Below are 288358 nucleotides of genomic sequence, written 5' to 3'. Positions count from 1 at the left end.
AAAGCTTTTGGGTTCATATCAGATTCTGTTAATTGCACATCTTTCCATTTTTCCTCGAAAAGAGTATCAGATATAGTCGTTATTGGGGCACCTGAATCAGCAGTAAATTTCAGTTCAACCTCACCAATTTTGACATCACTAATAGGACCTTTTATCTTTCCATCTTCCATTTCTATGTACAATACAATATTCGCGCACATTTCCTCATCGAAATTTCCTACTGTATTTATACTCGTGCTATTACTAAATCTTTTGGTTTTAAATAAGGTTGAATAATGACCATACCTCTTGCATTTAATACATTTCTTTCCTGCTGCAGGGCAATTTTTAAAATCTGCTAGGTGTTCATTTGATCCACATCTAAAACAGCATAACTGCTTACCTCCTACCTTTCTCTCATTCGCATTTCTTTCATATGTCTTACCATCACCCTTCTTCTTCTACTGTAAATAAAATACATTAGTATTATTCCCCGTCGAAGACAGTTCTTTAGTGGAAGTTAGAGATCTCTCAATACCTTTAGCAATATCTATAACCTCCTGCAAGGTTGGTCTTTTGCATGCCAACAGTCTTTCCTGCACCTTCTTAGTATAACAGTAAAATACAATCTGATCCCTTATGTATACATCTGTCATTTCCTCATACTCGCACTCTACAGCTAAAACTCTTAGACATGCAACATAGTCTTCTACAGACTCCCCTTCTTGCTGTCTCCTTTGTGCAAACGTATGCCTGGCAACCATGATATTGTTCTCCTCATCAAACTGCCTCTCCAATCTTTTCAATGCTTCTTGATACTCATTCATAGGAATAAATGTTCCGGGTGGACTTTCGTATTCAGGCAGGCTGTCAAAGATATCCTGTCCTGCTTTACCTAATAGTCCAAATAACAGAGAACATTTCCTTTCAGCATCGAAAGCCTTTCCATCTATGGACACGATGTAATTTTCGAAAGCCCTTACCCACTTTTTCCATTTCATGGTGGGTTTACCGGGCTCATCCAAGAAACGAGGAGGAGCACATATATTATTGCATTCTGCCATGCTCAATCTTATATTTTCCTTTTACTGCCGGTTACTTGCACAGAGTATTCACTTTAAATTACAATTCCTTACTTCCGATTTATCTTTTGAGGCTTACTTGTTTATTTCTCTCACACTTCCTCTTCTCGTTATTTTTACTTCTGTGCGCGTGTATTCCTTCAAGTGCATTAACAGCTTTGCACTCGTATGATCGATGTTCAGAACTACATCAAAAATGACCGCACGCTGTTTACGTCGATGACGCGCTCTGTATACACCAATCAGCGCGCTCCCGGCATGCTTCACGCGACTCAGCTGAGGTAACTGACTGACGCCTCAGCTGAGCGCTATCACCGAAGCGCGCCAAACACCTTTCTTGTCAGCTTCCACACAGCGCTGCAGCTTGGCAAGTATTCCTGTTGCTATTTTAAACGCTACTCTTCCCTTCTTCCGAGTCAGGTTTCACACAGCGTGGCAGCCTGGCAAGAATTCCTGTTGTTATATTACACGCTGCACTTCCCTTCTTCGCACGTCATAAAGTATATCAGAGTCTCTCAAGCTTCAATTTACGCGCTGCCGCTCCTTTATGCACTTCAAGTTTTCCTCAGTCAGCGCTTATATTTCAACGCATTGTACTCACTCCGTGCTGCTTTGTCATCCGTTTACTCCCCGCAATTTTATTTCATGGATCGATCACGATCATCAATCATCGGCCGATCCTTCAATTTCCTCCGCTGGCCCCTGTTGTGGAAAGACCCTCGTCGCCAATTGTAGCATACAACACACGGATAATAGGTGGTGTTGAATGTAATAGATTTATTAGTACAACAAGGGCCCGCAGTAGCGGGATGAACAACAAGCATGAAAGGCATCAGCTGTCATCTGTCGCCCAACTACCGGTGACGTCACCTAAATACATTGTGAACATTCTACGGTGATGCGGTATGACGCTGCCTAACAGAAATAGAAAACATACTGCCTATGACATTGTCACATAACCAGCATAACAGTACAACAGCCTTCCCCTGAGCCCAAGCAGCAGCAGGCCCCTGGCAGATCCAAGTCAGAAAACAAGAACATCTTCATGGGGTCACAGCCCCTCTTTTATACACCTTTTCCCTTTGTCTGTAGGTGCAGGGTGGGGGCAGAACCAGTCGCAGCTGGTCTTGGAGTACCCTTGATGGCTCAACCACCCCTTTCATTCATCAGGCAGGCTAGGGTCATCAGTCGCACCACAGGGGGCGGAGCCAGCATTGTGTGGGGAAAACCCAGCCCCATTCAGGACACAGGCGCAGCCCCTCCCTCACATCAGCATGCTAATCTCTTCATTCACCACCGGGGCAGACCCACATAGACTTCCTGGAGCCTGGCATCCCAGCCAGCTCCAGCCAATCACACGCCAGCACCTTCACAGCACATACTCAGCCATGTCTAGAAGTGGCGCTTCCGCACAAGACACATACACACCGCACATACCATTGCGCAGCATTCACTCTCACGAGTTTGCACATACCAAACTTGACCATGCACGCCTCACGCATCAGGAACTACCAGGGACACAGACATTCCCCATGCATTCCTATGGGAGAGCAGGCCAATCTCGCACACGCACTCAGGGAGAGCACGCACTTTACACTGCGCCAGTGTCAAAGTGCGCAAAGACCAGAAATCACTAGGCAAAAAGTTCAGGGGTGAACCTGCCAGAAGGGCCAAGTCCAACATCCACAAACGGCAGACTATATAGGCTAACTGTGCCGGGACACCAGCACTCCTCAGAGACGTTACCAAGGAATGCCACGGCGGACCGGACCTGTTGACGTGCACGGGGGGAAACGCAATGTTGCGGCAGCAGAACGTACACGAAACAACGAACATCACCCTAGCACCTCACAGTCGGAAGAGTGGGCATTCCACACTGAACACCCCCCCTGGCGAACAAGAGGCCGGGAGAGACACGGGACACTCACACCCGGCTGATGCAGGGATCCAGAGACACTTCACCTGGCTACAGATGGCTCGAGACACGTAAAGTATGGTATTTTCTACATGTACTTCTGGGGTCCCCTGCTTGCATCGGCGGCATAGACTGGCACGCCACCCCCGGGATAGAGGCAAGCCTTCACACTACAATTCTATTGACTTGCAACTACTGACACTGTGTGCATAGCACATTCACCCCCTTAAACTTAGACTTTGTTGCTCTCCTAGAGAGTATGGACGGGAGCACGTTTCGCATCCGACCTTTTGGTATTTCTAATGTTCATACTGTTCAATGGCTTCATGTTCCGTTAGCCATGTCCCTCCCCCCTCCCTCGCGCTTCCTGAAGTGGTGTGCACTTATATGTCTCTGCACGATTGTGGATGGCGCCTGCCCAATAGCAAACATGGGGTGCCCGGGGTGGAGAAGCGGGATCCGGATGGTGGGAATTGCTAAAACCTGTAATGTCTACTGTTAAGATGTGCACGTGGAATGTGAGAGGTATACACACGCCGACACACCGATACCAGATTTACTCATACCTCAAACGCCACCACATTCAAATCGCCCTCCTCCAAGAGACACACCTCGCCACTACGGAATTACCCACACTGAGACGCAGGTGGCGCGGGCAGTTGTACGCCACAGGTTTCTCTTCCTATGCTAAAGGTACACTGGTGTGGGTCAGACCGGGCGTTCCCTGGACGACGCTAGACACACACATAGACCCCGAGGGGAGATACGCCGCGATCCACGGCAAACTTGACGGTAACCCGCTGGTACTGGTCTCAGTGTACGCACCCAATACTGGGTTAGCGGACTTCCTAGCACAGTTGTCAAACACACTGGCCCCCTGGCATGGAGTCCCCTGGATACTCGGTGGTGACTACAATAGCACACTGAGCTTCGCCCTGGACCGCTCACACCCTCCACCACCCAACTCACAGGCACAAAACACTGCTAATGCGCTCCAGGCATGGTCCACACAGTGGGATTTACACAACGCATGGAGTAGCCACAATCCAAACACTAGACACTACTCATATTACTCAGGGGCCCACGCCCTACATGTGCGCCTCGATAGGTATATGGTGTCCAGCGAGATCCTACCACACATCACTGACGCTTGTTACATGGGCCGCACACACTCCGATCACAACCCGCATATACTAGAACTGACATGGGAACAACCACAACCCCCGATACCCTCATGGAGGCTACAGCCTGATCTACTGCTAGATGGCCCGTTGAGGAGCTCCATAAACACGCAGACAGCGCAATATTTCGAGGACAACGCAGGCACGGCATCGACATCACATATAGAATGGGATGCGTTCAAAGTGGTCCTCAGAGGGCACTGTCTAGGCACCCAAGCCCACTCCCGACGCCAGTTAGAAACTGATCTCCGACGCTTGGAGTCGACTTTACTACAGGCGGAACAGGCAGCGACCACTGACTTGCTGGAAGCACGGGCGGAACACGACAGACTGATCGATCGGTTAAAGCACATCAACTACGCAGCCCACTCAGCCCGCACACATCACACTGGGGATAAACCTGGAAAATTATTGGCCTGGCTGATACAACGCGAAGAGCGCAACTCGCCCGTGACAGCGATCCGCCCGGCCGAAGGCCCAGTTGTATACACCCAGACGGAAATACACAAGGCTTTTGTAGCACACTACAGTGCGCTGTATGAGTCCCGGCTGTTGACCACACGATCGTCCATCACGGCATACCTGGACGAAATCACGCTACCTGTCCTATCGGATGACCAGCGTGATGACCTGGGGGCCCCGTTAGTGGCAGATGAGCTGCGAGAGGCCATCTTTGCTCTCTCAACCGGCAAAGCCCCGGGCCCAGATGGAATACCGGCAGAGTATTACAAAGCCTGCTCCGACGTCCTGATCCCGGAACTACTCAGGGTGTATTCGGCGGCACTGGAAGACGCAGCTCTGCCCAAGTCAATGAATGAGGCGACGCTGGTGTCCCTCCTTAAACCAGGCCGTGATGGCATGCTCCTTGGATCATATAGGCCATTGGCGCTGCTGAACACAGACTATAAGATCTTGGCGTCGACCCTAGCCAGACGCCTGGCAGCCCTAGTGCCTGCCTTGGTGCACGCTGACCAGAACAGCTTTGTGCCTGCTAGGTGTACCTTCCACAATATACGGAGGCTGTTCCGCGTGCAGACCTACACAGTGCGAGAGTGGCCGCATTCGGGTTGCCTGGTTCTAGACCTTGAAAAGGCATTCGATTCGGTCGAATGGCCTTACTTGCTATCAGTGTTGCGCAAATTCGAATTAGGAGACGACTATATTGAGCTGGTCGGACTGCTTTACGACCACCCAGAAGTACGAGTCCGCACCGGCAAATTGATGTCTGACTCCATCAGAGTCCGACGCTGCACCAGACAGGGCTGCCCACTATCCCCACTACTATTCTCACTGGCAATAGAGCCCCTTGCCGAGGTATTGCACGCCAGAGGCACACACTGGGGCATCCCAATGGCAGACGGCGTGCACATAGTGTCGCTATATGCGGACGACCTACTCTTGTATGTCAAAGACCTCACCCACATACCGCCGGAGCTGTCAGAAATCTTCCGATCCTTCAAGTCCATGTCGGGCCTTAAAGTCAACTGGGCCAAATCGGGGGCATATGCATTCGCTCCAGACACTCCTGACCCAGAGATCGCGATCCACGGCGAGCGGCTACCATGGCACCACACCACTTTCAAGTATCTAGGCATATACATATACAAAACACCCCCGGACATCCTAGATGGCAACCTGACGTGCGCCATAACGTCCATAAGATCCCAGATCTCCTTCTGGAAGACGCTCCCACTCAATGTGCCGAGTAGAGTGACATTGACGAAAATTATCGTCTTGCCCAGATCCCTGTATTATTTTGCTAATAGCCCAACATATGTCAAGGTCCGCACTTTCAAAGAGCTGGAAACCATGATCCGGGACCTGTTCTGGAATACTGGAAGACCCAGAGTGGCCCTCCGCAAACTTTACACCCCGGTGAACGACGGAGGCCTCACAGTGCCAAATCTAGAACTCTATTATCTAGCAGCACAATTACAGTGGGTAACAGCCTGGCTCGCGGGTAGGAACCTAGCGGATACAGCCACGGCCACAGAAAGCTGTCTCACACACAAATATTTTCCCTCTTCCACCCCCTGGCCACCACGAGGAGAACGTCACAACTACATGCAGCCGTAGCTGTCACCTGCTACGCCAGGAGCTTAAAACTAACTAAACACATTACACCATACGCCCCCGCGTAACCACTCCTGGGCACACCCAAAGCCTCATCTGTCGTCACGGAAGCAGCACTGGCACACTGGACACGCACGGGAGTGGACACATGGCAGACCTGTATGCCGATGGCGCCCTGATACCTTTCGGGACACTGGCCGACGACACTGGTCTTCCGGCGGGACAGTTCTTACAGCATGCCTCCATAGTCATGGCATACACGCAACAATGGGGGAACATCGCGGAGGAACCACCCACACACCAACTGATACAACACCTACACGTCATAGGGAACGGTACACATGTGGTGCACTGGCTGACCCAAGCACTGCTGTCACACACGCAACATACCCTGCAGCCACTGCGAAACAAATGGGTGGATGACAGCGGGAAGGACTGGACAGATGGAGAGTGGACAATGATATTATCGGGCCCCAAGAACGTCCCACGAAATGCGCGCTTTAAGCTGATCCAGTTCTACATATTACATCGCGCGTATCTCTCGCCAGACAAAATTAATCTGTACTTCCCGGGCGCCACGGCTGGCTGCCCGAGATGCACACTGGAGGGCGCGGACCTACTGCATATGCTATGGCGATGCCCACAACTTCAGACATATTGCCAGACAGTGCTGCCGGCATTGGAGCGCTGCACCGCCATGCAGGTACCACACACATGGGAAGCATGCATACTGGGCGTATACAAGCGGACCAACCCTAATAGAGTCCCCTCTTGTTTCTGGGACCTTGGCCTCCTCAAGGCCAAACGGCTGATCACGAAACACTGGAAACGACCCACCCCACCCCTAACGGAACACTGGCGCACTTCCCTGGGCGAAAGCAGAAAGCATCACCCTACACAATGAGGAAACCGCGGGATTGCGGAAGTTCCCGATCGCAACATTGTGGGATGAGATGTTGGGCTCCTTACACCAACCACAGACCGCCACTGATGCACCCACCGACGATGCCCCACCGTGCTCGCCACGGTGATGCCACACCTAACTCCCCGAGCACACAACTCACCTCCTGCCACCGGCCCTCGGCCCTCCCCGACACCTAGGGATAACCCGCAGTCACCACCAAAGGGCAACCATGACCCGCAATGCACTGGCAGATCCTTGATCCGGACCACACACCACACCCCCACATTAGATGACCACACCCCCCTCTTAAGTCTCCTTTAGATTTTGTTTTTATCCCTTGTTATTCACTTTTTGATGTCATCTTGATTACCGCACTGACACGGCTGGAACATTTGTATTGCATCGTTGTTAAGCTGTATGCAGCACTGTACTACTGCAAATTGTGATACGTCCCGCAACTACGACTGACATCCTTGAGATGTCGACGAATGTATGATGTAACAATACAGTTGTCTTTTATCCTGTGAAATCAATAAAAGATATATTTAAAAAAAAAATGAAATAGTCTTTTAATTGAAGGTGACATACAACATACTATAAAAGGGGTATTTTGGCAAAGTCTGACTACTACCTATGATATTTTGTTGGCGGAGGCCGACTGGCCCCCACCCTTTGTTCTAGTCGCTCCGAGAGGGGAGGAGGTGATCCTCCATAGTTTCACACACACTGTGCCGAAAGAGCAGGCCCTGAATTTTGCAGAGTGGGCTAAGGTGCTTGCACCAGCGTTGTACCGTACTCAATGTGGATGGGACAAATTTTCCCCCACACATGAGATACCATTGCAGTCTATGCCACAGCCTCAACCCCAATATCCCATGCAACGTGAAGCGAAAGCTCCAGTGGCAGAAATCCTTGAACAATTAGAATATCAAGGTGTGATTGAAACGTGTGTGTCTCCGATGAATAATCCTCTTTTTACTGTGACCAAGCCTGATGGCTCGTACCGTTTGGTGTTGGATTACCAAAACTTGAACTCTCATTGTCGGACCTGCGCGATACAGAATACTTACAGTTTGGCCCTTGTGGATAGTCTCATGCGTAAACGGTTTAAGACCATGCTTGACATATCCAATGGCTTTCTTAGCCATAACCTGTCCCCTATCAGTAGTCAATGGACAGCTTTTACCTGTGGCGGCAAACAAAAACAGTTCCCAAGATTAGCTATGGGCTATAAGAACAGTCCAGGCGTCTTTGCAGCCCAGATAGTCTCTCTTTTGGTGACGAATTATGGCCGCATCTGTGTCGCGTTGACCGTATCATTTGTATGCTTGCGGACTTTGGTTACAAATTTAACTTTGCTAAATCACACATTGCAGAGTACACAGTGTTGTTCCTGGACTATGAGCTCAACAATGAAGGTCGAGGTTTAGCACCTCACTTCCTGGAGAAATGCCCACAGTTGTGCGCTCCTACAGTGCTGAAGAAACTACAATCTTTACTGGGTTTTTTGAACTTCCGGCATACTTACATTCCCGATTATGCCCAGCGTATCAAGCCGCTTTATGCCTTGGTACAACCTGCTTTAACCAAATCTTGCTGGCTGCCTGAACATTCAGCCATCTTGCAATCTTTGCAGGCTGATCTTCTTGAATCTAAATACTTACTGACTCGTGACAACCACACCAACCTGGTAATAAGAATTGTACCAGGGGCGGTGGGTTTCACGTACCTGACTTTTAACCCCTTCGGTGCTCATGACGAGCTCAGCTCATCATGAAGCACAGTGCTCATGTGCTCATGACGAGCTGAGCTCGTCATGACCACACCCATTTATATTGGTCCTCAGCACAGGAGAAAAATATCTCTAGCAGAGATGGTGCTAGTGAGGGTGACAAAGTCCCTATTGCTTACAAGTCACACTTGTACACTTCGGCTGAAATGCGATTTTCCTTTGTGGAAAAAGTTTTGACTGCAGTGCAGATGGCGATTCTTAAAGAACGAGCGCAGTCTCAGGGGAAAAGGATGTTGTTTTTTACACCGTATCCTGCCTTGGAAGCAGTGATGAAAGCCAGTGTACCAAATTCAAAAGCTTTGCATCCTCGGTGGATACAATGGGCCACGTCCTTGACATCTCCGGATGTAACGTTTATTTTCGATTCCTCTTTGCAAACTCAGGACTACTTGCAGTATAAATTCGTTCATCCGGCCCCTCTGACCATGCGCCCACTGGAGGATTTCCATTGTATTATTTACACGGACGGGTCGGCGCAATCGGCGATGGGGTCAAAGCATGCGTATTCAGCGGCCTGCGCAATAGTGGTAGGTACTATGGTGAATGGAGAGTTCAAGTCCGATGTTGTGCATACACAGACATTAGGGGACTGTACCGCCCAACTGGCAGAGCTCCGTGCTCTAGTGCTTGCACTGGAGTACGCTGAGCCTTGTGTGACTACTCTTATTGTGAGTGACTCTTAATACTGTGTTCAGTCTTACAATGACAATTTATTCTTTTGGACTCAGAATGACTATCATGATTCCAAAGGTAGCACGATTAAACACAAAATGCTAGGGGTTCGAGTGGCCGAGCTTAAAGAACGGCTGCTACTCGTGTTTGTAATTCATACTCTTGGTCACCAACGCTTGGGGGTACACGCTGTTGGTAACTGTCTTGCTGATGAAGCAGCCAAGATCGCAGTTGGTTTGTATGTAGTAGCAGCAGTTACACATTCCAAAAGTAAGATTGATGATGACATCTTGGCAGCTATTGCCGCAACGGAAAAGGGCGGTAATTACCCTAGAGGTTTCTCTTCTAAATACTTTTATCTTTTAAGTCCTGATCAAGTTCCTTATGTGTGAATTAACGACGTTGGTGACAGGTTGATTCCCAATGCAGACCGCAGGCAGACCTTGAGTGTTACTGGTTGCACGAATTGTACAAACAGACGCGTGATTATGTCCTTCATTGTGATGTTTGTCAGCAGTTTAAACCTTCAACTGCTGTGCGCCCACCCCAGACACAATTGTACATATCTAGTAAACCACTTGGTTGTGTTTATTTAGATCACTGCGATCCTTTCTCCTCATATACTGCGTATAAGTACATCTTAGTTGCAGTTGATTCGTGCACACGCTTTGTTTGGGTGTGGCCACAAAGGAGTGTTGATGCCCGCACTGTCATTAGGGATTTGCGTCTCTTTGTGGGAATCTTTGCATGTGGCACCTTTCATTCGGACCAGGGTCCAGCGTTCGCGTCTAAGGCATACAAGGATACCATGGATTATTGGGGGTCTAAGTCAAATTTTCGTCTCCATACAGGCCTGAGGGCAATAGTGTTGTGGAGCGTATGAACCATGACTTAAAGCAATCCTTGACAGCTAGGGTTTTATGTACTGGCCAAAACTGGCTGGCCTATCTCTATAGCATTCAACGTGCACTTAATAATCTCCCTAGAAAGTCTCCCGGGGGCAGACCCCAAACAAAATGCTCTTTGGCATCAAAATGTTAGTTTCGGATCTGAGGGTCTAGACCTGGCGGCGTCTGCCGCATCCTTTGACAATGAACATTCTGCTGTCTTACAGAACCTACAAAAGACCAGAGACAGTCTTGCAAAGGAACTCTTGTCCTCCACATCTTAATTATTTATTTTAAAGGTTTTATATAGCGCTGGCTAGATCCGGAGGTATCAGCGCGCTTTACATGAGCATCAGATCATAGTTACAGGTTACATTGTTACAAAGGTTACACAGTTATTAGAGCATGGCAACATAGTTACTTGTATGGTCCAGATAAACAATAAGCACAAATATGTAAGGGGTAAAGCAGGCAGGGTGAAAGATTCAGGTGAGGGGGAAGGAGCTGGGGAAGTAGACAGGTAATGAAGGCGGGAAAGAGGAGGGGAGGGTGAAGTACACCGCATGGGAAGAGGAGGGGAAGGGTGACGGGGAACACAAACCGGTAGACGAGTCAAAGCAATGTCCAAAGTCCAGAAAGCTGTGATCCCAGGGGAAGTGGTATCACTTCCCTATCTCAGTTGCAGGAGGCTCCCTTTACGCAGTGGACTCTCTCAGAGGGGTCTCTGAGACTCCAAGGCCTACATTCTGGATCCTTTCCCAAAAAGGGGAGAGGGAGTGCTTTGGCAAGGGATGCCATACCATACCTCAGCTGTGCGTGGCTCCCTCGGTGCAGTGGACTCTCTAAGTGGGTTCTCTGAGACTCCAGAGTATAAATATTGGATCTTTCCCCAACAAGGGGAGAAGGAGTGCTTAGTCAAAGGGCACAAAGGACAGGGGGCTAGGCAGACTAGCAAGCAAAATGAGAGATTCAGGGGAGAGGGGATAGGAGCTAGGAGATAGGGAGGTAGACAAAGAGAGAAAGAGTACAAAATGGGAACAGATTTAATTAATTAGTTATTATATAGCGCTGGCTAGACCTGTGGGAATCAGAGCGCCTTACATGAGGAACAATAATGTTGCAATTTACATCAGTTAAAAGTTACATAAGTATCAAGAAAAGCATTTAAAGAACATAGGGGACAAGGTGAACGGAGCAAGGAAGGATAAGGGGAAAGGGCCATCTCCTATTTGGTTCACATTCAAACTTGGCATGATTGTAGATTTTGCTGCCGCCATCAACTCAAGGCTCACCTCCATCAACCAGTCCAGGAGAATTGCCCTCATTTTTGGCTGCAGGTGAGGGTGTCCCTGCATAAAGTGTTTATCCCTCACGTAGGTATGTTCTTTGAGCACCATATTCTTCCAAACATCTTTGCTTCCAAACCCAAGGATCGGCAGCTGAGATGCCCTCACTGGAGTGAACCGGTGAACATCAAATGGAGAGAAACCAGTCCTGCATTCGCCATCATCTTTTTCAGGTGTAGGAATAAGCAGGTGTGGACTCCTACAAGAGCCATTCTCACAGGAAGCCTGTTCATACTGCTTCATCCTGGACATCTCTATTTGAGCCACCTCTTCATCTGGGTCCTGCAAGTGGATTGCCACATCTGCCTTCCTCTTTCTGGATCGAAAACTGCAGTCTGTTTCATGTTGTTCTCTTCCGGAGACCTGCCATTGGGGATTCTCGGTCAGAGGCTGGTTCAGAATGTGGCGACAGGTCGTATATGGAGGCCCATGGAGAGAACGACAACCTGTAGTACAGTTAGTTGTTCGTCCTCTTTAAGTTGGAGGCTCTGTCTACCCTACACCCCCCGCCCAACCACTGGTGCTGGAGATCCTGTATCGTGGCAGACAGGGCTGGAAACTTCTATTGTGTCCCAGTCTGGAGGGCAAACTGGACTGCAGTTCCTTGTGGTGGGGCGGCGTGACTTAGTCTAGAGTTGGCCGGGTGATAATTATTTATTTATTTCATTTATAAAGCGCGTCTGTCACCTAAAAGGCATCCTGGCGCTAGCAGACTCAAGACAGCAGTAAGAGGAGGGCGGTAGCGGACTAAAGTTTAGGGAAGAGAAATGTTTTCAATCTCCTCCTAAACAGAAGGAGATCGGAAATATGTCTGAGCTCAGCCGGGAGAGCATTCCACAGTTTCGATGCGGCTACGCCAAACGCTCTTCCTCCTGCTTTGATTTTCTTAAACCGAGGTATTATCACCAACCTGGCAGAGGAGGAGCGTAGGCTGCGGGCTGAAACATACCATCTAAATTTCCTTTGTAGGCCCACAGGACCAAGATCATGCAGGGCCTTAAAGGTCAGACAGAGAGACTTAAATTGTACCCTCTGTCTCGCCGGGAGCCAGTGTAACTGGGCCAAAGCTGTAGAGGAGGAGGCTCTAGTTGCTCACCCCAGAGCTAGTTTAGCCGCCGCAGACTGGACTCTCTGAAGTCTATCCATAAGAAAGCTTGGAGAGTCCAGCAGCAGAGAGTTACAATAATCTAGCCTGCTGAGCACAGTGCAACATACCACCTCAACCCGTGCTGGGGGCGGAAGTAGGGAAAGAATTTTTCTCAGAAGTCTGATGACAGCTAGACAGCCAGCTACTAGTTTCGATACCTGCCCCTCCATAGAAAGCTCCGTATTGAACATGACACCTAAGTTGTGCACTACCTTTACAGGCTGTATCTCTGAAGCGAAATCCCCAGGCCAGAAGTTACAGGGTAAAGAAGTTTGCACCCTAGGCATAGGGCAGTACAGCAAATCCGTTTTCAACCACCCGGCCGCGTCTCGCAGACAGTTATGAAATTCCTCCAAGGAGGTGGAGTTATCTCCCTCCAGGGAAAGAATCAACTGCGTATCGTCGGCGTAGTTGACGATTTCAATATTATGTTTCTGAATGAGAGCAACTAAGGGCCTCATTTAGATATTAAATAGCACCGGGCTGACTGCTGGGCCTTGGGGAACGCCGTGCCGGGTAGCAGAAAAGGTGGATTGAAAGGGAGGGAGGGCCACTGCTTGTTCCCTGTTCTTGAGGAAGGACTCAAACCACTCCAGCGCTCTGCCAGCAACCCCCCTCTCTCTCAGCCTGTCCACCGAGATGGCATGGTTCACCGTATCGAAGGCGGCAGGCAAGTCAAGCAGTATCAACACACCTGCCTGACCCCTGTCTGCTCGCCAACGAAGCTCATCCAGCACGGTCACCACGGCCGTCTCGGTACCATGGGCTGGCCGGAAGCCAAACTGCGCTTCCTCCAAGAGCTTGTATTGCTCAAGATGTCTGGAAAGAGTGCCTGCCACCACCAGCTCAACGATTTTTGCTCGGAAAGGTAGGAGCGAGATGGGTCTAAAGTTCTTCAAGCACTTGGGATCAAGGGTGGGCTTTTTCAGTAACGGGGTCACCACCGCCCTCTTCCACTGCGAAGGAACCACTCCAGTGGAGAGCGACTGATTGCAAACAAGCCGAAGCGTGAGAAAGAGCTCATCCTCAAACTCCTTCCAGATTTTCAATGGGAGCGGATCAAGTGGAGACCCAGATGTAATAACCGAGGCCACACTCCTAAACTCATCTCCAGTCAGCTGCGGAAATTCCACAAGGGACTGAACTCTTCCCTGTTCGCAGGCCACTCCAAGATTGTAATAATGGGAGGGAGGGGTGACTAGGTCCTGCTTTAAAGGTCTATCACACTCAGCCAGTACCGAGGGGTCTAGACTGGCTCTGGATTGTTGCTCACCCATCCCCTGGTCATCAATGATCTTATTGATTTTATCCTGGAAGAATCCTGCTAGGTTCTCACGCAGTTCCTGGGAGGGGGGGATCTCGTTCTTGACACAGGGCTGATAATGCTATTTAAGATATTGAAAATACTGTGGGAGCTATTTGGGGCATCGATAATCTTGTTGGATTTAGCTTTAGCTCTATGGATCTCCTTCTTATATTCTGTCCGCTTTATTTTCCCTGCCAGCCTGTCCCTGTCCAAGTACGCCTGTCTCCACTTCCTCTCCGCTTGCCTGCAAGCCAGCCTCAGATTTATTAGGCTGTCCGTGAACCAGGGGGATGAAGGTCTCCCCCTGCTCCTATGAATTGTTAAAGGAGCAGTAGAGTCCAAGACTGAGACAATCTCTGTGCAGAGAGCGGCATAGTTCGACTCGATCTGCAGGTCCGAGGAGAAACACTCATCAACCCTGAACACGGGGGACTCACCCTTTTTTCGGCCAAGGGACTTCCAATCCCTGCTGACATATTCCCTCACATGGCTAGATGTCCTAATAGCCGAGGTACCTGATTTCAGAAAGAATTTAATCAGGTGATGGTCGGTCCAGGTCATGGGAAGAACATCTCCCACCGTAAGAAGGTTGGTCTCTGAAAAAATCAGGTCCAACCGATGGCCCCTGTATGAGTAGCCTGGGAGATTCGCTGGAAAAGGCCAAGGCCCTCACATGAACGGGTCAGATTGTAAAGACCTACTTTCAAGGTGCCATTCAGCCAAAGATTAAAGTCTCCAAGGATTACCAACTGGCTATGGGTAGCAGCCATGTTTGTATACAATTCCAGCAGCGACAGCTGCTGGGATGTGGTGAAGATCCCCAGGGGTCTATAGCAAATAATGCCGGTTAGGAAGTGTCTATGTGCGTTCTTGATCGTGAAACCAAATAGTTCACAACCATCACATGCATCAAGCTCAAGGACGTGCAAATCCAGAGTATCTCTAAAAATTACAATGCAATTAATGCAAAAAACGAAGAAATGCACTAAAAATCGAGCTTAAGTAGGAAAGCTATCTATACTCCCGGCTCACGCCTCAGGAGTCTGGTAGGGGTAGGGGTTTGCTCCACCTGGGCCTGGTGAGCTGCTACTCCACAGTATCTTTGCTGGAGGCGAGGGAAAGTCATGTTTCTTTTTCTTAAGAGGGTGGAATGTGCCTTCCAGACCTGTTACAGTGGCTGCAAAAGTGTCCTGGTTTGTACAGGGCTAGGATGCTTTGTTGGGGGTTTACTTCTCTTTCTGAATCTTACTGTATAATGGGGGTGAGAATACTGTGCAATGCTGTGTCTTCCGCACAGTGTAGTTTGCAGGTGGATACGGTGTCCTGTGGGAATGCTTACGGCGGTGGAAGGGTGTCCTTTTTGGTGGTTTTTCTCCGGTTTGTCTCAGAGCTCTTGCAGGACACCCTCGCTGGTCGCAGGGTAGGGCTGCTCTTTGAATTCCGGTAGTTGGCTACCCCGAGTCGGTGACATGGACCTTGAGAAGGTGGAGAACAAGAAGGAGTTCGACCCCTCATATCGTGCACCAGTTCCTATGTTTGGCGTGCAGGGTACAAGAACAGTCATTTTACCACCACTTCCTGGTCGCAAGGAAAACAGGTGCATCTCCATTGACAATGTCAAATTACAGCGAGTGGCCGATTCTTCTTAGTATGACTCCTGTGGTCTCTTGTCCAGCAATGCTGAGAAATTCTGTTTTGGCTCCAGCACCTACCACCAGGCCTGACATTGCCATCGAGATGCATACAGTAACAAATCCCTTATTGAATTCACCGGCTGGTGATCCCCTTCATGATACAGAATATACTTATCCAACAGATGTTTCGATGCCTGATTTGCAACCCAGTGCAGTTAACCAATCACGCTTTTCATTTGACACTTACTCTACAAAATGGAGTCCCCATCAAATTTCTTTATTTTTGCTGTTTGGTTGAAGAAACATTTTTGATACCTCCATGGACTTATATTTGGCTGGTGCTTTTTTCAATTTTTTTATTCATTTCAATTGAATTTGTGGTGTATTTTTTCAGTTTTGTAAATGGACACCATGTTAAAGAAAGAACTTCAATTAGACTAATTGATGGAACTTTGGCACCCCACTCCTCATCTCACATCATGAAGAGGGACAAGACTTTTGTTAACATCACAGCTTGGCCTGTATTAGATAGGACAGGGCCGGCCCTAGGCATGTGCAAACTGTGCACCTGCACAGGGCCGCCAAACCCCAGGGGCCGCCACGACGAGGATCCGTTCGTGGCACTGGCGGCCCCCTGGCAGGATTTGGCGGCGGCCTCCCGGCTCCGACTCCGGCTATTGCAGCGGCCGGCCAGCACAGCAACGTTGTTGTTTACCTTACAGTACTGCTAGTTTCACTTTCCCACTGGTCCCAGGGCCGTCAATCTTAGCACTACCATGACGTGACGGCCCTGGGACAGCCCCCGCGGCGCGCGCTGCCTGTGCGCAGTGCGCAGCCAACTCACACCTGCTTACGTTACGTCCGGTCATGAGTGTGGTCTGGGGTCGTGGTCACGAGACGACTGCGTGCGTCGTCATCGAGATTGAGAGAACAAAGAAAGATCATCCTGAACGCGCCGGCCGCCACAGACGATCTCACCCTATTTGGACGGTGTGCGACTGCGAGAGACTCCCTGTGTGAGCGGACTTACTGCACAGGTAGACAGACTGTCTACTGACCGACACATTACAATTAATTTCAAATCGGCTTCGGCAGCACTTACTAGTATATTAATGCAATGTGATGTGGGAGTGGGAGGACGGTCCAACTAGTGCAGGCCTCGAACAGTGAGTGAAGTGAAGGTGTGGAGCACGCACGTCGTGTAGCAGGCGGGAACAGCCCTTCTGGGACGGAGTGCGAGTGTGAGGAATGAGCTCATTAGAATGCCGGCCCGTATTTGGACGGTCCGTGTGACTGAGAGACTCCCTGTGAGCAGACTTGCACTGCACAGGTATATAGACTGTCTACTGACACATTACAATTTCAAATCGGCTTCGGCAGCACTTACTAGTATAATGCAATGTGATGTGGGAGTGGGGAGGACGGTGCAACTAGTGCAGGCCAGGCCTCGAACAGTGAGTGAAGTGAAGGTGTGGAGCACGCACGTCGTGTAGCAGGCGGGAACAGCCCTTCTGGGACGGAGTGTGCGAGTGTGAGGAACTTGTGCAATAATGGGTTTTGCATCTGAGATGAGGTACAAACCGTACATTGAGTAACAATTTCCGGCTGGGACTGTGCGCCGGCCCGCGCGCCGCACTGAGTCCTGGTAATAGCGTCCTGACATCAGCTAATGGGTGCCGCACTTATTACTTCAGATTGCACCCACTCACTCCCCCTCCCTCATTCTGATGTTTCCCATCCCCACCCCCCTCTTTCTGTTGTAGCAGGCATCCATCCTTTTGTTGTTGTTGCCCACTGCAGCTCTCACAAGCAATGCAACTTATGTATGATGAGATTTATGCTGCTACATATTGCAAAGGGCGGCTTTAGTAGAGAACCGATGTCCTTCATGGACTGTTTAATGGTGTGCTTTCTCCACATCAAAGGGTGTGGCGTAAGAGCCAGAGCTGCCAACTTTGTTCGGGTCTCAGCGTTGCCTCAACATCCTGCGATTGTAGACAAATCACTTCATCTGGAGTTCACGCTGTATAAACCTGGAAAAAAAAACTTGTGGGATCTGGGTTTACGGAGGGGTTGGGGCCTTTCTGTGTACTCCATACACTTTCCAGTTGTACTCTGAAGGCACGGTTTTGCAAGTTGCGCTTCTTATAGGTGCGTTTTTTGTTATTTGTACTCAGCAAAATCATTGATCATTGGGAAGCAAGCTGTTTTTTTCCAGCACTACGAATATGGAATAAAAAATCCAATTTTTGAGGCGGGCCCATATTGAGGGCTGGCCAGAGGTGTTGAGTCACGCGTGCCTTCACTGTTAACACTGCTCTGCAAACGGAGCTTGTCACTGGCAATAGACTGATATTTCTCACACACACTGCTCAACCATGAACGCATAGCTGTGCCACAAAGTGTCACGCCTGTCACACACAGTTGCACCAACGAGAGCATTCCTAGCGTGGGGTAGCTTTGAGCTAGCACTGCTCCATTAAAGGCATATATCCTGCAGCAACTAATGACTAGTTAGTTAAGAAGGATCGTACAGCTAACAGTGTTGAACACCTCCAATACCAGGTTGGTGACAGCACTGACATTAACTGTAATTGGGAGATTATCCGATAATGACACAAGGGTACTCTTTTATGAAATGTCCTTAGCACACCTTCAAGATATTATTTCTTTAATCAGTATTTGACTCCCTTTCAACGATAATTCGTCAATCAACTGATCACAATACTTTTCTTTGTCCATTTCACAATCCTTCCTATTATGCTGAGTGCAAGATGTCTCTCTTTAGGCTGTGAACATCAATAGTTAGCTCATAGCTTGTGCTTACATGTCCAAATGCGACAGACATCCTATCAGGGCCGGCCCAGGCCCTAGGCATGTGCAAACTGTGCACCCGGGAACATAAGCTAATAGTTTAGAGCCCCTTGCGAGGGATATTATAATTTGCACCACTCTTACTTTAGCTGTGAAGAAAATAGTTTCATTTTTTTTTAATGTAGCTTTGTTCGCACCAAAAATGATTTCATAAAAAAATAACAAGCAAATACTATACAGCATTTACATAATTATGTTTTCGTTCGAGCTTACTTTTAATAAGTATTTGTAATGCAGAACATTAGAGGGGAATGCATTCACAGTAAGTTAGTAACCTGCTTGTGAGTGTGACAAAAAGCCAAAGAAGGCAAGGCAGTGGCACGCGGCGAATAGATGCTACAAGGTGAGCCACGGCAGTTCCTTTCAAGTTGCGAACTGAAGAAACAGGTTTAACCCCTTACAATGTGGCAATATGTGTTCCATTGCGCAGGCGAAAGATGTGTTATGTACCATTTCCGGTTAAAAATGCACTACAACGCTCCAAGGCCCTCTTAAGAAGCTTATCTTAAAAAAAAAAAATAGAAGAAGGAATGAAACAGTTAATGGTTTCTCTGTCACCAAATACTCTCGGTGCCATGTCATTTCATCTACCAGTCCTTAGCACCTAACACTGACTTTTAAAAAAAACATATTCTCCGTGAAGAACTGTTACTAACAATTCTATGCGCTCGTTGCTGGACGATGACATGCCAGCCTCGCGCGGCTTCAGTAACACATCTCGCGCTGTTGGTCACGTGCCAGCTTGACGAGCCACTGGGCCAAATAAGAATGTTCTCAGGCACTGGATGCTAGCACAGTTGATTCAGAGCAGGCAGATAGGGGTTTATTTCTGTAAGTCCACACAGTCCAGCAGCCTGGCTCTGCATCCTGAGAACGCCATCTTTTCCTTCATAGGCCATGGGGCACAGATTGTAGTGCAGTCATTCAGTCGAGATAGACCCAGGGCAGGGGTACATTTGGATGCTGGTATATTCCATGCAGTGCCACTGATGTAAATATATAATTTACCGTCTTAATTTCTATGCAGGTAAGTACTTAATCAATAATAACTCAATCGGAAAGAAAGAATCAGAGTCCGTGGTGTTAGAGTTCTTAGGGGTTTTATTCCTCAAAAAGGAATGGTCAAGACCATAATATCATGTTCTTCCCACCGCAGGGGTGGAAGAAGGGATAGAGCGCTCCATTTTATTGACCGTACATAGCTTATATACTTAATTCATGTCATAGAAAACAGTATAGTAGGCGTAACAGCTGAGAGAAGACAAGATAACAGTATACACGTGTTACTAGTACGTGATCAGAAGGCGTGGACTAGGCGTGAACTGGAGGTGTGTGCTAGAAACGTCACAGGTAGGTGTCACTAGGGGGTGGCACCAAACAGAAATGTTGCAATGTCAGCAGAAATCGGAAACTTGGATGCGCGCGCAGCTGCATGACGTGTGATTGACGTGAAACTGGAGGGAGCAGGGGGCTTGACATTTACACTGACGGAAAGAGACAGAAGTCTGGCATGTCAGATCAACTTGTACTTCTATCATATCTGATATCTGATGTTTGGGAACCATATTATCTGGACGGAAAGGTCTTTGGGGCAGAAGCTATTCTACAGAAGCTATTCTATACTGACTGTGAATGCGTGTATAAGCGCCTGGGTGTCTGCATGAAAAGCGTGGGGCATGGGGCCTTCCATGGGAGCATGGTAACAGAGGCTGTGAATTACTTGCACGGAGACAGGTCGGCCCTTTGGCCCCGTAGCTGAGGGGGATGTTTACTGAAGCTAGTAGGCAGGAATGCATTTTCGAGGAGCGGAACAGATAACTCGAAGGTTATAGCCAGTCTTGGCAGGCAGCAGGCTGAGCTGAGCGCGGTGGGCCGCGGTGGAAGTAAGTCAGAGTTCACGGGTACAGAGGCAGCCTGGGCTGAGGTTTTCAGAGTCAGAAGCCAAAAAAGAGGCTCGATGGCAGAAATTCAGGGCCTACCTTGCCAGAGCTGAAAAACATGTAAGGTACACTACAAAAAGACGTTGGCATAGCATACTTAGGGACGGACTATTTAATCCATTCAGGGTGGATCTGAAAGAGGACAAGTTAACGTTGGACGCAAATGTATTTGCGTCTTCATAGCTGGCACAGGAGGGAAGTTACATGCACTTTAAGCTGGTACATGGAGACGGTGGGGTACGCGCTAGGGAACACAACTTGACCATAAAATTTATATTTCCTCATTCCCTCCTTGTTCCCTACGGACCCTTCATGATATATCGATCCTCATGAATCGATCAGTTTGTTCTTGTAACATCATTTGCTCTTCTTTCTTTCTTTTACGCTTTGAGAGGAAACTGGAATGTTCAATGCAAGATGTGGCACACAGTCCACAAATCGCTGGCCCGCACTGCAGGCACAGGCAGCAACTGAATACTAGGACTAGGCCAATGCCTAGGAAGGATAGGATCTTCCATCCCCAAGCGGTTAACGTTGTCCAGAACCAACCGGACCAAGTCCAGGTGCCTGGATTCTGATGTATCTGATTTGCAATTTTATGGAGACGTGTAATAGCTTGATATACGGATGGTGCGTTTTGTGGAATGAAAACACAGCAACTTGACCCGATGACCTTACAGGCTCCGCCTCTATCTGCCAAGATGACGTCAATAACAAGACGATTCTGAAGGACAACAACCCGCATGGCGGACTGCTCTTCGGTTAAGTTACCTAGGGCGGAGGCAGTTTCATTCACTACTGCTTCAAGTGTTCTAGTTAATCTACGTATTAGTTTACTATTCTGGACAGGGCCTAAAAAGAAAAAGAATCCTTTATTAAAATCGGTGTATTGCTCCCATGCCGTTTCTGTGTAGTCGACAAGTGAGAGATCTCTTCTGAGTCTATTCTTTACTATGTTTGTATTTCTGTGATAATCAGGAGGAGCTAGGAAAACAGGTGGTAGAAGGAATGCAATGTAACAGGTACCATCCCAATCTGGAGGTAGGCGTATGTATGCGGTATGACCACAAACAAAATAAGAATGACGAATAGCTTTAAAGGACGATTTACCATGATCACTGAATTCGATCACAGTAGTACATCTACTATGACCTAAGTGTACTGAACCTTTCTTCCTGATACATAATTCACCAGTGACTGGTAATACTGACATATCGGGTAGAACTAGTGTGGCTTCGGATTCAACAGTAAGAATCATAAGGCTAATTGTGTAATTACCTAATCCATATACTTCATTTTCTAGGTCAGTTCCTATTCTAGTGGGGAGTCCCTTCTTATCAGGGTAACAGACGTCGAGCAGGACCAAGTTCAGGTTTCCCCAAACCCAGCCCCCGTCGAAAACAGCAATATCAGGGTCTAAGGAATTAATTATTTTAAACCATGCACCGCAGGAGCCATTGTGAGTGAACGGGTACGGAAAGAGGGGCAGAGCTCCCTTGTAATTCTGGTAGGGAGGGAGTCGGCCACATATCCAGCAGTCTGTAGCATTGTTAGTTTGATGGGAATGATGTAGCATACTAATGAATGTGTTGTTGCGCAGCGCAAGTCTGTAGGAGAGTTCATGTGGAGGTAACTCACTAAAAGTGTGTTCAGCAGAAGCATTGTAAGCAGATTGTTCACGCTTGAAAATAGGGTAGTAGATAGGGAGAAGTATACTGGCAACTATTATCAGAAGACTTAGAAAAAACATTATTAACAATGTCACTATACAGTGGCTACGCAGTGATTTACAGTATGTACGTTTCTTGAATTCTCTCTCTCTCTCTCTATCTCGATCTAGGGGATACATGTCAGAAACTATTTAACCGATTCACCTAGGGGAGGACTTAAACAATTAAACTGTCTGACTTGCTAGATCGGAGCTTGAGTCTGTATTTCTCTTGGGGAGTTTTTTCTCGTTCGGAAATCTTAAAGTCACTGGGCTCGATACAGTCTTTGGAAGGGGTGGATGAGCCTGGATCGGATTTCAGTTCATTACACAGTTTAACATGGCTCATGTGGATCCACCCCTTCCTGCCCTCAACCTTCACCGCTGTCCTCGTAGTAAGTAGAACGGTCTTCGGCGATTTCCAGCGGGGCTCCAACGGACTTTTCCGGTCGAAGTTTCTGATGAGTATCAGATCACCTGGACGGACATCATGTGGCTTTACATCAGTGTTGTCAGGGAAAGCTGCGGCAACCTGTGAACGACATGATTGGAGTGCAGACATCAAGGAGGCAAGGTAATCTGTCAACATATTGCAATCAACATCAGTAATTCTTTTCGGAATGGGCGTCCCCCACATATTCGGTGGTCTACCAAAGACCACTTCGTACGGCGATAGTCCTGATCTCGAGTGGGCAACCATCCTCATATAGAACAGTGCCACTGGCAGGGCGACTATCCAGTCGACCCCTTTCTCTTTACATATTTTAGCCAGGCGTGTCTTTAATGTCTGATTATGCCTTTCTACAAGGCCTGCGGCTTCGGGATGTCGGACACAATGGAATTTCCACTGGTATCCTAGCAATAAAGAAACTTCTTTCATTAATTCGGATGAGAATGGCTGACCGTTATCTGAATACACGACACGAGGCAAGCCGTATCGTGGGAAAAATTCACGAACCAACTGCCTGGCAGTGGTCGGAGCAGTATAATCTGGGACTGGGTATGCTTCGGTCCAACGGGACAGAGCACAAACAATTACGAGAACATATTTAAATCCTCGACAACGGTCCATCTGGATATAATCCATCTGGAGGACTTCAAAAGGATGATCGGGAGGATGAAATCCACCTTGCTCTACAGGGACGCTTTTACCTGGATTGAACTGACAACAGATCATGCAAGTACGCACTTTCTGTTTTGCTGCTGCTCGTAAGTGTTTATTGTTCCAAAGATTTTGTAAACTGTCTAACATCGCTTTTTCTCCTAGGTGTGCTGGACTATGTGCTGTATTAATCATGACTTGGACCATAGAATCAGGGAGAAACCATGTAGATTTTCCCTTCGTCATCCAACCTTGATCTGTCTGGATCCCTCCTAGTTCAATCCATTTCTTTATTTCTTCTGGGGTAGCATGTGCCTGAATATCGATTACATCTAGTGTAGGATCCCTGACTGTCATGCAATTTGTCGGTCCTATTGTCTTTGTCATATCCGTTGTCTGAGCGTGAGTCAGTGCTGTATGTTTTGCTGTCTGGTCTGCCAGGTCGTTACCCTGGGAAACAGAATCTGTAACTTTAGTATGTGCTTTACACTTCATGACGGATATGCCTGAAGGCAGATGTATTGCTTCTAACAGTGCTTGAATGAGGGGACCATGTTGGATCTTGGCACCGTGAGAGGTCAGAAAACCTCGTTCTTGCCATAACATGCCGAAGTCGTGTACAACTCCGAACGCATAACGGGAATCAGTATATATATTAACATTTCTGTTCTTGGCTAGAATACAGGCTCGGGTCAGAGCAATAAGCTCTGCTGCTTGAGCGGACAGTGTGTCAATACGATGTGTTTCTTTTACTTCAGTTTCAGTGGTCACGGCATATGCGGCCACTAATTCTCCTGTACTTGTTCGCGTACATGAACCATCCACATAAAGTGTCAGGTCTGGATTTGTCAATGGAACATCTGTTAAGTCTCGTCGGGGCTTTGTTACTGCATTAATGATCTCTATGCAATCATGCGGGGCTGGATCTGTCATAATTGTAGGTAACAGTGTTGCGGGGTTCAGAATGCTGCAGCGTCTGATTTCTATGTGTGGCTGGAATAGCGTTAATTCGTAACCTGTCAGTCGTGCTATGGTCAAGTGTTGAGTCTGGGTTCTATTTAACAGAACCTCTACAGAATGTGGAACTTGTACTGTTAACTGATGCCCTAAAACAATCGAATCGCTCTGTCTTATTGCTAACGCTGTTGCTGCTACTGACTTTAAGCACGCAGGGAGTGCCTGGGCTACTGAATCCAATGTACTTGAAAAATAAGCGCAAGGCTTATGTGAACCTGCTTGGTCTTGAGTGAGGACAGACAAGGCTGTACCATCACGTTCTGTAACAAAAAGTGTAAACGGTTTGCTGTAACATGGTGTTGCTAAAACTGGTGCTTGGCATAATGCTTTCTTTAATTCCTCAAAGGCTTGTGTATGTTCCTGAGTCCAAGGGAGGACAGTCGAAGTCGCTGCCTCCTGCGTCGTTAACTGTATGAGTGGTTTAGCTAGAAATGCATATTGAGGAATCCATTGTCTGCAGTACGAAGTGAGGCCTATGAAGGCGCCCACTTCCTTTTGTGTCTGGGGTCGTGGCATATTTACAATTAACTGAATGCGATCGGGAGTGAGCTGTCTCCCCACTTTGGACAGCAAGTGACCCAAGTACACAACTTGCTGAACACAGAATTGTAGCTTCGAAGGAGACACCTTGTGTCCCTTGTCGGCCAGAAAATGTAAGACTGTCAGTGATGCTTGTTCACATTCGGGCTCACTTCGTGCGGTGATCAATAGATCATCGACGTATTGCAGTAAAGCGGTGTTAACTGGCATTTTTATACAATCTAGTTGTCTTTTCAGTGCTTGACTATAGATGCTGGGGCTTTCTGTGAATCCTTGAGGTGCGCGGGAAAATTTGAAACTTCGTCCATTTAAACTGAATCCGAAGAGATATTGGCTCTCCGGATCAATAGGTACACTGAAGAAAGCGTTCTTGAGATCAATTACAGTAAAGAACGTTGCTTCTGAATCAATAGCAGTCAATAGGGAAGAGATATCGGGGACCACAGGGTACTGTGGTATAATACATTTATTCAGCTCTCGAAGATCAATCACCAGCCGATATACTGGCGGTGCATTGGGGTCGGTACGTTTAAGAATTGGAATGATAGGTGAATTACAGATATTGGAGTCAGTCTCTACGACCACTCCTTGTGCTATAAGCTCTTCAATGATTTCCAGTAAAGCCACTACAGCATCGGGTGGTAACTTGTATTGTCTGATTCGTGGTAGTACAACTCCTGTCTTGAGTGTAACACGGTATGGTGTGATATGCATACAACCTACATCAGTTGGGCCTTTTGCCCACAGGTGATCTGGTACATTTCTCAATCTGACATCGAATTCTCGCAACACATAATGACCCTTGAAATCCCGTAGAAAGAGTCTAACTCCCTCCGGGGAACAGCAGATTATAGCTCCTAGAGCCTTCAATGTTTTAATTCCTAACAAATTTTCTGGGCATGAGTTCGTAAGTAACAAGTCTGTAACTCGTGATAATGGACCCACAGCCAAGGGTACTGGTTCCGTTACTTCATTTACAATGGGCTGTCCTGAAAAACCAAGGGAAACATTCTGTGAGCCTGAGAGGGGTGCCCCTGGGACTTCATTATGGCTGATTGTGGTGCGGCTTGCCCCTGTGTCCATTAAAAACTTTCTGTCTTTTCCCAATACTTGACTGTGTACATAAGGACCTTCTTGATCTACAGGAATTTCAATAAGAGGCAAGCCAAATTCCCTCTCTAGGCTGTTTCATGTGTATCGTTGATACTCAGGGTAAGCAGATTGGGCATACTGGTACATCTGTTGAGAAACTTGTTGAGTCGAAGCAGTGGGCTGCGGTACCGCTACCGTCTGTGCTGTATGAGATGAAGCATGCATAGGCTGTGTATTTTGCATGGGCTGTGTATTCTGTGAAGTCTGTTGCTGAACCTGATCTTGTCTAGGTGGGTGCGGTCTCTCTTTAGTTTTACCTGTCGCTATGTTATGTTTCAGAACTGGACATTCATGTACGTAGTGGCCTGGCTGCTTGCAATAATTGCACGTCCCTTTAACGGGACCTGCGACGTGACCTGTCTGGTTAGTACCCTTTCTGCTTCCGTCGGTATGGACCGACTGGGCTACTAACATTTTCATTTTCGTGTCTTTCATACGTTTCTGTTCTTGATCCTGTTCTTCTCTAATTCTATTCTGATGGTATTGTAACATTTGTAACATCTGGGATGGCGTATTTGCTTGCCATGTACTCTCAACCTTGTATACACGATTTTTGACTGCTAACAGGGAATTTTCAACCAACTTTGATACAAAAAGATGCGGGTACGATTCGCTACTTGGTTTAAGACCACTATTAATAATAAAACATTTCTCGAATCTTGAATAAAAGTCACTAGTATCTTCGTCGGGCTTCTGTTTACATGCTGAGATTGCATCCCAGTCTTCTTTTCTAGTTGCCAATAATCTTGGCAGAACCTGGACTATTAAACCTGGTAGTGCTTTAGTTTTGTCCCCTAGGCCTACCCCGGGACTCGTTTATTCTCTTCGTCTTCTATTTCTGCCCATACAATCTTTTTCTCTCCCACCTCCCATTCTTTTTCCTTTAATTTCTCGTAGATGCCCGTGGGCAGCAGTACCTTTAACATTTTCATGATATCATCATATGTGTAATCCCCCATCAGTAACATGTCTTTAAGCTCTCTGTGAAAACCTGCAGGCTCAACTACATTTACATCATGGCTCGGGACTAGTTTCTTCATTTCTAACAGTTCTAACGTAGTCAGTGGCGTGTGTACATATACACGTTTCAAGAGATGATCCTCACCCATAACTGGGTGTACTTCTCGTAAGGGGTTCTGACTTTCAATGCCACTCAGGCATTGCATGTGATACGTTTTCCTTTCTGGGGGCGGAGCAGGAGCATATTCAGAGCTTATAAAAGTGTTATATCTATGTCGTTGTTCTAGAATTATTTGTATTAACTTGGTACTTAAACCTCTCCATCTATCCATGAGTAGTGCTTCTAATGTTTCGTGTAAGGGACCTGGATCAGAATGTTGGTTTCTGTATTTCGTTAGGAGGTGCTGAATCATGTATACACCTGCTAGTTTCTGTTCGTCTGGGGAGAGGTTCAGAAATGTCTGCGCTAATGTATCATCATTATACATATCCGGATTTTCAGCCCATAATATGGCTGACCGGGCTAGTTCTTGTTCATCCATCGAATTGAGTATGTGGTACCCCACTCGGTCTCGGAGTCTTTTGTCGGTCTCCTGGAACTGGTGTTCAGAAGAATTCGGGTTTGTTAAGGCAGAGAGGAAAACTTGCTTTCTGGACGGATACCTTTCCTAAGGTAAGTTCCCTTACCTACATACGCTATAGTATCTGTGGTCTTTTCTGGTTCTTCAAGTTCTTCTTCCTCCTCGGAGGAAGCCTTTTCTTTCTCCTTCTGGTGTATTTAATTTTCTTGTACATACGGGCTATGCAAGTTCCCTTATCGTGTTTTCCGTCAGCTATATTTTGACCCCATCTGTTTAGTGCATCTAATTCACTCTGCTCTGTTCCAGGCCTGTCTCGTTCTCTTATTAGGCAATTTATGAAAAAACGTAGTATCTGTGCTTGAACATCAACTTTCTGTCGCTCCATGGCCTCCTGAATACTGTCAGGGTCTTTCCCTGTCTGAACAAACTCATATATCCTATCTAGACGGTCCTTCATTCCTGCATAGCACAGCAAGAAATCAGTAGCAGATCTTAACCGTAGTGATGCCAATATCATTATATCGTCTTTACCGGGTACTGGATCATATCTGCAAACTGAAAGGTTTTCTTTGAATGCGTCAAGGCGGGGTGATTTGAACGTAAAAGGACTCCGCAAGTCCCTGAGCTGTAACCTGTGTGTCAATGGCGGGGTGTGTAGACCCCCGGTCGCACCCCCTGAGGCGGAAGCTTGGGCATTATCTCTCGGCGGAGTCTGTACCAGAACTTGAATTTGTCTTTTAGTAGGATCAGGTAGAAGTGGTTTCGGTAGACCAACTTTAAGTGCGGGAAGTGGTGGAGGTGGTGGAACAGGAGGTTTCTGTTGTGGTACTGGCGGAATTTGATCTTGGGGCGGGTTACCACCCCCGTCCCTGTCGTTAGGCAGGGCGCGGACAGGCAGATTGGTGTAAGCGGGTGCTACATCCTCTAGATAGGAATTCAGAAATATGTCTTTAGTAGTCTTATGCATTACTTTAGTTGGAACTAATGGTGGCGGCAGATTTTTCGGTATTTCAGAAATGGCCTCAGGCGAACCCTCAGCCGCGAGATACATACCGTTTACAAGGTTATTTCGTGCGCGGTCTACTTGCTCTGTTTTTACTCGGATCCCCTCGGTAACTAACTCGTTTTCTTGGGCCTTTTCTGATTCTTTAAGTCTGTCTTCTCTACGTAGTGCTTTTTCAGCACGCTTATGCGATTCCTTACGCCAAAACTCTATGGCGTCTTTCTGAGATTGTCTGGCTTTCTTTTTCCATAGTACTTCCTCCACCTTCATGATGCACTCAGCATCCCATGTTCCGTTAACAGGCCATCTGTGTCTTTCGTCTAGGTGCTTAGTATAGTCGGCCCATAACTCTAGAAATAATATGGCATCTATGCCATGCTTGTGGTACATGAAGTTTCCTGGAGTGTCCCTAGGGGGGATAGGAATTGCTTCCTCTAGTATCCCTTTCCTAGTTCCTATCTGCTTTAATTTGTCGAAAAACGGCATCTTGCTAACTTAACACTGAATACTCAATCCTTACTACTTAATACTGAATACAGCTAGTTATACAAGAACACAATAAGGCACATTTAAAAACGGTCACATTCATACCACGACATTAATCACACGAAAAGACATTTTTGAAAACATATATGACTACCCCCTATACTGGATGTACTGCTAAACAGTACAGATACACTGTCTAAAAAACAGTGCAGACCGGACTTGTGTACCCAAACCCGTCTTGATACGTCCCAGCAATGGTACTCACCGGGAAGCACGGAAACAGAAGGCCTCGGAAAACTCGACTGGACTGGACTCGACTCGGCTCGACTTCGGAAAACTTCGGAAAAAATTGGTGGGCCTCTTGACACCTCGGACCTTGCTTCTTTCGGCTAGGCTCTGGTCGGGATCCTCCGCACTCCTCACCGCCTCGTCTGGGTACTGATCGCAGTCTTCGTCACCTCCGTGGGCCAGAGGGAGATGCAGGAAATCCTGCCGGTACGCGTAAGTTCCTTCTAACTGATGGCAGGGGACAGAGCTTGCAACGCACCAACCGGCGCGTGAGGTGGGGGAGGGGTCCCTATTCGGGCGCCAAAATGATGTAAATATATAATTTACCGTCTTAATTTCTATGCAGGTAAGTACTTAATCAATAATAACTCAATCGGAAAGAAAGAATCAGAGTCCGTGGTGTTAGAGTTCTTAGGGGTTTTATTCCTCAAAAAGGAATGGTCAAGACCATAATATCATGTTCTTCCCACCGCAGGGGTGGAAGAAGGGATAGAGCGCTCCATTTTATTGACCGTACATAGCTTATATACTTAATTCATGTCATAGAAAACAGTATAGTAGGCGTAACAGCTGAGAGAAGACAAGATAACAGTATACACGTGTTACTAGTACGTGATCAGAAGGCGTGGACTAGGCGTGAACTGGAGGTGTGTGCTAGAAACGTCACAGGTAGGTGTCACTAGGGGGTGGCACCAAACAGAAATGTTGCAATGTCAGCAGAAATCGGAAACTTGGATGCGCGCGCAGCTGCATGACGTGTGATTGACGTGAAACTGGAGGGAGCAGGGGGCTTGACATTTACACTGACGGAAAGAGACAGAAGTCTGGCATGTCAGATCAACTTGTACTTCTATCATATCTGATATCTGATGTTTGGGAACCATATTATCTGGACGGAAAGGTCTTTGGGGCAGAAGCTATTCTACAGAAGCTATTCTATACTGACTGTGAATGCGTGTATAAGCGCCTGGGTGTCTGCATGAAAAGCGTGGGGCATGGGGCCTTCCATGGGAGCATGGTAACAGAGGCTGTGAATTACTTGCACGGAGACAGGTCGGCCCTTTGGCCCCGTAGCTGAGGGGGATGTTTACTGAAGCTAGTAGGCAGGAATGCATTTTCGAGGAGCGGAACAGATAACTCGAAGGTTATAGTCAGTCTTGGCAGGCAGCAGGCTGAGCTGAGCGCGGTGGGCCGCGGTGGAAGTAAGTCAGAGTTCACGGGTACAGAGGCAGCCTGGGCTGAGGTTTTCAGAGTCAGAAGCCAAAAAAGAGGCTCGATGGCAGAAATTCAGGGCCTACCTTGCCAGAGCTGAAAAACATGTAAGGTACACTACAAAAAGACGTTGGCATAGCATACTTAGGGACGGACTATTTAATCCATTCAGGGTGGATCTGAAAGAGGACAAGTTAACGTTGGACGCAAATGTATTTGCGTCTTCATAGCTGGCACAGGAGGGAAGTTACATGCACTTTAAGCTGGTACATGGAGACGGTGGGGTACGCGCTAGGGAACACAACTTGACCATAAAATTTATATTTCCTCAACACCACCAACAAAAGGGAGAATGATTCTGGACGTATTATGAAAACACCTTCCTGAGCTCCGCCCCGTCCGGACCGCCTCTTCCGGGGCCCCCACCTACGCTCCCTGCACAGGGCCACCATGAGCCTAGAGCCGGCCCTGGATAGGATTGTATGGGATGCTGTTAAATTTCAGATCCACGGCCCCACAGAGGTTATAAATGTTCCCAATGTTCTACGTGTTTCAATGGGGTATATGGTTAAACAAAATATATGCTCTGATGAATGAGATGTCCAGGCGTAGAGGCTTTGTTTTCTGATTTGAAATATTATGCTGCTGAAGATTTATATTTAGGCTCGGCAAACTATGCTAATTTATTTCGCTACCAACATTATGGCAATCATTTTCTGCACAAAGCAAACACATTTAGAAATGTGGCTAATTACACACAATGGGAACATTGTCCAGCTCCCGTTGAGGGCAGCTCAAAATCTCTTTTGAAAAAGTTTACATATTTTACTGATTTTAATCAATTTAATTCTGACGCATTTTATTTTAAGATGACTGTTAAGTCCTCTTCCAATGTTAGACTTACCCACACTAAATTACTATATTCCAGGTCCTTTCTTGATCAATTAGCAGTAGGGGGCTATGAACTGTGGAGAGATACAATAGATCTTAAATCTGTTTGGGGTTCTAAAGGCTGGCAAGTACAAGACACTGAGGTTTTGTATCATGCATGTCTCATCCCGAACCATATGTTGTTTTTTAATTCGTTATTTCACAGACCACATGCTTTTGATTGGCTGTCTAAAAAATTAAATGTTCCTTCTCTTCCTGATTTGGGAGAATATCATACATGGTACAATCACACCGATAGGATCCCTTAGTAAATTACAGACTCTGATACAAAAATTTTCTTTTAACATTGCCGGTTTTGATTCCCGAGGTTGGTTGTTATGGCAAAAAAGTTCAGATTTATGCCAACATCATTTTCTGGGTCTGGCCCCTGGCTATACACAGGTTAGGTTGGATCCCAATTTTGAAAGTGACCATACTGTTACTACCTATTCGGTGGGCAAATTATGTCAAAATTGGCTCAAACATTCCACCTTAGCGTCAGTTAAAGTTCATTTGTCCAAATTAACTGAGGATTTTGATCTAAATGATTTTTTTTTTTTTTTTTTGTGTCCTCATTTTCGCCCTTGGTGATCAACTAGTGGCATGTAGAAGCGATCTTACTGTCTCAGATAAACTGGAAGGAGCTCCGGGGAGTGCAGCTTTAATTGCCCCTCAGTAAGTAGTATCGTATTCCGACAAAGCCACCTTGAAATAACCATATGGGACGCATGCTGCGTTCATATACCCATCATGTTGGAATATATTGGGTATAGTCGAACAGAAAAAGAAGAGGATGCCAGGCAGCTTAATCATTGGACCTTGGGGAAAAAAAAAACAAAAAAAAAAACCCCAAGATCAACCAAAACTCTTTACCAATTTAGCAGACTCCAGAATTTTCTCTTGCTTTGATTTCCGGATCTTAAGAGGTCCATCTTTGATGTTTGTAGAACTGACCTTTGCCAATCCAGCAAGATTGGAGGTGATGGATCTTTCCATTTTTTACATATTTCCCTCCTTGCCAACAAAATACAGAAGAAAAGTAAGTTTTTTGCTGGACCATGAAACTCTGGAGAAATTCCAAAAATAACAAGAGCAGGTGTTAAAGTTAGTGGAGATCCCAAAGAGGTGGATATTGAAATCGAGACAGAGTTCCAAAATGGTGTTAGCAGTGGGCATTCCAAGAACATGTGTAAGTCCGAAGCATCTGCCAAACCACATTTAGGGCATAAAACCTGCGTGTTATCTGTAAACTTCGACAGGCGTTGGGGGGAATAGTAGGCCCTATGTAGAGTGAACAGATGATTGCGGCGTAACCAAGATGGTTTTACTATGTTCCACATAATTTTAAATGATTCATGCCACATATTCTCAACACTAATACCAGTCATATGTATAGACCATAGCTGATCTGGTAATAGGAACTCACCCTCTGCTTCATCCAATAACATATTGTACCATAATGAGACTTCTTTCTGAAATGGGAGTCTATCAGTTAGTAGTGACACTAATGTGCTATCGCCTCCTATCTGAAATCTACCTTTAACACGTGACCTTGCATTTGCCCAACCTTGGATTTGGAGATATTTGAACCTAGAAAACCTAGGCCCCACTTTTGAGCTTAAAATCTCCCATGGTAGTAAACTTCCTTCAACAAAGATGTCCCCCCAAATTACCATGCCCGCCTCACGTAATGGTCTTGCAAGACTATCCAGAAGCCAGCTCGGAGAGCCAGGAGAGTTCCATAGTGGGGCTTTAGCAGAATAGTAGTCAATTTTAAGGGTACACCTAAGTTTAGTCCATGTTCTGCATGCATCTCTGAGCACCTTTAGTTTTATTTTCTTAAAAAACTTGGGATCCCCAAATTTAAACAAAAATTCATGATCTGCCACTTTTTCTCCTCTAAGTAATGCAGCAAACATGTGTCCACAAGCCAAATTTATAGGGGATTTTAACAGCATCCTGACATGGGACATTTGAAAAGCCCACCCATAAAGTTGTAAATCAGGCGCAGCCAAACCTCCCTTCTCTCTGCGACGCCTGATCTTCTTCCACGAGATTCTTGGGTTATGGTTATTCCAAATAAAAGAACGTATATCACTTTGGAGCTTGGTTAACATTTTGGAATCAAAAAAAAGGGGAATGGTACTGAATAAAAACGTGATCTTGGGTAAGATCGTCATTTTCACTAGATTAGATCTACCCAATAGAGATAGCGGCAAGGTGGACCATGATTTCATTTGCCTACGACATTCTTTAGATATAAGTGAAAAATTTGCTGGAGCAATCTCATCTATGTTTTTATATATATTCAAACCCAAGTATCGAAGGACTGGACTTATCTGGGCTCCCACTACGGGCTCAGGGTCATTCCAGACCATAATGTCTGTCTTGGCTGCGTTAACCTCATATCCTGATACTGCTCCAAACTCTTTAGCCAACATAATTAGTGTTGGAAATGCTGATCTTAACTCGGTTGTAAAAATAAGAAGGTCATCTGCATATAAAGCGACCTTCCTCTCCCACCCTTCAAACACAAAAGATTTGATATTACTATTGTCCCGAATTTTTTGTGCAAAAGGCTCTATATAGAGATCAAACAGGAGGGGGGAGAGGGGGCATCCCTGTCGGGTTCCCCGAGTGATATTAAAAGGGTCCGATAGTTTGCCATTAACAAGTAAAGATGCTGATGGGTTCTTATACAGGAGTTTGATTGTACGTCTAAATTTGCTACCTAAATTAAATTTTTCTAGTACCTCTGACAAGTAAACCCAGTTAACTCTATCAAATGCCTTGGTTGCATCCAAGGTCATTACAGCTAGAGGAAGTGATGTCACCGTCGCCATATCAATAGCACCTATTAGATCATATGTCAGTTCATATAGTTGCCGCCCCCTTACAAAACCCTTTTGATCCGTGTGCAAGATGTTTGTTGCAACTGCGCCTAACCTATTCGCAAGTATAGAAGTAAAGATTTTGTAGTCTGTGTTCAGAATGGAAATTGGTCTATAAGACCCACAGTTTAGCGCTGATTTACCTGGTTTTAATATCAATGTAATTGATGCATTATCCCATGATTTAGGGGGGGGGCATCCCTTCAAGGAGGATCTTATTAAAAAGCTCAGCCAAAAAAGGAATAATGACTGGAGATAGGGCTTTATAAATTTCCGATGGCAAACCATCGGGGCCTGATGCTTTACCCTTTTTACTACTGGCCACCACTCGCTTAACTTCCTCTTGTGATATCGGGTCATCTAGTTTATTGCTTTGTTCTGATGTCAGAGCGGGAAGGGAAACTTCTGCCAGCCAATCTTCAACCTGTTTTGGCTCCACCTGAATATCTTCACAATAGATGTTACTAAAAAAGTCACGGAGCGTTCTCCTGATATCCACATCAGTAGAAACTATAATGCCGTCAGTCGTGATAGAGTTGATGTTATTGCGGACTAGTTCAATCAATCAATCAATCAGTGACACTTATAAAGCGCGCTACATACCCGTGGGGTCTCAAGGCGCTGGGGGGGGGGGAGCCGCTACTGCTCGAACAGCCAGGTCTTCAGCTTCTTCCTGAAGGAGAGGTGGTCTTGGGTCAGGCGCAGGTCGGTCGGGAGGGAGTTCCAGGTCTTGGCGGCCAGGTGGGAGAAGGACCTTCCTCAGTCTTTGATTTCCATGCGAGCAATTTACTGGCACCTTTGCCATATTCGAAGTGTGCCAGTTTGCTGGCTTCCCGTCTCTCTTGAACCCTAGTATTTAATATTGAGCTTAATTCTCCTTTCAAGATGGTCATTTTATTCTGCTTTTCCTGAACCGTAGGAGAACTGGAATCAGAGTGTCTAGTTATGTCTGCTTGGAGATTAGCTAACTCTGATTCTAATGAATTTACTGCTTCTCTATAGATTTTTTTCTTATAGGATACCTTGTTCTTTATCTGGCCCCTTAAGAAAGCCTTAAGTGCATCCCATATGACGTCTGGAGAGGCTGATCCTATATTATCATCCAGAAAAAACTGGACCTCAATCTTAAGGGCGTCAATGATATTAGATGATGACAGTAGTGAACGGTCAAACGACCAATTACTTGCTCGCTTCTTTGGAAATCCTTCCAGATCTAAGAGAATTGCTGCATGATCTGAAAGATGAAAGGGTAAATGGGATACTGATTTAACCTGGTGCACTAAAGACTGGCTGATCAGGATAAAATCGATACGAGATTGGTGATGAAACCTATAATTCCGAAAAGTGACTCCTCTTTGTAGACCATGCATTGTTCTCCAGATATCATTGTAACCTAGCTGCTTCATATTGTCCTGCAAGTATGCCCTTGTTTTGGACAAGTCTTTGGCTCTATTGGATGGAGATTTATCCATTACAGGATCTAGAACTATATTAAAGTCACCTGCTAGGATGACTGGATCCGGGTATGAATATAGATGTGAAAAAAGAACTTTCAGTGCCGATGGATCATCCTGATTAGGACCGTAGTATCCTGTTATAGTTATTGGAGCGCCATATATTATGGCTGACACTATTGCCCACCGTCCTCCTGGGTCTACAAGGTTCGAGAGCAGTCTTGCTTTAATAGATTTTCTAAATAGGATTGCTACACCTCTAGTGTGTGTTGTTTGTGTCGTATTTATACAGGCATCAATCCATCTATTTCTCTTAACCAATATCTGTATTTCTGGATCGGTCAAATGTGTCTCCTGAAGTACCATGATATGTGCGGTTGAATCTCGAAGATATTGCATGATATTATTTTTCCTGGGGCAAGTCCGTAAACCTTTGGTATTCCAGGAGAGAATAGATAGTTTACTCATAATTACTCATTAATATAATGATTCCAGCTCCTCAATCTTACCGCTCCCCCAAAAAAGAAAAAAGGCTCTGTTGTAGTCCATATGCCCCCGCTAGAGACAGTTATAGCTAAGGCAGCTCTTACCAGTGACCATGTTAAACATAAAACCAAAATACCGCGAAAAAAAGGACTCTTTTTTGATTTTCTCTTCTAAATGATTTTGTTAAGGGCCCTGCAAGAGGCAGGTCAAAAAGATGGATTTATGGTTTATAATCTGTTTACAATGAAGTTTGGAAACTATCTCAAATAGAGGCAGCTTCTAGATTACGTGCAATAGACCAGGCTAATTTAGAAAAAGTGCTTGCAGTTGTTGATAACAGCAATTACACCCTTTCTTCCCGAATTGGATAATATTGTTTCATCTGTTGTTTTTTTTTTTTATTGTCCTCATTAGCCACATAGTCGATCCAAGGGCGCTACAGCCACGAAACCAAGCCACCTCTGTGTCACCAAAAGATCAGAAAGTGATCTCCTAATATTCAGGACGGTAGGCAAGATGTTGCAGCAAAGCAGAGCCCCGCACGAACTATCTCCATTCGAGCTTTTTATTGGCTGATGGTCCAATTTCACCGTGGGGTGCCTCCCATTGGACATGGAGACTAAGGCTTAATCATCGGACCCGGGAAATAAAAAACAAACCCGGGTACGTTAACCATACCGTCTCCACTCAATCAGAAAATTCCAGAATCACACCTTACGAGGACTACATATTCTAGCTAGATCTACTTTTGATGTAGCATATAATGAAGACAGCCACTCTGCAAGGGTTGGGGGATTTATATTAACCCAGTTTTTGCAGATTTGTCTTCTCGCTAATAGAATAGCGTAGTATAGGAATTCTCTTTCTAATCCCATGATGTTCTCATTTAGCCCAAAGATAATTAAAGACCATGAAAATGGGATGGAGATTCTGAGAATTGATTCAAGTGATACCTTGATTTCTTGCCAATAAGTGTCAATGTTCGGATATTCCCAGAACATATGTAGGTCCGAGGCTGCTGGAAAAAAGCATTTACTGCAGCATTTCCCGGGTTGGAATTTCGAGAGTTTTTTGGGAGAGTAATATGCGCAATGTAATGTGAAGAGCTGATTGCACCTTAACCATGCTGGTTTTATAATTTTATAGAGAATGGTGAAGGATTCTGTCCATTTGTCTTCTGCCTGGGGTTCTCCCTCTCCTCCCCACAGTTTTATCGGAAGGTTAAATTCTCCCTCCCCATCCTCTATAATATTCCAATAAAACAGCGCAACTTCCTTGCCTCTGACAGGTTTCTCAACCAGGTTGTTTTCTAGGGAGCTATATTCTCCCATTTTTATTTTTTTCTTGTTTTGAGTTCGCAGCCAGCTGGACAGTTGTATATATACAAGCCAGGAGAGTGGTGATGTTACTCTGACTTTGAATGTTTCCCAATTCATAAAGGATCCTCCTGCCACTAGCTCCCCCCATCGTAGTATTCCTGCTTCCAGGAGGACCCTTATGATCGTTTCAGTATATTGTGGGGAAAACCCAGGTAAATCCCAAATAGGTGCATGGTTAGAAAAATATGCTATCCCAGCCTTAGATTTGATGTGTGTCCATTCTTTTATGGAGCCATACAGTGTCTTTTGCCTGACTTTTTTGAAAAATCTCTGGTGTCCGAACTTAACTAGAAAGCCATTCAATGGAAGGTCAAAGCCCAATAGCATTGCTTTAAACATACTGCCGTTTGCATTGTCGAACGGAATCTTTAGTAGCATCCTGGAGTAGGTCAGATGGAACGCCCAAGCGTAGTATTCCAGATCTGGCAAGGCGAGTCCTCCCTTTTCTCTTCTCCTTCTCAATTTCTTCCATGCCAGTCTGCTTGACTTATAGCCCCAGATAAATGAGTTAATATTTTGTTGACACTTTAAGAGTTGCTTGGTTTCAAAAGATAATGGGATGGTGTTAAAAATAAATGTATATTTGGGGAGGATAGACATTTTAACCAGACTGGTTCTCCCATATATGGTGAGAGGGAGAAAGGACCAAGCTTTCATCAGGGTTTTGGAATCCTGAAAGATCCGATCTAGGTTATTTTGGGACAGGAGATTTAGGTCTTTGGTAATTGTTATTCCCAAGTATCTCATTGAGGGTTTCACCGGCAACTGAAGATTTGTGATATTCCAGGTCATTATTTCTGTTTTCCCGGCGTTTATTTCGTAGCCAGAGTGTTTTCCAAAATCCTCTGCCTTCTTAAAGACAATTGGAAATGCCAGGGCCGGGTCCGTTGTGTATATGAGAATGTCGTCGGCGTATAGCCCGACTTTCTTCTCCCATCCAGAAAAAGAAAAATGCGGGATCTGGGTATCTTCTCTTATAGACTGAGCGAATGGCTCCACGTATAAATTAAAAAGGAGGAGAGAAAGGGGGCACCCCTGCCTTGTCCCTCTACCAATTTCAAAGGGATTTGTGCGTGTGCCATTAATTAACAAGCAGGCTCTGGGGTTTTTTATATAGTAGGCCTACCGCTCTGCAAAATTTAGGGCCAAGTTGAAATTTTTCCATGATTACATTTAGATAAGACCAATTAACCCTATCAAACGCTTTTGTTGCGTCCAGTGTCATGATAGCGAGAGGTAAGGAAAAAGTTGAGGCGATGTCGATGGCTCCAACTAAATCGTTTGTTAAGTCAGCCAGTTGTCGACCTCTTATAAATCCCTTTAGGTCTTGATGGATAATTGATCCAATCTCGCTACCCAGACGTGCCGCCAAAATTGACGAAAAGATCTTATAGTCGTTATTGAGAAGCGAGATTGGACGATATGATCCACAGTCTACTGGGTCTTTACCTGCTTTTAATATAAGGGCTATATTAGCTTCACCCCAGGAGCTAGGCGGAGTCTCACCTTTTATTAATATATTGTTAAATAGGTTTGTTAAGACCGGGGTAAGGGTGGATTTAAGTACCCGGTATAATTCTCCCGGAAGACCATCCGGTCCTGTAGCCTTCCCCTGTTTTAGTTGTTTGATTGCATTTTCAACTTCTATATCAGTTATTTCTTTGTCAAGATTCTCACTTTGGAGCCTATTTAACTTTGGGAGGATAATTTTATCTAACCATTCAGATCTTTCCTCTATGTTAATGTTGACTTCATCTGTATATATTTTTTGAAAAAAAGCACTGAAGGTGTCACCAATATCAAAATCGGTCTTTCTATTATCCGTTTCTCCAGCTGCTCTTACTTCTTTTATGTAGTTATTAGTCTGGTCAGCTTTTATTTTCCAGGCCAGTAACTTCCCTGCCGATTCACCATATTCAAAATGAGAAAGTTTACTGGCCTGCCACCGTTTGTTCAGTCTCTCCTGCAATAGTGTTTCTAATTTGCCTTTTAGTTCTCTTTTTTTCTCCAGATCGACTGAGGGAGCTTGCTCTACCGACTCCAATCGAGTCAACTCCTGCTCTATTTTTAATATCTCCTCTCTGTATTTTTTTTTCCTGTAAGAGGCCCTATTAGTGATACAACCCCTTATGTAAGCCTTCCATGTCTCCCATATACTAACTAGGGAGGCAGAGCCTATGTTCCACTCTAAAAAGGAAGCGGTTTCAGATATGAGATGTTCTCTTTCTTCTTCCTCTAGGACAGAGGTCTTCAAACTTTTTGATGCCGAGACCCCCTTGTAAAACCTTTTTAGGGGTAAGGACCCCCTTCCGACAAAAGTGTCTAGAAACTGGTACTCCTCATCATCATCTTTTGACAACCATAAATGCGCCTGTTAGACCTCATCACATCCATCCATCATTCCTCCACCCACACTTTCACACATCCATCCATCCTTTCATCATTCCATCCATCCATCCTTCATCCATCCACCCTTTCATCTTTCCATCCATACATCCATCCTTTACCCATCCACCCTTCCATCCATCCACCCATCATCCATCCACCCACCTTTTCACACATCCATCCATCATTCATCCATGCAACCTTTTATACATCCATTCACCCTTTCATCCTCCCATCCATACATCCATCCTTCACCCATCCACCCTTTCATCCATACATCCACCCACCCACACTTTCATCCATCCATCATTCATCCCCCCACCTTTTCACACATCCATCCATGCATCATTCATCCATTCAACCTTTTATCCATCCATACATCCATCCTTCATCCATCCACCCTTTCATCCATCCATCCACCCTTTCATCCATCCATCCATCCCATCATTCATCCCCCCACCTTTTCACACATCCATCCATGCATCATTCATCCATGCAACCTTTTATCCATCCATCCTTCATCCATCCTCCCTTTCATCCTTCCATCCATCCACCCTTTCATCCGTTCATCCACCCTTTCATCCATTCATCCACCCTTTCATCCATCCATCCATTCTTCATCCGTCCACTCTTTCATCCTTCCATCCATACATCTATCCTTCATCCATCTATCCTTTACCCATCCACCCTTTCATCCTTCCATCCATACATCCATCCTTCATCCATCCACCCTTTCATCCGTCCATTCACCCATCATTCATCCACCCATCTTTTCACACATCCATCCATCCATCATTCATCCATGCAACCTTTTATCCATCCCTACATCCTTCATCCATCTACCCTTTCATCCTTCCATCCATCCACCCTTTCATCCATCCATCCTTTCATCGATCCATCCACCCTTTCATCCATTCATCCTTTCCTCGATCCATCCACCCTTTCATCCATTCATCATTCATCCACCCACCTTTTCACACATCCATTCATCCTTACATCCATCCATCCACCCATCCATCCACCCACCTTTTCTGTGCCTCTCTCATGGGGGGGGGGGGAGGGTTAGTATCTCTCTGCGTCTTCTTCCTTCTTTCCCGATCATGGGAGGGCATCTCTGTGCCTCCCTGCTGGGGGCGGGGGACGTGTCACGGGACCCACAGCTCCAGGCGCGCAATATCCATTGACCTCAAAGGGCTACACCAGTGGTTCCCAAACAGTTTGAACTCATGGCTCCCTTGACCTATTAGTCGTTGACCGTGGCTCCTCATTATGTTACTTTATTATGTTGGTTGGGGGAGTTGCAATTTCGGCCTCAGGAGTACTTCCATTTTTTCTCCCTGAAAATGATTGGGATGAAGCAGATGAAGGAATTATAATCATATACAGCCTGAAAGCATGGAAACACGCCCATTAACCTGAATTTGCGCCCACAAACCTAAGTCCACGCCCATAAGGAAATAGCCTCTAGTCTTGTACAGGTCCAGCCCACAGGCCAAAGAAATAGAAGCCACCAGCGCCCCATTCTGTGGCTCGTCGCATAGCCATCCACCTAGGTCATGGAGTGTTCTAGATCTGTTTGTGTTGCCTGCATTTCTGTGACCAAGCAGTGTAATATATACATGCAAGAAGGATTTCTCTGGGAGAACCTGTACATCTGGGATTGCTGCAAGGAGGTATACATGTGCAGTTTAACATGCACAGATTTTACTGCAACCAAAGTAGCAATGGTAATTTTCTCTTTAGTCTGCAAAAACCCTGAATACATGTGTGCATTTATTCAACACCTGGACTACTGTTCGTGTCATGCTCATCACATTGTGAGGCTCATCAACGAAGCACTGGGAAAAATGTCTCCATCTTCGATCACATCTGTTTTAGGAAACGCAAGTACCAAACATAAGTATTTATGTCTTCTAAGAAAGCCAATGTTATGTGTATGGTACATAGAGTTTGCCTTTTGGAGGTTTCTGTCCCCTGCTAATAAAGGCAAGTGTATTTATGATTACTATAATTGAATTCCTAATACATATATGACTGAAATTGGAATTTTCGTGAAAATCCTTTTTTAACGGCCTCTTGAGGCAGATTAACACACATATTGTTAGTTTTCTTTTCTTTTAAATGTTTTAATGTTTATTTTAAATGTTGAAACCGTTTCCATTGTTTCTGTCTGCATTAGTGGTTGCTGTCTGTCGTCCCAGTAAATAGAGCAGGTAGCTTTTGTCCCACTACAAGAAACGACAGATTTCTACAAAAATGCATTTTATTTCAAGTAGCGGATTCAATATTTATGTCTGCTGTACATAGTTGTCAGCTGCTTGGGCCCATCTATCTGGGAGAAGCCCAGCTGATTTGTTTGCTCAATTAGCCAGAGCGTGAGCGGTATCTAGTCTGCGCGCATGACGTTTGATGGAGCCTTGCATGTACATCATTTGCTGCCTTTGGAAAACTTCACTGCAGAAGTTACACACAGGAGCTAGACAACTTGAGCAATGTGCAAATAGCGAGCAGCGAAAGATATCGCACCACCCAACACGACTGTAACTTTTGCTTTGGGAAATCAGCGCCAAACAAACAGCACAGAACAAAATGCTCCATTTTCTTGCCTGTTTTCAAGAATGGCGATATTGTTTGTGAAAAATTAAAGGCTTCTTAGAAATTATCAGACAAACTGTTCCCAGTATTAGTGGCAACACTCTTTAAACACCGTAAAAAGTCACAATGTGTTATTCTCATAAAGTGGTTTCACAGTTTTTCAGCCTGGGTAAAAGGCTTAGCTGGCTCCCGATATTCTCAGATTTATCAGCTAATGCTGGTAACAGCTGTAGTGGGCCAGTGGAAAAAGAGCCTAACAGTTTGCACCCTAATTAACTTGGTGATTCCAAAATTCTGTGCATGGCGCCCCTGGCTAGTTTTGACAGCGCACCTGGGTGCCGCGGCGCACAGATTGGGAACCAATCTGTGCCCCAGGGGGCTGGGGGAGCAGGCTGTAGGGTAGCCCTACAGCCTGCTCCCCCAGCCCCCCCCGCCCTACTTCCCCTCCTCCCCCAGCTCGAAACGGCTTCAGGGACACAGCCACACCCGAGTACTTGACAGGTCTTATAAAGGCCTTTTACTTGTTAATGAGGCTTTGATGTTTTTCACACCTCGGTGTGAATTAGGCCTCCACCAAGCACCCTCGATCAGCCCAAGCCAGGAACTGCACTCTGCCGGAATCTGCGACCCCCTTCCAAGGACTCCACGACCCCCCTGGGGGTCGCGCCCCACAGATTGAAGACCTCTGCTCTAGGAAGATGGTGCGGTCAAAGGACCATGACGCATGGGTGGGTTCTTGATCTATCATTAACGAGAAGAGGATGGCTCAGTGGTCTGACAAATGCTGAGGTAGGTATATAAGATTTTTTATGGAGTCTTTTAAAGAGAGGCTGAACAGGGCGTAATCAATACGTGATTTATGCTTATATTTATAATTATGGAAGGAGACACCCATGGTTTTCCCGGCTCTTTGTCTCCAAAGATCATCTAGTCCCAGATTAGCCATACAGCTCCGAAGTGTATCCCTCAATTGTTATGTACTACGGCCCTGGAACTAGGGGATTTATCTAACTTTGGGTCTAACACCAGGTTAACATCTCCCATCCATATTATTGTGTTTGTGATGGTAATCAGTTGGTTCTGTAGTATATTTAGGTAAGAAGGGTCATCCTGATTGGGACCATAGTAGCTCACTAGAGTAAATCGCCTTGAGTCCAGCTGGACATTAGCTATCATCCATCTACCGCTTGCATCAGTTTTCCAGTCCGTAATCTGAGCCCTTGCTCCCTTTTTAAATATAATGGCTGTGCCACGAATATTGGCGTTGTGGTTCGTGCTTATAAATTTATCGACCCATTTCAGTTTTTTTAACACATCCGTAATCTCCTGTTTATTCAGATGTGTTTCCTAGATCGCCATGATCTGCGCGGGCGAGTCTCTAAGGTACTGCATGATTTTGTGTCTTCTCCCACGTACGCGCAGACCATTAACGTTCCAGGACAAAAATGTAATGTCTATCATTTAGTTTAACCATCCAGATGTCCCGCTGCCATCCCACTAATTGTCTGACTATTGATTTCTATTTCCATCAAGCATGAATTGTAGCGCGCTATTGGATCAGTGTCTTTTAAGAGTTTAAAGTTTAAGATATGAGGACTTTTTTGTGCTTTCGCCCCCCTCCCCCCCTGGAAACCCTCCCCCCAACTTACTCTGGCCAGGTGTCTTGCCAGGTTGTCGTCTCCGACGTACTCCCGTCTGGGGCCCCATTTGTCTTGTTGGCCGGTCGATATACTCGATGTTATATAGGTGGTGTGTTTATTTATATATATATATTTTTAAGGAACACCAAGAAGAGCCTAAAGGAGAAGTGTTTTTTTTCTACTTTTATTTTATAGGTATCTTTGATCTTTTATTGATCTTTTATATTGTACTTTTATTTCTGTTTCTGTTGCCTTATTGATTTGAATAATTTTATATTTAATATAGTTTCTTTTTGTTTGCTGATTCTATTTTTCTCCCTTTTTTTAAGCCTGTTTTTACCCAATATTTTCCCCAATGTGTTCTACCATTAAATACCACTCTCTTTTATGTATTATATTTATACATATTGTTTTTTTTTTTTTTTTTTGTTTTTTTTCCTTCCTTAATCTATTTTCTCTTTTTAGTACTAGCTACTGCAGAGCGTTAAGGGGTTTTAACAAATTCGCTGATGAAGACAAGTAGCTCATCCGCCTCGAGAGGAGTCTTGATGTTGTACATTTTGTTGTTAAACATAACATCTGTTGTTGATATCGTACAGGATGAAGTGTCTGTTTTGTACCATGGTCAAAATCAGTTGCATTCCATTATGCAATTTGCTTGGACATTACAAACGTTAAAAACTGGTAAAGTGCCTTGGGACTATATGAATACCTCTTCTCTATTTTTACCATTTAATTTGACTGTAAAGCAACAATTTATGTCTATGAAGAATGCTGCATATTCACTTTTGCATATTGAAAAGTTAGAACAATTACCATTTTCTGTTGCTGAATATAATTCAGCTGTATGGCTCATTCATGCGTTAATAACGTTGTCTTTTCCCTTATTCAAATTCGATTCATGTATGAAAGACTGTGCCATAGGCAGATATGAACTTTTGGCTAGCGCTTTCCTCCATGAAGTTTGGTCTCTGCCATTCACCTGTAGGTGCCTGAGGGAGGGTAAGGAAGTTTATCTGAAAGGTGAAGATTGCACTTCAAAACCTGATCAGTCATTAGTTTGCAGGAACATCCACGGCTCTTGCAATTCTGACGCACCGAATTTAGCATGCATTTTAAAAGGGAATCCTGTCCCGGCTATGACTCTGACTTTCACGTTGCTAGCAAACGGTAGTTATTTGCTTTTAAATAATGAAGATGGCTGGGTATGATTTCAGGAATTCCGTACATTGTGACTGTCTCCCAACGTGTAGTTTGTTGCAAGAATGTGCTATTCCCTCCTCCACATGGGAAGCTCGATGTATCCTTCCATTCTGACCTTGAAAGCAGAGTTCAACAACACGAGTCGAATAAGGGCTCTATTGTCTCAAAAAGAAGTCGCCCTTACTTCTTCGTGTGAAACATTTGTCCTTCATGGATCAAACACTCGCACCAAGGTGCATGTCCTTTTGAATACTGATCTCCCCTTGCATTTCAGTGCTTTGATTCACACTGTCAGGGCAGGACTGGGAACCCAAACCGGCCCTGGCAAATTGCTCGGCCGGCCCCCCTGGGGGGAGGTTTGGGGTGGAGGTTGGGGGTGCGACCGAGCTCTTTGCCGGAGCCGGTTTTAGGCCGTTTTTGTTACAGGGCCGTTTTTGCAGCAATGCTGCAAAAACAGCCCTGTTACAAAAATGGCCCCCAGGGGCCCAAAACCGGCCCCCACCCTTGCGACTCACTGGGGGGATTGCCTTGTGACTTCATTCCAAACTATATTTGGTGTGATACAGGCATTTTTTCATTCTATTTTTTGCAGCCTCTTGGCAGTTTACCGTTAATTCTCGCCTTGGCTGCCAGTGTATTGCTGTTAATTTGCTTGCTTAAAAATGGTTGCACAAACTGCCCCGGCTGCTCCAACTTCGAAGAACATGTGTGTTCCTTCCCATTATTGAATTGGATGGCTGAAATGTTTTCGGATGAGAACAATGACTTCCTCTTGGAGGCAGTTGCAACGTAGTGTGCCTATACCAGAGGTCTTCAAACCTTTTGATGCCGAGACCCCTTGTAAAACCTTTTTAGGCTTAAGGACCCCCTTCCAACAAAAGTTTCTAGAAACTCGTACTCCTCATCATCAACAACTATTGACAACCAAAAATGCGCCTGTTAGACCTCATCCCATCCATCCATCCATCATTCATCCACCCACACTTTCACACATCCATCCATCCATCCTTCATTCATCCACCCTTTCATCCTTCCATCCATACATCCATCCTTCATCCATCCGCCCTTTCATCCATGCATCCATACATCCATCCTTTACCCATCCACCCTTCCATCCATCAATCCATCATTCATCCACCCACCTTTTCACACATCCATCCATCATTCATCCATGCAACCTTTTATCCATCCATGCATCCATCCACCCGTTCCTCCTTCCATCCATACATCCATCCTTCATCCATCCACCCTTTCATCCATCTTTCATCCATCCACCTTTTCATCCTTCCATCCATACATTCATCCTTCATCCATCCACCCTTTCATCCTTCCATCCATACATCCATCCTTCATCCATCCACCCTTACATCCATACATTCATCCTTCATCCATCCACCCTTTCATCCATCCATTCACCCATCATTCATCCACCCACCTTTTCACACATCCATCCATCATGATCCATGCAACCTTTTATCCATCCATACATCCATCCACCCTTTTATCCATTCATCCACCCACCTTTTCTGTGCCTCTCTCATGGGGGGGAGTGGGAGGAGGGGGGGTGGGGAGGGTCAGTATCTCTCTGCGTCTTCTTCCTTCTTCTTCCTCTCTCATGCAAGGGCATCTCTGTGCCTCCCTGCTGGGGGCGGGGGGCGGACAGGCTGTAACAACATCTCACCTGAAGAACAGACTCTCAGGCACATTTCTCCGCACAGGCGCCAGGTATGAGGGTTCGTGCTTTGTGCTTTACAGGCAGGACCCACAGCTCCAGGCGCGCAATGTCCATGGAACTCAAAGGGCTACAGCCTCCTCCCCCAGCCACCCTCCCCTGCCCCCCAGCTCTCCCCCCGTCGTGTATGTGAGCTGGGCTGAAACACCTTCAGGGACACACAAAAAGCCGCTCCCGAGTTCTTCACAGGTCTTTAAAATACCTTTTACTTGTTAATGAGGCTTTCTTGTTTTTCACACCTCGGTGTGAATTAGGCCTCCGCCTTGAGCACCCTCAACCAGCCCGACGCCACTAAGGCAAAATGACAATCTGCGACCCCCTTCCCAGGACTCCACGACCCCCTGGGGGTCGTGCCCCACAGATTGAAGACCACTGGCCTATACGCTGTTGGATTGAACTGGCATGGTTCCGGCTCCAAACGCATACTGGGCTTGTTTTTTTTATTCATTCTTTTCCCTCTTCTCATTCCTTGTATTGGACAATATACAGCCCTTGCTTGGTTTTGAAAAACATTTTTGTGGTTACTAATTCGGAATTTTACTCCCAATTGTCCAGTTTGCCAAATTTTGAACTTGGTTCTGTCTTACTCGAACTTGAAGTCTGCGTTCCAAATTGCCCCCTTTTTGTGCGTGTACCGATCAAGGGAGGGTGTAGTGAAGACAGGGCCATGCTTGGTCACATTGTTATGTTAGCATATGCTTATTAGAAGTTTAAATGCCATTTTACCTTTTTGCTGCTTTTGCACACAACACTACATTTAACTGTTGTTGTAAGTTAGGCTGCGTGAATATCTTCACATGAGAATGGCTTGTTTTCACCATCCCGAGACTTACATCTCGACCTTAGTCTGCACAGTGATTGCTGCAGCCTCCAAGGTTATCATAACAATGGTAGGTGTTGTTCGGGATGATCGGCTCATGCTCTAGACACAACATGCACGCAGCTGCAGCTAGATGAAACTCTGGTGCCTTTAATATTGCCCTTCATGCGTGATTTGAGACACTTGGAGAAAATACGTTTCCAGAGAGAGAGAGAGAGCTTTTGCAGATCCTGATGTGATTCACCTCTGCTGATCATGGAGGTATGGGGTTCCCCATTCAAGCCTAAGAGACCTTCTAATATTATATAATACATAGCTCCTAGCTAGGGAGGGTGGTATATAAGGCACTATCGGTCCTGTTTCCACTATCATTATAATATGATTTCTCCTTTTGTTTTTTATGGAATTGTAACAATGCTGATTGTATTATTTTTAATTATATGCCTGCTTATGTTAGCAAAAATACTGCATCTTAGAGCACAGTGTCAAAATAAACATTTTAAACTATATCGTGTCTCTTTTTACCCATGTTGTGGATTGGTATGAGAACAAAACGAAAGAGTGTTCTTGATTCCCACCATTCCTGAGTTTATCCTAAGTTGCATGTTCTGGGTTTTCTAATCATTGGTACCTTTGCTATAGGATGAAGAGCTAATGAGACACTGATGATCTGATGATAGTCAGTTAGGGGGTTCTAGGTACTGATGTGAGTTTTTTGGTCCACCACAATGCACTGAGGTATTGGGTCTCTGTGCACAGTTCTGTGTATGAGTAGAATCCCTGCAACAGTAGAGGGCGTTGCCGTAGTCCAGCCTGCTGCTAACGAGTGCTTGGGTGACTATTCTTCTGGTGTCAGTGGTGATCCATCTGAAGATCTTGCGGAGCATGCGGAGGGTGTTGAAGCAGGAGGAGGAGACCGTGTTGACTTGCTGGGTCATAGAGAGCATTGAGTTCAGGATGACCCCCAGGTTGCGTGCGTGGTTGGTAGGTGTCAGGGCGGCACCCAGCGTGGCCGGCCACCAGGAGTTGTCCCATGCGGTGGGGGTGGAACCAAGGATGAGGACCTCCGTCTTGTCCGAGTTCAGTTTCAGACGGCTCGTCTTCATCCACTCTGTGACGGCCTTGGATTTGATGGTGGCTGGGTCCTTGGTGAGGGAGAGGAACAGCTGATTCACAGTGAGTTTGATCCTTATCAGGTTTAAGGAGAGTAATCAATAGCACCTCATGTACTGATAGAGGTAACATGCCATCCTCGAATGCCTCCTCGTACATGGCTGCTAAATGTAGTACCAATAAATCTTTGTATTCCGTCTAAAACTCACTGGGCAGTCCGTCTATGCCCAGAGCCTTGTTATTTGGGAGGGAGTTGATGGCTTCACTGAGCTCATCCTCGGTTATGTGATGTGAAAGTATTCGCGATTGGCGTCGGACAACCACGCCAGAGCTATGTCGTCAAAATACTGATTCAGTTCAGTGGGGTCAGGTATGGTACCTGCCGGATACAGCTGAGCATAATAATCCAGGAAGCACTGCGAAATTGAGGAAGTTTTGTATCAAGGTATGGCCTGGGGTCCACAATCTGGGTAATATATGATGCCATGGGCATAGGACATATCTTGCTAGAGAGCATCCATCTGGGCCTGCCTCCCTCACCATAAACCCGCGCTGTGTATTTCTTAGAGATGTATTTAAGTTCGCTGTCTGCAAATTCATGGTATGTGTCTATTTTCCCTCTAATGTCCGCATGTATCTTAGAATCAAGGGTGGTAGCGTATCTGGACTCTGATCTTGTGATGTCTGCCTCTACCATGGATAGCTGGTTGCGGATATCTTTACGGATAACTGCATGCTTACCAATACAGAATCCGCTGATTGTTACCTTGAACGCTTCCCATAGCACCTTGGCACTGTCCACTGACCCCTCTTTATGCTCAAAGTATTCGGTGATGGCATGTCTTATGTCAGAGTTAAATACCTGATCTTGTAATGCACTGGGCTGTAGACGCCAGGTGTATTGTTGCGTCGTATGTGAGGGTATCGTGAGTTCCAATCGTACTGGTGCGTGATCAGAAAGGGTTTTAGGTAAGTGTGTTATATCTGTAGTCCAGGCGCTTACATCAGCGGTGACAATCCAAAAGTCACTCCCAGACCATGTATTGTGAGTGGAAGATATGCATATGCCCTCCCTTCAGTGGGGGTGTCGTAGTCTCCATATATCCAGCATGATATAGTCCTCCATTCCTTCCCTGAGTGACTTAGCAGAGTTCCTCCCATACTTATCGTTCCCAGTGGACCTATCTGCCAGTGGATCTAAACACGAGTTCAAATCGCTCCCCTAGACTATTGCAGAGGGGGGAGTGTGCGTAACTTGTACCATATATCTGTAAAAAAAGGAGGAGTCATCAACGTTCGGTCCGTAGGCTGTGACAATGGTTATGATGGTACCACCAAAATCTCCCTGTACAATAAGATACCTACTATGATCATCCGAGTGAGAGTGGAGCAGTGTGAACGGTATACCGCGCTTAACTAGAAGCTTTACTCCTCTGGCATAGGATGAGTAGAAGGATGCTAATCTGTATGTAGCTCATCTACATCCTATTCTGCATTCGGTGTCGCGGTTGAGGAGACTTTCCTGAAGGCTGGACACACCTACAGTGTGCCTATCTAAGTATGCATAGACCTTCCTGATTTTCTGGGGGTTATTCAACACTCATACATTCCAGGTCAGGAGTGTCAATTTCCTTGCGTCTTTAGTGTCATTAACCATTTCCAATGCGTGTGGTAAGATTTACAAGGCAGCATAGCATTTACGCATGAATCATGTGGTGTGCAGCAGTTGGCTTGAACTGACCATTTTACTAAACGTACCCCTTGTATCACCCCCCTCCCACATCACTATCCCAAACATGGTGAAGACAGACCCAACTAACATAGAATAGTGTCCCCACACCCCAACCCAGTCCCGGAACTAAGAACAAGAAAATGTGGTATACACACGGAGGCAATAGCTGCGAGCCGGTTCCCCGGGTGACCTAGTCACTCGAGTGGCCGTCTAGCCCATCCCATCTAATTTACAAAATAAAATTACATGTCTGTCATGACCTTAAAGGATAATCAAGGGCGTAGAGCCCAACATTAGGATATAAGTCCCAACCTTGAATCAGAGTTCTTTGTGCCATGATCATGCACCGTTGTCTCTCGTTCTCACAGTAGTGGCGAACCTCAGCTTACCGCTCACAATACTTATCTGAATCCAGGTATAGCGTCACTGAGGTCGTCACGCAGAGCCGTCTTCCGTTTAGCAGATGTTGCAGATGGGAATCCTAGTCACTCAAAATCTGATGTGCCGCTCTGTTCATCCTGTGTACCTCTAGGGAATATCCGACGTGGAGGTTGAGTTGTTTCCATTTGGAGAAACTTCGACACATCTTTTGGTTCGCTGAAGATCCTACTCTTGCCGCCATGTGTTATCCACAGCCGAGCCGGATAAAACATTGCGTAGGGAATGTTACATTCATGTAGCTTCTTTTTTACTTCCAGAAATTTCTTCAGTGCCTCTTGCACTTGTGAGGTGAAGTCCAGATAAATAAAAAATGTCCATCCCCTTGTGATTGATGCGCCCACCTCTCTGGCCCTGCGAAGCGCTGCATCTCGGTCCCTATAGTTTAGGAGCTTCGCTATTATAGGATGTGGTCTTGCTCCTGGTGCGGGCTGAGGCGCAAGCAATCTGTGTGCTCTCTCCATTATAAACACTTCCAAGAAAGTGTCTCTGCCTAGGAGTGTAATCAGCAGGGTCTCAATGTAGCGCTCCATATTGCCCGTATTGGTAGACTCCGCCACCCCCATAAAGTGTAGATTGTTACGGCGTGAGCGCGCTTCCAAGTCCTCTGTCTTTGCCATTAGTGCCGCCATGGGCTTGACAATTTTCCCTTGATTCTTTTCCATTTGGCACTGTGTGTCTTTGTTGTTGGATATACGGCGCTCCGCCATATCTATTCTCTCTGTCTGTCTGTCGAGACACTCAGACATACAATCTACCTGGTAGGTGAGGGAGTCAATTTTCCCATTGATGGTGGTCAGCGTTGATTGTATCATCGCGAACATGGTGTGAAAGTCTACTGGTGTGTCGGCATTCATCGCCGAAGCATTCGCCTGATTGCTAGGCTGTTCATCCGAGGCGTGCTCTGCGACCTTTTTCGACAGTTCAAAGTGTAATTTAGGTTGATTACAGCCTGGTTTCCCCATATTTAGTGCCGCAGGGAGGATCCAAAAGTGGCGCCCAGAGTTCTCTTCCCAGGTGCCAATGAGCTCTCCCTTTGGGCCGCTGATGGTAGCGAAGAGGCCGTCAAAGCACATGCGCTCTACTGTGTTTCAGATCCAAGTATATGCCAATTCCCTCTTCCCGGGCCTCGGCGTCAGGTAAAAGACTCCTCGCTGAGCTTTGTTAATTATTGAGCGTAGTCTTGGGATAGCCTTAAGTTTGCAGCCAGAGATATATCACCACCTCAAGGCGACCCACACTGCCACAAGATGTTCCAGCACGTCACTTATAAGGCGCCCTTTCAAATTGGCTGTGGATAGCGGGCAGGGCGGACTGGCCATAGCGGGCACCAGGCAATTCACGGGTGTGGGCTGGTTTTGGGCCACTGGGGGCCATTTCTGTCACTTGGCTGTTTTTGCAGCATAGCTGCAAAATCGGCCCTGTGCCAAAATCGTCCGAAATCCGGCCCGGCAAAAAGCTCGGCGGTACCTCCAATCCCCCCGAGTAGGGGGGGGCCCGGCCGAGCACTATGCCAGGGCCGGTTGTGGTTCCCAGTCTGGCCCTGACGGGGAGCTTTAACAGCGTCCATGAAAAGGAAGTCTCAAGATGGAGGGCCCCTCGCATATCCCAGCGTCACTGTATCTTCAAACCTGTGGTCCCCAGGCGGGGCGGCACACCAAGCAGGCTGTGGGTATGCAGATGTCGTCTCCGGGATGCCGGTATGCAGGGCTGCTGCAGCGGGTGAGTCAGCAGCAAGGGGGTACCTGAGTCGTACCGTCCCACTGACCATACAGTTCAAAAGGAAGGGTCGGCAGTTTCTCGTCAATCCTTCCGGTCAGAAGGAGTGCCACACACACAGGAGACTCGGGGTGAAGATAATGGAGGCACTGGTGGTGTGCCGTCACCAGCCTCCCTCTCACGGTAGCTCAGCGCAGCCCACGGCACCTTCACAGATGGGTTTGCAGCGCCGGAACTGCCCCCAGTCCTCGCTCACCTCAGCAATGATTACCCGGCCCGTGGACCGGGCCCCCCTCCGGGAGGTGCCCGGCTCCCAGACGGGCAGCAGGCAGTGGGTGGTTAAGGGGTGGACGATCCAGGCCCTGGGTGCAATCAGCGGTGGTTCCAGTTCGGCGCGTTCAGGCCCAGCGCACCACTGTTGCGGCCTCGGCGCTCGCGTAGGTCTCACTCTGCCGGTCTTAGGTGCAGTGGGCTGAAAACGAGCTCACAGGTCGCCGCTGTCGCCCAGAGTAGTTTACTACCAAAATTGGGAGAATTTAATGGGCCAAAAGACCAGGATAGTTGCAGGATAGGCTACGTACGGCCTGAGGAGCACGCTTACAGCGTGGCCATCTCCTGGTGTGGCTAGCTCCGCCCCCAACACTAATGTATAAAAATAAGTGTTTTTGGAGATTAGCTAACCTTTCTAACAAATCACCGTCCAACCCCAAACCATCACACAACCCAGCAGGTCCTTCCCAGATTCCCAGATACAACCAAGATACATATTTGGGGTTTCATCAGTTATCCAGCAGCCCTCAATACCTAGCAGTAACACCACATACCATGATTCAAATCTCATAAATCAAATACTCTTACAGCACTTACAAGACAGACCCCCCCCCCCCCACCATCATGTGCACAACAAAGCACCAAATCTGTATAGCTGTCACAAAACATCACAAACATCTTCCAGTATCTACCTCAATATCCTTTCATGCAAACAATTTCGAAACATATCATTGAACTAACGTGTTTACAACCATAAATAACCCAACACCACCAATATAACAGACACTAATAAATGATTGTTCGTCCAGTTTGACACTGGAAACAACGTGGTTAAGGATGTGAAAATGAAAATAACATCTATGCAAATCCATAGCCAAGGTCTAGACTTACTTCCAATGTAGAAGTCATAACAGGATTAGCTCTACTTAGACCCAAGTATAGTATTAAATAAACAATTGAAACCCTGGAATCACTAGGGACCTGGGGTATAGTAATATCAAAAAGGACAATGGTACCTAATAACAATGATGTCAATGTTTATAACCAAATGTCACTTTAAATTAAGGAACAAAATGAGAAAGCTTCCCTAAACCAGCGATGCAGTGGGTGCATTGGTGAACAACGGGCTTGGTGCTCTCTTATATGTGAGACACACATAATAAAACTTGATCAACATGTGTACCAAGAAGACAAGAAAATCACTGATCCAGAGGCGTACCAACAACAACAGATACTCACCTGGGCCCATAAACACACACATAACAATGTCGAGTAAACCGCTGGATTTTTTTTGATAAGTTTCTTCACATTGTTAAGGGTTAGTCTAAAATACCTTTACTAACCCTTCACAGATCAAAAAGTTATTTCCTCTGGTCATGGACCATTAGTTGAACTAATTGATTGCGATAATGAACATAATTCTAGCTTTTCTATACTTTGAAATAAAATAACGACAGACTCAAGAAAGTTTTTTATCTTTATTTAAATTAAATGCATATGAACCACTTCAAAATTACAGTACTGTCACCATTATTCATAAGGAGAGAAAATTCAATTGATAAATCATCAAAACTCATACTTCAGACTCATGCAATGACTCATGCACAGAAAGGGAGAGGACAGAGAGAAAAGAACATCTGCAAATACACAAAATTATAGTTACCAAGAATGGTGTGAAGCCCAACCCCCTGGCCAAAGGGCTGGTAAGGGTCCCCCAGGATAGTTCAGCTGACAAAAACTTCAGGACAGGATTCAGGACAGGATAGTTGACCTCGCTAATACCGATGATTGCGCCGCACCCCTCTCTGACACTCTCTTCCTCCTTGAGATTCTTCCGCGATCTTCTGATTAAAAACAAAATAAGAGTGGCAGCTTGATGACATTAAAGTTCAGTCTAGCTATGCTCAACTCAAGCTCGAGTTGAGCATAGCTAGACAGAACCTTAACGTCAGTAAGCTGCCACTCTAATTCTGTTTTTAATCAGTTGGATAGCCAGCCTGAATAAAGTCTTCTATCTCTATTACATCTACACCACGTAGGCTCCTCACACCCATTGCACCAAACGGCAAGGAACAAAAGATCTCCGTTAAAGAGCCCCTTTATGGGTGCCCGTCGGGTATTGCAGAGCCGACGAGGAGCAGGTCCATATGATCACTCATGACACCTAGCTGGCTGGGTTTGTGAGGACCCTAGTTCCGACAGGAGGAATTCCTTTCCTCCCTCCTCTTCAGCGACACTGACTAAACAATTGGTCAGTCGCCTCTTTTCTCTTCCCGCTCTATCCGAGGAACTGCATACCCTCTTCTCTCAATAAGAGTCAAAAGACAAATATTAGTTTAAAAATAAAGGGGTTGCACTGTTTACGACCCACCTCTACTCTAATCCCCTTTACTTATTAAAACTTTTCCCGCATTGGCGTTAGTATAATAGCTGGTTTTCTTTTCAGCAAAGCGGATGCCAACGAGGCAAGCTTTTAAGCCGCCATGTTAGTGCCTTCTGCTCATGCGCAAGACTTTCCCTTCACACGACAGCTCGTCATACTACGTAGATGTAGTTGACGCATGAGCAATAAAGATTACCCGTTTAAATCGGTTTTAGTCTTTGTTCATGTTATTTACGTTAGTAAACACATAAGAAAGCTTCACTAACCCACGTGTTCGTGTGGTGCACGTTAGTTTTACACGTAATACTTTTAGTAACTTGTTAGTGAGTTAAAGGAGTGGATTGCGTCCAAGCAAGTCTCTTTTCTACGAGTCCTTGCTTCATCAGCACCACCCATCAATATAATAAACAGAATGCAAAGAGTCTATGTTTAAAATCAACAACGTTTTGATCCCTTTGATAATGTCGGGTTCATCATCAGGACTCTAAATGGATTGAAAGCAGGAGAGAAAGTTGGACCTGGAAAAAAGGAGAACCTCAGAAAAATGTATTCAACATAAAAGGGCTGAGTAAGAAAAGAAGGACATTTCATGCGCTAGCAAAGCTTTACCTACCCATTGACCGAGGTGATTAGCCATCCCCAACATGGAGCATTATTATTTGGCATCGCAACAGCAATGAGTGGCTCGCTGGGTCAGTGGCATGCAGCCGGCGGACACTGCGATGCAGCAACGCGGCCACACACAGCCCCAAATTACAGCCTTGTTCCACCCTGGCAGGAGGGGTGCAATCCCGGCCCAGATTCTGGTATCGGTTGCATACAAATGCTATCACCAGAGCCTAAAGCTCACAAAAGAGACTATCCCGTATGCTCCCTCCCAGCCCATACTTGGCACACCAAGTCACCATCGCACAGTCTCAGCTGTAGAGCACGCCACCTGGTAAATGGCTGGGTTGCAGACCCTGGGAGACCTGTATCAAGACCAGCAATTAGTGCTGTTCCACATGCAGGCTGAGGACCGTGGCCTACCGCAAGCCCAATTCCTGATATAGGCCACATTGATGCAGGCGCTGCAAGTCTTGTGGGGAGACATAGCTCAAGAATCCACGGCTAATCTCACTGTTCAATATCTCCACGAGCTGGGCACTGGCAGACACCTTACCAAATGGTTCGCTGAGTCCCTGCGAACACACTCGGCACAGCCACTGACTTCACTAAGGCAGCGATGGGATGCATACCTACAGAGGCGATGCACTGACCACGAGTGGTCGGACATCTCCCGAGGAATGCCCGGTTCTGTTTAATACAATACTACATCCTTCAGAGGACTTATATGAGACCAGACAAAGTCAACAGATACTTTAATCGGGTAGATGCCAGAAGCCTGAGATGCAGAGTGCTAGATGCAGACCTTCTGTACATGCTGTGAGCCTGCGCAACTCTCACCCCCTATTGGAGAGCGGTCACAAAGCATTAAGCCGACTGCATGGGTCACACAGTAGAATGCTCTTGGGAAGTTTGCCTACTGGGCCTGTACCGGAGAACGAAGAAGCATAAAGCAATGTCCCAAATCATTGACCTTGAACTCATTGTAGCCAAACGCTTAATCACTAGGTGCTGGAAATTGCCAGAGCCGCAGAATATAAAAGCATGGCTGCAGTCGCTGACGTGGTGGGCGCAGGCAGAGAGTGTGGCATTGCGCCTGGAAAATGCAATGGGCCTGCGGACGATCCTGCTGGGAGTGGTGTGGGACGTGATACTGCGGGATCTTCAGAACTCATGGCAGGATGACCTGGAACCATCAGGGACCCCCATAGGACGTGGTTGACCAGCAAGGTTCAATGGTTCAAGCAGGGGGTGACGGACCCTGCTGGGTACCCCGCAATACAGGGAGCTATGTTGCCCCGTTCGCTATGCGCCTCCTGTACATAACCAGGTCATGTTATATCTATTAATTCAGCCCTGGCTAGAATCTCATACCTATAGCAGGTAGACAAGACACGCCTACAATCATAGCAAGCAACACGGGAGACAGCTGAACACCAAGCTGGGTAGGTGCTGTCACATGAGTACTACACAACTTTATCCCAGTTCATACATTCCCCGTTTCTTAAAACATTCACACACGACACATACTATGTGTTGCGCAAACAAGTAAGGCATGCATGCCCTCACTATGCAGATTACCTATGCTGTATGTCTTTTTGTGCATTGTGTGCATGCATGCAACTTGAGCAGATGCTTGTTAATTGTATCAAAAATGTTGAAATTCAATAAACAAATAAAAAATAAAAAAAGAGGGACATTTCAGATTTCTTAAAAATACTTTATCCCTTACTCACATATGAAGGTATGAAGGGCACATTGGAAAAGGAGAGATAATAAGCCTTGGCAAAGCCAATAGGTCTCGCCTATACAAGAGCTATTGACTTTGCCAATGTGTTTTAGCCATGTTGTACACCAGCATGGCTGCTGTTCAGCATGGCTAAAAGTTAGTGGAGTGGAGTGGAGTGTCCTAGTGTGGAGTGGGTGGAGTAGAGTGTCGTAGACTGAATTGTTTGGAGTAGAGTGTCATAGAGTGGAATAGGGGGAGTAGAGAATCGTAGAGTTGAGTGGACGGGAGTAGAATTCAGTGGTTCAGTGGCAGAGAGTGTCGTAGAGTGCAGTGTCATAGAGTGTAGTGTCGTAGAGTGAAGTGGTCTAGAGTGGAGTGGCATGTAATGGGATAGAGTGGGTTGGAGTGGATTGAAGTACTGAGGTGGATCGATTTGGAGTAGATTGGGGTGGAATGGAGTGGGTTGGATTGAGTAGAGTGAGGTGGATTGGAATGGGTAGGCTGTGTGGGGTGGAATAGATTGGAGTTGAGTGGATTGAAATGGGGTGAGATGAATTGGATCGGATTGCAGTGGACTACAGTGGGGTGGAATGGAGTGGGGTGGGGTGGGGTGAACTGGATTAGGGTGAATTGGATTGCAGCAGGGTGCATTGGATTGGATTGAGGTGGATTGGATTTGATTGAATTGAATTGGATGGAGGAGGATTGGGATGGGGTGCGCTGGATTGGGGTGGGGTGGATTATATTCGGAGATGATGGATTGGAGTAGGTTAGATTGCATTTGGCTCAATTAGGGTTGATTGGATTGGGGTGCAGTGGATTGGATTGGGATGAAGTGGATTAGATTTTAATAGGGTGGATTGGAGTGAGGTGGATTATTTTGGATTTCTGTAGGGCAGATTGTTTTGGAATGTGGCTGATTGGAGTGGAGCAGATTGTTTTGGTCTGGAGAGGGGCTGGATGGAGTGGGGCACATTGTTTAGGATTGGAACAGGGGATTGAACTGAATTGGGGTGGGTGGACCGGGGAGGAAGTGGCGTGGATTGGACTAGGGTGAGGTGGATTAGATTGGGGTTGGGTTGGGCAGGATAGATTGGATTGCAGTGGATTGGGGTGGGGTGAATTGGAGTGGAGAGGACTGTGGTGGATTGGAGTGAGGTGAATTGGAAGGGAGTGGGTGGATTGGGGTGAGGTGAAGTGGATTGGAGTAGGGCAGAGGTCTTCAAACTTTTGGTGGCTGAGCCCCCCCCGTCTAAACCTTTTTGCACGTTGAGCCCCCCACCCCCCCACCACCACCACCTGACGAAAAAGTTCTGTAAGCTGGTACTCTGCATCATTGATGGCCATTACCTCCTGCAGAGCCCAGATTGTATAGGGCAAATAATATTAAATAAAGTAAGAGTGTTTAGTAAACTGATGTTTTTGTAGTACATGTGCTTATTATAAAATGCCAATGAAAAGTCTCCAAGAAACAATTAGCACAAAAAATTACATTGGTGCGTTATTTTTCACATAAAACACAAAATTTAGGATAGATTAGTAAAAACACTCCCAACCCACAGGTGAGGGGTGTGCCTGTTTTTCTCCACAGGGACAGTCAAGTGTGGATGGATTCTTGCTTCAGCCATCCTTAGGTTGTGTTCCCCTTCCAGTCTTGAGCAGTACCTGGAAATGTGAGTGCTCACAAAGTTATGTAATATATTTGTTGCAGTTTTATACAGCGCAAACCTGACCCAAAGGTATTGGAGAGCTTTAAATGAGCAGCTTTTACATTATACAAGCACACATTCATTTTTGTAAGCACAGGGAGATTAAGGGCCAGATGTAGGAGCCCTAATACCGGTCGGTAACGGCCGAATTCGGCCGTTACCGACCGGTATTAGGGTTTTCAGATGTAGGGGGCCTATATTTTACCGATTCTGTAAATTTACCGAATCGGTAAATTTACAGAATCGGTCAAATACCGAATCGGTATATTTACCAATTTGGTAAATCCACATGTAGGTGGCCCTCCTAAGAGTGCCACAGGCCCTTAAGAATCGGTATTTTACCACCTAATCCTATTGGGTGGTAAAATACCGAATTCAGGTGTGCATGCACATCTGTGCATGCACACATGTGCAATGTGACACACAGACATGCCCTTAGGGCATGTCTGTGTGCCACATGGCACACAAGTCCGGAATTGGGGTGCTAGGGGGTGTCAAAGTGACACCCCCTGCACCCTTGCAGGATTCGGTATTTACCGATTCGGTAAATACCGAATCGGTATTGCCCATTGATTCCTATGGGCTTCAGGGCCCATAGGAATCAATGGACAATACCGATTCGGTATTTACCGAATCGGTAAATACCGAATCCTACCGATTCGGTAATTCTTAAATTCGAATTACCTACGTCTCCCCCCTTCCTATTTACCGACTCTTAAATACTGAATCGGTAGTATTCGGTATTTAAGAGTCGGTAAATAGGAATTACCTACATCTGGACCTAAGTGATTTGCCCAGAATCACAGGATGTTGATCAGGCACCAAGAATTGAACCTGGTTCCCCATCTCCACAGTCATCAGCTCCAGGATAACCTTGAGGGGGAAGGGTTCAAGAGCGAGGCGAACAGCAGCAACCAGATGTTAAATTCAGCAACCACGAGGCAAAAGGCAACAGTGAAGAAGGGCTGTTTCATCAGCAAAGTTGAAGTATTTTGCAGCTTAATGTATACAGCATCTTTCCTGCTGTCCCGTTCATTGGAGGAACATCAGAGCTGACGTCAGAGCTGTGCTCTGCTGCAGGAACTACATGCTGATTGGTGGTTCTGAATGACTACTCCAATCAGAGAGCACTCAAGATGGGGGTATGAAAAACAGGCAGCAATCACACTAACGACGTGGGACGCAACCAGGGGCGCAACTAGACCCGAACTTCGGGGGGCTAAGATTCCCAGCTAGGGCTGGCCCTAACACTGGTCGCGCACAGTGCAACAGTCATTTTGTGCGGCCCTCACCATTTCCTCCTTCTCCATGAATTCCCTCACTACCACTCGCCAACAATGCACTTCATCTCTCTATAGCCCCTTTCTGACAAACATAAAAAAAATGTATAGGGCTACCCGTAGTTTACTCACACTCAGTTCTGTGATCTGGATGGTGCACGTTCTTTGTAGCAGGTACATTTATTTGAGGTTTTATAGAGCGTGAACATTTAGCCCTCGGTTGGCGTTCAGATCCAGATCGCCTGTGACTACATCGCGGAGTTTTGATCGCTGATGTTACTATATCAAGGGTTGACCAACGGGCTACCCTCTGGAAGAAATCACCTTCTGACCGATCCCTTTCCCCCCCTTGTCTTGATAAAGACCCGCCGCGACCACCAACTGGGGCGCATCCAGGGTCGAAACGTCGACGCTCTCACTTTTGGCCAAGTTAACTCCAGGAATATGGACATTAACCACTGATCTTCCTTGGAACTTTTACTGATATAAGACTGGCCGCATAAACGATAGAAACCGCATCGTTTAAAACTTCCCCCGGTCCCCCCTTTTTCCTTTGAGATTTTATCATAAATAAATGTTATTGTAAATAAGTGTCACTAATCAAATGTTGCACTTGTCACCTGAATCACCACAGTCACTATTCACGTAATTGCCAAGTAATTGTTAGTAATGTAGTGGAATGAAGTAATTCCCACAATACTATTTCTTTCTTTTTTCTGTTTTTAATAATATAAAAACTTTGACTATCAGAGAGTTTTGCTTGTTTGTGTGCGTTGGAGCTGCCCACAGCCCACTCCAAAGAAATTGTCTATACCCGACAGAACCACTTGTTTGTGAATTACATATACCCAGGTTCTGAGGGACACAGGGTCACCCCATTTTGTTAAAACATGAAGTGTCACATGAGCAGGGTGAGTAGTGTGCTTTTGTGACTGCAGGGTGAGGTACAGGGTGAACAGCGCAAGAGCATTGTGAGTGCAGAGTGAACACTGTGTGCAGGGTGAGCGGTGTGCTCATGTGACCGCAGGGTAAGTGGAGTGAGAACGGTGTGTGTTCATGGCGAGTGGCATAAGTGCAGTGTGGTCACTGTGAGTGCAGGGTGAGCGGATGCTGTGAGTGCATGGTGATCAGTGTGAGTACATTGTGACCCCTGTGAGTGCAGGGTGAGCATGAAAGTGAAGGGCGAGAAGGAGGAGTGAGTTGTCTGAATGCAGGGTGCATTCCCATACAAACTTGGTATTGAGGGCCGACATAGGGTTTCAGATATAAGTTAAACTATTGCTTTTATGGCATTATTCAGGCTCCAGGTATTACGGGTGGAGGAAATAAATATTGTGCTCATCCTGCAGCAAGCTTCCAGTCTTGTGATTTGGTTTGCCAGCTAATTAAATTGATGTTCCAGACGGTACAAAAATAAGTAGAAGACCCCCTAAAGCCTACTTTCAGCAATATCTGTGCATACGTAGAACAGCAAAAATAAATAGAAAACAATTGTGTTCTAGGGCTGCCTGAATCATCCACGACTGATAATTTAAAGTAAGATTGAAAAGTCACATTACAAATGAATACAAACTATTTTATTTATAACCCTATTTAGTGTAAAGACAAGGCCTTTGCAGGCTCTTTAAAAAACACATAGCTGTCACTTTTCTTTTGGTAACCCTAATTTATATTCTGTTTCACGAAATGCATTCTAACACTAACGCAGTAAAAAGTAAAATCCAAATGAAATGAATAGGCAGAGTCGGGGCCCAGGGGGTACTGGAACGAGAAAACAAACGGCCTCTGTAACCAGTTTACAAAGGTATGTGAAAATGCACATGGTCGTTAAAGACCTGTGAAAAACTCGGGCGTGCTGGAGATATGACTCCAGACACTGCTCAGCTGAGTCCACAGCAGATCGAGCTGCACCGCAGCCCAGGCTGAGACACACGCCAACGGGGGCTGAAGCCCTTTCAGCCTGATGGGCGTTGTGTGCCTGGAAGAACAATGGAAGGTGAAGTGGTGGGATGCGCGCCCACCCTTAGGGGATGCTGCGCCCCCCCAGGGGGGCGCGCCCCACAGTTTGAAGACCTATGGAGTAGGGTGAATAGGAGTGTGACACATTTTTGGGGGATTGGAGTAGGGACGATTGGAACGGGTAGACAGGAGTGTGGCCGTCTGTTTTGGATTGGAGTATGCAGATTGGAGTGGGACGATTGTTTTGGATTGGAGTGTGACAGACTGGAGCGGGGCAGATTGAAGTGAGATGGATTGAGTGGAGCAGATTTTAGTGGGGTTGATTGGAGCGGGAAGATTGTTTTGGATTGGATGGGGCAGGTTGGAGTGGGGCGGATTAGAGTGTGGCCGATTAGGGTGGGGCAGACTGTTTTGGATTAGGGTGGGGCAGACTGTTTTGGATTAGGGTGGGGCAGACTGTTTTGGATTGGTGTGGAGCAGATTGTTTTGGATTGGAGTGGGGCAGGCTGTTTTGGATTGGAGGGAGCAGATTGGAGTGGGACGGACTGTTTTGGATTGGAGTTGGGCAGATTGTTTTGGATTGGAGTAATGCAGATTTTTACGGATTGAATTGGGGCAGACTGGAGTGGGGCAGATTGTTTTGATGTGGGGCAGATTGTTTTGAAATGGAGTGCGGCAGACTGTTTTGGATTGGATTGGGGTGAACTGGAGTAAGAAAGATTGTAGTGGGGAAGGTTGCGAGGATTGGAGTCAGGGCCAGATTGGCTGTATCGGGCACCAGGTGCTTTCTTGATGGGCTGCCAGGGTGGGGGCCGGTTTTGGACACCGCTGCCCGTTATTGTCACGGGGGCGATTTTGCAGCATAGCTGCAATATGGGCCCCCTGTAACAAAAGCAGCTGCACTGTTTTCCACTCGCGCCCCCTGCCCTCACGGCCAGTGTGACTTAATTGCAAGGGACGGTTTTCATTCCCAGCCTGGCCCTGATTGGAGTGTGGTGATTTGGATTAGAGTGGGGTGGATTGAATAGATCTCGGGGACTCAAAATTAACCCACAGAAAACAAAATACATGATTCTCAACCCCAAGCCCCTTAACCGCCCACCGCCCAAGCTGGGAACAGTTCAACTGGAACGGGTGCACACAATCGAATATTTGGGGATCACCCTCAATGAAAACTTAACGTGGTCGGCCCACCAGTCAAAAGTAAACATCAAACTGGCACAGTTGGTGGGTGGCACCATGAGACTAGTGAACAAATCACCCTACTGGCCACTTACCCCTATTATTCTCATTTACAAGGCACAGGCCCGGGGGGGTGTCAAATATGGGGGCGAGCTGTGGGGCCATATTCAATCATCAAAATTACTAACTATCGAGAATAAATTCCTGAGACAGATTGTTGCTCTTCCACAGAGTACTCCATTTCTCCCTCTCAGGCTGGATATGGGCCTTCGGCCCATAACGGAGGAGCTGGGGCTTAAACCTCTAGCATTTTGGCGGCGTCTATGGAGCAGTCCAGACCTCTCAACTTACAGAGCTGAGTTGCAGGAATTTTTACAGTTGCCCAACGCCACAAGAACACCTTGGCTGAACTACATCAAGAGAACTTTTGAGGCAATTGGACTCCCAGAACTATGGTTGGACCCAGCAAATACTAGTACTAAAATCCCTAAAAAGGTGCTATCGAGAGCCTATTACGATCGCATGCTCTGCAGAGCTGCCGAAGGCACTCGTGATGGATCATTATCCAACCAGTTCATAAAAATTAAAGATTCTTATCAACTGGAAAGTGTCCTAGATGCCATGACTCCGGCACTAACCAGGAAACTATTCCTCCAATGGAGATATGGAACTCTTCCTTTGGCATCATTCACAGCATCATGGTCTTGTCACTCCTCCACAGAAATTTGCCCGGCATGTGCTTACTCAAAGGAGAACGATGTCCACGTGGTCTTCTTTTGCCGGGCCTATGAGAGGAGCAGGAAATATTGGCTAGTCCCCCTCCTTAGAAATTTGGGGTTCAGAACTTTTTTACCCGCTTACAGAGTCTTAAAGACAGATTTAGCTCCTACTACAGTTTTTGCACTATCCACATTTTTAACTTCAATGTGGTACGCCCAAATTCGTTGTTTAAAGAGACTTGGAGACTCAGGACAGATTTGAGTTACTGGCACACCTTTTTTAAAAAGAATCTTGATCACTAATGATGTTTAATGCGTTTTTAATACCTTTTTACAATGTGATGTAATGTATATCTTTTATGATCATGTGATCGAAATAAAGATTTTTTTCGAATCAAATCGAATAGATCTGGGGTGGATTGGATTGAGTGGGGTGGGTTGGTGTGGGGTGGGGTGAGGTGAGGTGAGCTGGGGTTGATTGGCATGGATTGGAGTGGGGTGGGTTTGGAAGTATGGCACTATTATGGTTTAAAGCATAATTTCAGAAATTACAAATAAGAAAGAAACAACGTCACTTTGCAATAAAATAATCATCTTCTTTTGAGAACAGCACCCACTAGCAAAAACAAAAGAAAACATGCGTGCAATGTGAGAAAAGAAGACTTGGCTAAATAAAGGAAAGTTAAATTTAGAAAATAAATTGTTTGCAATTTTGTTTGTCCTGTTAGGCACGTTTTTGCCAGTCACACACCTTCTATTTGCAAGGCACTAAAGGCTAAACAGAACAAAATAGTACCTCAATCACGGCTGGAGCAGCAGATGGGCACTGATTAAGTTGAATCAATCAGTGCTTGGTCTCTGCTCCACAGAGAGGAACAGAATTGATGTTTGGCCTACCTCGAAGAATTGCGAGGCTGTAAAGAAGAGTGGCATGCAATCAGGGGCGTAGCTTGGTCAGTAAGATTGGAGGAGTGTGAGGGTCAGATTTTCAAACAATCAGGCTGGCATATAATGTTAAAATACATTGTACTACAAGCAAGGTGCATGAGAGGGGCCTTAGGGGTAGTGGAAAGGGAGAGGAATGAAGATTGGTAGGAGTGCTAAGAGAGAAAACACAATATTTTGTAACATAACCAACATTTTTGAGGACTTTCAAAACGGAGTTTGTATTCTGTCTATTTGTATGTAAGAAATGCTGGCGAAATCCGATAGATATTTCACCATACCCGACTGAAACATCTGTACCCAATTACTTAGCAGAAAGTACATTTATTAGGGGAAGTGTACCTCCCCAAACATCCCCCCTGAAGCTGTGCCCCTGCATGCAAGCCAACAAATGGTAAGCAGGCTCCAAGTCCTTTTTAGGTCTCGCTGAGCCAGCGCATGCGCTGCTCTGTGAGAAATTTAGTGTGTGGGTTTTCAAAGGGCTGCCGCAGGCATTAGGTGGCCTAGCGCTTGCATTCACGCGCACAGCCGCCATCAGTCTATGATCACTATCACAGGCCGTGCAGCCGTTTCACTTTCACGGCCGCGCGGCCAATGCTTGTTTAACTTTCAGCGCAAGGCGCGTGCGCTTGGTTTTTATTGAAACACACGATTTACAGTGAAGTGCTGGAGCCATGATTGAAACCTAGGTCCCCAAGTTCCTTAATAGTTACATTTGCCACTAGACCACATCTAATGAAACATTTAGTTGTATTCTTGTGTTGAAATTATTTTTTATTAAGTTTAATGAAAATGTGAATGCGAATGATTTGTGAAAAAAACAAGTTTTTACCTCCTGGCTGGAAACGTCTCCTTTCTTTTTTTTTCCCAGTTCTTTGCGTTTGGGTTATATTTTAGTACATTTTCTCCCTAAAGTGCTTGAAATTATAAATGATCAGTAAATTGGGAAACCCAATAAACCCTTGGAGGGTTGGGCAATACAATAGAAAAGTAATGGGTGCCAACAAGGGAATTTGTTTGCTAATGACTCAGTGGAATATAGAATTATTTATAGGATTAGTCCATCTGGAACAAATCCCAATGTGTCATAAGACAACGTCACTCAATGCAACTGTTTAGCACAAATAACAAAAAACACGGGAGGTCCTAAACTGTTAGAAGTACAAAGTTATTTATATAGAGTAATCGTTAAAAAGGAGTACATACACATAAATGAAGTCAGCAAGAGATCATGAAAAGAAAGTAAAAATCAATTATTCTAACAATTCATGACCAACAACTATTCCACAACAGTACAAAAGTAAAAATCAATTATTCTAACAATTCATGACCATCAACTATTCCACAACAGTATAAAAAACGAAAAAATCTCAAAATGAAAATATATGTCGCAAGAGATTTACCACAATTTCTCCGGAATAGAAGAGAAGGTCGACTTTCTTTTTATGATCTATTGCTGACTGCATTTATAAGATCCCAAAGGCGAGACCTATTGGCTATGCCAATGCTTGCTAACAACAGTGTCTCGCAAGAAGGACGGATGCGCTAGGGCATGGTTTCGCAGACGCAACCCTTAAGAGAGACTCAGACGAAAGATATCAAATGCACGGTGAGCAATCTCCACCCCCCACAACACCAATGTTCATTAAAACACCCTGCTGAAAACAGAATTGCGTACAAGCAGGGCCGTAGCCATGGGGGGTGGGGGGCGGGGCAGGATGTCCCATATTTCAACCTGGCCCCCCTAAATCAAAGGCACCAAAATCAACTTGACTTTTAAACTTTGCTTAATAGTCTTCATTTTTCTTTATTTTTTACCTACTGTTGTTTATGATGTGACGAGTGTTGTGCCCGGGCAGCAAAGATCTGCAAACAAACGTGCCACGGAGCCTTAGCTCGATCTGTGTAAATAAACTGTGGCGCCACACCTCCAGTCAGGGAGCAGTGCACAGCTGCAGGAGAGCTGGACGATGCAGCTAAGGCTGACGGGAGCATTGTGGCGCTGCAACAAGGCCTCACACGAGGGTGAGTGACACTGGAAATAACTACACACACTCTGGTCATAGGGTTAGCCGGAAAGACCCCGAGCGGTCTTCCGCATGTTTATTTATACCCCCGGCGCGAGCCCGCCCCGGGGTGTGCGTGCGTGCAGGCAAAGGGATACAATGTAGGAGAGAGCCCGAGTGGCTCTCTACAAGCATGATCTGCACATACTTTTCATGATTCCATACTGAATAGTGTTGGTTGTGCCCAACTCGGTGCAGATCAGATCTGCATCAAAACTGTTGAGTTGTTCATTAACTAAATCAATGGCCTGGCCCAGTAGTGGCAGTTTATTACCACCCTCCTGTTTTTTCCCTCACCGTACCAGCCAGCAGTGATAAGGATTTGTCTGAGTCAGACGTGTCCTTAAGGCAAGCCTAGGTAGGAAAGAAGAAAGCGTGGCAGAGGCAAGTAAGACAATAAAATAACGTAGTTTTAGAACACGTTAAATTGGCATTGCACAATTTAACTGAAGCAGCCTGAGACATCTCTTCACATACATGTTTGCTGTCTTTGCAGCTGTAGAGAAACAACACGTTTTTCTAAAACGTTAACCAAATTGCTTTGATAAAATAACTTTATTTCATTGTTAAATTCAATAACGTTTTTAATTATGTTGATTAGTGCTTTAATTGGGATGAAAATGGTGTGGGGGTGTCTAAAATAGGCGTGGACAAAGAAATGTAATTGACATTCCTTTCCAAATGGATTGGCTTATGTAATTATGGTTGTGCAATAAAACATGTAACCTAATAGCCTGTGCTCCACACATCATGACGCCTAACAATATAGGGGCCTCTTAGTGAGTTTTCATTTGTATCCAAACATGTATATCGCATTAAAGCGCATATGCCTAAAACAATCCGACCTATTAGCTTTCTCAGTGTCTGTTAGCAGTATCAAATAAATTGGCAACAGCAAATATTTTGTAGTGAATAAGAGGACCTGAAAAAATGAGACTCTGAATTAATGATTAGCTAGGTCTGTGGAAAGGGTAGCTCGCTCCAGAGTATTTCAATCACTCGTTTTCTCCCCCTTTTACTTTCCTGTGTAAACTGTCATTCTGGTAGGCATAAACACCCTTTTCTTCCCTCCGTCTGTCTGAAATCCTCTATCTACATATCAGACCTGTTGTCTCTGTCCTCCTCAGCATCGTTTCACTCTCCTGCCTGTAATTCCGTTTATCCACCCCCCACATCACCACCTCTCACATAAATGGAACCTATCCACTCATCTGTAATGATTGCAGTTTATTTTTTCTTGGTTGCTGGCAATATTTCCACAGTTGACCACCCCTTCATACACTTGACAATAGAATTGCAAACCCAATTGGCACACATGTGACTATCGCCGTGGTTTCTCTGCTTAGAGGGCAAACATTGTATGTGCATGGGGCCTGCACACCATTATGGTGTACGGACTGCCACTGTGAGAAATTCAGACTGCCTTCAGCTTTAGCAGCAGAGCTCTAAATCGTGCCCTGTCATAAACACCCGCCCACAACCTGAATTGAGAAGGAATCTGGGAGGTAACTCTGTTTACAGTATGCATTATACAAAACTCATATATTGCATGATAAAAAATATACACATGAAACATCTGGAAAAAGAAAGTACTCTTATGGTCTGTAACATGAAGTCAAAAATATCAAATGTAAACAGGGACGGCATTGCTGACAAGCGTTGGGAGGAAGACTGTGTATGTATGTGCAGGGCCTGTGCAAGCCAGTGCACCACACGAGACCCGTTCCCCATCACATGTAAATATTGTATTAGTAGATGGGTCGGCAGTTCTTCTGCGAGGTCGCCCCATGCCCGTGTTAGCATGCGTATGAGTGCTGCATGCGTCAGGAACTGCCCCACCGGCAGTCCCGTGTCCGCAGCTAGCACCTCGAATGGGATTAAGGCACCCTCGGCAAACAGGTCCCCCAGTGTATCCAGCTCAGCCCGTGTCCAGCTGCTCAATGCCACCTCCGTGAGCGTGCCGTCCTCCCAGGGAGGTATACATAGAGTGGTCCCAGACACAACACAACCAATTTAAGAAAATCACAATGTCATAGTTGAATTAATTCAAAAGAATAAATCCTTCAAAGTGCAAGGTGTTTTTATTTTCACCGCACCAAAGTCAATCAATGATCAAAAAAGCTCAATGGAAAATATATACACAATATACACAAATTCAATATGCCCACGGGGAAAGAGGGAAGGTACTAGGGAAGGGGTACACATTTTATGATAGTTTAACATCACTAATCAAAGTTTTTCATGTGCATGAATCTACAGATCACCATCATAGAAATTATTAGATCCCCAGACGTGGGGTCAAAAAGCAATGTGCAAACATCAAAATAACATTTCAAGTAGAAACTCCTATTCAGCTGTAAACATCCGGCTTTTCTTAGGAGTTCTAGATTGTAGAAAGAAGTCTACATTTCGACCCTGTGATTGTAGGACAATAGATCCTTACTACGCGGGTCTTCGTCAGGACGTGGAGGGAGGAAGGGGAGGTAGGGTGGGGCTGTTTCCTAGACAAAATAGAAGTATATTAAAACCGGTCTCAAGAAGAGTCCCAAAATAATAATAATTAACAGGAAGGCCTGTTACGTTCAAGGTATCTACATTTAATTTAAACAAAACTAAACTACAAAAGGAGGAAGAGGTTTATACTGAGGAATAGGACCCTGAATTCCATAAAATGACCTGGTGAGAAATCAAAGGTGGCCTGAAAAAACGTGTCCCTTGTCGTTGTCGTACCGTAATTATGCCAGTATAGGTCCGTATCTAAAGACCATGATAGAAATGATGAAAAGGGCGCCAATTAATTACTATTATCGCCACGAAATTGGCACTCAACAATACTCATCAACGTTGTTTGATGTAGAACCTACCCTTGCATTAAGTCATGATTTGCTCAAAGGAATCAATTATTCTTGGATTGCACCGTCATCGTTATGGTGTAGAATAGTGGAAATCAGACTGTTACTTATTTAATCTGAAATAGCAAGCGGTAAAATAAAAGAGTCATGAAATATACGTTGGGGACTGCATCAGATAGCAGTAAAGGAGCGCTGGCGAAACACCCACTGAGATCGCCTTAAGACCATTCACCCTGAAGGGATGGATCAATCGTGATACTCTTAGGTTGCACCTCCGTCGTGGCGGGGTGAAAATGTGGAAATCAGATTTAATCTAGAAAAAAGACGGTAAAAAACCGGAGTCAAAGGAGGCACAGGCTCACGGTTAGTTTCAAACGCAGTGAGAGGGCGCGGGAACAGACGCCCACACAGACCGCCCGTAGGACACTCACCGTGAAGGGATTAGTTGCAGGCTTTCGGGAGCACAAAGCGCAGCGTCTTACACCGTCAGGCAAGCACCAGGAAGTGCTGCCTTGGTAACCGGCTAGATTAACCAAGCTAGCGTGAAAAAAGACTCGCGTTACCATGGGAACAATGATGCGGTAGAGGAAAGACTCCTGTTTTCGAGAAACGGCTATATAAAATATATGTATATTCTTGTTGTGACCCTGTTAGACCCAACAAATGCTATTAAAGTTTATAAGGGACATTATGTGCTACTATTGGATGTTTACAGTTAGAAAAATCCAGGGTTGCGCGGACCTGCCGAATTACATGGCGGTCGAGGCGCGCACAAAATAACGGGCTGTCTCTCTGGGTTACCTGGGTACTAAGAAGCCAATACATTATACATTATACAGCGAGATGTAATTTTTACCTTATTGGAAAAAACGCGCGGACCTACCAAGCATGGTGGTCAAGAGCGTATAATGATTACACAATACATCTTTGTAAAAGCCTCAAAATTGGGGTCACAGTCTTAATGAATCAAAAAATCAATCAAAACGGTGGTCCTATACTGGGTACATCAGTAGAAAATATAGCAAATAATTAGGAAACTTCTAATATTATTACAAAGTCTACGTGAACCTACCGCAAGGTGGTTTAACGCACACTCTCTTCAAAGTTTAGCCAAATGCTTTGGTGCAAGATTCATGAGATAGTCTAAGCAGGGTAACACATTGATGATACTTCAAAAAATGCGTGAACCTACCACAAGGTGGTTAGACGCACAATTACTTCAGAGGTTAGCCATTTGGGCGAAACTGCTCTCAGATTCATTCAGCCCCCTACGCACAGAATCAAAGAAACGGATCCATTTGATCTCCCTGACATTGAGAATGGGTTCTATACTACCACCCCAAGGACCTAGTCTCACCTGTTCCAAAATGGTCCACTTAAGGCTTTCTGGGGAGTGATTGAGGTAATTGCAGTGATCTACCATAGGGGCACCTTCAACCTTGCACCTTATGCGGCTACAGTGTTGCAGGAAGCGTACTTTCGCTCGTTGCTGTGTCTGTCCTATGTATATTAAATCACACGGGCATATTATGCAGTATATCACGTTTGTAGAGTTGCAGTTCGTGTGTGATTTTAATAGAACTTGTTGTTGACCATGGGAAAAAGTTTTTGTTTGGAGTGTTGCTGGACAGGCTTTACATGAGCCACAGCGATAGTGTCCCACAATGGGAGGTAAGTTCCACATAGATGTTATGGATGGTTCCTTCGGAGTCGTCAGGAATGAGCATACCACGTGGTCGCGAATGTTCTTCGCCTTTTTGAAAGCATGGAGTGGTAAATCACTACAGTTCACATCCTCTGAGACCAAATTCCAATATTTATTGATGGTTTTCTTTATTGCGTTACTTTTTGTTGAAAAAGTGGTTACGCAAATTAGACGTTGTTCATTGTTACTCTGTTTTGACCCAGATTGTAGTAGGACTTCCTTGGATTGAACCATGCTCTTTTTTTGGCTTTCTTCACCAGACGTCTCGGGTAACCACGCTCAAGTAGCCGATCCATTAATACAGTGGCCTGCTCCATGTAGCCCTCCTTTTTGCTACAATTACGGCGAATCCGTAAGAATTGGCCAAAAGGTAAATTGTCTCGGAGACCCCTGGGGTGATGGCTAGAGTAAAGGAGTAATGAATTCCTCTCCGCAGGCTTTCTGAAAAGAGTGGTTTGTAAGATTCCGTTTTCCACAAAAATTGTAAGATCCAAAAAGTCAATGGATTCTTTATCAAATTTGATGGTGAACTGTATATCTGGAGATCTACCGTTGAGCCATTCAAAAAGGTTGGTAATTCCCACCTCGGTGCCCGACCAGATACAAATGATGTCGTCAATGTATCTCATCCACATATTTATTTGTGGTCTGAATGGGTTGACATCATTGTGTATGAACATATCCTCATACATGGACATGAAGATTATAGCCAAGTCCGGGGCAAAAGCAGCCCCCATCGCAACCCCCTTGGTTTGGAGGTAGAAGCAGTTGCGGAAAATGAAAAAGTTTTTCATCATGGCAATTTGAAGTAATGAAATGATAAAGGATGTGGGTACTCGGGTGGGTGCCTCCCGTTTATCAAGTGCAATCGTCATTGCCATCAAGGCCTCCTCCTGGGGTATGCTAGTATAAAGTGACACAATGTCACAAGTTATCAGAAATTCCTGATGGGAGTTATATGGGCGTCCATCAATCAAATTAATGATATGGGTGGTGTCCCGCAGGTAAGTTGTAGTTGCTTCTGCTATGGGTTTCAAGAAGAAGTCTATGTATCTACATAGGGGTTCCACAAGTGAACCGCATCCGGATACTATAGGTCGTCCTGGCGGCTGGTGAAGGTCCTTGTGCACTTTGGGTAACGTGTAGATGGTAGGTAAACGTGGGTTCTTTTGGTTCAGGTACTGGAATTCATGTTCTGACAGAAAACCTTTTTGGAGACCATCTTGTGTAATCCTCAAGATCTCAGCCTTTAGTTCATTAGAAGGGTCCCCATCCAATTTTTTGTAGCTGATCCCATCGTTCAATTGCCTCATGATCTCACTGGTGTAGTTATCTAAGTCCTGTACAACAATTGCCCCACCCTTATCGGCGGGTTTCAACACCACATCAGTGTTGCTTTTTATGGATTTGAGCGCAAGTTTTTCAGCTTTGCTGGTGTTGAATTTTACAAATTTTTGTTCTTCCAAAATTTTGTTAACATCCCTCAAAACGAGACTTTCGTACGCCAGGATGCGTGGGGTCATGGCGTAAGTGGATGGTACAAAAGTTGATGGGACCCTAAGATTGGTAGCCGGTGATGATTGGGCAGGGGGTTTGTCCTTGAAAAAGAATCTTAATCGTATTTTCCGAAAGAACTTGTGAAGTTCCACTATGGTGTTGAAGGCATCTGGTGTCGAAGTCGGAACAAAAGATAGACCTCGGCAAAGTACTCTGATCTCATCCTCCAGTAAGGTGTATTTGGAGATATTTATCACAGGGGGGGTTACTTTTACCACCTGTAGTTCTTTCTGCGCGTTGATCTTTCTCCGTGTTCCTCCTGGGGAAAGTTGACCTGTTTCGTGCCTCTCCCTCTCCCGGAGTCCCACTCTGGTCCAGCACTGGATTGGCCCCTGCCGGTGCCCCTGTTCCAGTTGTTCGCTCTGCCGCGTGGAGGTCTCCATCCTCCCTGACCTAAAAAAGGTGCTGGTTGGTATGAAGGTCCGTAGGAGTCCTGATAACCATAAGCCCCACTTGGGCCCGCTCGTTCAGAGTCCTCACCCGAACTGTACGATGAATCTGAAAAAGTTGTAAAATTTCGTCTACCCCTGAAGGGACCACGACCTCGGTTGGTAAATCTTCCTTGGCTGTCTTGTCTATAGTACTCGTCCTGTAAGTAGGGATATGTTCTTTTTTTGTCATACAGTTTCACATCACGCGCTAATTTCTCAAGTTTACGCTTGATGGTAGTTGTTTCAAAATCTTGGAGAGTTGCTACAAGCTTAGTCAGGGCTTCTTTGGAGTTGGTAAGGGTGGCGTCCCCAGTTATCTCAGCTTTCAAGTCAGCTATCTGTTTGGTTAAGGTTGCAATTTGTTCATTGGCAGTTTCGATACCCAGGACCATCCAGTGTCGCGAACAATGTTCGCGACAAAACTGAAACCTTCACGGAACTTCGGCACGTCTATGAAGATAGCAGGTTCAACTTTTACCTGTAGGCCCACAGGAATGATGTTGGATTGTAAGCACTGAGCTAGGAAATGACCATGGAGTTTTGTTCTTATTAATTTCTTCTCTAGACGCTCCAAATTATTGATTTTGTCATTAAGAGAAAAGTCAATGACAGGTGTAGTTGGTGATAGAAAGTTAGATCCAGCTAATAACTTTCTATCACCAACTACACCTGTCATTGACTTTTCTCTTAATGACAAAATCAACAATTTGGAGCGTCTAGAGAAGAAATTAATAAGAACAAAACTCCATGGTCATTTCCTAGCTCAGTGCTTACAATCCAACATCATTCCTGTGGGCCTACAGGTAAAAGTTGAACCTGCTATCTTCATAGACGTGCCGAAGTTCCGTGAAGGTTTCAGTTTTGTCGCGAACAATTGTTCGCGACACTGGATGGTCCTGGGTATCGAAACTGCCAATGAACAAATTGCAACCTTAACCAAACAGATAGCTGACTTGAAAGCTGAGATAACTGGGGACGCCACCCTTACCAATTCCAAAGAAGCCCTGACTAAGCTTGTAGCAACTCTCCAAGATTTTGAAACAACTACCATCAAGCGTAAACTTGAGAAATTAGCGCGTGATGTGAAACTGTACGACAAAAAAAGAACAGTTCGGGTGAGGACTCTGAACGAGCGGGCCCAAGTGGGGCTTATGGTTATCAGGACTCCTACGAACCTTCATACCAACCAGCACCTTTTTTAGGTCAGGGAGGATGGAGACCTCCACGCGGCAGAGCGAACAACTGGAACAGGGGCACCGGCAGGGGCCAATCCAGTGCTGGACCAGAGTGGGACTCCGGGAGAGGGAGAGGCACGAAACAGGTCAACTTTCCCCAGGAGGAACACGGAGAAAGATCAACGCGCAGAAAGAACTACAGGTGGTAAAAGTAACCTCCCCTGTGATAAATATCTCCAAATACACCTTACTGGAGGATGAGATCAGAGTACTTAGCCGAGGTCTATCTTTTGTTCCGACTTCGACACCAGATGCCTTCAACACCATAGTGGAACTTCACAAGTTCTTTCGGAAAATACGATTAAGATTCTTTTTCAAGGACAAACCCCCTGCCCAATCATCATCGGCTACCAATCTTAGGGTCCCATCAACTTTTGTACCATCCACTTACGCCATGACCCCACGCATCCTGGCGTACGAAAGTCTCGTTTTGAGGGATGTTAACAACATTTTGGAAGAACAAAAATTTGTAAAATTCAACACCAGCAAAGCTGAAAAACTTGCGCTCAAATCCATAAAAAGCAACACTGATGTGGTGGTGAAACCCGCCGATAAGGGTGCGGCAATTGTTGTACAGGACTTAGATAACTACACCAGTGAGATCATGAGGCAATTGAACGATGGGATCAGCTACAAAAAATTGGATGGGGACCCTTCTAATGAACTAAAGGCTGAGATCTTGAGGATTACACAAGATGGTCTCCAAAAAGGTTTTCTGTCAGAACATGAATTCCAGTACCTGAACCAAAAGAACCCGCGTTTACCTACCATCTACACGTTACCCAAAGTGCACAAGGACCTTCACCAACCGCCAGGACGACCAATAGTATCCGGATGCGGTTCACTTGTGGAACCCCTATGTAGATACATAGACTTCTTCTTGAAACCCATAGCAGAAGCAACTACAACTTACCTGCGGGACACCACCCATATCATTAATTTGATTGATGGACGCCCATATAACTCCCATCAGGAATTTCTGATAACTTGTGACATTGTGTCACTTTATACTAGCATACCCCAGGAGGAGGCCTTGATGGCAATGACGATTGCACTTGATAAACGGGAGGCACCCACCCGAGTACCCACATCCTTTATCATTTCATTACTTCAAATTGCCATGATGAAAAACTTTTTCATTTTCCGCAACTGCTTCTACCTCCAAACCAAGGGGGTTGCGATGGGGGCTGCTTTTGCCCCGGACTTGGCTATAATCTTCATGTCCATGTATGAGGATATGTTCATACACAATGATGTCAACCCATTCAGACCACAAATAAATATGTGGATGAGATACATTGACAACATCATTTGTATCTGGTCGGGCACCGAGGTGGGAATTACCAACCTTTTTGAATGGCTCAACGGTAGATCTCCAGATATACAGTTCACCATCAAATTTGATAAAGAATCCATTGACTTTTTGGATCTTACAATTTTTGTGGAAAACGGAATCTTACAAACCACTCTTTTCAGAAAGCCTGCGGAGAGGAATTCATTACTCCTTTACTCTAGCCATCACCCCAGGGGGCTCCGAGACAATTTACCTTTTGGCCAATTCTTACGGATTCGCCGTAATTGTAGCAAAAAGGAGGACTACATGGAGCAGGCCACTGTATTAATGGATCGGCTACTTGAGCGTGGTTACCCGAGACGTCTGGTGAAGAAAGCCAAAAAAAGAGCATGGTTCAATCCAAGGGAAGTCCTACTACAATCTGGGTCAAAACAGAGTAACAATGAACAACGTCTAATCTGCGTAACCACTTTTTCAACAAAAAGTAACGCAATAAAGAAAACCATCAATAAATATTGGAATTTGGTCTCAGAGGATGTGAACTGTAGTGATTTACCACTCCATGCTTTCAAAAAGGCGAAGAACATTCGCGACCACGTGGTATGCTCATTCCTGACGACTCCGAAGGAACCATCCATAACATCTATGTGGAACTTACCTCCCATTGTGGGACACTATCGCTGTGGCTCATGTAAAGCCTGTCCAGCAACACTCCAAACAAAAACTTTTTCCCATGGTCAACAACAAGTTCTATTAAAATCACACACGAACTGCAACTCTACAAACGTGATATACTGCATAATATGCCCGTGTGATTTAATATACATAGGACAGACACAGCAACGAGCGAAAGTACGCTTCCTGCAACACTGTAGCCGCATAAGGTGCAAGGTTGAAGGTGCCCCTATGGTAGATCACTGCAATGACCTCAATCACTCCCCAGAAAGCCTTAAGTGGACCATTTTGGAACAGGTGAGACTAGGTCCTCGGGGTGGTAGTATAGAACCCATTCTCAATGTCAGGGAGATCAAATGGATCCGTTTCTTTGATTCTGTGCGTAGGGGGCTGAATGAATCTGAGAGCAGTTTCGCCCAAATGGCTAACCTCTGAAGTAATTGTGCGTCTAAGCAGCTTGTGGTAGGTTCACGCATTTTTTGAAGTATCATCAATGTGTTACCCTGCTTAGACTATCTCATGAATCTTTCACCAAAGCATTTGGCTAAACTTTGAAGAGAGTGTGCGTTAAACCACCTTGCGGTAGGTTCACGTAGACTTTGTAATAATATTAGAAGTTTCCTAATTATTTGCTATATTTTCTACTGATGTACCCAGTATAGGACCACCGTTTTGATTGATTTTTTGATTCATTAAGACTGTGACCCCAATTTTGAGGCTTTTACAAAGATGTATTGTGCATCATTATACGCTCTTGACCACCATGCTTGGTAGGTCCGCGCGTTTTTTCCAATAAGGTAAAAATTACATCTCGCTGTATAATGTATAATGTATTGGCTTCTTAGTACCCAGGTAACCCAGAGAGACAGCCCGTTATTTTGTGCGCGCCTCGACCGCCATGTAATTCGGCAGGTCCGCGCAACCCTGGATTTTTCTAACTGTAAACATCCAATAGTAGCACATAATGTCCCTTATAAACTTTAATAGCATTTGTTGGGTCTAACAGGGTCACAACAAGAATATACATATATTTTATATAGCCGTTTCTCGAAAACGGGAGTCTTTCCTCTACCGCATCATTGTTCCCATGGTAACGCGAGTCTTTTTTCACACTAGCTTGGTTAATCTAGCCGGTTACCAAGGCAGCACTTCCTGGTGCTTGCCTGACGGTGTAAGACGCTGCACTTTGTGCTCCCGAAAGCCTGCAACTAATCCCTTCACGGTGAGTGTCCTACGGGCGGTCTGTGTGGGCGTCTGTTCCCGCGCCCTCTCACTGCGTTTGAAACTAACCGTGAGCCTGTGCCTCCTTTGACTCCGGTTTTTTACCGTCTTTTTTCTAGATTAAATCTGATTTCCACATTTGCACCCCGCCACGACGGAGGTGCAACCTAAGAGTATCACGATTGATCCATCCCTTCAGGGTGAGTGGTCTTAAGGCGATCTCAGTGGGTGTTTCGCCAGCGCTCCTTTACTGCTATCTGATGCAGTCCCCAACGTATATTTCATGACTCTTATTTTACCGCTTGCTATTTCAGATTAAATAAGTAACAGTCTGATTTCCACTATTCTACACCATAACGATGATGGTGCAATCCAAGAATAATTGATTCCTTTGAGCAAATCATGACTTAATGCAAGGGTAGGTTCTACATCAAACAACATTGATGAGTATTGTTGAGTGCCAATTTCGTGGCGATAATAGTAATTAATTGGCGCCCTTTTCATCATTTCTATCATGGTCTTTAGATACGGACCTATACTGGCATAATTACGGTACGACAACGACAAGGGACACGTTTTTTCAGGCCACCTTTGATTTCTCACCAGGTCATTTTATGGAATTCAGGGTCCTATTCCTCAGTATAAACCTTTTCCTCCTTTTGTAGTTTAGTTTTGTTTAAATTAAATGTAGATACCTTGAACGTAACAGGCCTTCCTGTTAATTATTATTATTTTGGGACTCTTCTTGAGACCGGTTTTAATATACTCCTATTTTGTCTAGGAAACAGCCCCACCCTACCTCCCCTTCCTCCCTCCACGTCCTGACGAAGACCCGCGTAGTAAGGATCTATTGTCCTACAATCTCAGGGTCGAAACGTAGACTTCTTTCTACAATCTAGAACTCCTAAGAAAAGCCGGATGTTTACAGCTGAATAGGAGTTTCTACTTGAAATGTTATTTTGATGTTTGCACATTGATTTTTGACCCCGTTTCTGGGGATCTATTAATTTCTATGATGGTGATCTGTAGATTCATGCACATGAAAAACTTTGATTAGTGATGTTAAACTATCATAAAATGTGTACCCCTTCCCTAGTACCTTCCCTCTTTCCCCGTGGGCATATTGAATTTGTGTATATTGTGTATATATTTTCCATTGAGCTTTTTTGATCATTGATTGACTTTGGTGAGGTGAAAATAAAAACACCTTGCACTTTGAAGGATTTATTCTTTTGAATTAATTCAACTATGACATTGTGATTTTCTTAAATTGGTTGTGTTGTGTCTGGGACCACTCTATGTATACCTACCAATCACCCAGGTCCCACTGACTATATGGGTCCAACCCTATTTTCTATAATATGTCCTCCCAGGGAGTCCCCAGTAATGGTAGGTTCAGAGCATACGGCTTTATGGAGTTCGTAAGCTTCAAACGTATGATGTAACACTTCCACGCCACCGCTAGGTGTAGTTGTTCAGGGCAGCGGGTTTTAGCTAACGGGTGAAAAAGTGCATGCACTTGGGTTGTTGTCATGACTGTGTTATCCGTGGCTGTGTCTCCCAGGTTTTTCCCGCTTAACCAGTAGGTCACCCACTGTAGCTGTGCTGCTAAGTAATAAAGCTCCTGATTGGGGACAGCCAGGCCCCCAGCTTCCGTTGGTGCATACAGCGTCTTCAGCGCAACCCTGGGCTTTCCCGCGTTCCATATCAATTTTCTGACTAACGTCTCCAGTTCGCACAATATTCGAGTAGGGACATAGACTGGAAGTACAGCAGTTTGGGCAACACTATCATTTTCATCAGGGTAATTCGGCTCGGGACATTGAGTGGGAGTGAGTTCCAAACCGTTTTGGTCAGTATGAACAAGGGTAGGCACCAAGGGCTCCAATCCCTGGGCTATCGTGGATGCCAAGATCTTATAATCAGTATTGAGGAGGGCCAGCGGCCTATATGAGCCCATGTTGGTCTCGTCTCTACCAGGCTTCAGGAGTGATATCAAGGTTGGCTCGTTTAGGGTGGGTGGGAGAGCAGAGTCAGCGTTTGCCGCTCAACCACAATAGCAATTTACCCGGCTTGTCCCCAAAGTGATGGGTACGCGCCGAATGTGCAGCATAGTTCAGGTTCTTCAGCCTATCAAGTAAATGTGTATGTTGCTCCCTAGCCGCTATTAATGTCCCATCATCTCCCTCCACCGCCTCACGCTCCCCCTCTAGCAGTGCAGATTCAACACGTGTCAGTTCTCCTTCTATTTGTTTCCGCATACCCGCCTGTGTACCCAAACAGTGACCTCTCGTGACAACTTTAAATGTGTCACACTCTAACTGCGGAGTAGAGTCAGTGTGGTTGTTCTCCTCAAAATATTGCAGGAGGCGTGTCAACAGCGCATCCCTAAACAGGGCATCAAGCAACGTGTCAGGCTGGAGTCTCCAGGTGGGCACTGATGGGTGTGGTCTCTCCCAAGCTAAGTCTAAGATGTGGGGATTATGGTCAGAATGGGTACGGCCCAAATAATGAGTGTCCGCAACATGAGGGAGTAGGTCGCTTGTCAGCATGTATCTGTCTAACCTGACGTGCAATGTATGGGCGTCTGAATAGTAAGAGTATACCCTTGTATGTGGATTGTGGCCGCGCCAGGCGTCGCGCAGATCCCATTGCGTCGCCCAGTCCGTGAGCGCCCTCATAGCCCCGTGCGCCGATGCGCTCGCCAGGGGGGGAATGACCAGTCCAGGTTAGTGTCCAAAACACAGTTGTAATCACCTCCTAGTAGCAATGGAACACCATGCCAGGGTGCCAGCACCGACGACAGCCGCGTGAAAAAGTGGCCCTGCTCAGTATTGGGGGCGTAAAGGGAAGCAAGAACAACAAGCTGTCCATCTAATTTGCCATGCAGTATGACATATCGGCCCTCCGCGTCTATCATGCAGTGGGAGAGTGCAAAGGGGACCCCCGGGCATACCCAGACCAGTGCCCCCCGCGCATAGGCCGAAAGCCCAGTAGCATACAGTTGCCCTCTCCATCTGTGGTGTAATGTTTGCGTCTCCGGGCCAGTCAAGTGGGTCTCTTGTAATAATGCTATGTGTACCAGTGCCGTCTGAGATATGAGTGTATTTGGTAACGGCGGGAAGGGGTATGCATGCCACGCACGTCCCACGTGCAAAATTTAATCACCGCCATAATACATCCGATCCGCTGTCACCCCCCCGCCCATCCCCCACCAACAGCCAGCATGGCCTCTTGGCAAATTAAACAAGGATACAACAAGCTCCAAGAGGAGGCCTTCCCTGCAATTGCCCCGCTGATCAGTGTCAACTGGACCTGGACTGGACTCTGCCTACCACCTTGTGAGTCTTTAAGTGTTTCCCCCGAAGTCCTTGGAGCTTTAGAAGTTTACTCCTTTTGGTGGATTGGGACTTAAAGGACTAGCATCAGAAGGTAGAATATTTAACTAGGACAACCCTGGTTAGTGTATCAGATCCGCACTCCACATCGGTCAACATCAAATTGCACCTAAGTCCTGACCTACTGCGATCATTGACTATCATTGGCCATTTATTCTTATTTACGTTATTCCTACTTAAAACGTTAAAAACGCGTATCCCTGGTTCCCCTTTTTGGATTTTTGTCATTTTTATGTCATTTTGTTTAATAATTTTTCCTCTATTTTCAAATTCATTTTAGGATTTTTTTTATTTTGCATTTTGACTTTATTACTGTTTTAGTATTACATAAATGCTTTGGACATTATCTCTAATTTGGAACCCTGTTTCAAATGGAAAGGGCAGGAATGTGTCATATCTACCAAGATATGGCACATTCCTGGACTCTCCCTGTGCTGGAACACAATGTGCTGCCTAGCACCAACGCAGGTTCCCTTGTGCCATGGTGCAAGAGTGCCTGCATTAGCAGCAGGATTGTTTTTGTGAACCTGACTCCTGCGGACGGTGTTCCGAGTTTAGTGCGGTACCTCGCTTTAAGAGGGTGGCTACTACCCTCTCTGGCAGGGCTATGATGGACAGACAGAGGTGGCCATATTTGTGTACTGAAGGAACAAGCCTTTTTATCAGTACACTAAAGAGAAACATAGATACTGGCCTTGCTTTTGTAAAACTGGGGACGTTTAACTCCATCATGTCTGGGACATGAATGGTTGGTCATGTACACAAGTGTGTGCATGGGTGGTTGAATATGTGGTATATGTGTTCTTCTCACTGAGTGTAAAGTGGAGTTCATTACACAGCCCCTTCTGTGCTTCAATTCTAGGGTCAGCAGTTGATGTAATTAACTTGGAAACAACCATGTTTTCACCCCAATGCTGGACCTAAATGCTCATTGATGCTTTGAATCTTAAGTTGCATTAAAAATAGTGGGTGTCCTTAGGTCCGGTCAAGGTCTCTGGCTACCTGTGAGCCCATTTGTTAACATCCCTTTCCCCTCTGCACCTAGTAGACTTGTTCCTGTGAGTAGTGGAGATGATACAACAGGCCTTTGTTAAGCAACGCTGATCATTGCTGATGAATCTGGCTATATGCCTGGGGCTGACATACAAATCCTCGTAGATCGGTAGTAGAAATCCCTATAGCTTGTAAAACGCATTGCCTTGGTGCGACTGGTGTTGGGCAGGTTGTTCAGCAGACTGTTACCTCCTACCAGGTGTGAGAGTGTCAAGGCTTTTACAATTGTTGTGGAATCAGGTTCTGGAAGGTAGGATTTCACGTTTTTTCAGGAATGAGGGTAGGTACCATGCTGTCTTGGGTTTCCTGGTTATATGCATTGAAGATGAAGACTGAAGATGAAGTCAGTGTCGAGGGTAAATCTGAGTGATTTTGCATTGTCTTGCAGACGAGGATTCAAACTGTCTATGTTCAGGTAGAATAGCAAGGCTTGAGTCTACTGTTTGAGATGTTTGTGAATATGAAGGACTCCATTTTTGTAAGGTTGAACTTTAGGAGGTACTTGACATCCAGTTCTCATTTAGTTCCAGGTAGGTTTTGTGTTGCTAGAGTTTGTTGGTGGAGCAGAAACACAAAGAAAGAGTTGTCAAAATATTGATGGATCGTTAACAGTGATTAAGGCTTCGAGAGGTTCCATGTAGAGATTGAACATGCGGAGAGGATCAATTCTCTTGGTATTCTGCAGGAGACTGGGAGTGGTGGGTATCTTCTGGTTACTGTTTGGTAAAGTAGGATGTGATTTATTGCGAGAGACGTCCATGCATGTTTAATGTTTCCAGTGTGTATTTGGAAGAAGGGGACCCCTATATGATACTGTTACACTTGCTATACATAGGGAAAATGTAAGATTAGGAAAGGTCTATAGCTAAGTGACAAAGTAGATAAAAACAAATTATTTTACTATTTTTTAAAGTGAAACCAAGGGTATTGTACACCACATATATTTATATGATGTATAAATATCCAACTGTATATAACACCAATAAACATTTATTTCTGATATAACTTTATTGTTCTTTTTTGTGTATAGATATAAGCTTTTATATTCTTTTTTTTCTTTTTGTTATATTGTTTTGTTTTTTTGGATAATTATTTTTTGTTATGTGATATTCAATTAAAATTACATAGGAAAAGATACAAAATCAATAGACAAGAAACTCATGTAGAATGTTGAAGGCAAAGCGGTAGACACCACTACGCGTGTTTCGGCTCTTGAGCCTTCTTCAGGTAACCGTCTATTGTTCTATAAGTAGTAAAAAGACATACATAAATAAATATACAAAAGCATGTATAATATATACAGTGGACAAGAAAGCAAATATATAGCATATTTACAATTTTGGCATTGCATTATAGGGCAGCAGACTTAGATCTTTTTATGAATGAATATCTGTTTCACATACATATGTATTTCATCAAATTTTTGTAAATCGCAGGAGCATGATGAAAATGGAATAAAGAAAAATATTTTTGCATAACAGATATTAACACTTACTTTGACATTGGTCATATTTAAAGTACACCTATAGCTTTTTGTACTTAATATGTCTATTAGTATCAAAAGACAGACATTTTCTTGATTTTGAATTCTTCATGAATTTTGATGAAGCATAGATCTTTTGACATCTTCTGAACCTTTTTTGTATACTTTGAACGAAACAACCATTTTTTGAAATAGTTACTAGACTTTGGGAAACAAACCACTTACTTCATGCGGAGTATCCTTATGCTGAAATATGAAATAAATTGATAACATACTACATAATAAACAGAAGGTCTATTAACTATGAAGAAAAAGTAATAATAACGACTGAGTGGAATGTGATACAATTGTATTGATTTACTACAAATAAACACAGTATAAGGAAGATTAATGAAGGTTAACTTGTTGATAGCAACCTCCTTGTGTGATGATTAAAATGCTACTTGAAGTAAGAAGTAAGGTCTAGATTTACTAGAGAATACTTACAGATTTCCAGAGAGTGGATAAGTCAGCATAGAATGTGGCGGATTTATTCAATTAGTCGAAAAAGACTGCTTCTTGAGGTCTATAAGTATAAATAACAAAGTTTGTGGTGACAGTTCAAGTGGTATTGCTGAGCACTGAACTAAGAGAAGAGAAGGTCTATATAGATACATGTTTATATGTACAGGTAATAGATATTGAGATATGCACATATACTTCTTTCAAGAGCCACGTTGATGCAAATTCTGTGGATATTATTAAAGTTCTAGAGAAAGCATTTATCATCATTCTCGAGGTGGGCAACTAATTCCACTAGTTATTTTATTTTAGAGATAGATGGAAAAGTATATAGTGAATATGATTTGGTTACCTCAGAAATGATGAAATGTAATCCTGATGGCGTATCTGTTGGTAAATTGTTCCCAGACAGGTAATGAAAATAATTATAGTTTGAGTTGAAGTATAGAATGATATCTGGTGGAGCAAAAGTAGAATAAAAATAGAAAAAAAATAATGAGCAATGAGAAGGCCGATAAATTTCTAATCTTTGGACTAATTGAGGCTCAAATGGATGCTTTGCAGTATATATTTACCTTCACAATAATGATTAGCTTCAAGCAGAAGATATAATGACGTCAGGAATGTTACCAGAGATGATTGGCTATCTACAAGTGGAGAAGAATGGGCCATTAAATGTATAGCTCAAAGTGTATAGCATCTAGTAAACAATTAATGGCGATATGTTTACCTCCACACGTAGACTTTAGTTCGGTGGTACAAGAAAATAGCGGATAGTGAACGTAAGAATTGGTTGAACATCTAGAAATGGATTATAGATAAGGGTCTATAATTAGTACATCTGTTGGAACAGAATGACTTGCTACGGCTTGAATAGTAGTTAAAAGTTACCTCAAAATAAGCTGAGAATAGTTTCCCAGGAGCCAGAGTCTGTATGTCTTTATTTTTGTCTGTAAATAAGATATATATAACAGATATAATGTATAATACGTGTGTTGTGATAGCACACTAGAGAAACGGATAATTATTTACATAGCAGGACCAAACGTGTGTTTAGTTTGAATAGTAAATTGAGAGGATAAGTCTAGTATGATACCGCTTTTTTTTAAATAAAAGAAGAGAGATATAAACTAATAATGTTTCCAGTGTGTGAATCAGAGCTTGATCGTTGACAGTGCCAAAGGGTGTGGAGAGGTTCAGCAACATCTAGAGGCTAGGTTATTTTTTTGTCTGTGATGATCGTGGCATCAGCAACTACTTTAAGAGTGCCGGTTTCCACATGATGCTGTCGACTGAACCCGGACTGGCAGTCCTGAGGGAGATTGTTCTTGTTGATCTGATACTCTAAGTGGTTGGAGACTGCTTTTTCAATGGCCTTATCAATTAGTGGTAGGAGGGTGACGCAACAAAAGTTTCCAAGATTGTCTGGGTCCAACAGCGGGTGGATCTGTGTTGCCTTTATGGCTTTTGGGAATGTTTCCAAACTGTTGAAGGAATTGACCGTGTTGAGGGGGTGGTGAGGGGATATCCTCTTCATTTGAGATGGTCTTCAGTGAATTCAGGAAGTTGGTGAGTTTGGTGTGTGACACGAGACTGATGGCTGTCCACCCGGGTGGGTGGGGGGTGGAGTGATGGAGGTAGTGTAGACGTTGATGCAGTTATCAATATGAAATATGATTTTGTTGATCCTGATGATGAAGAAGCGATTGATACATCTAAGCTTGTCGATGGACTGGGTGATGGGATACCGTTCTCTGTGTCAGTTCTTGCTCAAGAACTTCATAAATCAATCAATCTCAGTACTAAGTCACATACAGCACTACTGTGAAATCCGGACATACAACATGGGTTCCTGAAATATAGACTGCTGGGGGATTCTGACATGTACAACACAGAGGGTCCACATAGGATCTTGACCCCTAGAGCACCTGGGGACTGTGTATGATCGTGAGGCAGCACTCTGGGATTTTGTATTATCCTAACACAGCACAATGGGGTTGTGTGTGGTCCAGACCCAGCACTGAGAGATGCTGATTTCCCAAAGGTTCATATGTAAGTGTGTCTTGGTCTTTTTACTTCAGTCCTTTGGCATCAACCTGTCCTGTCTCTATTTTAGATCTCGCTGAGATGCTCGAACTGCCCTGCAATTGCAGTGTTGTGCTGTACGGTCGGTATAACTTATCTTATGTAATAAAGTCAGGTAGGAGGGCAGCGAGGGCGGGAGCAGTGATTGCCCGGGGGTTTTCCAGTCAGAGTTTTGCTGCACGTCCTCCGCTGCCCTGACAGGCCTGGTGGGGAAAGTCCCTGTAGAGGAGAGAGGACTGCGCGCCCCTGGGCGGGAAGCCCAGACTGAAAGAGACAGCCAGGAGCCCGCAGCACTCAAGAGAGCACGCACAGAGTCCACGGGAGAGAAAGCCTAACGGAGTGCGGAAGAGAGCCCTGGCTATCACGGAAGAGAGACAGTAGCACAGGAAGGAAGAGAGCAGGCAGGACGGCCGGCCAGGCAGAGTGTCCGTGGACCAACAGGGAAGAGAGACCATTGGAGAGAGCCCTCGGGGAGCCCGGGAGTCCCGGCAGAGGGAGGGAGACCGCCTGAAAGGAGTCGGCCGTGTCTGGCCGCCAGCATGAGCGCCCAGGGCGGTAATAGCACAGGAGTGCTCAGGAACGACCAGGTACGGAGACAGCCTAGGACAGGCGCAGAGAGACGGATAAGAACAGAAACAGACAGGACCAGACAGAGACGCAGACAAACACAGAGCGACAGTGAGAGACTCGCGCAAGTGCAGAGCCGTATACGAGCAAACGGAGATTTCAGACCAAAAAGAAGACAAACAAAGAAAGATAGGTAAATAGTGGGATAAGGAGAGGGGGGCTTCTTTACAAGCCCCTGGCCTTGCGCCACCGTTACGTCACTTTTGCCCATATTGTAAGTGACGCACTGGCTGCGCAAGGGGCTTGTAAATAAGTCACAGGATATGACACAGACAAGTGCAAACGAACATGGCTTCGCACGGGGCTTGTAAATAAGCCGCAGGATATGACACAGACAAGTGCAAGCGAACATATGTAAAAATGTTTTACAAAAAGAGACAGCCTGGGGATGAGACACATCGCAACCTAGAGACAGGACACAAAAAAAGAAAACGTGCCAGTAGGGCCCTACCTAGCTAGCAACATAGAACGATAGGGGGAGAGAGGCTGGTGTGACAGAGTGGGCACCTGCAAAGGGTCTGACGTAGAGAGACAGCAGCTGACTCAGAGGGCAGAAAACAGGGAAACAGGGTCCCAGACGGACGAATATTCAAGGGCAGAGACGAGACATGTATGCAACTCGGATGAAGAGAAGTGCGTAGAGGAAAGCTGCACGCCTTGCAGACGGGCAGGCGTAATGCCAGCGAGGCAGGCAAACACAGGCAGGAGCCCGCTTAGTTCACCTCAACACTCACTTCCGCGCACGAGGGGTTCTTTGACCCTCTGTAACCTGGGGGTTGGAGGAGTTGGGACTTGCACGACCCCTGAGCCCGGTCGTAGAGTCACTGTAAAGGCTGCAAAGGCAAAGCACAGACGAGCAGACTAAAATACAGATAGCGATTCAGAGCGAGAAGAAACGGAGGGCTGCATCCTGACAAATGCAACCGGCTTTTCATCCTTCTAAAGTCAAGAAATAGAGCACCAGGGAATAAAGTGACCGTGGCTGTGCGATCTTCCAAGCTAATCACATAAGTGCACGTGAGCCTGGTATGAGGAAGCATATGTTATTCACCTCAAGGGGTTGAATTTTTTTGCAAAGACCCATGTTATATCTTAAATATATACCTTCAGAGAAGACAGACACAGAGAGAAATAATCACCGAAATGAACAAAGAAAAAACAGAAAGATAATCATTCACATATTATAACTACGCCACAGAAATAAACAAAGGCACAATAGGATGCGGTATAATATAAATCCACAAATTAGACACGGAATCGACAGGAGACAGGCATGATGTGCAGTAGAGGACACAACGTGATAGACCCCTGATTTTGAAGAAAGCGGTGACAGTTAAGACACTCAAAGCCAGCAAATTGTGCAGTCTGGTAGATGCTGGTTTAGAGTGTGTTAAAATAAGGGCATCTATCCCACGAGCAGACGCTTCTGAGCCTGCTGTGGTCTCCACGGTGGAGTCGAGAGTCCACGCAGCTGTGACCGTGGCCGAGCAGCCTCCCGACCTGGGCCGGCGCCGCCACCGCCATGTCTAGTGGAGGGTAGTTACTCTGTGTGAGGGCACTTTACGGACAGGTTACGTACAGCCTTTTTACAAGTAAAGCCCAACAAGGCAGGACGGCTGGACACGTGGGCACTGAAAACATACCCTCGGTTCCCACTTCCCGATCAGAAACGCATGTCCCCCAGGTAGGGAGGGAGGGGTAAGAAGGGGCGCTGGCACAGTCGGCCACCTCGGTGTTGCCGTCGTCAATGCGTCTAGTCTACAGACGAGCTCAGGAACAGCTCCATTATTAAGTTGTATTTCTTAAAAGAAAAATAAAGTATCACTGAGGAGAAATGTTGATGGACAATTGCTACAATAAAAGAACACATCTCTTCTTAAAATCTGTATTACTATAACATATTATACACATTTTATAAAATGTATTATAAAATGTTTGTGATTTTGTGTAACCGCTGTTAAATATTTCCATTGTAATAAGGAAGCAATCTAAGGACACATGAGATAAGACACAGCTTCCCTGTTAGCAAGACTCTCGGAAGCGAACATGAGGCTGGTTAGTTGTGAAACGTGGCTTGTGACGTCATTGTGGTCAAAGGCTGTCTGATTCCCGCTCCCAAAGGAGTTTTGGTGAATCCACGCCCACGGTCGCCCTTTATAAATTATTGTATTTATTTATTTTGTTGGTTGTACATAGCGTTTCATCACTGTGAGGTCTTATGCCGCTGTTCCTGTAACCAATGAATTCAGTAGCATGGGGCAGAATATTGATTTTACGAGGGGGAATAAAAGAGGATTAGAAAGCATTGGTAATTTGAGGTGTAAAACGTTCATAGGTTGAGCTGTAAAGCGCTCATAGTTTGTGCTGTAAACCGCTCATAGTTTGTGGTGTAAAGCGCTCATAGTTTGAGCTGTAAAGCGTCAATAGTTTGAGCTGTAAAGCGTCAATAGTTTGAGCTGTAAAGCGTCAATAGTTTGAGCTGTAAAGCGCTCAGTTTGAGGTGTAAAGCGCTCATAGTTTGTGCTGCAAACCGCTCATAGTTTGAGCTGCAAAGCGCTCATAGTTTGAGCTGTAAAGCGCTCATAGTTTGAGCTGTAAAGCGTCAATAGTTAGAGCTGTAAAGCACTCATAGTTTGAGCTGTAAAGCGCTCAGTTTGAGGTGTAAAGCGCTCATAGTTTGAGCTGTAAAGCGTCAATAGTTTGAGCTGTAAAGCACTCATAGTTTGAGCTGTAAAGCGCTCAGTTTGAGGTGTAAAGCGCTCATAGTTTGAGCTGTAAAGCGCTCATAGTTTGAGCTGTAAAGCGCTCAGTTTGAGGTGTAAAGCGCTCATAGTTTGAGCTGTAAAGCGCTCATAGTTTGAGCTGTAAAGCGCTCAGTTTGAGGTGTAAAGCGCTCATAGTTTGAGCTGTAAAGCGCTCATAGTTTGAGCTGTAAAGCGCTCAGTTTGAGGTGTAAAGCGCTCATAGTTTGAGCTGTCTCATACCGTTCTCTCTGGACTGACCTAAGGAAGGTGTATCTGATAGCGTTAGGCCCCACATTCAGTAAATGAGCTGCCTAGGCTATTTGGGGGAAAGTTGCGCTTTCTGAAACTGGAGTTAGAATAATGCATTTGCCCTTCCAGTGTCGTCCATGCCCGCAGCTGTCCTGAGGGTGAAGTTTAAATCAAGAAACAGATGTTAGTGCAGTGCTCTCATTTCCCCTTGCCCCTGAGTTTTGCTGTCCCCGAGCGCCCTCCTTGGACCTGGTGTCTTGCAATCCTTCCATAATCCTCTCACGCGCATCGAAGTCCATTTCAGTGCTGGGTGGCGCACAGATGCCAACCCCAGCTCATTTCTCAATGCATGCATGGAAGTGTTCCTCGATCGTTCAAATGACTGTCTCCATAAAAGCACTTTGTATTTTCCAATAGTCCGTCATTTTTTGACACATTTTTCTGAGCAGTAAAGTGTTTTACTTCTTGTCTATAGCCCCTTATCTTTGGAATAACTCCAGGTCACTGTGGCTTTTATCAAGACCTTGCAGGCACTTACCCTCACTTCGAACTTTGATCAAACCCAGGCCAAAAGTGTCGAAAAGTGAAGCGTGTGTACAGTCTGACAGCGCAGTTATCTTACATGCAATCGTGTATGTAAACCTATGGAAATGAACTGTTTAAATTCTGTTCTAAAGAAAAGCGGCTTTTCAAGACGTGACAAATGCTTACCCCACTGCAAAAAGCAAGCCCAATTTTTGCTGAGTCCTCTTTACCAGGAACCGTAAAGCAGTGTGGCATTTAACCACATCCCAGTACCCATATTTACATTTTGACAACTCCACCATGAACCCACTGTATGCAATGCAAGCAATGCTCCCAAACCCATATCGACCCCTATGTGTTTACAACAGCAGTATATTCAATACTGTAAAGTATTGCTACAGTTTATGAAAATCATTTTAAACCATACATAAGCTACACATATAATGGAAACATGTCATGTATTACAGCCACCAACTTAAAATATAACAAGGCAGTTGACAAACACATTTTCACAGTCATCATTAATAAATTCAGTGCATGTTTACGCAGCCCATTTACCACCTGGTTGGGAAGGTGTTGTCCCCTGCGCCCACCCGAAGAGCATCACACACCACAGTACAGTCACCATGTCCAGCAGAATGGATGTTTCTTAGGTAGCCTTGACCCTTCAGCATCCACCTTGCCTCTCATTGCCCTTATTGTGAAAAGCATGTGTTAATGGCAATAGTGGTTTAAGGCTGGATTGTTATTACTTTGTGCTAAAGCATTTAAGCAGGTATTTTGTTACATGGTATCTCACATATTACCATGTCAGACAAGGGTTTTGGTGTTGGTGACCCACACCAGACAAACCGTGCGGATAGAAGATGTGCACTACGATGATCCTCATTAGGCTCTCTCAGGAACGATTTTATATTGTTTTGACAAATGTAATTTTGTACATACTTGTAATTGTATTACGTATACCTAATGGTTGCCTTGCAAGCAAGTTTATGCCCAGCAAAGTAAGTCTGAGTTGCTTATGGCGACATGCCAATGATAAAGATTATGCGCCCGATTCACAAAAGTAATCTGAGACAAAACCCTAACTTTACAACTTTCGGCATTTACAGAAGGCATTTAAGAGTACTAAAGTTAGGATCTGAAAGAAACAGGTTAGTGTTAGATTCCTTACCTTAGAATATCCACAGGCGTCAGGCTGGATCCGGAAAGTTTTCGTCAGCAGTACCCCTGCGCGTCGGTAGGCATCGTCTGTGGCTCCGCGTTCGTCGTCGGCATTGTGATCACCGGGATGACGTCGTCGGAGTACTTCGACGCCGCCCTCGTGCGCTGACGTCAGTTCTTTTTTCTGCGCCAGCAAGCGCAGATCCGAGAAGAGCAGTACTCGTCATTTTTTGACTAACTTTTTTGATCTCTATTGATCACGTTTCGAGTCAAGTTCGACTCGCGGTGCCGTTAGGGATGCCTGGTTTTAAACCTTGCAATGCCTGTCACCGCCTGATGTCGGTGACAGACCCCCACCATCAGTGCCTTTACTGCCTCGGGGCCGACCACGATGACAAGTCGTGCCCCGACTGCCGGGCCCTGACCTCGAAGGCTAGACGGGAGTGATCCCGTAAGCTGCTCAAGGTCCGGCAGTCTGCTCCGCGCCGCTCGAGGTCCCGGTCGAGGAGGAAGTTGAGGGACTAGTCGCGGAGCGGGAGTCTTCGCCGCTCGTCGAGTCACCACCACTCGTCGGGCTCCAAGTCCTCCGGTAAGTCGAGGCATTCGAAAAAGAAGTCAAAGAGGTGTTATCGCTCTTCCGACTCCCCGACGTTCACGCGACGTGGCCGGGGGTTCGGGTGACACCTCTGCCGGAGGAGTCGACCTCACCACTCCTCCGCTGGCGCTGACCCCGAGGGTGCCGCTCCCGGTGCCGTCTTCGGACGACACTGACCCCGGTTTCAGCCCCGGTCCAGGTGCGACGCCGAAGCGGTGCCGCTTGGCGCCGTCTCCGACGCCGATGGCTGAACATTTCACCTACGACCCAGCTCCATCATTTTTGCCTGGTTTCCAGGAGATGGATGATGAGGAGTACTGGAAGGGGTCTGAGGACCCTCTGGCACAGCAGTGTCAGTTGAGCCAGGACTGGGCAGATGAGCTAGGGGAGGCCAGTGGTCTGGACACTTCACCTGACACTGGATTCATCTCTCCTCCCTCCGTGGCTTCGGAGGAGGGGGCTACTTATAGCGTGGTGTCGAACAGGGTGTCCAAGGCCTTGGCTCTTAAGCTCCCTGTCATGGCCGTGAGGACTAACCTCCTCACTGAGGTGGTCAAACTGCAGGCAAGCTCCTCAGAGCCTCTACTGCCGTTTAATGAAGCCCTCACAGACGTTCTGATGGGCACCTGGTCCAAGCCCTCTACAGACCTCCCTGTGGATTGGAACGTGGCCCGTCGCCACCGCCCGCGCGACCCCTGCTTTCTGTCCGCTCACCCCACCCCCAAGAGCCTGGTGATTCAGGTCTCTACGTCCCAGACCGCATTCCCGACCGCTCCTACGGATCGGGAATCGAAAAGGTATGATCCACTTCCTGTGGCTATTTAGGCAGAACTGGGCTGCAGCGCTTCGCGGAAAGGAGACAGTGGCAGTGTCCCTGACCCGCTTTGTGACCTGACCAGTGTAAGCTTACGTGCTGATTAGAAAACACTCTTTTAAAATTTAAAATTGTTATGATTGTATTTACTCTGTGACTAGTGCCTTTTTAAAATTCACTTACCCCTGCACCACACGCCACTTCACTGATTGTAGGTGCCGGTTCCCTGCATCGCTTCGCTGGGGCACTTCCGGTCGGCCAGCTTGCAGAGCGGTTAGCGCTCTAGTGCACAACTTCCTGTGGCTATTTAGGCAGAACTGGGCTGCAGCGCTTCGCGGAAAGGAGACAGTGGCAGTGTCCCTGACCCGCTTTGTGACCTGACCAGTGTAAGCTTACGTGCTGATTAGAAAACGCTCTTTTAAAATTTAAAATTGTTATGATTGTATTTACTCTGTGACTAGTGCCTTTTTAAAATTCACTTACCCCTGCACCACACGCCACTTCACTGATTGTAGGTGCCGGTTCCCTGCATCGCTTCGCTGGGGCACTTCCGGTCGGCCAGCTTGCAGAGCGGTTAGCGCTCTAGTGCACAACTTCCTGTGGCTATTTAGCCCTCACTTCTTCCTGAGCGCGCAGCGGTCGCGCGCAGCCCCGCCGAAGACCCGCCAAAGAGCTGCCCGTCTGCGCCCGTCCAAAGAGCTGCCCGTCTGCGCCCGTCCGCGCTAAGGTAGCGCCGGGCGCCGGGCACTCTGCTCCTCATCCTGTCATTAATTCGGCAGGATGTGTTACTCTAAATCCGAGCTGCTGAGTCTTCAGCATTCCTCCTGTTTTTGCACCAGACGCAATCCTGCTCATATACACCATCCGCTTGTCACACCCTCCCAACTGTGTTCTACTTCCAAACGGAAATCTAAACCTCTCCCTGTCCACACCTTCAGGCTAGGACACCTCAATGTAAGATCCATGTACAAACATTCTTCAGAAATACATGACCTTTTAACTGACTATTCTCTAGATGCTCTGTTCATGACTGAGACATGGCTCCTTGATGAGATGGACTCGGTCTGTAACCTGGTAACACCTACAGGCTACTCTATCTATACGGTGAACAGGGGCATGAGAGGGGGCGGGCTAGCGCTCATAATCAAATCCCACTTTCAGTGTCAACTCGATAAAGTAGACATCAAAGGTAGCGAAAGTGCTCGCTTCTCGATTAAAGTCAACCCCCAGTTCTGTGCTACTGGCCTTCTGGTCTATAGACCTCCTGGTGCTGACGTTCCCTTCACTAACTCCCTCCTACAATATCTAAATACCAATATTATTAACTCTGCCAACTTCACGATTATTGGCGACCTTAATCTACATCTCGACAAGAATACCGAGTCGAAGGCGGCAACTTTTTTAGCGGATCTTGCGGCTTTCGAACTCGAGCAACTTGTCCGTGGCCCTACCCATAGAGCAGGACACCTCCTTGACCCCATTTTCAGCAACATCACCGGCGGGTCCTCTGACATACCTATTCCCATGACCTGGACTGACCACTACTTAGTGATGTTAACCATCCCCTGCAACTTAAGTGCTGTTGTAACACCCACCTCTTCAGTTCAGAAACGGCCATGGAGAAAACTCCATCTTGATGAACTCCATGACATTCTGGCATTGCATCCCCTACCCCCGAGTGAAGACCTGGATGCAGGATACGACCAGTTCTGCCTCTGGATTACCCAGGCTCTTGACACTCTTATCCCTGCCAGATGGACCAAGGCCCGCACTCACACGGCGAGCCCTTGGTACAACTCAGAACTTGCCACCTTGAAAAAGGAATGTAAGAAGGCAGAGAGACGTTGGAGGAAAAGTTATGATGCCAGCCTTAAACAAGAATATGTCCTGCTCCAAAAATCCTACCACCGTAAAGTCTGCAGAGTGAGAGCGGCATACTATGCCAGTGAAATCAACAACAGCTCTAATACCTCAAAATCGGTTTTTAAAATTCTGAAAGACCTCACGGCAAAAAAAACTGTCAATGCCATTACTACTTCGCCCGACCTCTGTAACAACATGGCTAATTTCTTCACAGATAAAATCAAGAAGATATACGACACCTTCCCCAAAGACCCTCAGTTACCGGTCGCCTTTGATCCTACTAGGCCTTCCCTCAGTTCCTTTCCCACACTTGACCGTGATACTTTCTCTAAAATTTGTAGAAAGATTAAATCCGGGTCTCCGGCAGATCCCTTAAAGCCTGACCTCTTCTGTGACGCTCATGCACTCATCACAGACCACGTTCGTGATATCATCAATCGGTCACTCTCCACTGCCAGTGTCCCTATCAAGTGGAAGCAGGCATGGGTTTCCCCCATTCTAAAAAAACCCACCTTGGATCCCTCACTCCCGGAGAACTTTAGGCCGATCTCCCTGCTCCCTTGGCCTGCTAAAGTGGCCGAGGCACACGTCAATAACATCTTGTCCAACTTCCTCCTGACCAATAACATTCTGGACGACTCCCAACACGGGTTTAGAGCTGGTCTTAGCACCGAGACAGCCTTGCTCAGTGTTTCGGAGGACCTCCGTTCCATTCTTGACGCCGGCGGTACTGCAGCGCTGGTCCTATTGGACCTCAGTGCTGCCTTTGATACGGTGTCACATGAGGTCCTCCTGATGAGACTGGAGGAAATCGGAGTCACAGGGGCAGCCCTGGGGTGGTTTAGAGACTTCCTGTCTAACAGGTCTTTCAGAGTCTCCACCCCCCCTTACATCTCGAAGGAGCACAGCATCGGACAGGGAGTGCCGCAGGGCTCGTCCCTTAGCCCTACCCTGTTCAATGTCTATGTCCGCCCGTTAGCGGAGGTGGCCAGAAGGAATGGAATGGCTTTGGTATCATATGCAGATGATACCCAGTTGGTGGTGGCTTTGAATAACAACAGTGGTCTGGAAGCCCGTCATTTTAAACAGACACTCATCGACATCACCAACTGGATGACGGCGAACTTTCTCCAACTAAACGCCGGTAAAACCGAGATTCTCCTCTTGGGAAAAAACACCGCTTCCTGGGGAGATAACTGGTGGCCTGACATTCTGGGCTCTCCCCCTAAGCCAAAAGACTGTGTTAAAAATCTAGGTGTCTGGATCGACTCGGCTCTAAAATACACCATCCACACCAAGAAAGTGGCCGCCACGTGCTTCGGCATTTTACGCAACATCAGGCCTATCCTGAAGTTCTTTGACTGCCGCACCCGCCAGCTCATCGTCCAGGCGACGATCCTTTCCAGACTGGACTATGCCAGCTCTCTCCTTTTGGTAGCGAACCTGGCCGAAACCACCAGACTGCAGAGAGTCCAGAATGCGGCTGCCAGAGCTCTGGTCGGCCTACCCCGCCACTCTTCTGTTTCAGGAACTTTAAGGAAACTGCACTGGCTCCCGGTGGGAAGAAGGATCCAGTTTAAGGCTCTATGTTTAGCCTTCAAGATCCTTAAAACCGCCTCTCCCCCACTGCTGAGCCCCCTCCTGTCTGAGTATACACCTAGCAGATCTCTCCGCTCAGAGGGACAACATCTAGTGACCATCCCTCGCACCAGACTTGCTAGAGTTGGGGGACGCTCTTTCAGCCTCCTTGCTGCCAAGCTATGGAATAGCCTGCCTGTAACCATACGGGGGATGCATGATCTTTTAGCCTTTAGGAAAGCCATCAAAACCCATCTTTTCCAATAATCCGTTTTCTTTGTGCACCTTCACTTTGCACCCTGGTCAGTTCGCAGCGCCGGGACGCCCCTTGGCTGGGGCAGCCGCGCGCTATATAAATTCTCATAACATAACATAACATAACATCAGTTTGGGAAGAAACTGTTCTCCTCTCTGAGTTTGGGGCTGCGGTCTGTCAACACCACCTGCCTTTTGGACCATTACACCCACTCTCTGTGGGATACGGTTGCAGAGGTGCTGCCACAGTGTCCGGAGATGGCTCGCTCATGCCCTGGTGGAGGGGCGGGATGCAGCACGGTACTTGATTAGATGTGGACTTGATCCCACGGACTCGCTGGGCAGAGTGATTTCAACGACGGTGGTGATTCGTCGCCACACCTGGCTGAGGTCTGCCAACTTCTCGGGGGATGTCCAGGCCACGCTCATGGACATGCCCTTCGATGGCTGTCACCTCTTTGGCAACAAAGCCGATAGTTTGCTAGAGCGTTTAAAGGACTCCAGGGCTACGGCCAAGACCTTGGGCCTCGGCCAGCCCCAGCAAACCTCCGCTTTTCGACCCTTTCGTGGCCAAGAAAGGGGCGCCCCCACACGTCCAGCCAGCCACAGGCCGCAGAACCAGTATCAACACGGTCGCGGACGTGGTTACCGCCGTGGCAGTGTCGGGGGACACCGGCAGGGTCAGTCCACATCTGCTCCCGCAGCATCTGCCTCAAAGACTTTCTAGTCCGGCATTTCAGGCCCATTCGACACCAGTGGGAGGCAGGGTTTGCCATCACCTCCTCCACTGGCGTACCATGACGTTGGACAGGTGGGTGCTGCAAATCATCCGAAGGGGCTACTCCCTCCCCTTCGAGGCGACACCTCCAGCCGTGCCACTGCAATGCCATTGCATGTCGGGGGATCACATACAACTTCTGCAAGAGGAAGTTACGGCCCTCTTGGCCAAGGGGCCTGTCGAGTGCGTTCCTGAGCCATAAGTAGGGTGTGGTTGTTATTCCCACTACTTTCTGGTTCCCAAGATGGGCAAAGGAGGCCTACCCCCTATCTTGGATCTCCGGAACGTCAACGGCTTCCTCCGGAAGGGGAAGTTCAAGATGCTGACATTGGCTCTGGTCTTAGCTGCCCTAGACCCTGGAGACTGGGTGGTAGCGTTGGACTTGCAGGACGCTTATTGCCACATCCCCGTCCTGCCGGCCCACCGGCGCTACCTGCGGTTCACAGTAGGCCACAAGCACTTTCAGATTACCGTGCTCCACTTCGGCCTTACCAGCGCCCCTTGGGTGTTCACGAGGCAGTGCTGGCGGTGGTCGCAGCTCCTCTGCGCAGATCAGGGGTTCCAGTCTTCCCCTATCTCGACGACTGGTTGTTGAAGGCGGGCTCGCCCCAGACAGTCGTCTCCCACCTCCAGACTACGGCCGACCTCCTGCACCCGCTGGGGTTCTCCATCAACGTGCCGAAGTCACACCTGTGCCCCTCTCAGAAGCTCCTCTTCATCGGAGCGGTTCTTGACTTGGCGCAGTTTCGGGGGTATCAGCCCCCGAGCAGCCTTTCATATCGGGTAGTCCATCACCTTGCCCACCTTCTTTCCACCTCCGCATCCCTCAAAAGAGGAAGAAAGGCTCCACCGCCTGACCCAAAAAGTGCGCTCTCCTTCTTTCTCGACCGCACACGCCAGTTCCGGGTGGACGACCAGCTCTTTGTTGGTTACGTGGGTGCTAAGAAGGGACGGGCGGTACACAAGCGGACCATCTTTCGGTGGGTTGTCTTGTGCATCAAGGTTTGCTACTCTTTGGTGAAAAAGGAGCCTCCTGTTGGACTGCGCGCCCATTCCACTCGGGCCAAGGCGGCTACTGCTGCCCTGGGTCGGGGAGTCCCCTTGTAGGACATCTGTCAGGCAGCGGCGTGGGCCTCGCTGCACACATTTGTTAAACACTACTTCCTAGACAGCCAAGTCCGGAGAGATGGCTTTTTCGGCTTTCCGTTCTTCAGGACTTTCTGGTGTGATCTTGGTTTGCAGACCCACCACCGGGGTTGGTATTGCTGGGGCATCTATTTTAAGGTAAGGAATCTAACACTAACCTGTTTCTTCCAGATGCACAAGTTACTTACCTTCGGTAACAACATATCTGTAAGAGACAGTAGTTAGTCTTAGATTCCTTACCACCCTGCCCATCCTCCCCGTTCTGCAAATCAATATCTAGGGTTAAGGACAACCATTTCAGGCCCCTAATTTCATGGTACCAGTGTCGGTTTCTATCATGGCTCTGCGTTCCTGGCACGGAAAGCTATGCACAGAACTGACGTCAGCGCGCGAGGGCGGCGTCTAAGTACTCCGACCTCATCCCGGCGATCCCAACGCCAACAACGGACGGGGAGCTGCAGACGACGCCTACCGACGCGCAGGGTTACTGCTGACGAAAACTTTCCGGCTGCAGCCTGACGCCTGGGGATATTCTAAGGTAAGGAATCTAACACTAACTACTGTTTCTTACAGATATATTGTTACCGAAGGAAAGTAACTTGTGCATTTTATCTCAGTTAAACTTAGGTTTTGTTCTTAAGTTAAAAGTAAGACAAACTTAAGTTTAACTAACACAAACTGCTAGTCGTAAAGTTAGAATTTTGTCTCAGTTAAACTTAAGTTTGTTTTAAATTTAACTTAAGACCAACATTTAAGATGAACTGAAACAAAATCCTAACTTTAGTACTCCTAAATGCCTACTATGAATACCGAAAGTCGTAAAGTTAGGATTTTGTCTCAGATTACTTTTGTGAATCAGGCCCTATAGACTTGATTTTTTGTTATGAAAAGTTATGATAAAAGCAACAGGGCTGACATATTTTTTGTAAAAAGCATGTGTTGAACTCAATAGGCATTTAGGAGTGGATTGTACTTACTCATTATTAATGCCTACAGATAGGATTTTTTTGCGTGAAATCCTACATGTTGCTGTAGTAGGTAAGGGTTTTGGCGTTAGTTCCTCCTGTGGTTATAGAAGATGTGCACCGTTAGAAACTTTGTTCGACCCTCTTAGGAGAGATAGGTTTTTGCTTTTCCATCAGTAATTGTGTTTACATTTGTGATTTTATGACTGTGGGCCTGCTGGTTGCCTTATGGGAACACTTATGATCAATACAGTAGGTCTGAGTTCATTATGGTGACAAGCCAGAAATAACAGCTGTAGGCTTTGTTGGTTCACTAGGAAGAGGTATTTCAAATGCCATAGGTCTGATCTGTTACTACAAAAAGTGACAACAAATACAGTAGGTATGATTAATTGACTATGTAACACATATGTTAAAACCACGAGGCCTTTAATGGTGGATTGTTTTTGCACTGTGTTAAAGCCTGTTATCAGGTATTTTCTTATATGAAATCTCGCAGATTACCTTTGTAGAGAAGGATTTCTGTATTGGTTGCCTCCTTTGACAAACCTTAGGGATAGAAGATTTGTAGAGTAATAATTCTTGCTAGTATCTCTTTGGAAGGCCTGCCAGGCTTAGCTCTCTGCTAGGATTTTTTAATTAAAAAAACATTAAATAATGCAGACATCCTCATAACTAAAAGCATCTATAGAGATACATAGAGGACCTCTTGGTCAGCCATCTTCAGCCACTGGTCTGTCTAAGTGTTATTTACAATCTGCTTCCATCCATCGTAGCATGCTGCACGGGGTAATGGTTCAGTCCACACCAGTCAGTGGCTCTCTACCCTTTAAACGATGGCATCTTCTGATCACATATGCACATCCACCTGAAAATAAATGTGCTTTTTATATCAGGGCTGGGTGATGAGTTCTTTAGTTTTTAAATTTCTCCTTTGATTGTTCGCCTTTCACTTCTTTGTTTCTCCTCTTTTTATTTTGTTTTTTTGTAAAAGGATGCTATAGCGCTCTAGGCAGTGTTAATTGGCCTCTTGTAGCTTTTTTCATCTGCAATGCGCCATAGCCCACGTCTCCATTTTCGCTAAAACCAGAAGACTATTATGTAATGCTGTTGTCCATAGTGTACGATTCAAAGATGGCTAAAACTTTGGTTCTAAAGTGGCAGCCATGTTTCAACTTTAAGCAACAATAGACTATGTACAATACCACTGCAAGACAGACCCCTGCTACTAAGTTCAGTTTCGTTACTGCAAGCACGTGCCCAGGGCCGGTCCTAGGCATGGGCGGTATGGGCAGCTGCCCAGGGCCTCGCGCTCAGGGGGCCCCCTGCCGGTCCCGCAGAGGAGGGAAAAGCGCACTTGCGCAGGCAGTAAGGCACTTAGAGGGGCCTCACATCTTCCCTTTCGCCCGGGGCCTCAGAAGGCCTCAGAAGGCCTAGGACCGGCTCTGCACGTGCCAGCCATGTTTAGTTTGCAGTATTCTTTTAATTTATCTTGCATATGTAGTTGAGGTTGTGTTATTGTGGTTGTGTCAGAGGGTGAAAGCAAAAATGATTTACTGGATAAATGAATGGATGCACAAGCGCAAATATGAGTGACAAAGTACATGTATGTTGACTTATTGAATACACACACCCATCAATGACACAAAGGCACTTTCATTCATGAGCCAGAACTATTGGTATTGCAAAAGCTTGTTTTTCATATGTGGATACTAAATAAGGTGTGGTGGCTAAACAGACCTCATTAGTTTTGCATAGTAAGGGATTTCATTTCACATTACTCACTTTAGGTTTTAACAAATCTTATTGGTCATTAACCCTTAAATCACTGCAGATATAGCATTCTATCCGTGGCAGGAGGCTCTACTGATTGTGTAAATTCCCTCTACCTGACTTCTAGCCCAAGTTGCAGCCAAGGGTCTATGTTGTCTGAGAGGTAATGAAGGACTGATGTAGCTCTCGGCAGCAAAACTATATCGCTCTTCAAACGTTTCTTTCCTTGGCAGCGCACTCTTCTAAATTAAACAGAGAGAAACCGAAAGATAAACATTTTGAATGTTGGAGCAAATGTCTTTAAACAGTCACTGGAATTATGTGACTCTCTGGTCAAAGTTTTTCTCGCAAAATTGTGGATCTACCACATTTATTTTTTTTATTTTATTATTTTTTGCATTTTTCTACATCACAAACAAGACCAAATGGATACCAGAGCTCCTTACATAGGAATAGTTGCACACTGCAACAAAGCAGTGTACATAAGAACATTTCACATTATTCACTTGAGAAAAGATGCAGATGACAAAAAAGCAGTTCTCACAAGAACATTTCACATGAAGTTATTTAATAACAGATTTGTTTTGGGTGTTTGCATTTTGAGCAACATTGTTGCACCATAAAATAAACAATGTTCAGCTAGATCCAAATAGAACAGTGCCAACGTTGCCACACAATCCAACATCTGCTGTATAATTTCCTGATTTACAAAAATGTGTTTCCAGCACAAACAGATTAAAAGTTACTAGGAAGTCATGTATAATGGGATACCACATGAATTATTAAAGCCAGTGATGTTATTACATGCTGGTGTCGTGGTTATGATAAAGACTGGGAAGTAGGGCAAACTGAGGGCATCTGTGGTTAATAGTGGGCAGAGATTAGGATGTATGGTAACACCTCTCACTTTAATCCATTGTAACTTTGGAATTTTACAAACGCCACTGAAGTGGATAGTGGGTGTACCCTTGGCCGGATCACTGAGGTTAGCCTGTGCCCTCCTACCTGGATAGCTGGATCAGGGATTCGGCCTGGAGTAGGATTGGCAATTCTTCTCTGCAGGATGGAATATCAGCATCAACAGAGCTGCATGTCGAACACAGGATTCATTCCACCACAGTGGCAACTGGAATGCCCCTCTCACCCGTAAAAGGACAGTGCTTTGTTTATCTAATGAAACCAGTGTGTTTGAGGTACAGCTCTGATGCACTGATGTGTCTAGATGATAGAAGCTGTCTCCAAATGGGCAATGCAAGCACTAGGATATCTTGTTCTGTATTCCTAGCCTTGACCCAAGTGTACAGATTATATAGCAGGAAAGGCTTTCGAAAAATATGCAGCATGCACAGCGTCTTCTTAGAATAGTATAGTGCAAGCAAAGCTTGTAAGAATAATATAAGTAAAACAATGTCTGATAAAATGTGTAAAATGTAAAACTAAAATGGAGAACCAAAGTGGGTCCAAGAGGACCGCCGTATATGAGCCTATCTAATACACAAGGATTGAAATGACTAATAGGCATAAGGAAAGGCAATAGGAGCGAGTACCAACCACAGGAGCAGGCCAATCAATGTGGAGGACTGGGCCTGCGAATAGCATTGTGTTTTTTTATGGATCGAGGCGTAACCAGTTGTCTTGTCTCCAGACACCTTGCCTCTCCTGAAAGTTGAGGTGTTTCAATCAGGACCCCAAACCTACTCCCATTTAGGAAAGAGCTGATGCCATACCTCTTCAAAGAACCTTACATCACAATGCAGGAACAGGCCACTTATTTTCCAGATTGCAGCTACCTCCCTATTAACTGGCTGACTGTATCTTTACATTTGCCTTTGTATACTGCTTCACAGCCTTTTGGCTAGTTTCACACAATACAATTAGCACATGCATACATGTCTTTATCCTCAGTTGCCATCCATAATGGTAGTTTCCGAGGATGCGCGAAACTGGAGAAAAATATTGACTAGGTTTTGTAACAGCCAATCTCTTCCACATGTCTGTTGCAAGGTAAGAAAATGCTTTTGGTACATTTTGGCTGTTAGGAAGAATTGGTGCAAAGTCATCGCCTCCTGGCCTTCTCCAGGGCCGGCTCTAGGCTCATGGTGGCCCTGTGCAGGGAGCATAGGTGGGGGCCCCGGAAGAGGGGTCCGGACAGGGCGGAGCTCAGGAAGGTGTTTTAATAATACGTCCAGAAAAGTCGTTAGATGATTGACCAGTACCTGCGGCAGCTCCTACCCTTCCGAATTCGTCTCAGAACGATACAATTTAGGAGGAGGAGGGCATTGTGACACACGACATGAGGGACTGGGCGCACAGACAGCTGCAGTGCCAGGGCCATGACAGGTATACTGAATAAACAGAAATTTCAAAAGTTGAACAAGGATACCTTCCACAAAGCCCCTGTGTGGTACACAAGCCTGTGCCCAACACTAGCGGGGTGATTACCGTTGGTGAAAATAGGAAAGGTTTAGAGGCAAAACAAACGTTTTTCTGCTTACATATACATTGTACAGAAAATATCAGGACAGACAGTTATATTGCCTTTTTCATTCAAGGCAATATAACTGTCTGTCCTGATGATGGTTCCCATGACCCTTTAGGGGAACCGAAACGCCGTCGACTTGCTCATGCACCCTATAGAGATGTTTGATTGTATAGATTGATGTAACGGTGCTTATTGATATTTTCTGTACAATGTATATGTAAGCAGAAAAACGTTTGTTTTGCCTCTAAACCTTTCCTATTTTCACCAACGGTAATCACCCCGCTAGTGTTGGGCACAGGCTTGTGTACCACACAGGGGCTTTGTGGAAGGTATCCTTGTTCAACTTTTGAAATTTCTGTTTATTCAGTAAACTCGAAGGACCCCTGTCCGGCTGGACAAGTCTTTCCAAAATATAGATTTGATTTCGTCTATATTTATTGGTTGTTTACTGCTTCATGCACGGGACCACTGTTGTTTCACTAAATTACTCCCCGAGGTCCCTGGCTGACTCTATTGGGGTCCCTTGTTGTTATAAAAGAGGGCCATGACAGGGGCACCGGATTTGGAATTTGTTGGGTAAACAAAGATCTAGGTGTCTACAGTCTAATCCCCTGAAATAAACTATTTTAAAGTGAAGCCTGCTCGAGAGAAAACAAAGTATAATTAGTGGAGGTATAATACAGCAATATATGGTAGACACTCGAGCACAAGAACAAACGTTACGTTCGTAGGCAAAGGCAATGGTGGCACTTGTGCAAGTATCAAAGCAAACAAAATGCCATTACCACGCAGTCCCCGGCAGCACTCACTCGAAAGATCTGCCAAGGTGCCCTTTTTGTCAACTGGAGAACATTATATTCCCACCCAGCCAGGTAGATTTGTCCACACACGCCCACTGCATTAATCTGAAGAGGACCAAGTGCACAAAATCTGATAGTCTTCAGAGCATCACCCCCATTGGGCACGCCATGCCATGCAAGGCGTAGATGGCAAGGGGTCATCTCTGAGGGGGGACTCTATGCAGGCAGTAGAAGGCAAGGCGTCTTCTTTTCTGGGAAGTGCTGTGCCGAGAGTAGAAGGCAGAGGTCATCTCTGGGGGGCATGCGACGCAGGGAATAAATAGAAGGCAGGGGGGGTGGAGTCTTCTCTAGGGGCTCGGTGAAGTGGTTAGAGAAAAGGGAAAGGGAAGTGCTTTAAATGGGAAGATACTGCCCGGTACTGCGTGCCTGCACTTCCTGAATGTGAAGGGTAGAGTATCTGCACCTCTCAGCACTGCTGTAACATATTTAATGGGAGAGCACCGGCACTTCTCAGGAGCAAGCAGGTACTCTAATTAGTGAGTGCCTGCAATTCAATACTTCCATTTCACGCACTGAACCCTGAACAAGGGGTATTTTGGTCGTCTGTCACCTTGCTCCTTTGTTCTCGACTCAGTACAGGGGTTGGGCTCAGGACGCACAGGGATCCGTGTTTTGGAGATGGAGCCTGAGACCAGGGATGAGCCTTTTAAATAATGTCTAATATAGAATTATGGCGTGCGTCACTGCCGGTGTCGGCGCAATCAGGCAGCACTGCTGCAGGCTGTCATTGTAAGACTGTTCCCACTCGAGGCCTGCACATTGCACAACAGTGCCTGTCAAATAATATTCACAGATTGAATCTATCTTTGTTGTGTCTATTGACACACCTGCAAGTCCGCTGTCCGCTTCAATGAAGATAACAAAGAGGAAGCAACCTTTCCCGAGAGAGCTTAATAGGCACGCAGCAGCAGCTCATTAAAAACCCATCCCTACCTTTGAAGGGTTAGAAATCCTCGAAACCGGCTGCACGCTTTCTACTGGATTTATAATGCAATGTTTGGCAAATTTGGACTGTTTGGCAATAAAGCAAGGCACTGGAAGTTGGGGATGGGCTAGGCTGCCTCAAAAAGGGCATGTTTGGGGCATAGGATTTAGGAAGAATTAAGCCAGCTTTACTCGTGCCTGGCTGGTGGTGCACCCGCCCGAAGAGGGCCCTCAGGGCCGTGTTTTCATTTGTGTGCCGCCACTGCACTGCCACATTTTTAACTTAAACTTACTACTTAGTCAGTATATTCTTATCATATCATATATACAGTATATTATATATTATAAATAAAAATTATACTATTTAATTAATTCTCAGACTCTCTCTAGCAGTCTCGTCTCAGAGTCAGACTCTCACCGTTCCAAATTTGAAGGGTCGGGGAAGAGTCGAGATAGTGCCGGAGTCGGACAGGTGTTCTCTGATGATCGTCGGTGGCGTTGGTATTAATTGTTCTTTATTCTCACACGATGACGACGCACAGTGGCACCACCGCTCACTCACGTCACGCACTCTCCCTGGCGGGAGCGTGACCACCATGACACGTCAGAGCGGCTAAGAGCAGCAGGTGCACAGTTGCGCACTGCGCACTGCGCACAGCGCGCGGGGGCTATCCCAGGGCCGTCACGTCATTGGTAGTAGGGCTAAGATTGACGGCCCTGGGACCCAAACTGCTGGCTGGCTGGGCAAGTGAAACTGAAAACAACAACGCTGCCATGGTATGCATAACTGGGTCGGGCCGGCTTCGGTTTCGTCAGAAGAATTCAACCTGGCTGATTGTGTGAGTGTGTGTGACCCATCCCTGCAGATTGCGGACCGGGGTCGGAGCCGGAGGCCGCCAAATCCTGCCAGGGGGCCGCCAGTGCCACAATGTAGATCCTTCCAATCCGATCCTCGTCGTGGCGGCCCCTGGGGTTTGGCGGCCCTGTTCAGGTGCACACTTTGCACATGCCTAGGGCCGGCCCTGCCTTCTCGCATTGGCATATAGAGACATTATGGGAGGATGTTGTTATGTTTTTTTGTATAGTACCAACCACCAATGCACTATGGTTGCATTGTAATGGCAGTGTAGTGCTTTATCTGACATGCTTTCATGCGGTTCTGTGAAGGTCATCAAAAGTACTGGAGGGACCATCATTCTGTTTTGTTGTTTGGTTGTGTGCATCCAGTGTTTAGATTCAGAATGGTTTGTGTGGATTGGTGTGGAGGGAAAGTGATTTTGATCTAGGAAGCTGTTTATGTTGTTTCATGTGTACAGGTAGATGTGCCAAAGACTTTCCATTTTTTTCAACAAGGGAACATTGGTGTGGTATTGTTTACTATACAGCGTTTCTGAATGACGGATACAATAAAAGCCACATTTTGTTTATTGGATGTGTGTTTGTTGTGTGTGGTCCATAATGTAACGAATACAGTTTGTGTGTTAGTTTTGGATTTGAGTAGTTAGAATAGTTAGATTAAATCTAGGTATTCTGCAAAATCAGGGTCACATTTATACTCTAGTGTAGTTCTGGCTGGCACTTTCTATTTATGAATAGTCAGCCTTAGTTGTCTTGCAGGAACAAGGCTTAAGGAATGGCAATAAAATCTTCATAGTCACAGATATGCAAATCCTACATCGGTCATGGTCCGCGCTGTTGAATGTCGGAGAGAACTGCTATATACAGTGAGCATTTCTTCTTTTGTGTTGATGATGACAGAGGCTGAGCTGCAGCATGGGTCAAAACTAGACAGGTAGTAACTGAACAAGCAGCTCGGCTGTAGGTGATTTAAGAATTTTGTGTTGCTGACCACCTCTTGGATCTTACCCACACAATCTATGCCAGAGATAGGTTGGTATTTATCAGAAGGTGCTTGGTCTGTGCTTGTGTCTTCAGTTGGGGGATAATGTGAGCATACCTTAGCTTCCTGGGGGCTCCCCCTTCACAAAGCAAGACATTGGCTACTTTGGTGGTGTGCAGATGTAGAACAGAAGGACCCAATTGTAGGAGTCAAATGGTTAAAAATCTTGGCCCAGTGGAAGGACAGCCAACAGAGCAGTAGCATATTTTTCAATTTTCTGTTTTTTCTCCGCGGGTGTAACAATGTGTTCTATGGAGAATGCACTTCTCTTGCACCCCTGGCAGATCTAGGGGTGATCTGCTCATCTTCCTTTCTTGGAAACCTCTGACCATTTCCAAGACGAGAAGGGGTGAAATTGGAGTTTGTCTCTGCCAATAAACGTACATTTGTGAGCATTCACCAACTAAGAAACCAGATCAAGACTGGTTCCTCCCACTTCTTATCACTTGGATGAGAACTTCTCATCCTGATTTCTTTACATTTGTTCTTCATTAACTGATTTTATAGAACTCCAGAGGAATTGATGGTTGAGGTGGAGATGAAGGATCCTTGCTTGGACAATACGCCCTGCCCACCAAACATTATTAAAGTGTTCCACGGCGCTGCACCTCGTGTCCTCTGATCTTTGCTGAGAAACAGAAGAAAGTTAAGTTAATAATCCCAGCGGCTGTGGCAGAGGACTCATTCTACCCTGTGTTTGCATCCTGTGCCAGTTGCAGGCAGCCTCTTTGTGGCAGACTGGAGGTGCTGCACCGATTGCAGCCAAATCCACACCCAATGGCCATCATAAAATGGTGCTAACTGAGGTCTTAGCGAGGCAGACTGGACAAGCTGTGATGCCCTGGACCTAGTTATGATAGTGTGAATCGATCTGCATTATTGAAAGAACAAATAGACAACAGTGCAGCATTAGCACGGAGTTGCCAGTAATATATGTATAGAAACGCCTAACTCGCATCATACTCGGTCGGCCGGAAACCTTTCTGAGTCGGTTGGAAAGACATGTTCTTGATCCGATTTGGATGGAGCAAATGCCGTTAGGAGGCCTTCCTATCCGCATCAGAATCAGGCCCTAAGTTGGAGATAACGCACTCTCTTTCATCCATGTTTAAATTTTTACCAATAGTTGTTGCAGTTCTTCAGCCGCCATAGTGTTCAAAGAAAAATGTATATTTACCTATTGCTTCATCTCCATAACATTGCACTCGGCCCATGGTGTGTCTTTTGCAGGTTGAAGAGAGGCCCCAAATATACATTAAAATGCATGCACATATGAAGGGGACCTTGTGGGCCACAGGTGGAAAGACTTTAAGGGAGAAATAAAACATCTCTTAAACTCTGAGTGCGCATCAACATAACGGCATGAATCAACGAAGGATATTCTCTAGTGTGTACACCACCGTGGATGAGAGCAGTAGAGAGATCGAGGCCACAGGCACCCCACACCCTCACATATAAAATGCAAGGCATCATCCTAGAAAAAAAGCAAAACACTATCCATCCCATGGTGGGGGTGCAACCCTGATTGCATGGTGGATAGACTGTTGAAAGTACGAAGGTGCTTCTAAAGCTAAAGCATCCCAACCGTTTTAAGATCTTGGATACAACAGGAAGTAAGGTTGGCGATTGATCTGTAGTTGCCTAATGCTAAGGGTGCCCAGCTTAGTTTTGCAAAGAAGAAGAATGGCTAGCCTTTAGTGCAAAGGTGGTGAATTGATAAGTTAATCAGCTGCGATTTGACAAAAAAGACCACTATCTGTATCATTATGAAATGTTGCATCATATGCATAATCTATACCACCACCTAGTTGTCTGTGTCCCTTTGCCTATGTGTGAGTGGTTGCTTTCATGGCATGCGGGTCTGGCCACGGTGATCAACCAGTGACAATTGCCCTGGTCTGTGTGCACCATGAGACAGAGGGAATGCCACTCTGGCTCCAAGTGGGCCATTTCCTGTGTCTTCCAACGTAGAACTATAGCACTGGAAGATATCTTCACTCTATGGGCCCGCCAGCATCCATCATTATGACTCTGCATCTAACCCCTATTTACTCCTGTTGATCATTTATCGTTTATCAGTTATTACTTTTGCAAACAAATCAAAACAGTGAACCAAGCGACTAATAGATCTAGAAAGGTACTCCTAGGTTATTGCTTGTTTTGATTCAGACTCTAAAGTGATGTGAAGACACCTAGGGCCAGATGTAGGTGGCCATTTACCGGCCGGTAACGGCCGATTTCGGCCGTTACCGACCGGTAAATGCAAATTGAGATGTAGGGCCCTGTATTTTACAGAATCGGTAAATTTACCGATCGGTAAATTTACCGATTCTGTAAAATACCGAATCGGTATTGTATCAGATTCGGTAAAATTGATATGTAGGTGGGACTCTTCTGAGTCCCACAAGCATTACAGAATCGGTATTTTACCATCAAATTCTATTTGATGGTAAAATACCGATTCCGGTGTGCATGCACATGTGTGCATGCACACCTGTGCCATATGACAGGCAGACCTGCCCTTAGGGCAGGTATGCCTGCCACATGGCACCCGAACCTTTTTTGGGGGTGCTAGAGGGTGTCAAAGTGACACCCCCTGCACCCTTGTCAAAATCGGTATTTACCGATTCGGTAAATACCGACCGGTAATGCCCCATTCATTCCTATGGGCTTCAAAGCCCATACGAATGAATGGAGCATTACCGGTCGGTATTTACCGAATCGGTAAATACCGATTTTTACCGATTCGGTAAAAGGGAACATCTGGATTCCCTACATACCCACCCCTCACATTTACCGATTGTTAATTACCGAATCGGTAAAATTCGGTAATTTTCGGTAATTAACAATCGGTAAATGTTACTTACCTACATCTGGCCCTAAGGGCCAGATGTAGGTAGACATTTACCGACCGGTAACGGCCGATTTGGCCGTTACCGACCGGTAAATGGCTATTCTAGATGTAGATGGCCTATTTTACCGAATCGGTAAATTTACCGAATCGGTAAAATACCGAATCGGTATTTTTACTGATTCGGTAATTTTGAAATGTAGGTGGGACTCTTTTGAGCCCCACAGGCATAACCAAATCGGTATTTTACCACCCAATCCAATTGGGTGGTAAAATACCGATTCCAGGTGTGCATGCACATGTGTGCATGCACACCTATGGCATGTGACAGACGGACATGCCCTTAGGGCGTGACTGTGTGCCACATGTCACAGATGCCTTAAATCGGGGTGCTAGAGGATGTCAAAGTGACACCCCCTGCACCCTTGCAAAATTCGGTATTTACCGAATCGGTAAATACCGATTCGTTAATGCCCATTGATTCCTATGGGCTTCAATTACCGATTTTCCCTACATCTCCCCACTTCTATTTTACCGATTCATAAATACCGAATCGGTAAAATTCGGTATTTATGATTCGGTAAAATATACTTACCTACATCTGGCCCCTAAGGCCCTTATAAGTTGGCCGGTGATTCGGCAAGATTTTCCCTACCCCAGAGTTACAGATATCGGAGGTACTGGTAAATTTGAGGGTGGGAAAATCTGACCCACTATGAATTGGACCTTGAGTATCCACTAAGAAAGGAGGAATTATCAGGGGTATTGGTAATTCTGACTCAGATTTCACATCGTAACACCTCAGTTTGGCCAGACTTTCACCTGGAGCCTTTGGCCGCTGTTAGATGCTGAAATCTCTGGTCAAAGTTATTAGATCTGATGTATTTCTGCAGATCTCATACTTCTGATGGGGTCAGTAACTGCAGTTACCAACCCCATCGAAATTAGGACGCCACTCGTAATGAGACAAGCAGTCAGGTTCCCACTTGAGTTACAGGTATCGATGGGTACTGGTAAATCTGGGAGTGGGAATTCTGGTCCACTATGAATTGGGCCCTGACCGTCCCTTATGAAATGAGGAATTACTAGAAGTATTGGTAATTCTGGCTTTGTAACTTCTCAGTTTGGGCCAGACTTTCACCTGGAGATTTTGGCCGCTTTTAGATGCTAAAATCTCTGGTAAAAGCTAGGGGATCTGATGTGTTTCTGCAGATCTCATACTTCTGATGGGGTAGGTAACTGCTGTTGCCGGCATCATTGGAATAAAGAAGCCACTCGTAAGGAGGCAAGCTGTCAGGATCTACTACTTTGTCATGAACAATTTTCGTACTTAACAAAACCTCAAAAATTAGATGTACATTAAATAAGAATGGTTTCACACTGAACTGTCACAGAATCTCATAAGAAATGCAAGTAAAAGGTGCCACAGAATTCTGTTCTGAAGAAGGCCTAGTTGTACAAAACTCGGACAGAAACACACCTTCAAGAAACATTGTGATTGGTCTTTACAAAATCGTATGTTTGAAATTCCAGATTAAATAAAAATGTTGTGCATGACCCACAAATATTTCATCACATATATTAACAATTGTGTGATATTACACTCCAAATAAGAAAAAAATCAATAGTGTTTTAACCCTCCATAGAATTACTAATTAATATTGTCGTAATTTTTATTGAGAACACTTATTGAAAGTCTTCTTTCATAAATGAAGATACCACCATCTTTGGGAAGAAGCAGAAGTATTGATGGAGTCAGATATAGCAGGAAGGGGAAAAATTCGAAGTCATAAACTTAAACCTAAGGCCTCATTTGCGAGGAGCTTGCGCAGTCGCTGCATCACTTCATTTTCACGCAGCAGCAGCACAATCAGTGCACCACACTGCTCCATATTTACAAACTGACGCATTGGGCCCAATGTGTCACTTTGTAGAGACCTGTGTCACATTATTCCTGCCCCAGGTATAATGTATGCCTGGGCTGCCTTTAGCACCGGTGCCCCCCAGTGCGAAAATGTTTTTTGCCGCTCCCCAGTGACAACACCCGTCACTTATTCCCTCCCTACCACCCTTTAACCGTCTCCATAACCACTCTCTCTCAGATGCATTTAATTAAAAAAATGTTGTCACTCATAGAAAGTGAAGGGTGTCAGAACACTTTACATAACGCACACATTACATAGAGACTATCAATCTTAGGTGTGTAAATCAGTGTGTAGGAAATGTTACATAAGACAGATGACAACAAGGGGTGGATTCACAAGTCATCCATACAGATAGGCAGTATAGTTGAAGAGTAATTTGTCTGGAGAAGCACAAACTCTGAATTTAAAATGTAACACAATGGATTGGGGCTCTCTTTAATAACAAGAACTGGTTTGTACCCAAAGGAACCCTTTTTGCAACATTAGATTAATGAAAGTCTGGGTGAAAAATCCATACCCTGTAATCTATACCTTGAAGTCTGCACACACTTCTTTGATGACAGTTAATAGCTTACTGTAAACTGCAACTAACAAAAGTAAGTCTGACAAAAGCAGTAACCCACTGACCTGTTTACATTACGTTCACTCTGTCATCTGCATGGTACATGTTCTGTGCAAAAGGCATTTTAACCGTCGTCTCTACCTTACCATGAATGAAATATTCCACCCAAAACTTTTATTAGACAAAAATCCGATCTCGCCAGGAAGACCATTAATCGCCGGAGTTTTCTTGGCATTTTAATTGTTGACTGAAAATTGCTGGAGGCCAGGCACTCAGCAGCAGGTGCTTTAAAGCACAATATAAAGTAGCAAACAGGCGTCCCAATGAGAAGTCAGCATCGTGGCACTGTTCGCACCGCCCTGATGTATGTCGGGTAGGCGTTCCCATGCAAAAACCTACATAGAAATGGCACAGTGAAATTTACAACATTTCACTGGGTCACTGTATGACTTGACTGCAACAGAATCCCTACACCTGCTCAGACCAGGTGTAAGGATTGACAGAAGGCTTTCGCAATGGGACTCGCCTATATGTTCTGCAGCATTGCTGAAGTTGCGCCAGTCATACGACAGATCTCCAGCAATGCGTCATTTTTGCAACAACAGATGCGTCAGAATGTCTACCCCATCCGATAATCCTTACATCATGGAGCCCTGTATTGTAAATACAGTGCACCCATGGTGTCGCAAGGGAATTTGACGCAGGCGCAAGAAATCTGGCACACCACTGCTGATGTGTCCTTTTCATGAAAATGAGGCCCATATTTTTTTACAACATTCGTCTCTAGTCATCCACATCTCCAGTTTTGGGAATTCATAGCATCAAGTGATTTTAGTAATTTAAATTTACTAATATGTACACACACCCTTTAATCGCATCTGGAACCTGCAACTTCAGCATCACTACTCTGGCCCCACTTCATCATCAACCGATTCCACAAAAGTATCAGCTGCAGCTGTCTAGGTGAAGATGTAAGACCTCACCCATTTCTTATAAATGTTTATTAGTTTAAATAAAGTATCCCCTTTAAAATCCTGTGTGTATATAATACATTTGAAATGACATCGTTTTAATTTACAATGTGTAACCAGGAACAGAAACCTGCCTTCAGGCAATGAGGTATCAGTGTTGTGCTCCTTTTAATACAATAATATCGACAACCTGTATTAACACAGTAACTGACGAACGTACCAACAAGCAATAATTGCAAGCCTACGAGGCAAGAGAAAATGTTTATATTCCTCGACAGCCTATTAAATTGTCTCTAGAAACTCTCTAGAATTTGAACTGCTCCGTAGTTAAAAACTGAGAAACACTGAGTAATGAAATGCCAATGCAGGAAATTTTACCTGAGTGCTAATTTCACATTTTGGACACACCTTTTTCATAGTCCGAGAGGCAGAGTGCATTACTCCACATTTCTGCAGTATTGAGAATCATAATCTTCTCTGAAATCATTATTTCCCGTTCTTAGTCATGGTTCCCCCTCAAATTTAGCTCCCATGGCATTATCTGACCTATGATTGCCCTTCAGTAGTGAGTAAGTATTTTAGATTCTTTAGTAATGCGAGTAGGGATATTTTGGGAGTATTTTAACTGTTGTTTTAGTTTCTGAAACTTTGGATCATCCAAATTTGAAAGAACCATTCAGTAAAAGTACTGTGTTTTCTGCACCGCTCCTCATCTTCTTTCGATAGCAGATTCGAGTGATGCGTTTCAGACTTTGATTGTTTCTGCGCAAAGTGTACGTCTTAAATTTTGACACTTAGGGTCTAATTCACTAAGGCAAACTTACACGTTTGTATATTTTACTCTTCTTCAGTATTGCCAGAACTGCAATTTAATAGTAAGTTTACGAATGTGGAGACTTTGCAATAGGGATAGAGAACTCCACGCATAAAAAGATACGCCTGTCTTTAGAAATAGCGGTGATATGTGCCTTGGTCTCTTGAGGACATGAGAAATATACCGTCCATACAAAAAGGCAAGCAATTAACTTCCATTTTACAAGGCAAGAGTGCAAGGGTTCCTTTGTTGTGACAGCCATGCCACTCAAAAGCATGTTGCATGAAATTGGGTTGAGTTGCATTCACTGCCTCACTTTCTTCTGCTTTTAGAAATAGTCTGTCCTCTTGGTTTCAAACTAAATTTCTTTAGTCATACCCCAACTGCTTATGCCACGTTTGAAAGTATGTCACATTGACGCCTGTTTCTACAAGTTCCTTGTGCTCTGGAGTTTCCTGGTGTTCGTTGAATGTTTTCTTATCAACCAGCCTTGCAGACTTAGTTATCAGTGCTTGTGTTTTGCATAGATAAGTCCTCCAGTTCACTGTGTGTAGCTTTATTGCCAAGTCAACCCGTGGTTTCCTGTGTTTAGGCTTATGTGACTGTGGCATGGTTAATGGCGAGCTATTGACATTTTAGGTCTGCATTTTGAAATGAAATGAAAAAAGAATTTATAGAGGCGGTAGCTGTCCTGAGGCGTCCTAGCGCTAGAATTTAAAAGCTTTAACGCTTTAAAAGTGCAGCTGTTCAATAGCTAACAGCAACTGGCTTTGGGTCCACCCATTTGTACCATTAGCTTTTTTTGTCCAACCTCTTTAAGCCATTTCATGGAGTCTTTGTCAATTACATCTTGGCTCAGCCCTGGGGACTAATCACCACCTAATGCTGTTGGCTGTTTGGGTCTAACCTTCTGCTTCCACTCCAGTGTTTGTTCTGTACTGTATGGAGGAACAGCCTTACAAACATTTACCACTCTGTTCATTCCTGCTGGTCCCCCTTGAGTGTTTAACTATAATGTGCTAATTATTCATGTGTTAGCACCTTAAGTCCAGACCTATCAGTTTTGCCAGTGCTTGTTTGAAAGTGCCTGTGATGTCCATTAAAAACCTCTTTGAAATCTAATTGTATTTCCTTTGTGAGAAAATAGTCCATGTATTATTTAGGTCTCAATTTTTACTGTTGGGCTCCGGTGCCTTGCTACTTTGGTTTATGCCTTTCTGCTAGTATTAAACTAAATGTAGGGCAATTTGATTATACATTTAGCGCTGAGTGGCACCGGCCGGCGTTGAATCCCTTGATGATATGTGTCTGTCCTCACCAATAGTACAGATTACCTTTTCTGGTCTGGCAAAAGATCAGCTTGCCTAGAATTTATATAGATCAGGGCCCGGCAAAATAGTATTTGAATATTGTTAAAATGACAACCACGATTAGGCACAGAACAGCAGATTTGTTCAGATGAACCTCATAAAGATGGCCTCCCCACATGTAAAGCTTAGAGCAGTGATAAAGGAAATGTACTGAAGTCTTCAATTTAAATAGCAGAATACAAATTTCGACTTGTCCCCCTGCATTTTCTGTCATTGTTTCCATGTTGGACTTGTGCATCGCCTTCCCCCTCTCACACTCCATGTCACCCTCTCTTTCTCCCCCCACCATGTTCCCAAGGCCAGAGAAGGGCATCTATGGAAGCTTAGCATAACCATTGATGTACACATGAAATTGGACAGAGGGCCACGGGGAAAAAGAGAAGGAGGGCAAATTTACACACTGACAACATTTATAACAAACACCTGAAACAAATATTTGAGACAAATATTGCGTAATGTGTAAGTGCTAGGCATGGTTGTTTCACTCATTTGCGATATGTAAAAGTAATCCATAGGTTGAGAATGTCAGTATGCAAAATATAGGTTAAACATCGGTGTTATTTGAGAGCTGAATGGTGGAGGTAGGATCTTACAAGCGATTATATTAAGTAAAATAATAGCATGCTCGTGGGAGGTATACTTTGTCAGGACCAGAACACATGTGGGACGGGGATGGCTACAAGCAGTGTTTAATTTGTCAAAGAATAAGTACTGGGACCTATAGTGCTGCTCAGAAGACTGTGGCCCCTGCTACCCGATGTCAGAGCTGTGAATACCAAGGCATAAACTTGAGTCCAACCCATGCATCTTTCATCCACCACCAGACATGTCCTCAACTTTTATCTCATTCTTACAGGTTACTTTTCATTCCTGCTTTATCCATTTGTCATTATTTTCTGACCTTTCTCGTCCTTCTTCTTTCTCTCTTTATGTTTTTCTTTTCCTCTGGGTCGAAGTCTAATTATAAGGTCTTGCCTACTAGACATCGCAAGCTGTCTCGTTGCGAAAGAACTTTTGTGGTCTTCCTAAAAACATATAGTGCGCTTACATCCTGCACATTCCTTACAATTGGTTGGCTTTATTGTTACTCTCATGTGCTTGGTTCTTATGTAAGGACTTGCCTTCCTCTTCTTGTGTTTGTCTCTTCCCTGGAGCATATCCTCTTTACCATCCTTTTGACTGAATAGCTTGCATTCTTCCACTTCTCAGTTTTAGAGAACAACTTTATTTGTCTTTGATTAAGCACTTCATGAGTTTTCCAGCTCTCTCCTTTGCGCGTTTCTTGACCTGCCAAATACCCACCCCATCCCTTCATTTCGTGTTGCTCTCTCCCACATGTGCTTCTCCACTGCCCCAGGATAACTCTCTCCCTCGTGTGCTGCTTTTCCCTACTTCTCCCATCTTGTTTTATTCTTATTTTATATCCACCGTGCTCTCCCTCTTGCTTCCCCCTCATCCGGTACTCTGTTCCCCTCGCAGCCCTATTTTTTTTCATTTACCACTCCATTTTGCATGGATAAATAAAAATGTCACCTGTATTATTTAATAGTCGCATGCATGCATGGTAATGCATGCATTGCATTCATCATTGCACATTCGGGTGATTATGAAATAACCTGCCATCATCCTCGTTCCTTTCCTTTTTCTTTTCTTTTTCTTCTTTGGGCAAATGCTACTCAGCATCGGTAAAAAAAAGTTTATGCTATGCTGTGCAGCATCACCTAAAAGTATTGCAAGAGCAAATAGCTCCCACATAAATGAACAATTGGCTTTGCCAAGGCTTGTTAAAATTAAGTTCTGGTCCAGAAAAATAAGAGCTGGCGGCTCCCCCATGCAACCACCAGCTCAATCCAACACTGGCTACAAGAAGATAGTGCAGTAGTGTGCGTACTTCAAAATATGAAGTATAGAAAAAAAATGGCGTCCCCTGTGAGTATTCTTACAATACACAAAGAAATGTATTAGATAACTTGTGGAATCCAGAATATTATCTTGAGTAAAAAGAGTGGCCCCATTCACAAATGAAACTGCATGTATGAAAGTAACGGTCTGTGCACAGGGGTCGATTTTCAATGTTTCCCAATTCCCAAACCTTCCTATTCAGAGTGTTCCAGGAGTACCACGCTAACAGTCATGGGCCTTTTTAGGTCAAGCTGTGGGTCACACAACAAACTGTCAACTCTCTGTATACCTGGAAGAGAATAATAAATAGAGCCACATACTTAGAGAATATATGTGAGACAATAAGACAAACAGTCAAAAGGATATTTTCTGTATGTGAAAAAATACCCATCAGTTGTCGACCGAAACCGCCCTTGTCATCATATGGGATCCTTCACACCAGGAAGGGTGGGTTTTACAACCCTTACAAATGAATTGTACAATGAGAGTGTCCCAGTGAAGCAGAGGAGATATGGGCGTGTGATGACAACTGTTAAGCAGTTCAAAAAATGTGAGTGAAACAAAAAGAAATAAAGTGCCAAAAAGACTGAAATTGGAGAGGAAAGAGAAGAACATTTTTTTAATCGGTACCTCTCTACTTCCAAATCAATAAAACCAGTGCGATATAGTAGTTTAAACAGATAGCTACTATGTGTGTTAACAGGTCAACATGTTTCTGCAGACTAATGGACCCTAGTAGGTGTCCGCTGCTTTCATCAGGACCAGATGGCGCTACTGCTTATCAGATGATAAACGAAAAAATTGTGTTATTTTAAGTGTTATTTAAAAATAAAGACAGATTTCACCTGGGTATCCTAGGTGTAGACATTCTCCTAGTTGGTGATCCAGACATCAGGAGTGGTGGATTAATCACAGTCAGGTACATAGAAGGACAGACAAAATACAAACAGACATACATTAACATTTGGGTAAGAATTTCTCTCTATTATGGCCAAATGTGGGATGGAGACCAAAAATCTTATTTTTTCATTACTAAGCCCCTGTGTCAAACATATGTACACTAGACCAAAGGGTCCGAAAAAGACATATATGCCCTACACTATGAAGCAGCAACTACCCCACGGGGTACTCATACTGATTGAGTGGGTCTGCAAAGTTAGTTTTTACTGGCATGTCTGTGTAACTCTCTTCTTCGTTTGTCCTCACTAGAGCGGGGCTCCATTTACCTGCGCCGTAGCCAGGTGAGGTGGAGCTTTTCTCTCCTGCCAATTAGGTAAGCGAGAGTCCCTAATAGGGGACTAGTGTACATAGTATGTGGCTCTATTTATTATTCTCTTTTTGTCAGGTATACAGAGATTTGACAGTTTGTTGTGTGACCCACAGCTACTCTACGTCTTGCTAAATTGATTTGTTTGGGGGTTGTAGCTGTGTCAGGTCGGTAAACATCCCCTTGGACCCTCCCATCACCGTATTGTTCACCTTTTTAGGTCAAGCCTAGCAGCGTGCATGCGCTGCTCTGCGAGACTTCTTGTAGCTACTATGTGTGTGTCTGAATCCTCCCACACAGTGGATTGGCTTTTGCGTGTGTCTTTTAAGAATGAATGCATGCAAATGGCTAAAGATGGGTGCATGTCCCTTCTCTTTTGAAATTTAACTCCCACAGCGTTTTGCCTGCGGTAGTGAGCAGCAGCGCGCAAGGCGGCAGCTGCAGTGCTTGTGGATCAGGTTACTATGTACACAACGTGCTATGTACAGCTGCACAGTGAGCCCTTCCGCACACACAGGGTGCTGTCTGCGCGTATGGGACACCGCTTTCACGTAAGGGGCCCTCTCGTATGAAGTGTAATTGTATTGCAGTGAGTCAGGACTCCTTCCGGCAGCGCTCGAGCGGGCAAGAACCCTAGACTCACTCCGGGGCGCCCGCTTGTTCCGAACACTCTCTTTTCTGCGTTCAATGCCACATGCAGGCCTTTCTGCAGCATTCTGAAAAATGCATGCGTGTTTTAGGACTGCCGACTTGAAACACTGCCTCTGTGGAACATTTCTGCAAATCCCCTCCAGATGATAAAACTTGCCAGACACTTCAGAAAATTAGTGCGCGGTGTTACAGCAAGGATGTCGGTTCACCCCTAGTGTTACAGCTTTCACTGCCAGAAATTACCAGAGCATTACTAGAATATTTTACATGTAGGTCTACGGCCTCCATTTTACAACGTGGAATTGGCAGGATAGCAACAGGAAGTTCTGCAATACTTTGGTAATGGCCTAGAGTTTTGGTGAATGACACTGCTCCCACTAGTCATTTCTTCAAGACTTCTCCAACAGGAAAAAATCCATACGCGCTCCCCACTGTTTCTAGAAGGTGCGAGGTATTACCGTTACTCTTCATGGTATTACTGCATCAGGAAGTGACGTTACAGGAGCTGTTTGTAATGCTTCGGAGAAGAACAAATGCCCGGTATGGTCATCTTAACCTCTCTAGAGCATTACCAGCAACGTTGGAAAGAGGAGGCACGTCTTTTCAAGACTTTGAAGAATGTACTTTTAAGTATGTATAAAAAATTCTCCCTCATAGCTCTGTAGAAAACCCTTAAGTCACCCTGAATAATCACCAGAACGCCGCAGCACATCACACGACATCGCCCAGTGCATCTTTCAGGGTGAATCAAGGGGGTATATTATCAAGGGGGTTTATCTCCGCTTTTTTTGGCTTTAAAAGCCAAGAAAGCGGAGATAACATTATCTCCCTATTACCTAGCTGTCGCTAACACCAGTTAGCGACAGCTAGTAGGAGATAGCGACCATCTTGGGCCCCACTTTGCATGTCAGAGAAATGTATCACTAATGACATGCAAAGTGGGCGTGCCAAGATGTTAGCGACTGGAAACAGTCGCTAACATCGCTATCTCCTATTACCAACTTTTGGAGATATTTGCGCTATTGCTTGGTAATATGCCCCAAGGTTTTGTGTAGCACTGGATACTCAATTATTTTACACGTTGTGCAGCTCTACATTAATAAAGAGGGTTATATGGGCACACTCGGGCGGTAGTAAATCTGCCTTGCATTCTGTTAAGGGGGTTGATTGATGCCAGCTTTTCAATTAATATGAAATTCCTTGAGAACATTATTAAAGTGCGCGCAGCAGACAAAATGCAAGCCCTCCTGAAATTCTCTCCTGCCTCTCTTAGCATTTTACACCATTTCACGTCACACTGTTGTTATTTTGCTTAATGCTTAAGCCACATTAATAGCGCGATTCTGAGACATTTTCTTTACTTCTTCCTCCTAGTTAATTCTTCCTCATACTTAAGTTTTTTTCTTTCTTCTATGTTTTCATTTATTCCATATTTTTGTTCCATTTTCTTTCACACAGCGCAGACCGGTTCAGCTGAAGGGTCCAGTGGGACCGGGGGTGGTATGTTATTTCTCTGCTGCACATCATGCTCCCCTCACACTATATCCATTAACTTGTGGAGCTCAGTGGAATTGTGACGCGCCCCTGGGAAGGTTGTGTTGCATCAGAAGGGCCACAAGGCTTCTAGCCGAATTACAGGCACTAGTATTCATTTATTTTCTACTCATTTCCCCTTTCCTGTATATTAATTTATCTCCCTTCCGAACTTCCTCTGTCACCCTTTCTCTTCTTTTTTCTCTGCTCCTCTGTTTATCTCTTTCCACTCTTCCTCTCACTATTTCTCCTTGTGTCTTTGCTGCTCTTTTTTTTATCTCTGTATCTAGCCTTCTGCGTCTCTCTTTCTCTGTCTAGCCATCACTCAGGCACTCATCTATTTCTTTTCATCCCCCCTGTGGTCACTCTCTTTGTAACACTCACTATCTGTTCCCCTCTCTCAGTTTCACTCCTCTCTCTCGCTTCCACTATCTCTCGCTCAAGCACACACACACACAATTACTTTCCAAATATCTCTTGCTAAACACTTAGAAGGTCCCAAAGGCGAGACCTATTGGCTATGCTAATGCTTGTTTAGATGTTGCTATATTCCCATTGTGGAATTGTGCACAGGGTTCAACTCCATATAGAGGAAAGGCGGCCCTGCTGTGTAAAGGCACATGTTTTATCTCCTTTTCTCTGTATTTCCATTGGAGACTCTGCTCCACCCAAAGGTTGGGGTTTTTTCGTTCCTCCTCCAAACTTGGAAGTAGAGTTACCCCAGCCCTTTGAAGAACCAACTCTCTGTACATTTTAAGTGGTGGGAACAATGTAGAGTGAAGCTTATGAATGGTCGGGAGCTACATGTGTGTGGCTATTCACAAGCTCATCAAGGTGAACTATGTTTTATTACACCCTCCCTTTTTTTGTGGGGGGCACGGAGATTATATAGCGTGAACTAGACCCGAAGGTATCATAGCACTTTACATGAGCACCAGATGCGTTACAGACGAACAAATTAATTATTTTTCGTAGGCACAGGGGAATATGTGATTTGCCCAGAATCACAGGATGCTGAGTGGCCCTTCCGAGACTCGAACCAGGTCCCCCCTACTCAATATAGACCGCTCTAGTCGTTAGGCCACATCCTCTCCCTTGAAAGGAGTTACATTTGCGAAAGTATGGTGTCCAATTGCACATGTTTAAATGGATTTACACCTCCTAGATATTTTTGTGTGACTTCCTAGCAGGAGTAAAGCCACACTCTCTTGGCCTTAAACATACGTTTGTGGCCAAAAAAGCCTTTGTGAATCAGGGATAGTGCCTTTGATGACTATCTTGTGCACATACCACTCCTTACTGCCAACCATAAAACCCACCCAGTTATATTAAACAAAATATCAAGCTTGGATTGAATATTAAAATCTGTTCAGGCTTCCTAGATATATTCTCAATAAAAATCCTACAATTTCACTGGACGCACTTTGCATACTTGTGAGCCCTTGGAAAAACTACTGGATCTTACTATTCGCTAGTTCAAATTGTGATAGATGAATATTCATTTTGTTACTCAGGGCACACACCTTTCATTTCCCTGCCTAATTAGAAATCTACAGTGACCCAAAGACAGGTTCCTTTTGTGGATGGAGCCTTGAATGGACCCCTAAAGCGGTTTCACAGTATTAGAACACCAAATGCCAGGTTTATCAAGCTTTCATGCAACGCAACGAGCAGGAGAACTTGCAGCGCTGAGCGAAAGGGAGGGGTCAGGGATGCACCATATTTACTAACATATGAAGCATTTCTGTTCTCTGGCTGCACTGCCGCACAGTCTGCTGCCTAGCACCAATGCAGTCACCCTTGTGCCATGGTGCAAGGGTGCCTGTTTGGCCGGCAGGATTATTTTTGTGCAGGAAGGGACTCCTTCCTGCACAAAAACAATCACAAGTGGCTTTTTCCTCTTTCTAAGAGTGCCGCAGAATGCAGCACACATCGAACGAGGAAACAACGAGGAGAAATAAAGATATTTCTCCTTATTGCGCCTCCTCTGGGAAGGTGAAGCATTTTGACGCGTTCCCCGTTTTACCATTCTTGGTATATCAGGGCATGTGCCAAAATCCAAGGGTGGATGCGTGGGACACCCATACTCCACCCATGAAACGCCCTCCCAGGGCAGAGTCCCGCAAAGCCGCAGCTAGCGCTGCCTTGCATTACTTCTGATTTACTAAGCAACGCAAGGCAACAAAAGATGGTCTTGCGTTGCTTGGTAACGCTGACTTTAGTATTGGGTTGCCCTGGCGACACCGTGCTTGACATAAGGGCAACGCAATACTGTGATAAATCTAGCCCCAAATTTGGAAACTTGATTTCAAAGAGACCAAGTTGTTATTTAATTTGCATAATTTATGTACTACACTTCATTGCATTGTTCATCCTTAATATGTTTTCCCAATGCAGATAGAGTTCAAGATAATAGCGCTAGTCTAGCGATTTGGAAATGATTTGGGGAAATGAAAGCAATTTTGAGAATGTCAGGGGTTCTAGAACATCCTTTATGGAGATATGCTGCAACTACAAGCCTCCAAACCTAACTTCCTCTAACATGGGAGGGGCCTGGTCTGTCTGAGGTCACGTGGCATGCCAGATCTCCTCACTATGACTAGGCTGTTGTTCTGTGGTGCTGTGTTTAATTCATAATGGGCCTGACAATCGAGTCTTCGGAAGAAGTGGGATGGCACAGAGCACGATTAATGGTGCTTCTCGCCGTTCTGATAACCAGGGGCGTAGCAACCATTGGCGCGGTAGGTGCAGTGGCGCCGGGCCCAGAGCCCCGAGGAGCCCACTGAGCACTACTAATTGCTGTATTTGCTAACCCTAAAGCTGTCAAAGAGGGCACTCTCCTTGCTTGTACCGGGGTTCATAAAATCCTGGCTACACTAAGGATGATAACAAGTTGTCTCCTCTGCCAGCATCTATGCCAGTGGTTCAGAAATTCTTTGCTGGAGGCCAGATTTGTATCCTCGGGGTGGGCATTAGATTCGTGGTCCAGGCTTAAGTGCTGCCCAGAGTTGACTGCATCTTTCCAGACCCTGGTATTTTAAACGACACTGGCCGCATTGTAGGCGGTGATACATGCAGCAGCATCAAAACCAGACACCAATAGGCGTGGCCGTGAAGGTCCAACTTTGGCTTTATCACCTCTAGAACTTCTGAACTTTGAAGCTGAATATCACTTTCAGCTGCCAATCACACCACGGCAAAATGCGCACAAACGCTCCAGTCTAAGCGCCGACCCAGGGCCACGCAAGACCCCCCCAACCCAAGAGACTACAATGTGAAAATGGCAGATGTGCTCTACAAATCCAAGATGCAACATAACAATGCTCTCATTACATACCATCCCACTAGGGTTTCGTCCAGTCTGTTCTAGGTTTTAGCCAGCAGCATATTTCTGCTGGGAATTGTGAACCTTGCTTATAACGTGGTAAGCAAAACTAACACCAGTCCCACAACCCTGCGGGTTGGTAGCGAAAAAGAAAATGGCACTGGATGAAGCCGCACCTGGTAAGAGGCAGCTTGTTGGCATCACTGGTGCTGTGCTATTTGCCAGTACACTTCAGTGGCACTTGCCCCGCCTCAGACTTCCTTCAGAAGAGCTCAACACAAGCCCAGTTCAAACATTCCGCTCCTTATCACATGTCTAATACAGAATCCAGGATGTGGAGTGCAGTAAGTGGAAGATCATGTATTTACCTTTCTGGTCCTTGTGATGACTGCTTTTTGCACTGGACCTGAATTTCCTAATAAGGAACTTGGCAACTTGATAGGAGATATATTTTAACGTGGGCATTTTAAGATTAAAAATAGTTCTTAATAATAGTTAATCGAAGGTGCACAGCACAACTCCTTCAACATTCTAGGAGGAAAACGACGAGCCGGAGGGAAATGAAAAGATTAAGGGAAGTCAGAGGTATTGTGGTTCGTCAAGTCATCCATGATTTACAAGTCACCAAAACCATGAAGTACTCGGGCACTGCCTGCAGGACTGCGTCATCAGCGTCTTGGTGCCTAGAGTCAATTCATTTTGTTGAGTGCGCTATGGAGAGGGTTCAGACTCAAACAATAAAAATCAGGTAAACAACAAGCCTATCAAAATGATGAGTTTCGGATTAAGAAAGACGTGTAAGGGCACCACAAACCAAGCGAAAAAACAAGCTAAAGAGAAAGCTTTAACGAAACAGTGGGTCGTAAAGAAACAGTTAACCTCAGCAAAAGGACCAGTTCAAGGGACATGACAGCAGTGAGCCTCAGTGACCTCGGAACCCAGGGGAGCGATAAACCCCAAGGAAACTGTGCGCCTGGATGGGATGGGATTAGCCTTTTCTTGGTGGGCATTTGTAGAGATGTGGGGATATCTTTGGTAGGACGTGGTGGACTCTTTGGGAAGCCTGGCTGGGCTGTGGTGGCCCCTTGGTGAGATGTGGTAGGCTTCTATTAGATCTGGCCAGGGTGTTCATGGTCAGCTGTGATGGACTTTTGGGAGTCCTGGGCGGGCTATTCATGGTAAACTGTGGTGACCTCCTGTAAACTATCGCTAGGATTTTCTGTCTGGTTTGGACTGGACTCTTGGTTAGCCCATTGCATGCTTGTGGCTCCCGGTTGACGTATCTTAGGTTCTTAGAAAGCTAAGAGTGCTTCTTTGCAAGTAAATTTGCTAGCAGTGGTTGTTTATCATAGATGTTTATAACCTGAAATTTCACTTTTTGTCCTGCCTGATCTCAGATTTTCTCCTTGTCGTACATCTACCTGGCAGTGCTTCCTCTCAGGTAAGTCCACTCACCTAAGGTGCATCGTTTCTTCCTCGTACACAGGTCAATCGACCACTGCTCTTTCTTAAATGGAAGCCTCTCGTATCTTCTGTTTGTAAAGCATTTTATATGATCTGGTTGATATGTAATCAAAGCCTATCATTGTCTTTTTTAATCTTACGTATTTGAAATTTCATTTGAACAGTTAAAGTTGGTTTCAGCTGGTCCTCGGTGGGGCATTTAGGTGTTGAGGCAGTGGGGTATTTATGGCTACACGAACAACAAAGCACATCCTACTGGTTAGATAAAAAATACGAATTGCTGCCAAGTAACATCACAAAACAGTTTCAAGGCAGAACTGTAATATACTGGATTCGACCTAGAATTGATCAATATGTGTCAAAACCTACATGGCAGTAAATGGATCCAGCGGAACACGTCTAACGAGCCAAGACTGTCTACCAGCGTTGACTTCCTACGGCTACTGTTGGTAATAATCTTATGGTTAAGATTACTAATGCACTTTAAAAGAGTACATGAAATCTTGTCCACCTCACAGGCACAGTGAAATTAGACACATATCTTCTCACTTTAGAGAGCTGGAAAATAGTGGCTTTCCAAAGTTAGAAATATATTGATTTCTACAATGCTGAGATACAATATTTCCAATTTCAATTTATCATGAGTGTTGGAAAAATCAGTTTTCCTCTCATAAATGAATGAATGAATGCTTAAATCAACAAGCAAGTGAATGTATTAATCAGTGAGTGGCTAAGTGAACAAACAATGGATTTATGAATAAAGGATAAGACGAATGAACAAATGGGTCCCAGAGTACAAGAGCTCAAAAGTGAAGAAATAAATAGAGTAATTAATGCACAGACAAATTAATGCATGGATGAGTGTAGAAGTGTTTATCGTCACCTGGCCTCTGTGATGCCTCGGCAAGATGGCTTGCTCCTGTTTCCCCATGAACCCTTTTCTCTCCGAAACAAAGTCACGAGCAGCACCTTCAAACTGTGCAAATCTATTCAACCTAAAGTGCTACTGATGAACTGGGGGAAATGTTAATACAGATTGGAGCTTTTTCTCCACTCTGAATTTGGTCATTCAAACAGTTCCACATCAAATAACATTTCATAGTTTAATGAAAGGACTTTAGGCTGCACAATAAAGACTGACAAGTATTGAAGGTTTATTAAAACATTTACGGCATTACAGAAAGCAAAATACATGACAAAGAATCAGTCAGTTGTAATTTATCATATAAAAACACGAAGCTCAGAATAAAATGCAAATCATGAAATTATAGAACAGCTTCGTAAATCATAAATCAGATATTAGACCGGCAGAATATCGCTTTCTAAAGATCAGTGGAGAGTGAGCCCACACCCTCTGGAAAAAAGCCATTTTATAAGATTAAATACAATAAGGTTCATACATTTAGTGTGAATGTGCAGGGGCCCAGACATCTCACCCAATCATGTTAAAGAAAGAATGATACAGTTTAAAACACATTTGCCACCATTGTCCCACAGATTGATATAATGTGGTTCTCATCCCTGGTGCTCCCAGGACACCTTCTGGTTAGTACCAATTCATATACAAGTCAAGGTTAAGTTCTCATGAAAATCACATTGTGGTCCCAATAGATGCATCCTTGGGAAAGCATTCCCCGTGACAACACAGCATGAAAACAAAGCTTGAGAACAAAGCATCATGAAGTACATGAGAGAATGACATTGTCTATAAAACATCGTTTACATAATAGTTTTTATTCGCTGGATGCACAGTGCGGAAAGGACAAAAAGATGACTGTGTTCAAGATTAAGGTGATGACAAGTCCCAACAACCATTTTGAAATTGAGACAAATACTTTCTTCAATGTTAACATAAACACAGCTTCTCGACAGAATATCTCAAATTCATTATGTTAATCACACCATTTTAATACAATTGTGCATTTTCATTAAAAACGCGTTACCATGTTTCTGTAATTAGGCTGTCATGCATGTGCTTTTATGTGGCACCCATGCACTTGTAATAAATGTATGTGCATGTATACACATGAGCGTGGTTATGTGTTGAAGCCCTTGCGTGCCATTATTCGTGGATGGGTGTGCATGTGCACGCCTCGATGCAATGTATTGCTTGTGTTTATTTTTAAACCTACTACCTTGTAGTCGCTTACTGGGAATTTTCATTCTTCATGTATGAATGTGCATGCATGTGTCTGTTCATGAGTGCATGCACTGACTTGCCTGTGTTTCTGTGTTCACGAGCGTGTGCAGCCCTACGCCTCATTGAACTTCATGTGGTATCTCACGGCTTCTCTCTTCGTTTTCCTGCAGCCTCCTTGGCAGTGGCTCTGTAATCGCTGTGTCACTCGCAATGCGGAAATGCTTCAAAGACGAGGTCAGTATGAAAGTGAGCACTAGTTAAAAACCTAAACTGTGCCAGAGAGATGCCTTTGTAAGCATTCGTGGGACACGTGCAGCCTCTGTCACCCCAAATGTTCATTACAAGAGTCCGTCATATTTTCACAGATAACAAGAGGTGGGTTAAGAAAGATTCCAGAGGGACTGAAGTCGTGGGTGCATGGAAAGGGTATCAGTGTGGAGAGCATATAACAAGAGGCCAATGGTAGGTCAGATACCAACATGCCAAATACAAGACAGATACCCAGCTGGCAGAAGAGGAGAACAGGTGCCAAGAGCAGGTCTAGAAAAATCTACTCACCCACTCGCTATGGCGAGTCACATTTTGTCAGGTCAAGCTTAGGGCCTACTGACTGTTCTGGCGAGTTGACAATGATCATGCAATTTGAGACCAGGTAATGTGTGTGGATCCTTCAAGGTTCTCCTATAAAAAATAACAGTAGAAAAAAAAAAATGAAATTGAGTTTAAAAAAACAGCCACTTGTGTCTACGTTTTCAACTGTAACTTCTAACTGTGGCAGGTTTTTGAAAGCAGTATACCATTACATCTGCTGGACCCTTCTGGTTGCAGGGATATATAACTGAGCTGCACCTTGCAGTGGTTTTTCATTGTGTACCGGGTATATAGCAATTAATTTGGTAAAATATGAAAAGTGAAGATTTTTTTTTCAAGAAAACCTACGTATTTCCGAAATGAGCACAAGATATGGAGTTTATTCGAATTACTCGACTCGACTTGCAGGTCTAGTAACATTTTTATGATTTTTTCTAGGCCTGAAGAGAAAATATAACAATGGAGGAGGAGGGCCAGTAATCAAATAACAATGAAAGCAAAATGAAGGGCTCCTGAAAAGGGGCGGAATGAAATGGTAGATACCGACAGGGGTACAGAAAATGGAGATAAGATTCAAGGGCTAGATGGGAGGCCTCGTAGAAACTGGGCTGATGGGAAGGGCACCTACTAGAGTGGCTGAAAGGAAGGGCACATACTAAGGGGCCTAAGGAGATGAGCGATGGTGGGGGGTGAGGAGGGCTGTAGGAGAGGACAGATATCATTGCTCTCAAAAGGGAAGACTCACAACAATGGACATAAGGGGGATGGGGCAGATATTTAGTGATCCCCTGGCGGAGAGCAGATACCTGCAGTGACGGCCCTTGCGGGCTCACCCAGGCATGCAGCGCTAGCACGGACAAAAGAGTCAGCACACTTGCGATCGTATATAACTCCACACTGGGCACTGGCAGGGGGTCGGGATCCACCTCACTTTATTAACTCGCCCTGACCTCCAAACGTGGGGTTAGGGCATGTGTTCATGCGTGTGTCTTAGCGCAGGGCATGAACCTGCGCTGAGTTACAATACCTAAGCAGTCAAAGGAGGTGGTAGATTCATAAGAGAGCCAGAGTAGTAGGTACAAACCAATGACGCTGAGGAGGAGGGCATATCATACTAATGCAGTTGTAGGAGAGGGCACAATGACAAGAGAGGCTTGGGTGCTGATGAGTTTGGCTCTTAGCAAGATGGTGCGATGAATCAACGTCTTTGGCCAAACTAAGTGGCAGCAGTTGAATTTAGCTGAAATTCTAAAGTTCTCTGAAAGTCTATGTGAAATTCTGATTAACTAGTGTACTTAGCATTCCTATTTGATTACGCAGAATGTTTTACTAAATAATACATATCCCAAAATGTTTAGTTCTTATACTGCTCAGACCCCCAGTGCGCAGACAGTAACCCTGTGTGTCCTTCTCCAGGTCCGGCCGCTCTTCATGCTTTCATTGTCAGACTTCCTGGCAGGCTTCTTCCTCGTCAGCACCGCAGTCATTGAGCTCCTCCCCATGTCGCTTTACATTAAGTCGTACAGTTACTGCACATACGCCGTCATGCTGGCCCTGGTGAGTACGTATATGGGCAGTGGGACGCGTGGCCGCCCTGCCCCAGCTTGAGGGGTGCATGTTTTGTCTGAAATGGCCAGTGGAGCATGTGCTACTGCTGGTATAATCAATGGGTTTATGAAAATAATGCTACAGGGCTTGAGACACATGGCATCCCCAATACAGCCAGTGAGGAAGAACCGATCATAATACAGACATATGGTCAAAGTAATGGAGCGGATAGGAAACATGGTAGTACTAATATAGCCAACTGGGCATTAGCCATTGTTGACATAGCCAGAGGGACATGTAAAATCATTGGCACAACCAGTGGGGCACTTGGCAACACCAGAACGGAAATTAGGGCATTTGCCATCACTGACAAAGCAAAAGGGGACATACACCATCACTGCTACAGCATTAAGTTATTTGATATCAATAACAGAGGCAATGATACAAGTGGAATCAATGTATTTTATTATTTGTTGATGTCTGTATGTATGTATGTATTTATTTATTAATTTACGTGTTTATTAAGCTTGAAAAAATGCTGTCCTAAAGTCCAAAAGCAGTCATTCAATTGAAAGGGGAAAAAACCTAGTAAACACATGCCCAAATTAATGATTCTTCAGATATTCCTGAACACAGAATAGGCCTGTGAAGGAGCGCAAACACAAGGGAAGGAGTTTCCACCTAGTGAAATGACCACAGGGAGTGATCTACCACCCAAACACTGTGTGAAAGCACGGGCCAATCACCAGATTGGCAGCCTGGTATTGTAGAGACCTGGTGAGAGTGTAACTTGCACATATCTTATGCAAGTAGCTTGGTGAGGTAACATAAGGAACTTTGTAACAAAGACCTAGGGCCAGATGTAGGTAGCCCAATACCGGTCGGTAACGGCCAAAATGACCGAATTTCGGCCGTTACCAACCGGTATTAGGCTATTGAGATGTAGGTGGCTACATTTCAGATTCGGTAACTTACCGAATCGGTAATTTAAGGAATCGGTAAATTACCGATTCCTTAAAATACCGAATTGGTAAATTACCGAATGAGTGCATTGCATGGTTAAGGATTCGGTATTTACCACCAAATAAAAGTTGGTGGTAAATATTGAAAACCTTTGAAAAAGCAAATTTGTGCTTTTTCAAAAGTGCCATGTGGCAGACATACATGCCCTTAGGGCATGTATGTGTGCCACATGTGCACCCATGCACTATTCAGGGGTGCAACAGGGTGTCAATGTGACACCCTGCCACCCTTGAATGTGTTCCCCCATTACCGAATCGGTATTTACCGATTCGGTAATTCCCATTCATTCCTATGGGCCTCCAGGCCCATAGGAATGAATGGGAATTACAGATTCGGTATTTTCCCGAATCGGTAATTACAGAATATTACCGATTCAGTAAACTTTACCGAATACTTACCTACATACCATTTACCAATTCTGAAATACCGAATCGGTAAAATTCGGTATTTTAGAATCGGTAAATGGAATTTACCTACATTTGGCCCTTTGAGCTTTGAACAAGCATGCTTTGTAGCTAGGCAGTCAGTGTACAGCGGCCAGATGAGTGGAAATGTGGGCTTTTCTGTTCAGTCCTAGGATTGCACTCAAGTCTGTCGGTGAGAAAATTCGGAGGATTAAAATTTCAACAATTGCAGTAGTCCAAAGAATAAACAATTGGCTGTCTTTCTGTGGCCGGCTGGCTTTATGACTTTCTAATGACATGAAGAAGCGAGTAGTAGATATCTTTTCTGTTCATGCAGTGAATGTAGAATGTTTATCAAACCTAATCCTGAGGTTACATATATAGGTGGAGGGGAGAACCTAGATCTGTGGCCCACTAGATGTGGGTCCTGGTATAGTGATTACCAAAGACCAATATTTCACCTTTATCCAAGAGCTGGTCTTCTTCTGGATGCCCTCGGTGTACATACATTTCTTAAGATTGGATCGCAGGTGATTTCTACTGCCATCCAAACACTGAAGGATCTGTGTAAGAATACAAGTTCATGCACCAGGGTCAAATCAAAGCAGCTGTAGGGGCAACCCAGATGCTAAACAGAGTAGGGCTCATGTGTGGTAGCCTACTTGAGATGTGCTTAAGATTTGAACAAAATGGATCTAAGGCGATTACTTGAAAGTGGTTTTACAAAAAGGACAGCCAACTGAGTGCTACATCTTTCGCTTCAGGGGACCAAGACAGTTCAACAAGATTGTACATAAGGCTGTGTCAGATGATTTATTAGACTATAAAGAAAGATTACAAATTGTAGTAAGAACAGGTGATAGAAAAGGTCAGTATATTAATAGCCTACTTAGAACACGGTCAGTCGCAGAACCATAAGAAATAAGTTTGATGTTTTAGAAAGAATCAGGTCTTCTGAAGCCAAAGAAAAGCAGAAAGAAAAGAATGAAGAGATTATTCTTTCCGATTCACTACGCATGAAGTGCTTGAAGCTACTTCAGAGGTAGTACTAGGTATCTTATTCATTTTAGCATGGAGAAAGTCAGAGAGGTCCAAGCAGATGGATTGTTAAGGGGGTAACTGTGGAATCAGAGATCAGCATTTAGCTAATCTATTGGAAATAGAAAAAACCTACTAAGAAAATACCTCTCAGGTGGGTATTTCCTGGTTCAGTGCACATCGAGGTAACAATTGTCTCGTGCATAGCCAAGGGCTTTTTTGTAGTTCTGAAGTTCAATTGTATAAACGCTTTTGGATGCACATGCGTAAGTAGTAGGGCGGGAGTGCTGCAGTTTTTTGCAGCGTCTGAACTTCAGCTAGCTCGGATTTACACCGTGGCGTAGGAGGATCAGGTCGATGGGAGACCAAGCTATCCCTGGCAATGCAAACATCCAAGGCACTGTGAGCCAATGAACAAAGGAGTCAGAGGCGGAGCCAGTGTCATTACTAACACAACCGGTGTGGCTTTGGCACCAGTGCAGAGCCACGTGTATCATTTAGGAAGCGTGGTACAAACAAAGCCTCTTGGGCTTGTGTCATTGCAAACATAGCCAGTCTCCTGGTTAATGTTTCCATGCTTATCTTGTATGCAAAGGGCAGCCACTGTGGCCTTTTGGGGTATACTTTGTGTGTTGTGGTGTTTCTGTCAGCATATTATCGCCATTTATTTCTCTGCCTGTGTTTTGATTGTGTTTGGATGCCTCTGTGTTGGTAATTATTGTAGAAAATCGTTTGTGTGGACCATTTTTGTTTTTTTCTTTGTGTTCACGAGTCCTAATGGGTTACTGCTTTCCTCACTGTTAGACAATATTGCTTTATTAGTGTGCCTAGATATTGTTCCATATCTCGGCGTGCAAGTGTGCCTCTATGTGTTGGCCTATAGTTTGGTGGTGTCACTTTGTGACGCGATGTCTTTTTCTATAATGTGCCCCTTTGACCTTATTTGGAGTGATACTGTGTGTTGCCATGTTTCTGTGTGATAGTGTCTCTCTACCTGTTGGTATGTGTCTAGGTACTGGTGTGTCTGTGTGCTGGCATGTCTCAGTATGTTGGTGTTTCACTCTTCATTTGCATGTCCTCGTTTTGGAGTGTGTGACAAAGTTGCCGGTAGACGAAAGGGTAGCAGTGTAAATAGAGGATTCATTACCCAAATCAAACTTCCATATTATAATTTTTTATATAGCACTTGGCTTTACTTTTTTTTGTCCTTTCTGCTTATCCCTGCAAGTGTTGTTTGGCTTTGTAAGAAACAGCACAACCCCACAGAACCGTAAATTGATAAAGACTGCAAGGTTCATATTAAAGTTGATATAGGAAAAGCAAAAATATGTATAATCTAAATACTACTAACATTTGAATAAGAGAAATCTGGATCAAAATTAACAATTAAAACAAAATGGTGGCCAAAAAGCATCTATTAATATTCTGATTATTTTTAACCACCATAGACTCTCAAAGAGACACAATAAGGAAACCAAATTAAAATAGTCCCATTAAACTTGCTACCTGCCGGTGGGGCATGGGTCCCCAAGGATTGCCGGAGATACTACGCCTCTTTTGTCTACCAGTGACAGGTCTACCTCCTCTCAGGGTCCTGAATGTGATAAAACTCCGACAATATTGTTAGCCTCATGGAATGTTGCAGGTGTGGCAAGCAGGTGGGGTGGGCAAGACTGGCTCAAATGAATTGAACTGTCATCTGCCTAAAAGAAACCTGGCTCATGGACTCTGTTTTGTTTGATGGGTAGACCACCTACTTCACATCAGCCATTGCAGGAGCTGTGGGCAGGGCCATGGGGGTGGGCTTACTGCTTTTATATCCCTTACACTCCCCGCCCAGATGACTTGGTCGTATTGTGGCTCTGTGTCCTGCCAGATGATTTTACGTCTGTGCCGATCTACTCGAATGCTATTAATGAACTTGTATAACAATGTCTTTGATACCTCCAAAACTGATTTAGACGTCTCTCTGACTATATTGAAAAGTGTACAAGGAACATACAAGGGTATTATGTTGTGGTACTATTGGGGGACTTTAATCTGCAGTTTTCCTCTGCAAATGTTTGTGGTCTGTTGGACGACTCAGGGAATCCACTCACTCACTTTGCTCATTGTCCACTGGGGGACACATGTAATATATTGCTGGCCAAATTCAATCTAATCGCCTCCTGTGACTCCCTAAGTCCAGTACCTAACACTACACCCACTTATGTCGGGAGGGGTTCTTCGAGCAACATAGATGTTATTATTTTTCACAGCCATTGATGGTATGGGGTGCTGGATTATAGCCTTGCTGACTCACCACTTAGCGACCGTAGACTTCTTGCTCTCTCACTGCATGCCTCGCTCTTTGTTAAAAAGGCCGTTGTGGACCATGCCCTCCCTTTATCATTTTCTAGTAACCATGGGGTGATTAAGAGCTGGTCGAAGATAGATGAAACCATCTTCTTAACACAGCTAGGGGTTTCTTCATTCCCTGATTTTCTGAAATGCCTAGTGGATGATTATACGCAGGGCGGTGGCACAAAGCGTCTTCAGACCTTTGACAGGGTCTGTGGTACAGCTTATGAACTGTTTCTGGTCCCAATTAAATCAGGTGCAGGGGCGGCTCCTCCATTAGGGTGTAGGAACGTCGCCCCACTGCTTTCTCGCAGTGCAAGAAGTAGAAACATAAAATGTTAATAACTTCCTGTTATTATAATTTTATGTTTAGTTGCGGGTGGGCGGGGCTGCTCCGCGAGCAGGGGAGGAGTGGTGTGCCCACTCCTGAGGGCGCAAGGACTGTTTGGTCGGCTCTCTGGGCCAGCCCAAAACAGTCATACGCACTCTGCCATTCCTCCATGCAGGCTTCATGAAGAACATAGCCACCCCGTAAGCCCCTGGCTGGGTGGCATCCCCACCAATCACAAAGCTGCCATTGCAGCATTGTGATTGGATTAAGGGAGGGGAGGGAGGCTGCCTGCTACCGGTTCCTGCCAGAGGCAGGAGAGCAGGAGCAGGAGCCGAGAAAAAGGCTCACTCGGCCGGCAGACAGGTTAGTATTTTATTTATTATTAAATTAACGCCCCCACCCCGCGCGACCCCTCACCCACGATTAATGCCGGCAGCGACTGGCTAAGTGGTTTGACTCAAATTACACTAAGGCACATTACCAGTCGTTAGCTGACCTGAAGAAGCAACCCAGAGATCAGTATGTGGTTTCAAGCTGCTCGGCCCTGTACTAGAGCACATTTAGAGCAAAGAATGATATTAGAGAAGAATAGCTAATGCAAGTGAGGGAGCCAAGGGATAGCAAAGCATTCTGGGCACAGTAAACCACAATTACTTTGAGAAAGTTAAAGGCCCTGCCATTGATCCTGGAATTTCTCCTGATATCTGAGTTGTTCACTACACGAAGCTCTATGCTGGCCCTAATATGGAGAATATTGTCTCCCTAAACCACACAACCATCAACCCTTCCAGGTCGCCCATAGCTTCTTCTGTACCCCTTCAGCCACGAGACAACACTTACTACTGCCTCAGAAGTTAACTGAGTGAGGTACAACTGGCAATAGCCAGCTGCCCGGCTCGGTGTGCCCCTGGCCCAGATGGGATTCCTTCAGACATGTTTAAAGCAGATACTTCTTTAAGCGCTCCTCTCCTGACCAACATTCTCAATGCTTCCCTAGCTACTTGCCCGCTTAAGAGTTGGTCCCACTACTATTATTCCCATCTTTTAAAAGGGCTTAAAAGGTGACACACAATCGACCCACTTCTTTGATTAATTTGACGGCTAATATCATGGGTCATATTTTGTTTGACCGCCTTCTGCTGTGGGCCAATGAACATAATGTACTCTCAGAGGTCCATTCGGCTGTTGTCCCGGCCTAGGAACTGTGGAGCAGACTCTGAATTTATGCCTGCTAATAAGTAAATATACAGTGGCCAAGAAGGGCAAGCTGTTCCTGGCTTTTATGGACCTGAGTTCCGCCTTTGATTCCGGTAATAGGTCCAAAGTTTGAAGTATTATGACAGAAATGGGAGTTGATAACAAAATGACGTCCTTGCCAGTGTGAGATATGGCCCTGGCGAGGAGACAAGCGTAGCCATTAGTTTAGCTAGGGGCGTTCGCCAGCGCTGTGTTTTGGCTCCGTTTTTATTTTCATTGTATGTAAATGGCTTGGAGGAAAATCTATTAGTGCTCAGGCTGACTGTCCCCCCCCCCCTTATAGGTTATTGCAGCGTTCCCAAATTAATTTACTCTGACGATAATGTCCTAATAGCTAGGACAGAAATCGGTCTACGACTTCTGTTGGACCATTTCTCCCAGTTCATGACTAGCTTAGATCTTAGGTTTAATCAAGCCAAGATGCCTGTTATGCGGTGAACAACCTTTACAACGCAACTTTTACAACGCACTACCATTACAACGAAACTTTTACAACGCAAGTGTATTTTATGATCTTTGGTGCAAAGAAAAAGGACAGCACTGCCTTTGTGGTCAACAGCTCGAAGGTTAGCACTGTACCTTTGTTTTCATATTTAGGAATTACCTTCGACAGACATCTAACCTCTGAAGTCCAGTAGAGCCACTGTGTCATCTACATCCGTTGAGGCTGTTCTTAGCTTTACCCGTAAACCTGGCCAGAAGCCTAATAGGGAACTCACTGCCATTTACAAAGCCAAATGTAGTGTTGTCGCCACCTATTGGTTGGGCTGTGGGGCATTATTACTGATCAAGATGGTCAGGAAACAATTGGGAACGGTTTCATTAAAAAGCTATTGTCTGTCCCTAAAAGTACCAGCTGCTTCATATGTCATTCAGGGATTGGGTATATAAATGATTTTATCAGAATGCAAACACTCCTCATGAGGCTCAGAATCTGGTCTAGGAGCCAGACCAGACCTCATTCAATAGGGCAATGCTTGCTGACTGTCTAAAACGTGCTTGATGTTTAACAATCCCAATATCCCATATCCCAATATTCCTAATATCTATCTAAGTCTGGGACAGGAGCATCAATTTACTTATCCCGGCAGTGTGACAGCTGCTTTCCTCATTTTGCTAAAGAAAACCTTTTTAGATGGCTGCATGGAAGAGAGAAGGCGGAGGGTGGGTGATATGCCAACTGTCCAGGCGTACATGTGGATTTGTATGACACCAACATTGAACCTAATTTAACATGGGTATGTAACCAGCATGACAGGTTCTTGCTAGTTAGACTCAGACTATTTGCTGTGCACTTTCTGGCTGCCTTTCCTCTGCAGGGTTCTTATTTCCATAGATTACCGTCTGTCCTTGTGACGATCACTCAGCTCAAAGCACGATTTATTTTATGTTCCTCTGTAAATTGTAATAATTGCTGAGAAAACGCGATTTGTTACCATTTTTAAAAGAGGCGAGAATTTGATTCTGTAGAGCTGCTTTTTTTTTACTATCTAAAGTCTCTCCCTACTGTGAAACTCTGCTTTTTAACTGCTGTTTCAATTCAATGTGCCATTAAGCAGGGGCCAAAGCGATTATGAAACAACTGATGCTCTTCTCTTTGTTCTTGTTTGTGTGAATTTTTATATTTTTAATCTTCATTTTCTTGAACAACTTTTTAGCGTTTTTTAATATTATGCTGTTATTGTACTTTTTTGTGTTTTGTATTAATGGGTATGAATCCATTTTTTTTGGTACTTTTATGGTCTAGTTAGACCGAATAAAGTCGAATTAAAATTAAAATAGTCAGGGGAGGAGCTTCGCCGGCGACCAAGATGGCCGCGTGAGCTCGGAGCTCCGAAGACCCTCCGATCCTCCGAATTAATCCTGTCACCTATCCTGCCCCACGGAAGTGGGAAATTGTTGGTGAACTGCTGCGGACACGGGACTCGTTGTCCGATTGAAAATCCGAGGTCCCTAGGTGGAGTTACACCGTGTGGAAGTTTGGGGACGACAACGTCATCAGCGCCCCTGCCTGAATCGGTGACTGCGACACAGCCGTGCGGTGGTGGAGTGGATAGAGAGTGGCTGTCCCGTCTCGAAGTAAAGCTTGCGGAGTTCCGAAGTTTGTTCGTGCCGCACAAGCGGTCGCACGGCTGCTACTGCTCATCGTGTTGGTACTCCGGCAAAGGCCTGGGGGTTTTCCCGACCGTGGAGGCCCTCGCCTATCATGGCTGGCAAGGGTGAACCCGACACAGGGAAGCCCTGGGTCAGTAGAAAGTCAACAATCCACCAACATAGAACGCTACGCCCACCCAAAGGGTTCACCCGGGGCCGCTGCGAGGCCAAAGGACATGCATCGAGATGCGTCGCCGGATGACTCGGCCCCAACCCTCCGGGACGTCATGGGTGCCATTGCGGGCATCAAAGCCGAGATGCACAAGCAACACGAGGTATTGACGCATAAGGTCGACACGCTGGCCATTGAGGTCAACTTGATCAGGGCCGATCTGGGCAAGACCAATGATCGGGTCAAGTCCCTTGATATAAAAACGTCGAGCCTGACCTCGGATGTATCAGACCTGCAATCAGAGGTCCGTGACCTGAAAGCTGCGAACTCGCTGTTTGCCCGTAGGCTTGATGATTTTGAAGGACGTGCCAGGCGCCAGAATGTCCGAATTGTAGGTGTTCCGGAGGGGGCCGAGGAGGATGCCACCGACCTCTTTGTCGAGAACCTGATCCAGAACCACCTGGCCCCGGGGGGCCTCAGCAAGTTTTTCTCGGTTGAGAGAGCTCATAGACTGCCCGGAGGCCGTCCGAAGCTGGGGGCCCTTCCGCGTCCTATCATCGCCCGTGTGTTCAACTTTAGGGACCGGGACGCTATCCTGCAGGCATCGAGGAGAGGTGGACCGCTGAAATTTCAAAATGCTGACATTAACTTTTTCCCAGACTTCACTCAAGCGGTGCAGAAGCGGAGGCAAAGTTTCACGGGTGTGAAACGTAGACTGCGCGAGTTGGGGATGAAGTACTCCATGTTGTTCCCCGCGAAACTATGTATCGAAAATGATGGCCGTGCATTGTTCTTCGACATGCCTGAAGTCGTCGGGGACTGGCTGGACACTTTGCCTCAGCGCCGTGAGGCTCCAGAGGAACCGTCGGAAGGGGCGGCTGGAGGACCTGATTCTCAGGAATAGACTGATCCTCTGGACTTTGTTCGGACAATGAGACTGCCCAGGCAGCAGTTTATACAGTACTGTGTTTTTTGTTACTATTCTCTCGCACGAACGGGTGAACCGGGGGGGATAGGGCAGTTTCCTTTCTCCTCTAGGGGCTTTTCGTAGAGTAGTTTTTGGGGGCGACAGGCACACTGCTAGTTGGGGGGGCTCTTTAGTCTAATGCAGGGGTGCAGGGTGGGGGGTGGATGGGTCGCTTGTTTTCTATGCGTTTCTTTCTTTTCTTTTTCTATTTCATGGCAAGGTAACTGTTCTGCTGCTAATTATGATGTAGCGACGCCACCCTGCAGGGGGGGCATGGGCTCTACATTGACGATGGGGAGTAAGAAGCTAAATGTTCTGAGTTGGAATGTTAACGGACTGGGGGATCGTATTAAGAGAGGTGTGGTGCTACAAATGTTTAAGAGATGCATGCCTGATATCATTCTACTGCAAGAAACTCATTTGATAGGGAATACGTGTCACGCGCTTAATAGGAAAGGCTTCAAGATGGTGGCACACTCGGGGTTCGCTTCGGGGTCCTGTGGGGCGGGAATTATGGTGCGCATGTCATTCCCTTTTGAGATGGAATCCAGCGTAATTGATGAGAGGACGCTACGTCGCCGTCACGGGTAGGTGGGAGGGGCGTACCCTAGTCTTGGTTTCTGTTTACGTCCCCCCTGGTTTGCAAACGACTACGTTTCAGGATCTTGGGGGCTCCATCTTGGGTCTGCCTGAGGGTCTGCTTATAGTTGGTGGTGCCTTTAACGCGGTGGGTTTTGGGACCTTAGACAGACATCCATCCAGAGATCTTCGTAGTGCGCAGTCCTGGCTTCCAGACTTCTTGGATACTATGGGCCTTGTAGATTGCTGGAGGCTTCTTCATCCTACCCAGCGTCAGTACTCCTTTCACTCCGGAGCGCATGGTAGCCTTTCCAGGATTGATTACGTTCTGGCAATGGCGGCCCATGCGTCGGCTGTTTCTGAGGCCCGTCTGATGGCCAGGGGTATCTCGGACCATTCTCCGGTCTGGGTGTCCTTTGATTTTGACATCGTGGTGGCCAAGAGGGTGGCGCCGGTTAACCCGTGGTACTTCCGTAACCCCAAGACTCGTGGACTCCTGGCTAAAGCTATTGAGCTCTACTTTTCTGAAAACGCGGGCTCAGTTCCGTCAGCTGTGTCCCTATGGGAGGCCTTTAAGACTGTCTTGAGAGGCGAAGCCTTCTCCTTAATAGCGGAGGTGCGCAGGCGTAGAGACGAGGAAGCGGTGCGGGTGGAATCAGAGATCGAGGAAATTGACTCCCAATTGGAGACTGCCCCGACGCCTGCCCTGCTCCACGCTCTCTCCCTTAAGCAGTCTGAGTACCGGGCCATTGTTACTGACGCTGCCAAGGCTATAGGCAGAGAACAGCAGGGGAGGATATACGATGTTGGGGACAAGGCAGGCAAGCTTATTGATTGGCTTGACAAAAAGGAGATGGCTTCCCGGGTTGTCCCTGAGGTGCTGGGGGAGGACGGCGTGTCTGTTACCGATCCCAGCGCCATAGTCACGGTTTTCGCCGACTATTTCAAGTCCGTCTACACCTCGGTTTCTGATATGTCTGAGGCGGACTCTGGCGCCCTTTTGAGAGAAGTGGACCTCCAGTGTCTGTCGGATATTGAACGCGACGACATGGATAGAGGTATAACAGCAGATGAGGTCGCATTGGCGATACGCTCTCTGAGGTCCGGCAAGGCACCCGGCCCTAATGGTCTCCCGGTGGAGCTTTATAAAATAAAGGCCGACACCATCGCCCCGCCTTTGCGGGACATGTTCTTGGAGGCGCGTGAGGTGGGCGTGCTCCCCCCGGACCAGAGGTTGGCCACCATTATGGTCATTCATAAGGAAGGGAAGCCCAGAGACCTACGCCGCTCGTATCGCCCTATTTCATTGTTGAATGCCGAGCCTAAGATCCTGGCTAAATTACTGGCTAATCGACTGGTGGGCGTGATTAGCGACCTGGTTCACCCGGATCAGTCGGGCTTTATTCCTCACCGTAACACCGCCCTTAACCTTAGGAGACTCCATGCGGTCATGGCGGGGAGCTGTACGCTCCGGGAGCCGGCCGTTTTGGCGTCCTTGGATGCCAAGATGGCCTTTGACTCCCTTGAGTGGAACTACCTGTGGGCGGTACTGACGAAGTTCGGGTTTGGCCCTGATTTTATAGGATGGGTCAAACTTCTGTATGCTAGTCCACTCGCCAATGTTACGGTCAATGGCCGAGTGTCCGCATCCTTTGCTCTTCGCAGGGGCACCAGGCAGGGCTGCCCCTTGTCGCCTCTGTTGTTTGCGTTGGCGCTGGAACCTCTAGCTGCCTGGTTGCGGATTCACCCAGATATTAACGGGATACAGTGGTGTTCCGACTTCGAGGACCGCGTGTCTCTATATGCCGACGACATCCTGCTCTACCTTACCTCTCCCTGTAAGTCCCTTATCGTGGTATGCGACGTGTTGTATACCTTTGGTAGGTATTCGGGCCTGGTTATTAACTGGTCGAAGTCCCACTTATATGTTTTGAGCGGTGAGACTCCGCGGCTCCCCAGGGGTTGCACCATACAGATTGCGAGGCAGGGGTTTAAATACCTGGGCATCTATATCTCAACCGATGCCCAGGCACGTTATGCGAACAACTTGCTTCCCCCTCTTGCACGCCTTCGGCGTGATGTAGAGGGGTGGCGGAAGCTACAGCTTTCCCTGCTTGGACGTGCGGCGTTGTTCAAAATGATGTCCCTGCCCAGATTTCTGTATGCGCTCCAGAACACCCAGGACCCAGTCCCCTCCAAGTACTTCAGAGAGGTCGAGGGTCTGCAGCGGGCCCTTTTCTGGGACGGCAGACCGCGTATTGCTATAACCAAACTCACGCTCCCGTGGTATGACGGAGGTATCGCTTTGCCGGATATCCGGAGGTATTATTGGGCCTCCCAACTAGCCTCCCTCAATCATGGTTTTTACGGTCCGGCCGATAGCCCGGGATACGCCATGGACCGGTGGCTCCTTGATGGTGGGAAGTATTACAGGGAGTTATACTCGAGATCTCTGGATGGAAGAATAACGGGCCCTACCAGGACAGCGGTGCACATATGGAGGACTGTCACAAAGGCACAGGGATGGAAGGGGAGACTCACGTTGGCCACCCCTCTTTACGACTCAGACCTACTGGGTAAACTGTGGCATACTAAGGGGTTTGACCGATGGGACCTCATTGGTATCTCCAAGGTAGAGGATATGATGGCCAGGGGTGAGATAAAGTCTTTCGTCGCTCTACAGACAGAATTTCAACTGGGGGCGACGGAATTTTTTAGATACGCCCAATTGCGGCACGCCCTTCTGGCGGTGCTGCCGATGGGTGAGAAGGTCCCTGAGTCGTCCCCGCTGGAAGATAGGGTGCTAGATGGTCATATGCCGGACAGTGCCAGTTCGTTGTTATATAAAAAACTGATTAATGTCCGGACGGACCGCCTTTTGAGTGTGAGAGACCAATGGGTGCGTGATGGAGTTGAAATGGATGATGAGGATTGGCAATGTGCGGTGTCATCCCCCAAGGAAGTGGCTATCCCAGCCAGACTACGTTTCGTCCAACTGAACATTTTGCATAGAGTGTATGTGACCGGCCCCCGGTTGATCCACATGGGTCATTCGCTGGACGGTCTTTGTAGGCGTGGATGTGGTGAACTGTCCACCTTCATGCACATTATCTGGGAGTGCCATGCGGTCGCTTCCTACTGGAGGCGTGTCCACGCGGTGATGTGCGAGGTGACTGGTGTCGAATTGCCGGCTGAAGCCCGGCGCTGCTTACTGAATGTGTGGGGCCCCACGGATTACAATAATGCGCAAACCCAATGGGTCACTTTGGGAAACATGGTGGCAAAGTGTGACATTGCTCAGAAATGGGGAGCCACATCGCCTCCATCTGTAGAATTGTGGAAGACCAATATGGACTGGTGCATGCTCCGTGAGAAAACAGTATATGTGGCCCGGGGTAAACCCAAGAAATGGCTTCGGATCTGGGGGGCCTGGAACGAATACAGGGGTGATATCTGTCTCCCTCCCGACACTGCCCCATTGGAGATACGACTTTCCCCTTAGCCTTTACTTCCAACCAAACTGTCATTGCCTTGCAAATCCTGCACTATTCCCCTCCCGATATCGTCTATTTTGCACTGTTCATACGTGTGCTCTTTGGGCTTCAGGTCCAGCCTTTTCCTGCATTGGGTACTGTCGCCCTCAAGTACTTTTGCCTTGCCTTTTCCGCACTGTTTCTGGTGCTCTTTTATGGTGTTTTGATTTTTGTTTTATTACTCATAACATAAAATTAAACCTGGTACGATTTTATAATATGCACTGTGTGCACTGATCATCCTCTTTTTATATTGCTGCCTAGCCTCTGGGATGTAAGGCTGAATAGCCGTGTACTTTGATCTGTAAATAAAGGTTTTCCCAAAAAAAAAAAAAATAGTCTTTAAAAAGTCCTCCTGGGAGCCTCGGTGCATCAGTGAATGTACCTGTTAATCAGTAAAGCTCTAACGTAGGTAAAAGGAGTAGATTGAGGCATATCCACCTATTATCTGGTTTGACAATGAACCCACATACATGGTGTTGCTTTGGTCCATGGGTGGAGGTGCACCCTACTCCCGAAGAATTAAAAGAAAAAAAAACCTGGCGCCAGCGTACTATGCTGAATTCTGTCTCTTGAAGTTATAAAGAGGGTGAAGGGGTGTTTCCTGCTAAACCTTGCTTGTCGCTTTCCTCCCTTATTGAAGTGATATCTCTATGTTGGCCTTCTTTCTTAGCGAAGAGACGTCAGTCTGATCTTCTCTCTGTGGGTGGAGGTCTTGGCATCTTGCAGCTTTCTATCACTGGCGGTCTAAGGGCCTTGGTAACCTCTTCTTCCCAGTTCTCTAGGAGTCCTGGCATGTGTATTCTCTCTCTCACCGGAGGTCTCATCATATGTCCTTTTTATCTCGGTGGACCTCAGCTTGTCTTCTCTAGTGGTCGTTGGTTAAGGAAGGTCTTGTTCTATAATCTCTCTTGCTCAAAGATCTTAGCATTTCTTCTTCTTACCTCAATAGAGTTCTCAGACTGTCACTTTTCTCAGTAGAAGCCTCAGTGTGCTTGAATGAGAAACCCGTACCTATCTTTTTCTGTTGAGAATTTCCTTCTCTTCCAATGGATGTCTGAGTAAATCTCATGCTCAGCTGAGATCTCAAGTGACTGTTCTCTACCTCTCTCTTGGTGTTTCAGCACAAGTCCTCTCGCTCTGTGGGTATGCCTGTATGTCTCTTCTCCTTTTCTCATACTTGGTGTTACCTTAGTGGACGCGCCTGAAAATCTGTCTCACTCTGGGAGGAAGACTCAGAATCTCTGTCTTCTGCGCGGTGCATGTTTTAGCATGACCGTTGACTTGCTCAGTATCTTAAATCTTATTTGATGGATGTCTCTCATAGTGGCATGTATCCTATCTCCCTTAGATGTTTTATGCTGTCTCATACCTGATGGTTGTTGTCTATGCCTTTGAGGTTCACCGAGCTGTGAGGAACTTAAGAAATGCACGTGCCACCAACATACAGGTAAGCGCCCCTTTCCTCATCAATGAATACTAGAATGTTAAAACCCTTCCCTGGCAGACTTGGAAGAAGGGCAGTCAAGAGATTTCCTGAACAGACTGGTACAACTCCCTCCATGTTCCTTAGGACTTTGAGCTCACCTGGGAAACATAGTGTATATAAAACACAAATTGAAAGGTTGAGGGGAGGAGCTGTTCACGCATGTGCCCCTGTGCACCTATTGAAATATTATTTTCAAGATGATTTACAGTCCGAGTACAATAGCCCTTCTGTCTTTGCCCTTGGTGACGCCAAAGCCTGGTTGTTTTGCGGGCTTCGCAGAAGCAGTACCTCTGGACCAGTGTGCAGGGGCTGGCTTTTACCATGGTCTGGAGGATAGATATGCCTGGGAGACACCCGCCCTTCTGTTTCCTATACTATACGTTCTCTTAAAGGATTAGCAATTTCTTGCTTTCTATATTCTGAATATTATCTTAAGACTGTTATGCTTGTAGTTCGTAACTGATAGAGGTAGTTTTATGTTTTTCATGCAACAGTGTGTCACAAATAATAAGGCTCTGGAGTACTTAGCCATCATCCTGTTTTCACTTTTTTTGTCTGATCTGCAGTGGTCTTGTTTTTAACCCTAAGTCTAGGGCGGTTGGTCTTCAATCCTTCACCTCCAGGACCTGCTTCTAAGTCCTTCACCACCAGGACCTGCTTCTAGGTCGCCCCACAGGAGTACCCCTTGAAATTGGGTGTGGCCAGGCTTGGTCACAGATGCCCGCTCCCGATGTTAGTTTGTTCTTATAAATTGTCCTGTTTTTTGACCTATTATTTAAGTCATCTAGTGTCCCTTTAAAATCAATTAGTTACGTATATAAAATCAATATACATAACTTAAATATGCCCTAAAAATGACTCAGTGATGCGGTATATAAGTACCAAATAACAATAACAAATGCGTTATGTTCTTTGTCTTGCGAGTTGATTGGTAAGCATTAAAATGGCCGCAGCTTTGTGCTTTTTACCTAAAGTGTGTCATGGCCCGATCCGCAAACAGTATTACACCATTTGATGAATCCCATGCAGGCCACTGGAGATGCAGGTCCATTACAGCTTAAACGCCACACTTCTCAATTGTTCTAGTTGTAAAGGCAGAGTAAGTGACATCACACGAGTAGAGGTTCCGGCTGCCAGTGGGAGAGGTGATGCATCACAAGAGAACTTATTAAGGTGTGCCAGGTAAAATATAATAAATACAACGAATGTTTGGGGGTTTCTTGGCTCCAGAGAAATATCGACTATGGAGTTCGTGTCATTTAATAGGAACAACACAAAACATAGTAGGGGCATATTACTAAGCCCCTAATGCCACCACCACGTCACTTTATGTGGCAATAGGGTCAGCACCCTATTACCAAGGCAGCGTAAAACCACATAACGTGGCTAAAAGCCACGTTAAGTGTCTTAATGCTGCCGTGGTAATAGGGCCCCTTTCACTCTAAAATTAGCGTGAAAAGGGCGTGCAGTGGGTGTTGCGGTGGGCATTCCACCTATTATCAAGAGAGACAATAATAGGTGGTAGCGCCGAACTTAAGACCAGAAAGATCTTGGTCTTAAGATGGCGAAACAAGGAGAAATGCCTCATTTCTCTTCGTTTTTTGCTTTTTCCATGTGAGCTGCCTTGTGCAGCACACATGGAAAAAGCAAAATGCCAAGGTTTGTTTATGTACAGGAAGGTGTCCCTTCCTCTAAATAAACAAACCTTTTTTAAAAATGCCATTTTGTAACTTACATGTGTGTTGCATGAAGCAGCACACATTTAAGATACAAAATGGCATTTTAGGTTTGTTTATGTGCAGGAAGGAACACCTTCTTGTACATAAACAAACCTCCCTGCACCCAGACACCCTTGCACTCTTGTGCAAGGGTGCCTGCGTTGGCGTGAAGTCATGAGACTTAGTGCCATCGCAGGGGGAAACGCCAGGCTGCACCATATCCTTGTGAATATGGTGCAGCCTGGCGCTTCCGAAGTGGCGATGAGAGGCGTTAAGCCAAGGAGGCTAACGCCTCTCACCACCACTTCCTAGATAATGTGCCCCAGTATGTGATCACTGGGTTTCGTGTTTCCGTTAGGGGCAGGGTCGGACTTGCCGTATCGGGCATCGGACGTTTTCCCAGAAGGCTGGAAGGTTGGGGGGCGATTTTGCACTGGTGGGGGCCGGTTTTGTTACGGGGGGGGCAGGTTTTTCAGAAAGTGCTGCAATATCGCCCCCGCAGTAACAAAAGCAGCAATGCTTCACACATTTCCTCCCACCCCCGGCAGGCAGCAAAATTGCCAGGGTTGCTTTGGGTTCCCAGTCCGGCCCTGTATGGGTTTCATGTCAGTCTCTCCCTTTTACTCGCAGAGCCCAGAGCTCAAGAGAGATCTGTTGGGAGAGACAGGGGATTACACATGTCAGCTTCCACCCGTTTCTCTAAATGCTCGAGGCTTGTGGACGGGCAAGGGGCACCATGTAACATGGTGCAATCACTTCCTTGGATGGAAAGGCATGGTTCTCTGTTATACTGGGGCAGCCCTGGTCTGGGCTGCTGTGCTTTGCATGTGTCCCTAGGCTGCCATACGCGTTGCTCTGGTTATCCACACTTATCTAGAGCCGACGGTGGTGTGTGTGCTGCATTGGTAGCACAGTAGACTACACAGCAGAAGTAACACGTTTTGTTGTAGATTTTTAGGGAGAAGCAGTGCAGTACCAACAAGCAGCCAAGTCTACACTTAACGAATACACCTAGCTTGGTGTCTTGGTATTTCCCGCAGTTGCAAAGTTCTCCCAGAGCTGACAGAGCCCATTAGGATAAGTTCATCCCCTGTCCATTTGTTACTGCCACAGATAAGAGCGCAGGGCCTTACCCAGATGCAGAAACCATTGTGAGGATCTGATGTGTGCAAAAAAGGGGTAAAAAGACCTGTGAATACTTAAAAAGGCTTACTTTTTGCAACCAAAAGGTACAGCGCACCACCATCCCTGTTTGCATTCCCAAATTGGAAAATTTTCATGTTTTTTAAAGCTGCCTGTGTTCATTAAAGGACTCCCCAACTCGGCTGGTCGATAGCTTGTCAATCAACCAAAATTCATACATTCCTCTCCAAACTATGGGGCACCCCAATTACGCACTCTCCTTATTTGCGATTTGGAAAAGATTGCAAATGCTGTTTTATGATTCATAATACATTTTCCAACCAGTAAAAGGGGTTTGTGCATTCTAAAAAGTTCTTGTGTTGTCACAAACCGTGTGATTTTGCAAATCCTAGGGTTTGTGTCCACTAAAGCGCTTTGTACATCAGGCCCTAGATTATTTAATTGCAGTGTAAACAAAAGGAATTCAGAAAGAAGAGACTAAATGGAAGGCAAAAGTCAATACTTGTTCAGTGAAACCTGGAATATTTGTTTTCATGAAATAAATTCTGTGCTGCAGTTTCCTGTTGATTGATATAAAGGGGATTGTGAGTAGTCCTGGGTAAAATTTAAATTACTCTGACATAATTCACGTAATTTAAGGAAGTTTGTGTCACACTTGTTTTGCGAATCTGTGAAATTAACGCTATTACGCATTTTGCATTATTATGTGCCATTTGCGGTAAACATTTACTGTAAACGTGGCATGCGTAGTGAAAATGTATGCAAATCAACAGGAATAAAAGAATGCGAGTGACTATTGTTCGTTGTTCTTTTGCTTTTTGCACAATGTTTTAGCAAAAATTGCATCTTCACCGCAAATTGATGCTAGCTCTATTTTTGCTCTAAAATATAGCACAAAATAATCGATGTGCATTTCGCATAAGTATGCATAAATTCACATAATGTTGCCAAAATTTCACGTAATCACCTAAAAACAAATTACCCACATATTCCACACCCCTAGTTGTCACCGTCACCGTGATCCTTCCAGCACAGCCCCAGCAGTTAGATGGATGTATGAAGCTGCCCACACCTTGTCCTGTCTCAAGCCTTTTCTCCCCTCTGGGGTTACCTGCCATTGGGTTTCTGAAGTGCGACTTAAAATAATTTAAAACTAAACACTACCTGTTGTTCCACAGGTGATTTCCCAGGATGCAGTGCCAGAATGTGCTTTGTTTTGAAGAATAGATAGCATACCGTGTTCAGTGTGCTAGGATAATGAAGATCAAGGCAGTGTTGTCTTCAAACCACATGGGCCTGTTGTTGTCAGATCCCAGCTCTAGCACTAGAGCAGGTGAGACCCCGGCCATGCCCCATGTCTGCAAAGTAATAGAAGCGTCTGCTGGGCTTCCCCTTGGACACAAGAATGTACCAATATTTCCTCGTCCTCGTTATCGTGAGAGCCAGATCCCTGTCCAGTTTACAGGAAACAGCTGGATTGATGCAGCCAAAGCAAACCAAGGGGAAGAGCTGCACAGTTTGTGCTCGTTTGGCGGCACAGCAGCACAAGGGGCATCCTGCCAGTGCCATGCCCCTACATGGGTCCACCGCAGCGCCTACAGCGGAGGAAGCCTGCTTCAGAGCTGGACCACTCTGAGTGGGCACCAGCCTCAGCACGCTATCTTCCGTAAAGTGTGTTACTGTGGCTGGACAACACGCTGGCTGCTAAGGAAACACAAGCTCCCAGTATGAACGATACCCCAGTCAGTGACACTACTGGTGTATGGACCACAACTGGATAAAATGAGCCAAATCAAGGGTGTCCCCAGGGCTCTGGTCATAGACACCAAAAGAGCAAGCCTTAGTACCCTACAGCCAGCCGCCCCGTTGCCCTTGCTCATCAGAGGCAGGTGAGCTCTGCTCACAGAAGCAGACTTCTCTCTCCTCTTGTCTTTGTCTTCCTTCGGGTGCTCTTTCTCCATAGGTTTCATTCTACCCTTGTAGTGTTGCCGTGTGGTTTCAAGGTACCAATGCTGTGGTTTGTATTTTCTTCCTACAGGAGGGGAACAGCACTGATGAGAGGAGACGCTACCTGCAGTATGGCATGGCGTGGTAAGGGCTTTGCATTTAACATATATCGCCCCAGGATGGAAGGAGACAGACATGCTGCATATGGGCATTTTATCTTATAGGGCTTAAACTTTCCATAGGAAATAACCTACTGTGTGTGACCCTTTCTGCACGTTACACGGCTGATTCTGCTGGCAGATTTTCATATTTTTTAGTGCATGAGACGATACTGTGCTTCCTAAGTACAGTGCCCTGTTGTGAGGCGTTCGCGCGCTAATCATATGCAGCTGACTCTATGTGAGATTCATACTTCATGTGCAACCTTTATTGGCCATTAACTTACCACATTTCTGTCTTGGTAACTGACCCTACCATGCCACAAGATCACACCCAGCTGCTATTAATTCAACGCATCACACAGATGCTGGAGTAGACATATGGATGATTTCCTTGATAATGGACTAAGCACTGCGATATCCCGTTCAGGGGTAGTAAGCAATATATAAATGTTATAACAATACAATGCAATCTGCCTGTCCTATCACCCCGCCAGTGCTTCCTCAATCCTGCCTAATGTCTGAATTCTTGCTGTGCCATATCATTCCTTTAATGCCCTTTCTGACTGTCATCTCACCTCTCTTGTCCTATTTAATGCCCTCATACGTTTCTCTATATCTACATTCTTCACCTCTCTTGTCATTGTCAATGCACTCTTATGTTTCTCTATATCTACAATCTTCATAAATCTTGACCTAGTTAATGCCCTCTTATGTTTCTCTATATCTACAATCTTCACCTCTCTTGTCCTAGTTAATGCCCTCACACGTGTCTCTATATCTACAATCTTTACCGCTCTTGTCCTAGTTAATGCCCTCTTATGTTTCTCTATATCTACACTCTTCACCTCTCTTGTCCTAGTTAATGCCCGCACACGTTTCTCTATGTCTACAATCTTCACCTCTCTTGTCCTAGTTAAAGCCCTCTTATGTTTATCTATATCTACACTATTCACCTCTCTTGTCCTAGTTAATGCCTGCAGAAGTTTCTCTATATCTACAATCTTCACCTCTCTTGTCCTAGTTAATGCCCTCTTATGTTTCTCTATATCTACAATCTTCACCTCTCTTGCCTTAGTTAATGCCGTCGTATGTTTCTCTATATCCACAATCTTCACCTCTCTTGCCCTAGTTAATGCCCTCTTACGTTTCTCCATATCTACAATATTGACCTCTCTTGTCCTAGTTAATGCCCTCACACGTTTCTCCATATCTACAATCTTCACCTCTCTTGTCCTAGTTAATGCCCTCACACGTTTCTCTATATCTACAATCTTTACCTCTCTTGTCCTAGTTGATGCCCTTTTATGTTTCTCTATATCTACACTCTTCACCTCTCTTGTCCTAGTTAATGCTTTTCACACGTTTCTCTATATCTACAATCTTCACCTATCTTTTCCTAGTTAATGCCCTCTTATGTTTCTCTATATCTAGACTTTTCACCTCTCTTGTCCTAGTTAATGCCCTCACACGTTTCTCTATATCTACAATCTTCCCCTCTCTTGTCTTAGTTAATGCCCTCTTATGTTTCTCTATATCTAGACCTCTCACCTCTCTTGTCCTAGTTAATGCCCTCACACATTTCTCTATATCTACAATTTTCACCTCTCTTGTCCTAGTTAATGCCCTCACACGTTTCTCTATATTTACGAACTTCTCCTCTCTTGCCCTAGTTTATGCCCTCACACGTTTCTCTATATCTACGATCTTCACCTCTCTTGTCCTAGTTAATGCCCTCTTAGTTTTCTCTATATCTACAATCTTCACCTCTCTTGTCCTAGTTAATGCCCTCACACGTTTCTCTATATTTACGATCTTTACCTCTCTTGTCCTAGTTAATGCCCTCTTATGTTTCTCTATATCTACACTCTTCTCCTCTCTTGCCCTAGTGAATGCCCTCATACGTTTCTCTATATCTACAATCTTCACCTTTCTTGTCCTAGTTAATGCTCTCACACGTTTCTCTATATCTAAAATCTTTACTTCTGTTGTCCTATTTAATCCCTCTTATGTTTCTCTATATCTACACTCTTCACCTCTCTTGTCATAGTTAATGCCCTCTTAGGTTTCTCTATATCTCCAATCTTCACCTCTCTTGTCCTAGTTAATGCCCTCTTATGTTTCTCTATATCTACACTCTTCACCTCTCTTGTCCTAGTTAATGCCCTCACACGTGTCTCTATATCTACAATCTTTACCGCTCTTGTCCTAGTTAATGCCCTCTTATGTTTCTCTATATCTACACTCTTCACCTCTCTTGTCCTAGTTAATGCCCGCACACGTTTCTCTATGTCTACAATATTCACCTCTCTTGTCCTAGTTAAAGCCCTCTTATGTTTATCTATATCTACACTCTTCACCTCTCTTGTCCTAGTTAATGCCTGCAGAAGTTTCTCTATATCTACAATCTTCACCTCTCTTGTCCTAGTTAATGCCCTCTTATGTTTCTCTATATCTACAATCTTCACCTCTCTTGCCTTAGTTAATGCCGTCGTATGTTTCTCTATATCTACAATCTTCACCTCTCTTGCCCTAGTTAATGCCCTCTTACGTTTCTCCATATCTACAATATTGACCTCTCTTGTCCTAGTTAATGCCCTCACACGTTTCTCCATATCTACAATCTTCACCTCTCTTGTCCTAGTTAATGCCCTCACACGTTTCTCTATATCTACAATCTTTACCTCTCTTGTCCTAGTTGATGCCCTTTTATGTTTCTCTATATCTACACTCTTCACCTCTCTTGTCCTAGTTAATGCTTTTCACACGTTTCTCTATATCTACAATCTTCACCTATCTTTTCCTAGTTAATGCCCTCTTATGTTTCTCTATATCTAGACTTTTCACCTCTCTTGTCCTAGTTAATGCCCTCACACGTTTCTCTATATCTACAATCTTCCCCTCTCTTGTCTTAGTTAATGCCCTCTTATGTTTCTCTATATCTAGACCTCTCACCTCTCTTGTCCTAGTTAATGCCCTCACACATTTCTCTATATCTACAATTTTCACCTCTCTTGTCCTAGTTAATGCCCTCACACGTTTCTCTATATTTACGAACTTCTCCTCTCTTGCCCTAGTTTATGCCCTCACACGTTTCTCTATATCTACGATCTTCACCTCTCTTGTCCTAGTTAATGCCCTCTTAGTTTTCTCTATATCTACAATCTTCACCTCTCTTGTCCTAGTTAATGCCCTCACACGTTTCTCTATATTTACGATCTTTACCTCTCTTGTCCTAGTTAATGCCCTCTTATGTTTCTCTATATCTACACTCTTCTCCTCTCTTGCCCTAGTGAATGCCCTCATACGTTTCTCTATATCTACAATCTTCACCTTTCTTGTCCTAGTTAATGCTCTCACACGTTTCTCTATATCTAAAATCTTTACTTCTGTTGTCCTATTTAATCCCTCTTATGTTTCTCTATATCTACACTCTTCACCTCTCTTGTCATAGTTAATGCCCTCTTAGGTTTCTCTATATCTCCAATCTTCACCTCTCTTGTCCTAGTTAATGCCCTCTTATGTTTCTCTATATCTACACTCTTCACCTCTCTTGTCCTAGTTAATGCCCTCACATGTGTCTCTATTTCTACAGTCTTCACCTCTCTTGTCCTAGTTAATGCCCTCTTATGTTTCTCTATATCTACACTCTTCACCTCTCTTGTCCTACTAATGCCCTCACACGTGTCTCTATATCTACAATCTTTACCTCTCTTGTCCTAGTTAATGCCCTCTCATGTTTCTCTATATCTACACTCTTCACCTCTCTTGTCCTAGTTAATGCCTGCACACGTTTCTCTATATCTACAATCTTCACCTCTCTTGTCCTAGTTAAGGCCCTCTTATGTTTCTCTATATCTACAATCTTCATCTCTCTTGTGTTAGTTAATGCCCTCACACGTTTCTCTATATCTAAAAGCTTTACCTCTCTTGTCCTATTTAATGCCCTCTTATGTTTCTTTATATCTATACTCTTCACCTCTCTTGTCATAGTTAATGCCCTCTTAGGTTTCTCTATATCTACAATCTTCACCTCTCTTGTCCTAGTTAATGCCCTCACACGTGTCTCTATATCTACAATCTTGACCTCTCCTGTCCTATTTAATGCCCTCTTATGTTTCTCTATATCTACACTCTTCACCTCTCTTGTCATAGTTAATGCCCTCTTAGGTTTCTCTATATCTACAATCTTCACCTCTCTTGTCCTAGTTAATGCCCTCTTATGTTTCTCTATATCTACACTCTTCACCTCTCTTGTCCTAGTTAATGCCCTCACACGTTTCTCTATATCTACAGTCTTCACCTCTCTTGTCCTAGTGAATGCCCTCTTATGTTTCTCTATATCTACACTCTTCACCTCTCTTGTCCTAGTTAATGCCCGCACACGTTTCTCTATATCTACAATCTTCAACTCTCTTGTCCTAGTTAATGCCCTCTTATGTTTCTCTATATCTACAATCTTCACCTCTCTTTCCCTAGTTAATGCCGTCTTATGTTTCTCTATATCTACAATCTTCACCTCTCTTGCCCTAGTTAATGCCCTCTTATGTTTCTCCATATGTACAATCTTCACCTCTCTTGTCCTAGTTAATGCCCTCACACGTTTCTCTATATCTACAATCTTCACCTCTTTGTCACTATGCCGAGTTTTCCCCTTGCTTCCTGTCTCCACTCAGAAGACCCTGACGCAGGCACTAATAATGAGCCGTCTGGACTACTGCAATGGCCTCTTAGTCTCGGCCAATGAGTCCTCTCTATGCAGATTGCAGGCAGTTCAGAACACTGCGGCGCAACTGGTCCTAAATGCCCCCTCCCCGACTGCCTCTCGTCCTCTCCTCCATCAACTACATTGGCTCCCAGTGCACGTGCGGGTCAAGTTTAAGGATTGCTGCACGATTCACAAAGCCTTAAACAATCTGGGCCCACTTACCTTGCCAAGAAACTTACGCCGTGTACACCCTCCGGGTCCCTCCGCTCTGGAACCAAATCCCTTCTTGTGGTTCCCTGAGTTTGGGATTGGGAGGAAAGGCTTTCTCCCACCTAGGTCCCCTCTACTGGAACCAGCTTCCCTTTTACCTAAGACAATGCCCAGTCCATCTCCAATTCAGAAAACACCTTAAGACCTTCCTCTTCTGCCTCTGATCTTGTTCCAGCTCCTCAGCTCCTCTGATGCATGTCTGCAGCGCAGAGATACCCCATTCGGGGGTCGATTCAGGCGCTATATAAATAAATAAATAAATAAACAGCAGAAAGCCGGCAGGGCTGTCGCCAGGTCAGTTGCTGCTCCTCAGTTCTTGCTTTGTGCGGCTCTTCGGTGTCCTTCTTCTTCTTAGGTTGTTAGAATCTGCTTTCCTGGAGCCAGGAGCTCCACTAAATACTACATTTCGGGGTGTTAAGGAAAGTAAAGGGTGGTAGCCAACTGGCTACTTATCCTTGTGGTCACTCCACCCCCTATATGACCACTTCCTGTGGGAAATGGGCATAACCCTGTCCCAGAGTTCCTAATTCTGCCATCACCAAGATGGCGGGATTTTCCTGAAGGGAGTCACATCAGGTAGCTCGCCTTAGGGATTTGACTTGCGTGGTAGTGCACCACGCCTCCCTGCATATCTAATCCCATCTGTCCTGGTGCCAAATGGGCCTTGGGCAGGGGGTTGGTATTTCTTCTGTCTGGAGAAGCTGTCACCCCATATCAAAGTCAGCAGAGTCCTTTGAAGCATCCTGCATTGGTTTGCTGATTACTGAGCCATCCTGCATAAAAGGAGATAACAACACCCTGGGCTAGAACATGCATTGTTTCTGCCCTCAGAGTGTGTTGGCTTTCAACTGCAGGGGATCAGAAACCTGTCTGTGGTGGCAGGCTAGTCTGCACCAGTCAGGCAGCACACTAGAGGCTGGTAGGTTTCCAGGGGCACTCTATGGTGCCCTCTGGGTGTATGTATTAATAAATCCACCATTAGAATCAGTGTGGGTTAAATAATACAAAGTGTTTGATACCAAACACTGTAGATTTCTGTGAAGCCATCATGTAGCTGGGGAACTCATTTTAACCTGTGTCCAGCACATGTACTTGAAATAGCTACCCTGTTTACTTGTGACCTCTAAGAATTGACTTAGACATCACTGGGGCATATCTGCTCATGCAGATATGTCTATGCATGTAGTATAGTGCACTCTGCCGGAGCGCTATAAGGCCTGCTGTAGGGGTGGCTTACCTATACTACATGCAGTGTTTGCAGGCATGGCACACAGGGATGTGTGCCATGTCATGTTTTCACTTTTCTCTGCACCAAGATACACAGGCTGCAATGGCAGTTGTATGTTGGTGCAAAGAGGTCCCGGGGGGGGGCACAACACATGCAGAAACCCTTGGGTACTCTCTTTAGCCTACTTGCCCTAGGTATCAAGGGTATCACCTACTATAGACTTACAGGAGGCGCTAAAGGTATTACCAATCAAGTAGAAAATTGCACAGTTTAGGGAAAGAGACCTGACCCTGGGAAACTGGATATCAGGAACCCAGTGCACTTTTGTCAAAATTGCATCAGATACTAGGTAAAAAGTGAGAGGGCCCATGTCAAAAAGGGGCACTTTCCTACAATCTCTGCCGCTTAAACTCGACTGGACTACTGCAGAAAAAAAATCAGCAATCCAAAATTGAACTATGAAATATAATTTTACACAGCCATTTGCGGCCAATCCAAAAGGTGGCCACCTCCAGAGAAGTTCTTGAGGGTACCCAGAAGAGAGAAAACTCCACATCAAACCCAAAGGAAAAGTGCAATTTTCAGTGCCGGAATTTATTGGTATTTAGTGCCTGATTCGCGAGATGCTTCTAACACCCGAAAATCAGGCACTGTAAAAATTAACACATAACACAAGCAAAATCAAATCCTAAAATAAGTGTCTGGTTTTGCTCGGAATGGCCACGGGTTAAAGGTTGTGTGCATTGTGCAATGAAAAGTAACAAAATAATAGAAAAACCCATGAAATTCACTGAAAAAAAATCACATTTAAAAGTGAGTAATGTTTAAGGCTTCAGTGCCAAAAAACACTGAAATTCGCCAGTTATGATTAGGAACACCTACAACACACAATGTGGTTTATGTGGGTGTTCCTATTGTTCTATTTTAGTCGCTGAATTGTGCTTCATTTTTTTGCAGACACATTCCTTGTTGGGTACCGTGCTTGAGTCCCCTTTCCTCTTTGCAATAAAGAGGGACACAAACAAGACCTTCGCAGTGCAGTTCTTGACAGTCTGGCAAGCATAGGCAAGCGGATCACGGTCTGGTGGTGTTGAAAGTGGAGTAGAAGCAGTCACAGACTGGCAGCATACAAGCATGACCATCACATACCAGTGGTCACGCAGGCGATATGACAGGCAAGACAATCATATTTTGGTAGCACTGAAAGTGCAGGTGTGACAGTCACAGATCAGTTGTCTGGCAGATGCAGAGGAGACCAGAGCAAACCAGCTGTTCGGAAGGTGTAGGTGACATGATTACCTTCTTTGGACTGTTGAAGGTGCAGACGAGACAATCACCGGACCACGGTTGCACAGGTGTAAACGTGACAACCACAAACTAGTGGTCTGGTAGGTGTGTGTGCATTGAATTCAGGCCAAAACAATGTAATATGCAACCAGGGGGATCACAAACTAATGTTCTGGTGAGTGCAGGCCTCTTTCTCTAACTCCCTCTCTCCGGATGTCTCCTGCTAAATTGGAGAATTGGGAAAAGTTAAACATTCGGAGCTGGTCATTCAAAAAGTCAGACAAGTTCTCCCCATCCTGCCCTTGGACACTTATCATTTTTGGGTCTTCTTCCAAATACTTAGGGTCTCACTTATGAGGCGCTAGCAGCTCTTTTGAGCTGACAGAGGGGCACTCTTTGATGCTCCGGTGGCGCATTGTGCCGCAGCATATTTACAAGGCTACGCAAAGCCACTTTACATGGCTTTTCTTGGCTTTGTATATATGTGCCCCTTTCATGCAGAACACTGCATGAAAAGGGCATTTCATAGGTGTTCCTGTGGGTGTTCCCACGCGACACCCATGGAATTTGAAGCATTCGCAGATTTACGAGGAATCATAAACCTGGGAATGCATTAGATTCTAACACCACCCCAGGGGTGGCGTTAGGGAGGCGCAACAAGGAAACATACCCTTATTTCTCCTCGTTTTTTCCTCTTTCTGCGTGTGCTGCAGAATGCAGCACACATAGAAGGAGGAGATTGCCTCCATTCATTGATTTTGTGGAGAAAGGTGTCCCTTCCAGCAAGAAATCAATCATACTAGCAACGCAGGCACCCTTGCACCATGGCGCAAGGTTGCCTGCGTTGGCGCTCGGCTGCTTTTTTAGCGCTGGTGCAGGGGTCAGTACAGGAATGCACCGTATTCTTGTAAATACGGCACATTTCGAATGACGCTGCACGGCACTGCAAAATTGCTTGCGGCACCGCGCCATTCCATTGTAAATGAAGCCCTTATTTGTCAAATGTTGTTGCGGTCTACATTGTGCACAAACTGGAAACGTTTGAAGGTCATGATGGCTTTGCTCAGAATGTTCACTTCCAAATAGATCATGGTATGATCTCTCTTTCCATGGTCTCGCTATGTACTGATTTGTATTGGATCCAAGAGCCTCCAGCTCTTTGATTTTACACACTCCAGATAATTGACCTTACATTCTCCAGCTTGTTGATCTTACGTACCTCAGCTCATTGGTAATAGATACTCCACTTAACTAATCCAAATACCGTCATCTAATTGATCTTACTTACTACAGCTTATTGATCCTACAGATTCCATCTCATTGATCTCACTCCAGCTCATTGATCCTACAGACTCCAGCTCAGTCATCTCGCTGTGATCATTTCCAGAGCTTCTCCTTTGTTGGCTCTGGCAGGCGGTCACAGGCAGATAGTTATTTCTGCTCAATAAGTGGTCCTTACTGAAGACGAGGTGTAATATTCTATCAGGTCATACACACAGCGTACATTGACAGGTTCCCCATTATTGTATATCATAGTGTCCCACACGCATGGAACCACTCATCCACCTGAAATGTCCAGTGTTGCCGCGATGCACACCACTCAGTGCTCACCTGGTGAAAAACAATCAGCTGTATCATCAAGGGCTGCCTTGATGGGCATCAACCGTGCTCAACTGCTGCGCCTCACCATGTTCCCCTGATGAACATCATGTTGTGCTCTGCTGATGTCTGTAATGCGCACGCACTTCTCACAATAAGCCGTAGATCACTCTGTGCCAATGCAGTAAATGGAAATATTGGGGCTTATTTACAAGGCCCGTGCACCGCCGGTGCGTCACGTTGCTGCTGCGTGATATTTACAAGCACTCGTAAAGCCTCCTTGTGTGGCTTTATGTGTGCTTGTAAATATCACCCCTTTTCACGCAACACTTTGCATGTTAGCGGCCTGACATGGGTGTTGCTGTGGGTGTTCCATGTCCACTGATGCATTTCCAGATTTACGAGCAATCGTAAACCTGGAAATGCATCAGAATGCTACGTCACCCCAGGTGCAAGGAGGAGAAATGTTTAATTTCTCCTCGTTTTTTTCCTCTTTCAATGCATGCTGCATTCTACAGCACGTATTGGAAGAGGAAATCACCTCAGTTGATTGTTTTGTGCAGGAAGGTGCCCGTCCTGCACAAAACAATCTCCCCACGATGCAGGCATCCTAGCACCACGGTGCAAAGGTGCCTGTGCTGGAGCATGGCTGCAGTTTGTGTGCCAGCACAGGGAAAAGCACAGAGATGTGACATATTGTTGTTTAAATATGCCGCATCCCTGTGCTTTGAAACTAACGCAGCGCTGCGCATCAAAATGACTTGTGGCATCGCGCTGCTTTCGTTTCACGTAAATAGGGCCCATTGAATTTCAGGTACTTGCTCTTTATCGTTCCTGTGTGCTCCTGAGAAGTGCTGGTACTCTATTAAATGTATTAGAGCAGTGCTGAGTAGCGCAGGCACTCTCCATTTCAAATGCCCAGTACTGGACAGTTGCTGCCCATTCAAAGCACTGCCCTGTGCTCACCTGAAACTCAACACTTAATGCTGTCCTGATGCTCAGCACCAAGTGCTGTTGTGGGGACATCACCTGTTGGTCCCCTGAGGCGCAGGATCCATTGCTTTCATGGGCTTATCCGAAATCCAAGTATCTCTAAGAAGTTCACTGGCAGAGAGAGTTAAGGAGTATGGAGAGGGTTGCTGGAGTGGACACCCAACTCTAGGAGAACCTACAGACGGTGACAAATATTTCTAATGAGCAGTGTGTGCAGTCCTCCTCATCACGTCTTCTTTGTCTTCTCTTTCTCCTAGGCTTTTCCCACTACTCCTGTTCCTTGGCCAGTTGATTACAATGAAAGATATTATTCCAGTGTACATGGACGACTTACTGTCATCATTAAGCAACCAGTCAGGAAACGACTATGACCTATTCTGCTCCAGGTATGAGTGCCAGAGAGCCCAGTGCCTGTGCTTTCCTTGTTACTGATGTCAGGACCTCTCACCTGGCTGTGGTGGAAGTGGGAACTCTGGGACAGGGTTGTAGCTATCCTTTTTCCAGTAGTGTGGTGGATGTACCCTAATATGGCATAACCAGGCCTTTTCTCCAGGTACTGGTGTGGCCTATGGTTACTTGTTAAGTGCTCATGAGTAACTGTCTTTCATCATTGGTGTCAAAATGTGTTGAGATTTAAATTGCACTGCTTATTGGAAGTCTAATATTCCTTGTTATAATTCTCTTACGTGTAGAGTGGCTGAGCAGTCAAGTTTATTTTGAGGAAATTGTCAGGATTTTGAACTCCGATACTATAAAACTAAATATAATGACACTTAATGAAGGTCACTGTTCATTAATAGCTTGAAATTAGTTTTTGTCTTCTTTATTCACTACAACAAAACACAGAACGTTGAAAAATCAAGATGAGCACAAAAAAACAGAATCCTCGGCTCCTGGAAGGGCTGCGATAAAATCAAAAACTCAGAAAGCACCAACCTTATAGTCCAGCTCAAACAGGAGCAATATATGCTGTATCCAGTAACAGCCAGCACAGTTGTAATGTTAGGTAAACCCTTAGCAAAAGGGAATGGGATAAGAAAGAGACTAGAAAGGGTTTGGAGATAACCACTCTGATTCACCAGTGATCAGTGCTACTTGGCATGGATATATATAAACAGAATTACACCAAATTTGGTTGCAAGCTAGATCGTAGTCCCCAGATTGTGTGTTTTGTGATTTGCTGTAGATCCGTTCAGTAGATTTTGAGAAATGAAAGTCCCGGAACCTATATTGAGAACTGAAGTTGATATGAATGGAAAAGTGGGTACTGTAAACAGTGTTTACTCTATGGGGAGAGTTTGCAGACAGTGACTCTCATAAGAAATACACTACAGATAGTTTAAAAGTATCTATTCAGAACAGTGTACACTCTATGCAACACTTGTCAAAAAGGCACTATTAGCTTAAAAAACAAAGGTCTGAAGGGAATATGACTTTTTTTCCCACTGCCCGTCACCCCGCATATTGTTACAACTCGGTTGTTACAACTACCGCGTTGTAACAATGCATACCATTACCCCGCAAGTCGTAACAACGGAGGGGGGTGCTGGGTTGGAATAGTATAATTTACTATTCCAACTCCAGTCTGTGCGGACAGTAGGGAAGGTGTTGAATTTTAAATCCAACACCTTCTCCCCCCCCCGCAAGTCGTTGTTACGACTTGCGGAATAATGGTATGCGTTTTTACAATGCAGTCGTTGTAACGACCATGTTGTAACAACATGCGGGGTCACGGTTTCGTGGTCAGGGTTGTTTATCGTCTGAAGGTGCTAAAGATCATACTACCTGCAGTCTTCATACTATGGTGAAAACTTTAAAGATAGCCCATCTTTTGAAGCTAAATAAGCACAGTACCTGGTGCACACAATCTCCTATGTTATGTAGAAATTGTCATGCTACGACGATTCTGTCTAATCGCTGCTCAAAATTCTAAGGGCCTAATTATGACTTTGGCGGTCTTGGAGCTGGGCCCCCATGCCACCGCCCTGCTCAAAGACAGCCAAAGCCATACTAACACCGCTTGCCAGATTATGACTTTTTTAGTTTCTGGCTGGCAGTTCTTTGGCAACCTCACGGTGCTGCCTATGAAAAAGGCACCGCAATGGGGCATCGAAGGCAGTTCCTGCACGGCATGGACTGGTGCAGTCTCCATGCCGTGCAGAAACTGGGGTGCATGCAAACAGGGTGCACAACATGTGCCCCCCTTCATGCACCCCACCCCATGGCCCTGAGCCGAAAGGGGGCCCTGTAGGGCCACCTTTGTTTCCTCCCTGTAACAGTGATAAATGTGGTATGCTCGTGAATAGCTGTGTGGTGCCTCAGTGGCCCCGGCAAGCATATTGTGACCTCAAGACTGCCACAACATGTCTGTCCAATCACCCAACTTGTAATAGAGTGGTCAAACCGGTGTTGCCCGCACCACCACCGTAGCTATGTGGTCATAATTAGGCCCTTAGTATGTACTAGTACATAGTATCTTTGCCCTGTTAGAAACTTTTTCTGCAGAACCAAAAATCGTCTGTGGAACATACTGGACACAAGTCGTCAACTGTCATCTGCACACAGAGTTACTCTTCAATACCCATTAACTGAATTCAGGTAGTGCAAAATAAGGTAGAAAAGTATGATGGTAGTTACCCGCCACTATGTAGTAATAATGAGGTCAGAGTTTCTATAGGAAATGCATTTTTTGTGTTGCTGCTCACTTTGCCACTGGATTCAAGCAAGCCGGGCTGAAGACGGCTGGAATGCCAGAAACCGGTCCTCGGAAGCTTGTTTCCGGTCCAGGGAAGACATGGCTTGGCAGTTCGGGCTGGACTGTTCCCATGAGGCACAGGGTCAGACTGATTTGCATATAGCCATGTCTGAACTGGGGTGGCAGAGTGGGCTAAAGAACGGTGATGTATTAAACCCAGATCTTTTGACTGGGTGTGAGTGTTTGATTGATTCAGATGCTCCGTCCATCACCACCCCCTTTTGTACCGCTTATGGCCGCCATAAGTGGGGCAGGGTATGCTCAGACGTGAGTCCCTTGCTCACTTTGCCACTGGATTCAAGCAAGCCGGGCTGAAGATGGCTGGAATGCCAGAAACTAGTCCTCGGAAGCTTGTTTCCGGTATCGGGAAGACATGGCTTGGCAGTTCGGGCTGGACTGTTCCCATGAGGCACAGGGTCAGGCTGATTTGCATATAGCCATGTCTGAACTGGGGTGGCAGAGTGGGCTAAAGAATGGTGATGGATTAAACCCAGATCTTTTGACTGGGTGTGAGTGTTTGATTGATTCAGATGTTCCGTCCATCACCACCCCCTTTTGTACCGCTTTTGGCCGCCATAAGTGTGGCAGGGTATGCTCAGACGTGAGTCCCTTGCTCACTTTGCCACTGGATTCAAGCAAGCCGGGCTGAAGACGGCTGGAATGCCAGAAACCGGTCCTCGGAAGCTTGTTTCCGGTACAGGGAAGACATGGCTTGGCAGTTCGGGCTGGACTGTTCCCATGAGGCACAGGGTCAGACTGATTTGCATATAGCCATGTCTGAACTGGGGTGGCAGAGTGGGCTAAAGAACGGTGATGGATTAAACCCAGATCTTTTGACTGGGTGTGAGTGTTTGATTGATTCAGATGCTCCGTTCATCACCACCCCCTTTTGTACCGATAATAACTTTGGCACGTTTGGCAAATTTTGACAAAACCTGAACAAAAAAAAGTGCTCTTTGTTGCCTAGTTTGTGTGTGGAAAGTTTCAGGGTGATCCCTCAAGCAGGAGCTGAGAAAAAAAGGGGTCCCAAAATGTAAAATCCCCATACATTTTCCATGTTTTAAAATATTTTTTATTGCTTTTCAATGCAGCTTACATAACTCCGAGAGTCCTGGGAGTTTCACATATTGCACCCCAACAACTTAGAATGGTACATTATACAGTACATATGACAGAATCAGCAATTTGACATCAGTGTCATTGTAGATTCTTGTTGCATAATACACAGTAACGTAACAAAACAATACAACTTCTGTCTTACACCAGTGGAAGCACTTGGACAATTAATAAAGAGGAGTGTGATGCATTGTACGCAGTGTACCAATTATCCTCATGTGGACAGTGGGGTACGGACTAGTCGGAAGGATTTGGTGCCAGATCGCTAGTGCAGTGGCATATCTTCAGTGTGATAGATTGTCCATCCAAGGACAGCAGAGAAGAGGTAGGAAAGAAGGGAGGGAGGAGCTTGTGTGGGTAAGTTTTCCATAAGATCAGATTCTCCCTACATGAACCGGCAATGCTATGTCCCTAGGAAGTTCCGAGTTCAGGAAGATCTTGGTATAGCTTTGATTCTATTAACATTAGATATTCCTTCCAATCTGGAGGGTAAGGAGGGGTGGGGCAACCCAGGATATTGTTGCGGGACAGCTCGTATTCAGCCACAAATGCTTTGTGAAGGTCAGCAAGCCACTTTGCGCTGGGGGGAGGGCTGAGATAGATTTCAAGACATAGCTAGCCTTTCTTTGGCTAAGCCCAATGCCAGGCCTAGGAATTTATTAAGGGTTTTGTGTTGCATATTGCGTTTTGTGATGACCAGCAAGAAATGTGGACCTTGTGCTGGAATGCCCATGCCTGCGACCTCAGAGAGTGTGCCGGCCACTATGTTCCAGTACTCTGACAGTTGGGGGCAGGCCAAATGCAAAAAGAACAATTGACGGGCAGAATGCAGAACAATGTCATACATTCACCCCAGTACAGAGACATGGGCCTAAATCCATCGTTTTTTGCTCAACATGCCATTCCAGTTTGGACCCAGACTTATGCAAATTAGTCACGACCCTGCACCCAGTGGGAACAGTCCAGCCCGAATTGCCAGGCAGGTCCTCCCTGGACTGGAAACAAGCATCCTATGACCGGTTTCGGGCTTACAGCCCTCATCAGCATGGATAGCTTGACTCCAGTGGCATGGAGAGAATAGGACCCACGTCTGGGCATACCTGTCCCACTCGGGGTGACAAATGCAAAAAGAACATTTGATGGACAGAATGCAGAACAATGTCATACATTCACTGCAGTACAAAGATCTGGGCCTGTTGGAGGCAGGCATAGACTATGTGTAAAAACGTGGTCTCTGTGCTGTTACAGCGTGGTAAAACATCTGTGAAATTTAAGTACATTTGTGACAACCTGTGGGGGATGAGATATGTGTGATGGAGGTAGTTAAATTGTGTGTCTTGCATTTGAGGAAATCATTTTCAGGAACCCTAGGTACTGCACCTACTGTTTGTCAGTCAGTGTCATCGAAAGTGTTGTGTCCCAATATTCTCTGGGCGCTGTTAAGGGGGCATAGTGTCCATCCTCAAAGAATTGTACAGCATAGTGATTTCCCGTTTGCCGATACCATATGTTAATAGGGTCTTGAGTAGTCTGGATACCGCAGGTTTGTCATGTGTCTTGCCCTATGTTTTATGCAACTTGTGAGTGAGGGATGCGGAGTAGACATCAGAAAGGAGCCAGGAGATATACTGTAGTCATCCACAAGGGTTTCAAACTCGCATAGATTCAAATCGACTAACAAGTCACCCCATGTGGTAATGCCTGCCCCGACCTGTCCGCCACCTCTGGACGAAGGGCCCTAGTTTTACTACCAGGGAGCACCCAAAGTAGCAAATGAGGAGTGTGCCTTCTTTAAGTAACAAGACCAACAATTGCGGGCCGTGGACATTAATATGTTTCCCACCTTCTTCGGGATCACCGTCTCAGACCAGAGAAGTCATTCCCGTATCATGTGTTAGCACCAACCCATCGGCCATCGCCCCAATTCAGTGGTGTTGCTGCTGCCAACCATCGCATTTGCCACTGCATCTGTACTCTGTCTACGTCCCACAGTATGGGCGCTCACAACACGGTGCGGCCGTGGCACGCTCTAAAATGCTTCGCTTACCACCCAGGCCACACGCTGTCTCCACCCGTTGCCAGAATCATCTACGGCAGGGTCGCAGCACCCCCGCCACCAGCTCGTAGCAGTCATCAATATACAGCTGCCCACTGCGCAAGCTCCAGTCAAGCACCAGAAACATTGCAGGCCATACAGCCCAGGGGCTCCCGCTGTCTGAGGTAGGGACGGTATGTGCCGATCACCGCGCCCTCTACCCAGGAGGGCATTGCAGTCTTGTTTCGGGGAGGGGGAGAAGGCACCAGGGTGGCAGTAGGCGCCTTGTAGCGTAGCAGACTCTAGAAGGGGGGTCTCCAGGTGTAGTGTAGTTCCTATTTTCCCAATATGCTCTGCGCATTGGAATAACATAAACGATAGTTTAGACGTAGGAATGAGGTCGACTAGGTCTCTATTGAATATGTTAGACTTAATTTAGGTTTGTCAGCTAGCTCAGAGGTCACTAGAAACTTACTCGAATGAACAGGGAGGAGTGAACTTCTGACAACCGCATAAACATGACAACTTTGCTCCCCCAGAATAAGGAGTATATCTCCAGAGTTGTGTGAAAACAATAGATAGTTATTTCACTCAGTCAACTGTGCATACTTAGTTTCACCAGAGTGCAGAGAAATAGCTAGACGGGCGTTTTCAATAAAAGATGTTATTTATTGAGCAGTCTTCTTTCTCATGCAAGAGAAGTGAATTGCCACAATTGCAATACTTGTTATAAAGTAAAGTGTGTACAGTAAAAGGAGTATTATGAAATAATACTGTTAAAGCATTGATATGGTTTGAGCCATATGATACTTAAAAGGTATAAAATATATACAGTTACATACAATGATAAAAGTTGACTAAACGTACTCAACTGGTGCTTCTAAATTACGCCTACCCCGGTGTACCTAACCTAAGCCTAGTACGTGGGAATGAGTAAATGACCTGCAGTTTTAAGTTAAGTTAGTTGCCAAGAATCTAACTCAAGAATTCTCTAAGGATCTTATCAGCTCCAAACCTTGGTTTTAGAATGAAGGAGGTCTTGTATCTCGCTCTCAGGACTCGATCTCCCAGTAACCCACAAGGGTGACTGGAAACACTGGAGCTGGATTTTCTCGGCAGGAGAAAAAGACAGCGTCTTTCTCAGTGCGTCAAATGGGATGGACGGCTTTCTTCGGCACTCGCATCAGTTGGGCTTCGGATAAGTAGATAGCCGCTCTGCTCCAAACCACCGTGTGTTGCTTAAGGCAAACGCTGGTATATTTCTACCTGGAAGGTGCCGTGTTTGACGTAAGGTTGGACATAGGACTTCAATAAAAGATGTCACTAAGAACTGGCCGTTCTTTCAGTGCTCGCAGGAGTTCTAGGACAAATCAAAACAAAGGCATGGGGAATTCCCAGGTTGCTGGAGGTTTGGTTTGTTGAAAAAACTTGTTGTGCTTTCTAGGAGTCTAAGGAAGTAGCCTTGCCGTATTTGGTTTGCATTGGCTATTACTAAATATGGATTTGATTCTTATGCCTTTATATGGGTATGATTTGTTATAACCACATAAGGGCATAAATCGGGATTATTTAATTAGGGTCCTAGATATGATCACAACACCCACTCCACGTATAATGTCCATCATTACTAAATACTAAGCAATATATAAACATATAGGTATGCATGTGTTTTCCAGCCCACTCCAAAATACATCAAATGCATTTGAAATGGTATAGATACATGAAAATGAGTATTATACTGTACACATTCAAGCAGTGGTATCATTCAGATAATGCAAATATAAATATCAGCTGAATGAATTGCGAAAATTACATTTATGAAATGGCTCTTGATACAGAAGAGACGGTCGAGACCATTTCATCACATATTTATACAAGATTGTAAACATTCAAAATATTCAAAATATTGCCTCTACAGTCTCTAAGAATAGAAGTTCTGTTCTCTAAGAATAGTTCTACTTTAAGCAGAGTACCTTGTGCCAAAAAAAAGGTACATATTTTGGAAGTTTGCGAAAATAATTTTTCTTTCAGGGGAAAAAATAGTTCCAAGTGTTTTCAGCAGTGTTATTAAAAACTGAAGGCCGAATTCAGAGTTCATGGAACGCTGTGTGCTCGCTATTTCAATTGTTATTCTCATTGTTAGGAGAGAACATTACCTCAGATAGACCAGCAAAAAACGTGTCTACCATAGTAGGTGAAAGTTGGGCCAACTCCGAAAAAGTAGAAATAGTGCATATATGAGATGCATTGCCATCATCGGTGTCTAGATCAGCAATGTTCACAGAGGGTTGTACCTGTGTGGTGCTGCTTTCATCTCGTACTTCACCGCCACCTAATCGTAATGGTGAAGTCTCAACAAATGCCGTCATCAGAATCGGTAGCCGCTGGGGACAACGAATTGCATGCATCGTTACCGGACAAAGCAAAGCGTCGATATCCATTGGTACTGTTGATGGTAGTGTAAGACAGACGTCCAACACGCATTCTTCTCCGCATAGCAGACATCGAAGCACAGGTAAGATGCAATTTTGCCAGATTGGTCTGAATGAAAGAAACCGAGTAGTATTCAGATCTCTTAGCCGGGCCAATACAAGGACCTTAGTGATACAGTCTCAGTATCGTATTGCTAGGATCGTTTCTTCCATCGTAGCCTGAGTTTTGTCTGTGACTTGGCTTGCCATATCGGAGCAGAAGGAACAAAAATTAAATTCCTGCTATGAGTCCCAAGAGGCAGGCCACCGAAAAGAGAGTGCACAAAATTCGGGAAGATGCCCAGAACTGTTTCAAAGGGTGCTAAAAAATTGTCTTAAATACATGTGCGATGCCACTGGTATGTGACATGTTTAGAATTTGGCTTAACATTTCTACGAAATGCACGGGGCAATTTGTCGATAATAGGGTATGTATCTCTACCGCTGTCCTTGCAGCTTGCAGGTCATACTTCTCTTTGGACGAGGTTAAAGGCACAGTTGTCTGTAAAAGAATAGACTTCATTCTGCTTAAAGTATCAATTCAAATAGAAGAGATATTCACAGAAGGCCACAATGCTGTCTCCATGTCTGGATTGCTATTTGGATACAATACTTGCATACAACAAATGACCCTGGAAGTAACGCTCACGAGATAGAGTTTTCCTGGCATCAAGCCACAACAGCTGTGGTCACTTAATATAACGTAGCTACAGTTGAAAAGATGTCTGAAAAATGGCTCTATCTGTGTAGCCGGGGTACCGTGCAGATGACATGAAAGGTTGTTTGATGAACCTTTGCATAGGAGTGTACCGCTCAGTGATGTTTTACAATTTGTACCACTAAGAAATACCTCTTTCTTTCCCCCACTCCAACATCTATGTGTAAAAGGTAAATTCCAGGTTGATTTGATGTATCCTTTACCCAACCTTTCATACAGGCCTGCTGTTATATACTCTTTGCAGTATTGAAACTGAAAAGTTATTATCAGGATTGTAATGGTGCCATGTATTATCCATTCAATGACAGGTCTTTCTGACATTGTTAATGGTAATCTCTCAAGTTTTTCAATGCTAAGCACCGTATAGTCTGCTCCTTTCTGTGCCAACGAGATTTGTCTATCAGTAAGGTTAAAGATAGAAAATAATGACGTTATGTTGATTAGACGCCATGGCAAGTGACCTGAACGGAGGTTTTGTAACGTCCAGCCTAGCTGTACAATAGAACGCAATTGGGACTGACCATGTTGTAACATTATCATATCCTGTTCTATTACATCAATAGCAGATGATACAATGCTGTCCAGTGAATAGATTCTGGAGGACAGAGTCGTTAACCCATTGTCCACTACAGAAAATGTTTTTTCCAAATTAATACGATCAATTTCTTGTATCTTTTCTGCAGTTTCAATTTGATTTAATTTCCAAGCCTCATTGTAAGCTGCGTATACACCGGCGTATATGAAACGTTTTTGACGATGTTTGCGAGGTCCCAGTATGAAATCTCGCAAGTCAACATCTTCTTTAAGTAAAGATAAGTGTTGCTTAATTTCGGGAAGTGTGGATCTCTGTAGCCAGTCGAGGCATAGTTTTCCTACACTGTATGTTGTAACTATCCCTGGATGTTGTCTCTGGTAATATCTTGGGTCTGGCCTGTTCTGTTTGAACCCCTGTATTTTGTTCAGGAATCTATCATGACAGTTATTAGTGTCTGTGGGCCAGATCAACCATTTGTTCCAATCAGGAAGTGTTCTGTTTTGTTTTAAAATATAGGCCACATCTAACCCTTCATCTGTAGTTGTGTTATTATCAGGCATTGGCTTTGGTATAGACAGGTTGTTTAAATCTTTTATCTTGGCTAAACCAAGACAGGTTGTTTGCTGAATTGTGTCATTCAGGAACATTATTTGTTCTGGGATCATGCAGGCTCTAAACAATGCTTCTACACCTTGTACCTGCCATTCTTTTGTACCCCAGATGGTTTTTGTCTCAATGTTGTTTTTCCAAAACTCAAAACCAAATGTAGAAATTTTTTCATAAATTTTTTCATAATAAATCAGTTTAGTGTTTGTCAACATGTTTTTCACTCCTGTCTTATTTAACATTTTAAAATAGAATGTGTCAGGATCAGTGACATTAAACCCCGAGAAGTATGGGAATTTCTCATAAAATGTTATTGAGCTGCCTTTTGGCGGGGTTGGACAATGTTCCCATTGATTATAACCGAAAATATTTCTAGGATTTGCAGATTTATGCAGATAATGATGCCCAAAGTGGTTGAAACTGTATCTTTCCTCATAATTCGACGAACCCTGTAAATAATCATGTGCTGTAAATTTTGCTGACATTTCTAAATCTGACATCATATTATTAATGTTTTCGAAGTCCCAATCATCAGAGAAAGTACTAGGTGATACAAAGTCACTTAAAGAAATCTTAAATTGGTGTGGATATTTCAAGAGCTCAACCGGGCCATAAATGTCATAGTCAGTTTTGTCCCATGCTATACCACCAGGTATAGGGATGGCTGTGATGTTCACTGATGACAGTATTCTTTTTTCGATATGTGATGATCTGTGCGGTTTCAGGACCAAATTGATGTTCTGGCTTGCTGTGTCCATTGTACTATATTTTCCATCAATAAATTTACCCAAACATAAAACCAAGATGAGCCATAGAAGGAGGAAAAGTACGCCTAACACAATCCATAATTTAATCCATTGTGAGTTTAGATATGTTTCCCTGAGTTGATGAAAGAGTTCTGTGAATTTTTCTTTGAATGTTTTTGTTGTTGGCTTATCTCCTTGTTCACTTGGATCATCGGAAAGGTCATCAAAGTTGATAAAGTAGCCAAATGCAGTTCTGTCAATTGGTGGGATTGCTTCCGGATTTCCGTTGATCTTTGCATTTTCTTTTGTTACATTTGTATAGTCCGAGGCTACATCGTTGTAGACTGGTGTTTCTTGTTGAACTGTTGCAATTTGGGTTTCAAGAGGCACAAGTTCCATGGCTTTGTTGCATAGTCCTTTTTTAATCACTGCAGGTTTGTCAAATGTGATTAATCTCTCAGTTTCTGCTATTTCTTGGGAGTCCACTGGGCCTACTACTTATTATTGGCCACATGATTGTGGTTTCACCAGGTCGATTGATACAACTCGGTTCTCCTTTTTACCAGCAAGGGGCGGTAGTACAACTGATCTTGTTCCGCTGACAGCTAAGACAGGTACTGCTTTTCTGTAAGAAGGCCCAAATTCCTTCTTCACCGCAATCTTTTCTCTGACCAGATCCCCAATCTTTGGAATCCAGACAGGCCTTGCTGGGACTGGTGGTTTTTCTTAAGTGGTAGTTGGCTTTAACTTTTCGTTACTCAGACTTTTTCTTGTTTCATTTAAGTCCTGTAAAATAGCCAAACGATCTTTGATTTCAAAGGCTTTTTGTTGCACCACTGAAGTCTGACAATCCAAGTACTGAATGATCATTCTGGTACCAAATAAAAGTTCATATGGACTGATACCTCCTAGAGAATTTCTTGGCATATTATTAAGACTACGTTGGACACTTATTAGATGTTTGACCCACCCATCACCCGAACCTAATACCCTCGCTGTTATAGATTGCTTCATGTCCCGGTTTTTTCTCTCCACTACCGCATTTCACTCGGGATGGAATGGACTAGAATACCGCAATGCAATGCCCATGCTGGCCATGGCCTCCTTGTAAGCCCGAGAGCTAAACGCAGGACTCTGGTCAGAATGTAGCATTCCAATTGCGTATGTGCCGATAAAGACACGCAAATCTTTCATAACAGTTCTGGCGTCAGCCGAGCTCTGGGGCCACATCCAAATGAATCTCGTCTTAATTTTTATGGGACCGCATTTGTCCGGTCGGACGTCTGCGCATAGATAGCCTGATGCTGTCTAATAGTGGTGTCTGGGCTAGTGTCTGGTCCGGTTCACAACTGCGATCTCTGTTGCAGTCCTCACAATTCATTGCAAATTTATAAATTTCTACGCTCATCCCCGGCCACCAGTATTGTGATTGTAATTCTATTAGAGATTTCAGGATCTCTTAGTGCCTCTGACCCAATCCCATGTGTGCTTCTTGTATCAAGAAGATTCTCCGGTTCGTGTTTGGAATTACTCTATCCCCCACTCCAGGGATTTGAGCAAACGGAACGGAGTTCGCATCAATTATGTATGTATTTCCGAGTGGATAGTTTAGAGGTAACGCCGCATACTTGCCTTCCATTGAGGCTTTTACTGCAAGCAGCGTTTCGCCATCTATTTGTTTTTTCGTACGCTTTTTTGTAGCTACGGAAGCCGAGTGATCAGCTGCCGCCGTGGCTCTGTCAGCCAATGAATTCCCTACAACGTGAACGCCATCACGTTGAAGACTCTGCGTATGTACCACGTGAGTCTTTTGTAGTTCTTTCTGCAAAAGAACTACTTGTTCCCAAAGTTTTTTATGCTTTATTGTGGCACCTGTCTCATCTTTGTAACCGTTTTTAATACAGGTCTGCATGAAATTATTGTAAGACTGGACGCAGTAATGCGAATCGCACACTATCAGTGTGGGGAATTCGCGATCGGCATTTTCAAGCGCCATCTTTAGAGATCTTATTTCAGCTCGCTGAGCTGTACAGTTTCTAAGTGATTCAGTTTTAGTGACCATCGGTCTGAATTTACCTGAGCGCCAGCGACCTTTAACAATCGCGCATGCTGCATTGTAAATCTGTTTTTCCACAACGTAGTGTTGTGCAAATCTGTCCGTGTAGATTACACAGGTGTACTGTTCGAGAGGCAGAATTTCAATCGGCAGAGGACATTCATTTTCATATTCCATATTTTCTAGTTTTTTCATTTTCGGATCAAATGCGTGTGTCACGCCTTCTGTAGCAAGAGAATTTTCCCATTTTATCCATTTTGGATCTAGAGCTTTAGCATTAAGATTGCCTGGTAATGTTGTCGCCTCAAGGGCTGATACTGCTGTTAAAACAGATATCATCTTTCTTTGGAATATGGCTCTTTCTTTTGCTACAGCAGTTTGAACCGCAGTTAGAATTTTTTCAGTAGAACTGAATTTCATTTCAGCTTGTGTGTACAAATGTGATTTGTAAGCTATTTGTACCGTTTCTCCCTCATTAGAGGTCAGGTATGTGAATCCGCATCTTCCTGGGATGACTCACATTACAAGATTGCGTTCATTTGCGCGTGTTTGCAGTTTTGTTTTAGTTAACATATCGGTCTGTAATGATCTTAAAATTTCTGTGTGTTTTTGAGTCCAATTAATTGGTTTAAAATCAGGTTTTATTAGTTCGTAGAGAGGTTTAACCCTCTCTGCATAATTTAGGATGTATGTTCTTCCGAAATTCAGGAAACCTAGTATTGATTGTAGGTTTTTCAGCGTTTTTGGAGCTTGGAGTACTGCACACTTCTCTAAGAAGTTGTCTGCCAGGCTTTTGCCTTCACTTGATAATTCATATCCTAAAAATAGGACAGTTAGATGGGCAATTCGTGATTTTTTGAAGTTAAATTTGTACTCTTCAGCTGCGAACCCAAGTATTATGGTGTTCACTCTTTTCAAGTGAGTCTCCAGGTCATCGTCTGTAAGATAGATGTCATCGACATAGGATAATGCCTCATCATCATACATTTGTAGTAACTCTGTTACCCTGGCTGAAAATAATCCTGGGCTGTTCTTGAATCCCTGTGGGAGACGACAAAATTGTTTTTGGGTCCCCATGCTGGAGAAAGCGGTCAAATATCTGCTTTCAGGTGCTATGTTTTGACAGAAGAAACCATTTGACATATCTAATGTCGTTTTATAATTTTTGCGCACAATGTTATTCATTAGTGCTGCACTGTGTGAGTTTTGTACTGCAAAAGTTTTACAGCAGGAGTTTAGATGTCTGTAGTCCAAAACTAGACAATATGAATCGTCTGGCTTGGAGACAGGAAACAAAGGATTGTTCATTTGTGAGGTGCATGTTTCAATCACCCCCTGATATTCAAGTTGATCTAAAATGTATTTTACTTGTTTTTTAGCTTCTTGCTTAACAGGATACTGCCTCTGTGCAGTAGGTTGATTTTTTAACTGGATTTTATGGCGAGGAGAATCCTCATCCCATCCTACATGATTTTTATATAATGCAGGGGCTTGGGCCACTGCCCATTTTCTAGCAAGTGTGTTTTTTTATGAATTGGAATGTGATTTGAGAAGGCAGGCATAATCATTTCTTCGCCATGTGGGCACTCCCTGACAAACTCTGGTGGCCAGTCTTTTTCTGCTAGAAGGATATCATAGCCTTTAGAAAGTTTCTCCCAAAAGAGACCTTTTATTTTCCTAGTTTTATCTCCCTCTATACGTAATGTTATTTCATATAGTTTATGGGGTACGCTCACTCGGGTGTCTGCAGTTTCCACTTGAATGTATTCATTCATGTCCACTGTCTCCAGAAGATTCATCAGGATCTTGCGAGCTATGCTCACTTCTGCTGCGCTGTCTAGCATTGTCTGGGCCCACTCTCCGTTTTTAGGTTTCGCCTCATGGAAAGCTGCGCACTGCGCAGCTTTTCGGCGCAGACGAAATCTAATGTTACAACAGTGTGGCCTTCGTTCCGCCTCTCTCTTCCATTGGCTAGCTCCATAAATGGAGGCTAGCCATTGGACGAGAGAACTGTCCGTCATTTCCCGAGGCGATTGGTGGGCGTTCCGCCGATTCTTTCCCTCTCCGCAACGTCATGAAGACGTGGCCACTGTGGGCGTGTACTTTCCCCCCCCCCCGATGTTTGTGTTCATTGTTCTTCTTGTTCCCTGTCCCGCTGGCTGTTTGCTGACCCCCCTCCCGCTGTCCGTGTGCCGTTAACCCCCCCTCCCGCTGTCCGTGTGCCCGTTAACCCGCCCCCCTCCCGCTGTCCGTGAGCCCGTTCACCCGCCCCTCCCGCTGTCCGTGAGCCCGTTACCCCACCCCCCCTCCCCCTGTCCTTGTGCCCGCCCCCTCTCCCGCTGTCCGTGTGATTCCCCCCCTCCCGCTGTCCGTGTGCCCCCCCTCCCGCTGTCCGTGTGCCCGTCCCCCCCTCCCACTGTCCGTGTGCCCGTATGGAGGTGACTTCACGTGTTCTGCCTGCTGCAGTGTCCTTCCAGGAGTCCGACTCTCCGCTGTGTCGGGGGGCGCAGGAGGCGGCCCCAGAGGAGGAAGAGATATGCGAGGCTGACTCCTGGGAGGAAGCAGGCCAACCGCCGCCGGAAGTCCAGGTGAGTGCCCGTTCCCGCCCCCCCCTCCCGCTGACCGTGTGCCGTTCCCGCCCCCCCTCCCGCTGTCTGTGCCTCTCCCGCCCCCCCCTCCCGCTGTCCGTGCCTTTCCTGCCTCCCTTTATCCCATTCCCAACCCCCCTCCCGCTCTCCATGTGCCCGTTCCTGCCCCCCTCTCCCGCTCTCCGTGTGCCCGTTCCCGCACCACTTCTAAATGCTTGTTAAACCCCGCTTCCGGCAGGGCCTGGCGAGAGCCGCGGATGCAAAGAATATTGCAAACAAGCCTCGAAGGCTGCTTTACACAATCTCAGAGCCTTACTAAGACGAGGTGCGCGGGAACACTGGGCGCATCGCCGTTCATAAGAACGACGACTTTTTATACAGTGCGCTTTACAAACCCAAGGCAGCTCTGAGAGCATAAATAACTGGCGCGATTACCCAGCTTTGTGCAAACTTCAAAAGGATTAAGCACCGAGTCGGCCCCGCAGGAGTCCGTGTACATCCTTGCAGGAGGCTCTCATGCAAGTCAATGCTGAAGGCCTGTACTGCACCGAGCTGCTGACAAGCGGAAAAGGGTGGGACAACTTGCCACGGCAGGTGGGGGGCGCACTAGTAGTTCGCCTCAGCCCCCTGAAGGCCCCACCGCTGCACCTCCCTCAGGGGACCAGACGTGCCAGCACACGAGTCAGCCACGGCACAGCCAGAGACCCCTGGCACATCGAGGGAAGGGGCTTCAGTGGGTGTCCCTGGAGTACACGGGGTTATGTGACACAGGCTGCATGCATACACTGCACCCACACACCCCAAAGGGTGGCAGGAGGCAGGAACGGATCCAATCAGCACCCTGCAGTGACCCCGCTGGACTGCCCTGAGGGCGATGGGTGCGCACACCTCACACACAGTCCATCTGAAGCACCCCCCCCCCAAGCAGCCCCCATCCTTGAAGCGGGAGAGGGGGTTCGGCGGGGCTAGTAAGACCCAGGGGCAGTCACGCCCCGTGACGGCAGTCACCGCTTATCTCAAATTCACGCCACTGCAAGGACACGCGTCTTTAGCAATCACATTGTTAAATCGATTTACAGAGCACTTGATAGAATGAAAATATTGGCCAGTTTAAGAGCGCTCCGCTTTTAAACCTCTGAAGGAAGAAAGGCTGAGTAGCCATTGTCTTAATTTACATTTCTAAACTGCACGTCTTACACAAAACTGAAAGAAATGTCGAAGAGCCGTGCCTCGCACCAAGCAGCGGGGCAGGTCAGGCACAGTAAAGGCAGGTGGGTTATCATATGGTGCAGCGCCTTGAAGGACAGATAGCGCGCCCAGCAGTCATTTCTGTGCCACGTTGCAGGCCCTCAAAGGCACGTTGTACACTTTTCACAGCCAATAAGAAGCCCCTGTGAGCGGCTGGTGACAGGAGCAGCGCCAGTGGGCCTGGCTCTGTCATTCACCACATCCAGGATTCTAGGAGCTACATTCACACCAGCCTGTGTTGTGTGCTATTCAGGCATTCATATCGCGACATCTGACTATTTCTGCACTTTACGACTTCTTTATGTGTAGAGGGTTACAAACCCTTAAAGCGCTGCAAAACTGCAGAATGATGGCATGCAACCTCTACAGGCAACACCCGTTTAAACTCAACTTATGTTTATAATAATTATTATACTACCGGAGCAGAATTCGCTCGAAAGTTTAATTTAAATCAAACTGCTGCTCAAAAGGCTGAAAGAAAGATCAGAAAATTAATTTAAACAAAATACAAACCAACAAGGACTAGAAACACCCCGTCACTGAGAGGCTCCCAGACAGTGGGAGAGGTCACCAACGCCCCAAGAACAAAAGTCCTAGGGATGAGAAGAATTGACAAAACCACTGGGCCTTGCCTTTGCAAATGTCTTTTACCATGTTGTACAGTAAAAAAGCTGTGCAGCAGGACTAAAAGTAAACATAGGAAAACATAAGGGGTGGGGGAAGAATTCCACTCCGCCAGAAATGTTCTCAGAGTTTTGCCCACTCTGAAAAACTCTGCGAAGTGGCACAGAGTTTGCTCTTTTTGCGCAGCTCACCCTCGTTAAGGGGGCGGGTGAGCAAAATCGCGCAGAAGACCGCCTCCTGGCGAGATTTCTAAACATGGGCAGTTGCAGCAGTCACTACCGCTTGCGTTGAGGAAGCTGCCGCTAGCATTGAGGAAGCTGCCGCTCGAGTAGAATATCTACTCGAGCGGCAGAAAGAAGCAGCGACCTCTGGTGCGACACATAGTTCAGTTTGTACTAGTTTTACAGTGCAGGACAAACTTCTGGCGCTAAAACTCAGTGCGAGCAGCACAACTTCCCACACTCCGCCACTTGAGAAACATCGCGGAACATAATAGTTTTTTCGCCCTCGCTGTGCTTGCTTCCCTGCTCCCTCGCTGTGCTTGCTCTCCTAGGTGTGTGTGTGTGGCTCTGGGTGTGTGGGTGTGTGGCTCTGGGTGTGTGGGTGTGTGTGGCTCTGGGTGTGTGTGGCTCTGGGTGTGTGTGGCTCTGGGTGTGTGTGGCTCTGGGTGTGTGTGGCTCTGGGTGTGTGTGGCTCTGGGTGTGTGGCTCTGGGTGTGTGTGGCTCTGGGTGTGTGGCTCTGGGTGTGTGTGTGTGTGGCTCTGGGTGTGTGTGTGGCTCTGGGTGTGTGTGTGTGGCTCTGGGTGTGGGTGGCTCTGTGTGTGGGTGTGGGTGTGTGGGTGTGGCTCTGTGTGTGTGCGTGTGTGTGTGTGTGGCTCTGGGTGTGTGTGTGTGTGGCTCTGGGTGGGTGTGTGTGTGTGTGTGGCTCTGGGTGTGTGGCTGTGTGTGTGTGGCTCTGGGTGTGTGTGTGGCTCTGGGTGTGTGTGTGTGTGTGGCTCTGGGTGTGTGTGTGTGTGTGGCTCTGGGTGTGTGTGTGTGTGGCTCTGGGTGTGTGTGTGTGGCTGGCTCTGGGTGTGTGTGGCTGGCTCTGGGTGTGTGTGTGGGTGGTTCTGGGTGTGTGTGTGTGTGGCTCTGGGTGTGTGTGTGTGGTAGTAATTGCTGTCTGCTGAGCTCGTCCGTAGGGTACAATAGGTCTCACATTTGCGATAGATTAAGCTGTTGGCAATGTAAATTACAATGCCATTTATTTATCTGTTTTCAAAACCAACACATAAATAAAAAAGTTGTCATTTACAATGCCAATAGCTCTAACTTTTGAAAAGGCGAAACGTTGCATTGTAAATGCTTGTTCAGTTGTGTCCTCAGGATTCTCTGCATGTTTTATTTTAATACTGGCTACCTTCTTTCTGGGAAATTGTAATGTATTACTTTGATGAGCAGGTTCCTTGTCTTTGGACTTGACGTGCTCTTCTTTATGTTGTGACCGTCCTCTTCTTTCCGATTTCTGTGAGGAAGTCTGAAAAGATCGAGAGGGACGTGTATCAATATCTTGATATCTGTCAGGTTTTCTCATATTGTCCCTATTTCTAAGGTTGTATCTTTTTTCAGAGGGCTCCCTTTGGGGAGACTTTGGGGTACTTGCCCCTCCCTTCTGGAGATCTATTTCTCCGTTGGGGAGACCTTCCTCTGGACTGAAATTGTTTTTTCTCTGGGAGTGGCTTGTTTGTTACCCTCCCACTTCTTCTTTTGAGAGTTGAGATTATTTTTAATAAAAGTTTTTTCAGGATTTTCAATTAGTTAGGGTTTTACTGGTTTACCACCTAAACTATCTCTGCCTAATTCTTCATAGGATTTTTCAATTATTTTAGGAAGCTCAAAAGGTTGGTCTGTTATATCTGTCTCCTTCAATTTCTGGCGGATTGCCACACATGCTGCTTCTCCTTTTATGTTGGCTAATAATATAGCCGAGACCTGCTTAAAGTCTTTCAGTAATTTCATACCCAGAGTTAAAGCAGGTTCTGGACCGTATTCATTTTGAATCTGTCTTAGTACATCTGGTATAACCGCCATAGACGGAACACCTAGTGTTTTTGTGTAGATAGAAGCAAAGACTGTGCCCCAAGTGTCACAATCCTCCACATGTGGTGCGATCCCCATTGGGAGACAGATAGTCAGAATTCTGTGTTTTTCGTGAGGGGTAGTATCAGGAAATACTGCCTCTATCTGAGTGATTTTTTGAGCTGACCAGAATGGAATTTGTTCACGTTTTGCGGGTGTTTTACCAAGACATGATTGTATATTCTGTGGTGTAATTTTGTTTGTGTTCCCCTGTTGAGGGGTGTTTTGTGGAATTTTAATTGCAGGTTGGACTGTTGAAGTCCGCATGACATATTGGACCAATTGTCTATGAATTTTAATTAATTGTTTTAGCTGAACTAAAAGTTCTCTGTCTGACATTGTTTCAATCTCCGGATGTGGTGTGTAGCTGGCTAGAACCGGCCATGTGGCTCCTGGTCTACCTAGTGGACCGAGCCTGGTAATGTGATTTTGATGTTTTAGGGCGCCATTAAACAAGAGCAGGTGCTCTTGGTATGTTAGTGGAATTTCAACTTCCTCGAAAGGAGAGTATTCCTCTGGAGAGTTCGCTATTTTGTAGTAGTGGAACTCATGTGTTACAGCATGTGCAGCTGGAAAATTTATCCAGGAATAGAATACTTCTGTGTGCCGAAATTCATGTGCCTCTACCACAAATATGACTGTACCACCTCCATTTTCTATAAGTTTTATAGTTATGGTTTTTCTTATATTGACCGGGTTGAGTATTGCTTTTTTTTGTTGTTGTTATTTTTTTTGGTCCTCATCTCACCTTTCAAGCCTCCTCGGGTCTTATAAAGCCGCCTTCTCGAACTGTCGCCCCTACGGCTTACCGCACTTGCTTGGGTCATCCGACCTGCCTCTTCTTTTTGCAAGAGGTCCTGGTGTAATCATAAGACCAATGATGTTTACAGCAATCTTTAAGCCTTACCCCAGCTCATGAGAGGGGGCCATATGTTCGTTACCTTGTCCTTAACGCCCTCGTACTCTAACCGCGACATGTTAAACGCAGCTTTTAGCCAATCCTCCCTTTGAGGGGGTAAGGGGTCCTTCTACCTCTTACACACTTCCCTTCTAGCCAGCAGTATCAGATATAACAATAGACCCCTATTTTTCTGAGAAAGGGTCTGGCTGAGGCGTCCATCGTCTCCAAAAAACACCAAAGTCATATTGATTTGTATGATAGTGTTGAAAATGTCTCGTATATTTTCTCCCACCTCAGCCCAGAATTTTACTAATGTTGGACACTCATAGAAAATATGTATATCGTCTGCATGAGGTGTCGCACACCTGGGGCATTTGGGGGCGGGGTGGGGGGCGAACTTTTTGCGGGGGTGTAGTAAAGTTGAGTATTGCATCCTGGTCGTCTTCATTAAGACCTGTAAGGTCTGCACCCGGTTGGTTCGCATTTACTGCGGCTTCACCGGTTTCGTTGTTGTCGCCGTGATTTGACATTGTTTAATGTAATTTTCTTGCAGAGCAAGTTTTGAGGAAACAAAGATTAGGTGCACAATATTTTGGAACACTGTATCCTTCAACGTTGAATATACCGTAAACTAATACATAGGATTCTCATCCTACTAAGTTTCGGTGGATATTAACCTTTCACCCACTCCAGAAGTCTATTGGAGTTTTTACGGGCAAAAGGGGTCTGTGTGAAAAAGCACGACGGAGTTACTCTAGTATCTTGCGTTAGATTATCGCCTTACCAAACGTTGGGCGCCATGTAGTGTAGTTCCTATTTTTCCAATAGGCTCTGCGCATTGGAATAACATAAACGATAGTTTAGATGTAGGACTGAGGTCGACTAGGTCTCTATTGAATATGTTAGACTTAATTTAGGTTTGCCAGCTAGCTCAGAGGTCACTAGAAACTTTCTCGAATGAACAGGGAGGAGTGAACTTCCCTGATTAGACAAGAAGGGATTCAGCTTCTGACAACCGCATAAACATGACAACTTTGCTCCCCCAGAATAAGGAGTATATCTCCAGAGTCGTGTGAAAACAATAGATAGTTATTTCACTCAGTCAACTGTGCATACTTAGTTTCACCAGAGTGCAGAGAAATAGAGAGACGGGCGTTTTCAATAAAAGATGTTATTTATTGAGCAGTCTTCTTTCTCATGCAAGAGAAGTGAATTGCCACAATTGCAATACTTTTTATAAAGTAAAGTGCGTACAGTAAAAGGAGTATTATGAAATAATACGGTAAAGGCATTGATATGGTTTCTGAGCCATATGATACTTAAAAGGTATAAATATATACAGTTACATACAATGATAAAAGTTGACTAAACGTACTCAACTGGTGCTTCTAAATTACGCCTACCCCGGTGTACCTAACCTAAGCCTAGTACGTGGGAAGGAGTAAATGAGCTGCAGTTTTAAGTTAAGTTAGTTTTTTCCAAGAATCTGACTCAAGAATTCTCTAAGGATCTAATCAGCTCTGTGCCTTGGTTTTAGAATGAAGGAGGTCTTGTATCTCGCTCTCAGGACTCGATCTCCCAGTAACCCGCAATGGTGACTGGAAACACTGGAGCTGGATTTTCTCGGCAGGAGAAAAAGACAGCATCTTTCTCAGTGCATCAAATGGGAGGGACGGCTTCCTTTGGCACTCACATCAGCTGGGCTTCGGATAAGTAGATAGCCGCTTTGCTCCAAACCACCGTGTGTTGCTTAAGGCAAACGCTGGTATATTTATACCTGGAAGGTGCCGTGTTTGACGTAAGGTTGGACATAAGACGTCAATAAAAGATGTCACTAAGAACTGGCCGTTCTTTCAGTGCTCGCGGGAGTTCTAGGGCAAATCAAAACAAAGGCATGGGGAATTCCCAGGTTGCTGGAGGTTTGGTTTGTTGAAAGAACTCGTTGTGCTTTCTAGGAGTCTAAGGAAGTAGCCTTGCCGTATTTGGTTTGCATTGGCTATTACTAAATATGGATTTCATTCTTATGCCTTTATAAGGGTATGATGTTATAACCACATAAGGGCATAAATCGGGATTATTTAATTAGGGTCCTAGATATGATCACAACACAGGCCTGTGCCTAGTCTCTACTTTGGGGGTGATCACGGCTCCAGCCCCCCGGCTGCTTTGGACAAGGCAAGCACCTTTGCCAATCAAGGATCTGAGGGGGCCTGTCCACACAGCGATGCAGTGCCACTCTCCCGCCGTACATGTGGGCAAATTCCTGAAGATGATGGTGCCTACGCTGCGTGTAGGGACAGCAGCGCCCAACCACTCCATTTTAGCAGCCCAAGGTAGCACTGGCAATTGCAGCTCCTGCTGCAGGTGGCTGCTCACGGCATTGACTCATGCCTTCAGCTGAGACACAAAATACAGCCCTTTGCAAACAGGCTAGGGAGCCGCACCGGTGTGACTGGGGTCTTAAGCACCAACAGTTCAACAAGGGGCAGCAATTACAGAATGATTCATAGTGGGTCACAATCTTGGCCACACCCCATCCCATACATTTTCCATACACTGGTTAAAGAAGTACTACTGCAAAAACTGCTGAACAAAATTACACCAAATTTGTCAGGAAGCTAGATATTGGTCCGCAGATTGTGCTTTTTTGTGATTTGGTGTAAATCCATTCAGTAGTTTTTGAGAAATTAGGGTTTAAAAATATCTGTATATCTGGACAGTTGGGTCTGCGAGAGTGTCACGGGAGCGCCAATTTAAAAATAGAGCATTCTGATTGGCCAAGGAGCTTTTGTCTTTTGTGCCATCTTGCTTCGTGGGAGTGAGTGCTCTGATTGGTTGTCAGCAAAATGAGAAAAATTTTGCTGGCAACCATTACAGGACTCAGGGACTTAGTCTCCTGTCCTGAAGTTTAAAAAAAAGAATGGATATTTAGGGGGCACAGTAGAAATACCCTGACTCCCCAGGCGCCAAGGGAGAGGACTAAAATAAAAAATGTAATTACATTTTGCTGCAATGCTAATGTAGTCCCACAGGATCACAGCAAAAAAATAAAAATGGCAGCCGCTAGTTTTGAAACTATATATGAGGAAGGGGCATCAGTAGTGCCCCTTCCCCAGCCTTTTTAGGGGCCTGGGGACGCCATCCTATGAAGCCAGACATATTTAAGAGGTGGGGGCACGCAGCACCCCTCCTGAGCCATTTTTGGCCCCGGGGATACACGTCCCCTGGGGCCAAAGTATTGATTAAGGGGAGGGGGTGCACTGCCCCCCCCCCCCCACCCCCATCCCAAGCCTTAAAAAGGCACTGGGGACCCCTTCACCCATGGCTTACACTTTAATTAAAATGGAGGAGGCCGCATAACCCCTCCTCACTGAGTCTTTATTGGCCCCAGGGACCCCATCTCCTGGGGCCGGCTCACTTACTGGCCCGGCTCACAGTAGTTTCACTGCCCGCAACGGCGCAGGCGAGGAAAAGTGTTTGCTCCCGCCTGATGGGAGCATTTTCAAATCTCCAGACAAATGTGATTAGATTTAAAATACAGGATACACTATAATGTCTTAGGTAACATTGTTATGACAGGATCTGTTTTCATGCAGGTATGATTGTATGTGTTGTGTCTTTTACAAAAAAGAGAAAAGTGATTAACATAGGTTTAGAATATATTTCTTATAACAAACGTGCACTCTGGGTACTGGTCGAAGGTGCTTTTTTAAATTGGGACAGTGGTAGTGCTCAATATTGAAGGTGTAATATTGGAATGTAACTGAAAGTTAAAATAAAAATAATATTTAAGCTGAAATATTCCTGAGGGTTTCAGCATTGAAGATTGTAGTAATACAAGTTGATAGATACAGTTAGTTAACTAGCAAGAGGAGCATTTTCTTTCAGTGACAGTCCTTGAGTTTATTCTACATGTATTCGGCCCCCTGAGTGTTCAGATGTCATTTTTTCTGTCAAGGAATTCTAGGCTTCCAGGTCGTTGTGGCTTTTTGGAGATTCGCCACCTTGAGGTGTCCTCGGGGCTGGTTTTCAGTCAACCAGGCGTTGCTCTTTTCCCCCCTGTGCAGGTTTGCTCACTTACAGACCTTTTGTTAGCACAGGAAACCCCACCTGGGCTGTGCTGAACTCATACAATGTCCTGTGCTTGTTACCAGCATTTTTGGGTGATATGGGGGTCAACATGAGCTGTCCAGACCTGATCAGGTGCAGTCTCTGAGTTTAGTTAAAGAGCCTGATTCTGAAGGTCCAATTCATATTGAGTTCCAGCCAACGAAAAAATGTACCACCTAATAAAAGTAAGATGTTGACTCATCACTGATGAATCTTTGTCCTGCCATTTCTACAAACAAGTGGAGGGGGCAGGCACCTACCCATGAAGGAGAGAGACAGGCTACAAGAACACCAGAAAGAGAGGGAGATGGTGTTACAATATACAGTCTAAACTGGCATGTATAATGAAACTTTCAATAAGTAGTGGTCCTATTTGCTTACTAAAAGAGCGTCGACGTTTCGACCGGTCTTGGGGTACAGGGGTGACTGGGAACCTCGACCTGCGGGTCTTCCTCAGGACGTACATGACAAGCCCTTTTACCGTCGATAATCAATATGGACCTAGGGTAAATTAAGATAGTGTTCAGGGAGTTGCATGAATTATTAGTTTACTTATTATTGAAAGTTTCATTATACATGCCAGTTTAGACTGTATAAATGTGAAAAGTCCAACAAACAACAGTGGCCTAATTGCACTATTAGCTTGAATTTTTATAGTCTTGTGTTTTCCATTTATTTAAAATTCTATGTCACTTTTTCGTTGAGGCTTACACCCGCTTTTTCTTTAAATCACTCTCTTTTTTCCTTTTCTGGCACCCCTCTTATTAGAAGCAGATTGCTCCCTTTTTTACCGTTTGTTTTTTGAAGATGTATAAATGTATATAATTAATTGTACTGTGATGGAGTAATTTTGAAAACTCCCTTTTTTGGAATAAATTTAGTTCTTTTCAGGTAGTTGCTCTTTTTTCTTTAATAACCCTCATTGTTTAACTCTTCAGAGTAGATTAACTCAGATACTCGTTTAAATAGTGAAAAAAGAACAACTGAGTGTATTATTCATTGATCAAATGATCAATTTCGGTTTGGACCATTGTTTTCTTTGACAGTATCGATTACCCAGGTCCAAAAAACCGTATTGGGTTACCCCATTTCTATAATGGTGGTATCATTAGGATCCTCAGAAAAATTTCACTCTATCTGTCTCCGGCGTCAGGAAACAAGCAACAGTAGCTCTGGTCTCCTCAAAACTAGACTACTGTAATGCTCTTTATGGAGGTATGAACAAATCTGCGGTTCACCGCCTCCAAATGGTTCAAAACACGGCAGCCAGGATGGTTTTGGATCTTCCCCGGCTCGCCTCAATATCTCAGGCCCGGAAAGATCTCCACTGGCTTCCTGTCCAGGCTAGAATATCTTTCAAACTTCTCTGTCTTGCCCACGGGGCCTTTTACGGTTGTGGTTCTGAAGGTGTCCACTCCCTTCTTCAGCCCTACCACCCAACTAGAGTGCTTAGATCAGCATCTAAAAATCTTCTTACGATTCTGAGATTTGCAAAGGCCAGATGGGGCAGCAGAGCCTTTTCCACCCTGGCACCCAGACTCTGGAACGCCCTTCCTCCAGAACTGGCCTCCCAGCCTCTCACAAGGGTGTTTAGCAAACAACTGAAAACCTGGCTTTTCCGTGACTCTTATTTGTAGACCTTGGTCCTGGTGCCTAAAGACCTTTGTTATCTGTAAGTCTGTTCACGCTGTTATGTATGGCGCCTTGATGCCCTTCGGGCTAAGTTGCGCCCAATAAGACCTATTTCATTCATTCATAGTTAGTCTTTTGTCTGTAGGTCACACTCTAGGCTTGATGTTAATACCGATCAAAATCTAGTAAAGTGTGCAGGTTCTCTGAGGTGTTACCGAGGGGCTTTTCAAAAGACAAGCCAGAACTGCCAGAACCCTCATCAGGGAAAAACAACTTAACTGGATACTACTTGATTGTGTAACATATACCTGGTCAAACAACAGACACTCATACGAAAGTGAGAAGTCCTAGTTATGGGTCACAGCACCAGTCTAACCAGAGGATCAGTAGAAATCTCTCCTAAGGGGTGCAGAAGAGGTAGGAAGGTCAACCTATCAATTCAGCTGCCACTAATTGTTAATCTACCCATAAGCTGTCCAGACACTCTGCAAGGAACAGCAATACATCATTGTAGGGTTTGCCACTGAAATGCAAGTTTAGGACAGGCCAAAATACACAAATGGCGGCAGCATGTCACAGTTAACATCCATGAAAGTCTTTCATTCTAATAGGTTAGATAAGGGAAAAAATAGAGCTATCTGTGAAAATATTTTTTTTATTTGTATTTGGTCACCAATAGGGATTGCTAGCCATTATAACAAGCATTTGCAATTCAATCGGTCTTGCCTTTGGGATCTTATATGAATTTATCTATGCAGCACATTAGCCTGGATGCTGAAACATCTACTGTTCCTTAACATGGACGGAAAGTATGCACCAAACTGCATGACACGCCAAGTATGGGAATACATGGAGAGAAATATTGCCTTTCAGCGGGAAATGGTGTAGTAAAAAGCTCTGTTTTGAATATAAAATCAGGGCCTTCGGTGGTCATATCACTGGAAAAAAAGATTTGAAAAATATATTATTGTCTACGGGTGCTTGTGGAAGACAATTTCTATGGACTGGAATCTAGAGAATGCTAAAATGATTCTGGTATTTTACTTACCTGTGCTGGTCGTTTTCTATCAAGAAGGTTCAACAGAGGCAGTTGCCAGAAAAAAATTGAAAAAGAAAGTCCCTTAGCAGAAAGCAATTCTGGTATTTTGCTGACCTCTTCTGGTCGTTTTCTATCAAGGCAGTTAAATGGAGGCAGTTGAACAAGCAGAAAGAAAATGGTGGTATTTTACTGACCTCTACTGGTCGTTTTCTATCAAGACAGTTAAATAGAGGCAGTTGAATAGAAAAGAAACAAAGGTCCCTAGTTGGAAGCATAGAAAGTCCTAGGGCTGATCTCCAGAGGCCACAAAGTACATACACATATAGGTATATACTGAAATATATACAAGAGGTCTCGAATGCTTGACCTAAAAAGCACCCCCAACACTCAAAGGTGTACTGTTAGGTGGTGACGCCATGGGTGTTACGTTTTTGGACAGTCAGCCCAGCCCTGGTGCGACAGAAGGGAGGAAAGCAAGTGAGACCACAGCTCCAGAGAAATCGCCTCTAAAGTCACACTCCCCAGCACCACCAGTCTCCATGCCACCTCTCCGTATGCCAAACCTCAGTGCATCCAGGACCCCTGAATGTGGCAAAGCCCCCTCCACCCTCCACCCCTCAGCACCCACACAGAGGAGTGGCATCTCCTGAGATCCAATCAAACTACTTCCAAATGATATGTCGACTTTTTGACTTACTAATAGAGATTGGAGCCGTCACCGGTACTCTGGAGGTCAAGCAAGGATTTTCATTGTCAGTTGGTAGTTTTCTAATGTTCTAGGGCGCTGTTTCTATGAATGTTACGGTGCCTGTTTGAGGTTCAATTGCCCTGTGTTGACAATGTAGTTGTGTTGCACCCTTCACTTAAGCGCCACCATGGGAACTCCCGAGCGAGGGGGGGTTCCTGGGCTTCCCCCTGTGCGTGCACACGACGTACACACTGGCGTCTGGCCAACTAATCACCATGGCCCGTAGGAAGGGCGGGGTCCATAAGATTCTGGCTGCTGTTAGAATCCACTCTGGATAAATTGGTTCATAGGGTCCTGCCAGCAAACGAAAATCTGGGATAACGTTAAACATATTACACACCCGGTCCTACTGCAATTTACTTTAAACATGGCGTTCTGCCGACGGGCGTTAATCTGGTGCATATGCTTCCTGAAAAAGATATAATTCAAAAAACTCCAAACCGCTAAAATGTCATAGAACATAAAACAAGAAGTACAGCGGAACGACATCACTGAAAAGTAAAATAAAATAACCCCTCTCTCACAGGGGGTCTCCGATACAGTAATCTAGTTCAATTGTGCTCCCCGTGTTTATGCTCTGTCTCACAACTGCAAGGAACGATAGAGTGACCAAACAGCGTATCGTAGGGTAACACAGACCTGCAAACAGCGTGATCAGCACAACCAAGAGCTCTATGACTTGTAAATCACCAACTAGACATATGATTACAGCCAGAAGTATCATCCAACTCCAATAGCAAACGATCACCTGACTGTAACTCTTTAAGAAACGTGCCAGGCAGCGTGTCAAGCCTCTCTCTGACCCAGATAATTTTATGGAAACAAAGCGACCATCTTCAAATGGTATAGCACTGAAAGAAAAAAAAAAAAAAACATTAGAAATTAAACAATGTAACCTTCCTCAACTACAGTTACAGTGAATTTTCACTTGAAAATATTTCATTACTTTTTGTAGTAAACTCTCTATAATATTTGTAAAAACTGCGTAAGAGAGACAATGCTCCTCTTAGATTACATTTAAGGCATTAATGTTGGCAGCTTAAATGAATTGTTGACCTGCACCGCAAGTTTACATGCGTTCCTATTCACGCCCTTCAAAATAATAGTTTTCTGTATTAGTAATAGGGTCACTTAAATCATTTGTCTTTGGTTTGTTTCCATGACTGAGGGTCACAGGGCCTCAAATCCATTCCTGTACAAACCCTGGTTGCAAATGTGCGTGATGCAATATTGGGATATCGGCGTGTCAGAAGGAATTTTATATTATCCACGGAAAGGAAAAGGAACAGTGGGTAGATTAATAGACATCTGGGGGGGCCAGGGCTAAAGCTGCCGACTTTGTGGCTGGGGAACCAGGTTCCAGTCTGGGTATCGACTCAATATCCTTTTGATTTTGGGCAAATCACTTAATCTCACTATGCCTAGCAAAACAAATGCACACCGGATTGTTCGCACGGGCACGCTAAATGTAGTGTCTCGGCTGGGGCGATGGTTGCCAAAAATGATGTGCTTTGCCAAGACCCAGGATTCGAGGCTGGTTTTTCAGATCAAAGGGCTGACAGTTCTAACCACTACTCCACATTTACTCCCTATTACAGGCAGCCTTATGAGGCGCACGTAAAGTCAAAGCAGATTGAACTTGTCTCGTTTTCTGTCTGTCCTTTAATAAAATGGCAATAAAGACGTTTTAAGACAAAAACAAGCAATTGAAATGCAATAGCACTCGCATTTACGCGAGACCTTTTGCATTGGAAACAGGAGTGCAGGCGGACGAAAAGGCATGAACGGGAGTGCAGATTGGAGAGAGTGTGGGGGGGCTGAGAAGTCACGGACTGCAGGAGGGGGCACTAGAAGAAAATAGTGTTTGAAGTAAAGGGGCCAGTAGCCATGGAAGGATACAAATGACAGCCGCCATGAGAAGGGAATAACAAGCCAAAAACCAATCGGAAGGCAGCATTTAGGACCTAAGCCAATGAAAAAGATGGGCGGAGAGTGGGCGGAGCTTCCACCAAGCTTCCACAATATACTGAATACTGCATGCCTCACAAAGCGCGCAGCACATGCGCTGCAACACTAGGCTCGACCTAAAAATGGAGTGGGTTTGATTGACCACTCCACACATCTTTAACCTGCTGGCTCGATTTGTAATCCGAGCAGGGGCCTTCCTTCATTTTGTGGTCAGCAAATTGACTATCACTACAGTAATTAATAAAACACTTATTATTAAAGTTCTGGGAGGAAATTCAATTTATGGTGTGCGTTGTACAAATTGTGTGCATTGTTGTTATTGACATTATAGTTCTCATGATTATTATTATTATTATTATTATTATTACTATTATTATTATTATTACTATTATTATTACTATTATTATTAATAATAATAATAAAACAGAAACCACAGTGAATGTGTAATGCTCACTGTGTCTTATAATTCAAAGAATGTAACTCACTGAATTTGGCAGGAACGTTATGCCACAAATGTGTTCACTCAATCCCAGCCTAATGGAATAAAGTTTATTGAGAACTAGCAAAAACAGCCAGATGTAGTTGACCTGAACCCGAGGTACAGCACTAGTGAAGATCCTGTAGATACATCACCAGATTGCAGCAATGCACTGTTCTGCACACTAAACAGAAGCCATGCACACTCCCCCGCATTTAGAAGGGCAGAGTCTTGCATAGAAAGAGTGAGAAAGAGGATCAGCATCCAACATGGGCCAATGGAAACATCCTGAGATGGACCCCCAAATGATGCATGATGGAAAAGAATAAAAACATTTCCATAGATCTATTGCTTCACAGCAAAACACACATTGATCAGACATAGGAGACACTAATGATCGTCCCCTTGAATGCCCCTGATTAGTTTTGTGAACAGACGAAAACATTGAGACAATAAAACGTTGAAATGAGTACTAAATAGCACTTCAAATTGTACAATTTAAGGCTACAAATGTGAAGGTGAAGCCTGTGCTGTAACCAAAATGTGGTTCACCTTGGGAAATTACACACTCCTCTACATTTGGCCTCATGTGTTTTTTGAACTTTTTATACAATATGACCTTATAACTCACTTTTATCTCGACAGGCAGCAGGGCCCTTTCCTTGCTGGCCCCCACAGGCTGATCTAATGTAGGACTCATGTCAACAAGAAGTTGATGAGACAACTTTGAAGTTTTCAAAGTTTATATGCACAATCATCTCCTCCCTGCCCACCCACATTGTTAGATTTGACCCCTTTGTCTCATTTAAGAAATCATTAACAACATGACTTCTCTCTCTGTAGGCTCTATGGTTTTACTGTGCTTATGAGCTCTGTTTTCAGGCATAGCGCTTAAATACCCTCGGGTTTAATGTGCGCTATAAATCTTTTTTTTATTTCTCTTTTACACACCTACCCTAGATTGGAGAAAACACACACCACAAGGCTATTTGTATCACGTGTGTTGTGTTGACAATCACATAAACAGACTTCTAGCCTACTAACTCATTATGTAATAACCATCCAGACCACCACCCAGAGGCAACAATGGGCAGAATTTGGAGCCTCAGTAGAGAACATGTATTTCCTTCGAGCTATGTGACCTTGGAGTAGCTATTTGCAATTGATCAAATGTGAATGTAGCATACCAGGAACTAAATAACAGTGTAAACTGTGAATAACGCCCTCTCCCCCTGAATCCTTTAAATTCCTGCCCATCATTGTTAGACACCAGTCACGAGGATGGGCTAAATTCCAGTATGTGTACTAAGAACATGTTGATATTTGTGGCAAACACCGCATCTCTCAAAATTTTGCCCATTGAAATTTCAGCATGTCAACTAGACAAAATTTACCGAGGGGAAACAGGGTATGTTCCAGTACATGCACAATTTGACTCAGAATGCACCAATTCTACACGTACTTTCTTCTTTTTCTGGGGAATACTTCAACGCTTTATATTATTATCAGACAGCCTTCCTATTCACAAAGCCTGCTTTGCACCATCCTATTTTGATTGTTTAGTTCCAAAATATTTACCTTGTGTATTTTATTTTTCAGCTGCATCATCCTCATCCACAATTCAAAAGAGTTCTGCTTTCAGGTATGGTTTATCTGATGGGTTTGTGCTGGGCATCTTTTCAGGCACTTCTTGAACTCTACATCTGTTCTGCGCCCTGCAATCCTTTACGGACACAGAGACAGACTTGTCTGCCTGCAATTTAGGAGGGATGTGTATACCTTGGCGTGGCAAGCAGCTTCTTCCTTGGCTCCTGTTTAAAGTAAGTGGTCTCTACCTAACCATGGTTGGACCAGCTAACTGGGACACTGGCAAAATCCCAACCTAGCATGGGGATAGTGGCCGAGGTGCCTTCCTCAGCTAATCGAGTCTAGATTGCAGCTCAAGAGAACATCACACCGATTTCACATATATTATTTGGTGCGGAGGAGAAATAATGCTACTGGTAACTGCCACAGGTTCTCAAGTATTGGGATACCTCATGAGTTCAATGCAAGACATCATTGAAAACATGGCTTTTTATACACTGTAGGCCTGATTCAGAAAGGTAAACTTACCATTGGTAGTCCTTTCACTACTTTCTTGGAATTCACAAACTAAGGGGGTCATTATGATGTTGGGTGGATCGCCACCGCCCGAACGGCCGTGGCGATCCGCCCGTCATCTTTCCCCGCCTGCCTGCCATTTACCCCCGCCCTGCTTTTCCGCAGGCAGGCAATCGTTACGATTGCCTGCCCTGCGGACCTGGGCCATAATATGGTGGCGGTGCCTAGCAGGCACCGCCCGCCTTCTTATGATGTGTGCAGATTTGGGCCTTTCTATGGCAGCGATGCCGCCATGGAAAGGCATGCAGTCTTTGGCTAGGGGGGGTAGTTGTGGGCCCCCGAGGTGTTGGGTGGTGAGGGGTGCACTTGAGGTGTATGGTACCCCTCTCCATTGGCATGCACAATGTGGCAGGCAATGCGTGGTGCCTGTCACGCTGTGCATGCCAATTCACAACATGCATATTTTGCATTGCGGAGGGTGCCTAGCGGGACCGCCGCACCTCTGACGTTTGATCCGATTTACCGTTCCGGTGGCGGGCAGACATTGTAATGGGGCCCTATGTGTGGAGTTTTACAAATTCCACCTTTGCTATACTTATGTGTTCAGAGTTCTCTTCTCCTGGTGACTCTGCAGTCAGGGTGGAGAACACCGCAATTTTGTAGTACTACAAAGGTCAGTTTGTGAGTCAGGCTCAGTATCTGGAAGTTGTGCTAAAAATGTATTATACTATGAATAAGTAGAGGGTGGGTCTGCACACCTTAATGGAGTCAGATTCCTATGAACAGTGTGTATTGGTTTAAAGGTTGTGATGATGTTTTTGCGTGCCTACATGTGAAGAGGGATTGTGCCCTGCGTCCCTCTGAGGTAAAATAATGAATACAGTGCATCCCTGGATAACCACAGACTACATGTAGCACTGCAATGGGCTATGAGCAGCCTCTTAAAAGTTCCACAAAATTTTCACAAAATTTTTGCAAATTTCAACATAAAGAAGAGACAAAAAATCTATCAATTGTGTTCATAAAATTGAAAACAACGGTCAAAAACACATAGATCTGCTAGATACAGCAAGTGATTATGCTCCTAGGATTTGCACTCAGAAAGAGAATAAGAATGAAAATGAGGCCAACGCACCTGGTGAAGTTCATGTGACCGTGATTAAAGAAACGTGCTTGAAGGGAAACCGTGTTGCGTGCAACTCGATGCACAAGCGACCAGTGCAGAACGTTATAGTGAAAATGCTATTATCTTCAAAAGAGTGTAAAAGTGAGTAAACTAGTGAAAGAACAAGTGAAAGAACTGCGTGGACTCCTTACCCCTGTTGTCTGTCAAGAAAGATAAATGACGATAGCACCAGCGCGCTAAAGATGCCAAAAAGATACTTTAATACACAATCTTATCCGACTATATGCGTGCATATAAGATTCACGTGTTCAATGAAAGTGTTACCGATGGTTACACAATCGTGTGTCGCTAGAGTCACACTACAAGTTTATAATCAGTCATTCTGTAAGATAAAGAATAGGGTTGCTTAGGACGCGACATACAACTGGTAACATTTTGAAAGAAGAATACCCGCTAGGGCTTCCAAAACTCACCGGCTCGACAAGCGGCGTGTGGGCTTCCGGAATCTCTCGTAAACAGCGTAACCGACGTGACGTGTATGCCGTAAGCCACTGCTTAATTAATCGTGTGTTGCTAGATTCGCACTGCAAGTTTGAAATCAGTCACTCTGTGGGGTAAAAAAAATGGTATAGCTTAGAACTCGACATCCAATTGAAAGTTGAAAGAAGAGTACCCTCTCGGGCTTCCAAAACTCACTGGCGCAACAAACAGCGTGTGGGCTTCCAGAATCTCTCATAAACAACGTACCGAACGTAACGTGTGTGCCGTAAGCCACCAGTGTGGAGCATTTAACGGGGCCTGAGTCTCCAGATATAGATGACGGACTATGTGTGTGTCGATTGAACCACAAAGCCTTTATTAAACCTCACAAACGCCGAGCAATAAACCCAGAAGTACCTAATAGTGACAATTCTTAACCGGATAGGGAGTGTTCTATCGCTTAATGAAAGCGATGGGGGACAATACCAACAAGCATGTCCCAACCTATTGCGAAAAAAACCAAGGCCACAAATAACGCCAAGGCCAAAATAAAAACCCAAATGAACGTGATATATAACATTGTCCTACCAGTAGAAGCGACAGTAATCCTTGGCGGTAGTAAAAGTATGTTAGAATGAGTTCAAATCCCTTACAGTCTAAAGATCCCTTACAGTCTAAAGATAATCACAGTGAAAAACAACAGGTAAATGAGATTACAAAAAGCATAACAATTCGTAATGATCATTGAGCCCTCCTGGGATTATGGTGCCAAGATACTTTATCCAATGCGTTTCTCTGCGTGCCATCGCTGTGTGTATGTCAATGCCTGATGTGATGTTAATGCGTTCAAGGATGGTGATCCGTAGTTGGGGAATGGTATGTGATGCTGTCAACCAGTGTGCTGCCAAGGAGGAATTGGTGTTTTTATTGCGGATTCTGCTTTTGTGTTCCACAATACGTGTTTTAATCTTTCAATTGGATCTCCCCACATATACAAGCCCACATGGGCATTTTATTGCATAGATTACTCCTTCAGTGGTACGATCTGATGTATGTTGTAGTTTCACTTTTTGACCTGTGTGTGGGTGAGTGAATATGTTCCCTGTGATTACATTTCCGCATTGTCCGCAATTGTGGCACTTTTTCATACCTCTGTGAACTAATTTGGCATCCACTTTTAGTGACTTCAGTAGCTCCCTCAGATTGTTCGATCTGGTGTGTGCGAATAGCGGTGAACCATAGAAAACTCCCTTGAAGTCTGGTTCATTCTCAATGATCTCCCTGCGTTTCCTAGTAATGGCCTTAATGCTAGGTGCTTGTGCTGAATGTTTTAGAGCGAACACTTCTCATTGCATGTGTTTTTAGTGGTTTGCATTAGCAGATGATCTCGGTTTTTTGAGGAAATGATTTGTTCAGATCGTTTCAATATGGCTTCAGGATAACCTCTCGCTCTGTATCTTTCTATATGGTCCTGAATCAGGTCGTGGCATTTTGATTCTTCAGAAGTAATTCTCTTTATTCTTGTGATTTGAGAAATAGGTAAGTGTTTCTTGAGAGAATATGGATGTACACTTGAGAAGTGCAGTGCATTGTTGACATCAGTGGATTTCCTGTACACAGCCTTGTTTACTCACTTTTGCACTTTTTTGAAGATAATAACATTTTTACTATACCGTTCTGCACTGGTCACTTGTGCATCGAGTTGCACGCAACACGGTTTCCCTCAAGCACGTTTCTTTAATCACGGTCAAATGAATTCACCAGGTGCGTTGGCCTCATTTTCATCCTAGGAGCATAATCACTCGCTGTATCTAGCAGATCTATGTGTTTTTGACCGTTGTTTATCATTGGCATTTTTTATGCTTTATGTTGTAGCTCTGGACGGGGGACTTCAAAAGAAATTGTCGTCATTTGTTATCTCTTTCAAAGTACACTCCCCTGAAGAAGGGTTCTTGAGGAACCCGAAATGCATTGGGAATTCATAATATTTGGATGATATGAATTTTAATTTATGAGATGAATTGAGCATATTGTATGTATGCATTTATTTTCATTTTTGCGAAAAGCAAATCCAATTGCAGGATAACTGTTGACTCTATTATTTTGTGCTTTACCCTTGGTTATTCAAATAAATCAATTTATGAACACAATTGATAGATTTTTTGTCTCTTCTTTATGTTGAAATTTGAAAAGATTTTGTGAAAACTTTGTGGAACTTTTAAAAGGCTGCTCATAGCCCATTGCAGTGCAAATGTAGTCTGTGGTTATCCACGGACTCACTGTTTTCAAAAATGTATTATAGCCATGTTAAAAAGAATTTGTTAGGCTCAAATTCCCATTTCTAAACAAAAGGGTCACATTCACTCGCTAAGCCCATATGCTCAAGGCAATTTTCAGGCTGGTTTTAGAACATTTCCTGAGTAGCAGTTGAGCCCTGTCTCTACTTACCTGAGAAAGCAGTCAGAACCACCTAATGTCCTAGATGCAGCTGAGGGTGACTGGGGCGCAGAGACTAAGGCCGTACTGGCCGTACTGGGCATCAGGCATTTCCAGCGGAAGCTGGAAGTGTGGGGGCCGGTTTGTTACTGAGGGCTGTGTTTGTAGCAGTGTAGTTTTGAAACCACCCTATGCAGAGTTCCTTGTATATCCAGTAGTTTTCAGGCAACAATAAAAGTGCCAAGATAACGCTGGTAATTAATGTACCTGCTGGAAAGAGATCAGAGTTTTGTCTAGTGGCAGTTTTGACTCATCCAAGATAGCACAGAAGGTTAGCATGCCTGCTGCAAAGGACGTATACCATGCAGAGCACAGAACTTTTTTATGTGCATAGCTTAGAGGTTTACTGCTTTATCACAGAAACCCTATTTTTTCTGTGCAGTACATAGGTTACACTCCTAATCTACCACAGTAAGCTATGAAGTGTCATCAAAGAGCTGCATGCAAACTACATGGTAGAGGTTAGAAAGTTATGTGCTTTTTCCGAGTCTCTCTTTATTCTAATGTTGCTAATAAGGGTTTGTTTGGGTAGAAATACATTCTTATTAGTAAAGCCATCCCTAACCACTGTATTACATTCTGAATCCTGAGTTTGTGCTTCCCCAGACCAAGCACTCTTAAAAAACTGCCTACCATTATGGACAATATGAATCTTACACCTTATAGTTCCCTTTGTCTTATGCAACATTTTATATAGACTGATTACACACATTGGATTCATCATCTCTGTATTAGCGTGTGATGTAAAGTGCTCCATTACCCCACACTGGTATGAGAGACACTATAAAACAATTGAAATGCATGTGAGAGATGGGGCTATGGACAGATGCGGGGCACTGTTGGAAGGTGATAGTGAGGGACTCCTTGATGTGCCCCAAGAAAGATGAGCTGGTCTCACAAAATTTGCCCGGGCTGCTTTCAGTTCTTAATCCAGCCCTGAAAGAGACATCTACACAAGTGTTCACTGACGCTATATCATTAACCGGCGACACATGGGTTATTCTGCTAATAAATGGGTTGAAAGGTATTTGTTAAAGTGACCATAGCAAGTATATTATTTGAAAATCTCTTTTATAGCCTTTCCTTAAGCAGAAAAATAAGTGAACACACACAGTGCTATTCACAAAGGTAAGTTATACATGTACGTTTGCTCCTACACTTTTGAGTATCTCTAATTTTTTGGGATATTCACCATTTACGAGTGTAAAGTTACTCAAAAGTGGAGTCTTGCATGTCTCTACCCCTTGAAACAGGGGTTGGAGCCAAAGTGTACGTGCCACGTCTGAGCATACTTATGGAGGCCAAAAGCGGTACAAAGGGGGGGTGGTGATGGACGGAGCATCTGAAGAGTGGGCTAAAGAACGGTGATGGATTAAACCCAGATCTTTGACTGGGTGTGAGTGTTTGATTGATTCAGATGCTCCGTCCATCACCACCCCCTTTTGTACTGCTTTTGGCCGCCATAAGTATGGCAGGGTATGCTCAGACGTGAGTCCCTTGCTCACTTTGCCACTGGATTCAAGCAAGCCGGGCTGAAGACGGCTGGAATGCCAGAAACCGGTCCTCAAAAGCTTGTTTCCGGTCCAGGGAAGACATGGCTTGGCAGTTCGGGCTGGACTGTTCCCATGAGGCACAGGGTCAGACTGATTTGCATATAGCCATGTCTGAACTGGGGTGGCAGAGTGGGCTAAAGAACCGTGATGGATTAAACCCAGATCTTTTGACTGGGTGTGAGTGTTTGATTGATTCAGATGCTCCGTCCATCACCACCCCCTTTTGTACCGCTTTTGGCCGCCATAAGTGTGGCAGGGTATGCTCAGACGTGAGTCCCTTGCTCACTTTGCCACTGGATTCAAGCAAGCCGGGCTGAAGACGGCTGGAATGCCAGAAACCGGTCCTCGGAAGCTTGTTTCCAGTCCAGGGAAGACATGGCTTGTCAATACCGGGCTGGACTGTTCCCATGAGGCACAGGGTCAGACTGATTTGCATATAGCCATGTCTAAACTGGGGTGGCAGAGTGGGCTAAAGAACGGTGATGGATTAAACCCAGATCTTTTGACTGGGTGTGAGTGTTTGATTGATTCAGATGCTCCGTCCATCACCACCCCCTTTTGTACCGCTTTTGGCCGCCATAAGTGTGGCAGGGTATGCTCAGACGTGAGTCTCTTGCTCACTTTGCTACTGGATTCAAGCAAGCCGGACTGATGACGGCTGGAATGCCAGAAACCGGTCCTCGGAAGCTTATTTCCGGTCCAGGGAAGACATTGCTTGGCAGTTCGGGCTGGACTGTTCCCATGAGGCACAGGGTCAGACTGATTTGCATATAGCCATGTCTGAACTGGGGTGGCAGAGTGGGCTGAAGAACGGTTATGGATTAAACCCAGATCTTTTGACTGGGTGTGAGTGTTTGATTAATTCAGATACTCTGTCCATCACCACCCCCTTTTGTACCGCTTTTGGCCGCCATAAGTGTGGCAGGGTATGCTCAGACGTGAGTCCCTTGCTCACTTTGCCACTGGATTCAAGCAAGCCGGGCTGAAGACGGCTGGAATGCCAGAAACCGGTCCTCAAAAGCTTGTTTCCGGTCCAGGGAAGACATGGCTTGGCAGTTCGGGCTGGACTGTTCCCATGAGGCACAGGGTCAGACTGATTTGCATATAGCCATGTCTGAACTGGGGTGGCAGAGTGGGCTAAAGAATGGTGATGGATTAAACTCAGATCTTTGGACTGGGTGTGATTGTTTGATTGATTCAGATGCTCCGTCCATCACCACCCCCTTTTGTACCGCTTTTGGCCGCCATAAGTGTGGCAGGGTATGCTCAGACCTGAGTCCCTTGCTCACTTTGCCACTGGATTCAAGCAAGCCGGGCAGAAGACGGCTGGAATGCCAGAAACCGGTCCTCGGAAGCTTGTTTCCGGTCCAGGGAAGACATGGCTTGGCAGTTCAGGCTGGACTGTTCCCATGAGGCACAGGGTCAGACTGATTTGCATATAGCCATTTCTGAACTGGGGTGGCAGAGTGGGCTAAAGAACGGTGATGGTTTAAACCTAGATCTTTCGACTGGGTGTGAGTGTTTGATTGATTCAGATGCTCCGTCCATCACTACCCCCTTTAGTACCGCTTTTGGCCACCATAAGTGTGGCAGGGTGTGCTCAGATGTGAGTCCCTTGCTCACTTTGCCACTGGATTCAAGCAAGCCGGGCTGAAGACGGCTGGAATGCCAGAAACCGGTCCTCGGAAGCTTGTTTCCGGTCCAGGGAAGACATGGCTTGGCAGTTCGGGCTAGACTGTTCTCATGAGGCACAGGGTCAGACTAATTTGCATATAGCCATGTCTGAACTGGGGTGGCAGAGTTGGCTAAAGAACGGTGATGGAATAAACCAGAGATCTTTTGACTGGGTGTGAGGGTTTGATTGATTCAGATGCTTCATCCATCACCACCCCCTTTTGTACCGCTTTTGGCCGCTATAAGTGTGGCAGGGTATGCTCAGACATGAGTCTCTTGCTCACTTTGCCACTGGATTCATGCAAGCCGGGCTGATGACGGCTGGAATGCCAGAAACTGGTCCTCGGAAGCTTGTTTCCGGTCCAGGGAAGACATGGCTTGGCAGTTCGGGCTGGACTGTTCCCATGAGGCACAGGGTCAGACTGATTTGCATATAGCCATGTCTGAACTGGGGTGGCAGAGTGGGCTAAAGAACTGTGATGGATTAAACCCAGATCTTTTGACTGGGTGTGAGTGTTTGATTGATTCAGATGCTCCGTCCATCACCACCCCCTTTTGTACCGCTTTTGGCCGCCATCAGTGTGGCAGGGTATGCTCAGACGTGAGTCCCTTGCTCACTTTGCCACTGGATTCAAGCAAGCCGGGCTGAAGACGGCTGGAATGCCAGAAACCGGTTCTTGTAAGCTTGTTTCCGGTCCATGGAAGACATGGCTTGGCAGTTCGGGCTGGACTGTTCCCATGAGGCACACGGTTAGACTGATTTGCATATAGCCATGTCTGAACTGGGGTGGCAGAGTGGGCTAAAGACCGGTGATGGATTAAACCCAGATCTTTTGACTGAGTGTGAGTGTTTGATTGATTCAGATGCTCCGTCCATCACCACCCCCTTTTGTACCGCTTTTGGCCGCCATAAGTGTGCCAGGGTATGCTCAGACTTGAGTCCCTTGCTCACTTTGCCACTGGATTCAAGCAAGCCGGGCTGAAGACGTCTGGAATGCCAGAAACCGGTCCTCGGAAGCTTGTTTCCGGTCCAGGGAAGACATGGCTTGGCAGTTCGGGCTAGACTGTTCTCATGAGGCACAGGGTCAGACTAATTTGCATATAGCCATGTCTGAACTGGGGTGGCAGAGTTGGCTAAAGAACGGTGATGGAATAAACCCAGATCTTTTGACTGGGTGTGAGGGTTTGATTGATTCAGATGCTTCATCCATCACCACCCCCTTTTGTACCGCTTTTGGCCGCTATAAGTGTGGCAGGGTATGCTCAGACATGAGTCTCTTGCTCACTTTGTCACTGGATTCATGCAAGCCGGGCTGATGACGGCTGGAATGCCAGAAACTGGTCCTCGGAAGCTTGTTTCCGGTCCAGGGAAGACATGGCTTGGCAGTTCGGGCTGGACTGTTCCCATGAGGCACAGGGTCAGACTGATTTGCATATAGCCATGTCTGAACTGGGGTGGCAGAGTGGGCTAAAGAACTGTGATGGATTAAACCCAGATCTTTTGACTGGGTGTGAGTGTTTGATTGATTCAGATGCTCCGTCCATCACCACCCCCTTTTGTACAGCTTTTGGCCGCCATCAGTGTGGCAGGGTATGCTCAGACGTGAGTCCCTTGCTCACTTTGCCACTGGATTCAAGCAAGCCGGGCTGAAGACGGCTGGAATGCCAGAAACCGGTTCTTGGAAGCTTGTTTCCGGTCCATGGAAGACATGGCTTGGCAGTTCGGGCTGGACTGTTCCCATGAGGCACACGGTTAGACTGATTTGCATATAGCCATGTCTGAACTGGGGTGGCAGAGTGGGCTAAAGACCGGTGATGGATTAAACCCAGATCTTTTGACTGAGTGTGAGTGTTTGATTGATTCAGATGCTCCGTCCATCACCACCCCCTTTTGTACCGCTTTTGGCCGCCATAAGTGTGGCAGGGTATGCTCAGACTTGAGTCCCTTGCTCACTTTGCCACTGGATTCAAGCAAGCCGGGCTGAAGACGGCTGGAATGCCAGAAACCGGTCCTCGGAAGCTTGTTTCCGGTCCAGGGAAGACATGGCTTGTCAATTCGGGCTGGACTGTTCCCATGAGGCACAGGGTCAGACTGATTTGCATATAGCCATGTCTGAACTGGGGTGGCAGAGTGGGCTAAAGAACGGTGATGGATTAACCCCTTCCATGCTGATGACGAACCCCAGCCGTCATGCACTACGGTGCTCGTGTGCTGATGACGGCTGGGGTTCGTCATGGCCCGCCCCTGTTCTTTTGTTTATCGCACAGCGCCGGAAACGGGCCAGCAGGGAAGGGGTTAAACCCAGATCTTTTGACTGGGTGTGAGTGTTTGATTGATTCAGATGCTCCGTCCATCACCACCCCCTTTTGTACCGCTTTTGGCCACCATAAGTGTGGCAGGGTATGCTCAGACGTGAGTCTCTTGTTCACTTTGCCACTGGATTCAAGCAAGCCGGACTGATGACGGCTGGAATGCCAGAAACCGGTCCTCGGAAGCTTGTTTCCGGTCCAGGGAAGACATGGCTTGGCAGTTCGGGCTGGAATGTTCCCATGAGGCACAGGGTCAGACTGATTTGCATATAGCCATGTCTGAACTGGGGTGGCAGAGTGGGCTAAAGAACTGTGATGGAATAAACCCAGATCTTTTGACTGGGTGTGAGTGTTTGATTGATTCAGATACTATGTCCATCACCACCCCCTTTTGTACCGCTTTTGGCCGCCATAAGTGTGGCAGGGTATGCTCAGACTTGAGTCCCTTGCTCCCTTTGCCACTGGATTCAAGCAAGCCGGGGTTGAAGACGGCTGGAATGCCAGAAACGGGTCCTCAGAAGCTTGTTTCCGGTCCAGGGAAGACATGGCTTGGCAGTTCGGGCTGGACTGTTCCCATGAGGCACAGGATCAGACCGATTTGCATATAGCCATTTCTGAACTGGGGTGGCAGAGTGGGCTAAAGAACGGTGATGGTTTAAACCTAGATCTTTTGACTGGGTGTGAGTGTTTGATTGATTCAGATGCTCCGTCCATCACCACCCCCTTTAGTACCGCTTTTGACCGCCATAAGTGTGGCAGGGTGTGCTCAGATGTGAGTCCCTTCCTCACTTTGCCACTGGATTCAAGCAAGCCGGGCTGAAGACGGCTGGAATGCCAGAAACCGGTCCTCGGAAGCTTGTTTCCGGTCCAGGGAAGACATGGCTTGGCAGTTCGGGCTAGACTGTTCTCATGAGGCACAGGGTCAGACTGGTTTGCATATAGCCATGTCTGAACTGGGGTGGCAGAGTTCGCTAAAGAACGGTGATGGAATAAACCCTGATCTTTTGACTGGGTGTGAGGGTTTGATTGATTCAGATGCTTCGTCCATCACCACCCCCTTTTGTACCGCTTTTGGCCGCTATAAGTGTGGCAGGGTATGCTCAGACGTGAGTCCCTTGCTCACTTTGCCACTGGATTCAAGCAAGCCGGGCTGAAGACGGCTGGAATGCGAGAAACCGGTCCTCAAAAGCTTGTTTCCGGTCCAAGGAAGACATGGCTTGGCAGTTCGGGCTGGACTGTTCCCATGAGGCACAGGGTCAGACTGATTTGCATATAGCCATATCTGAACTAGGGTGGCAGAGTGGGCTAAAGAACGGTGATGGATTAAGCCCAGATCTTTTGACTGGGTGTGAGTGTTTGATTGATTCAGATGCTCCGTCCATCACCACCCCCTTTTGTACCGCTTTTGGCCGCCATAAGTGTGGCAGGGTATGCTCAGACTTGAGTCCCTTGCTCCCTTTGCCACTGGATTCAAGCAAGCCGGGGTTGAAGACGGCTGGAATGCCAGAAACCGGTCCTCGGAAGCTTGTTTCCGGTCCAGGGAAGACATGGCTTGGCAGTTCGGGCTGGACTGTTCCCATGAGGCACAGGATCAGACCGATTTGCATATAGCCATTTCTGAACTGGGGTGGCAGAGTGGGCTAAAGAACGGTGATGGTTTAAACCTAGATCTTTTGACTGGGTGTGAGTGTTTGATTGATTCAGATGCTCCGTCCATCACCACCCCCTTTAGTACCGCTTTTGGCCGCCATAAGTGTGGCAGGGTGTGCTCAGATGTGAGTCCCTTCCTCACTTTGCCACTGGATTCAAGCAAGCCGGGCTGAAGACGGCTGGAATGCCAGAAACCGGTCCTCGGAAGCTTGTTTCCGGTCCAGGGAAGACATGGCTTGGCAGTTCGGGCTAGACTGTTCTCATGAGGCACAGGGTCAGACTGGTTTGCATATAGCCATGTCTGAACTGGGGTGGCAGAGTTCGCTAAAGAACGGTGATGGAATAAACCCTGATCTTTTGACTGGGTGTGAGGGTTTGATTGATTCAGATGCTTCGTCCATCACCACCCCCTTTTGTACCGCTTTTGGCCGCTATAAGTGTGGCAGGGTATGCTCAGACGTGAGTCTCTTGCTCACTTTGCCACTGGATTCATGCAAGCCGGGCTGATGACGGCTGGAATGCCAGAAACCGGTCCTCGGAAGCTTGTTTACGGTCCAGGGAAGACATGGCTTGGCAGTTCGGGCTGGACTGTTCCCATGAGGCACAGGGTCAGACTGATTTGCATATAGCCATGTCTGAACTGGGGTGGCAGAGTGGGCTAAAGAACTGTGATGGATTAAACCCAGATCTTTTGACTGGGTGTGAGTGTTTGATTGATTCAGATGCTCCGTCCATCACCACCCCCTTTTGTACCGCTTTTGGCCGCCATCAGTGTGGCAGGGTATGCTCAGACGTGAGTCCCTTGCTCACTTTGCCACTGGATTCAAGCAAGCCGGGCTGAAGACGGTTGGAATGCCAGAAACCGGTCCTTGGAAGCTTGTTTCCGGTCCAGGGAAGACATGGCTTGGCAGTTCGGGCTGGACTGTTCCCATGAGGCACACGGTTAGACTGATTTGCACATAGCCATGTCTGAACTGGGGTGGCAGAGTGGGCTAAAGACCGGTGATGGATTAAACCCAGATCTTTTGACTGGGTGTGAGGGTTTGATTGATTCAGATGCTCCGTCCATCACCACCCCCTTTTGTACCGCTGTTGGCCGCCATAAGTGTGGCAGGGTATGCTCAGACGTGAGTCCCTTGCTCACTTTGCCACTGGATTCAAGCAAGCCGGGTTGAAGACGGCTGGAATGCCAGAAACCGGTCCTCGGAAGCTTGTTTCCGGTCCAGGGAAGACATGGCTTTGCAGTTCGGGCTGGACTGTTCCCATGAGGCACAGGGTCAGACTGATTTGCATATAGCCATGTCTGAACTGGGGTGGCAGAGTTGGCTAAAGAACGGTGATGGATTAAACTCAGATCTTTTGACTGGGTGTGAGGGTTTGATTGATTCAGATGCTCCGTCCATCACCACCCCCTTTTGTACCGCTTTTGGCCGCCATAAGTGTGGCAGGGTATGCTCAGACGTGAGTCTCTTGCTCACTTTGCCACTGGATTCATGCAAGCCGGGCTGATGACGGCTGGAATGCCAGAAACCGGTCCTCGGAAGCTTGTTTCCGGTCCAGGGAAAACATGGCTTGGCAGTTCGGGCTGGACGGTTCCCATGAGGCACACGGTCAGACTGATTTGCAAATAGCCATGTCTGAACTGGGGTGGCAGAGTGGGCTAAAGAACTGTGATGGATTAAACCCAGATCTTTTGACTGGGTGTGAGTGTTTGATTGATTCAGATACTCTGTCCATCACCACCCCCTTTTGTACCGCTTTTGGCCGCCATAAGTGTGGCAGGGTATGCTCAGACGTGAGTCCCATGCTCACTTTGCCACTGGATTCAAGCAAGCCGGGCTGAAGACGGCTGGAATGCTAGAAACCGGTCCTCGGAAGCTTGTTTCCGGTCCAGGGAAGACATGGCTTGGCAGTTCGGGCTGGACTTTTCCCATGAGGCACAGGGTCAGACTGATTTGCATATAGCCATGTCTGAACCAGGGTGGCAGAGTGGGCTAAAGAACGGTGATGGATTAAACCCAGATCTTTTGACTGGGTGTGAGTGTTTGATTGATTCAGATGCTCCGTCCATCACCACCCCCTTTTGTACCGCTTTTGGCCGCCATAAGTGTGGCAGGGTATGCTCAGACTTGAGTCCCTTGCTCACTTTGCCACTGGATTCAAGCAAGCCGGGCTGAAGACGGCTGGAATGCCAGAAACCGGTCCTCGGAAGCTTGTTTCCGGTCCAGGGAAGACATGGCTTGACAGTTCGGGCTGGACTGTTCCCATGTGGCACAGGGTCAGACTGATTTGCATATAGCCATGTCTGAACTGGGGTGACAGAGTGGGCTAAAGAACGGTGATGGATTAAACCCAGATCTTTTGACTGGGTGTAAGTGTTTGATTGATTCAGATGCTCCGTCCATCACCACCCCCTTTTGTACTGCTTTTGGCCGCATAAGTGTGGCAGGGTATGCTCAGACGTGAGTCCCTTGCTCACTTTGCCACTGGATTCAAGCAAGCCGGGCTGAAGACGGCTGGAAGGCCAGAAACCGGTCCTTGGAAGCTTGTTTCCGGTCCAGGGAAGACATGGCTTGGCAGTTCGGGCTGGACAGTTCCCATGAGGCACAGGGTCAGACTGATTTGCATATAGCCATGTCTGAACATGGGGTGGCAGAGTGGGCTAAAGAACGGTGATGGATTAAACCCAGATCTTTTGACTGGGTGTGAGTGTTTGATTGATTCAGATGCTCCGTCCATCACCACCCCCTTTTGTACCGCATATTAGAAACCATTGACAGACCAATAGAAATTTCTAAACACCCACTCAGTGATTCATAGATCTATACACACAACTAATCACCTACATATATATTCACTGTTATATGCAGTGAATAATTAACAGAACATTATCAAATATACTTATACGCCTATTTCAACATTACACACCAGCACACATTGTATTCACTTATAAAGACATCTTACTGACTTATGCAAACAATGGATCATACTTACATTAACTTACCTACACACTTATACAAACACCACTTCATCTATTCATATAGATAGTAACTCACACTTAGGGGCCTATTACAATTGCGGTTTTTCCGCAGCGGGCCCACTAAAGACCCACCGCCACATTAGGATGGCTGGTGGGTCCTAGTTTCCGCTGCAGCTTTTCCGCCGCGGTTGTCTCACAACTGCGGTGGGAAAGCTCTAATATGGTGGCAGTGTCTTCCAGACACCGCCAGCCATATTAGGATGTCAGCCAAGATATGCTTTTCCGTGGCGGGTTTTCCGCCGTGGAAAAGCATACGGATCTTCACTGCGGGTGCCCGTTGCGGGCCTCCTAGGTGAAGGGGGGTTGGGGGGTGCACATGGGGGGGTATCTATGGTACCCCCCTGCATTTGTATGCAGAAAGCGGCAGGCACCGCGCTGTGCCTGCCTCTTTCTGCATACAAATGCAATGCCTGCATTTTTAACATTGCTGCGGTTGCAGCTTGAAGCCGCACCCGCTGCAATGTTAAAAATAGAGGATGTGACCGCCTTGGTGGCGGTCACATCCTAATCGCACAGGAGGGAACGCCGCAGCCCATGCGGACGTTCCCTCCTCCTCAGTGATCGCAGACGGACGCAAGTCAGTCCGCGATCATAATCGGGTCCTCAGTGTGTTATAAAATCACTATTAGAAATATACAGTTATCCATACAGTGACTCATACAATCACTAAGTCTTAGGCTCACTTAATTAGATATAACTGTAAGATACGCTGCTTTTTTTCAAGTTTAATGGAGATGTACCATTGAGAGACATTTTTCATCACCACCACACCCATAAACAAATACACTCACTGAAACAACTGTTATAAAATGTAGTCCTAACCTCATTTACCTACTGAATGATCTATTCACCCATTTTTGTGCAATCACACACCCCCCACCAAACCACATAGACATTCATTTACCCATACAAATACTCAGTTAAGAAACCAATAACAAATATAGTCTTTAACATAGCAATTAAGACAAAGCAATGAAGACTTTCACACAGTTTAGTAACTACACATTATATATAGTGGGACTCTACAAATTAGTCAAGGAAACAATCAATGACACTGTTACTAAATCCACCATTCACACATTTATATTTATATATCCACTCATTCTTCAATGCAAAGTAGTGTATTTATCATACATATTTAAATATCAAAGCAAACCACATTCACTGGATGATGTCATCAGTGATGTCATCAGTGATGTCATCAGTGATGTCATTTGAGATGTCATCAGTGATGTCATCAGTGATGTCACTGACCATGTCATGAATGATGTAATATGTGACATCATCAGCAGTGGATTGCGGGCGCGCGAGTTATAGTGAGTACAACTAACTATAACAGGGGAATTTCAATGGTTTTGTATGAATAAAATGTCCAGCTAACTATAACTGGTGTGAAACCTATGTTTTTTTCAGTGAATTTCAAAGGTTTTTTAAATGCTAATTCCTAACTATAACGTGTGTGAAACCTATGGTTTTTTCAGTGAATTTGCAAGGTTTTTTAAATGCTAATTCCTAACTATAACGTGGCTGAAACCTATGGTTTTTTCAGTGAATTTCAAAGGTTTTTTAAATGGTAATTCCTAACTGTAACGTGGCTGAAACCTATGTTTTTTTTCAGTGAATATATATATATATATATATATATATATATATATATATATATATATATATATATATATATATATATATATATATATATATATGTTTAAATTTTTTATTAAATATATGTATATATATAATAAAAAATGTAAACATAATTAAATATATTTGATGATAAAATGTTTTCAGAACATTTTTTATTCTTAAACTTAATGTGCCTATTTTTGAAAATAGTTAAATTATTTAAAAATAATTCTATACACACTTTCTGTAATTGTTAATACCTAATGAATAAATACAAACATTGTTAGGTGAAATTTTTTTTTAATAACTCTTAAAAACATAAAGGTTCTTTAATTTCATATATTTAAGTTAATTAAACATTATGGGGGTCATCAGGATGGCAGGCTTCCTATCGGGAAATGGGACCACCCGCCATAAGGAAGGCATGTTGTGCACTTCCATGCACAAAAATGGCAGGCACCACGTGGTGCCTGCCAAGTTGTGCATGGAACTGCAGGGGTGTACCATAGGTACATGTGCACCCCCCACCCACCAGAGTCCCTGGGGGCCAGCAACGAGCCTGCAAGCAATTACCTCATGCCTTTAAGGCATGTTTCCGCCCCATGATAATATGGCTGGCGGTGTCTGACGGACACAGCCACCATATTAAACTCTTTTTGACCGGGCGGAAAAGTGGCAGACGGTCTTTCCGTCCGCCACGGTCCACCCCGGCATAGTAATATGGCAGGGGGAAATGGGTGGCGGGCAGCGACGGATCTCGTGCGAATTGCCACCGCCATGCGGGCGGTGGTAATCCGCCCGAGATCCTGAGGGCCCCTTAATTCAAAATGAAGTTAATAGTGCTGTAGCTTTCTTTTTCATAGTACATATAAAATAACCAAGGAATATTAATTTTCATAAATATTTAACATGCTAATAAGATTTTTTACAAGTTTAATAAACTTTATTTACTATTACCCGGTGACAGAGATTTGGTAAATATATTGCAAAGCAAGCAAAGGTTGTTGTACTTGGAAAAAAACGAATAAAAATAATGTTCTGTTAAATGTTAATGTAAATTAATGTTATTTTTTAAATATTTATTTTAAATGTAGAACAAAATAAATAATACTACAGCACTGCTAACTTATTTTGATTTTTAAATGTATTTATTTTTAATATAATAAATTAATAAAATTCCATCTAAAATAAAAAATATTATTTATAAACACTTCTACAGAATTAATGACAAATAATGTAATTGTATTTTGAAAAAAATTAACGTTGCATTATTTTTCAATTAAAAGGGGTTGGTAAAATATTCTTGTTTCGGTTTATTAACATTTACGTATACGGCATACATCATTATAGGGGGACACATCGCATAATTTGTTGATTATCAATAATACATCAAATTCAATTGGTACAGCATCCCTTCTTTACCACCCTACCACTCCTAACAAGACCAATGCAACATCTTTGAAATATTCGGTGGAAACAGCTCGACCCTGGGTGCCTCCCACCTCCCTTTTCCCACCACGACACACCTCTCAGTGCCCACAGTCCACTCAAGACAATATTTCCAACGCTTTTGAGTGCGAAGGGAATAGACACATATCATTGCCCTCCAGAATGTGTTCCAGCAGTGCTCACCATTGTCGCTCAAACATGAGATGGATACCCTCTAGATTACTAATAACAATGTCCTTTGGTCAAATGTGTGCTGCTTCCTTAAAGGACTGTACAAGCCTTGGGGACACCCACTAGATATGGGGAATGCTTATTGTCATTCCACACCCCTGCTAACAGATTATGTATCTTCCACGGGGTGTGATGCCAGTCACATATTAATATGTAATATATGTCTTTATTCCTCAAGATGATAGAACTGTTACGGATGTCCCTTCAGGGAACTTCCCAGTCTCTCTGTCTGATTTAAGTGTTCAAATATTTTCCCATCACACCCTGTATGCCCATTTTTCCATGTTGATTGCTCCATGTAGTATCTTACAAATATTGGAGCCAATACTTTTGAAGTGTGGAGCTTGCCTATCATCCTCTTAAAAAGTGTTCTTTCTCATAGGCCAACATCTTTTATCTCAGCTTGCATGACACAATTTTGAAGCTGCTTGCAGTGCATCCTCTCTGTTTCCTTATGGCCAAATCTGCTTTGCATTAATTGAAGGGTCTTGCCTACTAAAGTGACTGTTATTGTCTTGAATCTATCCTCCTTCCAGTCACTAAATGGGCGAGTTCGTAAGTTACGTGTGAAGTTAGGTTTATAGAGTATTAGGGTATATGGACAGGGAAAAGTGATAAGACAAATATTTTCTGCAACCATATCAAAGATAGAAAAGGTGAAGATAAAAATATGTATTTTAGTATATATTTTATATGTATGTGATGTGTTTTTTTTGTATATGAATTGGTTGTATTTTTAATATATGTGTTAAACTTCAAGTTGTTATTTTTTTATTTAAATCTTTCGTTTCTGGTTCTGTAGAGGGTTGTGGGTTTATAGGGGAATAGGCTGGGAAGTCATTTAAGACATGGCTTTTCTCCTCTGTTTAACCATTCTCATAGAGTAAGAGTTCCTTGAGCAACAGCGCCGAGACACCCGTATGGGTATTTGCGCGCTTTAAAAATAGCAAAAAATAAATAAATAAATAAATAAATTTAAATATATTAAATGTATTGATTAATCTTTATTTATTAATCTTTATTAATTTAATTGATTAATATTTGTTCAATTGAGATGTTATAGTGTTAAATGTGTAAAGTAAATTATTAATAATTAATTGATAATTGGTTGTTAATTAAATTTAATTAATTAATTGGTAATTCATTATAGTAATTCTGTAATTAAATTTAGGTGTGTGTTGTGGTCTTTATAGGTGGAAAGGGTGGGAAGTAATTTATGTTTAATTTCTGAATTAATAACGGGTTGTTAATTAATTTTATTTAATTAATTGGTTATTAATTATGTTAATTGTGTAATTAATTTTAGGTGTATGTTGTGGTGTTTATATGAGTAAAGGGTGGTAAGTAATTTGTGTTTAATTAACTAATATATAGTTGTTATTTAATGTTAATTATTCAATATTTATTTTAGGTAATTATTTATTTTTTGTCTGTTTTTACTTTTAACGGGGTAAAGGGTAGGTATTACATTACATTTAATTATTTATATTAGTTGTTAATAGTAGTGATTTTACAACTTAAAATAAGTTTTAATTGTGTTTTATTATTATATATTTTAATTTAAGTTTGTGATGTGGATATTAAAGTGTTAAAGTTTGTGTAGTTAATTAATGTTCATTTTTTATTAATAATATTTCTTTAATTGATTATTAATTATGTAAATAAATGTAATTAAAAATGTTGAAGTGATTTGTTATTGTTGTGGTGTTATAGGGTAGGAAATAAAAGAAATATGGAGTCCCCAGTGCCGAAATCGGCCTGAAGAGTCGGGCACATGGCCCCCACCTTTAGCACAATATAAATAAAAAAGAAGTGGCCTGACCCAAGGGATGGTGTCCCCAGGTCCGAAAAAAGCCAGGGAAGGGGCCGCTCACCCCTTCCATTGAATTTTTTTTTTAAATTTAAAAATGACCTGGTCCTAGGGATGGGGTCCCCAGGGCGAAAGCGGCCTGTGGAGAGGGGCCACACATTCCCCCCTCCCCTTTAAAAAAAACATAAACAAAGGACTAGCCCCTGGGATGGGGTCCCAGGGAGGAAATCGTCAATGGGATGGGGCAGTACGCCCACCACCCTTTTTATTTTATGAAATAAAATAAATAATGGCTCAGGCCCCGGGGGATGGGGTCCCCGTGGCTCAAAAGGGTGAATGGAAGGAGGGCCACACAGCCCCCCTTCCTAAAATGAAAAAAAAGGAAGCCGGCAACTCGCAGGAAGGCCAGCCCCTTTTCTCCACTACTCTGCAAACTCACCTCCTCGGGTGCGCTAGGTTGGGGGATGAAGTCCCCTTCGCTGCTGAGGGTACTTTAGGGCCAACTAGCATACCTATTACCTCCATTAAGCCCCACACAGTGGGATTGCTGAGAAGTGGTCGGAAGTCAAGCCCCTTTGTACGAATATATCTTTCCATTCCGCAAAAAAAAATCCAGCATACCATCACTCCGCATTTTTAAGTCCGCAAAAACCATTACTCCTCAAGCCATAATTCCGCAAATTTTTACAACGCATATGACTTCACTCCGCATGCAATTACAACGCAAATGCATGTGTGGTGAAGTCATATACTTTGTAAAAGTACTTTATTTTTAAAAATATATATATAAATATTTATATATAAATATATATATATATATATATATATACACACACATATATATATATATATTTAAATAAAATGAAGCATTATTTCTTTAAAATTACATTATATTTAGAACTATATTAATAATACACACACACATATATATATATATATATATATATATATATATATATATATATATATATATATATATATATAAAAGCACACTGGGTCCTTCCGGGTACCTCCTCCCGTAGTCAGGTGGCGCGGACGTTCGGCAAACCCAAAGCCGAGTAGTTTCAATGAAAATCCACAAGTTTTGCCCATAAGCAAAGTCGCGCACTCAAGGAGATTCAGTCAGGAAAGTTTATTCACCGGATATCGCTACGCGTTTCGACACACCAAGGTGTCTTGATCACACGATAACCTCTCCCCAGTGCTCAGAATGTTAAATACACAGCGAGTATACAAACAATGAACATAGATGAGGTTTGCATCAATCAACACAATCAAGGTAAAAACTTGTCGGCCATTTTGGAATGGAGTTACTTTCATACAGGTATGTATGGAACCAAATGATCGAGCAATGGTGTCTGTAAATCGACCATAATTTTAGTGATTTGCCAGTAATTATCGTAATACTATTAACACATATGAGACTTAGACAATGAATTTCTAAGCAACAAGAGTCAAACGAATATATTATTAAAAACCAAAGTAGTGTTTTTACCAATAATATCTTGGCAATGGGGTGTAGTATAACCATGTCAATTCTATTTCATTCCGGTAACCACCCCGGTCTATCTGAGCTCCTATCCCTTTGAGAGAGCTTGATAGTTGAACTGGCATCAATATGAATATATTAGCGGTCTAGTGCCCTGCTAATACTAAATTCGTAGACACCCGATTATAATGCAAGTCCAACAGTTGTTTTGAGAATCTTGCAAAGTATGATTTCGTATAAGATATACTTTTGTATATGTTTTAAATCGTTTTAATCATGTTGTTGTTATATCTCTTTCAGGAGATAAGGATGGGGAACAGCACACTCTTTGACCACCTCACCACGGCCCCACCTTTCTCCACTTTGGATGGAAGAATTCACTTCACTTTGTTAAAGATAAGACTTTCACTATGGGCACTTTTCTCCTCTTTTTGTGATTAATTATTCATTGACTACATAGATGGCTTGTGGTATTTAGATGCATCCTTCAATTTTTGACTCCGAGGCACTAGACCTCATGCACTTTTTGGACTTGCATTATAATCGGGTGTCTACGAATTTAGTATTAGCAGGGCACTAGACCGCTAATATATATACTTTCCTGACTGAATCTCCTTGAGTGCGCGACTTTGCTTATGGGCAAAACTTGTGGATTTTCATATATATATATATATATATATATATATATATATATATATATATATATATATATATATATATGCACCCTAAAAACTAATTCCACCCTAGTCCCTTTAAATACCCCAGCACCCATAAACACTAACCCATCCTGACCCTAAAAATACCCCTGTACCCAAAACCCAAAAGAACCCCTGAACCCTAAAAATACCCCTGTACCCCAAAACCCAAACATACCCCTGAACCCTAAAAATACCCCTGTACCCCAAAACCCAAAACAACCCCTAAACCCTAAAAATACCCCTGTACCCCAAAACCCCAAACAACCCCTGATCCCTAAAAATACCCCTGTACCCCAAAACCCAAAACAACCCCTGAACCCTAAAAATACCCCTGTACCCCAAAACACAAAACAACCCCTGAACCCTAAAAATACCCCTGTACCCCAAAACCCAAAACAACCCCTGAACCCCAAAAATACCCCTGTACCCCAAAACCCAAAACAACCCCTGAACCCTAAAAATACCCCTGTACCCCAAAACCCAAACCTACCCCTGAACCCTAAAAATACCCCTGTACCCCAAAACCCAAAACAACCCCTGAACTCTAAAAATACCCCTGTACCCCAAAACCCAAACCTACCCCTGAACCCTAAAAATACCCCTGTACCCCAAAACCCAAAACAACCCCTGAACCCTAAAAATACCCCTGTACCCCAAAACCCCAAACAACCTCTGAACCCTAAAAATACCCCTGTACCCCAAAACCCTGTACCCCAAAACCCAAAACAACCCCTGAACCCTAAAAATACCCCTGTACCCCAAAACCCAAAACAACCTCAACCCTAAAAATACCCCTGTACCCCAAAACACAAAACAACCCCTGAACCCTAAAAATACCCCTGAACCCCAAAACCCAAAACAACCCCTGAACCCTAAAAATACCCCTCTACCCGAAAACCCAAAACAACCCTTGAACCCTAAAAATACCCCTGTACCACATAACCCAAACCCAGCCCTAAACCCTAAAAATACCCCTGTACCCCAAAACCCAAAACAACACCTGAACCCTAAAAATACCCCTGTACCCCAAAACGCAAACCTACCCCTGAACCCTAAAAATACCCCTGTACCCCTTAACCCTTAAATACCCCTGCACCCCATAACCCAAACTCACCCTTAAAATACCCCTGAACCCAAAAAAAAACCCATATACTTACCTTACAACTTACCTTAAAACATATACTTTTACCAATCATGCTTTTACAATGATTTTCGTCGTAAAAGCATGCGAGATAAAAGCATATAATATATAAAGACATGCGTTATAAAAAAATGCGGAGTAAAGGTACCTGCGTTATAATGGTATGAGGAGTGAAAGTATGCGGAGTAAAAAATGCGGAGAGACGGTATTTTACCCTTTGTACACCACTCTGCAAAAGCGGCTCTTGGTGCACTGCTATTGGAGGCGGTAAGGTCCCCTTGTGTTTGGAGGGCTTCAGGGCTAAAGTGGACTTCATCTCCCAAGTAGCATTGTGCCAGGAGGTGTGTTAGCAGAGTGGTGGAGAAAGGTGGCGTGGCCTCTGACCACCTCTCAGCAATCCATCTGTCTGGGAGTTACTGGAAGTAACAGTAGGGCTACTTGGATCCCAGGGACCCTCAAGAGGCAAGGGGACTTCATCCCCCAACCAAGAGCGCACCAGGAGGCATTTTTGCAGAGTGGTGGAGAAAGGGGGCATGGACTGCGACCACCTCTCAGCAATCCCACTGTGTAGGGCTTACTGGAGGTAACAGGTAGGCTAGATGGCCCCTAAGGACCCGAAACAGCAAAGGGGACTTCATCTCTCAACCAAGAGTGCGCCCGGAAGCGCGTTTGCAGAGTGGTGGACAAAGGGCGTGTGGCCTGCTATCAGAAATCAGAAATCCTGTTGTGTGGGACGTACTGGAGGTAACAGGAGGGGTAGTTAGCCCACAACAATGTCCTTGGGGCCAACTACCCCTCTTGCCACCTCCAGTAAGTTCCACACAGTAGGATTGCTAAGAGATCTTCGAAGCCACGCTTCCCTTTCTCCACTGCTCTGCAAATGCGCCTCCTGGCGCACAACTGGTTGGGGGATGAAGTCCAGTTTACACCAGAAGGACCTTGGGGACCAAGAAGCCCACCTGGTAGCTCCTGTAAGTCCTACTCAGCGGAATTCCTGAGAGATGGTTGGAGGTCCAGCCCCTTTGCTCCACCACTCTGCAAACGTGACTGCTAGTTAAAAAAACCTTTGAAATTCACTGAAAAACCAAAGGTTTCAGGGACGTTATAGTTAGGAATTAGCATTTAAAAACCTCAGAAATTCACTGAAAAAACACAGGTTTTAGGGACCCTGCAAACAGCCACAAAATATTGTATAGTACAGTGGTTCCCAAACTGCGCCGCGGCACCCTGGTGTGCCATCAAAACTAGCCTGGGGCGCCCCGAGCCCTAATGGGATTTCAGTGCTTTAAAGTTTGAAGGGGTTATTGAGGCGCGTGCATGACTGAAATTAAATGGCGCAGCAACAGTTCTGAGATGGCAGCAACTTAAAACTCATAATAAGACCACAGGAAAGGACTGGGTGCCTGGAGTCGGCAAACATAATCTGAATTCCAGGACTAGGAGAAACACGCAGTCATCAGCTCATCCGACGAGGCCACACGCATAGAAGCTGCTCATACACTTTCGGAGACACTCTGCAGTGCAGCAGATACCAGAGCAGTGGTGGCAAAACACAGGCGGTCCCTCCTCTCACTGCACCAGTTGAAAGGAAGACTTTCACCCATACCACATGCCCCTCAGGATTCAGTGTAAGTAAGAAACTAAATTAGCCTGTGAATATAGCCGTATTCTCCGCAGCTATAAAGTAGTTGCTTCGATGGCTCTGCTAGCGGAAAGAGCTGCTCGGTTTAAGCCTTTTGGAAAAACTTCTATGTCAAAAGGCATGAGTCACTTGTCTAACAAGCTCATTTAAATCCCGGTAACAAATATTTGTAAGATAAAAGGGCAACATAGGACACTGAAGCTTTGCTTCAATAACAGAAATAAGGAAATGCGAGGGATTTGAAGTGGGCACACGTGGAAGAGTTCAGGGGAAGGCAGAGTATAAATTAATTTGAAGTGGGGCCAAGCAGAGAGTGGCCATATTTTACTCAAAGGCTACTAGCCTGTCTTGCGCACAGGCTAGTTGCAGTTTTATTTTTTTTATTTTTTTATTTTTTCCCCCCTAGACCTTTATTGCACCTTTGTAATCATACACAGCTTCTGGCCTACAACCCTTGGGGCCGGCCGCTACACATTCACGAAAGTATTATATCTTTAGAATAACACAGCACATTGGCCGTCAATCCGGGGGTACGGCTGCGTTCCAATACAATGAAGGTACATAATTTGCAGTGGGATTACTGATCTGTTTAGGTCTGGTTTTCTATTTTATAACAATAAACAACTTAATAAAATGAAGAAACCACACTTAGATCATCAGGTACATGAGGTAAAAAGTGCACTGTCCTTGTCATTGAAGGTCTTCTAAAGGAGAACAGATCTTACACCTTAGGGTCGGCTGTAGCCGTAGTTCCTGAGATTAGGTGCGTGTGTGTGTTATTCCCCGCAACCTGCTTTGTCAGTCCCTCCGTCCCACTCCTCCCCACTCCCGAGATTGCATCCGATTCAAATAATCCGCTTCCCACCCCTCCTACCTCCGATACTCCTGCTATTCGTCCTCCCCCTCTTCATCCGATGTCATTGGGTCTTCTTCCTGTAAGGGTTCGCAAATCTCCCCTCTGAACACATTCCACGGGGCCCAAATCTTATTCCATTTTCTCGGACAGGCCCTACTAGTGTACACTGCCCTCTCCGTTATCATCACCCTGTCCATGTTCATACATCATTGTGTCAGTGTGGGCACCTCCACCGCACCCCATTTCTGCGCTATATCACGTTTGGCTATCATCATTCCCAATGTGGACCATTGTTGGCCGTGTCTGGACAAATCGTTGGGTTCCCAAACATTTAGTAGGCACTTTCGCGGCTCAGGGACCAGGGATTCCCCCACAGCTTGAGATATTGTGCGCATTATTTGTCTCCAATATTCTTGAATGCGTGGGCAGTCCCATATAGTGTGGAAGAATGTTCCCTCCTCCCCGCAGCCACGAAGACAGTATGGATGTTGTGCACGTTGTATTAGGTGCAGTGCCGTTCTCGTATAGTATACTCTGTGCAAAATTTTAAGCTGTACGAGTCGGAATTTTGTCGAGATGCCTACCTCCTTGGGCGACGCCAGCGCCTCATACCACTCGTTTGCGTCTATTGCTCCTATGTCTCCCTCCCATTTGTCTTTCAGTTTTACCGTGGGGTCTGATAAGTTGTTAATCAGTTTGCGGGATGTGAGGGAGGTTGCACGTTCTGACATGAAGTCAGTAAGGAGGCGATCCTCAAGCGGAGAAGCCTCTGGTACTTCAGCCTCAGGAGGGATGGCTTTAAGCAGAGCGTGTTGAATCTGCACATATCGGAACGATTCCGTGGTTCCCAGCTCATATTGCTGTCGTAGCTGGGCAAAGGGGAATACCGTGCCTTTTTCCCATAGGTCTCTCACCGTGGATGTACCTATATTGTCCCATCGGGAGAAGCCCTTGCTATGTCTTAGGTTTCCTAGGGCCCGGGAATCCCATAATGGGGTGAGTTTAGTAATTCGCCCTTTCCATCCTAGTGCCGCCAGCGTCGTGTGCCACAACGCTGCGGTAAGTCTCGTGGGCCCCACCAGTTTGCGTACCACGTGTTGGTCGTAGAGAGGTGCCAGTAAACTGTTAGTGCCCAGTTGCGCTCTATCGGACCTAAATGCTGGGTCATCTTGGAGAGCATGAATCCATTGGTTGATGGGTTTCAGCTGCGCCGCCCAATAATATAATTGCAAGTTCGGCAACGCGATCCCCCCATCGTACCACCCCCTATGCATTTTAGCCTGGGCAATACGTGCCGGGCGGTTACTCCACATGAGGCCAGCCACCAACGCCGACACCTGCCTGAAGTATCCTGGTGCCACCGGGTATGGTGTATTTTCCAGGACGTACAAGAAGCGTGGCAGCGACATCATTTTGTAAAGTGCTGCCTTGCCCAGCAGTGTCAAGGGCAGCCCTGCCCAGAACTTAACATCCTGTTTAAGCCGCTCCATGGGTGGTGTCAAATTTTTTCAAGCGAATTCAGTTGGGTCCATGGTAACATCGATGCCCAGGTATTTAAAGGAGGAGCCTGCTGCTCTTAAGGGGCAGTCCTGGCTCAAAGCCGGGGTTGGACCCCTCAGAACATACAGTTCCGACTTAGTCCAGTTCAGCGTGTAGCCCGATACCTTCCTGTGTTCATCACAAAGGGTCAAAAGCACCGGAACACTACGTTCCGGATCTGTTAGGTATACCAGCATGTCATCTGCGTATAGCGAAAGGCGGTCTTCCCATCCCTCTGCCCAGGTGATCCCCTTCAGCAGTGGAGTTGACCGTATCAGGGTCGCCAGCGGTACTAAAGCAATTGCAAAGAGCAATGACGACAGGGGGCATCCCTGTCGGGTGCCTCGCCCCAAAGGGAATGTTTGTGAAATGTGGGTGTTTGCCACCACCTGTGCTACTGGTGTAGTGTAAAGTAGCCTGACCCATGCTATAAATCTGGGTCCGAAACCCAGGTGAGCCAGTACCTCGAACAGGTATCCCCATTCCACCAGATCGAAAGCCATCTTCGCATCGGTTCGGAGAGTGATCCCACCCTGGCCAGCACACCATGCACCCTGCGAAGATTCAATGCGGTGTTCCTGTGTGGCATAAACCCGGACTGATCGGGATGTATGAGGTTAGGGAGGTGTGTCATCAGTCGGGTAGCAAGGAGTTTGGCTAGAATTTTAACTTCGGCGTTGAGCAGGGATATGGGGCCGTAGGATGCACATTCCTCTGGTGGTGTCCCAGGTTTGGGGATTGCGACGATGGTTGCTACTCTTTGATCCAGCAGGAGTTCGCCCGTTGCCAGGCTATCTGTATACATAGCAAGTAAGTGTTCACTGAGCCTCTCTGGTGCGGCCTGGTACCACTCTATCAGGATGCCGTTTGGTCCGAGTGCCTTACAGGGCTTTACCGCTCGTATGGCCATTTGTATTTCTTCCGTAGTGATGTCAGCCTCTAATTCTGTTACGTCCTCCGGCTGCAGTGTTGGAGTTTGAATGTGGTCCAGCGCAGCCCGGGCCACGTCTGCTGACACCTCACTATCTGATGTGTATACCCCCTCGAAGTGGTCAGCTAGTGCCTCCACTATCTTCTTGGGGCTTGTGTGGATTATTCCCAACCCGTCCCTCACTCGTTGGATACCTCTAGTGCTACCCCCCTTCTTATCCAGCCAGGCCAACATTCTACACGCCTTGTCCCCTATATCATATATCCTGTGCGTTGTTTCAGTTATCTGCCCCATCCTCTGGTTCCTTAAATGTTTTGTGTACTGCTGCTGTCGAAGGCGTAAAGCATGTGACGTGTCCGGTGTAGGGTTTGCCTCATGCGTCACTGTAGCGTCGTGCAAAGCTAATTCCAGCTCGGACAGCTCAGTTGTTTTTTCTCGTTTATAGCCTGTGATTGATGTTATAGCCTGTCCCCTAAATACCGCCTTGTATGCCTCCCACAGAATCGCAGAGGACTGCACCGAGGCGGCATTCTCCGCAAAATATTGTGTCGTCGTCATTTTGAGCACCTTCCTGACTTTAGGGACCTTAAGGTACGCAGAATGTATGGGATAAATTCTTCTACACAATTTCTCCTGAGTGGATATCGTTAATGTGACTGGAGAATGATCTGATATTCCTCTAGGCTGAATGTCTATGGTATCTACGTATTGTAGGCCATCCCCAAGTGCCAGGAAGTAGTCAATCCGCGACAGACTGTTGTGGACGGTGGAGTGATAAGTGTATTGTCTCTCGTTGGGGTGTGTATGTCTCCATATGTCAACTAGACCCATGGCAGTCAGGAATAGTTGGAAACGGGAAGGACCACCGGCCGGGTGCATCTCCGGGAATCTATCAATTAGGGTGACTATTGTGGCATTGAAGTCTCCTCCGAGTATTATATCCCCTTCCGGTAGGGTCAGGAGGAAGTCGCCCAGCGCTGGAAGCATGACCAGGTGTAGTGCCGGGGGAATATATACCAATATCACGTTAATGAGCCTTCCCTCCCATTGCCCCTGTAAGGCCGCAAAACACCCCTGTCCATCTACCTTAGTGCTCAGCGGTATGAATTGTGAGGCTTTCTTAATTAAAATGCCTGTCCCTCTAGAACCCGAGGTGAAGTCCGAATGTACTACCATCTTGTACCCCCTCCTGTCGAGAGCCTTGGGTGCTCCCCCCACTAGATGCGTCTCCTGGAGGAGTGCCAGGACTGGTCCCTGCCTCTTCATCGCATTCAATACCAACCCACGCTATATCTTGTCTCCCAGCCCTCTCACATTCCATGTCATTAGGTGGCGGGGTGTTCCCTGTGACCTTAGCGTGTCACCCTCAGAGCTACTTAATTGGCAATCGGGTATTGTTGGTCATGTATTTTACTTTGTACCTACTGAGCCTCACGGCCGGGGTGTACCGACCCTCTCTGACATCTAAGCAGTGCATATGTATAATGACACATCGTGACCTTTCTTGTGGAGTTTCAAAAACTGCTGAACAAACCCCCCCTCCCTGCCTCCCTGCTTAACGGACCTTCAACTGCCTGCCTCCTCAACTTAGCAGAGCGCTTTGCCCATCCCTCAAACAGTATACTTGCGTGTTGGGGGAGAGTGTCTCCCCGAGCAGGCGGCATCCCTGCACTCTTCTGGGTCCCCCAGGCCAGTGTCCAATTGCGGCCATTCTGCAAAATAGTTCAATGAACAGCGTTCAATACTGCACCGGGCGGTCAGGGCTATTCTCTTCCGTCAGCCTCAGTGTGTTCCTGTGTCGGTGACCTGGCCGCTCCTCCCCTCCCCGATGCCTGTGATCCCGTCTGGCTGTTGTCTCGGTTGTCGCAGTTGGTCCTGTGAGAGCGACGTGGTAGTCCCGAAGTTCTCCAGCCCTCCAACCAGTCTCTGGCCGCATCCGGCGTATCAAAGAACCAGACCTTATTATCCGCGACCACCCGAAGTTGGGCCGGAAATAACATTGAGTATGACAATTCCTTCTCCCGCAGCGTCCTCTTGACCTCTAGAAATGTTCTTCTTCTTCGCGAAACCTCAGCAGTGTAGTCTGGGAAGAAGGTCACCTTGGAATTCTGAATTTGGATGGCCGGTGCCACCCTAGCCGCCTGTAAGATGGCGTCCCGGTCGCGAAAGTTGAAGAGCCGTGCCAGTATTGGTCTCGGGGGGGGGGGGGGGGGGGGGGGGCGGCTTCGGTTTCCCCCCGGGTACTCTATGGGCCCTTTCCACCGAGAAAAAGTGCAAGAGCCCCTTGGGGTTGAGCTGCGTCTTGATCAAATCCTCCACAAAGAGGTCCATTGCTCCTTTACCTTCCGATTCCGGAACCCCCAGTATTCGGACGTTGTTCCTCCGTGAGCACCCTTCCTGGTCGTCCAACTTCTCCCTGAGAGATTTGTTTTCGGCTTGCATTTCCTCCATCACCACTTGTAGATCCGATACGTCCTCCACCAAGGATTTAGTCACCACCTCAACTTGTTTCACTCTCTCGCTCATCTTTTGGAAGTCAGCGTGTATCAGGGTGACCTCCCTAGCCGTGGCACCCACTGTAGCCTGCACATGTGCCAGGGCACACATTACGTCATCTAGCGTGGCTTTCTTGGCCCCTTCGCCTTCCACCGTCTTCCCCGTGGACTAACGTTGCTCTGTCGAGGGGGGGTTTTGCTTATCATATGCGAATTTGTCCAATTTGGATTGCGTGGAGTTATGCTTGGAGCCCCATGTTTCTTTCTAAAATAGCCTCTCTCCTTTGTAGGGCGTTCTGTGCATCCCGGGGGCTCTCCCACACTCCACCAGCCCGGGATATCAGGTCCAGTCCCAATGTCGTGCACTGCCTCTTGTGTGTTAAGCACCGGGCACAGGTCTAGGTATTACTATGGCAGCAGGTCAGTGCGGTCAGAGCTTCGTCCCTGCCCTTAGTAGAGCCTGCGAAGTGGCGCCCCGCACCAGACAAGCAACTCCACTGTATAGTATGAGCGATGTGGCTCTCGAAGGACAGTTTCTCTTTTTTATAGCTGGCTTTGCGCAGGATTAGTGAGTCGGTAAGTCTCTAGAACTGCCAACGTGGTTGCTAAGTCTCGCTCACCAGCAATTATTCGGACCTCTTGCTGGTGTACTCAGGCTGACTGCCACATTTCCTCGGGTGACAACCATCCATTGGCCTCCTCTCTTGCCTTTTTTATATGATCTTCTACTGTGCCTGCTATGCCCTCGCTGCACCGGAAACCAATCCTTTCCGTGTCTATTGTGTATGGGCGTGTTCACTACCCCTTGTTTCCGACTTTTGTGTCCTTTGCCCCACGCCACCTGTACTGGCGTTACCTTGTGCAATCTCGGATGGGGAGTGGGGGGCTCTCCGGCATCTGTACGCCCACCGTGCTCCAACCAGTGCAGTGTCTGCTGGGTCCGGGGTAGGGCACAGAGGCATATGTATTCCGACCTTCGAAGGAGGTCCAGGTATCTTTCCCTTACTCCGGTGTCTTTACATTTCTTCTCGGATCAGGCGTGGGAGGATTCTCTTGTTTTGCCTGCCCAGTGCTTGCCACCCGACGGATCACCTGCCGGGATGTAATCCCCCGCTGCGAAATGGCGCCGCAATTGCCGGTGTCCAGAGGGCCGCCCCTCCTCTCAGATTCCGCTCACCACAGGTCCACTCCGCAGTTCACCCCCTCCGCTGTGTTTACAGACAGGGCGGACGGACCCTCCGAGCGTTCCACCGGCTGTGTTCGAGTCTTGCCGCTCCGCGCGCGCTTCCGGTAGTCGGCCCCCACTGTGGCTGCACTTCCGCTCGGACACTGACCCACCTCCAGACCACTGCTTGCTGCTGGCGCCAGGCCCTGCCAGTCGCGAGCTCGCCCTGCCGTTTCCTGGTGTTCCGCCGCTGCAAAATTTGCTCTGCTAGTTGCCGCCCGGTCACAGAACCCGGGTCGCCCCTTCAGAGCAATGTAGGCTACGGATTTCTGTGCGGATTTCAGGGGGATGCCGCCTTACTCCGGGAGCCTCTCTATTTTGCTGCCGCCATTGTCGGCTGCTAGCCACGCCCCGCAGTTTTATTTTTTATTTTATATAGCGCAAACTCGACCAAAACGTATTGTAGTGCTTTACATGAGCACCAGTTACGCTAAACAAGGATACATTCATTTTTAGATAGGCACGGGGATAATAAGTGATTTGCCCAGGTAAGGAATGGAATATTGCTGTGCCTCCTTCAAACGTAATGCATTAACTACACTTCCCGTCAGCACGTAGTGATGGCACAACTCCAGCCAATCAGAGCAGCCAGTATTCAAGTATGCCTCATAACCAATAGAGCGTACCGCAGTACCTTAACTGAGGAGACTTACAAATAGAACATAATGAGGACTTATACGAGACCAGTGACAGATGGGCCACACGCTGAGTCAAGGTATGTGTGCAGTCACCTTTTACCTTCCAACTACTACTTGCTACATCACCCAGCGCTCATCTACCCAGACACTCGATGCGCGCTTCACCCAACACACAGATAGCGCACTGGTGCTGTTGCTGTAATCGCTACCAGACAGAGTCGTGGATAGCACCACATCAGCTATCTTAGGCTGTCTGAAGGACTTTTCAAATGTACAAATACAAATGTCAGACTCGCCAATGCCAACATAAAACACATGTAAATGATCAAACAAAATCTTTGTAATTGCCATACCGAGCACAAATCCATCTATCAATCTATCTAACCTACCCTCCCTTTCAGACACTACGACTAATAGGATGACATCCACGAATATAATACCTTCATCCGCTTCATCTCAATAATTTTCAGGGAGAAAAATGTAAGCCTCTTAAGGCCGGGTTTACACCCCCACCCACCCAAAAAAAGTAACGTAATGGGGAGCCACAGCCAACTGCAAACGAGTCTAGGGAGCCGCTGGTATAAAAAATTTGGGAACCACTGGTATAGTATCTCAAACAAACCCATCTCGGGGTTCTGATGACACAGGCCACTCGATCTTCGACCTTGTTATTTATTTCACAACCAGAATACTTCAATGTCATTTATAATACTAATAGATAGTTATTTGGAATGTGTGCTCTCTCTCTCTCTCTCTCTCTCTCTCTCTCTCTCTCTCTCTCTCTCTCTCTCTCTCTCTCTCTCTCTCTCTCTATATATATATATATATATATATATATATATATATATATATATATATATATATATATATATATATTTATTTATTTATTTATTTATTTATTTATTTAGTGGGAATATCTCATAGTGTCATTTCGCAAATCTAGTGCTTTTATATTTGCAGAATCCGAAAGCGCAAATTGTGAGCCTTGGTGACAAAATCACGTTGTTCGTGTATCTACTGGCGGTGATGACCTGCTGCACAGTGAGTAGTTTACGTTTCATTCCAAAATATCTGTATGGCCATCCCTCTGCCCACGGCCGCATTCTTTCTGCGATGTTATAATGTTCTAAACTATAAATGCTTGCACTGCAGTAACCCCATTTTTTACAATATGCAAGGGAGTGTTATTACAAATTGGCAAACAGCTCACAGTAGATATAGCAATGTGCACAGGTACTAAAAAGTGTTGCATTACAAATTGCATTGATTGGCACAGTGTGGACAGGCTCTGCAATCCATAATATTACATACTTCATGAGTGTCCCACTAGGTTCTTGCATTGCACAATATCATTATCGACACTGCAAGGGCGTGGCACTGTTTATGGGCAACAGAGCCCTTATATATTGAGGTGTACTGCAATGCAAAATATTACAAAGTGCCCTTTCAACATACGGTTTATGAAGATTTGATCAGGTCTAGAACCACTGATAAATACATTTAAAGGATGGCTGATATGGCCTTACGAAACTATATTTCATTTTCTGCTAATTATTGACTCAAGGTATAGGAGTTTCAATACAAATTTTATTTAGGATTTGATAGAGAAATCAAATGTGAGATCTTTTGTTCCTGGAAAATATATTTGATCAAACAGAAGTTTTTACTTGAATCTATGGTAAATGGGCGACCAAGGTTATAATAGCACTGGATATGTGGAATAAAGGTAATAAGATGAATTGACACGATACGTATATAATATGTAACTCATATCAATGAAAATGAACATATATGAAGTAATATCCAACAATGTAATGTTGCACTTGAAAAACTCAATAAAGTTTGTGTTAAAAAAAAAGGTAACCCACCGGCTGGGCCTGCTGCATATTATGGAAGGGGTTGGGGGCAACATATATAAGCGTCACCTGTTGCTCCTGGGGCTGGTGGTGGCCAAACGAGACCTGGCTCGGGCATGGAAGTCTGTGAGGGCCCCCCCTGTCTGCATGGAAGGCTGGGTTAGATTATTTCATGGGCCTGGAAAAGCCGATCTTTGAGGCGCGGGGCTGCCCGCGCAAACATTTCAAGATCTGTAAGCGGTGGGCCGACTACCGTGGCCTGTCCTTGGACCCCCCGGCGGAGCAGGAGGAGGACATTTGATCACAGTGACACTTCTGGCCTGCAGCGGCAAAGCCCTGGCTGCGCTATACCTGCTTATTCTTTGTGCTTTCCTTTTCTGTTGCCTTTTTGTACACGTGTGGTGGGGGGGTTGGGGGGGAGTGTTTGGTACGGGGGGAGGGTGTAGTTGGGGGTTAGCGTAGGCTGCTGGGGCATTTCTAAACTGAGCTTATTTGGTATTTACTTCATCCTTTCTTATCTATGTCATAGATGCATTGATATTGTTGTGGTGATCTTGGTGTGTGGAGATACCACATTCTTGATACTCCTATGCTCAATAAACTTGGTTTTGAAGAAAAAAAAAAAAAAAGGTAATAAGATGAATTTCTCTGCTCTATGCAGCACATTTTGTCACAGTACTACTTCACTGTTTAGTATTTTTTAGGTCTCGCCTAGCGTATTGCATAAGCAATCGCTATGGATTATTGACAGTGCATGTGCTCCGTGCCCATGCAAAAACCAGCCACGTCACAAACCACCATTTGTCTGTCCCTCAGAGACTTCAAAGCTGCCGCTCCCCGCCCCCGCATCAGACTTCAAAGGAATGCTCTCCCCGCCCCCCGCCACAGCAATGCTGAGAGCTTGTTAATCCTCCTTGTGATAAAACCAGCCGCTGCCGCTCACTGGGAAAGTTTGCTCGAGCTGTCTCCTTCACTAAACCCCACCTCTCGGTCATGTTCGTCTTCACGCCTCATCCTTTCTTCTCAGTGCCTCTCTCGTTCACCCTCCGTCTTCGTCATTTCTCTCCACTCCCTTGTCATATATTTTATTTAACTCCTTCTCGCATTTTATTCTCTCTTCTTGTTTCCCTTCTCTGCGTTCCTCTCACCTCGCATCTCAACCCCACCCGTACTTCTGTTCTCTTTTGCTTTCACTTCCGTTTTCTCTTCTAGACTCATCTCATCACTCTTTCTTCCTCTTAGTCTCTTTCTTTCATGTATTACCTTGTCTCTTAAATTCCTTTATCTTTCCTGTATTCCCCGTTTAATTTTATTTCCCTCATCTCCTTTCCCTCCCCTTGCCTCTCTCTGTTTTATTTCGATGACTTTTTCTCTAGTCGCTCCTCATTTCGCATCATTTCCTTTCACATTTTTCTCTTCTTCCCATCCACACTTCCCTGAACCTAACTCTCAATCTCCTTTCGTTCCTGTAGGTGTTATTCTGTCTTCTCTCCTTCCATCTTGCAGAACTTCTTCTGTCCCCTCTCTTTTCATTCATTCTTTCATTCTTCCTCTCCTTACCCAACTCTTGCCTCGCGAACTCCTACAACCTCGTGTCATTTCCTTGTGCACAGAAGTGATCTGGTCTCTCCTGTGTTAGAGGGTTTTAAGCGTAGAAATGATTGAAGGCCCAGTGTGTTCACAATCAGGTGTCAGACTTTAGTGCCTGGCGGCGTTTCATACGTATGCGCTATAGCAATGCATGCAGACGCTTGTTTATTTCTGCAGTGTGTCACTTATAAAGTGTTAAATGTAGAGGCCGACTCATTTTCTCAGCAGCTGGGGAATTCCCAGTCCGACTAAACTGCGTCCTTCCCAGTGGCTATAATATACTCACTATCAAATTTGACAAGAGCTCTTTTGGACAGTTGGGTGCTGAGTGCATGATCTGTCACAAGGGCCTCTGTAATTAAACGGTAAAGGAGGACCCAAGGTCAGGCTAACTCAATCAATTAGCAGAATGCTGCAGCATATCATGTGACGGTATACGCTTGTTATTTTATCAATTTATTAAAGATGCAGATTATACAGCAGATTATGGAATATGTGGCAAATACAGTAAATTCACAACTAGACCGGAACACCGCAGATTAAACCGCTTAATTAGTGGCCCTGATTATTACACGAATTGCAGGATTTGCTAGCTCTGATATATGGAAGATAATGGATGTTCTGAACACGTAAGAAAGTACGTCTTGTATTTTATTAAATATTTTATTAAATATATTACCAAAATTATGAGAGACATAACATGCTCAAAACCTTTTCTTACTGTCCCTAGCCCCCCTTTCTATCTTCCATCATCTCTCACTTTGCTTTGTTCTCGCTCTAAGTACCCCCCTACCTCTCGCTTCTCTGTTTCTCCTTCTGTCTTCCTTACTCCTACCAATCTGGTTATAGTCCTCTTCCACCTACACCACGCCTCACACTGCTGCACGCCACACACTGCTGCATGCCTCACACTGCTGCATGCCTCACACTGCTGTACGCCTCACACTGCTGCATGCCTCACACTGCTGCATGCCTCACACTGCTGCACGCATCACACTATTGCAGGCCTCACACTATTGCACGCCACACACTGCTACACGCCTCACACTGCTGCACCCCACACACTGCTGCACGCCACACACTGTTGCATGCTACACACTGCTGCATGCCTCACTCTACCGCCCTCACTCACTCTACCGCCCTCACTCACTCAATCGCCCTCCCTCATTCTATCTATCGCTCTCCCTCACTCTATCTATCACCCTCCCTCACTCGATCTATCGCCCTCCCTCAATCTATCTATCTATCTATTTATCGCCCTCCCTCACTCTATCTATCGCACTCCCTCTATCTATCTATCTATCCCCCTCCCTCTATCTATCGCCCTCCCACTATCTATCGCCCTCCCTCCCTCTATCGCCCTCCCTCTCTTCCACCCACCTCCTTCTTTAACTCCCTGTTCTCTTCTCTTCATCTGTGGTGATCTGCTGCTCTCTTCCACCCTGCCTCCTTCTCTAACTCCCTGTTCTCTGCTCCTGTGCTGATCTGCTGCTCTCTTCCACCCCACCTCCTTCTTTAACTCCATGTTCTCTTCTGCTGTGCTGATCTGCTCCTCTCTTCCACCCACCTCCATCTCTAACTCCCTGTTCTCTTCTCCTGTGCTGATCTGCTGCTCTCTTCCACCCGGCCTCCTTCTCTAACTCCCTGCTCTCTGCTTCTGTGCTGATCTGCTGCTCTCTTCCACCCCACCTCCTTCTCTACCTCCCTGTTCTCTTCTCTTGTGCTGTTTTGCTGCTCTCTTCCGCCCCACCTCCTTCTTTAACTCCCTGTTCTCTTCTGCTGTGCTGATCTGCTGCTCTCTTCCACCCACCTCCTTCTCCAACTCCCTGTTCTCTTCTTTTCTCCCTCTGCTGATCTGCTGCTATCTTCCACCGCCTCCTTCTTTAACTCCCTGTTCTCTTCTGCTGATCTGCTGCTCTCTTCCACCTCGCCTCCTTCTCTAACTCCCTGTTCTCTTCTCCTGTGCTAATCTGCTGCTCTCTTCCACCCTGCCTCCTTCTTTAACTCCCTGTTTTCTTCTCATGTGCTAATCTGTGGTTCTCTTCCACCCACCTCTTTCTCTAATTCCCTGTTCTCTTCTCCTGTGCTGATCTGCTCTCTTCCACCCGCCTCCTTCATTAACTCCCTGTTCTCTTCTGCTGTGCTGATCTGCTGCTCTCTTCCACATACATCCTTCTCTAACCACACACACATACATACAACCATGCACACACAAACATACAACCACACACACACAACCACACACACAACCACAATCCCACACACAACCACACACACACAACCACCCACAGCCACAGACAGCCACATACAACCACACACACATACAACCACACACAGCCACACACAACCACATACACCCACACACAACCACAGCCACACACACAACCACAACCACACACACAACCACAACCACACACAACCACAAACACACAACCACACACCCAACCACACAAACAACCACACACACACAACCACACACAACCACACACACACCCACACCCAACCACACACACACACAACCATACACACACACACAACCATACACACACACAACCATACACTCCCAACCACACACAACCACACACACAACCCCACCACACACAACCACACACACATACAACCACACATACAACCGCACACACAACCCCACCCAACCACACACCCACACAACCACACACACACAACCACACACATCTATCTATCGCCCTCACTCTATCTATCTATCTATTGCCCTCACTCTATCTATCTATCACCCTCACTCTATCTATCACCTCCACTCTATCTATCGCCCTCACTCTATCTATCGCCCTCACTCTATCTATCTATCTATCTATCTATCTATCTATCTATCTATCACCCTCATTCTATCTATCTATCGCCTCACTTGATCTATCTATTGCCCTCACTCTATCTATCGCCCTCACTCTATCTATCTATCGCCCTCACTCTATCTGCCTATCGCCCTCACTCTATCTATCGCCCTCACTTTATCTATCGTCATCATTCTATCTATCTATCGATCGCCCTCACTCTATTTATCTATTTATCTTTTGCCCTCACTCTATTTATCTTTCACTCTCACTCTATTTATCTATCACTCTCACTCTATTTATCCATCTTTCGCCCCACCACAGCATCACTCAGGGGCACCACAAAATCACTATGCGCTACCACAGCATCACTGAACACCACAGCATCACTCGTCGCCATCACAACATCACTCAGCGCCACCACAGCATCAGTCTGTGCAACCATTCAACAACAACTGGTTCAAATATGTTCTCTCAATGTTTCAAGCTTTATTACAAATGTCACAAAAAGATGTTAATATTTCACTTATTTTCTTGGATTTTCGTCACAATAAAATACACTGAACATAATCTTCACAAAAGTTGTTTACAAAAGTTTAAGCTATTGCCATTATAAATTACAATAACTTTTATTTCATTATTAATGATTTTAAAAAAATTAAAAGCCATTGTTATTTGTAATATCAATACATCTAAGTCACGTAAATACAAAACCTGTTGCATTACAAATGCTATAGGTGTCACATTTGCAAAAGTTAAAAGTATTGGCATTGTAAATGACAAAGCTATTAATTTCGCTGTTTTCAAAACCAACACATTAATAAAAAATGTGTCATTTACAAGACCAATTGCTCAAACTTTCCTACTGCGAGACCTATTGCATTGCAAATGCTTGTTAAACTTGGTAACACTGCCTGGGCAGGTGGTGCACCACATTAGTACCAATTTAACACCCAAATATAGCAATAAGCAAAAGAAAGGTGACCAGTCCAGTTTTGTGTAGGGCCTTCCAGCTCACGGCAACACTTGTTGCTGCATTTTTAGTAACTTTTCAACTGTTTGAGCAAGAAACACATTTTTTTCTGTTGAAATCTGCAGATTATGCGGCAGTTGAAGGATTATGTGGCAAATGCAGCAAATCTATAATTATGCAAAAATCGCCGCAGCCGCACACTTGCATAATTCCAGTGGCCTGATCATACTCGCTTGCTTTTAACTAAGACTAACCTTCAACTTTCAGTTAATTGCTATTGATGCGATTCAGACGAAAATGGAAATCAGTCATATTATAATGTGCTGCTCTATACTACACTTCTTTATTGGAAAGCAGTCCTTAATCACGGTGAAAACAAATTAAATATTAACTAATTGTGTGACCCTGCATGATTTTACTTAGCCATTCCTCTTCAAATGGGATTTTCAGTCAAGTGTAGTAATTTTATATATTTATTTCTGTGCTCATAGATCGATCATTAATATTGCAAAAATGGGAGCTTGCTTCTGAAAATAACTGACCACCACAACAATTGTTTCCTGGTTATGGAGGTCATTATGTTTTGTGTTAATCTCCAGCAGCTTTTTATTGACTGTTATGGTCAGGGGAAAAAAGGGAACATCAGACCTTCAGCCCTAAGTAGAATGGGCAGTGTGATGTCCTTACTCCAAAGTCCAGCACTGTCAGGCCGTCAGCGTAAGCTTTCAGTCGATGGAACCAACTGGGGTGCCGCAGACAAAACGCTGACAGCCCACCCAGCTTACAAAAGTCTATGAGGTCTGAGAGTTTGGTGAGCAGTTCACCCTGTCACATTTGTACCCTGTCTTCCAAATCAAAATCAGGCCTTTATCTTGTATGAAGCACAAGAACACCATTTTAATTACATTGCTCTCTACCTTCAAGAGTAATATCTTTTTTTGTAAAACATGCAGTGTTGCAGTCAAGAGCTGTCAATCATGCGCGTAGACACCCCAGGAGAACAGTGCCAACTATACACATGTAGAATGCATTTGTGTAAGAGTCTCACTAGGAGGAACTTAATGGGCCCAATTCACAAACTGCATTTTGCAATATACAAAGTCGTACTACTTAATTACTACAAAATACAATTCCCAAACCTATGGTAGGAGATCTCCTCCACCAGTGCCTCTCCTGAATGAAGCCTTGGGGTAAGCAAAGCAGCATACATGGCCAACCACTGGTACTGCAAAACAATTCCATGGAAATGGGCAATCATCACGGAACAAAGAAAATACACTGCTACAGTTGGAATGCATCAGAATGCTTTGGGTGAAATCATTTTCACATTTTACAGCGATAAGCTGGTTGGCATATATATGTGTGTGTGTGTGTAACCTTAAAAAAAAAGATAAGGCTATACACACATAAACACACGTAAAAGGTTAGGTAATACAAATATATGCATACATATATAAATATATATGTATGATAAAAATGAAATAAAATGAACTCCTAGTTTTTTTATTATTTTATAATTAATACACATCATTTTTAGCAAAAAATGTAACTTATTTTGAAAAATAAAAAAAGATATTTAAATTAAATAAATAATTGACATTCAACAATGTTTACTAAAAATAAAATAAAATTGTTAGTGGGGGTTGATATTTTGTATCATATTGCTTAAAAGTTAATATCGATACATTAAATTAATATTTAAATAATTTTAACACATTTAATTTGAGGAGTTTGTGTAGTAACATTTCATCTTATTAGTTCCAGTTTCATATTAATAATTGAAATATTTTAAAAGATTACATTAATAATGCTCAAGTTACTTACCTTCGGTAATGATATATCTGTAAGATATATCGCGTGCGGTTATTTGGACCACACGCGCCAGTTCCGGGTGGATGACCAGCTCTTTGTTGGTTACGTGGGCGCTAAGAAGGGACGGGCAGTGCACAAACGCACCATTTCTCGATGGGTCATTTTGTGCATTAAGGCCTGTTATTCTCTGGCTAAGAAGGAGCCTCCGGTGGGGCTGCGTGCCCACTCCACTCGGGCCACGGCGGCTACTACTGCCCTGGGTCAGGAGTCCCCTTGGAGGACATCTGTCAGGCAGCGACGTGGGCCTCGCTGCACACGTTTGCTAAACACTACTGCCTGGACAGCCAAGTCCAGAGAGATGGCTTCTTTGGCCGTTCCGTGCTCCAGGACTTTCTGGTGTGATCTTGGTTCGCAGACCCACCACCGGGGTTGGTATTGCTGGGGTATCTATTCTAAGGTAAGGAATCTAACACTAACCTGTTTCTTTCAGATGCACAAGTTACTTACCTTCGGTAACGATATATCTGTAAGAAACAGTAGTTAGTATTAGATTCCTTACCGCCCCACCCATCCTCCCCGTTCTGCGAACCGATATCTAGGGTTAAGGTCATTCCTTTGAGGGCCCTAGTTTCATGGCACCAGTGTCGGTTTTTATCATGGCTCTGCGTTTCTGGCACGGAAAAGCTATGTATAAGGACTGATGTCAGCGCGAGAGGGCGGCGTCTAAGTACTCCGACGACGTCATCACAGCGCCAACTACGCCGACGACGGACACGGAGCCGCGGACGATGCCTACGGACGCGCAAGGGTACTGCTACGCAAAACTTTCCGGATCCAGTCTGACGCCTGGGGATATTCTAAGGTAAGGAATCTAACACTAACCTGTTTCTTTCAGATACGTTATTTTAATTATTCTTAACTATTTTAAATTTATAGTTTATATGAAATATAGTTCATTTAAAAAAAAGACTTTTACATTTCCCTATTCATTCCCATGCAGAGATCCCCACCACCAGGTGAAGAGGTACATGTAATAATTTTACACTCATTTTACACGCATTTTGTACGTGCAATTTTTCGCAATTCGAATCTGTGGGCCTGAGCTTTTTCCAATTCCGACAGCTTCGAGAAAGCCATCCTCTAAAACCGTCCGCTACGTTCTTGACGCACTTCGTTCTGTGTAGTAGTAGTCAATCCCCAGGAGTTCCTAGGAATCGACGGTCTCTGACCTAGTGTCAAGACCTACTAACCAGAAGGAAGTACCCGCGCGGCCCTACGGTCCACCCGGATGTAAGGTATCTTTAATCAACAATATGTACAAAATCTCCTAGCTGTGGAAGCAAAATACATACGTAGAAAAAGACTCAAAATTTACAAAATCACGATTATGCAAGTGTGTTCATAACTCTGTAATGGCAATGGCAATGGGTTGACGTGGACGTCAGGGGAGAAAGCAAAGATAATTTTATTTGTCTCTAGTATTGGATCGAAGAAAATATCGGCTTCTCCCAGGACTGAAGGACTGGGTTTTTCTAAGACCCAGCGGTGCCAGGGATAACACCTAAAACCTTCGTGGGTAACCTGTTCCGGCGTACAAATGACAGAGACACGGGACACTTCCTTCGGCGTCAAAGATTCGAGGTTTATTACTGCAGGGAACACAGAAGTCACGAGAAGTACATAGCATGTAAGTTCACGGAGACTGCTTCAAATTGTATCTGTGGATCGCTCTTCTTATACAGTTTTTGAGCATAGGATAACATAGTGCACAAAGGTTTACAACTTGGTTCCCATCGTAAAGACCATAAGGGGTCGCTTTCATGTATTCAGGGCCCGGAACATAATTACAGTAACATTTGGCGGTTCCCAACTGTAAAAGTACATCTTCCCACCATTAGTACATTCCAATCAGTAGTAAACGAATCAAGGAAGAGACAGAAACAGGTGCAGAGGAAGACGAGGATAGCGAACAGATCAAAAGAGGGTGTAAAGGGGTGGTATCAGGAAACACAAGTTGCAGGCATCAAAGGGGACGTGCCTAATGAATGCACAACTAAGACAATAGACCGGCACGGCAAGATGAACCTCGAGCGGGGCCATCTGCCTTATAGTGCCACCCCCCTCATCATAAAGACACCTTCAAAGGAACATGTGTCTTCCGCAAGAGTTTGGGAATCCCAGGGTCGCGAAGCGGACAGCGTCCGTTCGCTGGCTACTTGAGGGCAAGAAACAAAATGGATGCCGTATCTAAGATGGAACCCGTGGGTTCAGATGAAGAAACCCACGAAACAAACGAACGGTTTAGGCTAGCACAGCGAAAACGCGTACACCCACCAAACTCATCATTTGCGGTTCATAGATACCAGACTCGACCATATTCGTGCGAGTCAAAAACACCACTTACAATTGTCACGGAACCTCAGACGCTCCTTTTGCCCTCATGTAGGCAAGCACTAGTCGGAATCATAGTCGATCTCGATATTCATCAGACCATCTAGATGCTGCTGCAACATAATTCTATCCATCAGAGTTCCTTTGGTAACAGGCGGCTGCCTTATACACGCCGTAGCACAGAGGCCACATAAGGCAGGACCACACTGCACACAAAGACAACACGTGAACAGGAATGCTACAACAACCCCAATGATCATCAGAATCTTCAAACCCCAAGTCGACATTAGGCCCCAAAACCACCCGAGTAGCGTCCAATCCCCTACGTCCACGTGTATGGACTCGGAGATCTTATGCAACTTCGAGATGGCTTGATAGACAGTCGGAGCGTTGTCTGGAATGAAAATACAACAACTCGAATGGATCACCTTACATACTCCACCTCGATCTGCTAAGACAACGTCTAAAACCATACGATTTTGTAACGTCATCAATCTATACGCCTGAAGCTCTGCTGTGATATTACCAAGGGCACTGGCAGTGATATTAGCTGTCGATTCCACCACTCGAGTCAACTGTCTCAGGTTCCTACTATTGATCATAGGCCCCCAAAACGGCAAGAAACCCTTGAAAAAGTCTCCTGCCTCTTGACCGGCAGTGTCCTCTTTGCTAATCACGCCCCTCACAACTCTGGTCTTGTGGTAATCGGAGGCGACTGTAAAAGTCGGTGGCAACAAGTTTGCAATATAACAGGTGCCCACAAAGTCAAGGGGCAACCATGTATATGCACGGTCATAACAGACAAAGTACGTACCCTTGGCAGTCAGGAGAACAGGGGAAGAGAGCATTGGTAAGACATACGTCTCAGAGCAAGCACTCTCCCCATGGTGAGCTCTCGAGCTTCGGCCACGACCTTTTAGACAGAAATTACCAAGGTGGGGTACGATCCATATTGGAGACGAGCTTTTGAGCTGTCTTTCGCCCACGAGCGCACTATACTCAACCTCACTCAGATCCCTATAGGCTCGCACCTCTTCCTCCGGGATGAGCGACGGCTCATAGATATCCCTATCTAAGTCAGCAATCGCTATTGCCAAAGGCTTATGGTACGGACCGGGACCAAAGTGTGGAGAACGTGGCTCTCGATTGGGGTAAGAATCTAGTGCACTTCGAAACATTGTTTGGAATGCTCGAGCTGAACCCTGGGAACTATAAGGAAGGACCAAATACGGAATTCCCTTATCAGTGGTATGTGGCATTAACCCACACACCCAACAATTGGTAGTATTCATCACCAACTGATGCTGATGAAGGAGCTGAACAAAGGAATTGTTCATGAATTCCGCACGTCTAACCTGCTCGTGTTGGGGTAAGATGTGGAAGGAATGAGGAGAAACAGTGGAGGTAAGTTTAGGTTCAGAAGAAGGGGTAGGTGAGGCAGAAGGCAACAATGACTGTATCATGTAATACACCCCACCCACCAATAACGAGGAAACAGTTAAAAACAGAAGGAACACCTGAAACATGAAGCATTTTGTACGTGCAATTTTTCGCAATTCGAATCTGTGGGCCTGAGCTTTTTCCAATTCCGACAGCTTCGAGAAAGCCATCCTCTAAAACCGTCCGCTACGTTCTTGACGCACTTCGTTCTGTGTAGTAGTAGTCAATCCCCAGGAGTTCCTAGGAATCGACGGTCTCTGACCTAGTGTCAAGACCTACTAACCAGAAGGAAGTACCCGCGCGGCCCTACGGTCCACCCGGATGTAAGGTATCTTTAATCAACAATATGTACAAAATCTCCTAGCTGTGGAAGCAAAACACATATGTAGAAAAAGACTCAAAATTTACAAAATCACGATTATGCAAGTGTGTTCATAACTCTGTAATGGCAATGGCAATGGGGTGACGTGGACGTCAGGGGAGAAAGCAAAGATAATTTTATTTGTCTCTAGTATTGGATCGAAGAAAATATCGGCTTCTCCCAGGACGCGTCTGTTCGTCAAACAGTTGATCCGATGATGAGACAGAGTTCTGCTGATCAGTCAATTGTTCAGATCTTGAGTTTTGTGATGACAAATGTTCAACAATGTCGTTCTGCTGCACTGAGGTCTCTCCGACAGGCTGAGCATCGCTAAATGGAACGAAGGTCGGCACAGTTTCGACTTCAGACGAGGCGATGCCCTTCCTCACCCACGAGTCTGCTGGTAAAGGTATAGGTACCTTTTTGGTATGGGTGGCATGCACCCAGTTCTTACGTCCTTCCAAACGAACAGCAGTCCTCGTGGCAAGGAGCACTTGGTAGGGTCCGGTAAAACGAGGCTCAAGGTTGCGCTTTCGTCCAAAATTCCTCGTCACCACCCAGTCTCCGGGCTGGAGCTGGTGGCCTGGACCCTCCGTCTGCGTCGGCAGTGCTTCAAAGACCTGTTGGTGAATTAACCTCAGTTTAGCAGTCAGATCATGAAGATAATCGATCAACATTGGGTACTCAAGATCAGAGAACACACCGGGTCTAGGGACCCCCCAAACATTGGCAGGGCGGCCGAACACAATCTTATAGGGACTGAGCTCTACTCGGGAGTGTACAGTCGCCCTGGTTGACAGAAGAGCTAAGGGCAAAGCGTCAGGCCATGAGAGACCAGTCGTAGCCTGAATCTTTGCTAGTTTCAATTTAAGGGTGCCATTATACCCTTCAACCAAACCTGCTGACTGGGGATGATTGGCGCTGTGGAATTTCTGTGTAATTCCAAGGCCCTTACACACACTCTTCATCACACTCCCCACAAACTCACTTCCGTTATCAGACCATACAATCCGTGGCATTCCATACCGAGGAAAGTATTCCTTCAGTAGGATTTTTGCAGTGGACAGAGCAGTGTTGTCTTTGAGAGGGTAGGCTTCAATCCATCGGGAGAATGCGCAAACCACAACTAAAACGTACTTTAGATTATTGCATCGCTCCATATGGATGAAGTCTAGCTGAATCACCTCAAAGGGACATGAAGGGGGAGCAAAATGGCCAGGGGGTGTAGGAGTTCCCTTACCAGGATTGTACATCATACATATCATACAATTCTTAACCAATCTCTCAGCACACTTAGCAATACCATCATTCTTCCATACAGGGGACAACAACTTGCAGATACCTTTCACACTAATATGTGCCAAGCCGTGTGCCATCGTCACAACAGCTAGCACATACGCATCCGGCAACATCCACCTCTTATTCTCCGACAAAGCGATCCAACAGCCATTCGCATCCAACTTTCCCGTACTCTCTTTCCACTTCATCTTTTCAGACTCAGTGGCCTCGTTCTGAATCGCTTTCACACTCTCGATAGTGTCCTCACACATACCAGTTTCTGCAGGCCACCTTACCGAACTCGTCACATACATTTTAGTGCTAAGGTTCCTGGCAGTCTCCTTAGCAATCTCATCAGCGAACGCATTGCCACGACCAACATCATCTGTCACCTTACGGTGTGCACTACATTTAATAATCGCCACCTGCTCGGGCAATGTAAGTGCATCCAAAAGATCATTCACAAGCTGTCCATGCTGAATCTTTGTACCATGCGATGTCATAAAACCTCTCTCTCTCCACAATCGTCCAAAACTGTGCGCAACACCAAATGCATACTGACTATCCGTAAACACATTCACTCGTTTCCCTTTCGACAACACGCACGCTCTAGTCAACGCAATCAGCTCTGCCGCCTGCGCCGAATTCTGATTCAGTCTCGCAGTCTCCACAACCGTACTCAATGTCACCACAGCATACGCAGTCGTAACATCACCATTCGGCAACTTAAAACACGACCCATCCACATACAGGGTCCCATCGGGATCTTCCAATGGAGTATTTTTCAGGTCCACTCGACCTTTTGTTTCCTCCTCAGTTCGTAAGTAGCAGTCATGAGGTACTACTTCGTCTGATTCCATACTGATTGGCAACAAAGTCGCCGGGTTCAGGACATTACAGCGTCTTATTTGAATGTGACTTGCCAAAAGCGTCAACTCGTACCCAGACAACCTTGCACTCGTCAGGTGTTGGGTTTTAGTACGATTCAAGAGAGTGTCAACTGCATGCGGAACCATCACCGTAAGCATATTATCCATGACCAATCCTGCAGATTGTCGGATGGACACCGCAGCTGCCGCTGTTGCTCTCAAACAACTCGGCAATGCTCTAGCTACTGGGTCCAAGGTCGAGGAAAAATATGCACATGGACGTTGCTTACCGCCGAATTGTTGCGTCAAAACACTCAACGCACAACCTTCCCTCTCGTGAACGTATAGTGTAAACGGCTTACTGTAGTCAGGAGTACCTAACACAGGAGCCGAACACAACGCATCACGCAATTCAGAAAAACTTTTCTGACATTCTTCCGTCCATGGTAAAGGAGTTGGAACATCCTTGCACGTAAGAGCCACCAATGGTTTCGCTAGCAATGAAAAATTTGGGATCCATTGCCTGCAGTATGACATGATACCTAAAAAGGCACGCACATCTCTCTGAGTTGTTGGCACAGACATTCGAGCGATTGCTGCAATTCTCTCTGGGGTCAACCGTCTTCCCTCCTTTGACAATAAGTGACCTAGATAGGTTACTTCTTGGCAACAATATTGCAGTTTAGAAGGTGACACCTTGTGATGTAAGTCACAGAGATGCTGCAACAACGACACCGTAGCAATTTTGCAAATGTCCTGAGTGTCTGCAGCCACCAATAAGTCATCGACATATTGGATCAAGGCCGCACCGGCCGGCAACACAAACGCATCAAGTTGGCTCTTCAAGGCTTGGCTGTATATCGATGGACTCTCGCAGTAGCCCTTAGGAGCGCGTTTAAACCTAAAACTGCGGCCACCAAGAGAGAAACCGAAAAGGTCCCTACTCTCCTCAGCAATCGGAATGCTGAAGAAAGCATTCTTCAGATCGATCACTGAGAACCAAGAGGCAGAGGCTGGAATCAGAGTCAGTAGAGCCGTTATGTCGGGCACCACAGGGAACTGAGGAATCACAATTTTATTCACCTCCCGTAAATCGATAACAAAACGATAAATAGGGGGCTTCGATGGATCAGTGCGTTTCAGAATGGGCAGCACAGGGCTATTGCACACGTTTCCCTGAGTCTCCTCGATAACATCTTTCTCGATCAAATCGTAGATGATCGCTAACAGTGCTCGCTCACCATCAAGGGAGATACGATACTGGGGAATACGTGGCAATCGCACATTAGATTTCAAATGAACAACATAAGGGGAGATATCAAGCAGGCCCACGTCATTGGGACCTGTTGCCCACAAAGATGCAGGAAGAGAACTCAATTCCGGTGGAAGCTTGTCGATGGACAAATACATAGGAGAGACAACTTTCTCACCCAATGTAAGCTTTACTCCCGCAGGAGAACAATACAAAGTCGCATACAGACGTTTTAGCAAATCCAGGCCCAAAAGATTTTCACCACAACCAGTAGTCAAAATCAAAGGAGCTTTCAGCTCACGTGGCCCAATTGAAAGAGGCAAAGGGCGCGAAACCGGATTGCTAACAGGGGCGCCAGAGAATCCAACGGAAACATTTGTTAAGCCAGACAAAGGTGCGCCAGGGAGTTTCGAATGCATGATGGAACTTTTCGCTGCACCAGTGTCCAACAGAAAAGGCTCAACGACGCCCGAGGTGGCAACTGCGACGTAAGGCCCTCTCTGATCAACCGGAACTGATACTACTCCCTCTCCTTGCCTATGACTGTCCTAGTAATTACCGTCGTCAGTGTCCTGATCGACGTAATAATCGTCCACATTGTACTGCGCAGATCTTCCTTGCGACGATCCGCGCTGATCGAAACAATTATTAGAATCAGAAGAATTGTTAGAACGATCATTTTGAGCACCACGACCTCTACCACGTGATGCCTGTTGAGGACCACTACGACCTCCTCTAGATGAATTACCACTATTTCGATCACGCAAAACTGGACAATCGAATTTCAAATGACCCTCTCCCCTACAATAGGCACACTGATTGTACCCCAACGTAGATCTCTGCGAAGAGGAGTCATTTCGGGATTGCGGCCTATTCGATTGAGACTGCGATCGATTCCGCTGTTGCGAATCATTCTGATTCGAACGTGGGGGATACGCTTGTTGCAACAACACCTTTGTTTTGAGCTCTTTTGTCTTTTTATCGGCACGATCATTTTCCTCTTTCTCTCTATTCTCATAATATTGGGCCGTAGCCAATATTTGAGCAGAAGTGGAAACAGCCCACGCACTTTCTGAATTCCGTAATTTGTTGCTTAGGTCCGGCAACAAATTTGATACAAATTTGTCCACAAACAATCGCTGACCTCCCTCGGTACCCATATCTTGACCACTATGATCAATGAATGCCTCCTCAAATCTCGTAAAGAAATCAGAGACACTCTCATCCTTCTTTTGCTTGCAAGCGGACAACTTGTCCCAATTCACCTTCATAGCTGGCATAAGCGTTTTCATAAGAGTTATTATTCTCTGAGGGAGATTAGCAATCAACTGTTCGGGCTTAGCCCCACCGACTTGCAAGGCATCCGCAGCAAGAAGTGCAGTCCAGTCACCGCCTAATTCTGCCGCTTGGTCTTCCTGACGAATCTTTGCCCATACCGGTTGCGGTACGACATTGCCAAATAGCATATCGATATCGGCAAGATTCATTATCGTAGCATCCACGAGCTGCGACAATTCTTTATAGTACCCTGCAGGATTTTTGCGAGGGTCGGGCAAAGTCTGTTTAACCTGCAAAACTTCCGATCGTTTCCACGGAAGATGTATCCACACTCTCTGAAAGTGTGGCGGAACAATAGGAACAGCCTGAGCATCACCAGGCATCCACACTGGTGGAACCTCGCGCATGGGATACTGACCAGGCACTGCTGGTGGCTCCTCAATGTCTTCTAAGAACAATGCCCGAGGCATTATAGAAGGACGAAAAGATAGCAACTGCTCGACAGCACGTCGAACATTGCTACCCACCATTATTCCGCTCGCAAACTGGAGCTGAAGATTAGTCAGAGCAGTCAATACATCGTCAGACGCATCAGCCGATATTTGATCACCTAAAAGCTTGCACATTTCCTCAAACACGAACCTTTGTGTTGGTATGTTGAATTGGCAGAACGTATCAAGCACCACACGTGGAGGATTTCTAAGGGGGTATCTAATCCAACCCATCGCCATGTTATACAGCGAGTCACGTTCCCTACTACCAGGAAGCTGACTTCACCTTTGGGGACCATCAGAACCAGCGGACTCAAGAACTGGTCCAAGAGAAGTGAAAAAGTTAGCAGCAACAGAGGGGACACGACGTCGAGAAGATGGGGAAGAAGAGTAACTCAACGGGGTAACAAGAGAAGTGTCAGGAACAGAAGAGACAGCAGGAGTAACCAGAACAGTAGGAGCAGCGGGAACAGAAGTATGAGGAAGTACAAGCGGGGGAGCAGTAGGGACGGGAGCAGGTAATGGAGTGGGAACAGGTTGAAGAACAGGAACAGGTTGAGGAACAAGGACAGGAGCAGGTGGAGGAACAGGGACAGGGGGAACCACAGGAACTGTGGTACCCTGCGCATACGGAGGTGGTGACTTCAAGAGATAGGACAACAAGGGGTCCTCTACTGATTCCTCCTGTTTATCCGTACCCGTCGGTAAAGCGGGGTAACACTTATCCACAGTCATACGCTGCAATCTATCGAAAACTTCCTTTTCCTTTTCCTCCTTATCTCGCTGGTACTGCTCTGCGTTTCTTACCGTCGTAACAATTCCTTCTCTCTTATTACGTTTAATCTGTTTGATTTCCTTCTGCTTGGCTTCTTTACGCCACAACCGAAAGGAATCAAACATGGCCGGCCTTGCTTTTCTTTGGAACAATTTAGCTTCAAGATTATCTAAAATCGGGGCTTCGAAACTACCATGAGGTGGCCAACTAAGGACACCATCTTTTTTAGTGTAACGAACCCAACACTCATTGAATGTAATAGGGCCCAAACCGTGTCGACTGTACAACTCATAAGTAGGAGTTCCAACCGGTGGTATCGGACACGAGTCCTCCAGTCGGGAATCCGCACCACAACTTCTAAAGCAACTGAACAAAGTACTACGGCCAGGCATCGTGCACACTAACCGAGTTTCACAAACGTCAAGGGTTATAGGATTACAATGTCCCTGCAAAGAGCAAAAACCCTCGGTTTTTGGCGACTGCAGACGTCAAATAGTACAACAAAGAACAAAATACCAAGAACCACAAATGCAATGGAACCATGCAACAACTAAGCACCCGCAACAAAGGACTCTGGGAGCGACCCACAAATACTTAACTCAAAGATCAATGGCGTCACCAGGAAGGCCCGTCAATCGTCTCGCTGTACCAAGGTCTACGCCAGGCGCCAAAACAGGTCTACAGTCAGGGCAGCAGTCCGTCGCAGCCGTCAGGAGGCGGGATTCTTCGCGGGAAAGGTCGTCGGGCCACTTGTTTTGACAACAGGATCGATGAAGCGGGGTGCACCTTCCCTCGGAGATTTCACACGAAGTTCCTCACGATCGTCGGGCTTTGGACCGGTACCGCTGATGCAGCCCCACGTTGGGCGCCAACTGAAGGACTGGGTTTTTCTAAGACCCAGCGGTGCCAGGGATAACACCTAAAACCTTCGTGGGTAACCTGCTCCGGCGTACAAATAACAGAGACACGGGACACTTCCTTCGGCGTCAAAGATTCGAGGTTTATTACTGCAGGGAACACAGAAGTCACCAGAAGTACATAGCATGTAAGTTCACGGAGACTGCTTCAAATTGTATCTGTGGATCGCTCTTCTTATACAGTTTTTGAGCATAGGATAACATAGTGCACAAAGGTTTACAACTTGGTTCCCATCGTAAAGACCATAAGGGGTCGCTTTCATGTATTCAGGGCCCGGAACATAATTACAGTAACATTTGGCGGTTCCCAACTGTAAAAGTACATCTTCCCACCATTAGTACATTCCAATCAGTAGTAAACGAATCAAGGAAGAGACAGAAACAGGTGCAGAGGAAGACGAGGATAGCGAACAGATCAAAAGAGGGTGTAAAGGGGTGGTATGAGGAAACACGAGTTGCAGGCATCAAAGGGGACGTGCCTAATGAATGCACAACTAAGACAATAGACCGGCACGGCAAGATGAACCTCGAGCGGGGCCATCTGCCTTATAGTGCGATCCCCCTCATCATAAAGACACCTTCAAAGGAACACGTGTCTTCCGCAAGAGTTTGGGAATCCCAGGGTCGCGAAGCGGACAGCGTCCGTTCGCTGGCTACTTGAGGGCAAGAAACAAAATGGATGCCGTATCTAAGATGGAACCCGTGGGTTCAGATGAAGAAACCCACGAAACAAACGAACGGTTTAGGCTAGCACAGCGAAAACGCGTACACCCACCAAACTCATCATTTGCGGTTCATAGATACCAGACTCGACCATATTCGTGCGAGTCAAAAACACCACTTACAATTGTCACGGAATCTCAATAGGAGACTCCGCCTCCTCATTGGAGAGGGTGCAAGTATTTGAATCTGCACCTAGCTGTAAATCCCCATTCGAAAATTGTGTATAGCAAAAAAGTGAAGAGCTACACTTGCGTGGGAGTAGATCTACACATATAAATGTAACTTTGTGAATTGAGACTAAAGAGCCAAGACGTCAGTCCTTGTAATAGATGGAAAATGGGGTTCATCTAAACTCCAACTGCCCCCTTGATTTGGTGAGAGCGGAGGCATTTCGGTTGCACCGAGACTTGATGTTCACACATCACGCTTATAAGCATTGAATAGGTGTTACGCTTGCGAGGAACTTCGCGCTTACGGCTGCAGCGCGGTTCTACACGGAAAGAACAGAATTCAATCATCTTATTTTCATTTGGAAACACCCCTGAAGAAGGGTTAAAATAACCCAAAATGCATTGGGAATTTCTTTTGAACTCTTTATTTCAAATGTTATTGAATGTTGGCTAAAAGCGCATTGCCATGCAACAGAGAGATGCACATGTTCGTTTCTCAATTTTATACATGGAAATCTGCATCATTTAAAATTGTTTGTACTCAATAATATAAGGTTTTGAAATCTCTTTGTGTTACTTTGTTTTGACTTTGACAAAATTCATTGAAAAAATTGGTATAATAATTTTGAAACCGCAGGGACTTAGGTTGTGCATCTCACAGACCTGGGTGTTCTCAGGCCTTGAATATTGTGATTATAGCACAGAGGTTAGGGCTATAGCCCTTAGTGAGAGAGCACGCTGACACATCATAAAACATTAGTTTAACCGTTTTACAACATTGCAGTTCATACTTTTCACAAGGTGTGCAGATCTACCCACATACAAGGAATTTCTACAGTTTAGCCATGGAAAATTGTAAAGCATTAGATGGAGGCTATTACTATGCCAAAGAATGTTCACCCTGTTTGAAACTTATTTATATCTTCAGAGTGTTTGATTCCTACTGCAAAGAACTTGCCCAATCCATAGAGAAAAAGCTTCAGGTAAATTCTACAAGTGCAACAGAGTGCAGTGCATGTTAATAACCACTGAGGGAAAAAAAATGTTGTGGTTGAAACCTGTACATTCTGCAGACGATAAGTGATTACTTGGCATAATTATAGGAACTCGAAAATAACCATACTTTATTTCTCCGCGGACTTTCAGATAGTTTTACATTGAACATAAGGCGGGGCAAAGAGTTCCAAGTTCATCTTTTAGAACAAGAGAGCCGGTATACGGATTAAAAAGTGACTACAGAAAAAAGAGCCCTGGAGCCCGAAGGCAAAAAAACATTTATTTGAAGAATTACCCGTTTAGGAAGAGAAAAACGGTTAAGATTAAAGAGATAGGAAGAGATCTTGGTTGGGTGAAGATCAAGCATGAAGCAGTATTCTGAAGAGTCTATAATAAGTCATGTGTATGTTTTCGAAGACCCAGGTAAACAGTTTCTCCTACTGAAGCAGGCAGAAATGAGCCCCTGAATGATGCTTTTCCCACATGCCAGAGGAAGCAGATGGAGAATTAGGCAAAGTATTTGTAAAATCCGCAAGCAACTTTGATGCAAGTTTTGTCCCTTGTGGTGGAAGGGCAGCTGATGGTCAGCAATCAGTCCTGTATTCCTGGCTTGGTCCTCTGGCACGACAGGTGTACTCGCTGAAGGTCAGACCAAGCTATATTGTTTCCACCAAAGATAATTACATCAACTTTATCGGTTTGGTCTGTATACAGCTGCCGTTGTCCAGCAGAAAGTTGTGAAATGTACTGTGTGTATCCGAAGCATTGGACTGAGAATGAAATCTCAGGATGAGCTCCATATAGCCTGCGTAGCAGCAGAATGCACTGCCCTATGCTCTGAACAATATCCCTGGAGTGCCACAAAGGAATTCATTAGGGTTTAAATAATTGAGGACTCCAGGTAAATTCTGCATAGTGCTGAATGAGAGAAGGAGTAATATGGTGAAAGGGATACTGATTGGTGTTTGAAGTGGGAGTAAAAGAGACGGTCATTGACGGGATGTCATTACTCACCAATAGACACACGGGCTGAAAGGTTGTCTAAGGCTGCAGAATGATCTCACGAGAACACGTCCTATGGGTACTTCGCAACCCAAGGTGATGTGAAGATCCTGAAGCGATGCATTTAGTACAGCCCTTGTCCCTGTACTACAGTGTTTGCTGAGCCGAGTCCAGAAAACAGTGTTGCTCCAGATGGACAGAGAGTTGATTGTTTCTGCATTTGTAGAGATAAACCGAAGGAGGCTTGGTCAACTGTTGGCATGAGTAGAAGCATCTGCATTTTTTTTATTTCTTTAACAGATGGTGACAATAGCTCTCTTCAAGGAATGTGGCTAGAAAAAGGTTACAGGTTTCTGTGAGGACCAGCACAAATGTGAACGTGGTATGTTTCTTAACTGTGGAGAAGTGTGGCTCAGGGGTTAGAGGCGGCAGACCGGAAGCTGGGATCGGCCCTGGACCAGGGTTCAATTCCCCGCCTCGGCGGGTCTTGGGCTCAAAAATTCCACGGACTCGATAATTCTCGCTCCGGTGCCTTCTCGACTCACGGGTTCACACTCTGCGACTCTGGGCAATAGCTTGCTTAATCTCCACAACGGCCCCTCGCGGCGGGATGCCTGGCTTTCACCTTGTGGATACCCTGCCGGGGTTATCTCACAGGGGAATACCAGGACGGGTTCCCTAAACAAGCGCCGGGAAACCCTTTGTGGGTAGCTGTGCGCTATATAAGCTCAAATACATTTACATTTACATTTAACTGACGTAGGGCAAAGGTCCAAAGAAGATCCTGAGCAACCGGAAGTTATTTGAGACTTGTCAAACTCTGTTGAGATTGGTTCAAATTCTGTCACGATAGGGCCAGACTCCAGAGACAGTGAAATAATAGGGGGAGTTGAAGAGGAGCACAAGGAACTGTTAAAAGAAAAACAGGCAGCATCAATTTTTGGAAAGAAAAATATTCATACTTCCTTATATAGTTCACATGAGCCAGGAGTCGCAGTTCTAGAATCTATAGGGTGCACAATGTGGTACATATTAAAAACTGCAAAGACATGTTGCAGTGTATAATATTCCAAAGTATAGTCATAGGATGCACATTGCAGGACATAATAGCAATATGGGACAAATTGTATTACAAAACATCACAAGTGGCAGTCATAGGTGTGTAGTGCTGTGTGTGATATCACAAATTTTAGAGGTGTAATGCATTTGCCATTATAGGATACAATATAGCATTGGTGCCGTCTCTTGCAGTGGTAATGTGTGCAATTACTCAATTTCTTTCATGCACTACCTTTCTCCCCAGGTCCTGTATTGCAGACTGAACCTTAATCGTGGGACAAATGAAGAAATGCCTCTTTTAGGCGTGGACAGAGAAGGTGTTGCCCGGGCGAGAACACGAAGCGCGTACCGAAGGGCCAGATTCTTCCAGCTCTCATTTGTCCTGTGCTGGGCTCCAGGTATATTCTTTTTGACTTTTTTTTAAGCACAAAGACACCATTGCTTATTTTATGAAGTCATAGAAAAAGTTCACATTAAAAAGGAAACGTTTCTCTTTCTTACATGACCACCACCTGTGTTGATATCTGGTCGGACATCTAGTCGGACATTCAGGGATGTGCTCACACTACATGGCTGGGGCATGCCTGAACGACTGGAATCAAAGCTCGTTTTGGGGGTTACTAGTTACACCAGGACCACTGTAAAGAATGGACCAATTGAGGAAGGTTCATTTTTGGATAGTCCATCACTTCCTGTGGCTGCGCTCAGCTCCTCACAGTACTTAATTTTATGGAGACAGCACGTAAAGTACCATGCTAAGGGAGTACCCATAACCTTTATAGCCTAGAAATCTCACAGGTGCTACCTTGGGTCTATTTTAGGAATACTGGAAGGGTGTAGAGGTTGGTGTGTCTGAGAGTACACAAAGACCCACCTTAATCCTTAGCAGTAGGAAGATGAATCAAATGGGTGAAATATTTAGGTGCCCATGACTCTGTGACAGTAGTGCCCTGCAGACTATCTGTTTAAAATGAGTTTTGGTGATGCCTGAGAGGTGGACCTACCTATAGTCTTGTCCAATACAGTACAGGAACATATCTAGTTCTTTGAAGAGGGACTGATGAGCGGGGAGCATAGGACAACAATTTGTGTAAGTTGGAAGGTGTATCTTGAGGTGGATGCAGACCAATCACCTCGAATACATTTAAACTGATATGGTCATATTCAGCTGGAACACCACAATTTGGTCTGAGAGCTTATTATCATCTTCAGTGAATTCACTGGCTATGCCAGTGATCCTAGGGGGGATCATTGTTAACCTCTTGAATGCTCATGACGAGCTGAGCTCGTCATGAGCCATGGCGCTCCGGTGCTCATGACGAGCTGAGCTCGTCATGGCCCGTGGAACGCTCAGGTGCGGGGAGAATTCAACCACCTCAAAAAAGCTAATGGTGTGTAATAAAGAGTCTGTAATCCTTTAGTTGCAGTTGTTTATATAGACCCCTGGAAGACATCAGTTCTCCACAACAAATTCTCTATAGTTATCCCAGGTTTGGCCACAAACATTCTAATTCTTGTACCAAAATCCAGAACTAGAAACACAGTGATGAAGTACAAAAGAATGTGGAACACAGAATGCATTAGGGTGTGAGTATACGTAAATAATTTATTGTTTAAGTGGACAACTCATCCACCTGAGCAATCATTGATGTATGTTAAAGGTGGCATAAATAGTGTGCAGAGCAGCAGGTGAAGTGTCTTCAGGGTTGATCTAAGTTTCCATGATTGCAGTAAATCAGAGAGCGAGTGGACTGAAAGTCATAGTGGTTAATGATGAAGAGAGTTGTGTTTCATTTAGACAGCATCTCCGTTGGAACAACTGGGTAGTATGTTGGGGTCAGTTTTCGGTATTAACGTTTTGTTGAGCATTTACCTGGAATTAGAACACCGGAATGTGTAAAGCTCCACTGAAGACAACGGAGTAGCTCCGGGCTTATAATGACTAGTATAAGCAAGGAGCTCCAACATTCCAGTTTTTGTCTACAGGTTTCTCCCTTTTCAATTCAGAACATTCTACCCTTGGTGGGCGAAATATTCTAATAGCCTATAGCCCTTCTGCCTCTGACTACACCAGTTATTGAAGGCCCTCTCCCTTGTTATAGGCCCTCACCTGAAGCTCAAGCCTATAACACTGGTTCAGGGTTTTTAACAACCTGTATAGCCCTCGGCAGCGGGATACAAGGCTGTATTATAACATTGGGATGTTGGGTGCTCCCTTGAAGACAATGAAATGGCTCAGGGCCAAAATGGCTGGTATAAGCATTCAGCCCACTTTCCCTTTTTGAGTATTCTACCGTTAGTGGGCAGTATATTCTAATAGCATTATAACCCTCTCTCATTCTAGGCCCTCTGCTGCATCTTGGGCTTATAATAACTGGTGTCGCACTTGGCAGTGGGCTATAATAATTGAAAAGGTTAGGGAGGGGGTCCAGGGCCTTATGCAATTATATTTTGGGTCTAGGTATGTGAAACAATGATGACAGCTTTAGATTAATGGGTATTCTTAATAGTAACAACTCTCATGCCATCGCCTTTTCTTTTTCACAGCCTTCATTCTGAGCATTTTCTCCTTCACCTCCATCAAGCCCACTTCGTTGTATCCCCTCTTTGTTCTCCAGGTAATTATCACTTCAGTTCCTGTCTGGTCTGCTTTTAACATTTGTACTGAGTAAACGTTCTTTGTATAACAAAAAACTTCTATAAAGGCCAGTTTCAAAGGCCCAGACATGATTCTTAAGTAGAACTTTCCATGCAATTGTCTGTATTAATTTTTAACATGGCCTTTTTGCTTCTGTTTACATTCATTATCAGGCAGGCGTCATTAGGGCAGCTGTAGAACACATTAAAAAAAATTCTTCTTTCATTTACTCTTTAATGTATGTTCTGATAAGAGAAAAAAATACTCGCTTTAGGTGATTTTTCTCATTTTTGTAGCGGCTGGAACTTACAGGTCATGCCGGTATAAAACCAGTCAGGTTGCAAACATATCTATGAGTAAGACAAGTCTTCCTGAAATAAAGTACACCTGCAGGATTAAGTCATTTGAATTTTAAGGTGTGCCGTGGACATATTCATTCTAATCCCAATGCCAAAGTCTGTTGTCAACAGGCATAGCGCATATTTAGAGGTCAGGGCATAGTGTTCCTACTGTCAGGATTAGACCAGAGATCAAAAGCATTTGTTGGGGTAAACTGCGCTTACAACGAATCTTTTACCTCGCAGGGAATCACAACGCGGTTTTTACAACGACAGCGTGGTGATTCCGCATACTATTACTCCGCAACTCGGAACAACGACTTGCGGAGGGGGGGCGTTGGATTTAAAATCCAACACCTTCCCTAGTGTCCGCACAGACTGGAGTTGGAATAGTAAATTATACTATTCCATCCTCCAGCGCCCCCCTCCACAAGTCGTTGTTCTGACTTGCTGAGTAATGGTATGCGGAACCACAACGCGGCCGTTATAATGACCGCGTTGTTATTCCCAGCGGGGTAAAAGAATGCGGGCATTGAAGGTATATTCATTTGTTGGGAATATTGGGTGGGCGATAGACCGAGATATGTCAAATGGCATACAGTGATGAGTTTGCTATCAAAGCTACCAAACGGAGGTTTTCTAGCTTATCGTCATCTATTATTTTGTCTGTAGAATAAGGAATTTCTATAATTCAAATGGAACAAGTGAAGCTTGATGCTTTTTTGCATGTTTGAAAGCTATAGTATTGCAAATTATTTAATGCAGAGAGGGGTTTGATCAAGCTGCGGGATATTTCTAACCAAGATCATTACATCTTTCCAGATAAAAAGCAAAAGGTTACTTAATAGATACATAAATGGAGAGCAAAGCATTGAAAAGATGTTAAATAAACAGGCAAGCATTAATTTAAAGATTAATTGAAGTTTAAGAAATGAACTAACTAGGTTGTCCTATACTGCTTGAGAAACACCTTCATTTTTAAAGACATCTTGCAGCAAAAGTGTACAAATATGATTAAGTCGGAATTCAGAAAGTACATTTCATCATCACACAGAACCGGTTTGCCTTAGTTCCTCAGATTACATCAGTCGATTGAGAAGTATATTTTTTAAAGTGATAGTTTTCAAACATGAATTTAGAAACATTTATTTCCCACACACTCTGATAACAATGCCGGTAGTAGTGAACCAAGAGGCAAGTCAGTTGTTATGTGCACTCTTTGGATGGCCTGGGTTCCTATTAGACATGAACATTATAGTTTATTAATCAAATACAGGAGAATATTTTGCACAGCACACATACTGAAGTCATGCATTATGGAAAGGGGCGACCACTCGGTCCCCCCGAACGTATGGCAGAGTACCACGATCCCCCCGGGAAGCCATCTTGGGCGGGAGGCGAGTCTCGGCTGGTATGCCCGAAGCGGCGTAGCCGGGGCGCGCCTTTTCCCGCCCTAGAGTGGGTTGGCCTAGACACTGACGCGGCTGGCCACGCCCTAGGGGCAGGCAGGGGCGGGTTTACGCCCGCCCTGAAGGCGGATAAAAGGAGAAGCAAGATCCGAAGGCATCCTCTTGTTCCTGTGCTCTGAAGCTGCACCTCCTCGCTGCACGTGAGCTCGAGACGGAACGAAGAGCCAATTTTGAGCGTTGTAATCTTTTTATTTGTTTTCCAGATACTCTGTTGGAGAATGCCGAAGAAGGCGGGAAAGCGCATGACTACTGACCAGATGCTGCGCGTTCTTATGAAAGAGATGACTGAGTTAAAGAGGCGAATGGATGAAAACGAGGAAGGGGGACCGAAACGTCCTTTGGCGGGAGCAGCCCCGGGAGGGAAAAACAAGAGGCCCAGGAGAGGGAGAGCTGTGGAAGACATCCCGGGCCCTAGTGCCCCGCTAGAGACACCCACCCCCGTGCCGGAGGGAGGGAATCCGATTCCCGTTGTGGTCACCCCCGTGTCCGGGGACGATATGCCGCCTGAGCTGGCAGCACAACTAGCAGCGTGGTTGGGTAAAGATAGTGAGGGCGCCACAGCTGTCGACGCGCAGGTGCTGATGAAGCAATTGCGTGAGTCACGGGAAGCAGCGAAGGTATCCACACCGGCTGCGGTAGTAGAGAAGCCACAGGGGACAGGTTCGGTCGCAGAGACGCCGTCCGGTTCAGGTAAGCGGCCATTGCCGATTGCAAGGGATGAGTCAGCACCTTCTCGGAGGGAAAGGGTGGGTCAGCATGTTCCCTTGGCTATCAAGGAGAAGATATGGGCGGGAGAATATGTAAACATTTTCTCGTTGCTTACTGATCACTATGAAATGGAGCATGTTAAGGGCCAGAAGGATCTCATGCATCCGAGTGTTTGGCGCGCAAAAATGGCCGCCTTTAAGGTGAACGAAAATATTGGCAATTGGGGCAAAGCGTGGGGGGTCTTTACATCGATCTTGGGGGAACGAAGGCCCGATCTGCTGCACGAATTGCCGATTTATCAGTCTTGAATCATGGGGTACTCGGTGTCACATGAGGGTAACCATTGGTTCTGCTATGATAATCTGTTTAGAAAGGCTAAAGAACATGATAAAAGCTTAACTTGGGATTGTTATGATTCTGTGTCTTGGGATAAAATGAAGGAGACTGGTATGTTGAAAGTGCCATTGGTGGGAAGTAACGTTGGCGAATCCTGCCGCCAGTATGCGGGGACGCCCTTTCGATCAGGTACAGGGACCGACAATTACTCGAGGCCTGCCGGAAATACAGGAAAAAGGGGGGTTTGTTGGAACTTCAACAGGGGTAAATGTACCAGGCCCCAGGGATCGTGCAAATTTAGGCACGAATGTAGTGGGTGTGGGCAATCATCCCATCCTGAGTCCACGTGCAGAGCCAAAACGGGCGATAACGGGGGTAGAGGAGGCGCCAAACAGGTCTAATATAGTCCGAGGGGCGCCTTTACCTACCCCGATTGATACCTTGGCGATGATTCCTTGGCTCAGTGAATACCCGGATCGTACTTCTGCTGGGGTGTTGCGGAACGGGTTTTCTTATGGTTTCCGCATCCCAGTGGGGGACTTTCAAGGTGCAGCGAAATGTAAAAATCAGCTATCGGTCTTCCAGCATACGACCGTGGTACAGGATAAGATCAGGAAAGAGGTGACTCGAGGGCGAGTCGCCGGTCCGTTTAGTGTACCACCGGTTCCTAACTTTGTTTGTTCCCCTTTAGGTGTGGTCCCAAAGAAGGACCCGGGTGAGTTTCGGCTGATACACAATTTATCAGCCCCACGTGGTCTGTCCGTAAACGAAGCGATAGACCCGGAAGTGTGTTCGGTGCGGTACGCATCCTTCGATGAGGCCGTAGCCATCTTGAATCGCCTGGGGCCCGGGGCGCTGATGGCAAAATCTGATATCGAGTCAGCGTTCCGGTTGCTCCCGGTACAACCAGTCGATCAGCGTCTCCTAGGTTTCATGTTTCAGGGTCATTATTACATGGATAGGTGTATGCCGATGGGGTGCTCTATATCTTGTGCCTATTTCGAAAAATTCAGTACTTTTCTACAATGGGTCTTCACAAGGAAGACGGGTTTCCGAAATGTGATGCATTACCTTGATGATTTTTTGTTCCTGGGGGCAGCCGGGGATCCAGAATGTGGGCAGGCTCTGGCTCAATTTTGTGTTTTGATGAATCAGTTTGGCGTGCCATTGGCACCGGGTAAGACTGTGGGGCCTTCCACTTGCCTCGAGTTTCTGGGGATCGAGTTGGATTCCGAGGAAGGGTGTTTTCGTTTACCTGCCGAAAAAGTGTCAAAGTTCAGGACATCTCTGAAAATATGCTTAAATGTATCCAAGGTTAAGCTGCATCAGTTACAGCAGCTAGTTGGCCAGTTGAATTTTGCCCTGAGGGTTATACCAATGGCCCTCCCCTTTTCTCGTTCGATTGCTCAAGCCATGGTCGGCCTGAAGGAGGGCCATCATCGCACGAGGCTCTCGGCTGAGGTCCGCCAGGACATGCGCATTTGGTTGGCATTCCTGGCGGATTTCAATGGTCGAGTCGTCTGGAATAAACCAGCCGTGTCCTCTGATGAGCTGGGGCTGTGGACGGATTCGGCAGGGAGTATAGGTTTTGGTGCCATCTTCGGCACAAGATGGTCTGCACAAAAGTGGCCGACATGGTGGCATGACAGTGGGCTGACAAGTAACATTGCTTTCCTGGAACTTTTTCCCATTTTAGTAGCCCTGAGAACTTGGCCCGAAGGGTTCATGGATCACTCTGTGGTATTCTGGTCTGACAATATGACCGTGGTCGAGTGTATCAATAGCCAGGCAGCACGATGCAAGTGGATTTTGAGACTACTCAAAGAAATTGTTTTACTGTGTATGCAATTGAATGTGTTATTCAAAGCAAGACATGTCCCAGGGGTAATGAACCAGGCAGCTGATGCACTGTCTCGTTTTCGTATGCAGGCTTTCTGGGGTTTTCTTCCCACAGCGGACCCGGAGCCGGCACCCTTTCCCGAAGCTCTCTGGTCTCTCGGTGCCCCGAACTTCGTAACCTCGTGGGAGAGAGTTTAGCACCCAGGACGAGGAAGGCATATGAAGGGGCGTTCCGGTCCTATTTGGCCTTTTTGGGGACTGATAGAGAGGAGCTTTGGGGCCAGGAAGAGTGGGTGGTGAATTTTCTGATGTCCTTGCATCGGGTCGGGAAATCGGTGGCCACGGCTCAGAGGCATCGGGCTGCCATTTCCTTTGTTGCTAGGGCCCACGGGATCCTTGACCCGACAGCGTCTTACGTTGTACAGAAAGCGCTACGAGGGTGGCAACGCCTTGAGGGTCGCAGAGTAGATGAAAGGCGCCCGATAGGTTTAGATAGGCTGGCTCAGTTGTTATCCAGACTCCCTGCTACGTGTTCATCTCAGTTTGAGACGGTGTTATTCCGAGCCGCTTTTACGCTGGCATTCCATGGGGCTATGCGGGTAAGCGAACTAGTGGCGAGGAACAAGCAGGATGTGACAGGAGGATTGTGCCTGGAGCACGTCCAGATCAGAGGGGAGACGATGACGGTCTCGTTTGTCAGGTCCAAAACCGATCAAAGTGGGATGGGTGACTGCGTAATCATACGCAGGATTCCCGGGTCCTCCATGTGCCCGGTAAGGTGTCTAGAAGATTATTTAACACGAAGGGTGGCATCATGGGGGGGGACCTTGTTGAGACACGCTGACGCCACCCCACTGACAAAGTTTCAGTTTCAGCGGGTGCTTGCGATGTCGATTGCCGCTGCGGGCTTGAACCCGGGCGAGTTTGGGACCCATTCCTTTCGGATAGGGGCTGCTACAGAAGCTACAGCCAGGGGTCTGGATGTGGAACAAGTTAAACGGGTGGGGCGTTGGTCCTCCAATTGTTATAAAAGGTATGTGCGGTTGCACATGTTGTGAAGCTGTAGCAATGTACTCACGCTTCTTGTTTTGTTTGGTTTTCAGTTGCGCAAGCCTACGAGGCGGGGCGGACTTTGCAGTCGACCCAACACCGGGCCAGCGGTCAGACATCACCGGCTGTGAAAAAGGAGGTGTGGGTCGTGGGCCACTCATACGTGAGACGTGCCGCGGACGTATTCAAGGCAGGTGATATGATTCACGTAGCTGGGGAATACGGGTACAGTGTGTCCTTCTACGGAAGAGGCGGTCTCTGTATTGACCAGTTCCAATCATTTTTCGAGGGTTTGCTAGGGCGGACGAGGTCACCGCCGTCTGTAGTCATAGTACATCTTGGGGGTAATGATTTGGTCACCACTGGTAGACGACTTCTTCTTGAGGCGATGCTTTCCACTGTAAGTTGGTTAGCGAGGAGAGTTCCAGGGTGCACAATTGCATGGTCCCATATGATCCCACGAAAAGTGTGGCGGGGGGCTATTTCGGTTCCTGCTGTAAATCATTCTGTGAGGAAGCTTAATAACAAAGTGAGTAGGTTGTTCCGTTCCAAGGCACTGCATTCTATTCCACATGGGTGTATTAATGATGATGGTATGTATTTGGGGGATGGAGTGCATTTGTCTCGGGTGGGGAATGAGTTACTCATAGGAGACTTCTTAGCATGGCTAAAAACGTTACACCATGACCTTTAGGTAGGAGTTTTGTGGGGGGTCCGGATAGCCGGTCAACTATCCGGCCTGTGGCGGTAAGGTCATGATCGGTGAGCACTAATTGGAAGATCCCTATGAGTGGGCGTCACCCAGCACGGATGGGAGCGCTCGGGGGAGGTGGCCATTGGCCCCTCAACGGGGAGGCGGTCCCTTCTAAGGATGGGTCGCCGAAAGAAAAGGAAAGGCGGTCAAGGCCCCTTCCTGGGTAGGAGGGGTTACAGCCCCCTCCTGGGGAATTTCCCGGGGCCAGGACGTCTGCGACGGCAGATGTGGTAAGTTGTGTGGGGTTTGGGGGGGGGTCTACGCTACCTTCTAGATACCTCACACGAGTCCTCGTACGACCTCTAAGTGGCGTCGAGTTTTATTGGGGCCCCCGTCAAGTCAAGGGAAATTGGTAATTGCACTTGAGGTACGCCTCTGGGCCGCTCCTCACAAGTGAGGGCGATATTTCTGGGTTAGGGATCTTGACACCGGTTACGACCTTGCCGTTGGCCCTTAAACGTTAGGATGTACAATTTCAAAATTTCAAGTAAATGTTTTGTAGGATGTTAGTTCGGCTAGGAGAACCTTTGTATTAGAGAATCTGTTAAGGTTAGCCAAACATCGCAATGTGGTAATGAAATTGTACATAATATGAAACTGTTTATTTAATGTTTTAATTTTTGTTTCATATTTTAATAAATACGGCCGGGAGGGTTACTCCCTCCCGTCTTCCAAAGACTTCAGAACTGTTTCCGGTTTCCCATCCTTGGGGATTGTGTTGAGAGGGGGTGGCGGGTATCTCAGCCATATGGAAAGGGGCGACCACTCGGTCCCCCCGAACGTATGGCAGAGTACCACGATCCCCCCGGGAAGCCATCTTGGGCGGGAGGCGAGTCTCGGCTGGTATGCCCGAAGCGGCGTAGCCGGGGCGCGCCTTTTCCCGCCCTAGAGTGGGTTGGCCTAGACACTGACGCGGCTGGCCACGCCCTAGGGGCAGGCAGGGGCGGGTTTACGCCCGCCCTGAAGGCGGATAAAAGGAGAAGCAAGATCCGAAGGCATCCTCTTGTTCCTGTGCTCTGAAGCTGCACCTCCTCGCTGCACGTGAGCTCGAGACGGAACTGAAGTCATGCATTATGATGTCCTCTTATATGTGATAATAAAGACAAAGGAGGGAAAGTGAAATTAAACAATTGCCTAGGATGGCACAATTTGGGTAAGTAGGGAAGCCAAGATAATCTCCAGTGATCTGGTTCACATTGTGCAATTCACTCACTAGATGTATATATTTTGCTTTTCCTACACACACATTACTACCAACAGCCCCAACCCAGACAGCCACCCTACTGGCATCAATATAGCCCTTGGTCACATCCAACCTTTTTGGACCCTGGAAAAATGTTTGTGAGTACCCATGCTCCAAGCAATCTGGTGGATCGTTAACACCATTTGTATCAATCTGTATATAAAACCAAGCTATAATTTAAAAGCCAACCTTACAATCAGTGTACTGGCTCCTTTCTATTCCAGTCATATTTTTGAAGGTATATATGAATAAACGGTGTTGAAAGCTCGGTGAGCAGTAACTATTATTCAAGGTGGTTTAGGTTGGTCGCTGTAGAAGAACTGCCAGGAAAGATGTGGTGAATCCTATACCTAGTTCCCCCATTCCCACAAGCATGGAGTGTCACATACACAGAGGTATAGACCGCATACAGATCCAACCCAGCTTCGTTCTCATTGTCCAATTTCATTCCCACGGTTTCCAATCCCATTGACTGCCAGTTCTATTGTTGTGACTTGAACCAAACCATAGCAACCCGAATTCAAAGGTGCAGCTTCGAGAAGGAGGGTGTTTTGAAATGAAATGAAAAAAATATTTGGTAAAGCGCACTGCGGCCAAGCGGCTTCCTGGCGCTGGGGACCTGATCAAAGCTCACAGAGGGAACCCAGGGAGACTAAGAGGGGAATGCCTGAGAGAAAAGAAAGGTTTTAAGGGCTTTGCGGAAGTGAGTGTAGATGGGGATAGAGCGAATGGAGAGTGGAAGACTATTCCAGAACTGGGGGGCCAGAACTGAGAACCGGGTACCCCCCCCCCCCCCGTTCTGGATTTACGGAAACGGGGAATATGCAGAAGAGAAAGGGAATAGGAACGAAGAGTGCGGCTGGGGGCATGAGAGGAGATGAGAGAGGTGATGACCAGGGGAGCAGAGCGGGAATGAGCCCGAAAGGCTAGACAGGCCAGTTTAAAGAAAGATCTGAAACGAACAGGAAGCCAATGAAGGGACTTAAGAACAGGGGTGATATGAGAGGATTTAGGGAGGGAGAGGATGAGGCGGGCAGCTTGGTTTTGAATGGCCTGGAGACGGCGGGATTCGTAGGCGGGTATTCCCACGTACAGGCCGTTCCCATAGTCGAGGCGGGAGGTGACAAGGGCCATGACTATGGTTTTGAGTGCGTCGATGGAGAAAAACCGCGAAATTTTCCGGATAAGATGGAGGGAGAGAAAGCAAGAAGACACGACGGAGCTGATCTGACTATGCATGGATAAGTCATGGCTGACTTTGATGCCAAGGGTACGGACAGAGGAAGCGGGCAAAGGGGGTGGCCATAAGAGAGGGGCCAATGTGCAGGAGACCAAGGGTTCGAGGGACCACCAGTGAGGACAAGTTCCGTCTTGTCGGGATTGAGCTTCAGGTGGTTAGCACTCATCCACTCAGAAATAAAAACTAAGGTGGAACAAAACTTAGGGAGAGAATCAGGGGTAGAAGAAAGGTCAAAAACGAGCTGGAGGTCATCTGCGTAATTGTACACAGAGACCCCCAGCTCAAGAAGGGAAGTGATGAGGGGATGGATATAAAGAGAAGGGAAGGGGGGAAAGAGAGGAACCTTGGGGAACGCCACAAGTAACCAGGCGGGGAGGGGCAGAAAAGCCGGAGAGGTGAACCTCCTGGGACCTGTCCCGAAAGAATGACGCGAGCCAAGAAAAGGCCGCGCCCCGAATGCCCGCTGCGCTGACACGGTCGAGAAGGATGGAGTGGTCAACCGTGTCAAACGCAGCGGACAGATCGAGAAGGACCAGGGCTTGGGGGAGGTTAGAGTCGGCCTTCCCCTTGAGTTCGTCCAAGACTGCAAGGACCACCGCCGCCGTGGAGTGGCCCGGACGGAAGCCCGCCTGATGGGATGCCAAGAGGCCGTTCTCCTCGATGTAAGTAGAGAGGCAGGAGGTAACATGGGCTTCAAGGATCTTGCCAAGATAGGGAAGAAGGGAAATGGGTCGAAAATTAGAAGGGAGAGAAGGATCCAAACCGGTTTTTTTTAGGATAGGGAGGACTATAGCGGATTTAAAAGAAGAGGGGACGGAACAAAGAGCCAGAGAGGAATTAAGAAGAGCAAGAGGGGGGGCGGGACAGTTGGTTAAGAGAGTTTTAAGAATGCGTGCCGGCGCGCAGTCCGCGGAGAGCCAGATTTAACTTTGATCAGAAGTTTTAGGAATAAATCAGGGGAGATAGGGGGGAAGAGAGCGAAAGAGGAAGGGGGAGGAGGAAGAAGACAGGTGAGACGGGGTTTAGGCACTGTGGGGATGTTGGCTTTGATCTTCACAATCTTGTCAATGAAGAAATCATTAAGTGAGGAACAGAAGGACTGTGAAGGGACCAGACTAGGGGTGGAGCGATCAGAGGTAGCAAGATTGTAGACCAGGGAGAAGATTTCACGAGATTTATTAGCAGAAAGAGCTACTCTCTCAGTGAAATATGCGGTTTTGGCCACTAGGATCGCTTTTTTATATTCGGTGAGAAGTAGTTTATATTTGGCGCGCAAAGAGGGGCAGTAATTCCGTCTCCAGTGGCGTTCCGACCGCCTGAGGTCGAGTTTAAGCTTTTTAAGCTCTGGAGAAAACCATTTGTGCGCATCGTAGGGGCGGACCGCCTTGATCTTTCTAAGCGGGCAACTAGATCACACGAAGAAGATAGCCATGTGCCAATGGGGTTGACCTGGGATTCGAGAGGAAGATCAGCAAGGTCTGGGGCAGAGGAAGCCAAGGAGAGCGAAAGGGAATCAAGGTCGGTCTGATTCCAATTACGAGCCCCCCAAATAAGGCATTCTTGGTTTGATACCTGGGTCTGAAGGCCTTGTGTCGGATCTGATATGTCTGTGCTGGGGTTTCCTGTCATTCTGATTTCCCTAAAAGTTTTTAACTTGTTAATTTTGGATCAGGAACTTAAATATGTATAGTGACTGGTTTACTAATAAAGATAGTAAATCTGCACCCACAGAAGTACTCCTTGAATGGGTGCACATTTACTAATATTTTGAAATTCAGAAACATTAACATCAGTAGTCTTGGAAAGTTGCATCAGTCTCAGTTTTCCAGGCATGCTCGGGGCAATCAAACATACAAAAGGTGATAAAACAAATGCTTGCAAATAGTCTAACCACTGGCAGTCCCTTGAGGTAGTAACCCAAACAGTCTGATTTATGGTTTGGCAGATGGAGTAAATCCAAATGGTGAGGAGGAGGACTTTGTCTGCCCTCTGTCTTAACTTCTTCTGACAACACCATACACTGACAGGAACCACCGGCATGCCACTTCCTGTCAATGTAGAAAAAGTTTGACAGACAGCGCCGTCAAACATGATGGCCATCCGTCAAACTTTGCCAAAGTTGTTTTATTTTACAGAAACAAACTCCCAACGTGGAGAGGGGGGGGGGGGGAAATAAATAAATAAAGACTCCCACACCAATACAGTTTTGACCCATTGTATGGGGGAACTATTTTTTTTTTTACTATCCCTCACCGCTAGAGTATACCTTGTAGTGAGGGACAGTAAAAAGCTATCCAAACATTCCCTCTAAATAGAGCAGACAGCCAGATGGCTTACCTTTGACGGAATGGCCCCTACCCCATTGGGCTGTCAGGGAAAGCATTATGCCATAAGCATAAAATCTGTAATCTGCCAAACTCTAAATCAGCCCATCTAAAGCTGATCATTTTTTACCTTTCGCCTTATGGGAACAGTACATCGTGAACCTTGGTCATCTCACCCATTCACTCTACGGCCCACTGCTTTTTAGGTCGAGCCTAGACAGCACTTGGGCTGTCTGGAAGATCTGTTGTATGTACTTTTGTGGGATCTGGAGATCAGCCCTAGGACTTGTCTGCTTTCGCCTTTGCTTAGGGACTTTTTTCTGTTCAACTGTCTCTCTTTAACTGTCTTGATAGAAAGCGACTGGTAGAGGTCAGTAAAATGCCAGAATTGCTTGCTGCTTGTTCAACTGCCTCTAATTAACTGTCTTGATAGAAAACGACCAGTAGATTCTGTAAAATTCAAGATTTGCTTTCTACTTAGTGTCAGAACCCCTAAGCAAGCAGTGGGTGCTGTTTCCACCCACAGAGACAAGTTGCGCCGATCAGATCAAGAAAAGAACTTTCAAAATGTAACTTGGCCATCTTTGATTCATCGGCGGAATTCCAAGATGGCCACCGGTGAGTTAGCGGTCCAGTTGCTTGATTCTTCACAGGTGCTGGAGTTTAGGTGAAGCGCGCGAGCACAGACTGCTGCGCACTTCACTGAAGCAACGAGTTGAGGCGGTCGAGTGTCTTCGGAGTTCCTGAGGTGTCATGTTAGAGACATTCTAAAGAAGAAGTTTTCTGTAGAAATGACGTGTTTGGTGAAGAGCGCGTTTTCCATTGTTTCTGGCGATTCAGTTGGCTTACCTGAATTCTAAATCTGGATACCTGGCAGAATTGTCCTGAGAGAAAAAAGAAGAGAAGAAAAGAGATAAGTGAATAGTCAAAATCTAATGGTTATTGATAGACTGAGAATACTACGTGCTAAAAGAAGGGAAAACCTTGATTGCTCAAAAGACAATATTTACTTACCTTTGCAAACGAAGTCATAGAGATTCCTGGAGAAAGAAAAGGAAAAAACCAAGTGTTGTTAGTAAGAGTAGAGTAGATAAAAACGAATTAGTAGTACATGTAAAAGACAATTAGTTTAGAATTTAAAAAGGAATTAGGGAATTAGTTAGGCTATATAATTCTAGAGATTAGGATAGATAAATTACGGTTCAACTGACAGGAATATCTTTAAGAAAAGATTACTAGCGACATAAGGTGAGAAACAAAATAATAGAAAAAGATAACCTTAGACTGAAGAGAAAAGACACAGAAGTAAATGTTGTTTATTTTCTGAATAATTGTCTCATTTAAGGAAAGAAGAGAGAGAGCAATACCAGAAAGAAGAAGCTCAGACTAGGAAGTTAATAAGGAGAGATTACAATAGAAAAAGGTGAGAAATTAAAATAATAAAAAGGATAGTAAAACAGTTAAGAGAAGTGACACCGGAGTAAAAGTTGTTTATTCTTAATAGCTTTCACATTCAAGAAAGAGTGAGAGAGCATACAGAGAAGAAGAAGGGAGAGGTCTCTGGAACTAAAGGTATAAACAGATACATTAAGAGTAGGGGATAGAGTAGAGAGGGTGTTATGCTAATGTTGTCTCTTAATATAATTTAAGGTCATCTCTGAAGAAAGGTCTGCTGGTCGGACAGAACAAGAGAACCCGTAGAACAGTTCCAGTGCAGTCTCTTCTGAATTTCTTTTATTATTTTATCCACTCCCCTTTCCCCCTGGGGGGTTCCTTAGGGTCAGGTTTAAAAACTGATTCTGGGACATTCCTTGGAGGGAGTTGGGAACTAGCAGCTCTGTTCCTGTGCAAGTCTTGACGGTAAGATTTATACTTACTCCTTTGACAGAGTGAAGTGCCCATGTTGAATACTTGCACCCGAACAGAATGGCGGAGGGTATTAATTTACAAACGGGGTACAGTATTAGATGCTATTAAAAAAGAACTGGTGGCTGTTAGAGAAGATAATCAGAGTCTTAGACAAGAGATGCTAAAATCCAGGAAAGAAAACGCAGAATTGGCTCAGAGAGTTGGGCAGCCATTAGGTTTGGGAAAAGGGAACGAGAATACCCTAGCTGAAGGTGCCAATAGACTAACAACACAAGTAATTAATTCCTTGTCCCCAGTTATCCCTTTAGCCTCCCCTGAACGTTTTAGTGGAGACCCCCAGAAAGCGCAGATATTTTTGACCCAATGCTCATTTCATTTTATATGCCGTCCTTCCATTTTCCCGGATGCGCAGTCAGAGTTGCATTTGCCTTGTCATACCTGAGTGGCGACGCAGCATCGTGGTCTATGCCATTAATTTCCAGGGATGACCCCATTTTGCAAAATTATGACGAATTTAAGAAAGAGTTCCTGCGAATTTTCGATAGACGAAGAATTTCTCAGGCCGTTGACAATGAGTTGTTGGAACTGCATCAAGGTAATCGAGATTTAGTGGCCTATCTGGCCCAGTTTAACAAGCTGGTGGTTGAAACAAACTGTCCAGAGAGTAAAAGATCAGCAGTGTTCTATTGTGGACTGCGTGACGATCTTAAAGATGTCCTAGCTCAAATACCGAATAGACCAACTGAAATTTCAGAATTAGTAGACTTGGTGTTGGAGATTGACTTTCTCCAAGGAGAAAGAAGAGGCGAAAAGAGAAAAGATTTTAAACCAGTTGTGCCAAGATTTGATAGAGCAAGAGTCGAGAATAACCAAACTGGAGAAGGCCAATCTAATCCAGAGCCAATGCAGATTGGAACCATCAGGGGTCCGTTAACAAAAGAGGAAAAAGAAAAGAGGAGGGCTGGGAACCTGGGCATGTACTGCAGCTCCAACTGACATTTTGTAAGAAATTGCCCAAAGAAGCCCAAGACATCATTTAAACCGAAGGAAAACTTGCAGCACCACCTGTAGAAGGAGTTGGACAGGTGGATGTAAATCAAGACGCAACTCCAAAGAAACATCGGTTGGCGAATACCCTACAATCCTCTTCTCCCCATTTAATATTGTCTGTAGTAATAAAATTCAGACAAGTCACCTTAACGGACGTTTCGGTAATGATAGACTTCGGGGCTACTGGAAACGTTTGTGATTTAAAATTTGCCGCCAAGATTGGGTTAAGAGCGATCCAAAAGGAGAAATCTGAACCTGTACGAGCTGTCGAGAGTACCAATCTTTCATCGGGACCCATTGTTAGCCACACAGAACCAATGCAAATTATCTCAATTAATGATCACGAAGAGACAATCCAATTCAATTTGATCGACGCGCCTCAGTTCCAGTTGATTCTAGGGTTACCATGGTTAACGGAACACAACCATACTATTAATTGGAGTGCACAAACTATAACTATGGATTCTGTTTATTGTAAAGAGAACTGTTTTGGAGAAAACAAAAGAAGCTGTGAGATTAGTCCAGCTCACTCCTTATGCATGAATGGAGCATCAGTGTGCATAATAAATTCTCAGGAAATTCCTCCAGAATACCAAGATTTTGCAGATGTTTTTGATGAGAAGGAAGCAGAACAATTGCCCCCCATTGAGCATATGACTGTAAAATTGATTTGGAGTGGGTGCCAATTTGCCATGTAGCAGAGTCTATGCATTAACTGAAAAGGAGCTTCAACATTTAAAAGAATATTTGGATAAATATTTAGCAAACGGTTTTATACGACCATCTCAGTCGCCGGTGTCCTCGCCTTTGTTTTTTGTACCGAAAAAGGAAGGGGACCTGAGGCCCTGCATAGATTATTGCGCGATAAATAAAATCACAAAGAAGACCCGATATCCACTACCCCTCATCTCGGTCTTATTAGATAAAGTTAAGGGAGCTCAAATCTATACAAAATTGGACCTAAGAGGAGCCTACCATTTGATCAGGATGAGAGAGGGTGACAAGTGGAAGACGGCCTTCAGAACACGGTTTGGATTATTTGAATACCAAGTCATGCCCTATGGTCTATGGAATGCCCCAGCTTCTTTCCAACATTTTATTAATGATATCCTCAGAGAGTATATTGACCAATGTGCAATAGTATATATTGATGACATTTTAATTTACCCTGACGACAAAAGCAAGCATCCAGAACAAGTGAGAAACATTTTGCAAAAACTCAGGTAAAACCGACTATTTGTAAAATTGGAAAAATGTGCGTTCAATGTCTCCAAGGTGGAATTTTTGGGATTCGTTCTTTCGCCAACGGGAATGAACATGGACGAGAAAAAGATTCAGGCAGTAGTCGAATGAAAGTCTCCAACTAGTGTGAAGGAGGTACAGAGTTTCATTGGCTTCGCCAATTTTTTACAGGAGATTTATCAATGAATTTTCACGGAAGATACTACCTCTTACTAGCTTGTTGAAAAAAGGAATTTGTTTCAAATGGACCGACGAAGCGGAAGAAGCCTTTAGGGTGTTAAAGAAAAGCTTCACCTCAGCTCCGGTACTTCTGCACGCACATTCATCAGAACCATTTTATGTTGAAACTGATGCTTCAGACCAAGCTATAGGTGGGGTTTTATCTCAACGACACAAGGAGACAGGACAACTACATCCGGTAGCCTATAGATCAAGAAAGTTAACGCTAGCAGAAGTAAATTATACGATTACAGAGAATTAAGGATGCATTTAAGGAATGGCGACATTACCTTATGGGAGCTAGACACCAAGTAACAGTCTTTACTGATCACCGGAACTTAAAAATGTTGAAGCCCGCAAGAACCCTAACACCTAGACAACTCAGGCGGTCACTGTACTTTTCGGAATACGATTTTGTGATTACCTATCGGCCAGGGGCACAAAATGGAAAGGTGGACGCCTTGTCCAGATTGGGAACAAATATCAATAAGCCTCAAGAAGAAAGTCAAACTATAATACCAGATACAAAGATCGTTTGTGCTACCACACCCATCTCCGTGAAGGAACAGATTATCCACATCATGAGCCCAGAAGATATGCAAAGGTGGGTTAAGGAAGAACCCGGAAAAGAAATTCAAGATCAACTTCCCTATCACAAAGGAACTTTGTACTTGCCAACTAAAGAATCACAACATCAAGCAATGTATGAGTGTCATGACAATCTCCTAGCTGGACTTAAGGGTGAATCCAAAACAGAAGAGCTAATCAAAAGACACTATTGGTGGCCACGAATGGGAGTTGATATTGAGAATTATGCCAAGGCATGTGAGGTCTGCGCTCAAGGAAAATCGGAACAACAGGCCCCTAAGGGTTTGTTACAACCCTTGCCCACACCTCCTGGTCCCTGGCACACAATCACCTCTGATTTAATAGTTGACTTGCCCTCTAGCCAAGGATATAATACCATATGGGTGGTTGTGGATGCATTCACTAAAATGGTACATTTTATGGCCTTAAAAGGGGTGCCAGCAGCCAAACAGTTAGCCAACCTATTCAGTACACATATAGTCAAACTACATGGCATTCCACGAGTTGTTATGTCAGACCGAGGTTCGCAATTCTTATCTCAATTTTGGAAGGCTTTTCTGACTAGTTTAGGAATTGAGGCCAGATATTCCACTAGTTACCACCCCGAGACTGATGGCCAGACCGAGAGAGTAAACAAAGAATTAGAGCAGTATCTTAGGTTATTTCTATTGAAACAGGATGGTGATTGGTCAGATTACTTATGGGCAGCAGAATTCGCACACAATAACGCTAGAAATGTGTCTACAGGTTATTCCCCATTTTATCTAAATTATGGGAGACACCCAAATGCTACTCTAACCCATACTGAAATCTCAGTTCCGGCAGTTAAGGATCTTGTAACTCATATAGAGAAGGTTCATCAGACTGCTATTAAAAATCTAGAACAGGCAAAGAAGAGATACAAGGGATATGCAGACAGAGAGAAAAGAGAAGGGCCAGAATTACAGGAAGGTGATGAAGTATGGTTAAGTACCAAAAATCTGAGGTTAAAAGGGAACATGAAGTTTCTACCTAGATTTATAGGTCCTTATCCTATAGAGAAGCAGATAAACCCTGTAACCTATCATTTAAAACTGCCAGAGAAGTGGAAAATTCACCCTGTTTTTAATGTTTCTTTACTAAAAAAGATTTCACCAAATTTGCGAAAAGGTTCACCACCTAAGCCGATTCAAATTGAATCAGGAATTGAATACGAAGTCAAAGAGATTTTAGATTCCAAGAAGATTCGAGGACAACTGCAATATTTGGTAGATTGGAAGGTTACGGCCCTGAAGAACGATCTTGGGAATGTTGGTCTGATGTTCATGCTCCTCGATTGGTGAAGGTTTTCCACCAAAGATTTCCAACTAAGCCCAGATTGGAAGGATCTCCTTTGTTGGGGAGGACTGTCAGAACCCCTAAGCAGACAGAGGGTGATGTTTCCACCCACAGAGACATGTTGCGCCGATCAGATCAAGAAAAGAACTTTCAAAATGTAACTTGGCGATCTATGATTCATCGGCGGAATTCCAAGATGGCCGCCGGTGAGTTAGCGGTCTAGTTGCTTGATTCGTCACAGGTGCAGGAGTTTAGGTGAAGCACGCGTGCACAAACTGCTGCTCACTTCACTGAAGCAACGAGTTGAGGCGGTCGAGTGTCTTTGGAGTTCCTGAGGTGTCATGTTAGTGATATTCTAAAGAAGAAGTTTTCTGTAGAAAAGACGCGTTGGTGAAGAACGCGTTTTCTATTGTTTCTGGCTATTTAGTTGGCTTACCTGAATTCCTAAATCTGGATACGTAGCAGAATTGTCCTGAGCGAAAAAAGAAGAGAAAAAAAGAGATAAGTGAATAGTCGAAATCTAATGGTTATTGATAGACTGAGAATACTACGTGCTTAAAGAAGAGAAAACCTTGAATGCCAAAAAGACAATATTTACTTACCTTTGAAAATGAAGTCATAGAGATTCCTGGAGAAAGAAAAGGAAAAAACCAAGTGTTGTTAATAAGAGTAGAACTGATAAACACAAATTAGTAGTACATGTAAAACACATTTAGTTTAGAATTTAAAAAGGAATTAGGGAATTAGTTAGGCTATATAATTCTAGAGATTAGGATAGATAAGTTACGGTTCAACGGACAGGAATATCTTTAAGAAAATATTACTAGCGACATAAGGTGAGAAACAAAATAATAGAAAAAGATAACCTTAGACTGAAGAGAAAAGACACAGAAGTAAATGTTGTTTATTTTCTGAATAGTTCTCGCATTTAAGAAAAGAAGAGAGAGAGCAATATCAGAAAGAAGAAGCTCAGACTAGGAAGTTCATAAGGAGAGATTACAATAGAAAAAGGTGAGAAATTAAAATAATAAAAAGGATCGTAAAACAGTTAAGAGAAGCGACACCGGAGTAAAAGTTGTTTATTCTTAATAGCTTTCACATTCAAGAAAGAGAAGAGTGAAAGAGCATACAGAGAAGAAGAAGAGCAAGGTCTCTGGAACTAAAGGTATAAACAGATACATTAAGAGTAGGGAATAGAGTAGAGAGGGCATTATGCTAATGTTGTCTCTTAATATAATTTAAGGTCATCTCTGAAGAAAGGTCTGCTGGTCGGACAGAACAAGAGGACCCGCAGAACAGTTCGAGTGCAGTCTCTTCTGAATTTCTTTTATTATTTTATCCACTCCTCTTTCCCCCTGGGGGGTTCCTTAGGGTCAGGTTTAAAAACTGATTCTGGGATATTCCTTGGAGGGAGTTGGGAACTAGCATCTCTGTTCCTGTGCAAGTCTTGACTGTAAGATTTAAACTTACTCCTTTGACACTTAGGGACTTTTTTTTAACTTTTATGGCAACTGCCTCTATTTAACTTTCTTGATAGAAAACGACCAGCAGAGGTCATAAATCATCTTCTTCGGTGGTCATATCACAGAAAATACAAGATTAGAAAAAAATATTATTGTCTACGGTGCTCGTTGAATACAGGTTTCTAAGGCCTGAAATCTAGGGAATGCTAAAGTGATTCTGGTATCACTTTAACATTCCCTAGAATCCAGGTCACAGAAACTTGTATTCAACGAGCACCCTTAGACAATAATATTTTTTTCAAATCTTGTATTTTCAGTGATATGACCACCGAAAGGACTGATTTTATATGAAAAACAGAGCTTTGAACAATACAATGTCCCGCTGATAGGCAGTAATTCTCTCCATGTGTTCCCATACCTGGAATGTTCCACAGTTTGGTGCTTACTTTCCCTCCATGTTAACACCATCGCTGCTAGAGATATTTTCCTCCGGTGCTGACTTGTTGGAAATCCCATTGTTCATGACGAGCTCAGCTCATCATCAGCACAGCTCCACTGTGCCTCATGACGAGCTGAGCTCGTCATGAGCATCGAAGGGGTTAAAGAACAGTAGATGTTTCAGCACCCAGGCTAATGTGCTGCATAGCTAAATACATATAAGGTCCCAAAGGCGAGACCGATTGCATTGAAAATGCTTGTTTTAATTGGGAATTTGAGATTCATACCCCAGATCTCACTGACTAAGCTATGCCCTGCCTAAATCGCCTGGGTGTAGCGGGGGCAATGGGAGGCAGACTAGACAAGTGCCATGCATAAAGCCATGCACGAACGCAGCTGCTGCACCCAGGCATTCATGTGTTGCACAAGTGCATGCAGGCCCAAATTTCAGAGAGCAGCATAATAGTAGCACCACCCCAAAAAAGATGTCATAATGGTGTTCGGAGTAACTCGAGACATACACCTGAGTGGTTGCCATGCACATGCCTTCGTGCATCCCAGGTGCCTTGGCCAGCTTGTACACATGAATATAGTCCGGCCGAACCTATAAATTAATGCATTAAGCCAATCAAAACATAAAATAAATTCATAACGTTTGTTTCTTCTTCCATCCAAGTTCGCAGTTAAGTGAAACAAATCCTTAATGTGTTTTGAGCTTGTATTAAGCCCTTCTTCAGGAGGTAACCATAATCTTACTTCAAACGAAGGCCCAGGAACTCTCGATTGCTGACAAACATTCTTGCTCTCATGTTCTGTGCCAGACATACTTGTGTTCTTTTATACCGCGCTACAAGAAACCACAGTACGCAAAAAAGTGGGCAAACAATAAACTAAAATGTGCAAAAATAGGGGCATATTTTAGAGATTCATAAACTAATCTGTTTATTAGTCCAGTCATGCTCACATGCCCCATTATATCGCAAAGGACGGTGGGATGTGGGGCAATGACCTCACAACTGCACACAAATAGAATACTGCATCAGCAGCCATTTTGTCTTGAATCCTATGAGTTTTTTAAAGCAGATTTTTTCTTTCCCTGTATGTAATTTTTCTTGATTTTTCTTCTTAATCCAGATGATAGAAATAAAAACGTCAAACCTTCAGAGGACATGTTCTCATCGAATTGAAAAAAATGTTTACTCATTTTTTTCAACCAGATTTTTTAAAATGAAAACATACCAGATACATTCCAAATTTTACCTGGTCTAATTTTCACTGGGTTTAACTTGTTCATATTGAATTCTACTTGATATTGAAGTATAAAGATCGGTGATTTTATAAATGACTTATGTGCTGCAGTTTTATGGTACATGCTTGCTAACAGGTTTAAGGCACCTTGAATATTCCTGTATCGAAATTGTCTGGATATTATATGGACAATAATCACAAGAGATTCTGAAGTGAAACTTAGGAGAAGAGAATTAGTTACAGAATGATGTTTCTAGCAAGCTCCTCATCGTCAGCTTTGTTATCGTCGCTGTGCATTTTTTATTTTATTCTGTAGTGCATATATACAATTGTTTTGCTATAAGTGGTTCTACATTTCAGAAGTCTGGAACAGTATCCATTTAATAAACCAAAAAATGCTTCTGCACATGGTCATACTTGGGTGGGTCAGGCTCAGCTAGGAACATCTGGAGGCTTCCTGAGGACCCTAAAGCCCACAAATGTTCAAAACACATGAGTGTTATTTTTATGGGGTATGGCAGCTGGTTTAGGCATGGGTAGTGTGCACGTACGATCGCGTCATGCTTTAGATAGGATGAACTGGTGTGTTTGCACATTATCACACATGTTTTTCTTTCCCATGTTCTAGGCTTTGACCATATCGCTTCAGGGCTTCCTGAACAGCTTGGCCTATGGCTGGTCCCGCCAGAACTTCCGCCTGGAGGTCACCGGTGAGAGGGCGCTATTGAACAGCAGCGCATTAAATAGAGCTTTCTTCGAAGAGTCTCTTAACGTATCTGAGCAGTAAGAAGACAGGGTTAATGCATGAAGCCAGTCAACATCCAAAAACTGGCAAGGGGACTCAAGGCCCTCTGTGGCACCAACGTGATAAATGGCAACTGAAAGACTGCACTTCATCTTAATCAATACACTTCTACTGTGGCTGCCAAGAAAATCTTAAGCCCACACTGTGGGTCCAGCAATTGTCAGAATCATACTGAAGCCACACAGGTGTGAATGTAGACTGCAAGCATGTACAGCTGGCTAGAGGTCTGGTAGGAGTTTTACCCCTGTGTGTAGTCTGCTTAGGGTTGGCAGTGATTTACTTTACCAAGATCTTTCTGAGCTTGAACTAAAATGTTAGGACCTTTGTGGCATTTTTGCCAGGAGCAGAATAAAACCACAGGGGATTAAAGGTCATCAAGGAACACCAGCAGAGCCAGTAAAAGAGCTGACTTAAATCGCTGGTTCAAGCCATCGAATTTCTACCATGAAGTGTGCCACTGTTGACTTTTGATGTGCGGATATTGACCAGCGTGGCTAATCAGTACAGCTGTGTGCAAGGGCACAGCAGTTTAGAAGATCTGTGCAAGATCATCCATCATGGCTGCGAGTGAGATCAACCCTTTAGTCATTTTTCACCACAATCAGTTCTTTGTTTCTTTTTCTGGCATGGAAGATTGCAGCATGGCACATGTTGATTGACTGGAACGCTGAGTTGGTGCTGTGGGAGAGCGAAGACTAATAGAAACAGAATCTGCATCAAAGGGGATAAACAGGTAAACTGCAGAATAAACCCAAAATTGAAGGACCTCTTGAACTGAAGAAGAATCAGATAAATAAGTGGACTTGAGCGAAACATGCAAAAGAATTCCCCCAGCCAGCCTAGGAGAGGTACTTCTCTAAAAGGTTTACTTCCCAATACCAGACAGGATATAAACTCCTAGAAAAAACATAACTTTATGGACCAAACAGGTATATTACCAAAAAGCCCCAGGTTCCTAATACAGTCTACAGACTCCTCACAATAATCCCTGATTTGTGTGGTGCATGACATAATCTACTGATGAAATCGGTCTCCACATTTCTCCTCCACTGAAGAAGAGACACTCGTTAGAGAACGTTGTTGTCAAGATACCAGACCCAAATCATAACTACTAGTTGTAATACAAGGTGAGATGGCTATCCACACAGTCTTGTTTCGATTAAACACTGCAGTGGTATTCTTCATGAGGAATTTGACAACTTAACCCTGAGAGAAATGGTTGGGCCTAGAAAAATGGCATTGAACTCTAGGTAGTTATTATGTAGGTCTCGATCCTAAAGTATCCACATGGACTGGGTCCAATGGTAACCGCGAAGGACTTCGCAATTGTACAGAGAGGAGTCTGTAGGCTAAGTGTAGTTGAAAGAGTAAGGTACTGATATATAGCCCCTTTCTGCAGGTTTGACCTAAGAATTCATCAATAACAGACTTTAAAAACTATGGGATCTGAAATATTTGTAAACTATTATTCGAGATACTGAGTCTAGATTTTGGCCAGATGTTACTACGGAATTTGTATTCTTAGCTATGGATGTGTAAAGTCATTAAACTCAAGTGTCCCTGACACCATCAGACTAAAGTTAAAGGGCAGTAAAAAAAACATTTCAATATCAGCTTCAGAAAAAGCATTGTGTCGGTAGGTGGCTGTAGTGTCGTGATGGCCCCAAGGATCACACAACACGATTGCTTTGTTATCAGGTATCTTTATTCTTGTTTGTGGTACAGCTCATGCCTGCGTCCTGCCTCTCGTCCCCTTGGTCATGTTGTGTCTCGCCCCGCTCCCCTGACCGGAAGTGGTGTCCGGTGTCCCCTTCCCCACACCTCTGACCCCAGGGTCCTAGTGCCCACTGCCTGGGCATGACATCTCCCCCCTTGTTGCAAACAAACATTTTCTGTGATGCGGCCTGTGGTCACTGGTAGATAAGTATTGATAGAGAGAGAGATGATAGAGAGAGAGAGAGAGAGAGAGATGATATGAGAGATCCTCACAGGCCCTCGTCAAATTACATCTCTTCAATCAGTCTCTGTGGTTTCTTGCATGCTCTTCTTGGCCGTGTTTCTCCTTTGTCCACTTGTACATTTTCTTCCTGCTTACTTGCCTCCGGCGTTGGTGCCTGCTGTTCTTCTTCTTTTGTCTTCAGTTCTTTGAAGTGCAAGCTGTTTCTTGTGATGATATACCGCCCTGCTGATGCTGTTATCATAGGTCCTCTCACACCCGTCACCGTCAGTGGGTCCTTTGAGAACGCACTGTCTGATTTCCTCTGCTGTCTTTGCCGCACTACCACTGTGTCCCCTTCTTTTAGTTTTGCTTTAGTGGCATGCCTCCTTTGATCTGCGTATGCCTTCATTTTTGCTTTTGTCTCTTCGTCTTTGGCAGCTATGTTGCTTCACTCCACACTTGTCGTCATTTCCATCTGCGGTAGCCGTGTCCTGCTCGAGCGTCCGAGCACGAGCTCGGCAGGGCACCGGCCTGTGGAGCTGTGAGGGGTGTTCCTGTAGTACCTTAGTATCTGGCATAGGGCTTGCCCTATCTATATCTGCGTTATCTTCGCTCTCTGTACCGCCTTCTTGATTGTTCCCATGAATCTTTCCGCCATCCCATTCGGTTGTGGCCACAGAGGTGTTTTTTTCCGATGACGGATTCCTAGGTACTCCATAAATTTTTGGAACTCTTCTCCTGAGAACGGCGGGCCATTGTCAGTCTTTAGCGTTTGTGGAGAGTCCCAAGCTGCAAAGACATCATTCATGACTGTCAGTGTTGCACTTGCCGATGTTGACGTTACTTACCTTACAATTGGAAACCAGGAGATTTTGTCTATTATTACTAACAGGTAGTTTCCCCTCTCCAGGGGTCCATAGAAGTCTGCTGCCAGTTCGGTCCACACTGCTTTGGGTAGTTCAGACATCGGTAGCGGCTCCGGCTTGGGCGGCTGCCCCGTCACTTGGCAATGCATGACAGTCGCTTCAACCATGCTGTCCAGTCCCGGGAACCACACTTTTTCTCGCAGCATTTTCTTGGTTGCGACCATTCCTCGGTGTGACTCATGCGCCAATTCTATCGTCTGTGTCCTCAGCGTTCGGGGCATCACTATTCTCGTTCCTCTCATCATTATGCCATTTTCGGTCTCTGAGAGCTCTTCATGGATCTTCTTGAATGCCAACAGTTCCTCCTTTATTACTCCTTCATCCAGGATGCTGTTGTTGTTGATATGTCTCCACCTTTGTTGTCTTGTCACTTTCTGTATCGCTTGCATGGTGGGGTCTCCCTTCATCTCTTGTTCCAGCTCTGCCATCGTTATTGATGCCGGCGTGCTGTGCTTCAGTATGAAGTTCAGGTATTACTCCGCCATTGTCGTTTCCTAAACTGCATGTGGCAGAGGATGTCTTGACATGTAATCAGCCGGGTTGTGTTCCTTTCCAGGTTTATGTATTATTTTGAAATTGTAGTCAATTAGCCTAATTCCCCACCTCTCTATCCGGTGTGGTATTTTTGCATTGGGATTTCCATAGATCGTTATTAATGCTTGGTGATCTGTTATTATTGTGAATGGTTTCCCATAGATGAACATGTGATAATGTTCAAAGGCCCACACGACTGCCAGACTCTCTTTCTCCGGTTGAGAGTATGCTCGCTCAACGTCTGATAGGCTCTTGCTTCCGTAGGCCACTACACACCTTGGTGAGTCCTTTCCTGGTCTGTGTTGCGCCAGTATTGCCCCCAATCACACTGGGCTGGCATCCACCGTCAATTTGGTGCATAGTAGCGGATCAAAGTACGCCAGGTGGTCTACTGCTGTCACAACATGTCTGATCTCTTCAAAAGCTTTGCTGCATGCCTCTGTCCATGCAAAACTCTGGCCCTGTTTTGTTAGTTCTCGCAGGGGTGCGCTAACTGTGGCAAAGTCTTTTATGTACCTTGCGCAGTAACTAGCAAGGCCAAGGAATTACCTCATTTGTACAACGTCGCTTGGCTGTCTTGCTTTCTCCAATGTGTCCACTTTACTGCGATCTGGGCGCATTCCTTTTTTGGAAAAAATGTGGCCAAAGAATACCAGTTCATCTTGCCCCAGTTCACACTTGTCTTCATTCAGCGTGAGCCCCGTCTGCTCTAGTTGGGAACACACCTCTCGCAGTGCCTTGTCATGCTCCTCATCTGACTTGCCGAACACCAGAATGTCGTCACTGTAGTTCAGGCTATTCTTTACTGGCCTTATTACTTGCCTTATTGTTTCTTGAAATATTTCGGCAGCGGATGGTATTCCAAAGCTTAGACGCTTATATCAGAACAGACCCAGGTGCGTGGAGAACGTTGTGATATAACTGGACTGAGGGTCGAGCTCTAGCTGGTGATATCCCTTGCACAAGTCTAGTTTGGAGAAGCGTCTTGTGCCTGTTAGGCAGCTGATCATATCATCGAGGTGCGGTCCAGGGTGTCTTTCCCGTTCGATTGCTGTGTTCAGTACTCTTATGTCAACACAGATGCGAATCTTGGATGTGTTTTTTTTGGTACTGCCACTATTGGTGACACCCAGGGCGTCGGTCCTTCTGCTGGTTCTATGATGTCCTGTTTGAGCAGGGCTTCAATCTCTTCTTCGACTTGTGGTTGCAGGTGTATTGGCACTCGCCGGTGGTGTTGAGCTACTGGCTTTACTGCCTCATCGATGTGCAGTGTTATTTGGCACCCTTTTAGCTTCCCTAGTCCCTGCAGTAGTTTGGGATATTCCTTCAAGATGCTTTTTCTTTCTGACATGCTATATCTCATTTCGAGGAGGTTCATCACCTGCACTGTGACATTGCTTAGCAGGCACGGTGCTGGAATGTCACCTCTCAGTACGTGAATCTCTTCTTTTATCATTTGACCTTTATATGTCAGGTTCTCTGTGAATTTTCCCATGTTTGTCACTGGTGTCCTTGATCCCCATGTGAATACCTCAACTTTTGACAATTTCAGCGCTGACTTCACTTCCATCTTCTCGTATTCCGACACACACATGATGTTACATGTTGCTCCGCTATCTAGCACAAACCGTGCTTTGTGTGGTCCCACGTCTATGGTCACAGACTCCGTCTTCAGGGAGATCTTCCACCACAATGTTGGTGATTTCCTGAGCTGCGTTACAAGCACCTACCCATCGCCGCTGGAACCACCGCGGCGGCGACGGGTAGGTGCTTGTAACGCAGCTCAGGAAATCACCAACATTGTGGTGGAAGATCTCCCTGAAGCTTTACCCGCTGGACACTGTCGTTGTCTGATTGTTTTTAACTTTAGGTATTGACAATCACAACCTGAAGAAGGGTAATATAATATTGTTCTTCCCTTCACCCACGAGTGTGGTAGCCATACGAGCTTACATACACCATACTCCGTGGTAACAGTGTAGACAGTTGCTTACATTTTTAGATACTTGCTAAATAGTCCCCCTGGTCCTGAAGAATCGCTCAACAAACTTTAGAGTAGCGAGAAACATGTTGACCGGACTGCAATAAATTCCAGATAAGAGCGGGAAACATCACTTTCCACTACTCTCCTCTAGGAAATCGTTTTTAATTAAAGCAGTGGCCCTTCTGAATAAAGTATTCCCGGTACCACTAGCTTTATTTTAACCTACAAAATCACGTCTACCCTGAGTTCTGGCCCCATACCCGCACTTCATCCATACGGCAGTTGGAAAAAGATCTCTGCTAAAGAGCCCCTCTATGAGGTGTTGCCCGTTGCGTATTGCACCGCCGACCCAACGAGGAGCAGGCCCAAATGATGAAGCATGACACCTGAAAGGGTGTGTGAGGGCATTAAATCCAACAAAATGGATTCCCAGGGTCCCCATCAGGCTACCCTGTTCTAATCCACCTGCATCACAGACTGTATCAATTTCTTTCTTCCATGAGGAACAGCACGACAAAAGCCCCCTTGGACCACCTTTTGCACAGGGCTTTGAACAAGTTATGTGGTAATGCAGGACCTCAAGTTTTGCCAGCCTGATGCTTTCCCTCCACCAATGTTATTGCGAAGTGTGCACATGCCGTGCAGCGTTGTGGACTGTTTTAAAGTTTGTAGTGAACTAATATCTGTCTATAAAAAGAGCCTTAATTCATATTTTATTGCACTTGATAAAGCGTGATTAACATCACAATATAACTGCAGCAAGACCATTTTGTATGAGCTACACAGATTGCACCGAGCTGCTGGTTTAAATGTGCTCAATAAAAGCTGCAGTATTTGCATGTTGTCCTCCCTCTGTTACTGTGGCACTGTCTCCTGCGCCAACCTGATGTGCTTATGCGGATTGCATCCTGGGAAGTAATACTGCCTCTAGTAACGCGAACATACAAGGCGCTGTCGACCATATTCAATGTGGGCACCACGGGTGTATCAAGGTGCCACGCTTCTTCAATGGTGCCAAATGACACTGGCACCCTGGTGTTGGGCACCAGTCCACGCCAGTATGTTTATAGTGCTGGTAGGCACACGGCGCAGGCTTGTTTAGTTGCATTTTAGGTCAGGTACGTATTTTGCATACACTTCCACCAAGTGGCTCTAATTTATGCAATTTCTTATTTGAGATGCAAACTTTTATGTGTGAGTGTTTACTAGGTGCCAGGGAGCCAGACTTCACCCTATACAACCAGGTGTTCGGCCAAATAATAGTTCTGATGCAATGTTGTAAATCCATATTGATGAGCATGACAACCGCAGTGTAATATACTTGAACCAACACCTAGTTTAGTAATCCTTGCTCATAATGCATATAAGTTGTTCTCTCTTACTTAATTAATTCTTGTCTTCTGATCTCTGTATTGGGATTAATTTCTCCAAATGTGATTTCATCTAGTAGGATGTGGCAATCATAGAAATGTATAAGCATTTTGTGGCAATGCACATGAAGTGGGCTTTGGCCGTGAGATGAAAACGAGTACGCCTGATATAGATCTAGTCTTTAAGTGACCTTGAGTGCCTTTAATTGTGTGGAAGCTTGCCTATTATTTCTCATGAATACAATATGACTCATAATATTGGAATTTCGAACAGTGTTTCACATAATTAAATTATTTCGCTTAAGGCTATGTACGTGGGGCCTGATCAAGTTTAAACATGCGTAAGTTCTTTAGTTCTTTAATGAGCACAAAAAATTATATTTGTTCGCAATTGCTTATTTTTCCAAATAAGAATGCCCAAGTTGCTATTTGAGCATTTCCCTTATTTACATTGCATGTGGAATTTTTTGTAATGTTATTGTTTTGATGTATTTTAGTCCTGATGAAGGAGCAGACTGAATACATAGATGCCAAAACATGTGTTGAGAGACCATGTCACAGCATATTAGTTGTTAATTTTTGCAGGCTATTACAGTTGCTGAAACATGGAACGTTAACTGACTATTTTCCCTGGAGATAAATACTATTATTTATGATCGGTTGTGCATTTTATGTTCAATGTCAAACATGAACTGCATTTGAAAGTAATATTCATAGAATGTCTTGTATATATTTTGTATAATAAAATTTTATTTTTGACTTTCTCTCGCATTTTGCAAATTGTGTATATGTGCCTTTAGAGCCTCTCTACGGAAAAGACTCAGGGGCATATTAGCAACGCTTTGCGATAATATCGCAAAGCGCGCTTAGCGCTAATTTTTCTAATGCCGGCTATCGCACATTTTTATCGCAGCGATTTCGCTTTATTAGCAACGAGTATCTCCAAGGCGATAAAAATTCCTGCGATAGTAGGGAAATCGCCATTTTGCAGGGAACATCGCTGGTTTTCTAGCGATGTTCCCTGCAAAACGGCAATAACCTTGCTGATACGACCTTGTGGTTGTATCAGCATAATCCACCCACTATGTTAGGGATAGCTAAGTCAGGATTTTAGCAGACGTTAGATTTTGGCGAAAATCGCAGTTTTCACCAAAATCTAAGGTCTGCTAAAATCCTGTGGGCTGCCTTGTAAATATCGCGATGTGAACATCAGCAATATTCTACAAGGTAGTCCATTAGGGTACGCCCAGTGACGCCCACTTTGCATCTCATTAGAGATACAAAGGAAGCTAACATGCAATTATGCATGTTAGCACCCTCTTGTAAATAGGGTGATTGTTTTATCTCTGCTTTTTTGGCTTTTTAAGCCAAACAAGCGGAGATAAAGCCCTTGTTAATATGCCCCTCACCCTTTTCCTTTTTTGCATTGTCTGAGTTAATGCCCAGCAAGTGTGCTGTTTGGATACTTCCAGACTGGACTCACTAAGGAAACAACTCAACCTTTGTTTTCTTTCGTCTGAGATGCATTATGGGCGATCTAGGTATAAATGACAAAATGCAATCTGTAAAGGCTTATTAACAGAATGCAAAATGGTAGTCACTCCTGCAGCTCCACCAAACTGTTCTTTCAGGTTTTTCAGGTTTTAATGTCTTTATTTCCATGATAAAATCATAAAAGACAAAATTTAAAAACATTACAAAACATATCAACCACTATAAAATAAATGGAAAAGAAAAACATTGACCATGTTGTTATGTTACACTGAAATCACAGCTAAAACTAATTATTAAACCTTGAAAATTTACAAAGACATAATTAAACCTGGACCTAAAAAAGCTAAAATTTACACATTTCGATTTACAGAATTAATGAGGTCTTACATAGTACAGTTAAAGGGAGTTCCTTCTGTCCCTTATTGCCCACGCCCAGCCTATGAATTTGGCCAAGCATACCACAAAAATGTCCGAGGTATTAGTTTTTAAAACCCGAATTGCCTCGGAGGACCTTCTACATGAGAGGCGCTGGAACGGGGGTTTTAACCATTTGATGCGGGGTTCTGAGTACTGCGGGCAGGCAAACAATAGATGACCCTCTGTTTCCTTTTGACCTGGGCACCAACAACAAGAGCTTGAGGATACTTTACCCCAGGAAGATGTAAATGAATTCAACGGTAGGGCACCTACTCGAAACTGATGATAAAGTTTCTTATCCAGTAGTCTGGTGATAATATCCCAATAAGTCTCACAGGAAGGGTCCAGCTTAAAGCTTAGGAATCTTCCCGTGAGGCTGCCAGAACTGGAAGCAATTACCAAAGATTGACGAGTCGAGGCCCAAAATAATTCTTTGAATTCCTTTTTGGATGGAAAAGTGTTGGTGCCTGGAGAAACCCACAGATGTTCTAATCCCATATCTTGCAAACTCTTTTTCACGGAGCGAAGCCAGGAGATTCTCTCAGAGCCCCCCATCGACCTCACTTCTGCTAACTCCTTAGCAAATAGTGTAAGATCCGGGGAGGTCCACAAACGCCTCCAGAGAGCCACTACTCTAAATCTTGCCATGTCATTAATTGGAGGGCATCCCATATCATGGCAGAGGGGTATCGATGGAGAGGATTGAGGTAACCCTACCAAGTTCCGAAGGAATTTGCACTGGGTTCTATAAAGACTAGAGAGGTCCATAAATCCCCATAAGTCAGCCCCGTAAAGTATGGCAGCGTTTATTTTAGTATCGTAAATTTTCATGGCAGGGATATGGATCTCTTCTGCTCACGCAGAAGACAGCCGGTCAATTGAGCAAATTTTAGCTGTTGGGCCGCGATTTGCTCTTTCCATAACAAACGGCGGTCCAAAGTGACCCCTAAATAAGTCATGGTTTCAACTTGTTCCAAGTTGACCCCGCTCATTTTTACGTTACTACGGACGATGTTATTCCTAGTTAGAACCATGAACTTGGTTTTACCCACGTTTACCTGGAGATCATTTTTCACACAAAACTCCTCAAAACGGTTCAAGGCCCGCTGTAGGCCTATCCGTGTCTTGGATAGGAGTAGGGTGTCGTCAGCGGAGATAAGCATGGGGAATTTAGTCCCTGCCAATGATGGGGTGTCGGTATGGGTGGCCGAGAAAAATTTTACTACCTGGTCGATGAAGAGCAGGAAGAGAGTGGGCGCAAGGACGCACCCCTGGCGAACTCCACGAGTGACCGGGAAAGAATCTGTATATTGTCCTCGGCCTCCCCACCTTACCCTTGCGTAGTTGTCTTCATGCATTCTAATGATTAACTCTAGTAATTCTCCAGGTAACCCCAGGTCCCTCAATACCTGCCACAATTTGCCCCTAGGTACTAAATCGAAGGCTGACTTCAGGTCTATAAATGCGGCGAAAATAGTACCACCGCCGAGCATAACCACCTTCCAGAAAATCATACAGAATCGGAACACCTGGTCGATGGTGCTCGTCCCGGATCTGAAGCCTGCCTGCAGGGGAGACAATATATTTTCGGAATCCATCCACCCTTGCACTCTAGCCAAGATCATTCGAGCAATGACCTTTTGGAGGCAGTCAATTAAACTAATCGGGCGATAATTGCCCGGATTAGACCTGTCTCCTTTTTTATATATAGGAAGAATCTCGGCCCCCTTCCATGTTTTGGGGATGCATGCACCCTTTGCTATGGCATTAGCTATGTTAGTTATGTATGGCACCCAGAGATCTGTATTTGTTTTGAACAAATCCGCTGGTATTTGGTCCAACCCCGGAGCTTTCCCCCGCTGAGTCAAACCAAGGGCAGACTCTGCCTCAATATTAGTAAAGGTCAGAATTTCTCCACAAGTGGGCATTACATACAGCTTGTCCAGCATGGGTGGAGGGTCAGTGCCAACCATACTAAATTGGGACGAATAGTGTGTTATCCAGGCTTCTGGGGACACATGATTGGTTGGAGTACGGGAATCAACATCCTTCCCCCATTTTACTATGTCCCAAAATTTAGTCTGGTTGTTCGTCTTGGAGGCATCCAGGAGATCGGCCCAATAACCATCCTCCCACGCCCTTTTGGCTTCCCACTGAACTCTTTTATACCGTCTCCTGGCCTCCTTTACAGCACACATATTCCTAGATTTAACTTTGTCAACTAGATTACTGTGAGCCTCCCTGCACTCTTTATTATACCACTTTGCCCGAATAGCATGTGGTCGTCCAACACCCTTCTGGCATGGTTTAGAGAGGAGTAACTTGAGCTCAGCAAAACAATGTTCATGCAAGTCCATGATTGTGTTGGGTTCTAAGGTACCCCTCCCAGTGTCCTCTGGCAGCATTTTGTTTAATGCAAACATGACCACATTCTCTATATTAGTCTGTAGGGATTCATCTCCTGATATGTTAGACTATTTCAACCTCCTGCGGTCATTGGATAGGATTACAACCCCTTGCCCCGTGGGATCTGGATCTTCCGGTCTTACCAAACCGTGCATCCTTAATTTCAATGACAGAGAGTTATGAACGCTTTCTGGGCGGGGGACAACTTCCATATCGACCATCAGTGACCAAAATTCCATTTTTAAAAGGATATAGTCTATACGGCTTGTCCTCAGTCCATTATCAAAAGTAAAATTGGCACCAAAGTCAGAGGGAGAGCGTCCGTTTACTGCCCTTAACCCCCAAGTGAGACATAGTGCAGTCCAGTTCAAGGCAGCCTCCGTTGCTTTAACAGTTTTACTGGTCAGTAGGTCCGGTATGTTCCATGTTGCATCCTCTGCGGACCCCCAGCTGTCCCCTGCAACGTAGAGCGGCTCAATAGTACAGTTCAAATCGCCGGCTAAAAGGATTAAAGTACCTTTATTCCATCCCGCTAAATGTCTATCCAGGACATCCACAATCGGGGGACACCGACCACCAGGGAGGCCACGAGAGTAGATGTTAATGATGATCATATCCTGACCGCCTTCCTTGCTCAGCTTAATGGCCAATAGGTCGGGATTGTCCTCATAAAGTTCTGTAATTTTATATCCCCATACCTGTTTAACCCACGTTGTCAATCCCCCTGATGCTCGCCCTTTACTGCTCTTGATTGCAGGTTTGAAAAAGTTTATAAAGCCAGCTTTATGTATTGGTTCGGGTGCCCATGTCTCTTGTAATAACACAACGTCATATTTATGGATGAACTCCAGCCAGTCCTCAGAGTCCATGCGAGCCTTCACTCCCGCAACATTCCAGGACACGATATTAAATGTTGCTGTTGTGGGTTCTGCAATGTTATTGCTTAGATAGGGAGGGGGGGGAAGGATTTGTTAGGGTAGTCCAAGTGGGCATGTTTCTATCCCCTGTTACTTCTATATTACTTTTTTGCAAGCTTTCCCCCTCTACCGTGGCCACTATTTCTTTCTTTCCATTTTGTCTGGTGTAAACTGATCGCCAGATTCAGATGCCATTGGGGTTTGGTGTGGAATATGTGCCTCATTCCCGCTAACATCAATGGGGTTATTCATCATAATGGGTGAATACAGTCAGTCTACCAGCTCCAGGTCAGACAAGGGTCCAATGTGATTGAAGAGTAGGGGGTACTGCGGTAAGTGAGGTGTTCTTGGCCCTTTGTACCTCCCGTCTCTCACTCTCCACTGACTTGGGCCTATGGGGTAATTGCTATGTGTATGAGGGTAAAAATAAGCAAGATCCAAGGATTGGACATCGCCCTGGCGTGCAAATCTGGCTTTCCGTCGTATAAAATCGACCACCCAGGGGTCTTTAAATGAAATCAGAATACAGTCCCCTTCCAGATCTTTGGTACCATTACCCACCCAGTCTACTCTCCTTACATAAAGAATTTCTGTTGGGTATGATGGTGGTAGGGGACGGTTTTTATTTAACCAAAATATTGCTTTGTTACGCAATTCCCCTTGTGTCTCCTTGATACCGTCTCTTAAGGGAGCAACACCAGTTAAGACTATGGTATATTGGGTCGCCTCTGGGGGTAGATTAACTCGAGGTGCTGGGCGCATCTTTTGTTTACCCACAAACGGCATCCTAGAGGGTTGAGGATTGATTTTTCCCCTACTAGGGGTCTGAGCTGGGGTACTATTGGATAGTTTTGTCCTGCCTTCTAACATAGACGGGTTCGCTTTATCTGGATTAGATTTGGGTGGGTATTTTTTCCTTGGTGCGTTAGTTAGGGGACCTCCACTGGCAGTGGTAGATGTGTCAACGGACCTTGCCCCTGCTATAAATTTGTTAATAGCTACCCCTGATGGTGCGAGCTTAGTTACCTGAATCACTGGGGGATTGCTAGCTATTTTAGTTTTGCCCAGTGTCGGATTACGGGCCCCTACCACAGGACTAGGCATAGATAGTTTTTGCAGTATGCCCAAATTAATGTTAACGACAGTTTCCAATGCATCGATTTTGGAGGTCATCAGCCTTGTTCGCTCCAGAACCGGAAGCAAAATAGTTTTTAGCATAGCCTCAATTTTGACCAACAGAATGTCGTCACTATTGAGGCATGTTGGGCAAGGATTAGATGACCCCAGGGGAGTGAATGATGGACAATACACATTTGGGAAACCATAGGGTGGTTGTGGGGCTGGTATAGTCATTCAATTTAGGCTGTTTTTGGTCTTTCGCCCCCTGGG

General features: G+C 45.3%; 1 protein-coding gene across 3 annotated transcripts; it reads left to right on the top strand.

Annotated features, from left to right (window-relative positions):
• The first annotated feature begins 87835 nt into the window (after positions 1-87835).
• LOC147750942 (transmembrane protein 116-like) lies at positions 87836-276118 on the top strand. Of its 3 annotated transcripts, XM_086918847.1 has the most exons (12): positions 87836-88223; positions 127447-127490; positions 129824-129887; positions 131661-131801; positions 146882-146980; positions 151919-151971; positions 162328-162456; positions 194162-194204; positions 227722-227802; positions 251049-251202; positions 253352-253422; positions 274806-276118. In XM_086918847.1, the coding sequence occupies exons 1-12, from the start codon at positions 88176-88178 to the stop codon at positions 274962-274964; spliced, it is 1086 nt and encodes a 361-aa protein (XP_086774973.1). In that variant the 5' UTR covers positions 87836-88175; the 3' UTR covers positions 274965-276118. The 3 variants fall into 3 exon arrangements, with proteins under 3 accessions (XP_086774973.1, XP_086774974.1, XP_086774975.1); XM_086918848.1 differs by lacking the exon at positions 146882-146980 and having other exon boundaries at positions 87897-88223; XM_086918849.1 differs by lacking the exon at positions 127447-127490 and having other exon boundaries at positions 88095-88223.
• The last annotated feature ends 12240 nt before the right edge of the window (positions 276119-288358 follow it).

Source organism: Lissotriton vulgaris, chromosome 1_1 (assembly GCF_964263255.1).
Source record: "Lissotriton vulgaris chromosome 1_1, aLisVul1.2, whole genome shotgun sequence".
Lineage (NCBI taxonomy): Eukaryota > Metazoa > Chordata > Amphibia > Caudata > Salamandridae > Lissotriton > Lissotriton vulgaris.
The sequence above is the reverse complement of the archived record's forward strand: the minus strand, read 5'-3'. Positions and strand labels throughout refer to the sequence as shown.

Coding starts and splice junctions, on each gene's coding strand:
- LOC147750942 (XM_086918847.1), top strand. CDS start 88,176: ATGAGCGCCCAGGGCGGTAATAGCACAGGAGTGCTCAGGAACGACCAG. Junction 127,491..129,823: donor CTGGCAGTGCTTCCTCTCAG/GTAAGTCCACTC, acceptor GTTTTCCTGCAG/CCTCCTTGGCAGTGGCTCTG. Junction 131,802..146,881: donor ACGCCGTCATGCTGGCCCTG/GTGAGTACGTAT, acceptor TATCTCCCTTAG/ATGTTTTATGCTGTCTCATA.